Here is a 288,358-nt window from a genome sequence, read left to right on the forward strand (position 1 = left end):
ATATGGCTGGACTGGAAGAGGAGCCATGGGTTTAAACTAGAGGAAGAAATGTCAATAACCTGCACTATAACCTGGAACGGTTTCAACCTGATAGCTAAAAATGCAATTGGCTTGGCAAGCTCTAATAGTCAAGGAACACAGTAAAAAAATGGGACTAAGATCAAATACTGTGAATATTGGAATAACTAATTACAACAGGTCCAGGCTGAACACAGGCTGCTTATCTGGGCGGTTGCTAAGAATTGACACCGGCTTGATGGCAAAAATAAATAAATGCATAAATAAATATCAGTCAATCAACTTTCAGGCACGGCTTCTTGTTGCGTGAATCTTTGATTAGTAATGCAGTTGGCTGCATTCTCACAAGCTTACCCTACTCCCCGAATTAACCTACTGTATTTTCTAGGGTTCGCGCACCACACCCCGAACCCATTAACTGATTAAATAATCTTAGCGTCTTTTTTTTAAGTGCAGCCCTTAAATGTGTCTCTATCCCAGTTAAACGCGTCGTGCGAACGCAACCCACGGGCTCCGTCATTTGTTCCAGGGAAAAACGGTCTTTCCTTCGAGGCGCCGCAGGAGTCCGGCTGCTGGCTTCTCCCCTCCCCGCCTTCGCCGCTTCTGACCCTCCCTGCCTACGGCACCCGTGTTCCGGGTTGCTGGTAGCAGCGCTTGAACAATACCTGCTTGTAGGAAACGGGATCTTCGTTCGCACGGGCACGCTCATCGCGTGTTTGCAGAGCCGCGGCGACGGCGTTAGAAAAACTCCCGGGAAAACACGTGACCAAGGGAGAACGCGGGGAGGAGGGCAGGCTAGAGGGGGCGGAGGGAGTCTCTCTCGGCTGCTGTTCCCGGCTGGAGAAGGCTCAGATCGGCGCATCTTCGCCGCGGAGACGGACGGAGGGGCGGGCGGCGGCGAGCCCGAAGCTCCGGCACGCCGGCCGCGGCTCTCTGCCTGTGGCGAAACGATCGTCCGGGATGCACGGCTGCTCTTGCGGAGGCTCCGAAACGCGCCGGATCCCAATTCCCAAGAGGAGCCCTCGGGGCCTTTAGACGGGGCGGCTTGCCTCCTCTCGCCGCCGCCTCCCCCCCCCCCCGATCTCCAGCGCCGCCGCTTCTTAGCATCCCGAACTTTCTTCTGTTCCGCAGTTCCGGATGTAAGTTACTCTCTTCTTCTCCTTCTCCGAGGATCCTGCCGGACGCCCCGGCGAAGAAGAATCGCCCGGCGACTCGCAATCGGATTACAGCTGCAAGCTTTTTTCCCCCCCCTCCACCCCCCGTTTTTTTCCCCTTTCGGGGAGACCGCCTCTCTTACTTCATCCACGTCCTCCCGTCTCTCCCCGCACTTGTTTTCCTCTGCTCCTAATTACTTTGGGGGGGGGGCTGCATCATTGCTTCCGTGCTGGTCTTTTCTCCATTTTGCAGCTTTCTCCCCCTGGATTTTTTTTTTAAATTGCTTAACGTTGCTCCAATCCCTCCCCCCCTCCCCCACCGTTTTGCCCCTATTTCCATCCAGTACCCGGTCCGGATTGCACGTGGGGCCGTTACGTTTTGTCCCTACCCTCGCTGTCTCTAGTCACTTGCATCCCACCGACTCCCAGCTTCTTGGCGAGGGGCGGTCACCCCCTTGGGCCGATCCTGGCCGGCTCAAGCCAGAAGTAGGCGGCCCCCTCTTCTTGTTCCCTCCTTGGATTTCCCCCCCCCTCCGCGCCTCATTTACCCGACATCCCCCCCCCCTTTCGCCTCTGTCTTTGGCTTCTGTTTCGGATCGCACGTGCTTGGATTCGGTTTTCTCCACGCTTCGCTCCGGATTCCGCCATGGCCTTGGCGAGGAGGGCGCGCTCCGGACCCGCCGCCCTTCTCTGCTGCATCGGAGCCCTCCTCAGCCACGGTGAGTGAGTCGCCGCCGATGAAGGGGAGGGTCGCTCGGGTTTAATGAGCTGGGGAGAAACTGGCTTTGATAGCAGCATCCTTTATAACCGCGACAGGCTTTAAGTCTGAATCCAGCCAAAGACACAGAGTTAACCCAACTGCCCGGAACTCCTGCCAATTAGCCGTTGTGGTTTTTTTTTTTGCCGCTTGTGAGAAGCAACACAATTCTGGGAAAATTGCAGGTAACACCATGTGCAAAATACATTTGCAAACAATCAGGTTTTTTTTTAAAAAGTGTGTTTTGTATATGCACTGCTTTTGGTACCATAACCTATCAGACTTCAGCAACTAGACAGAATAACCTGATTGATGCTAGGACATACAACAAGCATGTGCAGAGTGCCTTTCCATCTCACCTGCATGCCCACAACTTTGGAGTTGATGAAGGGGGTTCAAGATTAGTAGTTGGTGTCATGGCTAGCTAGGGTCCCAATTCCAAGAGGAATGGGCACCTCCCACCCTATGTTCTTGTTTTGCCTTCTGGTTTAATTTAAGTCAGTGCAGAGGCTCAGAATTTTGACTTGAAGGCTGATGCTGATGCTGGTTACAGGAGATGCAACATTAAAGAGAGTGGCCGATAGTTGGGGGTAGCTGGGATTTGAGCTGAGCAAGTGTTTTTTTAGGGTTGAGGGAAAAGATGTCCCTTTCATCTCCACCTTCAGGGTTGACAGCCTGATGCTTTTCCTTGTGAAAATTGGGCTGTTAGGCTGTCGGAGGCCTAGTGTAGCCTTTGGGCCATTTTCAGTGTCTGCTTTTACTTCTAGATCTGGTGTCCCTAAGCATAAGCAGAGTGTGCACCCAAACCCAGAGCCATCATCTATGTGTGGAGTGTGACTTTTCCTTCTTCGATATTAATCTCAGTTGCCTGTCTACCCAGAGTACATTCTATAAGATGGAGGAACTCTCTGAAGACAGACAGAAAACCATTGACCCCCATCAGAGGCACAAGGGGGCTCTCCTCACCAGTTTTCTGTGGGTGGTTTGCCTATCTGGTTTGCGGGCTTCCCAGAGGCTTCTAGACTTCTAGAGAACAGATGCTGGACTAGATGTTCTTTGATCTGATCTGACAGAATGATTTTCTCAGTCCTGAATAAGTTCTCCTAAACCAAAGGAGACCCATCCAACCCAAGAATAGGCAACAAGGTGCCTTCTCAATTCAGTATTTTAGGGTTGAGTTGACCTGGCCAGAGGCAAAAGTTTGTGGGAAATGTAGTCCAGAATGTCAGGAGAGAATGAGCCTATCTGTTTCAGCTTTCCCTTCTGAAGGACTCCAAAATATGGGACATCAAGAGAACAATTTTGATATGTCACTGGTATTCACTGATTTGGAGGCTCTGTTTGAACTCTCAGGCCTACGGCTTCTCTAAAACCACCTGTACCAGATCAAACCCAGGACTCTGTTGAGTCTAGTGCTTTCACTGCATTGGCCAGCTTGAAACAAGACCACAGCAACCTTTGCTTTTCAGTTGATTATATTTTCAGCCCAAACATTTTTCAGCTGCCCATGAGATAGCCAACTACAGTTTACTCCCCATTCAGGATGGCTAACAATAGTCCAAACCGGTAATAAAATGAGATAAAATACAATAACATTTGAAAGAAGAAGGAAAAGAAAAAAACCCCTCTAAAAACCCTTTTTATGGGAAAAAAGACAGATTCATGGAATAAACATTTGGCCCTGCTGGCTTGCTAAAATCAGGAAGTGTTAGCCAGACAGAGGTCAAAGTGTGACTGCTGTAGTTGTGGTGCTTAGCTGCTTCGGAACATGGAGGTTCTGTTTTGCTTCTTGACCCCAACCAGGTCCTTGTTTTTTTTTCTGAGTGTCTGCATCTTCCTTGGAAGCTCCAGGGCATCTCTGGTTGCCCTCTGTTTCCTACCAAAATTGTTGTCACATACCCCTTTCTGAGCTCATCCCTGCTCGCAGACTTTTAGGCGAGAGCTCTGTCTTGATACAATTTTTTCTGAATGGAAAGAGGGCAGGGCATGGTCATTGGTTTCTTAGCACAGTCCTAAGTAAAGCTAAGATCGTTTTCTCATCTGTCTGAATAAGAGGCCGGAAACCATTTCATTTCCAGCCTATGGTGGTTATTGCACAGTCCTGTGGTTTGCGACTCCATCCCCCGATCCCATCTCCCAGCTGTCTTTCCTCGTTGGGCATTCCAGATTGTACTCCAAACGTGAGGAACGTGTGCAATTATAACGCTGGTTCCAGATTTGCCACTTGCAAGTTGTGTTCCAATATCTGGATGGCCTTGTTGAGGGCTGTGTGCTCTTTTGCAGGCTCAGGGTAGTGGTGCAACTTGTAGGAATGGCTGAAGGAGGTTTTGAAATGGGCTCCTTTGATTTCTGCTTGCTCATATCTTCAGTCTGATCTTCTATTTCTGCCCTGGATCTGTGTATTTGGAAAGAGTTTGTGGGTTACTTTCCCAAGATCTCCCTCCCTTGTTGCTTGCATGTCTTGAGGTGTGCAAATCCTCCCTTTCCCTTCATAAATCACTCCTTTATTCTACAGCTGAATGTAAAACCTGCAGTAACCACTAGAGATCCTCAAAAATATCTTCTTCTGGGGCAGGGGATTCTTGTGAGTTTTCTGCAGCCCGCCATCATCTTGCTTTTCCAGACCCACTTTCCTTTGCTAGCTGGCCTTTAATGAAAACCGGGCTGAGGGAGCCAGAAAGAAGCTCATAGGTTTCAGAAAGGACAAATGCCAGGGTCTGCTTGGGAAGTTGCTCTTAATGGGTGGTTAGCAACTGAACAATGCAGAATGAAGCAAAGCCTTGCTGCACATTTTGGGGGAAGATTGAGACAAGCAACCTGCCTCCCCCTTCTCAAGTATCTTAATGCCTGCCTGTGGCAGTGCTCTCAGGATTGCCAGGAGTTAATGTCTCATCCCCTCCCTTGCCACAATACACACTTGTAACAACCCTTTTCCATTGAGAAAGTCTGATTATGCAGGGTAGTAAGAACAAAAGGCTTTACAAGCTGATGTTTTAAAACTGAACCCACAGCATTGTTTAGCCTCCTCCCCCTGCTCTGTGCTGCCCCATGCTTGCTTTTCACGAAGAAGAACTGAACAAACTTGCTGGGGTAGAAATAGGGGGATCTGGTTATACCATCATAACTGGAGGGAGTTTGCTCTACTTTTTTATTTCTGGTCTCCCCAAGTGGAAGATAAAAATTAGAATTTCCACAGGTCTGAAAAACTGTTATACGTGGAAGGACATGGAATTTGTCACCAATTTCCCCTTTTCCTCTGCAAGCTGAGTGCAAAGACCATGCCTAGCTTTGGGGTGCAGAGGAGGGAGCAGATTTTTGAGCTGATCTGAACCAGGCATGCAAACTTTGCCTTTTCTGAACATTCCTTTTCGTTGTGCCTGCAGCTGGGTGCTCAGCCTGTAGTGTAGTGTGACTCCCTGACTGGTATTTTATTTTTCATTTTTTTTACAGCTGCTTTCTCCAGGGCTACTGTGGAAGGGGCAAAAAAAAAAGGAAATCAGCTTGCCCTATTTCATTATTTTTCTTCCCTGCCAATCCTAGGTACAGGACAGAGCCCCGAGCAACAGCAGTCTATGCAAGCGCATTATAAAAACGATTAATAATATATCACGATGAACTGTTAAAAAGCTCGGGGTTGGTGCACTGGGTTTTACTGCTACATCTCATTCTATGAGGTTAAGTTCATAAGTAGCTGGGTGCTTGCTCGTGGTACCCCTGGGAGCAGATGGTGGATGGGGTGGGTGATGAGGAGCAGAGCCGAATAAAAACTGGAGCAACTTTCCTGTCTATGGGGGTGGGAAGGGTGGGTGGGTGAAATGTGCAGTTTTTCATATTGATGGCTCTGATTGCTGGAATTAGAAATCAGGGTGACTTCCCCCCCCACCTTTCCTTTCTTCTCCATCTTTGCTTGCCTTTCCAATGCATTGGCCTCCATGTTTTCCAGCACCTGTAGCCCCTGTGAAAGTAGGGATTTAAAGAAAGGGTGTTTTTTTGGTGAGAGAACTTGAAGTGTATTTTGTATCAACCAACTGTGTGCGTGCTGCTTCATCAGGCGGTGAAAAGGGATGTGATGACGACAAGGTTAGATACTGAAAAGGGGGAAAAATATACATGGAATAGATTTCCCAGATGTTTTGGCAACATAACTCTCGGTGTACATGTTTTGCATATACACTGAGAGCATTTGCAGCAGAAACAAATTCCTTGTGTGTCTACTCACAGATGGCCAAATGTTCTGTTCTAGTCTAGTCTAGTCTAGCCTATCTTCCATTGCATTCCATTCATCTCCAGTTCCCTAGTAGAATGCAAACTGATGATAGTGTGAAATTAAGATGGACTTGTTCTGGTGGATGAGGCTAATTACAGCAATGAACATTGAGGATGAAGTGGAACTTCCATATTCAGAAGCAGTGTGCCAGAGGCTGGAGGTATATAGGAAAGCAGGATAAATGGCATGCAGAATGGCTTTAGTTGACATCAGGAATTTGGCTGGGGTTGTTCTGCCTGGCATTTTTAAAAGCTACGCTGCATATCTAGACCCTATTGGATGGAGAAGAGCTGCCTTTTGTTCTTTAAGATTCCTTGCTTAACAGATACATTTCTGCAAAGCTCAGGACTTCTCTGGTTGTGCTGATACCTCTGCGTTTTTCATTGTCCCAGTTATGCTATTTTTTTTTCTTATTTCCATCAGCAGTTTCCACCTGAGTTCCCAATTAGGAGGAACGATAACAGAGAAAAAGAGAACTTCGAAACATTCCGTGGTGTGTATAATAATCTTGCAAAGGGGCATATTGTAAAGAGTTTGTAGAATTTCTTTTTATTGCTTTCTCACATCAGATGCTTCCCTGAAGTGCTGTTATACCATATCCAAAGGAGTCTTTGAAAACTAACCAGGTTGGAGATGACCCTTCTTTTTCTGATGCAGCTTATTGTGTGATATTTATTTATTTGTTAGATTTGCCTCCTTTCATACAGGACCTCCAAAGATGTTCCATTTTCCCCCATAACAATAATCCTGTGAGGTAGGGTGGTTCTGAGTGGGAGTGATTGGCTTGAAGTCACCCAGTAGGCTTCTGGGGTTGGTGGTGGACTTGAACCTAGAGCTCCACAGCATCAGTCTAACTATCCCGGTACTAAAAGGGCAACCTTTGAATCTGAAAAATCACTCCATAGAAAACGAATGACCAAAAAAGGATGGTGGAATAAAAAGATATTGTATGCCATGTCAGGATAAAAAGAAAATTCTATTTAAATTAAATGTTTTCATCTTACAGCTTGACAGTAGTTTTGGAAAGATGACATGGTCGCTCTAAAGGCCTTGGGATCTAGTGTATGGGATTCAGAGATCCTGTCTGATTTAAAGTGGGCAAAAAAGCATATAAATGGAATAAAAAAAAATAAACACCCTAGACCAGGGGTCCCCAACCCCTGGGCCATGGACTGGTACTGGGCCCCAGCATGCCAAAAACTGGCCGTGCAAACAAGTGAAGTCCCATGTGCAGGCAGCACATGAAACCACACCCTCTCCAATCCATGGAAAAACCTCTCTCCACTGGTCCCTGGTGCCCAAAAGGTTGCGGGCCACTGCCCTAGATCTGGGGTCTTCAACTTTGGCAACTTTAAGACTTGTGGAAAGTCTTAAAAGCTGGCTGAGGAATTCTGGGAGTTAAAGTCCACAAGTCTTAAAGTTGTGAAGGTTGAGGACCCCTGCCCTAGACTTCGGACAAAGATTCCCAGACAGAGCAATAATATTTAAATATTTAAATACTAATACTTATTGTTACAAGGATCTTAGTTTGTACCCCGGTCTGGTGGCCTGACTGCTGAGTTAGATAAGATGCATAAAGGATTAACAGGTTTTAAAACTAGGGCTTTCCCCCTAACCACATTACGTTTCTTTTTATAGGAAATGTATGCAAAACTTACAATCTCAAATCAAAGTTTTTGCAATCTCAGACAAGTAGTCCTCAAGTTATGACTGGTAGCTTAGTGACCATGAGAAGCTTCCACAAATCTCCCTGGGGACATGGATGGCCCAGTTCTGAAATTCCAATTCCATCCATATACAGACACAGTCATGCGATTGCATTCTGAGTGCTTGGTAACCTATCTGCACCTTGTGGTCACAGGACTGCATCAGTGTGTCCACATCAGCATGTTGTATCCCTTGATTGAAGAAAAGCAACGAGTGAACCAGGACTCTGTTCCTCAGTCTTCCCCTCTCCTACTTATTCATGGGAATAGACTGGCTAAGTTCGCCTAGCACGTTAAACCTTATACCTAATTTAATAAAACACAATTGCTGTGCTTGCATAATATCCTTTGCCCCAAAATGATTTTTATAACACATTCCCACTTAGCAAAGTCTAGCATAGAGGTGAGTCTAGTGAATGAATCAAACCACAATGACTTCATGTTATCTGGTGGGGTATTTGGCTGTTAGTTGTGGGTGATGTTTTGTCATCAGGCCCATATAAAAGATAATTTTATCAGTTCCTGCATGTTTGCCTTCATTTGATATTTCACTTGTTGACTTACCCTTTAGTGAAACTGCAACAGAGCCCGATTCTTTCATGCTTAGGATAGGAGTGCGTTGAAGCTGTAACTGAGCAGGAAGAATAACACTTAGACCTTCAGCAATAGCACTTAGACTGAGATACCTCTCTATACCACTCCATATTTGTTTACAGCCCTCTCTAAGCAGTTTACAGAGTCAGCATATTGCCCCCAATGATCTAGGTTCTCATTTTACCGACTTCGGAAGGATGGAAGTCCAAGTCAGCCTTGAGCCGGTCAGGATCGAACTCCTGGCTGTGGGCAGAGTTAGCCTGCAATACTGCATTCTAACCACTGCGCCACCAGGGCTCTTTAAAGGTATGGAGTTGGAGCTCAAAAGCATTGATTTGGGAGTTAAGGGAAACCAGAATCAGAAATAAACAGGAGTTCAGTGAACCAGAATAAGGGAAGAACAAAATGGGTTTCATACAATCTCAGATGCCCAGAATTAATTCCTTATCATTCTTTTTGCAAAAATCTTTGGTGAAGAACCTGTTGATAAACTATTCAGCCAAATTGTTACATCACTGTCCTGGGTGCAGGTAGTCCTTGACTTATGACTTAGAGCCTGCCCATTATAACTGTAAGTTGTGATGGTCATAAGGCAAATCATCATGTGACCCACCCAGTTTAATGCCCCTTTTTGCAGTGGTTGTAAAGTAATTGCCACAAATGTTAAACAAGCACTGAGGTTGTTACATGAACTTGTTCTTTGCTATGGGCCAGTTTTGTGAGAAACTGGAAGTAAAATGCAGTCATGTGATCACGAAGTGCTGCAAATGGCTGTAAGTGCAGGCGGGGTGCCAAGCACCCAGAAAGCAATCACATGAGTGTGTGTTTCTGGGTAAGGAGTTGGAACTTCGGAACTGGGTCATCAATGTCCCTAGGGAGATTTGTGGAAGCTTCTCATGGTCACTAAGTGACCAGTCATAACTTGAGGACTACGTCTATGAGAGTCTGCAAAAGCTTTGATTTGAGATTGTAAGTTTTGCATACATTTCTTATGAAAAGAAACGTGGATGGGGGAAAGCCCTAGTTTTAAAACCTGTTCATCCTTTATGCATCTTATCTAACTCCTGAACCATATGAAAACTTCTCCTAAATTTAAATTTTGTAAGCTCTGTGCTTCCCAGATACAAATGTTCATTATACTCTACTAGGTAAAAATATTGGGAAGAGAGTGGTGGGAGATCAGGACTCCAGACCTTTTCACTGAAATTAAACAAAACAATTCTCTATATATAGATTCTAGTTTATTGGTTGGTTTCAGATTTTTTCCCCTCAACAGCTGGCAACATAAATTATTTTCTATAGAATGTGAGATTGCCATAGCAATCTTAGGACCAGGTTACTTGTCATTTTTCACTACTTTCTGTTCAAAAAATTATGACTACAATACAATTAAATTGGTGAAGACTCCAGACTTGAGTGTTTTTTTTTAATTTGTTGGCATGGAACTATATTGGGTTCCTACCTCTTGTTTATTGAATGTGTATATTGAATTTTTTTTAAAAAAAATCTACTAGCCTTGAAGAGGAAAACATCTTACAATCTTCCTGAAGCTGGTTAAACATTTTTCTTTGTGCTTCAGTTACAAAGCTATTTTCCTGGTAAGTGTTGATGCTAAGATTTTAATAGTTACCTTGGTATACAGATTATGCCTTGATTCTTTCAACCACATTAAACTTCAATTTACTGGATTTGATGTAAAGGACTTTTCATGGAATGGGCCAATTTTCTACACCGATTAATATCATTTGTGTAATGGTATTATTATGAAAATGATGCAAATTTTCATTTGGGTAATGATGACAATCTACAAATGACATAAATTGTTGAGGAGTATATTTTTAACAGATATTCATAGAGAATATATGAACTCTTCTCACAATTAGCCTGTTAAAATGAGGTTTCATTGTATTGTGCGTCCTGCACAAGCTACAATAATACCGAGTCACCCAGAAGTTGTTAATATTAAATTCCTGATCAGTCTCTTTGCTTTAACGCAACTTAGCCAGAAGCCAGCAACTATTCGGTGTTTGTAAGCTGAGAAAGCTTTTGATATGGTCTCTTGGAAATTTAAGTAGGTTTTTGTTATTTTTGTTATTTTTATTCCTATGAATGTTTGTGGTATTATTGCATCAAGACATTCTGTTCTTGAATAACTGGTGACTACAGCTTTTACTAGCCTGGGAAATCCATGCCAGGCACAAAATATCTTGACTGAAACAGATAGCAATTTGTGGTTACATCACCAGTCCTAATTAACTTGGTATGGTTGATAGGGAAGTCTTCATTCTGTGCAATCAAAGCCCTTTATTCATTTATATATTTATATAGCTGCCATCCCATACATGTGATTCTGGGAGACAACTAAACCTAAAGAATTTTGTTTGCAAGTTAAAACTCATATACATTAAAACAATTAAAACTGATTAACCAAATACATTTTAAAAAATTCTATTTGTATATAGTTCCTGAATCTAATTTGCAAATTTGTTTTCTGCAGTATTTTTTTTTCTAAAATGAGTAGCAGAACATGGTGTCTGTTAAAAGTTTGGAGATTACAGTATCAGGACTGCTCAGTTAAACATGACTGGCATATGTGTTAGGGTGTTAGAAGACACATGTCTTTTTATGTTTATAAATGGTGTTGCTTATTGGAAGATAGATGGGAAGGTCGCAAATGGCAATCACATGACTCTGGGAGGCTGTAACTATTGTAGATACATGCCGGTTGCCAAATGCCCAAATTTTGATCATGCAACTGTGGGGATGCTGCCATGGTTGTAAGTATGAGTTGTAAGTTACGTTTGGTCAGGTGTTGGGGAAATCAGGAGATTCAGGCAGTTCAAATGAGTATAAAGATTTATTGCAAGCTTAAGCTCCCTACAAAAATCTGAGCTACTAACTGTCAAGGGAATTGAGCAGGAATAAGAAGGCATTCAAGGTGGGCTGGACTTAGATCTCTTGCGGGCATGCAGGGACTCATGACTTATGACATGTTTGACCCATCCCTCAGGCTCAAACTTGTCATCTCCTATACTTTTTTAAAATAGCTGTTGCATACTTCATTCAAGGTTATTTCTGCACTCTATAATTCCTTTGTCTCTTGTCATTTTTTTGTTCACATTTTTTGTTCGCCAGTTCCCCCACCACTTGATTGCATTCCCTTTTTTCAGCTGTCTTCCTCCCCTCCCGTGGGTTAGGATTTGGATAATTGATTGATGGTGGACAGTTGTATTTGCAAATTTATATACCCATCTCTTAATTACAACAAAGATATCTCACCAATCAATTATGTCAGCATCAGATTTCATTTTCTACACCTTTCTGAAATTGCATTGCTATATACTTGGCTACTGATTAGAAAAAAGAATGCAGACATCAATTATCCTTTGTATTTGGCTTGAAAGCTGTTCTGTGACTTCTTTGAAAATCTAGCAATCCATGTACATTTGGGAACCAGTTTCAATATTTGTGCACTTTGTGTGATAAGATATATAGGGAAATACTGAGCTGGTATAATTTAAACCCTTTTTACTGATGAAAAGCTTACATTATTGCATAATTGCAATTGAAAAACAGCAGGTAAATCCATGCTGGGGGAAAAAACTGTCCCTATCACATGACCATCATCAGTCAAATCTTTATTATAGTTATAGACAGTAGTAAATCTGCCAGCCATGCCAGATGCCAGCAACCTAAGTATGCAACAAGGGGGGAAAGTTAAAATGTGTGAATTATAGAGCTCACTAATCTGGAAAAAATAGCCCAAAGGTTACAAGATACCTCAGCAGCATTTCTGTCGCTTCACTCAGACCCCGAAACTCCCAGGGCTGGCAGAGATAAGGAAGTTCACCATTTTAATGTATCTGCCCACTGGACTGCTCCCCTCTCTCAAACCATCTGGCACCATTGCCTCGCTTTTGACTTGGGCACACAGAAAGCTGTCAGCACACTATTGTGATTCTCTTACCAATAACAGCAAGGGACACGGTGGCTCAGTGGGTTAGGGCGCTGAGCTTGTCGATCAGAAGGTTGGCAGTTTGGCGGGTCAAATCCCAAGTGCCGTGTAACAGAGTGAGCTTCTGTCAACCTAGCAGTTCGAAAGCACGTAAAAATGCAAGTAGAAAAATAGGGACCACTACGGTGGGAAGGTAACAGCGTTCTGTGCGCCTTTGGCGTCTAGTCATGCCGGCCACATGACCATGGAGACGTCCTCGGACAAGCACTGTCTCTTCGGCTTTGAAACAGAGATGAGCATCGACCCCTAGAGTCGGAAACGACTAGCATGCATGTGCGGGGGAACCTTTACCTTTACCTATACCAATAACAGCAACACTGACTTAGCACAGTGGCAACATTTAAAGAACCCCCGCAGTCCAAGTAGCTGAAACCCTCTAAGTACATGTACTCCTTGAGTTACAACATTTGTTTAGCGACCGTTTAATGTTATAATGGCACTGAATAAAGTGATTTATGATTGGTCTTGCACTTACTACTGTCATGCATTCTCATGGACATGTGATCAAAATTCAGGTGCTGGACAACCAGAATGTATTTAAGATGGCTGCAGCATTCCCAGACAGCTTTTGACAAGCAGTCAACGGGGAAACCCGAATTTGCTTAAGGATCATATGATTCACAACAATTGCAGTGATTTGTTTTAAAAACCATGGCAAAAAGAGATTGTAAAACCGAACACAACTCACTTAACAACCATCTTGCTTAGCAACAGAAATTCTAGTAAGTTGAGGAGTACCTAGACAACAAGTCCTAGACAAGCTCTATCTTCACAGTGACTCAATTTTGAGAAATGCCTATGGAGATTCTCAGTCATACAGGTCATGGTTGTCCCAAAGGTGCTTTTTCAAGAGACAACTAGACTTTCTTGTTTTTCTTTGAAGATGTTTCGCTTCTCATCCAAGAACTTTGGATGAGCTTCCAAGGGTACTTGAGAAGTACTGTATCTTCATTTACTCTTTATTTTAGGAGTCTCTTCTGGCCTTGAGGGAACCAGACTCATACAAAGAACAGCTTCCCTCACCTCTTCTTTCATTGGATAAGCCAAAGGACGTTCCGGCTAAAGAGATGGGATCTCTGCTTGCTAGCGATTCCCATTTTGCTGCCCAACTAAACTGGTTCTTCCTCTCTTCTTGCCAGAACTACAAGCCCCCTGACCTCTCATGAGGAAAAGTGAGGCATAATGGCCAGGTAGATAGCAGAGAAGGGGGAGTAAGAACTTAATGATACCCGCCTTCTTCCCGTCAATAGGCAACACATTTGCAATCATCCCCATTAACAGCAAACAGGAAGCTACTGCCCCTGCAAAGATTATTGACCCAATGCAACCACTCAACATCCAGGTGACCAGCATATAATCACCCTTGTAATCCAGAATGTGCCTGGTTTGCCTTGCATCCATCTTAGGTGCTTCTTTTCCTGATTTACCTCTCCTGCCATAGCATCATATTGCTACAGGAAACACAGAATGCTGATGACCTGCTCAATGGATGTCATTTGTTTTCATGTGTGTACACATATGTACACATACATACCAATATAAGAGAATATTTGTAGTTCATTCTTGAACTATGGGGTCCTTGGTGCTCCCTGAGTTTGGTTGTTTTCTTGCAGATGCTTCATTACCAAACTAGGTAATACCTTAAGATGAACCCCACAAATAAATAAATGCTTCTCTGCCATTGCTGAGGCCAAAACCTCGTATCAGAGCCTCGTGGACTGAAGTGGAAACTTCTGCTGTTGACCTTATACAAGGTTAGGGGCACTCGCTGCTAGGCTTATGTAAGGGGGCTTCATTGTTAGATTGGACCCTAGTGATCACACATTCTATGCCCAGCACAAGTGCCCCTAACCCCTAACCTTGGTGGAGCAGTGGGCTAATGCCTCCTTAAGTAACACCAGCTGCCTGCAATTAGTGCAGGTTCGCATCCCACCAGGCTCAAGGTTGACTCAGCCTTCCATCCTTCCGAGGTAGGTAAAATGAGGACCCAGATTGTTGGGGGCAATTAAGCTGACTTTGTAATAATGCCGCTGGGGGTGTGTGTGAAAGCCCTAATAAGCAGGCATATACATAGAATGAAGGCTACTGCTAAGTTTGTAAGCTGCCCTGAGTCTTTGGAGAAGGGCGGGATATAAATGGAATTTTTTTAAAATTTTTTGCTCAGAAGATCAGAAATCAAACTTCTGCCTGACTCAAAAACCTTCAGGTTAAACCTCCATATTTTAAATGGTTCCCTTGAAAGTGATTATCTAACTGAATTCACCTAATTTTCTGCCTTCAGAACGGGTGCTATCAATTATATTATCATCATCGTGTGGTTACTTTGAGTCAAATGAATTCGATGAACCTGTTTTTCAAACTTGGGAGTGAGGAACCTTTAAAAGTACACCTTGGCGATTTGTTTGTTTTAATCATCTGTTATTTGGATTGCTTGTTGCTAATAATATTGTTGCTTCTAGAGTTTCACAGCTGTTACAGAGTTTGAAGAAATCAATCAGTTTCCTAAGCAGCAATCTGTTTTTGTAAGAAGTTGAAGGAAACTGGTGAAATTGATAGGAACTGGACTGTTATATTAGCTACAGACCAGTAGGAGGCACTACATAACTGGTTTCATTCTTATTTGGACTCTTCAGGTGTAGGTATGTAATGCCTCCTATCTGTATTGTAGTGCCACAATATAATACTCAAAGCTGGGTAAACTTTCCCTTAAGGCAGAGTTTTACAATTTTAAGCTGTGTGTACTGCAGCTCCCAGAATTGACCTTGAGGCCTTTAGCATGAATGAGGCTCAGGCATCAAAGATCAGAAGCTTTTTAGCATGAGAATATATGGGGGAAAAATGAAGGTGTACTTGCATAGCTTGTGCTAACTATATTAATTGATTACAGGTAGTTCTCAACTTATGATTGTTATTGAACCCGCAGTTGCAAGTCATGCCAGTTCTTTAGCTAGAAAGCTCAGGTAATATATAATGAGGGTTGATTGCAATTGCCTTGTTAATGGAGAAAGAAGTGAGGGATTGGAACATTAATTGCATGCATTTTGGATTGAAATCTAAAGGATTATTAATATGATTTAGCACGATTGCTGTATGTTAAGAATCCATATGTTCTGCTTGATAACATTTACAATGCTTGAACTGTCAAAACATCAGGAGTTGTGGATTTTTTACATAAGGGATAACCAAAGAGCCACTGAATGGATAAATGTGTCAACACTGCAATGATCCTGGCTGAAGCCATTTTTGCTTTGTTTTCGGTTGCCACAGTCCTGGGAGGGGGGATGAATGGCTTTAAGGTTAGACTAAATAATTTGTCCCATGGGAACCAAGGTCATTGCTGTCTGACTTTTGGCAGGCTGAACCTACCATTAGAAGGTCTGCCAAAGTATTCTATTGGGGAATGTGGATAATGACATAGTGCTGGGATCATCATCATCATCATCATCATCATCATCATCATCATCATCATATAGTAGTAGAAGAAGAAGAAGAAAAAGAACTGAAAAAAATTACGAAATACCGTGACCTGGCCATCGAAATTGTGCAATTATGGATGAAACATGTAACAGTGATACCCATTGTCATCGGGGCACTGGGAACTGTGTCCAAAAACTTTGCAAACTACATCAAGAAATTGCAGCTTCCTGCAATAACTCCAGCAAAGCTACAAAAAACTGTGCTACTCGGAACATCTTACATTTTAAGGAGATACATGGTTGATACCTAGGATGCTGGCAGCAACCCGTGTCAACCATTAGTGCCAGTCAATTTGAGTGTTCAGTTGACTAAGTTTCATGTTTTATGAATAAAAGTTTTATAGTAGTTGTAGTAATGAAGTTGGAAGGGACCTTGGAGGTCATCTAGTCCAACCTCCTGCTTAGGCAGGAAACCCTAGGAGTTCGCTGATTTGTTGTTTGATTATCTTTTCCAGAATCTTTTCAGGTATTGAGGTCAGCCTGATAGGTCTGTAGTTTCCTGGATCTATTTTTCCCCTTTTTTGAAGATGGGAACTACATCAGCTCTTTTCCGGTCCTCTGGTAGTTCCCCAGTGCTCCAGAATCTTTCAAAAATATAGCTACAGCTATAGAGTTACAGCTATTTAATAGCTATCATATACGTTTTTTGCTGTGCTAAAAAAGGTGAGAAATTACAGCAAAATCACAATAAAAATCCAGGTTATAACTAAGATGGGGAGGGAGGGTGTTACTGGTTCCTGGACCACCTCCAGCATGATGGTCCACCATTGAGACTCTTGTGGAAGTTCAGGAGTGTAGTAGCCACATGTTCCAAAACGCAGGAGCCACAGCAGAAAAGGCTATTTTCTTGGATCCCACCCACCAGAATTCCATGACCAATGGGGAATAAGATGGTTTCTCAAGTGGTCTGGACTCATGGCATGCAGGGATTTAAAGGTGATAACCAGCAGCTTGAATTGCACCCAGAAGCATATTGGCAGCCAATGTGGAACAGTAGGGTATTATGTGTCACTCTAGGGCCCAAAAACTGTCCATGATGCCACACTCTGCACCAGTTGTAGCTTCCAAATGCTCTTCAAGGATAGCCCTATGTAGAGCGCATACCAGTAGTCCAGATGACCAGGTAATGCTACAGCTGGGGCACAATGCAAAGTTTATTCGAGCAGGATTCACAAGTCCAGGAGAACCCCCCAGGTTGTAGACCAGGTCTGTCTGGGATAGTGTCACCCCACCCAGCACTAAGGATGTCAGAATTGCAAATCTTGAAGCTCCCATCGAGGCCCCCCCAGCCTCCGGGCACTATGAGAGGGCAGCAACAGCATCGCTTGGGTCAACCAGGGATAGAGATACAAAGTTGAGTATTATCAGCATACTGATGAGACCTCAACCCATGATGATGGATGATCTCACCCAAAGGCTTCATGTAGATGTTAAAAAGGGAGCGGAGAGAGTACCAAGCCTGTGGCACACCCACAAAAGAGCAGCCGTGTGCTGGATTTCTCACTCCCTATTCATTCCAATTGGGATCGGCCATGGAGAAAGGAGTCAAACTAGCACAAAATTGTGCTGCCTAGCCCCAGACCTGTAGCTGACCCAAAAGGGTGGCTGATGGTATCAAAGGCTGCTGAGAGGTCAAGAAGAGCAAGGATGGCTACACTACCCCCATCCTGATCTCACTAGAGATCATCCACAAATGCAACCAATGCTGTTTCTGTCCCATAACCAGGCCTGAATCCTGACTGAAAGGGGTCCATATAATTCATTTCATCTAGGACCATCTGAAGCTGCTAAGCAACTGGGAAACAATTGTCTAGGCAGGTGGGATCAAGCAATGTTTTTTAAGGAGGGAGTCTTCCTAAAAAGGCCTCTGGAATGTCCCCTCCTGCTGTGAAGGATTTACCACTGTTTGGACCCACCTGCTAGTCACGTCCTGGAAGCTTTCACCAACCAGGAAGAACAAAGATCTAATTGTCTCTGTCTAGTTAGAATCATCCTTAGTTTTCCTCCAGCAGTGCTCTAGGCTTCTTTTAACCCTTTTCAGAGCCTGCAACTCTTCCGTGAACTGCAGGGAGCATCGGGAGCAATGGGTCAAAAGAGGCCACACAAACACAATCTTTGTCTAAAGCCTTGGCTGCCCTTTGATTCCAGGCTTCTGTGGGGCTGTGCAGCAGAACCCCTCGGATACACCCCAGTTCCGTTTGGGGGGGCAGACCGCTCAAATGGTTCCAGCTTCCCTGCAAAGCATAAGAGAGTCTCAAGGACATCAGGGTATAATCAGACCATGACATGTTAACATGTAATGTTAAATCCCTCACCAGATTACATTGCCATTGCTCTGACATATCTGGTGTGTGACCACTGTCCTGAGTGGGATAGGCCCATTGCTGCCATGGTGTTCATGAACATTTGGGCTGCTTCCAAGGCTGAACCCATGGATGGCAGGTTGAAGTCTCCCAGAATCATAAGTCTGGGAAACTTCACTGCCAGCCCTAAGAGGGCCTAGAGCAGCTCCTCCAGGTTGCCCTGAAGCAGGAAGGCTGGTACAGTAGCAACACCCCCAACTGATCCTGTGAGCCCAGCTTCAAAAATAGGATCTCGCAACCAAAGATTTGGGGAGCAAGCTCCCTGAAGGCCAAAAGAGACTCTGATGACCACTGCCACCACACCTCCCCTGCCCTGGGGCTTTGGCTGGTGCCAAACTCTAAACCTGGCTTGACATATCTCTGAGAGGGGACCTCACCTCATCCAGGTTTTGGTGATGCATGCTAAGTCGGCTCATTCCTCCTTGATAAAATCTTGAATAAGGGGTGCTTTATTATTGACCAACCTGGCATTCACCAGCAGCAGCTCAAGGTCTGGGTCTCTGAGGGTCTGCTGTCCAGGGACTGGCCAGAACACACCACAATGTGAGAGGCTACCCTCATGCTAGCTGTGGAATTGAAGTCCACATAGCTTAAAATGGCTGAGGTTGAGAAACACTCATCTAGGTCAGTTGGACACAATGTTTGAGGTAGACTCTGACACAGTGCTTTTCAATCCCAGAGCCTTTATGATATGTAAATCCAGAATTCCTCCTCACCCCCCCCACCCCCCCAATGCTGATTGTGGGATTCTGGGAGTTGAAGTCTACACACCCTAAGGATTCTGAGCTAGAGAAAAAACGCTGTTCTAACATTTGCAAGATAAGGTGAATGATTCGAAGCTCTTATTTCCATTGCAGTTAAAAACAGTGTTTGCCTTTTTTTGTTTTGTTTTACAGCCATGTCTAATTGATGATTCCTACACAATTTGTGATCAGTTACGGTGTGTTGTGCTGTGGTGTTGTGGACCCAGACAATTGTGATTTATTCAGTAAACAAAGCATGACGTAGTGTGTGATACATAAAGTCAATCAAAATGTCTTGGAGCACGTTCAAGACTAATTATTTGGATACAATTTGGTTGGTGTGTTTTGTTAGGTATTAAGATTCATGGATTTTAGTCTATGAAAACTTATGCTGCAATAAAATTGGGGCTCTTTAAACTGCTGTTGTGTTTGTTTTGATTTCAAGCTAAATATTCACATGTGGACATTAGCTTTTATGTTCAAATAGACCATCTGTCTATATTTCCCTAAGCTGGACCAAATACTCTGTTCACTGCTGATACCATAATCATGATGTTTATATTAACATCCAGTGTGAATCTGGATCTTTGATACTTCCACTTTACTTACAATGTTTCTGGGAAAAATAGGATTGGTGGTACTATTAGAGCTGCATCAGAGTAATTTTTTTGGCTATTAAAAATAAATTATTTTGTGAAGGAAAAAATCCCAGCATCTATAACAGCAATATCTTTAGGAGAACAAATCAGAAGAATCAAGGTTCACTGTATCTACCCCTTAAAAATTACTTTAAGAGGAGTTCTTCACATGTTGCCATACAGACATTAAGGAAAACAAGCATGGATCTAGCATGCTGGGGGGGGAAGGGCAGAAATGACTGAAATAAAATTCAAGATTCTGAGCTTTGAAATATACAGTATAGACTTGAGTTCTCTCTGTTAGGCAAGATACTCATTCTGGAGAGATTAACCATTTTTTTAATTAAAAGTTTTCTTTTTTTTCCTACCACGAGGTTTTGGAATGGAGCGAATGACACTTGGAAGACACTTGTGGCATTTACACAATATGTTTAGCCAAGTCAGTTAAATACAACATAGTCATTGCATTTGTACAAATATGGCTTTCTTGTGCTTTAGTGGGTGTTTTGTGAGTGCAGCCTCTTTAGCTGGTTTATGAATCAAGTGTCCTGAGCAAAGCCAGAAAATGGGTTAATTCACTAACCACGTTGAGTGTTGTTCAAATCTAGCTGATCTGGCTTTCCTTGAAAACCATCTGTTTCTCTCTTTATTTATTTATTTATTTATTTTAATTGCATTTATATCCCGCCCTTCTCCGAAGACTCAGGGCGGCTTACAAGCTTAGCAGTAGCCTTCATTCTATGTATATGCCTGCTTATTAGGGTTTTCACACACACCCCAGCGGCATTATTACAAAGTCAGCTTATTGCCCCCAACAATCTGGGTCCTCATTTTACCTACCTCGGAAGGATGGAAGGCTGAGTCAACCTTGAGCCTGGTGGGATGCGAACCTGCACTAATTGCAGTCAGCTGGTGTTATTTAAGGAGGCATTAGCCCACTGCTCCACCAAGGCTCTTACGCAACTCTAAAATATTTGTCTTGAGGTTTAACCTGAATCAATGCAGCATCCTGTTTACACATTCCATTGTGCTGGGCCGACAACTCACAAACTCGCTCTTTTATTTCTTGATGGGGGCGGACCAGAGGGAGGGGGGAGTGTTGGGAAAGAAAAGTAAAGAAAACAGATGCATGAATATCCACATTTGCAGAAGGATATTTGAGTGGTTTCTTTGGTTCAAAATTGGGAAAGGAGTCCGGCAAGGCTGTATACTGTCGCCCTGCCTATTTAACTTATATGCAGAGCACATCATGAGAAAGGCAGGGCTAGATGAATCAAAAGTTGGAATTAAGATTGCCGGAAGAAATATGAACAACCTAAGGTATGCAGATGATACCACTCTAATGGCAGAAAGTGAAGAAGAACTAAAGAGCCTCTTGTTGCGGGTGAAGAAGGAGAGTGCAAAAGTTGGGTTGAAACTTAACATTAAGAAAACCAAGATCATGGCATCTGGCCCTCTCAATTCCTGGCAAATAGATGGGGAAGAAATGGAGGTAGTGACAGATTTTATTTTCCTGGGCTCCAAGATCACTGCAGATGGGGACTGTAGCCAAGAAATTAAAAGACGCTTGCTCCTTGGGAGGAAAGCCATTTCAAATCTAGACAGCACACTAAAAAGCAGAGAGATCACCCTGTCAACAAAAGTGCGTATAGTCAAGGCTATGGTTTTCCCAATCGCAATGTATGGCAGTGAAAGTTGGACCATAAGAAAGGCTAAGCGCCAAAGAATTGAGGCCTTTGAACTCTGGTGCTGGAGAAGACTCCTGCGAGTCCCCTGGACTGCAAGGCGATCAAACCGGTCAGTCCTAGAGGAGATCAACCCTGACTGCTCTTTAGAAGGCCAGATCCTGAAGCTAAAACTCAAATACTTTGGCCACCTAATGAGAAGGAAGGACTCACTGGAGAAGAGCCTAATGCTGGGAAAGATTGAGGGCAAGAGAAGAAGGGGACGACAGAGAATGAGGTGGCTGGATGGAGTCACTGAAGCAGGAGGCGTGAGCTTAAATGGACTCCAGAAGATGGTAGAGGACAGGAAGGCCTGGAGGAACATTGTCCATAGGTTTGCGATGGGTCGGACACGACTTCGCAGCTAACAACAACAACAACTACAACAGTTTGAGTGGATATTTGAGTGCTGAAAAATTGTTGCCTACAAAAGATGTTGAAACTCTAGAAAGAGTGCAGTGCTGAAAGTGAAAACATGAAGATTGGTTGCAGGAATTGGATAAGTCTTGTCTAGTGAAAAGAAAAACTAGGGGTGACATGATAGCAGTGTTCCAACATTTGAGGGGCTTCCACAACCTATTTTCCAAAGCACCAGAAGGCAAGGCAAGAAGCAATGGATGGGAACTGAAGAAAGAGAGAAGCAATCTAGAACTAAGCAGAAACTCCCTGACGATAAGAACAATCAACCAATGGAACAGCTTGCCTTCAGAAGTTGTAAGTGGTCCAACACTGGAGCCTTTTAAGAAGAGACTGGACAGCCATTTGTCTAAAATGGTATAGGGTATTCTGCTTGAGCAGGTGAATGGACTAGATGACCTCCAATGTCCCTTCCAACTCTGTTATTCTGTTTCTGTAATGTTTTGATAAGAAAACTTATTACTGTTTGTGTGTTGAGACTTGAGCACCAAGGAAAAAAGTGACTTACTTTGCTCTTGAAAATCAGGAATATTAAAGAGGAGGACAGGGAAAAAAATTAAGGAAGTGGAATGGGAAGACCTTATTTATTTATTTTTTGTCTCCCCCTTCCCCATGCCTTCACATTTCTGTCTGAGGCAATCAGTCTTTGGTCCTTCAGGGGCTGACTTTTTTCTCAATGAGAAGATAAAAAATCATGGATAAACTCCTGGGAAAGAAGCTCCTTTCGTTAGATTTCATTTTGGCTTTGCCTAATGTGTGAAACCAGCCATTCTCAGTTCTGCAAATAAACCAAAAACATAACAGATCATAGCTTGGGGTGATGTGTGAACTCAGCCATGTGTATATATATAAGGTGGCAAAGGGAAGGAAATCAATAAAATACATTAGGCCTTTCCATGTATTTATCAGCTTCATTGCTTGGGAGAATTTGAATAGAAACTCATTGGGCTGAGTGTGAATCTTTTCAGATTTTTTTTAAAATTGAGTTTCTGGAGAATAATGATAGGACAGTCAAAAAGGTAGAATAGAAAAGGAGAATATTACACAATATTAGTGATGCCATATGTCAGGTGGGGTTGCATCTGATTTTAGTCCTAGGGATGTTTTGGCCGGCATCTTGAGTGTATACTGTCAAGCGCCAGGGAAATCAGAAGATCCAGGCAGTTCAAATGGGTATAAAGATTTATTGCAAGCTTATGCTGTCTACAAGAATCTGATCTACTAACAGCCAAAGCAAATTAGCGGTAGATAAGAGTCAGAGGAATTCATGGTGGGCTGGACATAGATCTCTTGTGAAGGGACTGAATAACAGGATAACAGAAGAGTTGGAAGGGACCTTGGAGATCTTCTAGTCAACCCCCTGCTCAGGCAGGAAACCCTATACCAGGGGTAGGCAACCTCGGCTCTTTTATGACTCATGGACTTCAACTTCCAGAATTCCTGAGTCAGCATAGCTGACTCAGGAATTCTGGGAGTTGAAGTCCATGAATCATAAAAGAGCCGAGGTTGCCTACCCCTGCCCTATACCATTTCAGACTCATGACTGATGATGCATTTGACGCGCCCCTCGGCCTCAGCCTGGCCATCTCCTACATATACCTTCTCTTGCATTACGTAGAAACTTGATGTAGCGTGTACAAATAATACATAATTTTAAACAACTTGAATACAGGTAGTCCTCATCTTATGACCATTCATTTAGCAATTGCTTGAAGTTACAATGGTGCTGAACAAAGTGATTTACGACCAGTCCTGGCAGTTGCAGCCATTATAGCACCCCTGGGGTCATGTAATCAGAATCTGGATGGTTGGCAACCAGCAGGTATTTGTGATGGTTGCAGTGTCCTGGGGTCACGTGATCACCATAAGTAATCTTCTGACAAGCAAAGTCAATGGGGGAAGCTGGATTCCCTTTATAATTGATGATTCACTTAATGACAAATGAAAAAAGGTCACAAAATCAGGCATGAGTCACTTAACAACCATATTGCTTAACAACAGAAGTTCTAATCCCAGTTGTGGTCCTAAGTCAACCTCTAGAATAATTGCAAATGAGCAGAAGTGGATGAAGATTCTGAATTGATTGGCAATGATTTGAAATACTTAAGTGTGAGGTACTTGGTGCACTCTGAGCTTGGTTGTTTTCTTGAAGATGTTTCCTTATCCAAACTAGAAAATTGGACACTGAATAATGAAATGTCTTCTCCAAGAAAACAACCAAGCTCAGAGAGCACCCAGGACCCCCTCATTTCAAACTTGAGCTACATATATTCCCCTGATACTTATGTGTGCCTATAAAGGTAAAGTAAAGGTTCCCCCGCACATGCGTGCTAGTCGTTTCCGACTCTAGGGTCCGGTGCTCATCTCCGTTTCAAAGCCGAAGAGCCAGCGCTTGTCCGAGGACGTCTCTGTGGTCATGTGGCCGGCATGACTAGACGCCAAAGGCACACAGGACGCTGTTACCTACCCACCGTAGTGGTCCCTATTTTTCTACTTGCATTTTTACGTGCTTTCGAACTGCTAGGTTGGCAGAAGCTGGGATGAGTAACGGGCGCTCACTCTGTTACGCGGCACTCGGGATTCGACCCGCCAAACTGCCGACCTTCTGATCGACAAGCTCAGCGTCCTAACCCACTGAGCCACCTTTTATGTGTGCCTATAGCTATGCATAAAAATTTAAATGGGGATAGATTGGTTTTCCTTTCTTTTTCTCTCCTTAATACAGTACTGCTAAATGTTGGTTAGGGTTGAGGACACAGGTCGGGAATAGAACTAACAGGTTAAAACTAAGAAAAAAAAGAATTCAGGCTAGATAGCAGGAGGAAATTGCTGACAATACAAACTAAGCCAGCGGAACAGCCACCCCATGGTTTGATAAGTCCTCTTTTGTAGATAGTCATTTATCAGAAGTGCTGTGGAAGATCTTGTGCTGAGCAGAGAGTTGGATTAGATGGCCTCCATAGTTCTTCCGTTTCCATTATTCTACGATATTTTGTACAGGGTGAATCAGAAAGGAAGTGCTGCTCCACACAGAGAATCTCTAGCTAATGGAACTCATTGCCACGAGGTACGGGAGTGGCCACTTGTGTCTCGTTATGGCTGGCTGGGGAATTCTGGGAGTTGAAGTCCACACATCTTAAAGTTGCCAAGATTGGGAAATGCTGCCATAAATACTCCCAACCAATGAAAGCCACAGTGCTGTTTTGGGTGAAGTGAGTAGGGATACCTTTCTCTAATCACGCCAATTGCATGGGTTAGAAGGCACTCCATCTTGCACCATCTTGAAAAAATACCGTCTAAAGTCCATTTCTTCTCCCCCTTCCTCTCTTTCTCCCTCTTGTCCTCCCCTACCTCCACCTGTGTAGGTGGGAATGTGGCACTGGCCAGTAGAGAAATAGGTTGAGTTGTCATCTTCATCAAGCCGGTCAGTCATAAAATGCCAGGGCCTCCCCGGCAAGCGTTCTCTCCTTTGATGAGATTGCTGTGGCCTGGCTGTATTTCACAGGCCTTCTGAGACTGCCGTTAAACTGTTACATCTGCCTACTCTTTTTCCTCTGCTTTCTGCCAACCTAGAGCTCTTTGTGCAATGGGAGGGGGCAGGAGAGGAGGGGGGGAGAAAGATCCACATTAGCGCATGGAAAGAAGTAATGGCCATAGATATTCTTTCTCACAACAATCTGTTGGCAAATGCACCACTGCTGTGTGCCCTCCCTCCTCTTGCTATTTCTTTCCTACCTGGAAGCAAGACTGATTGCAGCCAAAGAGGGGGGTGGGGAGAGATAAATCCTATGTTTCTAACCCTGTCATTTGGATACTGAGGCCAGTAGGTGGGGATAGATGTTAAACCTGATAGCCAGCTCTTAGTCACCGGCTGTTCTCTTCTCCACTCTCTGTCAGGCTGCTAATAGTTGGCAGATGTTTTTTCGGGTTTGTGTATGTACAAGCTCCTTTTACTTAACACCAGTAGCAAGCATTCCAGCTCAAGATCCCTGGATAATAAAAATCTCTACTCAGCCAGCCAGTTCTGACGGACTTCTGGATGGGTGTGTGTGTGTGTGTGTGTGTGTGTGTGTGTGTGTGTGCAATGCAGATGCAACAGCTGGTAGGTTGGTTTACACAAAGAGATATATTGGCAAGGTGAACAGTCTCAGCAGAATTTCGTGTGAAGTGGGTTTTTTGGCCAGCCAAAGGTTACCAGGTCAGGTTCGGCGCTAGAATCCTTCTTGCCCAATCTTTTCTGATTCTCTAAATTTATCAGTGTAGAAACAGGAATGAAAACAGCAGCCTGTTTCTTCTGTTGGTCCAATTAAAAGCATATGGCTTCTGTGCAGGGTGACTCCTTTAGCTGTAATAACTCCGCCAATTCACTGACTTGCTTTTAGTGCCGCTTAAGGCTAGGGCTGTCATCTCATTTTGAGGCACTGGGTTCTGTCCTTTAGTGAGGGGGTTGAATAAAGAGGTCCTATCTCTTTGTTGAAATCTACTGTCAGTCAGTCCCAGGAGCTGACCTCAATTTGCACAAAGGAGTTTCTCCTCACTGCATGCTCCTTTGAATTATGGGCTTTCTTCCATTTTTCAAGAGTAGGGGGGAAAAATAAGTACCAACCCATGCCGATTTTTAGAAAGAGGAACCTAGGACTAAGGAGAAATTTTCTGATGGTGAGAATCAGTGGAACGGCCTGCCTCCAGAGGTTGCAAGTGCTCCATCACTGGAGGTTTTTAAGAGGAGATTAGAGAGCCATTTGTCTGGAATGGTGTAGGGCAGGGGTCCCTTCTGGGTTGGTGGCCCAGTGGGAAAGGGAGGAGCACGCACTTTTATGCGCACACCTGCAAATGGGGCTGTGAGCATGCATGCTCTGCAAATGGGGCTGCTAGCCCCGGCACGTGGCTCAGCTAGTGCTGGTGCGCAGCTTGTGGCTCGGCTAGCACTGGCGAGAGGCTCACAGGTTGGCTAGTGCTGGCGTGAGCCTTGCGACTCGCAGCTTGGCTAGTGCTGGCACAAGAGAGGGTGAGCATGCACACATGCGTGCATACATTGGCCAGCCACTCACGTGGCCCAGTGGCCAAGAGGGGCCATGACCCATAGGTTGGGGACCTCTGGTGTAGGGTTTCCTGCTTGAACAGAGAGTTGGACTAGAAGATCTGCAAGAACTCTTCCTACTGTGTTATTTTGCTACAGATTTTCATGCCAGGCCTGGCTCCAACTAGCAAAGGGAGGTAGAGATGCCCTTGACTGGATAGAAGGTTGGTGGACAATTGGCCCAGAAGGGGACAATGTGCAGTAACAGAGAGGAAGACTGCATGGTTGATTCATCCAGCCCTGGATGTCCAGTTAATTCCTAGAAACCTTCAAATGTCAACCTGACTGGGTGAGAGCTGCTAAGAGTATTTTTAGCCCAAATCAAAAGAGATTAGACATGTGAAAAGGTGCTGTGATCAACTGCTTTTTAGGTGCCTTAATTAGTATATTTCTCCTTTTCTTTTTCTGGGGTCCGCTTTCCTCTTCAGTATGGGGATGTTTTTAAACACTGGCCTACCCAACAAGGATATTGTTTTGTTTGGAGGAGCTGCATCGGTGCCAAATGTCCACTGTAATGCCCAGCGCGGGTGTCCTTAGAGTAGTGTTTCTCAACTGTGGCAACTTTTCAGATGGATGGACTTCAACTCCCAGAATTCCCCAACCAGCATGGCTATTGGGAATTCTGGGAGTTGAAGTCCACCCCTCTGAAAAGTTGCTAAGGTTGAGAAACTCTAGAGCAGAGGTGTCAAACTCAATTTCATTGAGGGCGGCATCAGCATTGCGGTTGCCCTCAGGGGGCTGGGTGGGTGTGGCCAGGGTGGGCGTGGCCTACTGGGTGGGTGTGGCTAGAGTGCTTATGGCCTACTGGGTGGGCGTGGCTAGAGTGCATATGGCCTACTGGGTGGGCGTGGCCAGCTCTACATCGTTTGCATCAAGGGTGCCTATGGGGGCCTGGGCAGGAGTGGGACAGATCTGAGGGTTTCTGGCAGCAGGAGGGTCTCTGGGCCAGGGCCAAAGCCGTGGGAGCCGTTCCCTCACTGTTTCCAGGATGGTTTCCCGGGCCACATGAAACCACTTTGCGGGCTGGATTTGGCCCCCGGGCCTTGTGTTTGACATGTCTGCTCTAGAGGCTGTCGGTTGAGTTTGTTCTTTGCCTTCTTCCAGCTCTTATCAGTTCATTTCTTGGAGCCCCTCTGAAAACTCGCGCCCCCCCCCCATCGTATTCCATGCAGCAAACTAGTGCTTCAGTTGAACCAGGGATCGGAAGCTCAGGAACAACCCCAAGTTTGGTCTGTATGAATATAAAAAGTGCCTGTAGTGGCTTTCACTAAAGCTTCCATTGTTCAACGGTCTGCTGCTCTTGGGCATCCTGTAGTAACAGCTGATATGCAGAATAAATGGCTGGTATTCGGAGATAGGCAGCTTCCGAGTATGGAGACTATTTAGCTGGAATGAAGCGTGATGCCACCTCCCCTCCTGGAAATCACTTCTCACTGGTGCTTTTCAGCTTGAGTATTTTAATCTCTACTGCGGCACGTTGAAGTAAATAATAACTGCACTTAGCCATATTTCTGTCCCTTGCCTCTTTCTAGTTTCTATCAGAGAGAAGGAAAGCTGTGAATCTTGAATGACGGGCTTTCCAAACTGGAGCTGCTTTTATTTTATTTTATGCAGATCTTCCGTGGAGATCTTAGCAAGAATATTTTTATTCCCTTTTGTGAATTTTTCTCCTGGGTTTACTTGCAGATGGGTATGTTGTTTTCTGATTTTCAGGGGATCCCTTCCAGGCGAATCAGTCTTCTGAAGATTCTCTGAATAGCTGCCGAGCAAGTGCAGATAGAAATGGACAGATAAATATATACCTGCTTAGTTCTCCCAGGGCCCTATTGTTCTTAGATTTGCTTTTCACATAAAAATCCACCTTGGGGAAAAGTGCTAATTGCTAGTCATGAATAAACAGATAACTTAGTATTAATCTAGAAAGAGTGCAGAGAAGAGCAACAAAGATGATTAGGGGACTGAAGCTAAAACAGATGAAGAATGGTTGCAGGAATTGGGTATTTAATGCAAAGAAGGGATAGGGGTAACATGACAGCAGTGTTTCAATATCTGAGGGGGCTGCCACAAAGATGATGAAGTTAATCTATTCTCCAATGCATAGAACGTAAAATAATGGAGCTGGAAGGGTTGGAAGTTTTTTAGTCCAATCTCCTGCTCAAGACTCTATATACCATTTCAGACAGACTCTTTTTGAAAGCCTCCAGTGATGGAGCACCCACAACTTCTGAAGGCAAGCTATTCCACTGGTTGATTGGTCTCACCATTAGGAAATTTCTCCTTAGTTCTAGGTTGCGTCTCTCCTTGGTTAGTTTCCAACCATTGTTTCTCGTTTTGCCTTTTGGTGCTTTGGAAAATAGTTGGGACCCTCTTGTCTTTGTAGGAGCCCCTCAGATATTGGAACAGTGCTATCATTTCATCCCTAGTCCTTCTTTTCACTAGACTGGACATACCCAATTCCTGTAACCATTTTTGTATGTTTTATCCTCCAGCCCCCTAATAATTTTTGCTGCTCTTCTCTGCACTCTTTTCAGAGTCTCAATATCTTTCTTTTATATTGTGGTGACCAGGGCTGGATGCAATATTCCAAGTGTTGTCTTAGTAAGGCTTTGTAAAGCAGTACTAGAACTTCATGTGATCTAGATTCTATCCATCTATTACTATTATTATGCACCTGAAAGCAGAACAAGAAGCAATGGATGGAGACTAATTAAGGAGAGAACCAACTTAGAAATAAGGAGAAATTTCCTGACAGTTAAAACAATTAATCAGTGGAATGCCTTGCCTTCAGAAATTGTGGGTGCTCCATCACTGGAGGTTTTAAGAAGAGTTTGGACAACCGTTTGTCTGAAATGGTACAGGGTTTCCTGCTTGAACAAAAAGTTGGACTAGAAGACCTCCAGGTTCCCTTCCGACTCTGTTATTCTGTCAATCCCTGAGTTTGCTTCCCCACCTCTTCCCTTCCTACCTCCTTTTCTTTTTCTAAGCCTGCTGCAAGAATTCTCTACTAATGAACTATTGTGGGGTTGTATCCTTAAAAAAAGAGATTTAATAGTTTAATCAAAGAAATTCTTCTTCTTTTTTTGGCTGCATACATCCCACAAATTCACAATTCTGCTCTTTGGGGCTTCAGGCAGTATTAATTGCCTATTTATGCTTGATTGGTGCTGGGGATGGGAGAGCTTGGTGATTGGTGCATTCCTGCCCTCTTGAACCTACCAATCGGCTGGGATGATGAAATGCATCAGTTGTATGTCAAGGGTTAATCTACTCTGTTTCTATATTAGTTTAATTGTCATGGATACTTCCTGATCTCTGGAATGATAGTTTGCATACTTTCTCAGTAACAATGATGCAGAGGGATATTTGTTTATCAGTGCAGATTAATGTGCCTTGTTCTTAAGGCATGGCTGTAGAATATTGATGATGGTGGGCTTAGCTGTGTTCTTGTAAATTGTTACTAACTTTATGCTTGAATACCCTGATAGCTTTTCAACACCTCTAGGTTTTTCTGGAATCAGTGAAATTTGTGAAAAGAAAACATAAAAGTAAAAAAGATTACATTAGCAACACTGATGTGTGGTTTACAATGCTCACTATACAGCAGGGGTCCCCAACCCTCGTTCCCTGGACTGGTACCAGGCCGCAGCATGCCAGCAACTGGTCCGCACAAACAAGCAAAGACCCATCCATGGGATGCAGGCAGCACACAAAACCACGAACCCTCTGGTCTGCGGAAAAACCTTTCTCCTTGTAACTGGTTCCTGGTGCCCAAAAGGTTGGGGACCTCCGCTGTACAGTTGTTGTTGTTAGTTGTGAAGTCGTGTCCGACCCATCGCAACCCCATGGACAACGTTCCTCCAGGCCTTCCTGTCCTCTACAATCTTCTGGAGTCCATTTAGGCTCACGCCTACTGCTTCAGTGACTCCATCCAGCCACCTCATTCCCTGTCATCCCCATCTTCTCTTGCCCTCAACCTTTCCCAGCATTAGGCTCAGAACGGAGTTCCGGCACCTTTTTTGGATGGAACCTTGTAGGGTAGGCAAGGCGGGTTGTATGACATGTGTGAGTTCCGGCACCCTTTTCTTTTACAAAAAAAGCACTGGAAGTTAGTCTCTGCCTCCATCCTGAAGACTCTTGAATTTTGTGGCTCAAATTTAATAGTTTTGGTCCACATATATTTAGTCCACATATATTTAGTTCAAACTCTGAAATGCATTTGAAAACGGTAATTCTGGATGCCAGTTTTGTGTGTTTGTGTGTGTGTGTGTGTGTGTGTGTGTGTGTGTGTGTGTGTGTGTAAATGTAAAAAGTCCTAGGGAGGTCTAGGCCAGTGGTGGCAAACTTATGGCACGTGTGCCAGAGGCGGCACTCAGAGCCTTCTCTGTTGGTACGTGCGTCACTGCCGCCAGCAGCAGGTCCACCAGGCCACCCCCGCCACCCAGAGCAGGAACCCCGCCCAGCACAAAGGAGGCGAAGCAGCCGACTAACAAGCTCTAGTAGAGGTGGTAGAACAGAGGTCACCAACCACTGTCGATTGGTGGACTGGAAGAAAAGGGAGGGGGAAGCATTTTACATGCCTGCATGCAACGCACGGGGCCACGAGCACGCACACGCTGCAAATGGGGCAGGGCTAGTGCCTGCATGATACTCACTAGCCCTGCCCCATTCTTGTGTGGTGCAGCGCTTTGTATCTGCACCCCGCGGTGCGGTGGCGGCTGTTTTTGCGCCTTGCAGCACGGTGGCCCATTTTTGCACCCCTGGTTTTTACGTGCCGGGGGTGGCACTCAGAGGTGCCTCCCTGCCCCCCTCTGAGGGCACCACAATGCTGATGTGGCCCTGGCACTTTGCAATAAATAAGTGGGTTTTGGGTTGCAGTTTAGCCACTTGGTTTTTAAAAGGTTTGCCATCGCTGGCCAAGGCTGTATTAAATTGAGATAAAAACATAGCAAGAATTTGTTGGATCAAACCAATCTAGTAAACACTATTTGGTTTAGTGTTTAAGGCACCAGGCTAGAAACTAGGAGACAGTGAGTTCTAGTTCCTCCTGAGGCATGAAAACTGGCTAGGTGACAATGGGACAGTCACTCTCTCTTAACCCAACCAACCTCATAGGGTTTTTGTTATGGGGAAAATAGAAGGAGGAAGGAGCATTATATATGTTCATCACCTTGAGTTATTTATAAATGTAGTTTAAAAAGACAGGATAAATACTTTTTATTAATTAGGATGGCCAACCAAATACTTCTAATAAGTCCACTAACAAAGCATATTTTTTCCTATTAGTCATCTTCTGTGTCTCATTTTTATCTCACTAGCTTTGGAGATTATTCCTAGTTACGTTGAACTGTGGCTATTGATGGACAAATGTTAGAGGTTTACTGATCAGTTAAAAATCAGCAAATTGATCAAGTATTTTATTTTTTAAAAGGTGTGGGCAGTTCTTTTTTCTTCTTTCAAATTCAGTGCTTCAGTGCTTTTTTATTATATACTTTGTAGAAGAAGAATGTATGTATTTTGTCTGTCTGTCTGTTCGTCTGGTATTAACATCATCCGTATGTTTTTTACATCTTGGATGCATGTTTAATACAAAAATTATAGGAGCATTTCCAAATAGGAGGAAGAGTGTAAAACTTTGAAATGCTAAAGCAGGCTTAAAAATACAGCCCAAACAGCTGCAGATTGCAGAGTTCACTTCCTCAGAAATAGGTTGGGGTTCTTTAAAAGGGAGAGGCGCCATCAAAAAACTGTTTTGTTTCCCTGTAAATTTTTAAAAACACAGTATGGTCCCCTTGGATTTCCTCTGTGGGGAAACATAGCATGTGGTGTGGTTTAGCGGCAGGAAGGACAAGGGAGACGCGTCTTCGTTAACAGGTTTATTTAGTCAGCCCGGACAACCGGGAACGGTAAAACAGCATGCTTATATAGGTAGCTGTCTATCGGGACAGCAAATCAGCTGGGCGCATTTTCCCTCCAAGACAGGGGGCCAATCAGTCGGCTGTTAGGGCAGAAATTTCCCCAGCGACAGCGCTTAGCAGGTAACTAGGCAGGGAATCCTGTCAGCTGGTTTTGGCGGGCGGCCGGTGTTTGACAGCTTGTCGCCGCGACTGCGCATGCGCCAACTTTGACAGCTCGCGGCGGCCGCCGGGGGTTGCCGCGAGTTTGACAGATGAGTGGTGAATGCGCATGCGTCAGTATTTGACAGCTCGCGGCTGCCGCTGTGGGATAGCCGCGGTTTTGACAGTTCGCGGCTGTGTGCGCATGCGCGGCGTTTGACAGCTGTCAAACGGCCGCGTGTGCTTGCGGAAGCGTCTGCGCATGTGTCAGATTTGACAGCTGTCAGTGCGGCCGCGTAAATGCGGCCTATGACAGCTGTCATTATGGTTTGCAGAACATTGCACCCCTTTCCCCCCCCCTTGAACTGAACAAGGTAATTATTTTTAACTTTTAACAGTGTTAGAACTTGTTGGCGCATTCCCGGCCCATTCGAAGTCCAGTAAGTATGCTGGCGGCCTTTTCTGTCGTGTGGATCTGCGAGGTGACGGTTTCTCCATTGTTGCGGGGGCTTCCTCGGGAGGAAGGTCGGCTGGATCGGGGACATTCTCTGGGTGAACGGTGCTGGGGGGTGCAGGATCTTCCGCCGCTGTTTCTGGCGTGGAGGTGTTGGGGGGTGACCTGGGTCGGAGTTGATCTGCATGTCTCCGTAGTGTGAGTCCCGAGCCAGCATTGATGGTGTATGACAGGGGCCCGGTTTGATCGAGAACCACCCCCTGGGTCCATTTATCCCTTCCCCCATAATTTCGGGCCCAGACATTTTGTCCCTTAGAGAATGTTTTGTGTGGCAAGTTGTTGGTTTTTTCGGCCGCTGGTCTGTCTGGGTGCAGTCTGTCAAGTCGAGTGACCAGTCGGCGACCCCATCTTAGTTCCGCTGGGGATTTACCGGTGGTTGACACGGGAGTGGAGTGGTGAGCGAGGAGGAAGCGGGCGAGTCGACGGTGCCAGTTCCCGACGATCATTCTGCGCAGAGAGTCTTTGGTGGTCTTTACCATGACCTCTGCGAGGCCATTGCTGGACGGGTGGAACGGAGCCGATGTTGCGTGTCTAATACAGTTCCTCCTCGTGAAGATCTGGAAATCACGGGAGGTAAATTGAGGTCCGTTGTCAGTGATTATGACATCTGGTAGACCGTGGGTGGCAAAAACTCCCCTTAAGGCTTGAATAGTGGCCTCTGATGTGGTGCTTGAAACCGGGAGAACCTCCAGCCATTTAGAGTAACTATCTACAATAATTAAAAATGTTTGTCCCTGGAACGGTCCTGCGTAATCGAGGTGGATGCGGGACCAAGGATTGGAAGTGGTTTCCCATTTGTGGACCGGGGCGTGTGGAGGGGAGGGTCTGGTTTGCTGGCAGAGATAGCAGCCGGCTACATGCTGCTCGATGTCCCTGTCTAAGGATGGCCACCAGATGTAGCTGCGTGCTAGAGCCTTCATTTTTGAGATGCCAGGGTGGCCCTCATGTAGTGTTTGGAGAACTTTTGCTCTGTGGCATGAGGGGATTATTACCCTGCAGCCCCAAAGGATGCAGCCTAAATGTGTTGAAAGCTCTTGTCTTTTTGCAAAATAAGGTTGGATGGAAGGTGAGGGGCAGGTTGATTGCCAACCTGATGTGACCCATGAGAGTACCCTGCTGAGGGTGGGGTCCCTGGTTGTGGCAAGTGCGATGTCTCTAGCTGTTACTGGGCATTCAGTGAGTTCTTGTATGGCCAGGACTTGGCCGGCTGGGGCTGGATCAGGGTCTATTTGGGGAAGTGGGAGCCTGCTAAGGCCGTCTGCGTGGGACATTTCCTTCCCAGGCTTGTAGATCAACTGATAGGAGTAGGCAGAGAGGAATGTCGTCCAGCGAAGCATTCGCGGGGATAAAATTTGCGGGGTTTGGCGGTCCCATGTGAATATGCCCAGGAGAGGTTTGTGGTCTGTATAGATTTTAAAGGGTCTGCCATAGAGGTAATCATGGAATTTTTTAATTCCAGCCACAATAGCCAGGGCTTCTTTATCTAATTGCGCGTAATTGCGCTCGGTTTTTGAAAGTGTCCTTGAGTAGTAAGCGATCGGGGCTTGCGTGCCATCGTTAAGGGAGTGGCTGAGGACTGCCCCGATGCCATAAGGGGAAGCATCGCAGGCGATGCATAGGGGTTTGGTTTCGTTGTAGTGCGATATGGTTGTATCGCTGGAAAGTAATTGTTTTAGCTGTTTAAAGCTGTCATTGTGAAGTGGAGTCCACTTCCAGGGGGCCCCTTTGTCCAGGAGCCTATGAAGGGGTTCTGCTATTGTGGCTTTTGCGGGTAGAAATGAATGGTAGAAATTTAGGAGCCCTAGGAATGCCTGGAGCTCCGTTCTATTTTTTGGGGGGGGTGCGGCTTGTATTGCCTGTATTTTTGCGTTGGTGGGGTGAATGCCCTTGCCGTCTATCTTGTACCCCAGGAATTCTGCGGAGGGCACTCCGATTGAACACTTCTCACGTTTTAATTTTAAACCAGCTGCGCGGAATCTCGAGAGGACTTCGTGCAGCCTGGTTGCTAGGGACTGGGTGGAATCGCCCGCGATGAGGACGTCGTCAAAATACGGGCAGACTCCGGGGATGCCTTTGAGGGTGCGCTCCATGACTTCCTGGAATATTCCAGGTGCCACGGAGATGCCAAATTGGAGGCGGTTCACCCTGAACGCCCCTCTGTGCGTCACTATGGTTTGGGCTTCTGCGGTTTCCCTGGTTACAGGGAGTTGCAGGAAGGCATGTGCCAAGTCTAGTTTGGCGAAAATGGAGCCGGACCCTATTTCCGATAGAACATCTCTTACTGACGGAACTGGGTACGCATGCGGGTTGAGTGCGCGGTTGAGGGTCGCTTTATAGTCTGCGCAGATTCTGACGTCACCATTGGGTTTGACAGGTGTCACTATGGGGGTTTCCCAAGTTCCGCTGTCAGTGGGTTCTAGGACTCCTAGTTTGAGCAAGCGGTCTAGTTCTTTGTCTATTTTTGGTTTTAGGGCGAAGGGAACTTTTCTGGCTTTTATTCTAACTGGTCCGACCTCTGGTTTGAACTTGAGGTCGATGGGGGGGCCATTGTATTTGCCCAGTGAGCCGTCAAACACATCCGCAAATTTTTTGCAGATAGTATCTAAAGAGTCGGTTTGGATGCGGTTTGTTCCCTCGAGGCGAATGCCTAATGCCTCAAACCAATCTAGTCCTATTAAACTAGTTCTTGGTTGCTTAGTTATTTGGGCTGTTAAGTGGCCTGAGAATTTTTTAAAATCGACTTTCAGGATGGCTTGTCCCCTTAAGTCTATTTGCGCCCCTTGAAAATCTGCCAGCAAGACCCTGGAGGGTTGGATAGGAATGTGGTGGTTTGTTTTGGTGGCTATCTTTTGGAGGGTGTCTCCTGACAGGATTGAAACGGAGGATCCTGAGTCGACCTCCATTTCACAGGGGATTCCCTGTATTTTGACCCACGTCCTAACTTTGGCTCTGGGGATGTTGTTAGCGGGGGTTTTAGTTAAGGAGCAAACGGACCCTATGACCTTTGGTTGAGGGCGGGGAGGGACTGTCCTACCTGCGGGGATCTCGTCAAGGTCGTGGAGGGTCTCCCGGTTTAGGCTGCGACATGCTGATCGGATGTGGCCGGTCTTGCCACAGCCGTGGCACTTTGCGTTCCTAAACCTGCAGGTGGCTCGGGCATGGCTTCCGCCGCAACTGGCACACTTTGCTCTGGCGTTGGTCTGCGGCTTCTTCGTGTTGGGGCCCGATTGTCGGTCTTGGTTGCGGCTCCTTTCCCGGCCGGCGGTCATCCGGTTGAAGCGGGAGAGGATCGCATCGACCCCGGATTCGGGCTCCGGCGGCCCCTGGCCGAGCTCCCTGGCCTGATGGACAGAGTTGCCCGGGTTTTCGCCAAACGGCTCGATTTCGTCGCGGTGGCTATCTTCGTATGCCATTATCTCCAGCGTGAGCTCTGCGAGGTCCATTGTGGGCTTCGCCACAAGTTTCCTCTGCAGGCGCGGGTTCTGGAGACCGGCGATAACTTGATCGCGGATCCGGTCCTCCAGGTCGGGGAAATGGCATTTGCGGGCGGCGTGCCTGACGGTCGCGATGAAAGCGGTGGTGGTTTCACCCGGCTGCTGCTTCCGTCGGGCGAACGAGAGCCGCCAATATAGTTCGGACCGCCTTGGCACGAAGTGTTTGCTGAGGCGGTCCGTGAGCTCGGCAAACGGAATGGTGGTGACCGGGTCCGGGCTGCAGAGGCCAACGGCGATATCGTACACCGCTGGCCTGCTCAGGCATAGGAGCGCGGCGGCCTTGTGGCGGTCCTCCGTGATCTTATTTACAAGGAGGTACCCCTCAACCTGGCCCAAATGCGACTCCCATCCTTCGGGGTGCCGGACGTCGAACTCCCTTATGTGTCCTAGGGCTGCCATTCCGGGTCCGCGGTACTTGGGCGCCTGGTAGGTTGGCTTGTCCGGTCAGTGACTTAGCAAGTGACTTCAGCGGTTGACCGGACAGCAACACTCCTGGCCCGTGGCTTCGGCTAGTACCGGAATCCCACCTTCGTCGCCAGGTGGTTTAGCGGCAGGAAGGACAAGGGAGACGCGTCTTCGTTAACAGGTTTATTTAGTCAGCCCGGACAACCGGGAACGGTAAAACAGCATGCTTATATAGGTAGCTGTCTATCGGGACAGCAAATCAGCTGGGCGCATTTTCCCTCCAAGACAGGGGGCCAATCAGTCGGCTGTTAGGGCAGAAATTTCCCCAGCGACAGCGCTTAGCAGGTAACTAGGCAGGGAATCCTGTCAGCTGGTTTTGGCGGGCGGCCGGTGTTTGACAGCTTGTCGCCGCGACTGCGCATGCGCCAACTTTGACAGCTCGCGGCGGCCGCCGGGGGTTGCCGCGAGTTTGACAGATGAGTGGTGAATGCGCATGCGTCAGTATTTGACAGCTCGCGGCTGCCGCTGTGGGATAGCCGCGGTTTTGACAGTTCGCGGCTGTGTGCGCATGCGCGGCGTATGACAGCTGTCAAACGGCCGCGTGTGCTTGCGGAAGCGTCTGCGCATGTGTCAGATTTGACAGCTGTCAGTGCGGCCGCGTAAATGCGGCCTATGACAGCTGTCATTATGGTTTGCAGAACATTGCATGGTGTGTACACACACACACACACACACACACACACACACTGTTTTCCCAATGGACTGCCAGAAACAAAATTAAACAGAATTCGGAGAGCTGCAGTCCTCTTCTCCCTTTTAAATTCAGAGTTGCTTTAGATCAGGGGTCTTCAAACTTGGCCCTTTTATGACTTGTGGACTTCAACTCCCAGAATTCCTCAGCCAGCGTGCCCGATTATTTGGTAATGATCAGAGCTTTGAATTGCTCCTGGAAGCAAATTGGCAACCAGTGCAGCTTCCAAAGCAGAACTGTTGCATGGATATACCGAAGCATGCTCATTTCTCCTTGCACTGCCATATTCTGGATCAGTTGGGCAGTCTTCAAGGTCAGCCCCATGTAGAGTGTGCTGGAGTAGTCAAGCTGCAAGGTGACTACTTGAGTGATTTTCTGAAGTCTCTAAGAGCTAAGAAAGAGAACAAAGAAGAGTAAAATCAATCTTATATTTTATACCTTATCAAATCACCATTTATAAATAAATATACTAACACAAAATATTATAATATTGCAAAATATCACATCTCTGCTCTAGTGACACGTATGGCTGCATCTTTGATCAGTAGAAAATATTGAAAACTGATAGATCAGAAAATCATTTTTTGGCAACCATTCTTTATCTTCTGGAATAATGCCCCTTTTCCAATTTCTCGAAATGATTTAGATTTAAAAATAACGAAACTGAATCGTGGTTCATTTGGGGGGGAAAATGGTGGAAAACTGTATTATGCTCAAAAATCAGCATCTTAAAATGCCTCCTTTTGCTGTGCCTTTTCTTGCCAAGATTTTTGGAAGTGGTTTCCACTGTGTTCTTAGTAGTGAGAGCAAGTGCTTTCCCCCAAATTACTCAGCTGGGGAGTAACTAATGTAGAATTATTTTAAAGGTTTAGAACTGTGTTTTTCAGCCTTGGGAAGTTTCAGATATGTGGACTTCAATTCCCAGAATTATTATGGCTGGGTTCACCACAAGTCTTAAACCTGCATTAATAAAACAGAGTTGGGTGGTGTTCATAGAACATGCTTCACAGGTCAGGTTAAGGCTTGCAGATGTATTTGTACAATCTGCTAAACTTGATTTTATGGCTTGGTGTGTTGTAATACGCAGTTACAGGTACTTAGTCTGTGTGACTATTTCAGTGTCTTTTCCAAATGCAGTCAATGGGTTAATTCAAAATTCATATAATATGCTGTTCCCAGGAGGAAAAAAAGCCAAGATGCTGTGTAGTAGCATAATATAAAGCCATCAGTTAAACACAATCTGTCCATGTCAAGAATGCTAGCAAGCAACCCAAACCCATTTATTACAGCTGATCATGTTCCCCACCTCTTTTAAAGGGAAACCTCACCTATTTTGGTAAACCGAAGTGTTATGTGCTTTTTTTTAAAATTCCATTTATATCCCGCCCTTCTCCGAAGACTCAGGGCGGTTTACAAGCTTAGCAGTAGCCTTCATTCTATGTATATGCCTGCTTATTAGGGCTTTCACACACCCCCCAGCGGCATTATTACACTTTCACTTTAGTTTTCTCAGCCTGGGTATGTGTATATGAAGGCTGCTTTAATATGTCTCTGTGAAGAAGGTTTGGCTTGCAGTATGGCTATTTCCCATTTCAGACCAGTGGCTGCCTAGGTGGTTGGCCATAGCTGAGTCAACTTCCTAGGAATCTCCTGAAAAAGATGTCATATGAGTGCTACATACAGAAGCAACAGTTATGTTGGTGCAACATGATGTTCCAGATCAGGTAAAGATAACAATGGCTGCATTTCACAAGGTATGAAACTTGGCTAATATAAGTCTACCATATGTATCTGGTTTATTTGATTAATTAGTGTACAGGTAGCCATCAACTTACAACCATTCATTTAGAGGTGGTTCAATGTTACAGTGGCATTGAAAAAAGTAACTTATGACCAGTCTTCACACGTATAACCATGGTCATGTGATCAAAATTTGAGTGCTTGGCAACTGACGTACTGAATTTATGAAGGTTGCAGCAACTCGGAGTCATGTGATCACCATTTGCAATCTTCCCAGCCAGCTTCCAAGAAGCAAAGTTAATGGGGAAGCCTGCTTAGTAACCATGGCAAGAAAATGTTATAAAATTGGGCATGACTCACTTAACAGATGCCTTGTTTTTAGCAGTGAAAATTCTGGTCATAAGTTGAGGACTGCTCTGTATTATGGTGGATCTGGATATGATGGATATTCCCAGGTAGCTCTGTAGAGGGGGGTAAAAAAATCAAAGTGGCGATGAAACGGGACAGGTACAGACACCAATGGATAGTTAGGACGGCAGAAAGAACAATTGCAACCAGCCTGCCTTCCATAGAAGACCTGTATATTGTGCGAGTCAGATGCCTCACATTCTAGGCATAAACCTAGAGTACCTCGGGGACCACCTGCTGCCGGCGTCAACTCCCCTCCGCCCTGTGCGTTCCCACAGAGAGGGCCTCCTCAGGGTGCCTCCAGTCAGGGAATGCCGACTGGCGGCCCCCAGGGGGAGAGCCTTCTCTGTGGGTGCCCCGGCTTTGTGGAACCAACTGCCGGTGGAGCTCCGGATGGCATCAGACCTCCGAACTTTCCGTCGTGGCCTGAAGACCCATTTATTTGAATTAGCTGGTCTGGCCTGACGGGGGATTTGGGTTTTAAATTGTTGTTTTAGAATTGTATTACTGTTTTTAACTGGGCATTGATTTAATCTTTTTTTTAACTTTTGTATTGTATTGTATTGTTATTTATATATGCCCTGTGAACCGCCCTGAGTCCCTAGGGAGAAGGGCGGTATACAAGTTAAATAAAACTGAAACTGAAACTGAAACTGTTTGAACTCTTCCCCTTGGGATGCTGCTATAGGGCATTCATGCTAAAACAAGTAGACACAGGGACAGTTTCTTCCTTCGGGCCTTCATGTGTCATGTATGTGATTCAGTTTGAGAGCAGGCAACTAATGTGTGTGTGCCGTTGTGCCCACAATAATAGTTATCTTATCTCACAGTACTGTCTAATGTCTATGTACATTTACCCATGTTGTATGACTGTAGCATTATTATTATCCTTGTTTTCCTTACTACCGCTTCTTATTAGTATTGAGAGCTTCCGCACTAGAGACAAATTCTTGTATATCTAAAAACACTTGGTCTAGTGAACTATTCTATTCTGTAACATCAAAGCCTCATATATTGTTTATCTACATATAAAAGGAGTGGGCCTTTGATGGGGTTCTGTCAGTGACCTTCTTGCCTTTTTTGATAATTACACCCTCCCCCCTTCTTTGGACATTACTAGATCTTCTACCTGGATCCCAGATTCATTCTCAGGTATTCTGCTTGTATTCGCAGAGAGTCTTAGATCAAACAGGCCTTGCTAAAGATGTTTCTAAGTTCAATGTAGCACGACCTCCCTGAGGAGGTAAAGTTGCGGCAGTTTTTAGTGGCTCCCTTATCTCTGCTTTGCATGCAAACCACCTTTCAGCTCTGGGCACCTTGAGTTTAAAAGGTTCTTTAACTAAGACAGCTGGCAAGTGAGATTACCTGGGACACGTCTGGCGTGGTCTTACCTGGGATCAGGCATCTTTGCACTCTACAGACTCTGAGCATAAGGATTTACAAGAGAGGGAGGGAAGTTGTGATCTTCCTGGAAAAAAAAGCGTCTACAGGATTCAACACTTTTGCTAATATAATGAAAGCATTGTGTCACTGCAACACAAGCCCTGCCCATTCTGTATGGTGACCTGACACCATGCGTCTCCAGAAGAGCCAAGGTTTCATAATTCACCCCTTCTCCTCCCTTCCCCTCCTGTGGATACTGCTGCCATCAGATGTTCAGCAGCCTTTAGAAAGCCACAGGTTTTCCTTTCCTTCATTAAATCTGGCATATGTGAAATCTCCTTCAGGAGGAATTCCTTCTCCCCACCTTCCTTTTTTGTCTGCTCCTTGTAGCAGCTCCTTGGCTGGTTCATTGTCCTGTTTTTCAGAATTGATATGATGTACAACTAGAGGTTAGCACAGTCATCTGTTGATCGGAACCATGACACCCCCCTTGGTTTCTCAAGAGGTAACCCGAACATAAATCATGCTTTCATGGTCTGCCTGGGATTTCAAAATTGCTTGAGAACATTGTTGAGATAGAACATTTGGCATGGGGTTCTTGGGGCTCTCTGAACTTGGTTGTTTTCTTGCAGATGTTTTATTACCCAACTAGAAGAGAGTGGGGTTCGCTTTGTTTTTATATACAACACTGTCAGTATTGGTGTAGTATTTGTTTTCTTCTTGGGAATTCCTTAATTGGGCTGTTGTTTACTGTTTGATTTTCTAAGTTGGTAATTCCTTGATTGGGGTATTGTTTTACTGTTTGATTGTTGGTCTGCTATTAATTCTGGTGTTAATCTCTTGTTTATTTGAGTGTTGATTGCTGGTGAAGTGTTTTGTTCTTTTTGGTATCCTTTTTAGCTTTTTGATTGTCTCTCTTGAGTGGTATGTAAATATTGTTGACCTCTACCTGGCTGTTGATGGCTGATTTGTCAGAATGCCAGGTTTCCAGGAATTCCCTAGTGTTTTTGGACTTAGTTTGGTCTAGGATGCTCACAATTTCTCAATTAAAAGGATGATTAAGTCTGTTCATGGGTTGTGCAATTAAAGAGTTTTCAGCATGTCTTCTGACTGTATGGATGCACTCTGCTAGTGTTCTGCCTGCCTGTCCTGTATAGTGACTGTTACAAAATGTTTGGACTGTTACAAAATGTTTGGAATGTTTGGTGTCAACTACCCTTTTACTTCCAGGTTTCCTGAAAGTGCAACCCCTTTTTTTTCTCATTGGGAGAAAAAGATTGATTTGCCATTGCCTTTCAGTTCATTCACTCTCCAGCAATTAAATAAAATAAATAAATAAATAAATATATCCCCCCTCCCTCTGTCTTATGGGCAGGTGGGTAGAGGAGGTAGCGTTTTCTTTGGATGGAGGATTTTGAGCATCAATTCTGCTCCATCTGCAGCCAGTTAAAAGAACCCCATTAGTGTCTCTTCTCTTAAAAGATCTGTTCTGCCTCCCTGGATTATGGTTCTGACATCTGAAATGGGGTTAAATGAATGGTGAAGAGAAAGACACCATGTCTTTCTCTGTACCCTCAGTGAAATATGAAGAGATGAATTGGTGGGGGATCCTTTGGCCGTTCGGGTGTTAACATGGTAAGATGTAATTGCCTCACCAAAGCAGCATGAAATTGAAAGGATGGAAAAGCTGTTAGGAGCTTCCAGTTGCCACCTGTGTTTGTGTGTGTGCAATGGAAACTTCAAAATCCTTTTAGACAAAAAGTCATTTGCTTTTGAGATCTGTTCTCTGCTCAAGGGGGGGGGGTGTTCCCCTGTGATCTGTCAACATGCACCTAATGGCAGTGGAGCTAGGTCTGAAGAGACTTGTTTCTGGGATGAGGTGGGTGGAGAACAAGCGGGGGATACAAATTTCTTCAGCCTAAATTTGCCAACACCAAATAATTACCTCTCACCTTTTCTAAAGTGTGTGGAAGAATTTTTTTTCAATCACCAAAAGTTTTCTTCCCTGCAGCAGAGAGTGTTGGGGAATCAGTGGTGGGATTCAGCCAGTTCGCGCCACTTCGGTAGAACCAGTAGCTAATTTTTTGTTGCCCAGGCCCAGAATGGACTTTCGGAAGTGGCATCCACACAGAGAACTATGTAAATGAAATGCTGTAAGGCCTTGAAAATGTTATAAAAATCCTACACATATTTTTTCAATCACACAATGTGCTTAATCTCATGAATTAGCTTTTCTGGAAGGGCATAATATTCTGAACCATAAATAATGAAATCAGCTAGGTTCTTACAATATGCCAAGTCACAAAAAAGCCAAGTGGAATACTATTTGGTGTGATGCAGCTTGTTCTGTTGTGTGGTGTGAACCCAGCAGAAGTTATGTTACTATTTATTAACCTCTCCAGCAAAAGATGTTGAGAAGAATCTGTTCTCATATTCAGCTGTGAATCAAACTATGTGAATCAGACATGAGCTGTGAAGGCTCAAGGGCACATCTTCCATTTTATGGGAATGTAGAGAAGGATGATAGAAATCAGAGTCTGAAAAGTCACACGGGCATTAGACAAATATAAAGGGAAGATAGTGGTAAGCCACTATTATACACAGAATTTTAAGCAAACCACCATAGAGAAGCTACATACTTGGAGAATGATGTTACATTTGGCATTTTTTAAAAATCAATGAAGCTATGATAACCTATGTGAATATAGCACTTGGTACAGCACTTTGTCATTTATAAACAACACTTAGATATTAAATTTTCAGTGCACCAGATCCACTTTGAGGCTCCAAAAGCCAGGAAGATAATCAAGGGTTATCCAGTGAAGAGAAGAGGGAGTAATGGTCTGCAAGCCCAAGATGGGCCCAGACTTAACTTTTGATGATGATGATGATGGTGATAGCGATAGTGATAATATATCAAATTTGTATCTGACAGTCTCCCATCGGTGTTTATAGCAAACCACAGTAGTGCTGAAATATATGCATATGCCAGTCATATGTACAGACACTATATTCTGATACCTGATGCAAATCCTTAAGTTGCAGCACAGTGCCATCATGCATGTCTCATTATTGTCACCTCAGGTCCCCCCACCCGGCTCCAGTGGACATCCTGGATTGAAAATCCATGCAAGCTTGTTGAATAGCCATAGGCATGGCTCTTTCTCAGCTTCTCATCTCTCTTTTCTCAGTCTTGTTTTTTAAAGGTAGAGATAAACTTTACGGAAACTGGTGCTGTGGTTAAAAATAAATGTTAAGCCAAGCTGGGGTTTTTTTCTGGCTAGAGAAAATACGGTGTGTGTGTGCTCACATTTTAGTAACTCGTTTATTATATTTTTATCCTGTCTTTTATCCTTACCTTGTCTAGTGAATCCCCTCTAGATGAGTTCAAACTTAGCTGTGATGTTGAGCCCGCTTGGGAGATAAGTCCGACCAATCAGGGAGGAACAGAACGATTAATGTATTTTGCAGAGTTGCTATGACTTGGCTTATGATGTTTGAGGGCAGCCTTGGTCCAGGTTGGTCCTAACTGCTGCTTTTGCCCAGAGATTCAGATGTTGCCTTTTGTTATGAGTTAGCCTCCTAAAGGAGAGGGCAGAAAGGAGCAGGAGAGATCCTCTTTACCTGAGCTTTCAGTGACTTTTTATACTAGTTATGGGTTTTTAATTTTTTGTTCAATTTCTAATGATATCTTTCTTCTTACTGTGGCATCCTTACTACTTCACCTGCTGCAAAGTTTTTTCTTTGGTTTTCTATATCAGTGTGCAGACCTAAAGGGAGTTAGTCCATTAGAAAAGTCAGCCGGAGCTGGAAATGGTTATGTTCCTGATTTCTGAAACTAACATTTTCCTTCCTTCCTTCCTTCCTTCCTTCCTTCCTTCCTTCCTTCCTTCCTCCCTCCCTCCCTCCCTCCCTCCCTCCCTCCCTCCCTCCCTCCCTGTTTCATAGAAGAATTGCTTGGCTGGACTTCCTTGTAGGCTGCTGCAAGGCTTCCCAACCACCCTTTTTTTCCCTGCAAAATCTGAAGAAGGAGGAGAGGGCGATCAAAACTAGGTGTGAGATTGTGCCAAATTTAGAGCCAACCCTGTGTTCTTGGCAGTCAGAATTCAGAGATGGAATGGACTTCTCTGTTGGCTGGCTAATTAGAAGAGCTCAGGCTGTTTTAGAAGGGCCATAAACATCTCTTATTTTTCTGAACATGGACTGAGACCAAACAATTGTGACAATTTTTGTTTGGGGAAATTGGGATTAGTTGGGGACAGCCTTTACAAACACCTTTGGGTTGGTTGCAGTTGATTTAATGAACTATTTTTCCCCACCCCTCCCTATTCTTGACCTTACTTGTCCTCACCGATTCTTTTGATGGGTTGGCTTTTATTCATAGCAAGGATGTTGACTCACAAAATTGTACTGCGTGTCTCATTTGGATTAATGGACAGCAAATTTGTTTTTCTAATGTTGAAGTGTATGCCATGTATTTAAATACTGAAGGAGTGTCTGTGGGGTTGTTCTTTTTAACTTCTTTGTCTTCTAGGTTGGGGCATCCTTGCTATAGACTCATGCTTTTCCCAAGTGCAATTAAGGTCTGCATGATCTTGAATTTGACATGGAAATACTCTGATGTTGAGATATTTTTGATTCTTTAAATTATGAGCTCTTGGTAACCTAAAGGTAAGCAAAGAGCAAAATTACATCACAAAATTACAACACCTCTTGCACTGTGATATCACTTGTAAATGTGTGTGTGGTACAGAATTTGCATTGTGACATAATGATACAAGTTTTGCCATTTTGACAAAGCTTTAATTTCTGCTCGTGCTTCTGAATTTATGGCAGTTCAGAGAAATATAACATACAGTAATGGGGGTAAATACGAGGTCAAAAATATCATAGAATAATAGGACTGAAAAGTACTTTCCATGCCTCCTGGCTCAACCTTTACCCATGCTAAAGAGAGCTATTATGAAAACATCCCAGTTGCCTTCAGAGGCCATCCAGAGATCTGCCAAATGCCAGAAAGGCAGGAGAACAAAGCAAAACGTTCGAATGTAGCTAGATGAGTCTTTGAATTCCTTCCTTTGGGGAAGTCAATTAAGTTAGAAACAACATTCTTTTCTGCAATAAAATTTCTAATCTTGTGTGAGAATCTTATCCCACGACTAGTCACATCCTGAGAAAGGGGTTAAATGTTTGGAGTGCCATGATTTATCCTATAACTCAGGCTGACTGTTGACTTGGGATGGTGAAGTAAGAGTACGGTATATTGTCTGTAGCTTTTCTCTGCTGTTCTGTAACCTCATTTGCAATGTTGAATGGGACATAGTATTGGAGCAGCTTAGCGAAGGAATTCCAAATTTGCTTAATTTTGGTAATCTTTCATGGAAAACCTTTACAGCTGATCACTTGGAAAGGCCTTAATAAGCCTTAATGATAAAGGGGGCTTCATATATGTTTTCTCTTTATTTAATTGAAAGTTTTCAGCACTTACCATATTGAAAACCAAGAACCTGGAGGGAAGGACTGGCTCAAGGACAACAAATAAAAGGAAAAATGTAATTAGCAGATACTATAGAGAGAAGGTCTTCTGTCCTAGGTTACATCTAGTGTAATGGGAAATGTGTTCTCACTTGAGCATTTTGAATATTCTAGTTCAGGGGTGCCCAGTTTTGGCAACCTTAAGATTTGTGGATTTCAACTCTCAGAATTCCCCAGCCAGCTATGTTGGGGAATTCTGGGATTTGAAGCCCATAGACGTTTAGCTCTTCCCACAAGACTTAAAAGTTGCCAAGATTGGATACTCCTGTTTGGGATAATAGTCAGACATAGTCCTTCAGTTCCTATTTCTGTTGCCCCTTCAAGGATTTCCACTTCACAAGAATTTTGTAGGATGCTCTAACTGGACAGGTGCAACAAGACTTCAGAGATCCTTTCCCTACAAAGTCATGTGGGGAAGAATTGGTCTTTGGTTTGGAGATGAAGTCAGCTTTACCCCCTTAAGAAGTGGTCCTGGAGCTTTTGAAAGAGGGAGAGGACAGCTCATTGGTGCAGTGGAAATCAAAGAAGTAATCCAAATTAGCGTGGATTCTAAAGTTGTGTGGGTGTGGGTGTGGGTATGTGTCTAGTTATATATTGGAGCTTAAAATTTCAGACATATTATTCAAAGACCTAGGTCTCTGGAGAAAGCTATAATGCTGGGAAAAATGGAAGGAAAGAGAAAAAAGAGGATAAGCAGCCATCAGGTGGATGGACTCAATTACAGGAGTGATGGTTGCTCAATTCGGAGCGCTGAAGTTGGGGTCATATGCTCCTGGAAAAAGTCTATCTGCATGGTCACTTAACATCCCCTTATCACTAAATGTGTACAATTTTGCAGTACAAAAGACACATAGATCCATTATTTTGACATGTGTTGCAAAAGAGTATTGTTTTTTTAATGGCATTCTCTTGTTCTAGGAGCTATAGTTCATTCTTACAATCAATCAGGGAATGACAGGGAAATGAAGCACAGCATGTACATTTCTAGAGTAAAATAAACAACGGATTTTAAAAGAGTCCTTTTTTGTGGTAATTTTAAAATCATGACTTAATTGACAACTGAAATGGCATGGATTTCAATCAATCGACCTTTCACAGAGGAAACCACTGTGCTAAATTCTGGCAGTTTTAAGTACCACATCCTGATCTTATGGTTGTGATGCTGAGGTTTTTGACTTTCACTGGCATATCAACTCAGCTTGGGGATTTCAAGATTAATAACATCCACTTTGATTAGAAATTGAGTTCATGCATCAAATAAGTCAGGAGCAGGGTAACCGAATGCCTGTTGCTTCATTTTATCTATGACATCCCAGAAGGCCTCTGCAGGATCTAAAGATTTATGCCATTTTGTTTTCATTACATAATCAGAATATTGTGGGAGAGATGAGTCTTGCAAAATCTGGGGTGAAATCAAAATCTCATGAAATTTGGGAGTGAGAGCACTGTCCTTGTGTAAGATTGGATGAGATTTCAACTAATGTAACAGTCTTTAAAATTTGTTCTTGGGGGAGAGGGGGAAAATCACTGGATAGCGTCTGTTGTTTGAAAAGTTATGGGCCCCTGTTTGCCCAGTCAGTGCATTGAATTCATTTATTTTTGGATAAGACACAACTGGCTGGATTGGTGCAACACACTAAGCCATAAATGGGATTATGACCCACATGAAACATGTGAGAGGAAAGGTGCCAAATAGAAAAGCAGGAGACAATGGAAAAAAATGTAGGGAATAATCATAAACACTGCGCTGAAAAGAATTAACAATGTTTGGGGAGAAAACTGTAATGAATTGGGAAAGAATTGATTTTTCCTCCCCCCTTCCCTGGGCCTTTTTAAAATGGGGGAAAGCACTGAAATATTTTGGAAAGAGAAAAAAACCCTGCAACGAAATACTTTGTTTTGGAATAATGAAAACAATAAGATGAGATGCTCGTACACTGTCATCATTTTACTGCCCCAAAATGTTTTCTATTAACTTAGAATAGGAAGATTATTACTAGCACAGCTTTTCCATTTCCGTAGCTGGTGAACAAGCAAGATAATACAAATCTCCAGCGCAAGAGAGAATTGTTTTTATTTTGGATCCCACCCACTCCCCCTGGGCACTGCTGTTATTTTGCTAGGAAGGAAGATGATTTTGGTGGCCCATTTGCTTGTGGGTGTATTTGTTGCTGATTTGTTGGATCAGCTCTTCTTTGTCCTCGAAAGACATGTCTCTAGATTCTTTTGTGGGTGGTTTCTTCTTAGCTTCATTTTTTTTTCTATCTCACCAAACTGACAACATTAAGAGAATCCAGAATTCTTCCACAGCTTAAACAAAAATTAAACATTTTTGATGGAAATTAAATTTGTAGTCATAATTGTTGCCTGTCTGAATTATACTTTTACATACAATAAGTATATCAAACATGACAACTCTGAGTAAACAGAGTTGCACATTGAATGTTCCTAAAATAGCAAAGTGAGCTTAGATCAGTGAAGAGATGCATACAATAAATAAGGCATATATTTAATAGTCTCCCCAAATGTCCAATTTTTCCAGAAAAAAAAGTTTGTTTTCTGGTTTCAGCATTTTCAAAAACTTTACATATCTTTACATATCTAACTACTTTAGGTAATCTATTAGCCTAGGTAATTGAAGTTAAATAAACCTCTGTTTTTGCTTTTTTGGGGCCCTGTTTTATGGAGTGAGGCCCATAGGATCACTGTAAATTTTTATTTTTATTTTATTTTAATTCCATTTATATCCCTCCCTTCTCCGAAGACTCAGGGCGGCTTACAAGCTTAGCAGTAGCCTTCATTCTATGTATATGCCTGCTTATTAGGGCTTTCACACACACCCCAAGCGGCATTATTACAAAGTCAGCTTAATTGCCCCCAACAATCTGGGTCCTCATTTTACCTACCTCGGAAGGATGGAAGGCTGAGTCAACCTTGAGCCTGGTGGGATGCGAACCTGCACTAATTGCAGGCAGCTGGTGTTACTTAAAGGAGGCATTAGCCCACCGCTCCACCAAGGCTCAGGTATGGCTGTTGGCAGGTATGGCTGTTGGCAGATGGTCCGTACCACTGTGCTATGCCAAAGTCAAATAAACTAGACTTTCTTTAGGCAAGGGGTTGGACTAGAAGACCTCCAAGGTCCCTTCCAGCCCTATGATTCTATTCTGTTCAATCTCAGATGCCCAGATGATGGCTGACTCCAGAATTTGAATATGTTCTCTTGATCTTCCTCTCTAAGAATGTACAAAGCAGCACAGCCGGCATTTTATTGCTACCTTAAAAAACCCCATCACCTGTTCTAGCCTGACTCAACAACAGATGCATCCCATTAAACAAGCTATTCTGGTTTAATAAGAGCCAGTCTCCTTATTTTCACAAAAGCCATTGCTTTTCTTGTTTCTTTTCTTCCCATGCTTGGAATGATTTGTGCAAATTACTCTAAATAGCTAGCGAATAAAAATCAAATGGAGGAATACCATTTATCTTTTTTTTCCTGATGTGTTATTATTTTAAAAATATGTTGCTTCAGCCTTGCCTCCACCTTCCCTTTTTTATTAGCAGTCTGTAATAAAGCAGCTCCTGCACATCAGCAGGACTTCAGTGCATGGAGTGAAGCTGAGAAGAAGAGAAGCAAAACTGCCTGTCTCTGTTTTATATTTAAGGTTTTCCATCAAAGTGTGATTTGGAGTTTTCCTTGAGGCTCGGTGTTGTGTTTCAGGGAGAGGAAGCTGTAAGTTGGAGTACTTGAAGTGAATGGGGCCCTGTACAAGTAAGGAACTGCCCCATAGTTTTGTGAGAAAATAGATTTTTTCCCCCTATGATGATATCACAGGTTCAGCTTCTCAGATTAATTCTGAAGTGATGTGATGGCACGGAATAGTGAATGTCAGCAGCTCAGAGGCATCTGAAGTCTTCTATGAGAGATGGGGAAACTACTTTTGGGGTTGTGTTAGACACGGCTTTTATTTATTTGCTTGATTGTTTGTTTATATTATTTTTTACAAATTACTCAAGATGATGAACATATCTAACAAAGCTTCCTCCTCCTAGTTTCCCACAACAACACCTTTGTGAGGTGGGTTGGGCTGAGAGAGAGTGACTGGTCTAATATTACCTAGCTGGCTTTCATGTCTATGGTGGGACTAGAACTCACAGTTTTAAGAATAACAGGATAGGAGGCAGGCTGACTAGGTAAGTGGTTTCAGACCATGATATTTGGGGCACAGATCAAGACAGTTGAAAGGGGGCAGAGTTCATGAACCAAAGAAGGAAAGTGGTGATTGAGGAAAGAAGGGTTCAGAAAAAAAAATATCCTTGCAATAATATGAGTTAGACTTGCAACACATGCTTAGATTAGTGAAGACCAAATCTGCGCGTGCAGATTTAATATATCAGTTTTAATATACTGATTAAATATTGATTCTGATGGTATACTATTGTGAAAACTCACCCCACTTTCCTGGTTTATGATTCAATATTAACAGCCATAGTTACTACAACCATGGCTTTCCAGTGCTTCCATTGTGGATTCAGAAAATGGATGAATGAAGTTAAGCATATTGTGTAAATCCAACCATAGAGTCATGATTTGTGTACACATTATATTGTCCACTCTGGTTGACAGTAGCTGTCTTGAACTACAGAGATCTCCTGATTCCTTAAAATAACAGCAAAATTCATCTCCTTGATCTCAAGTTCAGTTTTTAGATATGCTGAAGACTAAATCTTCCACTGAGTTTTGGAACATCCTATTTTTATGCCAAAACCTTTAAAAATATGGCATCTTATGGTATCTGAAGGAATAATTTATCTAGTACTACTGAATTGTGATTGATCACAGATGTCCCAAGTTTTTGTTCTCCTGTTTGGCTGGAGGTTCTAGAACAGAACATGGGATTTGTCCAAGGAGTTGGTGTCTACCTGGTGAGAGATTTCTGGACTAGTCTTGGCAGTTTGCAGTTTTCTGAATTATTTCCCTGGGTGCCTCAGCCACTGGCCTTGTAGGGTCTCAGTGCATGAGCACATAACCAGGCCAAGGTCCTTCTTAGTCCAGCATTTGATTTCTTACATTGGTCAATCAAATGTTTTAGTATCCTTGCAAGGAGATGGAGACATATTCCTGTTTTGCCATTATTCTCCTACAACTGGTGTTTGAAGACATTTTGCCTCTAGTCTGGAGGTACCAAGATTAATTACTCTTGATAGATCCATCTTTCATGGATTTATCCTTTCCCCTATTAAAATGTCAATGTTAGTGATCCTTCTCACCATGTCTTGTGGTAGTGGATTCCATTGGTTAATTAATGAACAAGTGTTTTCTTTTGTGTATTCTAAATTTTCTGGTCAGCTTCATCAGATGACCATCCCTGGTCCTTTCTCTGAGAGGAAGAAAAATGTCATGCATGCTTTATGCATGCCATGAGCACTGAGAGATTGATTGTTCTACCTCAGAAGGAAGCAGATTCAACATGTAGATGTATCTTTTTTTCTACCTTGATGTTTTAAATTAGGGAAAGTGTAATAAAAAACAGCATGGAGAGGCCACACTTTGGAATAGTGGAAAGTAGGGAGCATAATTCTTTTCCTGCCATGGTTCTCCTATTCCAAACTGTTCCCTCCCCAGCTGTTTTTCTAGTAGACTTTTTATGTCTTCTGAAGCCATATTCCACACAATATCCTCCTAAAAGGTTAGTTACCAGCTTTGTAAAAACATTGCAGAAATTTTGAAGTACTCCTATATTTACATTTTCAGAGGTGGGGGAGAGACAGCTGTGTGTATGTGTAGGAAGTGACATTACCCTCTTGCTTCTCCAAATGACTGATTGTGTAGTAATTTAATACAAGAAGAGGCTTGTGAATGGATCAGATTGGCCTTGGCCAGGAGATTTGTAGCTCAAGATCTGCTTTGTTGCATGAGGACAAATATTTACAAATGATAAAGTATTAAATTCTATTCAGAGAGTGAGATATAAACTGAGAGGCAGTGGGCCTCAGGACAAAAATGTTAGTTATGTCAACAACCAACAATTGCTCAGCTGCAGGGCCATAACATACAGTGCAGAGAGTATGTTGAAATAGGGGGAAGTCAGAAGAAAAAGCAGTTTTACCTTCTCTGGTATAAGAGGGAATTACATCCTCACATCAACAGAAGGTAATTAACTGTTTCGTATGGCTTCATTCTAGTTTGCAATAAAAATTCTTACCAAGTTATATCATGTTCATGTCTGAGAGTCTATTGCCAAATTCTTAGCTAAGAGTCTAGTTAAGTTGTATATGTTGGGGAGTAAACATTTTGTTCTTAGGCAAATTTCCAGCATTCCACTATAGGAAAGTAAAATGCTCGCTCATTTTATATCCTTTGGCTCTAAAAATAATTGAAATGATAATCCATTAACTGCTATCTACTATCCTTTAATCTGTACAACATTGACCAAGGGGATGAGCGAAATTCTGAGTGGCTTTTAAGATTGATGAGATGATGATTGCCTTTGAGGTAGGCAAGTTGAAGCAACTTGCACAGAAAGGATTTCTACAATTTTCTTTATTGCTGTACTATAGAATAACAGAATAGTGAAAGCCTGTAAGAATTTCTCTCTGCCCCAATTTATACTAAATAAAATCAAGGCAGATTTATTTTGAGTTCCTTTCTCATACTTTCTTCTTCCACAGGATTGGGTAATCCTAATGATTCACTTATTCTTTCCTCTTTCACAGAGTTTAAGCAGGGGGTGTTAATTGTCACCATGCCTGCTTGTGATCTTTCTGCTATCTGCTTAGCTACAGGATGCTAGATAGAAGAACTTCTTGGCATGGTCTTTCAAGCGTAGTTCTGACTTGTTAAAACTTAATTGGATCTGCTGTGGCATCAGTGTTAGAAGGAGTAAAAGTGTAGATGGAAGTAGAACTGTTTCCAGTAAGTTACATTGGCAAACAGGAAGTGTTGGGTGCACAGTCAGCTGTCTTCTTTAATTGTCCAAGCCAGGCAAGATATCTCGGCTGATCCTACATCTCTCCCTTTCAAATAGCCCCCAGGAATACTCTCCAGCCTTTGACAGCTGCTGATGCAAGTGGCTCTGAAGGAAATCTTCCATGAGCCAGAGTGACCTTGGGTTTCATTGCAGATGACCACTATTTGGCAACCTCAGTTCAGTTGCCCCATCTCTCTAAGCCACAGAGTGCCTTCTGAGACCATACCTTGAACGGAGGCCCCGTTTAAACTCATAGAGGTGCCATTAATGAATGAGGATTCATAAGGAATTACGGTAAGCTGTGATGAAAGCTCTTCAGACGCCTCTACTGGCATGCTAAACGTGCTATAAACGTGCTACATCTCAGCAACATGCGACTCTGGAAGTTTATTGAAAGATTTGCTTCTTTAGAATATTTAAAAGGAATGATAAGGAGAACATCTACTCAGCCCCAGACCAGGGTTTAGCTTTTTTGACTTTGGGGAGATGGGTTGGCTGGTGAGAGAGGAGTACAAAAAAGGTTTTTTTTCCTGGTTTCAGAATCAGAACATACCAGAACATCAGTGATTAACCCAGGACAAAAACCAAAAGTGGAAAATGTTGAGACTCTGGAAAGAGTGCAAAGAAGAGCAACAAATATGATTAGGGATCTAGAGGCTAAAACATATGAAGAACGGATACAGGTATTGGGTATGTTTAGTGAAAAGATGGACTAGGGCTGACATGATAGCAGTTTTCCAATATTTGAGGGACTCCTACAAAACCAAGGGGGTCAAACTATTTTCCAAAGCACCAAAAGGCAAGACAAGAAACAATGGCTGGAAACTAACCAAGGAGAGAAGCAACCTAGAACTAAGGAGAAATTTCCTAATGATGAGAGCAATCAACCAAAGGAGAAGCTTGCCTTCAAAGGTTGTGGATGCTCCATCACTGGAGGCTTTCAAAAAGAGACTGGACATTCATCAGAAATGTTATAGGGTCTCCTGCTTGAGCAGGGGGCTGGACTAGAAGACCTCCAAGGTCCCTTCCAACTCTGTTATTCTAGTATATTCTAAGATGCAGGGTCAGATAACACATACATCATCCTGGTTCTGTACCTGACTGAGACACAGAAGAACAGATAGATCTTCTGCTCTGGTTGTTACTTCAAGAGGAAGTAGCGCAGGAGCGGCAGAGAATTAATGCTCTGTTCATTGGCATATGGCTACTGTTTGGGTGGCATCTTTTAGAGTTGTGAAGTCCTGTGGAAAGGGAAAAAAAAGGAAGAGATAATTCACTGTTTCTTCTCGCACTCCCTGCCAAGTTGCTGTTCTTTTAAAATAGCACATGGAATATTGTGTGGCTAAAATGAAAGGAGGCATTGTGTTTAGAAGTATTCACACCAAGTTGAGAAATAAAGTCACATCTTCAAGATTAGGGATCACTTAATAAGCAGAAATCCATGAAAGTGCTAATTTGATTTTTTAAAAATAAAGGCTTAGAAAAGAAAAACTACTGGTACTGCTTTCAGATTCAGAAAATAGGACCAATAAACTCTTTACATATGGCAAAGTGAGTGTTCTGACACTTGGTTTTTCTTTTCTGTTATTTCCCCCCCCCCCGAAAAGTAATGCTTTCTAATTTGATAAAACAGAGAACAACTGTTTGTTACATTATTTTGCTATCAAAGTTAATGTTTACTTTTGTTTTCAGCATCAGTGATTGTTTTTTAAAAGTTCTCTGAGGCAGAAATTAAGATAATTCTACAGTCATTCTTACTCACCAAAAATTACAGTCATTTTAAAGTCAATTCAATCAAGCGTATGACTATTTTCTGAATAATATATATACATTTCAGTTTTCTATAGCACATACAAGCAACCCAACTACATTGAGGTAGTCCTCAGCTTATGAACACAATTGGGGATCAGAATTTCTGTTGCTGAGCAAGGTAGTTATTAAATGAGTTGTGGCCTGATTTTATAATAATTTTGGCACGGTTGTTAAGTGAATCATGTAGTTGTTAAGCAAATTCAGCTTCCCCCATTGACTTTGCTTGTTGGGAACAGGCTGGATAGGTTGCAGATGGTGATCACATGATCCTGGATTGCTATAACCATCATAAATACATGCTAGTTGTTATATATTCAACACACACACACAACCCCCTCACAACTATAAGGAATCCCCGGCAGCCGTTGACAGCCGTCAAAAGGCTGCCGCGGCATTCCCCCCCCACACACACGCGGCAAGCGGCCGATTCTGACAGCTGTCAAACTGCCGCGCATGCGCAGTACACTGACAGCTGTCAAACCGGCCGACTCTTGACAGCTGTCAAACTGCCGCGCATGCGCAGTACACTGACAGCTGTCAAACTCCAGAGAACCGCACATGCGCAGTTCAGCCGGAGCTGTCAAAGCTGCCAGCTGGCCCCGGCAACAAGCCGCTGACAGCCGCGCCTACCTTTAGCCGATCTCCTCCTTATTGGGCGTCCTTGTTAGGCGGGAGAACCCCGCCTGTTTATTGGTTCTTGAGATTGTTGTTGTTGTCCCTGTTCACTATAAATACGGGGGATTCCCGGCGGGGTTTTCGCCCGGGACCTCTGCCCAAGAAACGTTTTGTTTGGACCGTGCCTACTGTCTCCTGTCGTCCCTCAAGACAGTCCACCTGGCGACGAAGGTGGGATCCGGGTCTGCTTGTTAGCTGAAGTCACTAGCTGAAGCCACAAGTGAAGGAGGGAAGCCGTCCCACCAGCTGACACCGCTGAAGTCGCTTGCTGGTCGGGAGAGCCCTCCGCGCACACCACCCTAAGCAGACCCGCGGACCTGACAGTATGGCCAATCTTGGGCATGTCCGAGAATTCAATGTCTCCCAGCCCGAAGGCTGGGAATCACATCTTGGGCAAGTGGAGGGGTACCTCCTCGTCAATAACATTGTCGAGGATTGCCCCAAAGCCGCGGCGCTCCTCTGCCTCAGCGGCCCAGCGGTCTACGATGTCGCCGTCGGGCTCTGCGACCCTGCTCCGGTGGCTTCTGTGCCATACGCCGAGCTAGTCGACCGCCTCAATCGTCACTTCGCGCCGAGACGGTCCGAGTTGTACTGGCGCCTGAACTTCGCCCGCCAGTACCAACGACCAGGCGAGCCGGCCAAATCGTTCATAGCGACGGTCCGACAAGCGGCCCGACGCTGCCGTTTCCCGGACCTCGAGGACCGCATAAGGGACCAGGTCATCGTCGGTCTGAGGAACCTGAAGCTTCAGAAAAAACTCGTCACTAAGCCGACGATGGACCTGGCCGAATTAACAATTGAAATTATGGCATACGAAGATAGCCATCAGGAAGACGCGCTGCCAGCGGGAAACCCCTTCACAGGGTCAGTCCACCACAACTGCCCTAGGAATGCCGACCCAGGAACGGCCGAGCAGAAGACCGAGGTGGACGCCATCCGCCCGAGACCCGCCAACCCCCAGGCTCGCCGCGAGGGTGACAAAAGACCAGATCGTCCGGCCGGAGGCTCAAGGGAGACCACCAACCGCTCCAAGTGCGCCAGCTGCGGGGGCAACCATGCCAGGGCATCATGCAAATTTCGCAATGCCAAGTGCCATGGCTGCGGCAAAACCGGCCACATTCGCTCTGCCTGCCGCAGCACCAGCCGCGAGACCCTTCACGACCTGGAGGCGGCCCCAGAAGGTAATATTCCCTCCCCCAAATTGCCAGGGAAGTCCCTATGGTCATCTGTCATGACCACTAGCACGGACCAGGGGCCCTTAATTTATCCGCCCCAAAATTAAAATTCAGGTCCGGATTCAGGGAATCCCCTGCGAGATGGAGGTGGACTCTGGGTCCTCAGTCTCCATTCTTTCCTGGGACACTCTACAAGAAATCGCGCGTCAGTGCAGACGCCGGTTCCCTATCACCCCCTCAAAAATTCTTCTAGCCGATTTCCAGGGCGCCCCTATCAAATTGAAAGGGGAAACTAGGCTCTCTATTAACTATCAGAAATTCCAGGGAGAACTAACAGCCCAGATCGCAACTGGTAAACGAGCCAGTCTCATTGGCCTTGACTGGTTCGAACCCCTGGGGATAAAAATTATGGGCGTAAACCACTCTCAGCCTCACCAATTACAAGCTGTCTGCCAACAATACGCAGACGTTTTTGACGGGTCGCTGGGGAAATTCAATGTCCCCCCCATCGACCTAAAACTAAACCCAGAGGTCCTGCCCATCAGGATTAAGGCAAGAAGAGTCCCTTTCGCTCTCAAATCTAAGATAGAAGCAGAACTCGACAGGCTAATTGGACTGGGAGTCATAGAACCCACGGAAGGGGGCACTTGGGAAACTCCCATAGTCACCCCTGTCAAGCCTAATGGGGAGGTCCGCCTCTGCGCGGACTATAAAGCCACCCTGAATCGTGCTTTGAACCCCCACGCCTACCCAGTCCCAGCTGTCAGGGACGTGCTTTCCTCTATCCAGGCAGGCACTATATTTGCCAAATTAGACTTAGCCCATGCATTCTTGCAGCTGCCAGTCTCAGAACAAACGGCCAATGCCCAGACCATAGTCACCCACCGCGGAGCGTTCAGGGTGAACCGCCTGCAGTTCGGGATCGCAGTAGCACCTGGAATATTCCAGGAAACCATGGAGCGAACCCTTAAAGGAATCCCGGGGGTCTGCCCTTACTTCGATGATGTGCTCATCGCAGGGGAATCCGAGGAAATATTAGCTGACAGGCTGCGAGAGGTGCTTCAAAGATGCCGCACCGCCGGCCTCAAATTAAAGAAAGAGAAGTGCTCCATAGGAGTCCCTTCTACTGAATTTCTGGGGTACAAAATTGACGCTAACGGAATCCACCCCACGGATTCTAAGGTCAGAGCCATCAGGGCAGCCCCACCCCCCAAAAATAAGGCAGAACTACAAGCCTTTTTGGGTCTCATAAACTTTTATCATGCCTTCCTCCCCCACAAAGCTTCCATAGCAGAGCCGCTCCATAGGCTATTAGACAAAGGAGCCCAGTGGCTCTGGACCCAAGCCCACGACGACAGTTTTAACAAATTAAAACAACTCCTTTCAAGCAAATCAACTGTCACTCACTACAAAGAAAAAATGCCCCTCTGTGTCGCTTGCGACGCCTCTCCCTATGGCATAGGCGCCGTCCTCAGCCACCTCCACAGCGATGGAACTCAATCCCCCATCGCATACTACTCCAGGACCTTGTCGAAAGCCGAGCGCAATTACGCGCAAATTGACAAGGAGGCCCTAGCATTAGTGGCGAGCGTGAAGAAATTTCACGATTACTTATACGGTCGGCACTTCACAATTTTTACTGACCACAAACCCCTGCTAGGGCTCTTCACCTGGGACAAATTGACCCCGCAAATTTTATCCCCCAGAATACTTCGCTGGACCACATTCCTAGCAGCATACTCTTTTAAAATTGAACACAAACCAGGCAAGGAAATGGGTCACGCAGACGGCCTTAGCAGACTGCCCCTGCCTAACTTCGACCCAGACCCCGCACCCGCCGGCCAAATCCTGGCTATCCAGGAACTGCCTGACCGCCCCGTATCTGCAAAAGAAATAGCTACAGCCACCAGCAAGGACAAACTCCTGGCCAGGGTTCTAACCTGGGTCTTAACCGGCTGGCAATCCACCTCCCTGGGTCCAGAATTCCAGCCTTACTTCCTAAGGCGCCATGAACTGTCAGCCCACCTCAGCTGCATCCTCTGGGGCAGCCGTGTCATCATACCCACCCCGCACAGACAACAAGCTCTAACCTCCCTCCACGACGGCCACCCCGGGGTGGTCAAGATGAAATCCCTCGCCCGCAGTTACTTATGGTGGCCGGGGCTCGATGCAGACATCGAAAACTTTGTAGCTACCTGCAACATGTGCCAGCAGACCAGACCACCCCTCCCACACGCCCCTGTCCATAAGTGGGAGGTGACTAAGAACCCCTGGTCCAGAATTCATATTGATTACGCCGGCCCCTTCCAAGGACAAAATTTTCTTATAATAGTGGACAGCTTTTCCAAATGGCTCGAGGTCATCCCGGTAGCCAGCACAACCTCAGCAGCCACAATCAGGGGATTGAGGAGGGTATTTGCCACCCATGGGTTGCCTGATGTCATCGTATCTGACAACGGCCCCCAATTTACCTCTCATGACTTCCAGATTTTCACCAGGGCCAACTTGATTAGGCACGCCACCTCCGCGCCCTTTCACCCCTCCACGAACGGTCTCGCAGAGGCCATGGTGAAGGCGACTAAAGAAGCCCTAAAGAAAATCATCTCCGGCGACTGGCACTGCAGACTGGCGAAATACCTCCTGGCCCAACACTCCACACCTTGCACCACCAACAGCAAGTCTCCGGCTGAGCTCCGTTGGGGGCGCCGCCTGGTCACCAAACTGGACCGTTTGCACCCCGACAGGGCAGCCGCCAAACCAATCCACGCGCCTCCTGTCAAAGTCTTCCCTCCCGGCCAACCCATCTGGGCAAAGAACTTCGGGGCCGGCGACAAGTGGCTACGAGGCATGATCTCCAACCAGACTGGCCCAGTCTCCTACCTCATCGACTTAGGAGACGGAAGGCTCATTCGGAGACACGCCGACCAACTGAGATCGCGGGTGCTACAGGACGGCAGTTCCCGAGCTCAACCGGGCACGCTGATTCCCCCAGCGGCACCACTAACGCCACCTAGCACAGCACCACATGTTCCAGACATCGCCGACAACCCCCAACCTCCAAACCCCGAAACTTTCCCCGCCGAGGAAAGGGAAGACCAGCCCAGCACAAACCAGCCCAGCCCAACCCTTCGCCGCTCCACCAGACTGCGGAAAGCCCCCTCGTACTTGGCGGACTATTGGTGGGCCGGCAGCAGAAATAGCGGAGCGACCCCAGCTGAAGTTCCAGGGGCAAGGGGGGAAGGGGTGTTATATATTCAACACACACACACAACCCCCTCACAACTATAAGGAATCCCCGGCAGCCGTTGACAGCCGTCAAAAGGCTGCCGCGGCATTCCCCCCCCACACACACACGCGGCAAGCGGCCGATTCTGACAGCTGTCAAACTGCCGCGCATGCGCAGTACACTGACAGCTGTCAAACCGGCCGACTCTGACAGCTGTCAAACTGCCGCGCATGCGCAGTACACTGACAGCTGTCAAACTCCAGAGAACCGCGCATGCGCAGTTCAGCCGGAGCTGTCAAAGCTTCCAGCTGGCCCCGGCAACAAGCCGCTGACAGCCGCGCCTACCTTTAGCCGATCTCCTCCTTATTGGGCGTCCTTGTTAGGCGGGAGAACCCCGCCTGTTTATTGGTTCTTGAGATTGTTGTTGTTGTCCCTGTTCACTATAAATACGGGGGATTCCTGGCGGGGTTTTCGCCCGGGACCTCTGCCCAATAAACGTTTTGTTTGGACCGTGCCTACTGTCTCCTGTCGTCCCTCAAGACAGTCCACTAGTTGCCAAACACCTGAATTTTAATCATGTGACCTTGGGGATTTTACAACAGTTGTAAGTATGTAGACTGGCCATAAGTGACTTTTTTCAGTGCCAAGCTAACTTCAAATGGTCAGTAAATAAATGCTTGTGACTTGAGAACTACCTGTAGAATGATTTTATAAAATGAAAATAAGTTTAGAATAGTACCGTAGTTAAATGTACCACTCCAGAAACTGGGAGACAATTAATTCTAATTCTACTTTAGGCGTGAAGCTATTTGGATGACTTTAGGTCAATTCTCCTCTCTCAGCCCTAGGAACAAGGACGCAAGGGCTACCATGTCTGAAAATGTTGCCAAGACAACTAAGAGTCAAGGGTCAAGGCCTCACCTATCTTTGGAACTCCCTGATTGAATTTGGCACTGCTACCACCTCAAATTATATGACAGCATTGTTATTAGGAGTATAAATGAGAGGATCTCTTTTTGATTTCTGAGGAAAGACTAGGGTATTACCACCATTTTGCTGGGAGTGTATGCTGGTGGAGAATTTTGAGAAAAGTGGGGAATACACCAGCTGCCATGGTAGATAGGCTAGACAGAAAACGTCCGTTTGCTAAAGGATGAAAAAGCATCCCAGTTTCCCCTGTACTTGTAAAGTTAACAGTCAGGTGATCCTGGAGTCTCATGAGCATTAGAAGAGTTTTAGGGTAGATGGCTCTGCAGGGATTATGTGGCCAGTTCCTATCCTTGAGGAGAGTAGGATGTAAACAGCTCAGAGTGAGTATGTGTAGTGGGGCAGCTATATAAATTTGTTTGATAAATAATTAAATAAGCACAATAATGACTATACGGTGGTACCAAAATGAGTACCAAAAACGATGAGTGCCAAACAAATTTTTCCCATAAGGACTAATGTGGTGAGTCACAAGGCACCCGACAATGACAAGTTCTAACTTGTGTTGAGTACCAAACAAATGATGAGTAACTGCGACAAACTTTTTGTGTTAAAATACGTTGAGTACCAAATTCAATGAGTTTCAAAGCTCTTGAGTACCAAGGTACCACTGTAAATACAGGTAGTCCTTGCTTATTGACCAGTTATTGACTGAAGTTATGACGGACCTTCCTGAACTGTTTATAATCCATTTTGAAGAAGAGGGAGTCAAGCTATTCTCCAAAGCACCTGAAAGCAGGACAAGAAGCAATGGATGGAAACTAGTCAAGGAGAGAAGCAACCTAGAACTAAGGAGAAACTTCCTGACAGTTAGAACAATTAACCAGTGGAACAACCTGCCTCCAGAGGTGGTGAATGCTCCAACACTGGAGGTTTTTAAGAAGAGACTGGACAGCCATTTGCCTGAAATGGTATAAGGTTTCCTGCCTGAGCAGGGGGTTGGACTAGATGACCTCCAAGGTCCCTTCCAACTTTTTTATTATTATTATTATTATTATTATTATTATTATTATTATTATTATTATTATTATTATTATTATTATTATTATTATTATTATTCTGATAGTTGCATGTGCGCACATGCGCGCGCGCACACACACACACGGTCATGTGATCACATTTTGGGTGCTTGGTAATAGTTCCCCATCACAGAAAGTCTATTATTTCTAAAGCCATTTGCTTTTATGGCCATAGGCAGAGCCTTGCAGTCACACAATGCATGTTTTGGCTGGTTTTGCCAATTTCTGCCCCTCAATACCAGTTTCTGACAAAAAACACCAATTGGGAAAAACTGACTCATTTAATGACTGCCGTGTTTGCTTAACAACTGCTGCAAAAAGGATTGCAAAATTGGATGCGGTCACATGGTTACCCACTTAGCAACTGCTGTGACTTACCACCATAATTCTGGGGGTGAATTGCAGTTGTAAGTCAAGGACTACTTGTCAATAGATGTCATCTTAACTTGTGAGTTGCCCAGAAAAGGATGTTGGTAGAAATACCCTAAAAAATAATAATAGACTTTCATCTCGGTACTATTTGGAAGCTGTTGTCTTCTTTTTCCTGGCTGTGTCTCTTCAGAAACTGAGATGCTTGATGAACCTGCTGTAAGAATTCACTTCTTGCCTGCTCTTGTGTTGGCAGAGGCAGAGTTGGGGCGGGTGCAAACACAAGTCACGGCAGCTCTGACTCATCTGGAATCCCGAGGCCCTGGTTCCCTTCCATGCAGTGCTGGAATGTAATTATTACATTTGTAACAATTATTCACTTAATTGACTTCCAATTAAAGAGGAGGGTTTCTGCACATCAAAGAGAGTGCTTTGCCGCGCGTTGTCCCTTTTTTTCTAATTTGTAACTGCCCTGAGCACGCTCTCTCTCTCTCTCTCTCATTAAGGGGCTTTTTGCAGGGCTCCAGAAAGATCTTGAAAAGGATTCTGTTTTTAACCCTTTTCTTGGATGTCAGAAAATGTGGGTCCAGTTTCTGGAACAGTGGGGAGTGTTGTCTTCAGGGATTTAGTCTCGTGATAGTAGAGAGGATATTCCACATCAATCCGTTGATGCTGAGTGGTAGTTGTGAATGTTTCTCTTTCTCCATGAACACTCTTCTTCCCACCGATACCAAAACATCATTGTTGGACTATATTTTCTTTGCAGGAGGCATGGAAAAAAGCAGGGGGAACATTAAAGCTTGAATTTTATAGCTTCTCGGGTAGCATACAGATAATAACAATAGCACTTAGACTTATATACCGCCTTACAGCCCTCTTCAGGCGGTTCACAGGGTCAACAAATTGCCCCCAACAATCTGGGCCCTCATTTTACCAATCGTGGAAGGATGGAAAGCCGAGTCAACCGAGTCAGGATCGAACCTCTTAGCTGTGGGCAGAGTTTGCCTGCAATATTGCATTCTAACCACTGTGCCACCACGGCTCATGTAATCCTTGACTTACAACCACAATTAACAGAATAACAATAACAGAGTTGCTCAAGATAACTAACCCCTTGCTCAAGAGGGAATCCATTTACCATTTCAGTCAAATGGTTGTCAAATCTCTTCTTAAAAATCTTTAAAAATCTCCAGTGTCAGAGCACCCACAAGTTCTGGAGGCAACTCATTCCATTGTTCTAACTGGCAGGAAATTTCTACCTAGTTCTAAGTTGCTTCTCTTCTTGATTAATTTCCATCCATTGCTTCTTGTCCTGCCTTCTGGTGCTTTGGAGAATAGGTTCACCCCTCTTCCTTGTGGCAGCCAATAACAATTGGGACCAAAATGTTTGTTGCTAAACAAGGCAGTTGTTAAGTTTATGACTTTTTTTGTCATGGTTGTTAAGCAAATCACTACACTTGTTAAGTGAATCACGTGGTCATTAAACAAATCTGACTTCCCCATTGACTCTTGTTGGAAGTCAGTTGGGAAGATTGCAAATGGTGATCACATAATCCCAGGACTCTGCAACTGTTGTACATACATACTGGTTGTCATTTTTTCAGTGCCATTGTAAGTTTGAACAATCACTAAATGAATGATTGTAAATCAAGGACTACCTGTAGTCCCATCTTCCTATGAGATGTTTTCCAGATGTGTTAGGATTGCAGCACTCAAATTTCTAAGGCAGCATGGCCACATCTGGAGAGTGCTAAATTAGGAAAGGTTAGTTTAGCCCAGGGGTCTTCAAACATGGCCCTTTTATGACATGTGGACTTCAACTCCCAGAATTCCTCAGCCAGGCACGCTGGCTGAGGATTCTGGGAATTGAAGTCCACAAGTCATGAAAGGGCCAAGTTTGAAGACCCCTGGTTTTAATCTATGCATTGGTTAGACTGCAATCCCATTGGTTTCAACTGAGGATAACAGAAACAGGGATGCAGGCACAGGACATTGGAGTGAAAGGAATTTTGACAACCCCTCATCCTTCCATCCTCATCCTTCCATTTCTGTCCTGATATAAGAAGTCCTCGACTTAAAACAGTTCATTTAGTGACCGTTCAAAGTTACCATGGCACTGGAAGAAGCAATTTATGACTGTTTTTCACACTTACAACCATGGCAGTGTCCCCACGGTCATCAAAATTTGGATGTTTGGCAGCTGTTTCATATTTATGATGGTTGCGCTGTCCCAGGATTATGTGATCATCTTTTGCGATGTCAAAGTCAATGGGAAAACCAGGTACATTTTACTAACTTAACAACTGCAGTGATTCACTTAACAACTGTGCCAAGAAAGGTTGTAAAATGGGGCAAAACTCCCTTAAGAAATGTCTCACCAACAGAAATTTTGGGCTTAATTGTGGTCATAAATCGAAGATTACCTGTACATCAGCTTTAACTGGGCTGCACTGGTTCCCTTTAAAAAATCCCTTTCCTCTTCCTCTCACCGGTCAGGATAGGCAGCCAAATGCAGTGGGCAGATAAGGATTTCCTGATATTAGTCTCTTCCTAACGGAGCAACACCAAATAGATTCATGCAATTCATTGAACCTGGTTACTGCATTAATCCATTTTTTGAATTTGCATGGTCTGTTGAAGCATAAACTAATCAAATGAGTTAGGCTTGCACAATACTCTAAGCCAGAAAAAATGCAACAACAAACTTGAACCTTGTTTTCATATTTTGATATAAAACTGCAATAAAAACGCAAATATGATTACACATAAAACAAACTAGAATACTGAACAATTAGATTAAAAAAAACCAACAATAAGAAAAAAGAACATAAAGTTAAATCAAAAGTAAATAAAAAGTAATGATATTATATAATCGCCTCTCTTAGGAAATTGCTATCTCTCTGTTTTGAAACACTGAATTGAGCTTTGACTACAGGGAATTGTATTGTCCAATCTTTACGCTTATAACAGAGAACAAATTTCATCAAGTCAGCTTTTGGTATACAAGTATTTCCAGGAACATGTTAATACTTTTTGCAACAGCCCCAAATTCAAAGTTTCAATTTCAACTTGAAAATATGTTTAACAAAAATTATATTAAAAATGGTAGCTAACTTCCTTACTTGTGCTTTGATACAGTGTTCAAAACATTTTCTATTTGCTTCATCAGAATATGTGCGTTGGTAAGAAACTGAACAGCTGCTACACCCATTTCACAGTATTACACATTTTGACAGACCAAGATAATAGAAGAGATCTAGCTAAGATAAAATTCCCACCTTCTACACTTACATGAGTGGAACAATGTGTTGACTTGGTTATGTATTCTGTGTAGTAATGTCAAGGATTCTCTGTGAGTTTTTGGATTTGAACATAATATTCACCTAATCTGAAAATTATGGGTAGAGAATCAGGAGATGATCTGTATTGGAAACTTTCCCCACTTACCTACTGAATTCTACAAGAAGCTCTAGAAAGTTATTTTAAATTTTGAAAAGCAGTTCAGAGCTCTACTAGAAAGCATAGCAGCCACTTCTGAAATTGCAATGGGTCCAGAAAAAATGGTACTATCCATCCATCCATTCACCTTAAAAAGTTAAGAGTTAGCTCCCGAGCCACCTTGGAAACAAATTGTATGTACTGTACTTAATTTATACAATCTGTCTGTCTCTCTGTGAGTGTGTTGCATCATTTCATTTTCAGTCTACACCTGGCTGGATAGGATCCATGGTCTCAGTGAAGATAGAACTTTCAGACCAACTCTTCTCTCAGAAGTTTGATATAAGACAAAATCAAGCTATACCATCTATTTGTATGCTTTTCTTGAGTATTGCTTTACCTACATTGCCCCTTTTGTTCTGGTGACTGCAGAAGGAAATGAGTATCGCTTTTGTCTTTTAATTCATTCCATAAGGCCATATCTGGTTGCCTTCATTTACAGTATACGCCAGACAGGTGTGATAGAGCCTTATCACCAAACTGGCCCTATGCTATTAGAGGCCATGAAAAGTTTTACAGTTCTTTCATCCAAGCATCTTCTGCGATTCTTCTAATTTGCATGATCAAGTCATTGCTTGGCTTCTTAAGAATACCGTTCTCTGATCCGAGAAAGACAGATACTGGCACCAAGTTGTGAGATCAATAGAAGAGTTTCTGAGATCATGGGGGGTTTCTATCTTCTTTTAACAAGATGGTTGACTTCATATAGTGTTTGCTAAACTAAGCTAAAATGGGAATGGATGGGTAGTTGTGAGAGGGCAATTATTGTCCAAGTATGTTGTGTGAACCAGGCCTTCATGTTAAGTCATAATATGTTCTATTGAAGCAATTGCATTTGTTAACACAGTTTGGCAAAAGTCAAAGCCAGCCAATATTTAAGAAGATGTCTTGTTCTGTTTTGAAATGGATTGACCAGTTACATCAGAATTCTCTCTTATTCTGACATCCTTTAGCTTTTTTGGAGATGAATTTGATGGTAGACTCAGATAAGGAGCAGGATAAACAATTGGAAAGTATAAATAAAAAGTGCTTTTCGTGCATTGGCTGTTCAAATTCTAAGGATAATAAAAATTGGATTTTGTGAGATTAATAATAGTGAAGACGTTTTTATGAAAGAATGCCCTTTGCTGATTTTGTCTTGCTTTTTCCCCAGTTTCATACCATTGTAACCTTGCTGTACTCAGGAAAAAAGTGTAACACATGCAAGACAATGGACAAACCTCTCCTTAACTTTTGCAAATATTGCTCAACTTGCGAAATCTTAGCAGACTTTGTCTATTGATTTGCAAATCCTACACAGTTCCTATGCTATTGATGTGATGTAATGTTGCCATGTTGTATTCACTGATTTCTATTACCCTATAAAGTTTGAAGGGGACAACAGTGGCGTGCTAAATTTAATGCGTGCATTCTTGAGTCTGAGGGGTATTACTTGTCAATTTGATTGTTGTTCCACTGTGTATCTCAAAGGTGTAAGAGTTTTATTGAGGACAAAGAAAAAAAAATCGAGCATCCTTCTTTCTACTGTGACAGGCTAAATATTTTCCCCAAAACCACCTCAAATGTATGAAGAACCCCTCTGTAGAGTTGGTTTCTAGAATCTACTACTCTGAGGATTTGCTATGTCTCAACATAGAGGTTCCACTATATAAAAATCATTCTGGGTAACACCAAAGAGCCATTTTATCTAGCTTCGTGGTTTTATCTGGGCGATTTCAGGAAATTCATAAGGAAGGTTGAGTTGTCTACTATCTTTGAACTTAGCAGTACAAAGGAAGTATTTCTGTTGGAGAATGTTGAGAGAATTGATTAAAAGGTACAATGTTATTTGAGAACATGTGTGGCAAAAGTTGTAAGGATCTATAATCACAGTTTTTCAAACTTGGCAACTTGAAGATGTGTGGACTTCAACTCCCAGAATTCCCCAGGCACTCATGCTGGCTGGAGAATTCTGGGAATTGAAGTCCACACATCTTCAAGTTTGAAAAACACTGATCTATGGGGAATCCACAATCTGTGATGTCATCTGGAATTTTTGAAAGACAATTGGAATGCTCTTTTAATTTCTTCCTTTACCAACATGAAGAAATTCCATCATGAGACTAAGAGCCTCAGCCCAGGTCTCTAGTTCTCTGATTCATACAGACTAAGGCAACTGTGGCAGTCCTGTAATAACTGAATTTCTGCCACTTCCTATCTAGTCTGTTTATTATTTTTTGGAAATTTTAAAGAAGGGGGACAAAATCAATTTAATATAAAAAAGGTACAGTGGTCTTCCAGTCAGCTGTGAAGCATTTGTAGCGTGTCCTCCAGGGAACTGGCAGAAATAGGACAAAGGTATAGCTTTCCTGCTGAAAAAGTGGCTATTAGTTTCTCCAGTCCTATTCCAAATAATGAAACATCTTTTTTGAATTTTGGATAGTGACAGGTGCTTTGTTGAAATGCTTCTTTGTCAGTGCATCAGAGAAGGAATGTTTACTCCAGGGAAAATTGCCAAATCAGACTTTAAATAGGAAAAGAATTGACAGTTCAAAAGAATCCCCAGTGCATTCTTGTGAATAAATGGAAGTATTTGTTCAGGAGAGATGCTCTTCTTGTAATCTGTCTGTTGCAGACATAAAAGCAGAAAGCTGATGGCATAACTGCCAGCATTTAGCCATGGTTATCAAACTTGCATTATGATGTCAGAACACAAGCTCTGCCCATTCTGACTTGCATTGTGATATCTCATGCAAGTATGTAAAGAGCAGAGTTTATCTTGTAATGTGCAAGTAGTCCTTGGCTTGCAACCATTTATGTAGTGACTGTTCAAAGTTACAACAGCCCTAAAAAAAGTGACTTATGTTTTTCACACTTATGACCTTTGCAACATCCCCATGGTCACATGATCAACATTCAGATACTTGGCAACTGATTCATATTTATGACGGTTGCAGTGTCCTGAGGTCATTTTGCAAACTTCTGATGAGCAAACTCAATGGGGAAACTAGATTCACTTAACAACCGTGTTACTAACTTAACAACTGAGATGATTCACTTAAGAATTGTGGCAAGAAAGGTAGTTGGGGCAAAACTAAGTTACCAACTATCTCGCTTAGCAATAACATTTTGAGGTTCAATTGTGGTCGTAAGTTGAGGACCACCTGGACATACTATTACTTACCCCCATGGATGCCCATGTTGATGATACACCACTTCAGATTTTCTGTGTTTCATCCACCAGGGAAAGTGATCTTTGGATTCCCTTCTTTTGTCTGTTTGTGGGTTTGATCATTAGCATCAATTTGTACTGACACAAGGGTGGGCAGCTGTGGTTTCATGTTCCGTTTGTGATGGTCCTTCCAGCCACATCCATGGGAGTGGGGAAGGAGTCTGAAGGATGAAAGTAGCATTGCAACCTTCATTCTTGTTGTACAGTCATCATGATGTCATTTTGATGCAGCAGCAAAGTCCTGCTGAAGCCCATCCACATCAAGCCGGGTTTCAGAGGTGGAAGAATGCAAAAAACAGCACTAAGACATAGCCCTGTCTCTGTTATCTAAGCTTTGTCATGTGATTTTGATAAGCTCCTTCCAACTTCTGTTCTGTTCTGTTCTGTTCTGTTCGCTCCTTCCGACGCGATCTGAAGACTCACTTATTCGAACAAGCCGGCCTGGCTTGATGGGGGATGGGTTGGGATTTTATTGTTGTTTTTAATATATCTATTTATTGTTTTAGTTTGGGCATTGTGTTTAATTCTTTTTTAACTTTTGTACCTTTGTATTTTTATATGTTTGCCCTGTTCACCACCCTGAGTCCCTCGGGAGAAGGGCGGTATACAAATAAAATTATTAAAAATTATTAATTATTCTGTGCTGTTCTGTTCTGTTCTGTTCTGTGCTGTGCTGTGCTGTCCTGTCCTGTCCTGTCCTGTCCTGTCCTATCCTTTCTGGCCACAATTGTTGATATTGGTGGGATGATTTCTTACCACTTTCTGTAGCACACACAAACATGCAAAAACTTAGATAAGTCTTAAGTTTAATACTGTTTTAAAAAATAAGTAATCCCTTGAGCCCTTTCCCAAAGTCAGGAGAAGGATAATATACTTCTACCCCACCTCATGACCCAGTCTTGCTCTCTTTACCTCAGTGTTCTTGCCCACTGCCAGTTTAGATTATGCTATTGATCTCTAGTATATGGTGGGATTAAGGAATACCCTGAGCTTTGGAGGACCTTTTGACTTCCTTCAGTTCTTTGTAGGTAGTCTTTGACTTAACAACTGGTCACTTAGCGACTGTCTGAAGCTACAACAGACCCCCCCCCAAAAAAAGAACTTATAACCTGAATTCAAAGTTCTGACATCTCTCCCTCCTCCCCCCAATCACACAAACGTGTTTTGGACACTTGGCAACAGACCTGTATTTATGGCATTTGCAGTTTCCCATCATCACAAGACCACGATTTACAGTCTTTTTTTCTGGAAACTGACATTTACTTCTGGTTTTTGAAAAACAACACCCCATAGCGAAAAATGGGTTCACTTAGTGACTGTGACATTTGTTTAATAATCACAGCATTCATGTTATAACCACCATCTTCACTTAGTGACTGTTGCAGGAAAGTCATAACATCGAGTTTGGTCGTGTGATGACCCACTTTACGAACACCATGACTTACGACCAAAATTTCAGGCTCAATTATGGTCATAAATTGAGGATCAGGGCTTAAATCAGGAATTTTAGAGTTCTGGCACCTTTTTTGAGTGGAACCTTGTAGGGTAGGCAAGGCGGATTGTATGACGTGTGAGTTCCGGCACCTTTTTCTTTTACAAAAAAAGCACTGTTGAGGATTATCTGTATTTTGTATAGGTAAAGTCTCCCTTGAGTTGAACTTGACCCCTGTTTACTTCATGATCATGCCTATATTTTGTCTTGGCATTGGCACACAAGTGGCTTGTTCGGGGCAAAAATGCAAAAGTGGTTCTTCTTGACTTCTTAGTCTAGTCCAGACATGTCAAACTCGCAACGTCATGCGACGTATCGGGACTGTTTTGCCATTGCCGGCAATAGGGTGGGCGTGGCTTCCACGTGATGCATCCAGCCCATGGGCCGGCAGTTTGATACCCCTGGTCTAGTCTGTATCCCTTGGACATGCCTTCCCTAGCTCATTTTGAATTTGCTCAGCTGTCTTTCAGATCAACTCAAGTCTGGTAGGTGGCGCTTCTTGTTGCCGTGTTAGTCAGGCTTCGCGCCACAAGGAGGACTGCATTGCTTAATCAGACTCACAAGGAATCCAAGAATGTCTAATGCTGCAAGTAATATTTATTGAAGCAAGTTAGAAAGCCATATCCGAAGAACGTCAGCAACTGCTGGACTTCGAGAACAAGCCCTATATATAGAAACAGCACTCAAAACAATCTTGCTTATCTTTCTTCTTCCCATCCTATGTGGCAGAACATTTGGCCCCATTTCTGAGCAGGCTGACGTCTTTCCTTTGCTTTTGCAAGTGTTAATTTTGTCCTTGTGGGTTTTATTTTTACTGATTCTGTGAGAACTGACTTAAATATGTCCAGTGAAAGGTTTAGAACAACATACTGTACCTATTGTTTGATATTACCTGAGACTGTTTTGTAGGGATGATCAGGCTTTAAAGCAACACATTGCTTTGTTGGTATTTTATTCAGTTAAGCCCTTCAAGAATGCTTCCCAAAGTCTTCTTGCCCCCAAACAAGTGGCTTCATTGCTTTGAGTCTTCTGCAGTCTCTTCTGGTAGATCTCATAATGGGGAGTGGATTCTATGCCTAGAATCCTGCAAAACATACGCAGAAATCTTTTCCAGACGTTGAATCCATCAGTGGTGGGAGATTTGAGGTGATGTGAAGCATCTTGGTTGAAGAAAATTGTGCCACATCTGAAAGGTTTGATTTTAAGAATATGCTCAGCTAGGCTAAAACAGAATTGGCTTGAGTAGCTTGCAGTTTATCATTTTATAGGAGACCTCTATTCTGTGAATATAGTGTAGAAATCGAACCATCAGGATAGATGGTTTCTTTGGGCATAGCAGGTTTGGTGGGCTAGCAATATGGATTATTAACCTATGTTTAATATTAAATGTGTTGTGTAAACCAAACATTTAGAATCAGTGCTGTAAGACAATATCATGTTGCTTGGCAGCCCAGGTGGCGTTTGACTTCTGCAGAATTTCAAAATGTGTGTGTGTGTGTTTATGCATATATGTATGTAAAGAAATCTTATAAGATTGTCAACTCCTGTGAGGTTAGAAGCAAGAATGCCAAAATGTTATGGCTTTGTGACTAGAATAGTCAAATTTCATGTGATCATGCAAGTTCTTTGGAATGAGTCACATGTTTTAAATTTTATTTCCTGGGGACCTCACTGTCCTGCATATTTAGAATCATAGAATCATAAGGCTGGAAGGATTTGCACAATGTTGTTTGACTTCTGAAACACTCTTGACCTAAGTATGATGTAGGGGACTTTGAACTAGAGGCTGTAACCATAGGACCTTGTTGTTTTGTAGCATAATCACAACGGATTCCTCAAAAGGTGTAAGGCACCAACTGATAGATGTACAAGCTCTGTGTCATAAATACTAACAAATGGTAGAATCAGAAGTGAGAATGTCTATGGAGTTTCTCAACCATCCAGGTCGTGGTTTTCCAACCATGAGTCATGGTTTTCCCAAAGGTGCTTTTCAAAAGACAACTAGACTTTCTTTGTTTTTTTTCCCTTTAAAACTGAAGAAGCTTCTTGGATGGGAAGCAAAATGTTTTCAAGAAAAAAACAATAAAGTCCAGTTGCTATTTGAAAAGCACCTTTGAGACAGTAGTGTGAATGGGAGAAAAAGTAATTAATTTGTGGTTTTTTAAGCATTTATTGATCTTTAGTCTACAATGGAAGTATGTGGATGTTGAGTGAAAATGACAGAAACCAGGATCATAGAAATGAATTTTCTTGAGCTAGAATTTATATTGATAGCATATGCGATGTAGATCTTTGGGTTCAGTTATACTTCTGAATCCTCCAGTAGCTCCATGGCAGGATTCTGAAATGTGCCTATACAACCTTGAAAATAACCAAACTTTATGCACCTTGTGTTTAACCGATGAATCAGTTCTCCTTAGGGATAGTAATGAATTATGACATTGTAATTTGCAAGACAACAGCCAGTCAGCCACTTGGATGGAAATGAAGCTGTTGCTTATTCTCCATCCTTCCTCACCTTCGTCCTGCAGTATATTGTCCCTTTAGCAAAAGCTCCAATCCTAGTAGAAACTATGGACATACCAGGAGAAGAGCCAAAAGAAGAGAAGACAAGTTGGAAGAAAAAGAGAAAAAGGGAAAGACAAGGGGCAGGGGGCTAAACTCAGTGCCAAGTTGAAGGCAGCAGAAATTGGCAAAACAACACCAACAATGGCACCAGCATCAAAATACATTGGAAGATGCTTGCTGCACAGCAGTGAAACCTACTTATTGGCACCGAAGGGCCTTGAGCATTGGCAGTAAGAGTTAACAGTTCTGACCGTGCTGCAAAAAGTCCAGAAGCGATGGCAGCTACCTTAAGAAATCCTAGCAGTGGTTTCAGAGAAGCCCAGGGTATTAATAGCCTGGGAGAAAGAGGATCCAACACCAGGATGGAAGCAGGACCAAGCCCTAATAGCTGCTCCATCCCACTTCAAGCCAAAGCCAAAGGCCCAACTCCAGACCAGATCAGAATATAGGATGTAGCTTATAGAATAAGGCCCTAGTATAACATAGCAAGTGCAGTAAGAATCTTAAGATAGCATTACATGAGATAAGGCCGTTTAGGTGTTAAGAACAGATGAGACTAGAACCCCAGACTGGAGTCAAAATCTTTTTGTAAAACATCCATAATGAAAAAATTGCAATTCAGTAGCACCAGATACAGGAATGATCTTGCCTCCTGAGCTCCGAGTATATCACCACCCCAAAAGCAGAATCTATGACACATTTCACACACTCTTTCTCCTTTGGTGGGCTAGGCATGGGTATGCGTGCTTCCTCGTGACTTTCCTTCGTTTCCTTTCATGTAGTGCTTAATGAAAGGACAAGCTTTCCTCCCCATTGCTTTGGGACATCTGCTTCCTCTGATCTGAAAGTTTTTTGGTTGCTTTAGGGTAAAACAAGCCAAGTCAGGGGGTGGTTATAGGTCCCCCAGAACTGGAATGGAAAATGACAACAACAACAACAACAACAACAACAGGAAAGTTTTCTCTGTGAGCTCAGACTTTTGCACCCATGCTTTCATTGATTCAGCCCTGGACTAGCACCTTCTGCCTCTGCCAATGTCTTTCTCTCCCTTTGCCAACTTGCTAACCCCCAGTGCTGTAAACACCATTGACTATCAAGTATGGATTATCCTGCGCTCCCATATATATTGAATCACTGCAGTGGAAGTGAGGTTGGAAATAAACAGATGACCAGATTAATGGATTAAGCTAATTGACTCACAAGGAATCGGCCTAATGAGGAATCATCGGTGCTAATTTTTTGCAGAGTTGATGTTTTGCCTGAGTGAAAAGTCATCGGAGACCTCTTTTAATCTCAAGAAAAACATAGTATTGCCTAACTGACAGCTTTAGAGAAAGGAAGGAAATTATTTGTAGGTAGAGAATAATTCCATCAATTGTTTTGGCTCTAATTAAAGTCATGGCAGTGACTGGCGCGCTTTTGGGACTGCAGCTCCAGAAAGTTGTTTAAGAGTCAGATGTGGACTTTGCCTTCCCCCAATGATGTCACATCATTTTAGCAATAACAATAGCATTTATACCGCTTCATAGTGCTTTACAGCCCTCTCTAAGTGGTTTACAGAGTCAGCACATTGCCCCCAACAATCTGGGTACTGACCTCTGAAGGATGGAAGACTGAATCAATCTTGAGAATTGAACCAGTGAGAACTGAACTGCTGGCAGTGAACAGAATTAGCCTGTAATACTATTTTCTAACAACTGGGCCACCACGGCTCTTCTTAGTTTATTTTCCTAAGAAATAAAGAGCAAAACATTGATTAGAGCAGACATGTCAAACAAAGGCCTGACCCGCAAAGTGGTTTCATGTGGCCCGTGAAGCCATCCTGGAAACAGTGAGGGACCAGCCCCTGCTGCGTCGGCCCTGCCCTCTGGGTGTGCACTGGGGAGCTGTCACCCTTAGTGAGGAATAAAGAAATGCACCATTGCTTGGAAGTGGCCAGCAAATGGCCCTCGCCTAGTTCACATATCTGGCTTGGTGGGCTCCGGGGGAGGGGACACTGTGAGCAGTGTGAGAGTCGACATTACCTGCGCAATTCCGCCCAGCCCCCAGCCTGCCCAGTTTAGAAACTGTGCAGGCTGGGGGCTGGATGGCGTTGCACTTCTTGCCAGCTTTGCATTGCCCAGCCCAGCCTCTCGGTGCTGTGAGAGTGCCCCACTTCCTGCCGAAACTGGGCAGGCTCGGGGCTGGGCAGCGTTGCGCTGTTTGCAGCATCCCTTCCCCTGGAGCCCACCAAGCCGGATATGTGAAGTAGGTTGACTCAGTTTTCCATCCTTCCGAGGTTGGTACCCAGATTGTTGGGGGCAATGTGCTGACTCTGTAAACCACTTAGAGAGGGCTCTAAAGCACTATAAAGTGGTATATTAGTCTAAATGCTATTGTTATTGCTAAAATGATGTGACATCATTGCCTGTTTCTTGCCTGTTTTTCTCCCTCCCTCATCTCACATATTTTCCCATCACTCTGTTCTTAAGTAAGTAAGGGAGGGAGGGAGGAAGGAAGGAGATTGGAACGAGAGGAAGACTTTGAGGGAAGTCCTGCCTTAGTCCTGCCCTGCTGCCCTTTTGCCCATCCCCTTGCCCCCTCCTCTTGGCCTATCCTGGGAGGTCTCCCATCCTATTGCTAAGGATGCTTTGGTTACAAAGCCGGGTCTCCTCACATGGAGAGGGAGTGGGCCTCCCTCTGACTTTTCCCTCGCACCCACCATGAGCAACCTGGCTAAGGAGAGCAAGCACAGCAGCAGCAGCCTTGAGGAGGAAGTAAGTGCAGTTGGGCGCCCACTTGGGGAAGTGGGGCTGGCCTTGGTGCCACGGGAGCTTGAGGGCCGGGCTGGGTGTTTGACCTCTGCTGCCCAGGGCTCTGGGCAGCCCGCACCACCATCCAGCCTTCCCCTGCCCCGTATGGCCTGAGAGGGACGGTGAGGCGCCTCCAGTGGACCATGCCCTGGCTCTTGCCCCGGTCCCACCTCCCTCTGCCGGAGACCCTCGGATCTGTCCCAGTCCTGCCCAGGCCTCCACTGGCACCCCTGATGCGAGCAATATTGAGCTGGCCACGGCCACCCAGTAGGCCACACCTACCCTGGTCACACCCACTCGGCCCCATCGAGGGGAACCACAATGCTGATGTGACCCTCAGTAAAATTGAGTTTGACACCCCTGGATTAGAGGGTCTGGCTGTTTTCTTCACACTGGTAGAACAGGGGAGAGCATTCCTGCCTGCACTTCAATATGTAGTCTTTCCAGTCAGATCTCTGCTACTTTTCATGGGTTTGATCAGTTGAGGCTGTCGCAAACCCTTTTTATTTATTTTTATTTTTTTGGATTTATATACCGCCCTTTCCCGAAGGACTCAGGGCGGTTTACAGGGTATTTAAAACAAAATCAATACAAAAGTTAAAAACCATTTAAAAAAGATTAAAGATTTTAGTAATATTAACAAGGTTTAATCTATGCTACCACCTTAGTTGTACCCATACCACCTGCAGCATTTCTTGCTAATAGTAAAACAATATGCCCAATTTTGATGAGTATTCTGTAAGTGTAACTAAAGCTATTTTTTCCCATGGACACACTCTCACTGTTCCATGCAAGCTAGAATTGCTAAACATTCCTATTTATTCTGTTCCTCTGTCAACTCCCTGCTGAGGTATATATGCAGGTCATCTCCCTTGTGAATTGTCTAACCTACCGGGGCTAAATACGGACAGCTGAGGCTTAGTTACGCATGGTCTTAGTGGGGAGAGAAAGATTATTAGTGGATGCACTTATACACTTTCAGCTGAGATACAAGAGTTCAGAATCTTGTGCTGTAATGAAAATGCTCTAGGGAATACACAGCACACAGAAAGTGTCTGTTAATCTACAAAGCCTTCATTACATTCAGTTTGCTTAAGCCTCACATCACTCATGCATGCACCCAGAGATTCAGTTTCCTCAATATAAATTGATCAAGATTGTAAAGGGTTTGGGAGAGATGAGGTGCCCAATTCTGATGATAGATCCATGAATGTCAAACTATCTGTTACACTTTTCCTTTTAATTTCTTGCAACAGCAGCTTTCCCATGTTCTTTTCCACATCACCTCAGCAATTTTGTGTCTTACTACATGTCAGTTCTTATCTGTGGTAGCTTGTGTCCAGCCTGGTCGCTTCTTTGCTTTTCACTTTTATCTGCATGTCCGTAGTTTTCTTCATGTTCAAATTTCATTCATCTCTTCCAATATTTTATTTCCTGTCACAGGATCCCTAAATTAGAGGCCACCTTGGAGTTGATGTACTGTTGCAGGGAACTTATCAGCTAAGAATTACACACATATTTTACACACAGGCTGCAATATGTTGAATTCTAAATTAGGCTTAATAAAAGATTATTGTTGCCGGAACATATAAACCATACTATAAATTATTGTGATGACAAATTAACATTCTGTTGTTAACATACTGCTAGGAGTTACATGCAAGTTACTACTTCACATTGAGGAGAAAGATAAAGAAGGAACAAAGAGGCCCTGCCTATCAGTATCCAAGCAGAAAACCCAGAAGATCTCTAGTCATTGTTGCCTTCCCTATTCCCTCTTATATTTCCCTTTCTCCAAGAAATCCTTTTCTTATTTCATGTTTTCTTATCCAGATTTGACTTTACAGAATAACAGAGTTGGAAGGGACCTTGGAGGTCATCTAGTCCAACCCCCTGTTCAAGCAGGAGACCCTATACCATTCTGGACAAATGGCTGTCCAGTTTATTTTTTGTAAACCTCCAAGGATGGAGCACCCAGAATTTCTGGAGGCAAGCCATTTCACTGGCTAATTGATCTGGGATTACAGAATAGCAGAGCTGGAAGAGATCTTGGAGGTCATCTAGTCCAACCCGCTGCTCAAGCAGGAGACCCTATACTAGACATGTCGAACTCGCGACGTCACGTATTGGAGCTTTTTCTCCTTTGCCGGCAATGGGGTGGGCGCAGTTTTGGGATGACGCGTCTGGTCCACAGGCCGGCAGTTTGACACCCCTGCCCTATACTATTCCAGACAAATGGCTGTCCGGTTTATTTTTGAAAACCTCCAGGGATGGAGCACCTAGAATTTCTGGAGGCAAGCCATTTTACTGGTTAATTGATCTGGGATTGCAGAATAACAGTTGGAAGGGAGGTTAGAGGTCATCTAGTCCAACCCCTTGCTTGAGCAGGAGATTTTATACCTGATACATTCTGATCCTTTGTTCCTTGGGCTTGCTTGAGTGCTGAAGCAGGTGAGTTTTGTTAAACGATGCGCAAAAGGACCCACCCAACCCCCTAGCCATTATCCAGAACTTCATTGGTTTAAATAAGGGAATTTCTCATTAAACTTTTCCAAAAGTACAAGAGTCACAGTTACACAGTGTGAAAGGATTGGTGCAAGATTTGTGAAATTCTGAATTTTTATTTTTAGGTAAGAAGATCTAAAGCACCTTCCCATTTTTTCTAGAGATGGGCTGAAGGAGAAAGGCCTTGCTAGAAAGACTAAAAGTTTCTCAACTGGACAAATTAGGGTTTATCAGATGATTTATGTCTGACATATTTACCTGTGAAACAAGGAGTCTGCTAGTGAGTTTTCAAAGAATCATATTGTAATAGCTTTGTAGGCACATCACACTAGATTTTATAAAATGTGGTTGGGTAGTTACAACTGAGTATGTTGTCTGAACCAGGGCTTCACATGAAGACAATAGGAATGCAAGTTAGGCGACTATAATTAATGCCCTTTTATTAGTCCAAGTTTATGATTTAGCAATTTGGATCCTTCCTTCCCTACTATAAGTTTAGTAATTTACTATGTGTAGATTGTAAGCAAGGATTTAGGGGCTATAACTCCAACCCCAGCCAGCTAATTGCTAGCAGGAGATACACCAATAGCTTGACAATATTCTCTGACCTGGGCCATAATGGAAAAATGGTTAGAAGCTTGAAATAATTTTCTGAGTGGCAGTAGTGAGTCACTGAATTCAGAATTTTTTCTGCTGCCGCGCGCGTGCACACACATACACACACATACACACAAACAAGGGGCTGTGCTATTCTAAGTAGAGAGATTTAGGATGTCTGGTTGAAAGGCGCTCCATGACTGTGTTTATATTTGGAACTTGGAAGGTGTTGTTTGTACATGAAGTCTGGTATTAAGAAGCCAAGATTGCAAGGCTGGTGAAGCCAATCTGCTAGTCTCCTAACAGTTCAGAAACCCATGGATCAGCACAGGCTGTCTTGGTGTCTCTTGGATACAGAAAAGGGATGTTGAATAAAATGAATTATTTCCATGTAAGCTGTTAGCACTCATAAAAATTGAACGAGGAAAATGTAGGTATGCTTGACACCTTCCAGATGTTTTGAACAAATCTTATAAAGTTGACCATGCTAGGTTGAGCTGATGAGAGTTGACCCAAAGCACATGTTGGAAGAGAGCATGGCTGGTGGCCAGGCTTGGATTTAGGACCTCTGTAGCCAGGTGAGCTGAGGGTCTGAGTATGAAAATCCAATTTAAGCCAGAGAGTGGGCAGACATTAATGTACTGGCCCTTGGGAAGCATCTCCTACCCCATACACTCTGTTTTGCTATACTGGTTATTAGACAGAGTTCCTAGTGTGAAGTGTGGTGTCTGTGTTGATGAACAAACACTAAGAGGACTTTGTCAGTAGAACCCATTGGGAAAATAATAATAACAACAATAATAACAACAATAATAACAGCAATAATAACAACAATAACAAGAAGAAGAAGAAGAAGAAGAAGAAGAAGAAGAAGAAGAAGAAGAAGAAGAAGAAGAAGAAGAAGAAGAAGATTTTGGAAGGGACCTTGGAGGTCATCTAGTCCAACCCCCTGCTCAGGCAGGAAACCCTATACCATTTCAGGCAAATGGCTGGCCAGTCTCTTCTTAAAAACTTCCAGTGTTGGAGCATTCACCACTTCTGGAGGCAGGTTGTTCCACTGGTTATTTGTTCTAACTGTCAGGAAATTTCTCCTTAGTTCTAGGTTGCTTCTCTCCTTGACTAGTTTCCATCCGTTGCTTCTTGTCCTGCTTTCAGGTGCTTTGGAGAATAGCTTGTCTCCCTCTTCTTTGTGGCAGCCCCTGAGATATTGGAACACTGCTATCATGTCACCCCTCACCGTTCTCTTCGTTAAACTACACATACCCAATTCCAGCAACCGTTCCCTATATGTTTTAGCCTCCAGTCCCCCAATCATCTTTGTTGCTCTTCTCTGTACTCTTTCTAGAGTCTCAACATCTTTTCTTACATTGTGGTGACCAAAACTGGATGCAGTATTCCAGGTGTGGCCTTACCAAGGCATTGTAAAGTGGTATTAGTACTTCACGTGATCTTGAATGGTGACCTTTTCTTCGCTGGAGGTGTTCAATTAGAAGTTAGACTGCTGTTTATTGGAAATTCTTTCATCTGGATTCCTGCACTGAACTGATTCCTGCACTGTGGCAATTCTAACACAGAATTGGTCTCTTCAATTCTGTGTCAGTGCATCTGCTTTCTTTTGTTCCAAAGTGTAAAATATAGAATAAAGATCTTAGTTTGAGGAAGACAGATTCTGACTGTCTATGAAGAAAAGGGATGCCTCCAAACAGTAGGAACAGATTGACGTTAGAAGACACAGCCAGAGTGGGAGGCCTCTCCTTTGTTGAATGAGTCCAGGCAGAGGCTAGACAGCCATCTGTTGGGGATGCTTTAACTTGGCTTCCTGCACTGAGCAGGAATTTGGACTCAGAGGCCTACATGGGTCCTTCCAAGTCTGTGATTCTGTGGTTTGAAGTCTGCCTGTTTTCAGCTCTCAGATGTGCTTTACAGACACAGTCTGGGCTTCTTGACACTGAAGAAGCCTTCATACTTTATTCCTTGGCAGCAGAAGCTTATGCATTCACTTCCAGTACTTGCCGATTGCTGGTTCTCAACATCTGTTAGTTAGGAGAGGGAATATCATAGCAATATGGGCTTCTGCAGAAAGCATTTAGAAGGGGAACGATCACAGCAGCATGGGTTCTGCAGAAAGCATTCCGGTTGACCTATGGCTTCTTTGTGGAGAGAAGGATAGTTTTTTCCCCCATGCCAATGCTGGGTTTTAGAAGCAAACTGCATCTCTGGTAGTATCAAACATGGCACAATTGAAGCTGTACAATCTGGGTAAAGCTGTACAATCCACCTCCTTTTGTAAAGTTCCAGACAGATTTCTATTGCAATACATATTAAGGGTCCTTGTTGTTGCTTTAAAGGCAACAGCGACGGGACTTGCAAATTCATATCTGCATGAAGGAGATACGTCTCAGTTTACCACTTTCAAAGATCAAGTGATTGATATGTTTGTTCAAGCTTGAACAGAGAAGAAAAACAAGGTGGGAAAGTAAAGGTGGTGGGAAGCTACTTTGCATATTATCCTGGTATATCTTGTTATTGTGCAGATTTATCTTTCTGCCTTCCTTCTTAAGAGATTCTTTGCTCTGGTGGGGGCAGAGGTAGCAGTGCGGGTTTCTCCCAAGTGTATAGAAGATAGGGGAGACCTTGATTTATGCCCCTACAATATTTGGATTTAGAAACAGAATAAAGCAAATTTCCATGATCTTGATTTTTTTTTTCCTGGCAGGGCAATACATTTCCATACAAAGCATGGCTGTAGCCATAACCCTTCCCCGCCCCCCAAAAAAGTATGTGAATGAGTCCCTTGTGAATCCCATTCTTGCAAATAAAATTGATGTTGGAATCAGGTACCTGGCTTGCTAACATTCTGTCTTCCTGTCACATTTTTATTATAAAAAGAAAATAATAAAACCTGAGAAGCAGGAAGCTTGAAGGTGCCAAGAGAAGTGTCTTTGCATATGAGTACAATATTACACCGTTTTCCCCTGCCCTGTCTGGTTTTTCCCCCAGCTCCTTTCCCTAAGGAAATAATACATTGGGGAAAACAAATCAGGGGCTTCCACAAAGAAGAGGGAGTCAAGCTATTCTCCAAAGCACCTGAAAGCAGGACAAGAAGCAATGGATGGAAACTAATCAAAGAGAGAAGCAACCGAGGACTAAGGAGAAATTTCCTGACAATTAGAACAATTAATCAGTCGAACAACCTGCCTCCAGAAGCTGTAAATGTGCCAACACTGGAAGTTTTTAAGAAGAGACTGGACAGCCATTTGTCTGAAATGGTATAGGGTTTCCTGCCTGAGCAGGGGGTTGGACAAGAAGACTTCCAAAGTTCCTTCCAACATGATGATGATGATGGTGATGTTGAAATAAACATATGTATGTGATGTTTTCCCAAAAGTAAGACCTATCCCAAAAATAAGACCTAGCCTGATTTTGGGGGGTGGGTCTAATATAAGCCCTATGCCAAAGTAAGCCCTATGCCCATATAAGCCCTAGGCCAAAATAGTTTTGAGGCGAGGCACATGCCTAAAAATCAAGCTAGGGTGGGGGTGGAGCTTACCATTCTAGCCAGGCCTCCCATGGGTCGACACTTGCCTTACCCCGCCGGCCCACTTCTTCTGCGGCTGAAGGAGCAGCTTCATTCGCAGCTGACAATGGAGCTCTGGCTTTCATTTCACAGTCAGAGGCCTTTCCGGAAGGCCTCTGCAGCCGAGAACCAAGCTATGGGTTCAATCCGTAGCTCGGTTCTTGGTTTTGTAGAGGCCTTCCGGAAAGTTTAGTTTAGTTTTAGTTTAGTTTTATTAAATTTTAGTTTAGTTTTATTAAATTTTTATACCGCCCTTCTCCCGAAGGACTCAGGGCGGTGAACAGGGCATATAAATAGAAATACAAAAGTTAAAACAGGATTAAATTATTGCCCAATTAAAACAATCAAAATATAAAAAACATTAAAACCCTAACATTCCCCCATCAGGCCAGGCCAGCTTGTTCGAATAGATGGGTCTTTAACCCGCGCCGGAAGGAGCGAAGATCCGGTGCCGTCCGGAGCTCGACCGGCAGTCGGTTCCATAAAGCCGGGGCACCCACAGAGAAGGCCCTCCCCCTGGGGGCCACCAGCCGACATTCTCTGACCGGAGGCACCCTGAGGAGGCCCTCTCTGTGGGAACGCACAGGGCGGAGGGGAGTCGACGCCGGCAGCAGGTGGTCCCCGAGGTATTCCGGACCCATGCCATGTAAGGACTTAAAAACCATCACCAAGACCTTGAACCTTGAAAGGCCTCTGACTGAAAAATGCAGGCCTGAGCTCCATTCTCAGCTGCAGCATGAAGCTGCTCCTTCGGCTGCAGAAAAACTGGGCTGGCTGGGCTGGGCTGTCGGTGTTGCTGCTGCTGCTGCAAGGTTAATGGAAAAGACACTCCCTGAAAATAAGACCTGGTGCCTCTTTTGGAGGGGAAAAAAAAGATCAGGTCTTATTTTTGGGGAAACAGGGTATCTACCTGCTTAAAATATACACCAAAAGGACAATAAATAAATAAGAGTTAATGACTACAAAGTAAAAATGATTGCTTGTATGGCTTGTAAAATTAGCCATCCCATTTTCAAAACATATTGATTGGTATTTGCATATGGTAGCTATTTGGTCATAACCTAGAAGCCCCTCTGACATACAGAAATGTAGAAATACTCTCTTTCTCCCTCCCTCCCTCCCTCCCACCTTCCCTCCACCTCCCTCTCTCTCCCTGGGAGTAGGGGGATGGTTTCGTGCACAGTCTAGATCAGGGCTTTTCAACCTTTTCACCCATTGTATCACTTTTAGGATATGGCAACATCCGAGTACCACCAGTCGCCTAGCAAGGTGTCAAAAACTTGATAACCAACAAAAAAAAAGAGGAAAAAAGTGATGAACTACAGGTAGTCCTCCAGTTACAACAGTTCGCTTAGTGACTGTTCGAAGCTATAATGGCACTGAAAAAAGTGCCCCCCAAGCCACAGCCGAGCAAGACACCTGCCTGCCTGCCCGGCGGTGCTCTTCCTCCTGTCCGAGGTTTTCATTGTTGTGAGCATTTCTGTTGAGGATTGGCAGCAGGGGTGTTGGGGGGGGGTGTTTGGTTTTTATTCCCCCTGTCTGCTGGGTGGTTGCAGCAGGTTTTGGTTACTTCACATGACCTTCGGACACTGTGACTGTCATAAATATGAATCAGTTGCCAAGCATCTGAATGTAAATCACAAGACCCTGGAGATGCTGCAACATTCCAGCTGATCGGTGCTTCTTCTGGGCTCAGCAGAAGTGCCAGGATCAGCACCGACTCCAGCTGGAGCCTGGCGCTGATCCTGGCACTTCCAATGAGCCCTGACAGCCCCGAAGAAGCGCTGATCCTGTCACTTCTGCTGAGCCCTGACAGCCCTGCAGCTGCAGCTGTCTCTCACTCAGGCTTGTGCGGTGCTGCCACTTGTTCAGCTCATTCCCCTCCCCTGCTACCTCTTTTCTAGGATGGTTGCGTACCACCTGCTAGGTGCCAATGTACCACAGGTGGTACCTGTACCACTGGTTGAAAAGCCCTGGTCTAGATATCCCATGCATGCGCAGATGAAGTGCCACTCATTCGGCTGCTGTTTCCATGGCCCAGTTCCTAACACGCCATGGACCAATACAGGTCCATGGACAGGAGATTTTGAGCTCCTGCTGTAGATGAAAATATCATTAGGGAAAGGAAATGCAGCACTGGCAAGGGAAAAAACTGTACAGGGATGAGGAGAGGGAAGAAGTAACTGGAAAAGGAAGGGGAGAGAGGAGAGAGCAGAACTTTGTATATTTGCCTTAAAGGGTTAAATTCACCAGGCAAGCAATCCCTACCAAACAATTACTAATTTTTAAAAGCAGCCATGCTTTGTAGCATTAATGTGCAACTATTTGCACGTTCTCAGCAAATATAAAATGATTTTCCAGCTCCTGAGTTCAGAATTATTATTATTTTTTTGGAGGGGGAATCCTCTAAGTCTAGTTCATATTTGGAAACATCTCGGAGCTGGTCTTTTTTTTTAGTGGCTACTTGGAAAAAGGACAATTGGATAATAGCCCTTCATTGTGTGGGTTTTTTGCAAAGCTCTTTAGAGCCAGCAGTGTGGAATTCAGTGATGATCTGCTTTATTTCCCTCCCCCCACCACTAAGGTTAATAGCTTATATCTCATTTTGATCAAGATAGTAAATACTCTACGTTCCAGTGTTGCATTGCAGCTTTTCAAAACCTGAAGAGATTTTACAAATACCAGTAGAGTGAAGCGTCTGATTTAGTAGCTTTTTGTCCATGTTTGAAGAGCATTTTGTTTGGACAGCACTCATGTGGAACTCCTACATGAGGATACTTACAGAAATGATGCATCACATAGCTAGGAAGATCAACGTGAAACAGCAGTGTTGTTCAAATTGCCCAGAAATGACTTCCAGCTTTTGGAACCACAGGTAAAGACTTGGAAATAAATCTCAGGCTGTTCTTATGAGGTTCACTGGTCAAATCCAAAGTCCCTACATATTCCAGATGGAAGAAATAAAGGCCAGTTCTGATTTGGGAGTGGAATTAGCCACCCAGAACAGTCAGGCAATGATAGTTTCCCTGGGGTCTTTCTTACACAACACATAATTAACTCAGAGCATTGCAATTAGTCAGCCATGTACATTGCAATAATAAGAAGGGAGATGGCAAAATAGCAGGATACAACAACATAATCGTCTCTTTCAAGTAATATAAACAATTTATATGCCTAAGAGCCAATGTGATGTACTGCTTAAGCTGTTGGACTGGGAGTCAGGAGATCCAGGTTTTAGTTCTGTCTAATTCACAAAAGCTGAGTGGGTCATTTGCCCTCTCTGGACTCTTGGCTGGGCAGTTGGAAAACATTTATCTAGCAACCTACACTGGATCAGCATATCTCAAAAAATCAGGAACCAGGATAGAGTTCAAAAACACTGCAAATTTATTCCATGATGCCGATACACAAGAATCTGATCTAGTAAGGGTCAAGGCAATTTGACACCAGGTAAGAGTCAACGGACTTCAAGAGGTATGATGCATTTGACCTCGCCCTTAGGCTCCGCCTGGTCACCTCCTACAGCAGAGGTCTCCAATCTTTCTGGACTCACAGCCCAGTGGGAAGGAGAGCAGCTTTCAAATTGGTGTGCATGCACACGCAAACAAGGCTGCGTGCAGTGGCATGGTGGTACTAGTGGTCCCGTTCATGCATGCGGCATGCGTTGGCACCATGCGCATGCATGAACGGGTGTGCACTCCTATGGTGGCTGGGGCTAGTGGCCCTGTTTGTGCCTGAGCACATGTGCAAATGGGATGGTGGGCGCTAGCGTGAGTGGGAGGTAAGTGCGCGCACACATATGTGCACCAGCCAGCCATTTCCACGGCCCACTGGTGAAGAGGTTACGGCCCATAGGTTGGGGAACCCTGTCCTACAGTATATAGCCTTCTATGAAAAGTCCTTCATCCTCCAGTAGACTAATAGTCATTGAATAATAGTAGTAGTAGTAATAATAATCTGCAAAAGGCATCTTTATTTGGAACAGCTTGCGTCCTGCAATGATACCCTTAATACCATGAAACAATAACCTCTTGTCTATCCCAGAGGATAAAAATAAATCCAGTCTAAAATAAAGATGCTAAATCCAGTCTAAACTTTTGGCTGACTGTGGGACAAACCATAATAGTGTTATCAGCTTACATCCTGCAACAATATCTTTAATACTATGAAACAACTACTTAACAACTGTTCGAAGTTACAACATGCTCCCTCCCAAAAGCTACTTATGATCTCTTTTCAAGGTTACTATAGCTGTAACTCCGCTGTGGTCACATGACTGCATTTTGTGCACCTGGCAGTCGGCTTCTCTTTTGGGCTGTTTGCAGTGTCCTATGGTCATTTGACCATGATGGCGACTTTTTCTGCTGGTATGTGGTGATTATTACTGGTTTCTGGCAAAAAACGTCCATTGGGGAAAATTGATTCACTTACTGACCATGGTAAAAAATGCTGAAGAATCAGGTCCAGCCATGTGATGCTCAAATTCCGGGCTCAATTAGGATTGCAAATTGGGGATTACCTGTAATTGTAGATCCAGTATATTGTGAAACCTGCATACTGTATTGTCTTCAGCTAAGTTTGTGTAGTGGGTGATTTGATTCTATACTGTATATAGGTGGTGCTAGAAACAACCAGTCAGAGGGTGCCCCCCCCTCTGTGTGTGTGTGGTGAGTTCCAAAAAAATCAAGAAGCCCCAAACGCATCTTTTGATTAGATGGTGATGGTTGCCCACTTCAATCTTTTGCCCTCTATAGACACCCGGCACTTAGGAAATGCAGTTTTAAGCAGACATTTTCTAAACAGAAGGACTTAAATTGGGCTAATTTTCCATTTATAATTCCTAATGCTTATGAACTTATTTGAATCCATCAACAAGTTCTTCATCAGTAACCCTCCAAATCCCTTTTGAATGAAGTGTGATTTACCAATGTGCAGTTTAACTATTATTGATGCCATGATATTTCTTTCCATCCAATTTACACTCTGCCTTTCTGCTTAGTCAAACATTCAAGGTGTGCTTAATAAAAAGCTTAAAAATGCTGAAATGATAGGGAAAATGATTTCTTTGGCTGCTTTTTATGCAGTTAGAAATTTCCTGAAAGTGGAAGGCATTTATTTAATTTAAAATGATTCTGTCCTATTTACAATTTCAGGTACCATATGGTATCAAAATACCATTGATGCAGTTTCATATGAAGATTATAAAACATTTTTTAAAAGAGGAAAGCATACTAAAACATGTAAGATATGAAACTTGAGTGGAACAGAGGTCCTTGATCGTTCAAAGTTACAATATACCTCCAGAAACTACTCATGACTCGGTTCCGAAGTTCCAATAACTGCTCCCCTCTAAATCTCAGGTGCATGGCAACTGATCCACATTTACATGCAACCGCAGTTTACAATATTTTTGCCAAAAACAGGTCTTTACTTCTGTTTTTTGACAAATATGCCTCATAGCAAACAGCAGTTGGTTCACTTAACACCTGACACATAAAAGGTGGTAAAATCAGGCTGGTCATGCGATGACCTGTTTTACAAACATCAAGCTTACAATCATAATGGGCAGCCTCCATTAGTGAGAAATGGAAAAGAAAATAGCTATTTGGTACAGTGGATTTTCCTACCAATTGGTGATGCGATCACAGGACTCCATTTTAGATCATCATAAAGAAAATCAGTTTGATTTGTGTGCATTTTTTGTCCATTATTTGCTAGTTATCTTTTTGGTTTTAATTAAAGATCTATCCTTATCTAAAACTGCAAAAAACTGGAGTAATACTTTTTGGAAATATTTTACTACATTCTTATTCATTGTTGTGAATTCAAGGCAAATGGTTAACTCCTGTAGTTTGAATTAATTATGTGTCATGTGGAAAATTTCTCCTTTTTCTGTGCTAATTTTTTCTTCAGTGTGCTGTTTTTGACGGGTAATATTAGAGGGTGAGGGCTAAATAAGGTAATAAGTTTTCTTTATGAGTGATGGGCGCTCATTTCATCAATCCTGGGACTATATGGAAGATGAGATGGATAGACATCATGAGAACTTTATTTAGAAAGAAGTAATCTGGAGGACATACTGGATAGGGTAAGGAGGCCGGGATAGGCAACATGGGGAAAATCTGATTTCTAATTAGAACTTGTAAAATAAGAGTTATGTGCTCAGGAAAGTGTTTTGTTAAAAAATGGTTATTGATGTATTATAGACAAATTATTTAGTTCTTGTAAAAAATTAATTTCATCAGTTATTTGGCCTAATATACCTATAACTATAGAAATATTTTTCAGGATTATAATCTCCCTTTCAACTGTTCAATTATGTAATTTTCCCATTTTTTTTCTCGATTTTGCTGTCTAGTGATTTGTTTGTGTTTGAAAATTCCATAAAATGTTAACGTCATCATTTTCAACAACTTTCAATTTTGTGATTGCACCCCTTTGGGAAACTAAAAATGTTGCACAGATGCCAATAGCGGTAACTCTGTCATGATATTGTTTATAGTCAGCCTGAGCAATCCACTAATTGCATAATCCAAGTCTGATATGTTTCTTTACAGCCATTGCATTTGTTGCTTTTGGATACATTTTGAATCCCTGATTTTCCTCACATTTCTAATGCTTGTTCTTGAGTTGCAAATATTAATCCTTTGTTTCTTTTTGATAGTGCCAGCCTGTAACCATTGCCAGTTGCTGGTGTTGTCTAATTTATTTTCCATTTCTTTTATGTATTGCCTTACATTTTCTGAAGGGTTTTCCAACAGTTCACATTTATAGTGTTTTTGCTTTTGCTTTGCTTCTATTAATTCAGGGTCCTTTGCAAACAGTTGAGCATTTTCTCTAAATATACTTGATCAGCTATATGCATTGCCATCGGTGTTCAGGTTTTATAAAATCTAAATTGTCCAATTCAAGCTGTGTCCAGTTTACTATACCAGCAGTATATCTGTTTATTGATATAGCCCATGTATTCATGGATTTGATTATATTTTTACCATGTAATTTGGACTTCAGAATTTTTTTTGCAGTTTTGAAATATTCTAACTTGCTTTTCTTTTCACGTGCAAGCTTTCTTTTATAGAGTAACCTTTTATGGGGTTGTGTCTATGGAGATTCTCAGTCATCCAGGTCATGTATAACCCTGGATGTACTTAACAGAGAGGGAGTGTTACGACACCCCCTTTTTATTTATTTATTTTTTATTTTTTATTTTAATTCCATTTATATCCCGCCCTTCTCCGAAGACTCAGGGCAGCTTACAAGCTTAGCAGTAGCCTTCATTCTATGTATATGCCTGCTTATTAGGGCTTTCACACCCCCCCCCCAAGCGGCATTATTACAAAGTCAGCTTAATTGCCCCCAACAATCTGGGTCCTCATTTTACCTACCTCGGAAGGATGGAAGGCTGAGTCAACCTTGAGCCTGGTGGGACTCGAACCTGCACTAATTGCAGGCAGCTGGTGTTACTTAAGGAGGCATTAGCCCACTACTCCACCAAGGCTCTTAATTTCCTGTCTACAACATAAAATTTTCAGCAGTCTCAAATGCACTCTGATTCAGGTGACCCTGAGGGAACAGATAAACCCCTAAGTAGCCTCAATGACTCTCAGAGAGCTAGCCACCTCCCTTCAGAGTGCTAAGGACCAGATGATTGCAAAGAATATAAATCCTTTCATTCTCCACCAGTCAGAACTGAAGATGCTTCTTGGATGAGAAGCGAAACATTTTCAAGAAAAACAAAAAACAAAAAGCACCTTTGGGATTTTATGAGGTTCCTATTATTGTATTGTTCATCTTCACTGGTTCAGTTTTCCCTTTCTTTATGCCAAACTTTATGTTCAATACAAATTCCATTTTGACGTCATCACAATATGCCCTTAAAAAGTATTAGACAAGGATTCTATTTATTTTTTAAAATTTCCATTTGAGTTTTCTTTATAATCCATGTACAATAAATAAGGTAATTTTTTATCTTCTTTTGACGGGTCACTTAGAAGCTTTTTAAAAAGATTCTGGATATTTGTGAGGTGTGTCACTGAGATGGTAGGGGAGCAAAAAAAACTCCCTTTAAAATTTCCTCTCCTTATGTTTATGTTTCCAGTTTCTTCACTATCTTCAAAGCTGCTTTCCATTTTTCATAGATTCTTTTGCAACATTCTAGATGTTTGCAGTAATATTTCAACAATCAGTTATTGCATGTGGAAGAATTAAAGCTGTTTTATTTTGCTTGTGTTTTGGTGGTATCACTTTATCTGTAAGCAGTTAGTCTTTTGTTCCTCATGAATTTTGGCAATTATTTATTTTATTTATTTATTTTAATTCCATTTATATCCCGCCCTTCTCCGAAGACTCAGGGCGGCTTACAAGCTTAGCAGTAGCCTTCATTCTATGTATATGCCTGCTTATTAGGGCTTTCACATACACACCCCAAGCGGCATTATTACAAAGTCAGCTTAATTTCCCCCAACAATCTGGGTCCTCATTTTACCTACCTCGGAAGGATGGAAGGCTGAGTCAACCTTGAGCCTGGTGGGATGCGAACCTGCACTAATTGCAGGCAGCTGGTGTTACTTAAGGAGGCATTAGCCCACTGCTCCACCAAATTAGCTTTTTGTTCAGGTCGTCAGAATGGAGTTTTGAATATTGAATTGCAATATTGCAATCTGAAAATTGCAATTGCTAATACACCAATTAACATTATTGGCTAATACAATTTGAACATTGTTGGCAAGCAATAATTAGTCTGTAGTTGATTGCAATTATACCCTTGTCTTTGCCTTTCATTATTAAAAATATTGCAGCGGTTATCATCCATTTTTCAATTTTTCCAACCTGTAATTGACTGGCCAATCTTTTATGGAGAGACGGTTAAGTCCAAATCTGTGTACTTTATCTGTTTCTAACGCACTCTCGTTCATTACCAGGTTCGCCTGGTGCGTCAGTTGCGGCCCTATCTGGACGGGATGCCTTGCGCACAGTCACTCATGCACTCGTGACCTCCCATTTGGACTACTGCAATGCTCTCTACATGGGGCTGCCCTTGAGGACTACTCGGAGGCTCCAGCTGGTGCAGAATGCAGCCGCGCGAGTGGTGGTGGGGGCTTCCCGATACTCCCATGTAACACCTCTACTCTGTGAGCTGCATTGGCTTCCGGTTGCCCTCCGGGTAAGATTCAAGGTGCTGGTTACGACCTGTAAAGCTCTAAATGGCATGGGTCTGGGTTACTTACGGGAGCACCTGCTGCCGGCATCAACTTCCCTTCGTCCAGTGCACTCCCACAGAGAGGGCCTCCTTAGGGTGCCGTCGGTCAAAGAGTGTCGACTGGCGGCCCCCAGGGGGAGGGCGTTCTCTGTGGCCGCGCCAGACCTTTGGAACCGTTTACCGGTGGAGCTCCGGACGGCTCCCGACCTTTGCTCCTTCCGACGTGACCTAAAAACATATTTATTTGAACAAGCCGGCCTGGTCTGATGGGTTTAGGGGTATTTTAACGCTTTTGTATTAATTTATTGAATTGGGCTGTTGTATTTAATATTTTTTTAATTTTTATATATTGTATTGTATTGTATTGCCCTGAGTCCTTCGGGAGAAGGGCGGTATAAAAATTAAATTAAATAAATAAAATAAATTAAATTTGTGTTCTAATCATTTCTGATCTTTTACTGTACCTTCCATTTTGAATTTTTTCCTGTCTTTTATCTATTTTGTATCATTATGTTCTTTAAATGTTTCCCATCTTTATCATAGCAAACATCTATGCTTATGGTATTTCTCAGCAAAGCTTTATAAATCAAATACTAGTTTGTTTAAAATTGTTCATTTTGTTTATGTTCAATTTTCCTTGAAATGACTTTAAATTAATTCTATGGAGACGTCTTTAACCAATTTAGTGCCAGGATTATATATTTCTCTCAGCTTTCCTTGATTTTGTTATTTTTCAATTTTCTTAAGTTCAGATTCTTTAAATTGCTGATATCACTTTGTAATTTATTGATCTTTCTTCAAAATCTAATTTTCCATTTGGATGATTGATGTTTGCTTTTGTTTTACAGCAGTTTCTAAACTCTGATGTTGTCATGCCGCTTTCAGTTTCAACCAAGGTGTTTGTTTCAATATTTTTTATTACCAAATTCATATCTTGCAGAACTTTTGAAAGTTCTTTTCTACTTGCGGTTTTTCAATCGAGGGACCCTTTTCCTGTATTGTGAATTTTTTGATATGATCAATAATTTTTCCTTTCAGTTCAGTCTTTCTGAACACTCGTTTGCTCAGTGTTTTTGTATATTTGATCAACACTGTTATCTGTGTTACAAAACTAATAACATTTAATGTTGGTCTTCAAAAAATAAATTTGTTTTATGACCCTCAATTTCATTTATGCTGTTATTAGCATTCTTAGCTGGTTTTCCCAATTTTTGTGGTTTGGCATTCATAAAATTTTTTGTTCTAAGGATAAATCTTTGTAAATTTCTGAGTTTCGGGATTCATTTTCCAAATATTGAACATTCTCTTTTGAAATCTCCCAGTTGAGGTTTAGATTCAAAATAGCTGCTCATTTTTATAGCACACCATTTTAATTTTTCTGGGTCTTCCAGTCATTAGGCATTAGTTGCCTCTTAGAACCAGCTGTGCCTTCTGTCCATTTACTAACTAACATCCTGGAGCTACAACATCAGATGCATTCCTCATTGACTTAATCAATGACCGATCAATATGCACTCATCACTGATAGTAACTTTGAGCCATGTTTCATCTGACTTCTTCACCAAGACCTATCTGGCATAGTTAAAAGTTCCAGTACCTAAGCTGCCAGCAGCATAGCTACTAGTTTTATTGAGGTACATAAGCCCTTTCTCCCTCAAGTTGGCCAAATTTATTGGGGAAGAGATTTTGGGCTCTTATTATTATTAGCTACTGCTCTTATTAAATGCATATCCATTTTTTACTTTTACTCTTGAGGAGGCTTGCAACAATAAAATAAAATTACAGTAATATCAAGACAATTCAAATTCTTGTAAAGGAGAACAAACATTGAAAAGATCTTAAAAGGGAATAAGATGTATTTGGGAATAACAGGAGACCAATTTGCTTACCTTAAAAGGTAAAGGTAAAGGTTCCCCTGCACATGCGTGCTAGTCGTTTCCGACTCTAGGGGCTGGTGCTCATCTCTGTTTCAAAGCCGAAGAGCCAGCATTTGTCCAAGGATGTCTTCCGTGGTCATGTGGCCGGCATGACTAGACGCCAAAAGCGCACGGAACGCTGTTACCTTCCCACCGCAGTGGTCCCTATTTTTCTACTTGCATTTTTACGTGCTTTCGAACTGCTAGGTTGGCAGAAGCTCACTCTGTTATGCGGTACTCGGGATTCGACCTGCCAAACTGCCGACCTTCTGATCAACAAGCTCAGTGTCCCAACCCACTGAGCCACCGCGTCCCCTTGCTTACCTTAAAGCTCTCTATATACTGTAAAATCCACAATAAAGCAGTAAAATAAAATTGGACATGAAAAGCTGAATCCTTAAACAACAACTTGCAGAAATCAAAGTATATGTGCCATCTTTCCTGGATTTTTCAGAATTCCAGGGCTCTGGCTGAGAAGTCTTGTCTATCTAAGACAACCTCCCCCAGCATTGGCATCTCTTCCAAATCACGGTAACATCACCTGTGTCATGGCATCATTGCATCAATGACACAAATTATATACTTGAGATACAAAATGTACAGATAGTCCGCGATTTATGATCATAATGGAGCCCCAAATTTCTCCTGCTCAGTGAGATATTTGTTAAGTAAATTTTGCCTCATTTTACAACCTTTCTTGCCGCAGTTGTTGAGTGAATCACTGAAGTTGTTAAGTTAGTAACATGGTTGTTAAATGAATCTGGCTTCCTCCATGGATTTTGCTTGCCAGAAGGTTGATCCCAGGACATTATAACTGTTATAAATATGAGTCAGTTTCCTAGCATACAAATTTTGATCATGTGACAACGCGGAAGCTGCAACAGTCGTAAATGTGAAAAACAGTCATAAGTCCCTGTTTCAGTGCCGTTATAACTATCCAGACTTTTCTCACTTTTTTTTTATCAACCGTTATTAAGTCTGGGATCTTATGTGGCAGGTTGTTTATCTGTCTGAATTCTAGAGTCACAGAGTTTTTTTAGTTATTTCATTTTCTATTACTTTCTCTATTTTGGGTTCCATCAGTTCTTGCTTGTGGGCAAACGATATTTCTTGCAGATATTCCAGTGCACTGTTGTTTCTACTTTGACATGATGCTGTTTGTAGCCAGTCTGTGCAATCTTCTTGCAGCAGCTCTCTGGATGGTCCACTGTTTTTTTTAGTTTCTTTGCAGAAGTGGCCTTGGTGGAGCAGTGGGCTAATGCCTCCTTAAGTAACACCAGCTGCCTGCAATTAGTGCAGGTTCGAGTCCCACCAGGCTCAAGGTTGACTCAGCCTTCCATCCTTCCGAGGTAGGTAAAATGAGGACCCAGATTGTTGGGGGCAATTAAGCTGACTTTGTAATAATGCCGCTTGGGGCCCCCCGAAAGCCCTAATAAGCAGGCATATACATAGAATGAAGGCTACTGCTAAGCACATTGATTTGTGCTTTAAATTGTAAGCTGCCCTGAGTCTTCAGAGAAGGGCGGGATATAAATGGAATTAAAATAAAAAAAAATAAAATTTGCTGTTTGTTGCTGTTTTCTCCATTCTAGCTTGTTATGTGCTTGTTTTTAAGGCTTGATCTTGTGCAGCCAGAATTAGTTCCTCTGTTTCTTTCTTCAACTTTCTGTTCTTCACCATTGCCAGGTCTTGTCTTCTGCTTGGCCTGCTTTTTTGTTTTTGTTTTAAATGTACTGGCTGTGTGATACTTAGCCTTGCCATGTCTCTTTTCTATTCTTCATTTAGTCTTTTTTGTAGGCCAGTTTGGTCTTTCCAATTCTCTTAACTTGCCTGGTTATACTAGCTTCAGTGCACCTTCTTCACTATCCTTCAGCTATTCATCCAATGCCATTTCTTCTTCAGCCGTGTTATGTATTAGTAGTATTCCTCAACCATCTATTTTCCTTGGTGAGTAGAGTCTGTCAACATCACCATGTGGATGAAGGGCATAATTTATTGTCATTATTTTCTGTTCTTCCTATTCAAGACTGTTGGATTCCGTCCATTAATTCAGCTGGGTATTTAATGATTGGAATTGCTCAGGTGTTCATTGTTTTGATATTTCTCTATTGGGTTTGGATTTTAAGATCTTTACTCTCATGATGTATTCTTTTCTAACATTCTTCTTGAATTCAGTGTGTGTTTGAGGTTGTCAGCTTTGAGGGTACCCAAGTACCCTCAAAAAGTCATCAGACTTTTGTTTTCTATTGAGGACCTTGGGTCCTTCAGTTTTCACCATTTCCCCCTGTTAATGGTGACGTTGGTACATTTGTCCACTCTATATCTATTGCAGTATCTTTGCTGTATATACAGACAGTGTTGAGCAGCAATTCTATTTCAGATAGTGTTTTTCCATACAGCTTTAGATTGTATGTAAAAGGAGGTGGGATAGTTTAGCAGATGTTTTGATGTTTCATAACCATGGCCTGATTTGTTCAGTGTTATTGATAGAAGAATATGTGTAATGACAAACAGTAGTGGAAATAATAAGTCTCCTTGGAAGATTCCTGCTTTGATGTTAACCTCTCCCAATCTATCATCATTGACCAGCCACCGTATCGTTCACTGTACCATTGATCTTTGCACAAAGCTTCTGATAGGTCTACTGCTGCCGGCATCAACTTCCCTCCGCCCTGTGCATTCCCACAGAGAGGGCCTCCTCAGGGTGCCACCGATCAGAGAATGTCGATTGGTGGCCCCCAGGGGGAGGTCCTTCTCTGTGGGCGCCCCAGAGCTATGGAATCGGTTGCCGGTAGAGCTCCGGATGGCGCCCGACCTCCGCTCCTTCCTACGCGATCTGAAAACGCATTTGTTTGAACAAGCCGGCTTGGCCTGATGGGGGGTGGGTTGGGTTTTTTATTGCTCTTAATATTTGTATTTATTGTTCTTTTTACCTTGGGCATTATGTTTAATTCCTTTTAACTTTTGTATTTTTTGTATTTTATACATTTGCCCTGTTCACCGCCCTGAGTCCTTCGGGAGAAGGGCGGTATATAAATAAAATTAATAATAATAATAATAATAATAATAATAATAATAATAATAATAATAATAATAATAATAATAATAATGACTCTTGTTATTTCTAGGCACTTATCTAATCATGTGTCAGGGAGTCAAAGGCCTTCTTGTAATCAGTCCAAGCTATGTTCAAGTTGGTCTTTCTTGCAATGTTACAAAATCACCTTGTCAGTTAGGAGCTGATCCTTTGCTCTTCTGCTGTTTGGGCAGTTTCCCCTCTGCTCAGGTGAAAAGAGCTTGTTTTCCACTAGATGCTGTTGGACTGCATCTGCTAACATAGCAGTTAGACATTTGAACATTGTTGGTAAGCAGGTAATTGGCCTGTATTTGCCTAGTGCTCCCCCTTTTTTTATCTTTCATTATCAGGTAGATTTTGCCAGATGGTTAACCAATCTTCATTTCCCCCTCCTTGCAGTATGATGTTAAGCTCCTTGGCAATTGATTGGTGTACAACTAGTCAGACATAAAAATATAATAAATACATTTGACAAATAGAAAATATTTCAACCCAAACCCACTCAGTTCATCTTCACCGGGTATTGACCAGTTCTTGATCTTCCTTACCCTTTTCTTCACCATTTCGGCTGTTGTTACAAGTTCTTTCATTTCATCTTCCTTTTTAATTCTTATCCATGCTTTGATTTCTTTGCCCTCCTGGGTAGAGCTTTACAGTTCTTCCTATTCTATTTCTGTGAATACTTTCATAGTTTAAATAATGGTTGATCTGCTAGTCTTTTTTATTTATTTTTATTTTATTTTAATTCCATTTATATCCCGCCCTTCTCCGAAGACTCAGGGCGGCTTACAATTTAAAGCACAAATCAATGTGCTTAGCAGTAGCCTTCATTCTATGTATATGCCTGCTTATTAGGGCTTTTGCCCCCCCCCCAAGCGGCATTATTACAAAGTCAGCTTATTGCCCCCAACAATCTGGGTCCTCATTTTACCTACCTCGGAAGGATGGAAGGCTGAGTCAACCTTGAGCCTGGTGGGATGCGAACCTGCACTAATTGCAGGCAGCTGGTGTTACTTAAGGAGGCATTTGCCTTGTTATTTTTGATTGTGGATGTTGTTGTTTCCAGAATGGTCAGTAGTGGTACATTCTTTTCAGATATCCACTACTCATTGGATTTGATTTGTAATAACTGATCATTTATTTTCAATTTTTGTATATTTGCAATGGGTAAACAATTTTTCTTCCAGTCAGTCTTGCAGCTGCTGGCCATGGTTGCTCAGTCAACAGTCTTGAGTCCTGTAGCCCATTTGCCCTCAAATATCCATAAACTCCTACACCCAGCTCAGTCATTGTTGACCCAGGAGATGACTGATCCAGTATGGGTTCTGTAAATTACATTTCACCATACTGCTTATGGGACCAGCACTATTATTATTATTATTATTATTATTATTATTATTATTATTATTATTATTATTATTATTATTATTATTATTATTATTATTATTATTATTATTATTATTAGATTTTTATCTGGCCATACATACATACGTGGTCAACTCAAGGTGGCTAACATATCTAATACCTCCTGCCTCCTATTTTCCCCACAACAGCAACTTTATTTCATTGGTGCACTGAGAGCATAATGACTGACCCAAAGACACCCAACCAGCTTTCATGCCTGAGGTGGTATTAGAACTCACCCTCTCCTTGTTTTTAGCCCAATACCTTGACCACTATAGTAACTGGCTCTTATAAAGTATTCATATATAAGCCATTCATGGGTAAACCAACTCTTGAACTTGTAACCAAAATACAATAAAATATATGCCACTTGTGAATAAGCCAATTGTGAAAATTCAAACATAAGAAAATTTTGAGTGTTGGCTTATTCACGGATAAGCAAGTATATGTGGTATGTTTTGTAAACATAGCCACATGGCATTGACCAAAAGACCCTCGCTCTACACCACTTCTCTTAATCCCCTACTTGGGATATACTCTGCTACTCCCCGAAGATAATTGGGATCTCCCTGCTAATTCCTATTGCCTTTTTTCTGTGTCTCACTCTGGAACAAAACTAGTTTTTAAAATCCACTTTTAAAACTCTTCTAAGTATGTACCTGAGTTCAGTGGAGCCGAAAAGCATTCTTGTAAACGAAATTAATAATGGAGTTTGCTAGTTTGCTTTGTAGCATGTTATCTTTCTTATTAGTGTTGTTATTAAATTTTCTGTTTCCAATTGGAGAGAGAGGCTTCTGAACATCAAGGCAAGTGTCCACTTGTACATTGCTGTCAATGCTTTGGAAATTTAAGCTGCAAAATAATTCAGAATTGGCAACTGGGACAAACACATTCAACATCCTTTGTTCTCTATATTTTAATTTTTATGAAAGAACAAGAAGGAATCATGCAGAGCATTACAAATGATATTTTAAAGATCAGTGCATCATAAGTGCTAGGAATTTTGTAAAAACAAAAGTGAAATTTCCCGAAGAAGTGCTTCTTCCCCTTGAAAATTTAGTTGATGTCCAGCTGTCAATTGAGTTCTGAAATTTAACTAGCAGAGTGTTTTGTTTAAAATATTGCTTAATAGTTATATTGTTCATTTATTTATTAGATTTTTATCCCACCTTTAATGTATTACTTCCCCACAACAACAAACCTGTCAGGTAGGTTGATGAAGAAACAGTGACTGTCACCCAACCAGCATTTATGCCTAAGGCATAACTAGAACTCGCAGTCTTCTAGGACAGCATCTTAACCACTGTGCCAAAATGGCTCTCATTTTTTTTTCATTTTCATGCAAAAGATACTGAACGAATAATTACTGTTTAATTAATCTCTGCCTTAGAAGGTGATCTAAATGTAAACATCTGTGCATTTTGTCAAAGTTTAATAGACAAAGTTTAATAGACATCTTGAAGGAAGTATGAGAGAGATTTTAGGAGAGAAAAGTTAGCTGTTATTAATAAAAAGATAAATTATCTTTTCTAAGGACAGTAATTTCAGGGTGTTGGGCCTCTCTTATATCAATCAATTTTATTTACAGCCATAAGGCCATAAGGTCGGTAAGTAAAATTTTTACCCACTCTTCCTGGTTTAGATTTTAAAATAGGCCAGATAACTTCCTTCCAAGGACTCTTATGAAATCCACAATAAAAATAAAATATGACCCACTGTTTCAGTATCAGTACTGGAAGGATCAGGACGAAATCTTTGAGAGATGAGAATTTTTTGAAAGCCACCATATAACATATTTGATGGTAACATATTTAATCTCGCTTTTTTAAATGGTGTTCTGTATTTATAAAAACATAAGCTATTCAAATATTTAAGGAATTAAAAAATATATCTATAATTCCAAATGTTGCATGTGAAGACAATATTTTGGCTTTAATCATTATTTTGTGTATTGAATTATCCCACAGTCTTTGTTTGATAAATTAATTCATGATGACATATCCCTGGAGAATAAATAATCAGGATCAATGCCAATTTGACTAATCTTTTGAGTGGCTTGTTGAAATCACGTATCTACAAAGGTTTCATTTTAAATGTTGAGTTAAATTAGAGAATTTGGATCTTGACTGGTGTCTTACATATCTAATCCAGGCATTCTATTAAGATAGTATAACGCATATTAAGTGCAACAGAAAAGGTTCACTTCCAGATGACATTACAACGAATAAGAAAGTGAGACAAGATTGTATCCTGGCCCCTGCATTATTTAACATCTTTGTTTATTTGAGGGAGCACCTGCTGCCGGTATCAAGCTTCCTTTGTCCTGTGCGCTCCCACAGGGAGGGTCTTCTCAGGGTACCGCCGATAAAAGATTGCCGGCGGACAATACCCAGGGGGAGGGCCTTCTCTGTGGGTGCGCCGGCCCTTTGTAACCAGCTGCCTGTAGAGCTTAGGATTGCCCCTGACCTCCGCTCATTCCGCCGGGACCTGAAGACCTGGCTCTTTGAGCTTTCTGGCTTGGACTGAGGGTATTAATTGGGGTTTTAATTGGATTTTAATTAGGATTTTTACATTCAAGGTTAATATAATCATTTTAATTGTTTTAATTTTTGTAATTGTGGTATTGTTTTCTTTTAAAAAACCTTGTGAACCGCCCTGAGTCCTATGGGAGAAGGGCGGTATATAAGTCTAATAAACTAAACTAAACTAAACTAAACTAATGTTCTGGAGACCACCCTATTGAAGCTTGAAGGTCATTGTCCATCATTTGCTAAAAGGAAAATGTGTGCTTTGTTACATGCAGTTGATGCCATTCTTCTTTCATGTACTAAATTGAGCCTGAAACTAAAGGCACTAATTAGGAATTCCCATGAAAATCAGTTACAAATTAATTATGGTAAAACTACGATTTTGGTTTTTGAATAAAGTCATAAAGTATATTTGGAAAACTGGAGATCATATAATCATACAAATGGAGAATTTTAGTTATTTGGGCATTTTATTTAATCATGATCTAACTTGGCAACATCATTATAAGGCAATACTTCTGAAAGCAAAATTTACTGTATTATAAGGCCTCCAGTACTTTTATTTAAAAGGAGGAAATTTTGTTCCTGCAGCAATGTTTTTAATGCCAAAATTGCATCTCAAATTTTATATGGAGCTCCAATTTGCATCATATTTGCTAATAATCACATAGCACAACTGCAGATGAAGTTTTAAAAATCTCTTTTAAGTGTTTCAGGCTGTTCCAAATTCTGTTATTCTCTTGGATCGTCCTTAAAGGGATGACTCTTCAGCAGCTTTGCAAAGAATTATTTTTTCGGTCAGGTAGATTGGCACGCACAAGCTCTACCCTCTATACCAGGGCTCTTCAAACTTGGCCCTTTTATGACTTATGGACTTCAACTCCCAGAATTCCTCAGCCAGCATGCCTGGCTGAGGAATTCTGGGAGTTGAAGTCCACAAGTCACAAAAGGGCCAAGTTTGAAGAACCCTGCTCTATACTATAGCATATATATAACCAGAAGCCCTTTGGCATGCATAACCCATTGCTACAGGATAATACACTGGATTGTAGTGTAGTTGCGATATGGAAGACTATTGTTATTTTGTTATAGTGACATATTTTGATTTTTTCTTCATATTAAGAAAAGTCTAGATGTTTAGAACTGAGCCAACCTGCTTGGTTTTTGTACTCTTAACTGAGGAATCTTCATGTAACTTCAAAACTTTTTCCACCATGAAAGTCTCAGACTTTCAGTTCCTATCCCAGACTCATATTCCGGCCAGTCAAGGTCAGGTCATGCAGAATCCTGACCATAACACGGCCATAAAATCAAAGTTCCAGTTTTTGATAAAAACTGTGGGGTTGTTATTAGTTGGGTGGTTCTGCATAGAATCTAGCATTAGCAATAGCATTTTGACTTATATACCGCTTCATAGTGTTTTACAGCCCTCTAAGCGGTTTACAGAGTCACCATATTTCCCCTAACAATCTGCGTTCTCATTTTACCGACCTCGGAAGGATGTAAGGCTGAGTCAAACTTGAGCCAGTCAGAATCGAACTCCGGGCAGTGGAATGCAGTTAGCCTGCAATACTGCATTCTAATCACTGCACCACCATTAGGCACTGTGGAAACTGTCTGCTCATGGGTATCTCTTCTGCCATTATAAAGGAGCTCTTGGCAGCTTGTAACAGACTTGGGTGTCATCTTGCTTGGTATGTATGCTTTTTATGATATGTTTTTAACTCTGCTTGAGCTAATAATAAAATTTTCTTTATTTACTGGAGTGTTTACTGTTTCTGGATCCAAAAGAACCAATTCCCTGAACCCTGACACTTGGCAAAACACTTATCCATTAGACATGAAAACTCCAACTTTAAAGACTATTGTTCCCAACCAGAAAATCCTGGCTAGGTATCCCAATATTTTGCTACATGCATCACAATCTAACATGGTATAGGGTTTCCTGCCTGAGCAGGGGGTTGGACTAGATGACCTCCAAGGTCCCTTCCAACCTTCTTCTTCTTCTTCTTCTTCTTCTTCTTCTTCTTCTTCTTCTTCTTCTTCTTCTTCTTCTTCTTCTTCTTCTTCTTCTTCTTCTTCTTCTTCTTCTTCTTCTTCTTCTTCTTCTTCTATTATTATTATTATTATTATTATTATTATTATTATTATTATTATTATTATTATTATTATTATTATACAGAAAGGTGCCTCTAGCAAATAAATCAGAAGTAGAGTATAACAGCAACAGCAGTGTCCATTCTTCCCTCCTTCTCTTTTTGCCTCTGAGCATCTATTATCAAAGAGATGAACATGAATGCTCCATTTAGTTATGACCAAAATATAAAGATATATGTTTCTTTAATTTCTTTTAAAACCATTTTGAGAAAAGGACTTCTATAAACCAACTGACCCCACTTTGCATTGATCTGGTGCATTGCCTCTTTTATTTCTGTGGGGCAGGAAGAAGACTAAATTGTTCTGTTTCCCTGCAAGTGTATGCCAATTTCATTTTTCTTGCTTTTGGGGGATGGGCACCTCTTCAGGCCCCTCCAGTTTTGATGTCTGCCTCTTTTTAAAAGCGTTGCTAAGAATAACTGAAATGCTGGTTCCTCTTCAGGTGGGGGAATCTGGATTTCAACATCTAAGGCAAATTGCTTGGTGATGCAGGGCCATTTAGTAGGAACCTCTACAAATAGACTGACTTACAGACATGCTGTGCAGCTCCTGATCGAGTGAAACGAATTGCAGAGCAACCCTGTTGGCTGATGAAGAGTCTTGGAGGTTTCAGCTTCATTGAAAAATGCTGGGCTGTATGATTGAGACCCCAAAGAACGGCAGCTGAGTCAGCTAAAGGATGGTTGCCCTGAATTAATTGGTGGTTTGCAGCGCCGTTGAAGTGATAGGTGAAGGAATTGCTTGCTTGCCTGCTTGCTGTTGATATGACTGAGTTGGGACCTAATAAAGTTTTGTGTGCTAAAAAACATAAAAAAAATCTGTATCCTTGCCCCATCTGAATTTTGGCTCTGAAAATAATGACAATTTGCAAGCTCTTATTGTTCAATTAGTGTTGGATTCTTTTCCAGATCTTGTTTTGACTCTTCTGTGCCTCAGAACCGCTCTTTTTCCTGTGAAAATTTTCCACAGAAAGAGCAAAGTCTATATGACAAGAATGCTTGTTCTTTGCTTTCAAAAGCTGAACTCCTTGGGCAGATTTTTTTTGTGTGTGGGAGCTATGTGGCCTATACAGGTGGTCCTTGACTAACAACTGGTCACTTAGCAACCAATTGAAGTTATGACTACCCAAAAATCACAACCGCATTTCCAATGCTAAACATATGCTTGGCATGTGACTCACCTTTATGGCTGTTTGCAATATTTGGCAGCCACGTGACCATCATTTTTGTCTTTTTTGTGGGGGGTTTCTGGTGTTTATTTGCAGTTTCTGGCAAAAAAATGCCCTTTGGGTAAAATGAATTTGTTTAACAACTGTGGCATTTGCTTAGCAACTGCCGCAAAAAATGCTGAAAAATTGGGTCTGCTTATATGATACCTCAACTTACAACCACAACAATTTATGACCATAATTCTGGGCTCAATTACAATGACAAGTTGAGGGCTACATGGAAACGAGCCTTTGGTTCAATAGAAGAAGCTTTAAGACATTATTATGTCTTCCTCATGACACTCCTTGCTTTCCCTGTTATTGAGTTTAGTTAGCAAGGTCTTGAGTAGGTCTGTATAAAATGTACTATTTTGGGAACAGAATGTTCTGAAGAAACACAGAATGCTTTATTTTTTCCTCTGAATCATGCGACTCTGGTTGATCCAGGGTTAGTCTAATAGTTTTCTTGAAGTTAATCCTCTGAATCTGAAATAACAAGAATTTGGACAACCGTTTGTCTGAAATGTTATAGGGTTTCCTGCTTGAGCAGGGGGTTAGACTAGAAGACCTCCAAGGTCCCTTTCAACTCTGTAATTCTGTTAATCTGTGTTGCTTGAGACATGGTCTGCTCTTGAATCATCTGGAATCCCACATCTGGAACTCTATAAATTGCTTCTGGTTTGGAGAAGTAACTTCATCTCAATGGGGTCTGGGGAAGAAATGGAACATTTGTGCAGTAATTTTGCACATCTCTCTATTTTAAGATTAGAAATGGTCCATGTGTGTATCTATATCTGGGGTGAGTCCTACCATCAGCAACTGCTCTGAACAGGAGATTGTGGTAGGCGACAAATTGAGGCTACTCCCCATCCACTGACTTACTGACCCACTTCCTGATGAATGGCCTTATGCCAGTTAGAAATGGTGACAAAATTCATTTACCGCAATTCCTTTTTCAGTGCATTTGATCTGAAATTTGGCTCCTTTGTGTGCTATATGCATTAGCAAGCAGCTTTAATGGGCTCACTGTTGTCAATTGCACCCACTCTGGATTGATAGAGAGTTGGGATATTGACCATGTCTGTGCACCAGGGGGAAGGCTCCTGAGGAACTCTGCCTGAGAGCTCTGAGGGCAGTGGATAAAACAAACTTGCCCCTGAGCAGCCAGATGGAAATACTGAAATGCTGATGCTGTGTGAATTGAGTTTCTTAGCAGCCGGTTAAGCCCTGCTTAGAGGTTCTGCTCCTCGGTGGTGTCTGACCAGTACTGGAGCCAAAACAGCATCAGAAAACGTTACAGGTATTCCTTGAGTTACAACTATAATGGAGCCTGTCCATCATAGTCATAATTTGTAAAAGATGTAAATCAGGTCAGCCGTGTGACCGACCCAATTTTATGATGATTATTATTATTTTTTTGCAGCAACTGCCATGATCATTAAGCAGACCAACAGTTTGTAATGGGTTGATTCTGCTGAAAACCAGAAGTAAATGCTGGCTTTTAGTAAAACCATCGTAAAATGCAGTCACAGGACCGTGGGATGCAGTAAACAGCTGTAAATGCAGCCTTGTTGCCAGGCGCCTGAAGTGCAGTCATGTGACTGTGGGGGAAGGGGATGGTCAACCCTCAGAACTTTGAAACCAGGTTGTCAGTAGCCTAGGGAGGTCCATTGTAACTTTGAATGGTTGCTAAGCAACTGGTCTGAAGTCAAGGACTATTTGTAAGGGATCAGACCAACAACCTAAAAGAGCCTTGGTGGAGCAGTGGGCTAATGCCTCCTTAAGTAACACCAGCTGCCTGCAATTAGTGCAGGTTCGCATCCCACCAGGCTCAAGGTTGACTCAGCCTTCCATCCTTCCGAGGTAGGTAAAATGAGGACCCAGATTGTTGGGGGCAATTAAGCTGACTTTGTAATAATGCCGCTTGGGGTGTGTGTGAAAGCCCTAATAAGCAGGCATATACATAGAATGAAGGCTACTGCTAAGCTTGTAAGCCGCCCTGAGTCTTCGGAGAAGGGCGGGATATAAATGGAATTAAAATAAAATATAAATAAATAAAAAACTTTCTTAGAGCAATGTTTCTCAATCTTAGCATCTTTGAGATGGGGAATTCTGGGAGTTGACGTCCACCCATGTTATGTTTCCAAAATTGAGAAAGATTGGTTGATTTCTATTCCAGTCAGAGAGCCTGATATAGGATATGAAGTCAGAGGTTGTCTCTGGTTGATTGTGACCAGCATTTGAGCCTTTGGGATAAACTGCTGCTGTGCAGATTTAATGCTGTGCAGATATACTGTATATTTATAAGTCATATTTATTTATGCAAATATTTAAGCTGCTTTTCATTAACAATAATCCCAAAGGAGAGCACCATAAAATGGTGGGCAGTGAGTGGCCTTGCTAAAATCAGAGATTACCCTCGTCCTAATTTGGCATCTTACATCTCAAAAGTGGTCAATTAGAGGCTTCTCTTTAACCTGTAAACAGGGTGTAGGGGCAAAACCATTCTCCCATATTTATTTTACTTTTGCCAGGATTGATGTATTTGGTGGTTCTTCAACCATGACCACAAGAAATAGCTGAAAGAAAAGGATGACTGACCCAGACTCTCCTAGTCAGCCTTTTAGGTGCATTGTGGTGTAAAATCAAAACTCTCCACTCCTGGACAGGCTAATGGAGCACTCCCAGATGTGTTGAACTACAGCTCTCCTCACACTAAATTGGCACACTACCTGGGAATTAGTGAAAATGTAGTCTAGTGTATAAAGGCAGCATATATTGGTTTTCAGTGTTTTTCTTCCAGTCACAGATGGACTGCTTCTAAACATGGAGGTTTTATGCAGCCATCATGACTAATATGTGCTTGCACGCTAGTGACTGTGAAATGCCTCCATTTTGAATTATTCTTGACTCCTGATGCCTGCTTGGACAAATCCCTGCAGTTTGCTTGGCAGCATTTTTAGAAGTGGTTTGACAGTGCCATTTTCTTCTTGGTCTGAGAAAAAGGACTGGTCCAAGGTCACACAAATAATTTTGTGCCTAAGGTAGGATTAGAACTCTCAGTTCCCATGTTTCTAGCCTGGTGCTCTTCAGTTAAAGAGGTGGTTGAGGAAGGATTGTACAAGAGTAGGTAGGAGGCCAAAGGCCCAAATTGCTCTTATTTTGGGGCCTTTCTTCCTAGTTAACATGGCGTGAGGTGATCCTGATTGTCTTTCAAGTCTCAGAACATGTCAGAGCAAATGCCCCATTTTTCTCAATTGAAAAACTCGAAGTTATTCTTCATTCCTGAACCGAAAAAGCCTAGAAAGACATGGAATTATTTCTGTGTGAAAGATGTAGGCAGGCTATGAGACATGAAGAATGCTGTCTGACAAGATGGAGCACTACTGTTTGGGGGAAGACAACGCCTTTTCTTTTGCCACAAACAATGCTTAACATTTTGAGGAAGCAATGTTTTGATCTCATAGAACATTGCTTCACACAAGGGGTAGGAAAGAGAGCACTTAATATCTCTCAGGGATCCAATTCTACCTTTCCATTTCAGTTCAGTTGCTTCATTCACCCAAGGAATTCATTTATTTACTGACACCCACTGGAATGAGCTGGAGTCGCTTGTATTGTAATAAGGTGGGCCAGGCCACCAATTCACGTATTGTAAAATGATGATGTGTATTTAGTCTTACAAGAGATCCTTCAGTGGCCTGCTGCACTAGGGACTTTTAGGTTTCCTAGATGACATCTTAGAGGAAGAGTGAATTATAGGTAAACCCATACATAAATGACTGAAAATTTGTGGGAGGTCATCTGGATGGAAAATGAAATCCCCTCTGGTTTGCTAAAGCATGTCAATCTCTCAGTTGTTCTTGTTTTGAACGCATTAGGTGCCCACGCTACACTGGGATGACATTTAATTTATTTTGTGCTGTTATTACTAGGTTTTCCAGGATGAATCTGTTACACATCCTCCCATGTTCAGCTTATGATGACTGATCCACATGCAGACAGCCTGTTGAAGCATGTGGATCTTGTCGCCATCCACGTGCTCTACCTCAGTGGTCCCCAACCTTTCAGGCTCTGTGGACCAATGGTGGTGGTGGTGGTGGTGGTGGAGGGGATTGTTTTGCATGCTTGTGCAAATGGAGCTGTGCACATTTGCCCACTGCTTGCACAGCCTGGTTCCCAAAGGGCCGTGGACCGATACTGGGCCGTGGTCCGGGAGTTGGTGACCCCTGATGTGCCAGGTTTTTCCAGATAAGTGTGACCAGGGAAAACCCAGATAGAGCATAAGGGGTATGTGTACGAGATATGTACATATGAAACATACAGGCCTGGCCAACAGCTGAGAAATAAGTGGGTTCATACGCAAATCACTTTATTTGCAAATCATTTTCAACTGAACATGAGGTACATCAGGTTCTAATGGAATACACAGACTTGGTGTATCCTAAGTGGCAGGAACACTTTTATTGATTACAATATACCTTTATCTCTCTCACACATGCTCATCCCCTCTTCTCTATGTCCTTTTCAACTAGGTTGCCTGGCACTAGCTAGAGGAAGGGGATCCACCAAGTCCACATCCAGGATGATCAGTGTGGATGGATCTCAGGACTCCTTTTATCCCTAAAATGTTTGCCTTATATATTCACAAATCTGGTAGCTCTCAATAGCATTGGAAGGCAGGTTCCCTGTGCTCAGCACTTAGCCTCCTTTGTCTGCCTAATGATGACATTTTTCCTTTGATCCTTAATGACTTGTTTCCTTCCTTATTTGCCTCCTGAAGGGATCATTTTGAAAAAATTCCTAGCTTTTCCCTCTCTGCATACATGCCTTCTCCATTTCTGGATTGTGGCAGCCAGCTGAGTTTCACATGAATGAAGGCAAATATACATGTCCCAGGATAACACTGCAGGATCCAATCTGGGTCTTCTGAGTTTTTGGATTTGTGCTGGAGCCCATCCTCAGGGAACTTCTCTCTGGCAGAGTGTGAGTCTCACATTTTCACAAAGCCCAATCTCATGTTCTTAGAAATCTGAGGCCAGATTTAGCCCTCACCTCCCTTGCAAGCCAGATGATACTCAGAGGTGAAGGGAGTCAAGCCTCTCTGTATTGGCCCTTTGTTTTCTCAAGAGAGAAGCACCAGTCCAAAGATACCCAGCTTGACAGGACTAGAACTCACTCTCTCTTGGTTTCGGGTGCCTTTAACCTGTGCACCAAATTGTCTCTGTGTTATGTGATTACTAGCCCCCTTTTTATGCTTTCATACCAATGTCATGGCATGATATAGATAATTCTTGGCTGACCCAGAGAAGTCCCAATTTGTATGGCAGAAGAACCGTAGTGACGCGGTGCTTAGAATGCTGTATTGCAAGCTAATTCTGTTGACTGCCAACTGCCAGCAGTTCGGCAGTTCGATTGTCACTGGATCAAGGTTGACTCAGCCTTCCATCCTTCCGAGGTTGATAAAATGAGGACCCGGATTGTTGGCGGGCAATATGCTGACTCTGTAAACTGCCTAGAGAGGGCTGTAAAGCACTGTGAAGCAGCATATAAGTCCAAGTGCTATTGCTATTGCTATCCCACAAATACCCATCTAGGATTCTTATAACCTCTAATGGATCCTGAAAAGCACTGATTTTCCAACCCCCCCCCCCAATCCCTGCACAACAGCTGGCCCCTCTTGGAAGAAGTTGTAAAAGTTGTCTATAAAGCAATTACTGGAACTGACATAATGATGAAAATCCCCAATAAATTCATCAGGAAGGGAGAGCTAAGAGACAAAACTGCAGCAAGTGTGGGAGAGAGTTACTTTATGATTCATCCCTTGTGAGCAGCTGGCTCCTGACTGATTTAGGGGCTCTGCTGGAGACATTTTCATTCCACAAGTGCAATCTGGAAAAGGCTGGACTTGTTGGAGGAACAAGGTGGGCGAGTAATATTGCCTAGACCTGGCCCAACAATAGTCAATCAGAAAACCCCTGGCAGCATGTGAAAGCCACAAATCCCTCCAAGCATTTGTGGCTCAAATAAGCTTTCATTCCCCCTCTCCCTCTTCAATTTATATGTCTGCCTTTTTAACAAATGACTCAGGTGGTACAAGTTAGTAGCCCAACAAGGTAGATCAAAATAAGAAACTAGTGCATTATAGGTCAGGACTACTTGGGTTAGGACGCTGAGTTTGTTGATCAGATGGTCGGCAGTTTGGCGGGTCAAATCCCGAGTGCCGTGTAACGGAGTGAGCGCCTGTTACTCGTCCCAGCTTCTGCCAACCTAGCAGTTCGAAAGCATGTAAAAATGCAAGTAGAAAAATAGGGACCACTACGGTGGGAAGGTAACAGCGTTCCGTGCGCCTTTGGTGTCTAGTCATGCCGGCCACATGACCACGGAGACGTCCTCAGGCAAGCGCTGGCTCTTCGGCTTTGAAACTGAGATGAGCACCGGCCCCTAGAGTTGGAAACGACTAGCATGCATGTGCGGGGGAACCTTTATCTTTACCTTTACTTACTTTTATTGTAACAGAATTTTGCAAGTAAATTGAGGATTATCTGTATTCCATTTCTCTCTTTTCTAGGCTTTGCTCACCAAAAAATTCTGTAGATATTGTTTTGTGCCCTCAGGTTAGCATACAGAGGTAGCCATTAGCATTGCACCATTGTGATGCAAGCCTCACCCTTTTTGTATGTGTCAGGATGTCAAATACTTGCACAAAAGCAGCAGAGCTTGCCCCGTGCTCTCCTGAAGCCATTGTCATCATTTAGATTAAAGGTTCTGATCCTGCAGAGATCTCAGTTGGCCCAGTAAAAGTATTTGCTTCATTCAGATTTGGGAACATGATGTGCCTGTACATCAGCCATCTAAATGCAGAAGTTTCATTTGCATACTGTGGTGACTAGCTGTTAATGATTCTATGAATATGTCAAACCTTTTTAATAAGAACTTGTTAAATCAGTTTAACAGGTTTATTTAGTCCAAGAGCCTATTTATTGCACTATATTTTTTGAAAAGGAACTGCTTTGGAGTAGTTGAAAGAAACTGCAGGGAATTGTAAAATCACAAATGATATGGAGAGGAGAAAGAGAGTGGTCTCTCTCTTCTCCCCCTCCTCAAAACAACCCACAGAAATAAAGATGAAGCAATGTGACTGATTAGCAGTTCAGCTGAGAGCATATAGGGTAGACATTTGAATGTCATTTCAGTGACCACAAGTCATTAAGTAAAGCAGTTGCTAAGTAAAACTGTGACTGAACTCATGATTTTACTACAGCTTTCCTTTCCTTTACAGACCTGCAAAGAACATAATTTTTGATCACAGTTGTAACTGCAAATGGTCCCCATATGAGGCAGTCACTTAATGAGTCCACCTGTACATTAATGCACAAATAAGCCAGACAAAATCATGGATTTCTCTACATGCCATTGAGTTGATGTGAGTTAAGCCCTAATCAGGATGAGATCTTTTGCGATATCATGGCAGAAGTCAGACATCAAATAAAGGCTGTGATGCATTGATTGGGATTTTCTTAAGTGCCAGCTTTCTGGGAAGTGACCTTGCATGCCTCTAAAGATGCCAAGCAATTCATTAGTGAAATCCATATTCTTATTTGAGAGTGCAAAGCTGGGCTGGGAGTGAATAAAAGTTTCTCTATTTTTCTCTCTATGCCAGCCCTCTAGAATGGTATAGTCCTACATTGCAGCTACTCTGCACCTGTCTCAATGGGACAGATTTTCCATGTATGCTTCATAATCATAATAGTAAAGTTGAAAGGGACTTTGGAGGTCATCTAGTCTGACCCCCTGCTCAGGCAGGAAACCCTACACCATTTCAGACAAATAGCTGGCCAGTCTCTTCTTAAAAACTTCCAGTGTTGGAGCATTCACAGCTTCTAGAGGCAAGTTGTTCCACTGGTTAGTTGTTCTAACTGTCAGGAAGTTTCTCCTTAGTTCTAGGTTGCTTGTCTCCTTGACTAGTTTCCATCCGTTGCTTCTTGTCTTGCCTTCAGGTGCTTTGGAGAATAGCTTGACTCCCTCTTCTTTGTGGCAGCCCCTGAGATATTGGAACACCGCTATCATGTCACCCCTAGTCCAAATCTGACCATTCCGATTTGACTTGCGGAAGCTTTTTCGTACGCCTCCCCTGACTTCCTTGATTCTGGGGAATACCTCTGTGCATTGATCTGGCTTGTTCTCTTTAGTGGTTTTATTCCCTTCAGAAAAAAATTGCAGACTGAGCTGTTTTGGAAAGTTTCCCCAGTTTGATGCCTGCATTTTTATTTTTTGTGGCTATTAAATTATTGCTGTGTTTTTTTATTTTTGTACCATAGATATTTTAAGTTGTATTTTTTTTCTGTGTAAGCCAATAAGAGCCTTTTTGATTATGGTGGCATAAATAAACAAACGGGCGCAGTGGCTCAGCTGTTAAAGATGCTGATCTTGTCAGTTGGAAAGCTGACAGCCTGGGTCTGATAACCAAGTGCTGTGTGAGGGGGTGAGCTCCCATTACTTACCCCACTTCCTGCTCACCTAGTAGTTGGAAAGCATGCAAATGTGAGTAGATAATTAGATATCACTTCTGTGGGAAGGTAACAGCATTCTGTGTGCCTCAGCAAATAGTCATGCTGGCCCTATGACCATGGAAGTGTGTTCCGGCAACACTAGCTCTCTTGGCTAAGAAACGGAGATGAGCACCGCCCCGCAGAGTTGGAAACAACTGGAAAGGGGAAACCTTTACCTTTAAATAAACAAATCTTATTGTGAACTAAAGAATGGCCAACTTAGCAAGGATTCTACAGTCCAAAATGCTTGAGTTCTTCTTTAAGTAACTTTGCTCTTTGAGTAGGCTTGGTGGCTTATTCCCTGACTGAGGTGTTTATGGGTCAAGGGTCTTTGTCTCTGTGTGTGTGTGTGTGTGTGTACTGTATAACATTTATTCTAGCCATGTGACCAAATGGTGGGTTACTAACAGATCATCTTCAACTGCAATAATGAAGAGACACCAAATTGATATGGGGATGAAGACTTACAAGATGTGGCAGAGGGACAGATGGATCACCTCAATCTTTGCAAAACTGACATATGGTCACTTGTAAAATCTGTTCCATCACATTTCTTCTTTAATCCTCGAATTAGAAAGATTATCTGCACAAAGCTCTACATGCAAATGTATATATGTGCAATATTTTGTGTGCAAAGAATGCATTTCTGAATTAATTTCCCCTCAAAATCCACATTTTTGAGTGAGGAGAGCTCTCTGATAAAAGGGAAGGCAGTGATTTGCTAGCAAAATTCTTTTTCTTTTCTAGATTGTTCAGTTTTAACTTTTGTGTGTGTCTCTCAGTGTGTGGTGCAAACTGAATTCATTTGGTTAATTTCTGGTTCAATTTATTGTTCATGGGTTAATGCTGAAATTAGTTATGTGCAAGTTGATTGACTTCAACCCATGAGTTTGTGGCAAGGGTCTACTAGGTGCAGCTAAACTATCTCCAGGCATTTCTAATTATTGATCATGGTGGCTGAGGCTGCTGGGCTTTGTAACTCATCACCAATATCTGGAAGGCCACCTTTTATATAGATTTTATGATCATTATGTGTGAGGTACAATTTTCTCTTCTTTCTAGCTCTGGAGGGAATAATGTTTTCCTCTGAAATACTTGGATTTTTTTTAAAAAAGAACAAAATGAAACAGAAGAGTCCCAAACATTGTAAAATACTGGACTTACTGGCATCACACTGAGGGTTCAATGAGAAACCAAACTGTAAGGTTACTTGTAATGCTGATTGGAAAGGATTGCAGGCGTTCAGATGTGGTGTGATAAAAGATTGTTCTAATCTATACAAAATATACCTCCAGCTATATGCAGTATTGTAAGGTTTCACACACACACACACACACACACACACACACACACTTATGCCTAAACACATGCATGCATATACACAAAATGGTGGAACAGGCAGGGAGGAAGAAGGAAGCAATGTATGCTCACAGACTGACAGAAGCATGACTTGATGGTTGCCTGTGAGGGACACAAAAAAAAAGCAGTACTAATCATGTGAAACTGTCTTGGCAGAATCCAGGATATATCCATCAAGCACATTTACTTTGGAGGAAAAGAACAAATTGAGACTATCCATCAGTCCAAGTTGCCTTGCTGATAATTTCTCCTTTACAGGCCATGTAATTTATAGGCAGGAAAGTTTTTATCTCTGAAATCTCCACAGACACTTAATGCTCTTAAGTCGAGAGGAATTTGGAAAGTGACAGATCTCACCTCTAATAGCTCTAAATCTGGGTTTTATGTCAACCAAAAGTGGTTTAGGAGTTAATTCAGACCCTGGGAGGACCACTATGAAATGCCTGTGGAAGTGAGTCCTATCCTATCTATTTTTTTTTTGGAAAGGTCATTTTTGTCTGTGAATGATGAGATAAATCATCCTGTTTAATTTTGGTGCCCCTCTGAATTGTGCAGTGAACCTTTAAGAGCTAACTTTTACAAACATGGTGAGGAAAAAAAAGGCATGTCCTAGTTCAGTGATGGCGAACCTTATGTATCGTCGGGTGCTGGGTGGACGTGGCCAATTGGGTGGGTGTGGCTGCTGTGGTAACGGCAGACTGGGTGGGACTAAAAAGTTCAATCAATCAATTCCAACTTTGCGAGATTTCCGCCCCCCAGAAGTTGAAATTGATTGATTGATTGAACTTTTTTTTGTGGGGGGGGAGGCCTAAAGCAAAAAGGTTTTATAAAACCCAGCTGAAGGCCTAGGACTGGGGCGACGGCGTGCGTGCCCACAGAGAGGGCTCTGTGTGCCACCTGTGGCACGCATGCCGAGGTTCACCACCACGGTCCTAGTTTAAAAGAAATCAGTTTGGAATAAAGGAAAACCTCAGTGGGCAGCAAGACAGAGAACTAAATAAAAGGCAGGTGGTCAGATTTCACTATTTGAGAGCTCCTAGGGAAAATATTTATTATTCTGCAAAACTCCAGTGGTTTATTACATTCTTATTTCGTAAGTCAAATTACCTGACTATATTGACATAACACACTAACTAAGTGAGGTGAGTAAATATCTGGTGGCTACATTTGCACAATATGCTAGAGTTTAATTTTTGATGTTTCTTTTCTGGCACAGCATATGCAATCCCAGAAAATGGGTCAAATCAGTATCCAGTTTAAATATATTGCATGAAAGTAGCTGCTAGTCTTACAATGAAACATGTACTTAGTTGCTTATTTCCTTCCAACTTTATTAGGTAGGAAATTTTTATTGTCAACTTTACCCAGTCTAATAAGTAAGTAAGTAAGTAAGTAAATAAATAAATAAATAAATAAATAAACCTTTATTGTCAAAGTACAACATGTGTACATTGAGATTAGCTGAGCCTCCCCCCCCTGCTCTCTCCCCCCAACACATAGCTGCTAACAAGAAAAGTCAATGGGAAAGCTGGATTCACTTAACAACTGTATAATTCACTTAACAACCAACACAAAAATGTTGTAAAATTGGGTGCAACACCCTTAACAACAGCCTTGCTTAGCACTGGAAGTTCTGATTCCAATTGTGGGTGCAAATTGAGGATTATCTGTACATACGGTAATTCTAACCCCAAATCAGAAAACCTTAAATTGCTGTTTTAGGATAGGTTTTGTCTGAAAGTAAGGACCAGAGATAGCTGCATGGATATTTCTGAAGTCTGTAAGCACTTCCAGTTCTCGGCCTGTTTAATTTGTTGGCATTCCCTATAGCCAGTTAATATTGAACAGAACAGATTGACCTTTGAATTCTCTTCTTTAATCTTAAATTTTCTTTAGGTCTTCCTCACTACTAACCACCAAAGTATTATGATTGACATTATCTGAGGTTGTTGCTGATTTTCCTGGTTAATTTCATCCATATGGTCTCATCTAGTGTAGCGTTTCTCATATTTCTGCTTAAAAATTGCATAAATAAGGTAGTATGCAACCTTAGTGCAATTGTTTCTCAATTCTGACTAATTTATTTTCTCTTTATTCCATCTCTTGGTTCCTGGACTTCATAACTATGTAGATAGGGTAGCCCTGTAGGCCCATGTTTTAAGGACCTTTCACAATTGGTTGTGGTCCAGCCAGTCAACAACCTAATGCAGAAATGGAGGACTTTTTGGAATTTCCTTAATTTTTCTGTTACCCATTCATACATTAGCAGTGAGAACTTGAATACTGTACCTCTTGCTGTTCTGAATCCAGCTTGTATATCAGACAATTCTCATTCCATATGTTGTTGAAGTCTGAATTGCAAATTCTTGAGCATTATCTTACAGCATGCCATATAAATGCAACCGCTCAGTAGTTTGGACATTGCTTAGCACTTCCCTTTCCCCCAGTATTGGAATATAAATTGACTTTTTCCCAGTCTTTTGACCATTGCTGTGCTTTTCATATTTACCTAGAAATCCCCTGTAGCCCTTTAATGGCATTATCATATAAGATTTTAAACAGTTCTGCTGGTATTTCATCAACTCCTGTAGCCTTATTGTTAGCAGTATTTTCTAGGGTCCATTTAACTTCACATTTCAGAATGTCTGGCTCTAGTTCAGTGATCAAATACTTTCTGCCAACATTTGGGCATGTGTTTGGGAACAGGGACGCGGTGGCTCAGTGGGTTAGGACGCTGAGCTTGTCGATCGGAAGGTCAGCAGTTTGGCGGGTCGAATCCCGAGTGCCGCGTAACAGAGTGAGCGCCTGTTACTCGTCCCAGCTTCTGCCAACCTAGCAGTTCGAAAGCACGTAAAAATGCAAGTAGAAAAATAGGGACCACTACGGTGGGAAGGTAACAGCGTTCCGTGCGCCTTTGGCGTCTAGTCATGCCGGCCACATGACCACGGAGATGTCCTCGGACAAGCGCTGGCTCTTCGGCTTTGAAACAGAGATGAGCACCGGCCCCTAGAGTCGGAAACGACTAGCACACATGTGCGGGGGAACCTTTACCTTTACCTTTACCTTGGGAACAGGAGTGATGTATGTCTATGTATATTAGTTGCATTTGCACAACACATTTAGTTATGCAAGTTAGAGACCTAGTAGCCTCATTTGCAGAGGAAGCCAAGTTTTCTTAATTTTAATCATGATTAGTTTTTTATGATTTAGTGTGTTTTGAAGACTCAGCCTATTTGGTTAGTTTATGCTTCACTATACTTTATAATGGTGCTATGCTGCCTCACCATGGTGGGAGGTGTTCCTGGGAGGGATGAATAAAATTATGTACACCAAGAGGATATGCTCTAAGTAGGGTCACACACAGTGTGAAGATCATTCCAGTTGCCCAGCTTAAGTAATCAGCCACCTATATCCCACAGCAGCAATACAGAAAGGTACGGGAGACAGACAATAATTTTAGTGATGACAAAGACACTCAGTCATACTCTGCAGGACAAGGCAGTGGTAAGTCACTACTATATTTTCTCAAATAAACCACATGGATAGATGAGACAGAATGTTTATTGCTGTAATCCCAGATGACAGACCCTTAAGATTAGAGCTGAGGAACTTTCATCAGAGTATTGATGGTATTTATGATGTGATTATAGTAAAGCTTTCTGGATGCCTAGTGTCTGCTATTGCTATGCAAGAAATAGTTCTGAAACTGCAGTATTATTATGGAAATATGGAATGTACAAAGCATGAACATGGGAAAGTTCAACACTGGTAGTCCTTGGCTTACGACTGTCCTTGACTTATGATGGTCTTAAGGTTGTTAAGTGCCTGAATTTTGTTCATGTGACCATAGGAATGCTGCAACAACCATTGCTTTGGGCAAATGTCATAAGTCCTTCAGTGCTGTTGTAATTTTGAATAGTCACTGAACAAACAGTCATAAATCAAGGACTACCTGTATGATAAAAGATGAAATAAATTGCGCAGATTGTCATTTTGGGCATCTGCTAGTTGAAATGGATTGGAATTGGACACTTCCAATGAGAAGATCATACTGTTTACTATTCAAGACACAAAAAAACAAGGAATGGCAAGAAAGGAAGATTAGTTACTGGCTGCATTTGTATAACTGTCAATTTGGGTTAGTTGCTTTCATTGTGTGACTTAAGTATTATCTACATCCAACCTGTCTGGTTAGTTTGTGATTGAATACATTGTGGACCCAGAAAGGGGGTTAATTGAGTAACCAGATGCAACATATTGTACAAAAGTGACATAATAGTTTTTCAATTGTAATTTATTTAGGTAAATAATAATAATAATAATAATAATAATAATAATAATAATAATAATAATAATAATAATAATAATAATAATAATAATAATAATAATAATAATTATAAGTAGTTGGAAGGGACCTTGGAGGTCATCTAGTCCAACCCCCTACTCAGGCAGGAAACCTTATACCATTTCAGACAAATGGCTGTCCAGTCTCTTCTTAAAAACCTCCAGTGTTGGAGCATTCACCACTTCTGGAAGCAGGCTGTTGCACTGGTTAATTGTTCTGTCAGGAAGTTTCTCCTTAGTTCTAGGTTGCTTCTCTCCTTGATTAGTTTCCATCCATTGCTTCTTGTCCTGCTTTCAGGCGCTTTGGAAAATAGCTTGACTCCCTCTTCTTTGTGGCAGCCCCTCAAATATTGGAACACTGCTATCAAGTCACCCTTCATCCTTCTCTTTGTTAAACTATTTACGTATTATATTTGTAAGGCTGCCTGATTCTACAGCAACTCTGGACTATTGTGTTCATGGTCAATTGGTGGTGTTTTGGGGGGGGCACTTTTTTGCCTGTGCTTATTTTGTGGTACTCTTAATCAGCAAGTGACAGCTGGCAACCATTGTTCACCCCATCTTCAGTAAAGAAGCTGCTATTAAGAGATGATATTTGCACCATTGGCAAATGTGGAGCATATCCCTTCCCATCACTACAATTTGCCAAAGATACCTCCTCCATTTTGTACTTAAAAATGGGATAGGGAAATAGGAAATGATTTTAAAATATAGATGTAAGTCCTGCAATAACTTATTATAAAATGGAAGCATTTCTTGTTCTCTATTCCAGCTAGCTGGTCATAGCTTGTTTCACTCTTCCATTCTAATTCCACTAATAAACATGTAGGATTTTACGGTGTGTGAACATGTGCAATGCTCTGAATTCTTCTTTTTCCTCCTTAGCTTTTTACTTTATTTTCTATCCTACCAACCTTGGGTCTCCTAATGGGTGTCTAACCTACTTGTTTTCCTCTGGGTAGCTGTTTGTCTACATAGTTTTCATTCTTTAGCATCTGACTGTTCTGTTAGTCCATAGAAGGCAGACTACAACAAACTATTGCAGCATGCCTCTTCCTATCTGTAATGTCAGTTGGTCTTTCCCAGAGGAGTTAAATTAGTCAGTTTATTATTTATTTATTTTAATTCCATTTATATCCCGCCCTTCTCCGAAGACTCAGGGCGGCTTACAAGCTTAGAATAATGCAAAACAGTAGCCTTCCCACCTGGAATACTGGATCAGGTTTTGGTCACTGCTGTAGAAAAATGATGCTGAGGAAATGAAAAGAGTGCAGGAAAGAGTAACAAAGATAATGAAGGGTATGGAGGCTATGAAAACTGGTTAAAAGAATTGGGTATGTTTAGCCTAGAGAAGAGGAAGCTGAGGGGAGAAATGATAGCACTTTTCCATACTTGAAGGGCCATCATAGGGAAGAGCCTGTGGATTTATTCTCAGTAATACCTGAGATTAGAACAATAACCAGGATATGTATGCTTTATAGAAAATGATCCAAACTGAAATAAAGAGACGTTTTCTGACTCGTAAAGCAGTAATTCTCAACCTGTGGTCCGCGACCCCTGGGGGGGGCTGTGATGTTGTCACAGGGAGTCTGAAAAGCTTGAAGGAATGTTATGATTTAAATCTTGAGTTACATCTTGGTGGTCTGTGGCCATAGTTCGTGAACACAAAAGGTGGTTAAGGGGGGGGGGTCAGTGGTGAAGAAAAAGTTGAGAACCACTGTCTCACAGCATTTTTCTCACTTGACTATTAGGCATGGTACCATTTACATCTTTGCAAATGCTTTTTAACTTTAGTTGAGTTTGCACAATGTATTTAAGGTCAGGTGAAGACTTAGTGGCTGTATATGCACTCTACTAAATTAGATTAGGGTTAACCTTTGCTAGTTTTTTTATGGCTTGGCACAATTGTGTATCATAGTTGAAGAAACTTGGTGCAGCTGCTCCTAAAGAAGAATCACTTAACTCAAATGTGACTCTCTACCAATTTCTCTGCACAGTATAAATTTCTGCCAATCAAAAACTTGTTTCCTAAAGTAACAAAAACACATCTGTTTTTATATAGAAGAGAAATTATTTGATTGTGACTTAATCATTGCATTTGTATAATTTGATACAATTTTTATCCTGTTATTATTATGAATGTTGGATACTCTTACAAAGCTGTTATGATGGGAAAAGTGCCTTTTCACTTTGTGAGCATAAATTGCTTTAGGGCAACTAAGTGGCTGTACACATACACCATGATTAACCAGGTCAGATAAAGATTCAGCAGATGTAATTGTATAGCAGGCTAAACCTGGTTAATGTAATCTTGCATAGATTATTTTTTTGTGTCTTTCCTTTGTTATGTGAACTCAGTCTGCTTATGGTGCAGTGTACTTGTGAGAATCCAAAACACGTTTTAACTTTAAAAGTCTTATGTGAACGCAGTACCTTACATCACTAACTTTGAATTTCAGATTACATATGTTTACTTGAATTGCGTTAACTCTCAGTATGCACCAAGAAAGATGCATCACCTGCTTTGATGCTGAGGTTACCAGATTTGACCTTAGAATATTCAGATACTGTATGGCTACAAGCTTTTGTCTGAGAAGCTAGAAAGCCATATCAGTAATGCAGAGCGACCTGTCCCTAACTTGGTGTCTTCCATATGTCTTGACTATAACACTCATCTTTCCCATCCAGTATGAAGAGCATTGTGATCCATCCATCTGAAAATGCCAGACTAGGAAGATCCAATAACTGCATTGGCAAAATTGGCTGGGCTTGGTTCTTTTTAAACTTGTTTAATTTATTTGTGTTTTAGCATTCTTGTGCAAAATATCTATTTGGTTGGTATACAATATTGTGTAAACCTGAAAAATGAATTAATACAGTTATCAGACTAATTGTGGTATAGGTTTTGTTATAGTATAAATGGATCCATTATTTGACTTGTGATAAAAAGGATGGATTGGGCTACACGACTTTTGTAGAAATGTACAATACCACTTCTCAGGGAGCTCTCCGTGGTACTGAAATAGGATTTTCCCTGCTTTTTATGGAGTTCTGCACTGTCCTAGATATCTACCTTATCAATGAAGAGTGTTCCATCATTCCAAATTGATTTGTTTTAAAAAATACCCAAAACCTAGAGATGGATATCACCTTTTTTCCTTACAAAGGGCACATTTCTGTAAGGGTAAGTTGTTTGGAGTCTTGTTGCATGCAAATGTTGGGCAGCACTGACGCATTAGAGCCAAAGATGTCTGGTGCTATTATTTCTCTCTTTCTGGCATCCTTCCCCCCATGCTGCTCTCACTCTCTCTTGCTGATACTTGTTTTCTTGCTCTATCCCTCTTTGCACTGCCAGAAAAAGAGCCAGTCGTTTTCCCAAAGATCTGAATTGATTGCCTGAAAAGTGTTTTTGAAATTAGGCTGAGAGCCATGTGACCCTAGGGCATCATGTGGCTCACCCCTGCTTTAAACCACCTACCAAATAGCTTCCTGCCAATTTTCAGTTCAGCTAGAACTTCATCAGCTTATTTTCCCCTTGAATGCATCCTGAACCAAAATGTTTAGCTTGCCAGAGAAAAATAAGACATGCTGGCTGGGGATAAAGGGAGTTGTAATCCCAGACAGAGGACACCCAGTTGAATAAGCCTGGGGTAGGAAAAAACTAGGCTTTAACTAGACAGTGATTTAATCTGGTGTAAGACAGCTGGAATCACATACATAGAAAGAAATGTAAGAGGCATCATACCAAGCTGGGATGGTTTTATATGCAGAAAAAGTTCAGTTTAAAAAGTTTTAATAAAATTGGGGAGTTGTCCTTGGATACTTCTGGATGATAAGTTTGGTAACAACATATAAAAAGCCAAAACTTTTAAAAAGCACATGACTTATCTCTTTCCTGTGCTGTGATTTAGAAGAGCAATCTAGGGTAGAATGAATATGCTAGATGTCTGTTAGGCTGTTTGTTTATCTGTTTGGTACTATGGCTAACAAATTGTTTCCACTTTGACGGCTACTCAGTTCAGATCTTTTATATATTATGACTTGTTAGGATTGGGAAGGTTGTGCTACAGTATGTGACCCTAAATAAGTGACTTCTTCTTTACCTTAACAATTATCTCCTATGCAGGTAGAAATAGAAAAATTGACCCACTAGATAATGTAGAAGAATCATTGAGCATTCCCAATACTCTGAATATTTAATCCCTTTCAGTGCTAAATGGAAGATATTTATGTCACACACGTGTGGAGGTTGAGCTATTCATAAATGATGACAGAACAAATTTGGATTATTCATTGGTACAATGAAGTAAGCACTCTGCACATGATGAAGGACATGATTTTCTTGTTAGTATCTTATATTTTGCCAGGAAATATACAGTATATTTTGAAGTTACTTGAAAATAATCCAATAAATGCAGAAACATTATTACTTAAATTTATAGAACTTAAATTCTGTGCAAGACTGGAAAACAAAAATTATTCTCAGGTCATAGATGATAGCCTAAAGAGCTTTATAAAGCTCTTTAGGCTATAATTGGCAGAGATACCAACTGGCTTTAAAAATGTGCTTAGTGATTTAAACCACAATCAGCTGAGTTCACAACAGATTGGGCCTGGCAAGTATTATTCAAGCTTTAGTTTCATCCTGACCTGACTACTGTAAGGCATTTCTTTTGGACCTTTTGGATTGTCTAGAAGCTTTAACTGACATAAAAGTGGGAACCAAGTGGCTAACTGATCACCCAAACTAGGCCATTAATAGTAAAAATTTAAAAAGTGATTATCAGCAAACTGGGTGCCATATCAAAAAGCTTTGGATGCCCCTTGGAAAATCTGCTCATTGATAACATTTCCACCTTCAATTATGAAAGGCCACACTGCTTTAATCCATCCTTATAGTATGCCAATACATTACAATACCCTAGATTCTGGAGAAGAACTTGATGTGAATAAAGGTCAACATAAGCTAAAGGACTGGCAGTTGCGATTTCACGTTATTGTATATGTCATAATAATAAAACTATCAAATAATATTTCCATATCCAAGGTCCTTGGGAAGGATTTTAGGAGGATAAAAATGCCACATCCAGTCTAAATATCTGACTAATTGTGCAGCCAACCATAATAAATAAATATAAATAAACATAAATAAATATACTGCTATTATTCTTATATGTACATTAACTACACATCAGCATAATAACAGTATATCTGTTTTGCAGGAGATGCTCCAGTTTTCAGGTCATGCTCTAGGTACAATCGATGATGATAATTGATTGAATTTATATTTCCCTATATCGAAAGATGAAAGACAGTCTCTACCATGTAAATGTACCAGGTACAATTTAAGGTCTTATTTTCACTTTTAAAGCCATAAATAGTTTGGGCCTGGCAATATAACGCACAACATAGCTCAGTGGGAATCAGTCTAGATGTTAAGGTCAGGCATATAAAGGTCACACTATATAAAGATGTCAATGTTCTTGGGGACTCTGAGGGGCATAGAAGAAGAATCTTCTCTGTGTTCTTTCTTTTGTTACAGTATGAATTCCCTCAGGACCTGCTGAGAGACCTTTTTCTTTAGCCAGGCTTTTCAATTACAGTGGGATAATTACAGTGGGATAAAATCAAATCAACGATACTAATAAAATAATAATATAAAAATAGCAACAGCCAAAAAAAGATGCCAAGCCATATGCCTTCTTTTCTTAAGCCACAAAGTCTGAGGTCTTATCTCACATTAAAGCAAAAACCAAACAAAGCATTTTAAGGCTTAGTACAATGCATGAACGTGGATGTATTTTCACTGTTCAGAGAGAAAAAGCTAAGCTGCTCTGACATAATGGAGGGACAGTGAGAGGGAAGGTTTCTGTTTGCCAATATGTGAGCTGTTTATATCCCGCAGGACATGAATAAGGGCCTCAAAAAGAAGGCTGGAGTATCCTGGGGATGGGAGAGGCATTGGGGAAAAAAGGAGGTTTAGAAGGAGGTGTTGAAAGAGAGAAAAAGAAGAGGAGAAAAGAGGAACTTGTGATGAAAATTTAAAAGAAATTTTTTTGTAATTGGAAATTACCAGGCTATCAGTAAAATAAACGTATTATTTAACATTTAGTAAAATTTGGAATGCATAGACGATTCCTATCTATATTCTATGTGCCTTTGCTTATACATAAAATTCTGTCTGCCATTTTAACTTCTGATTGGGTGGTTGATTTGGTTTGATTTCTGAATTTTTGTTTTGATTCTGCTTTTGTTGACTCTGCTCTTATTTAGTTGTGAACAAAGCAGAGTCCTTTGAGATAGAGGTAGTCTATAAATATTGTAAAGGAAATAAATAATATTTATGCCTACAATGCATAAAACATGTATAGCATCTCTTTCCCATTCTAGGTATACATAACATTCATTTGAATTGGACATTCTGCTTTATTGGGTACCCTTTCTTCACCATTAATTTGTTAATAATTAAAAATAATTTATTTGGATGAATAGGTCACTAATTCAGGAGATTCTAGGCAGTGTACAGGATAAAAGCAGCAGTATAAATTACAGAGACAAGTATAGTGCATTGAGGAAAAGTCATACTTAAATACTAACAACTTGCCCACTGGTTGGTATCACAAATCACTGTGGCCTTTGGCCTATTTTTTAAAAAAATCAGTTTTTAGAGCTTTTCTGAAATATAGCAAGATTTGAGAGTGAACAAACCCCCAGGGCTATGGCATTCCAGATGGTGGGAGCCGCAACAAAGAAGGCAGGTTTGAGGTCCTGCAAGAGGACCCTGGTGAGACTCAGAGCATGCCTACCCTTCATGATGTAGGGCTTTATAGGTGACAACCTGCACTTCGAATTGCCTCTGGAAGTCTACTGATTACTGGTGCAGTTTGTGGAGCAGAGGTGCTGTAAAAATGTTCCGTAATTGCTCAGATTCAAGGTGCTGGTGATGACCTATAAAGACCTAAATGGCTTGGGTCCGGGATATCTGAGGGAGCACCTGCTGCCGGCATCACGTTCCCTTCATCCTGTGCGCTCCCGCAGGGAGGGTCTTCTCAGGGTGCTGCCGGCAAAAGATTGCCGGCGGGTAACACCCAAGGGGAGGGCCTTCTCTGTGGGTGCGTCTGCCCTTTGGAACCAGCTGCCCATAGAGCTCAGGACTGCCCCTGGCCTTTGTTCATTCCGCCAGGACCTGAAGACCTGGCTCTTTGAGCTTTCCGGCCAGGACTGAGAATTTTAATTTTAATTTTGTTTTAATTGGAGTTTAACAGGGATTTTATACTTTATTCAAGGACTAAATTTAATTATTTTAATTGTTCTTAACTTTTGTAATTTGTATTGTTATTTTAAATACCTTGTGAACCGCCCTGAGTCCTACGGGAGAAGGGCGGTATATAAGTCCAATAAACATAAACATAAACATATGGCTGCTTTCTGAACTAACTGTAGCTTCTGCCTTCTTCAAAGGCAGCCTGATGTAGAGTACATTACAGTAATTCGGATGAGAGATAACTAAGGTCTTCCTGGTCTGCCACTCATTCTTCTAACAAAGCCAAGTGTCTGGAGAACTGCAATCCCATCGATAATCCCATCGAGAATTATCATGGTTGATCTCTGGGCACAGCTGATCCATGAACCCAGAGCCACATGGTCTTGCTAGGATTGAACCTATCCTTTTCCTACCCATCCAGATCTTCAGGATTCATATTCACAGCATTACTTGGTGGGCCAGCATTCAAGATATACAACTGGAGATAGTCATTATACTGGTGATACCTGATTCCCCAGCAGTCTAATATAGATCTTAAGTAGAAGAGGGGAGAGAAGCAAGATGTAAGGAAGCCTGCAAACCACCAGCCCTAGGATATGATTCTTCCACCCCAACCACACCAATTGGAATTGCCCCCAGAAAAAGGAGAACAACTGCAAAATAGTGCCTCTTGTTGCCAAACCCTGAAGTCAGTCCAAAAGGATACCATGACTGAAGGCAGAGAAAGTCACTGAAAGGTCAAAGAGTTGCATCATCTTTATCCCATGCTTATCAGATGGTCATCCTCAAACATTATCAGTGTTATCTTGGAACTATATTCCAACCTAAAACCTGACTGAAAGGCTTGAAATAATCTCTAGGGATCTTTAAAGCTTCAATCCAACTACCTTCTCTACTACCCTTCCCCCAAAAGGGGAAATTGGAAAAAGAACACATATTATCTAATAAAATTAGGCACAGCAAAGGTTTCCTGAAGAAGAGGTATATCATCACCTCTTTTAAAGCAGGAGGGACAACACCCTCTAGGATGAAGTCACTACTGCCTTCTTATGGGCAGCTTTAAGGAGATAGAAGGGACATTAATCTAGCCTTCAGATGACTACACTTCACACCTCAGAGGACCTTGTTCACATCAAGATTCATAGGCTTAAACTCCTCTCAGATGACAGAGGAAGACCCTATTCAGAGTCTTACTTGAAGTACGTACATGTGAGTGATTTATCCAAATGGCTAGCATAATCCTCAAAGCAGAGCTTATGGTATTCATCAAACTCCTCTATTCTTAAAAACCTGAGGTTTATCCTAAATAGCTGGACAGCTTTCTAATCATGACAAAGGTTAAATATTCCTCAAATCATATCAAATTGATATGAAACAAAGAAACAAATCTACCTGTTGGTCACTGGAGTGAGTTGGAGCCTCAGTGATCTGGGTCAAGTTCAAGGTTGTTACATTGAAGATTTCCTTGTAACCTGATCACATTAGTGATTCAAGAAATAGTTTAAGCCCCTAGAAGGCAAAGTCAAATCACAGGCAAATGCACTGCTATTTTATCAAGTTTTGCTTGCGCATGTCTTACAATGATTGCTTAGAGCAAATTGATCAAATATAATTTTCCTGATTGGAGAATATGGCTGTAGCCAAAATGTCTCCCATTTACTGCTCCAATTATGGTTGCTTAGAGCAAATATAATTTTCTTGATTGTGAGATATGGTTGCATTTATTTATTTGATTAGGGTTAGACGCCACCCAACTCCAAAGCTTCTCTGTAGCCAAAAAGTCTCCTTCCAGGAGAGGGTTGAATGTGAAATAGTCTCTCTCATAACTTACTGTTATCTGCAACAGATGGAACACAACTTATTGATGATCCGGGCTGTTTATTTCTCCTCTCATGGAAGAAAAACTCTTCGGAATGATGCTGTGTTATGATATAACTTCATGTTGAGAATACTGGAGTCTCCTGGCACTGCCAGCTGCTGAGAGAATCTACTCTCCCATTGCTGAGAAGTGAAAGAGACTGGAAAATATTCCCCTCAGCTGTCAGAAATTCAGTCAGTGTTCTCTTACTACTTAAAAAACAAAGTGCTTAAACTGGCAGCTTCTGTATTTAGAGAAAAGAGGGTCTGCTGGGCCAATGCAGAATGCCTCTCTGGCTGTTATTTGCCCCTGAGTTTTACTATTTACTTGAATTAAATAGCATATTTGGGAGCAGAAAAGCCTCAAGGATGCTTTCTTGCTAAAACGTATTTTCTCTCTCTCTCCCACCAACTGCCAGCATGTTCCAAAGTGGGAGTGGCCTGTGGCCACTTTTTCTTCCTCTTTATGGAAGTGGTCCATTTAAAGCACAATTTCTTTTTGAAGGTGCACTTAATATAATGTGAAGTTTGGCTCTTATATTTCTCTTTCCCTTTTACTCTGCTGGATTTTATGTTGCCCTGCAGACTAGACCAGCAACTGATTTTTTGCACTGCCCAGCTGTTTTCTCATTAGCCTTCAAGTATCACTGTCAAGAATTTGCTTTGTTTTTAATGCTTTCCTTTAGCTATTCTAGCTTGGCCTCTTTTTCCCCCCCTCTGAGGCTGCAGTCAGATGTACAAGTAAAGGACGACTGAACACAGGGGGAAAAGCACCAGCTGTATGACCAGAGGCCCAAGCAGGTGACTCTATAACTGCTGTGCAGGAGACTCAGCTCTGGGTCTATTTGGCAGCTTTTGGAGGGGAAAAAGGAAACCTTGGGCAGAAAAGAAAGCAAGGTGTTCTGCTATCTTTGCTTTGACCCATGACTGGGGAAATGGAGGCTCATATTTTCAACTATCCTGAATCCTAAATCCCAGTAGTGTGGGCATATAGAACTCTGTGTAAATTCTTGTGTTTAATCATAATGCTGGGAAAGACTGAAGGGCTGGGTTCCCTCATCATATGTTACATAAGATAAGATAATCTTTATTGTCATTTTTTTCACTGTGGGCACAACGGCACGCATCAAAAATGAAATTTAGTTGCCCGCTCTCAAAGTGAAACACATACATGACACACACCTAAAACATATTATAAACAACATATGTATAGACCCACACCCCTTCCTATCCTCTACCATCTTCTAGAGTTCATTTAAGCTCACATCTACTGCTTCAGTGACTCCATCCAGCCATCTCATTCTCTGTCGTCCCCTTCTTCTATTGCCCTCAATCTTTCCCAGCATTAGGCTCTTTTCCAGTGAGTCCCTCCTTCTCATTAGGTGGCCAAAGTATTTGAGTTTTAGCTTCAGGATCTGGCCTTCTAAAGAGCAGTCAAGGTTGATCTCCTCTAGGACTGACCGGTTTGATCGCCTTGCAGTCCAAGGGACTTACGGAAGTCTTCTCCAGCACCATAGTTCAAAGGCCTCAATTCTTTGGCACTCAGCCTTTCTTATGGTCCAACTTTCACTGCCATACATTGCAACTGGGAAGACCATAGCCTTGATTATACGCACTTTTGTTGACAGGGTGATATCTCTGCTTTTTAGTGTGCTGTCTAGATTTGCCATGGCTTTCCTCCTGAGGAGCAAGCATCTTTTAATTTCTTGGCTGCAGTCCCCATCTGCAGTGATCTTGGAGCCCAGGAAAATAAAATCTGTCACTACCTCCATTTCTTCCCCATCTATTTGCCAGGAATTGAGAGGGCCGGATGCCATGATCTTGGTTTTCTTAATGTTAAGTTTCAAGCCAACTCTTGCACTCTCCTTCTTCACCCGCAACAAGAGGCTCTTTAGTTCTTCTTCACTTTCTGCCATTTGAGTGGTATCATCTGCATATCTTAGGTTGTTGATATTTCTCCCGGCAATCTTAATTCCAACTTTTGATTCATCTAGCCCTGCCTTTCTCATGATGTGTTCTGCATATAAGTTAAACAGGCAGGGCGACAGTATACAGCCTTGCCGGACTCCTTTCCCAATTTTGAACCAATCAGTGGTTCCGTGTCCAGTTCTCACTGTTGCTTCTTGGCCCACATATAGGTTTCTCAAGAGACAAATAAGATGGTCTGGTACGCCCATCTCTTTAAGAACTTGCCACAGTTTGTTATGATCCACACAATCAAAGGCTTTAGCATAGTCCATGAAGCAGAAGTAGATGTTTTTCTGGAACTCCCTAGCTTTCTCCATGATCCAGCGTATGTTGGCAATTTAGATTTTAAGATTTTATTAGATTTATATACCGCCCTTTCCCGAAGGAGTCAGGGCAGTTTACAGGGCATTTTAAAATCATACCAATACAAAATACAAAGTTAAAAGACAAATAAAAGATTAAATTATCCCTGAAAATAAAACCCAGTTAAAATTCTCAGCCTGGGTCAGAGAGCTCAAAGAGCCAAGTCTTCAGGTCTCGGCGGAATGAACGTAGGTCAGGGGTAGTCCTGAGCTCCATGGGCAGCTGGTTCCAGAGGGCAGGCGCACCCACAGAAAAGGCCCTCACCCTGGGTGTTATCCGCCGGCAATCTTTTACCGGCGGCACCCTGAGAAGACCCTCTCTCTGCAAGCGCACTGGACGAAGGGAGCTTGATGCTGGCAGCAGGTGTTCCCTCAAATATCCCGGACCCAAGCCATTTAGGGCTTTATAGGTCATTACCAGCACCTTGAATCTCACCCGGAGGGCAACCAGAAGCCAATGCAGCTCACGGAGTAGAGGTGTTACATGGGAGTATCGGGAAACCCCCATCACAACTCGTGCGGCTGCATTCTGCACCAGTTGAAGCCTCCGAGTGGTCCTCAAGGGCAGCCCCATGTAGAGAGCGTTGCAGTAGTCTAAACGGGAGGTCACGAGCGCATGAGTGACTGTGCGTAGGGCATCTCGGTCCAGGTAGGGTCGCAACTGGCGCACCAGGCGAACCTGGGCAAAAGCTCCCCTGGTCACGGCTCCTATATGATCTTGAAAGTTGAGCTGTGAGCCCAGGAGGACGCTCAAATTGCGAGCCCTATCAATTTGATCTCTAGTTCCTCTGCCTCTTCGAAATCCTGCCTGTACTTCTGGTAGTTCTCGATCCACATACTGCTGGAGTCTAGCTTGTAGGATTTTAAGCATAACTTTACTAGCATGAGAAATGAGTGCAATGGTGCGATAGTTTGAACATTCTTTGGCACTGCCTTTCTTTGGAATTGGAATGTAAACTGATCTTTTCCAATCCTGTGGCCACTGTTGAGTTTTCCAAATTTGCTGGCAAATTGAGTGTAGCACTTTTACTGCATCGTCTTTTAAGATTTTGAATAGCTTAGCTGGTAATGCTGATAAAAAATGGTACTATCCATCCATCCATTCACCTTAAAAAGTTAAGAGTTAGCTCCCGAGCCACCTTGGAAACAAATTATATGTACTGTACTTAATTTATACAATCTCTCTGTCTCTCTGTGAGTGTGTTGCATCATTTCATTTTCAATCTACATCTGGCTGGATAGGATCCATGGTCTCAGTGAAGATAGAACTTTCAGACCAACTCTTCTCTCAGAAGTCTGATATAAGACAAAATCAAGCTATACCATCTATTTGTATGCTTTTCTTGAGTATTGCTTTAGCTACGTTGCTCCTTTTGTTCTGGTGACTGCAGAAGGAAATGAGTATCGCTTTTGTCTTCTAATTCATTCCATAAGGCCATATCTGGTTGCCTTCATTTACAGTATACGCCAGACAGGTGTGATAGAGCCTTATCACCAAATTGGCCCTATGATATTAGAGGCCATGAAAAGTTTTACAGTTCTTTCATCCAAGCATCTTCTGCGATTCTTCTAATTTGCATGATCAAGTCATTGCTTGGCTTCTTAAGAATACCGTTCTCTGACCCGAGAAAGACAGATTCTGGCACCAAGTTGTGAGATCAATAGAAGAGTTTCTGAGATCATTGGGGGTTTCTATCTTCTTTTAACAAGATGGTTGACTTCATATAGTGTTTGCTAAACTAAGCTAAAATGGGAATGGATGGGTAGTTGTAAGAGGGCAATTATTGTCCAAGTATGTTGGCAATTTGATCTCTAGTTCCTCTGCCTCTTCGAAATCCTGCCTGTACTTCTGGTAGTTCTCGATCCACATACTGCTGGAGTCCAGCTTGTAGGATTTTAAGCATAACTTTACTAGCATGTGAAATGAGTGCAATGGTGCGATAGTTTGAACATTCTTTGGCACTGCCTTTCTTTGGAATTGGAATGTAAACTGATCTTTTCCAATCCTGTGGCCACTGTTGAGTTTTCCAAATTCGCTGGCAAATTGAGTGTAGCACTTTTACTGCATCGTCTTTTAAGATTTTGAATAGCTCAGCTGGAATACTGTCACCTCCACTAGCTTTGTTGTTGCTCAGCTTTTCTAAGGCCCACTTCACTTCACATTCTAGGATGTCTGGCTCGAGGTCAGTGACCACCTCATCGTGGTTATCAGGAACATTAAGCTCGTTCTTGTATAGTTCTTCTGTGTAATTTTGCCACCTCTTCTTAATCTCTTCTGCCTCTATTAGGTCCCTGCCATTTTGGTCCTTTATGATGCCAATTTTTGCATGATAAAGTAAAATATTAAATACTGTCCATCTTGAATATATAATGGAAGGAGGAAGCCTGAGAGTTCACAAGGTTAATTATGTATGGAATGAAACTATGGTTGAATCTGGATGTTCTGCTACAGATACCACGAAGCCTCCTCCCAGAAGGTAACAAGGAAAACAGGTTGTGAAGAGGATGAGTAGTGTTCCAGATAATCTTACGGACCCTGTTCAAACAACACTTCTGTGCTATGTCCTGGATAGGAGGGAGGGAACTGCCAATGATCTTTTTGGCTATCCTCACCACTCTCTGCACTGCCTTCCTGTCTGAAGCAGTGATGCTTCTAAACGAGACTGTGATGTTGTATGACAGGATACTCTCAATCGTCCCACTGTAGAAAGTGGTCAGAACAGGGAAAGGAAGATGAGCTTTTCTCATGCGACGCAGAAAGTGCAGGCACTGCATGGTTCACACAATATGTCAGGCTTCTCTTGATAATGCTAGAACTGGAATCAAGAGCAAACAGGCATTCAAGGATGCAAATCTTTGATAAATAAAATTACTGTAATAAAGAAAACCAGTGTAGACATTGCAGAATTATTCCAATGACTTTGCTCTTTTATTCTCCTCACCACTTAGTGCAATACACTTGAAAAGATCTGTTTTGAGAGAGAGAAAATTCCCTGTCCCTGGTAATGGATCTGTCTGATTTCAGGCTCTGTGGGAATGGGCTCCCACATTACTTATGAGACCGTTGGATGAGTTCCTTCAACGTAGTGATTTACAAACCACCTGTCCCAGTTTTTGCTTAGATTACCCAAGTCATTAATGACATCCAATCCAAACATCTTTTCCCTCCCTAATTTGTCATAGTGGATTCTCCAGAATTGATTGATATAGTACAGATCCACAGAGGAAGCAGGAGTTAAAGGCACCACACTTTAAGACAGTTACTACTAGAAGTCCCAATAGAGGAGAATAGGTTGAACTGTGGAGTCCTTTTTGCTCTCTGAGCTTGGTTGTTTGCCTACAGATGTTTCATTACTTGACTAGATAACATCACCAATCTTACTAGAAGTATTGTATATCACTGGTCCTCTTAAAACCTAAACTAGGTCCACCAAATCATTAAATCCTAAAGCGAATCCATCAAACGTTTAACACAATGCATTTCAAAAATATCAAGTTAAAAACGATCTACCAATTTAACATGAAAAATTCAATGACCATCAGCTCAAAAAATGTGAGCCATTGTCTTACAAACACTCAAGCAAACAGATTGTTCTTTATTGTTGTCTCAAAACTTGGTATTGTAAGAAACTTGATTACTCCATAATCAGTATCAACCTTGAGAAGCTCTTTCTAGCTGACCCCATGGCAGTCCACTGATACTGCCTTAAATGAACTGTATTAAATTAGTCTGTATCCAATTGGGTGTTTTTCAGTTAAGTTGGACTACAGCAGACATGTCAAACTCACGACGTCACGTGATGTCGTGCAAGGTATCGAAGCATTTTCACCATTGCCTGCAATGGGGTGGGCACAGCTTCCAGATGACACATCCGGCACATGGGCAGGCAGTTTGACACCTTTGGACTACAGGCTCCATTGTTCCCAGCTAACCTAGTCAAGTTTGGGTAGCATGCATTAAGCATGCTTTTAAAATGGGAAGCCTTGCTGTGAACAAAGTATAAGATCCATACCTAAATATATCACATTTTCTATTTCTTGAAAGAGAGTAAAGATAAAATGGTAATAGGAGCTGGAGGATATTAGCAGTAATCTCAGGCTTTGTGATTGACAGGTAATATCCTACCTATGGATTGACTAAACAAGGTATAAATACTAAGAGGTTTGAGACATGATGCATCTTTCCCGCTGTCAAAATAGTTGCTTCTCCATCACTGTTTACTTTTCCACCGGGAAAAGATAGCTGGAGTCAAGAATTTCCTTATTGAGATAGATTTTGATTTTGGAGTTTTCCTGAGTGCTAAATTACTTTTGAAAGACCTTGCTTTTTGTCTGAATTCCAAGAAGGAATTTGATTTCAGGAAGCCTTTCTAGCCAGTAGTTTTTGTCTTCCCTATATCCTTTGGACAACTAGCCTAGAAACCAAGAGACTGTGAGTTCTAGTCCTGCCTTAGGCACGAAAGCCAACGAAGTGACCTTGGGCCAGTCTTTCTCTCTCAGCCCAAACTATCTCACAGCGTCATTGTGGGGAAAGTAGGAGAAAGAAGGAGTATGATGTATGTTTGCTGCCTTGAGTTATTTTAAAAATAATAAAGGGAAGATACAAATCTAATAAACAAACCAAAACATCTATCAGACTGTGGGAGCTTTTATGTAAAACACAGCAGGATATGCTGCCATGTTTTTTTTTAAAGTCAAGATGATGGTTTTGGCAGTACAAACAAAGTGCTGCTTGTTTGTGCACATGTGGGGCACATGGACAAAGGGTAAAAAGATAAAGATTTCCTCTGTGCAATTGTGTGTGACTCTAGGGAGTGATGCTCATCTCCATTTCTTAGCCAAGGGAGCTAGCGTTGTGCAAAGACGCTTCCATGTTCATATGGCTGGCATGACTGTATATTCACGGAACCTTGTGGCCAATGAGTCCACAACAGGCAAAATTAAATCCACAATACAAGAGGGTTCATGAGGCACGATCCAAATCAAGGCACAGTATTAATCTAAAGCAAGGCAAGAATCACAAAAACCAGAAAACACACAGCTAGGAAATGAACATGATATTCCTAGCATCGCTTCCATCTGTCTGCTGTGCTAAATAGCCAGCTTCGGGTGCAGCTTCAAGAAGGGTGAGGTTTCCTCCTCATGAGTAATCTGGCTGACCTTCTCTGCTCCTGCCTTTTCTCTGCCCTGCGTATTCTTGGATCAGGTGCAGAAGGCAGTTCCTCTTCCTGATCACTGACTGACTGTAGCTGCATGCTTTCTCCACCAGAATCCTCAGGGCTGTCCTGCTGCGTCTGTGCTTCAGCCAAATCCCTCTTGGATGGCTGCTTGGAGCCATTAACCAACTCCCATCCAGACATGCCTGGAATTGGTTCATCTTCCTCCGAGCTGACATCTGGAGAGGTATCTGGGGAAGCGTCTGAGGGAGTCACCATACTTTGTTGGAGTAATCTAATTGGATATTTGGGAGATGAAGTAATAGGGTGGTGCAAAAATCTCAGTACAGGTAGTTCTCAACTTACAACCATTTGTTTAGTGACTGTTTGAAATTACAAATGCACTGGAAAAAATGACTTATGACCATTTTCCACACTTATGACAATTGCAGCATCCCCATGGTCACGTGATCAAATTTCATATGCTTGGCAACTGCATATTTATGATGGTTGCAGTGTCCTAGGATGATGTGATCACCTTTGTGACCTCAATGGAGAAGCCAGATTTACTGAACAACTGTGTTATTAACTTAACGGTTGCAGAGATTCCCTTAACAGCTGTGGCAAGAAAGGTTGTAAAATGGGGCAAAATTCACTTAACAACGGTCTTGCTTAGCAGTGAAAATTTTGGGCTCAATTGTGGTTGGAAGTTGGGTTGATATAAAACACCTATCAGGAACACCTCAACTATACCTATTCCCTGGATCACGTTTCAGCTGCTGAGAGGAAACATAAAATCCCAGGGGGGAAAAAAACCAGATACAAATGGATAGATTGGGAAGCCCCCTCTGATCTGCTAGGTTACACTTAATGATATGTAGCTGATGTCACAGTAAGCCCTAGCTTTATTTTTTAATGCCAAAATTAGGACTGAATCACCTCTTTGTCTAGTGCAGACTGTTTTTATATATAATTCGTATTTAATTTTTAAGTGCAGTAATAAGAACTCATACAAACTAAATTAGAATAGAGCAAAGGAAAAAAAACACAAAAAAGCTAAAAGTGCAAAAATAAAAGAAAATAGAAAAAATAAAGATACAAAAGTATAAAGAAGGAGTTTCTGATAATCTTCATGGCAGTACAATTATATTTTAACCTCTCTAAAATTGCAACATGCCCCCATTCTTTCTATAATTTATCCTGCCTAATCATCAAAACCATAAATCACAAGTTCATTTTTTTTTCATTTTTACATAAAAAGTCCAATAAATGTAGATATTGTCTTTTCTCTAATTAAAGAAGTCAGTTTGTTCATCTCTGCAAGTTCTGTCAAGCATTTCTCTATGGAGTATAATGTTGAATGTTTCCATCTTTGTGTGTAAATAATCTCACCTCAGTATTCTTGTATTGAATGTTTTTTTCCTAATGGTTTATTTATTGATCCTAAAAGGAAAAGTTCTGGCTTCAATTAAATATTAATCTTTAAACTTCTCTGTATGGATGTATGAATTTAAATCCATTTTTTTACAGTTTTACATTCCACCATGTAATTCTCACCTTTTTATTTCTTTTTAAACTCTGCTTTCAATATTGTTTTTAATTATGTCTCTTTTTATGGTTTTTATTTGTAAACTGCCCGGAGTCACTCAGGTGAGATTTGTGGTATAGAAATTAGATAGATAGATAGATAGATAGATAGATAGATAGATGGATGGATGGATGGATGGATGGATGGATGGATGGATGGATGGATGGATAGATAGATAGAAATGTAAATTCCAACTCTTTTAACCACATATGTTTCCACTGATCCATTTGTAAATTATAACCAAAATTATCATACATTCTTTAACCTGTTCTTTGTCTTCAACAAAACTTTGTACATTTTAGCAATTACCTGTTTATCATTGGTACATAATTATACTTCAAATCCTGTCATATTATGCTCAAAACCACAAGTCTTTTTATCCCTTTTAAATCTTCCTGATAACTGTAACCGGGGAAAACATTGACAACTGTACTGTTCTGCTATTAGTTTCTCTCTTGATTTAATCTTATATTCCCCTTGATGATTTTCCAATAACTCCTGGTACGTTAACTGTGCCTGCTGTTTCTCTTCTATAAAATGCTTCTTGTGCTGAGATTCACAGAGTTTTTTCCCAGGCACATCTGGGGTTTATATCTATTTCATATTCTCAATATGGCATGTCCAATAAAATGATTTTTAAAATCCACATTAATTTTAATTTTATCGCACCATAACAAGTGTCAGGTTGTGACTTTTTAATGCTAAAAGGTCTCTTGTTTCTCAGCTAGACCAAATAACAAGCTGCAAAATGCAGTTTCAAATCTGTTAAACTCAGGCCCCCTCTATCTTCTGCATCTTGCAACAGTTTATATTTAATTCATGTTTTTCCCCCCTTGTCATACAAATGTAGATATATCCTTTTGCCATTGTTTAAATGGTATCTTAATTGTCAAAACAGGTATTGTCTGAAACTAAAACATTATTCTAGGTGAAAGATTTTTATCATAGAAATTTTCCCAGTAACCATTTTAATTTCTCCCATCTTAACATGTCCTTCTTAATGCCATTCTGTGTCTTTAACATAGTTTAAAACAACATACAATTCATATTTGTCATAGTAATATCCAAGTATTTTACTTTTTTCTCAATCTTAAAACCAGGTTTCTCCATCTGTTCCATTTGATCTTTTAATTACATATTGTTTGTTAAGAATAGGCATCCTGGACTTTCCCCTTTATGAATCTCACAAGGTTTGGTACTTTTCCATTAATAATTATTTGTGCTTTTTATGAAGTATAAATCAATCTTAATTTAATAAAATTATCTCCAAGATTCATATGTTCCAGAACTTTAAACAAAAAATCCAGTTCAAATTGTCAAAGGCCTTCTTTGTACCTAAGAATATCAGTGCAGTTTATTTTGCATTATGCTGTTCCAAAAATGCCACATATTTCTAATACTCACTTGTAATTGTCTTTTAGATAAAAGCCCACACTGATCTTCAGAAATAAAGTCACCTTATAGCGGAGATGGGTGGCATAAAAAGTAAATACTGTAAATAAATAAATTGCTGTAAATTTATTTTCAACCTTTTAACCAAATTCATGGTAAACAATTTATAGTCATTATTCAGTAACTATATTGATTGATAATTTCTTTTTAATATCAAGTCTTGGGCCTTTTTAGGTACTTATTTATTAAATTTATACGCTACCCATCTTGCTTGGAAAAATGACTGTGGGCTGCTTATACTGTAATTAAATTCATAAATATTAAATACATTTAAATACATTAAATACAAAGCTAAGAAAGGCAGGATCGGTAAGGGAACAGCCTCTTCTCAGTTAATCCGCCAACTACCTCCACTTTTGAGCAACCTGCCGAGGACTCCAAGCTATCTGGCAGAGCCAGGTTTTAACGTCCTTCTGGGAGGCCAAAAAGATGGAGGCAGATCTCAGGCAGAGAGATATTCCCTAGAACAGAGGCCATGACAGAAAAGACTCTACTAGACCCTGCCTGCTAAAAGGTTTTGACATGGATTCTGTAGCATGTTCCTTCTGGAGACCAAGAGGGATGGGCTGATATATCATTGAGGCAAGATGGTTCCTCAGATTCCCTGGTCCTATGCCATGAAGAGCTTTAAAGGTAATAACCAAAACCCTGAATTGGACCTGGAAGCAGACAGGTAGCCAATGCAGCTCATGTAATTGAGGTGATAAGCGCGCCAACTTAGGTGTGGCTAAGACTGTGCACACTGCTGCATTCTCCACAGTGGTAGCTTTCAAATACTCTGCACCTATGTAGAGTACATTGTAGTGGTCCAAACAGGAGATGACCAGGACATGAGTGACTGAACATAGGGTCTCACAATCCAGGGAAGGATACAACTGGCACATAACACCAAGTTACACAAAGGCCCTCCTAGCTATGACTACCACCTGCTTTTCAAGCAGGAGTTGTGAGCTCAGGAGGATGCCCCATGTTGCTCACTGGGTCCAGTCTCTTTCCAGCTACAGTATGAGGAATCTTTCCATTCCGTAAAATAACATTCATCATTTGTTGTAAAAGCTTATCCTCAAAACATTTATAGTAAGAAGCTGGCACCTGTTTCAGTCTTTCTAATATCTTCTAATATGTCCCTTACTGTTATAAGTCCATTCAAAATTTGTCTCTAATTCTTTGTAATCCTCAGCAAATTCTGTTTATGTATAATATTCATCCACTTTCACCAAGGAAATTTTTGTCCTTTATATAAAATAGAGTAATATTGATGAAACATTTTCCACATATTTGCAGTATCTTTTATTACAGTAGTTTGTTCTTGTAACTTGAGTATCATTTCCCTTTTTTTTCTTTTCTCAGCTTGTATGCCAACCATTTTCCTGGTGTATTTGCACAGTCAAATTTTCTTTATTTTTCATAATTCATTTTTATTTCCATTTCTCTCACTGTTAACCTAGATAGTTCTGTAAAAGCTTAATTTGCTGGACAGTAAAGAGTGCAGACTGAGGAGTGATTTCCTATATTAAAATGTTCCTTCTGTCTTTCTGTGCACATCACTCTCTCCCTATCTCTCCTCTGCTTCTATTCTTCTTTCTTCCCTCTCCTCCCCTTTCCCCCTTTCCCCTCTCTGCCTCCACTCTCCCCTTCTCCTTCTCTCTCCCTCTTCTTCTCCCTCCCTGCCTCTTTTTCTCTCCCCCCTTTCTCTCCCTCCTTCTCCTTCTCCCTCCTCTCCCTTCCCCCGCACCACAAGCACATACACAAACACACATATCCCACCAGTTTTTCCCTCTTTGGCTGCTGGGTACAAATGTGTTGGTTGGGTCTGGGGTGACACAGCAAACTTGCTGAGAAATGTTCTAGCTGTAGTAGTATGTGTGACCTCTGGAGCATCTGTTAAGTGCTGGTGGAAATGAAAGCTGATGGTGCTGAAATATGGTAGGTCATAGGGGAAGACAATCTGGATTGAAAGGAAAATAGGGCTTGTGTCAACAGCTACAGAACCATTACTGAAGTGGCAGTCATCAAAAGAATGAATTTGTCGTAGTGAGATTTATATAGTCACATCAAAGTTGTTCATACATACTTCTGAAATCCAGTACAACTCCATAGAGTGCCACTTCTAAGACCCTAGCAATCCCACATCACCTGCCAACCTGAAATGAACTTTGCAGATGTTACAATAGGAAATATGTAGATATTGGAGAAAAGGCCTGGTTTCAAGCCATTTGTGTCCTAGATCAAATAATCTAGTCCAGATGGGGAAAGCGTAGCAGATTTCCTGTATATTTAAAAGAGAAGAACGATCTGGTGCTTTGGAGAATAAGTTAGCTCATGGAAGCACTGGTGTGTTTTAATTCTCTTCGTTCCCCAGAGAGTTGACTCAGGGAAGAACAGCTGTATCACAGAGATAAATGTGACTCAGCCTTCAAGGTTGACTCAGCCTTCCATCCTTCCGAGGTAGGTAAAATGAGGACCCAGATTGTTGGGGGCAATTAAGCTGACTTTGTAATAATGCCGCTTGGGGTGTGTGTGAAAAAGCCCTAATAAGCAGGCATATACATAGAATGAAGGCTACTGCTAAGCTTGTAAGCCGCCCTGAGTCTTCGGAGAAGGGCGGGATATAAATGGAATAAAAATAAAAATAAATAAATAAAATAAATAAATTGTTTGGAGAACTGATTGAGAGTTTTTTAACTGGGTTATGTTATGACAGAATCTGGATATTATATTTCAAAGAGATGGGGTGGAATTTGGTAATTTCTTAATGGACTGTCCAGTCCAGGGGTCTGCAACCTTGACAACTTTAAGACTTGTGGACTTCAGGTCCCAGAATTCCTCAGCCATTTATGCTGGCTGAAGTCCACAAATCTTAAAGTTGTCAAGGTTGGAGACCCCTGGTCCAGTGGTGATAGTGAAAGGGAGAGCTGGGCTTCAAAACTAGACATCGGTGATTAGTTCCCTGAGGACAGACTGAACGCACAACTTTCTGGCTAGTTTTGCAGATAGCCTGATAATTGAAATGAGTCATTTTTGGTGTGTGTGTGTTACACAATCTACTACATTCTAAACCAACTAAGAGAGCTAATTTGATGTAGTGGTTAAGGCATCAGGCTAGAAACCGGGGGACTGTAAGTTCTAGTCCTACCTGAAACACAAATCTAACTGCTTTGGGCCAGTCACTCAGCCTTAGGAAGAAGAAAAGAGCAAAATGCCTCTGGAAAAGAAAAGAAAAGAAAACAAGAAAACTGCAGGAATTTGTCAGGAGTGAGGGAATCAACACCAACTTGAAGTCACCAAAAAACAAATAAACCAAAAAAACAAGAACCCCAACCTATCTAAACAGAGTGGGCTTTTCTGACACATTAAGCCTTAAAAAATAAACAAGTTTAATATTAACCAAGCTTAGCGTGCTGTGAAAATGTTTGCATTACATCTAACAGATCTAGTTAAGCATGTTGGATAAAATAACCCACTTGGTCACATTCCATGTTTTCTTCTTCCCAGGTTGATTTATAAACATTAAACAGTGTCTTAAATATATTAGACCACAGTGATTAGTTTGCCAAATGAGCCTATTTGCTGCCTTTATGCAAGAAACTGAATTATAAACTGAATAAATGAACTCGGTTTAGTAAGCTATGAAAACCCCCAAATTGGCCAAAGTTAGCCTGCTGCGTATATGCGACTGCTATATTTTTCACTATTTTAGATAAGCTTGCTATGCCAACACAGCTAACTGTGACTTGCACCAAGATCTTCCCAGTCTTGACTTAATATTCTATGATGCAGTTCATCACTTTTCTTGGTTGTAAATAAGCTGATAAATTGATGCAACATTTTGCTCTGCCCTGCCTATTTCTAACTTCAAAGCTTCATTCCTTTTCAACGAGTAGCTGAAACTAAATGGTCAATCTGGAAAAGGTTATGCTTGTGCCAGAGACTACAGTAAATAGCTGCTTTTTATCAGTGCAGCAAGATATCATATATTTATACTACTTGCGTTTTCAAACAAGGTTCCCCTGATATTATTCTATGTTGACTCTCCAATCAAAAGTAGTTATTTGGTAGGGCAGACATGTTTCTCAGCCCATGTCTGGTTAGTCAGTTAATCTTTTCTTCTCATTCCATTCACTGCTCTAGTTCCACTTCATAGTTTTGGCAGTTTCCCCCCTCTTCTGATTAATATTTCTTCATGGATTGCTTCATGGATCAGTCATCCAGAGAAGGTTTATAGTGTGAACAAATGCAGTGTCACAGTGCTGCACAGCCAGTCAAGTTGGACTACAAAGCGATGCCACTGAGGGTGAATCAAGTCATTGCAGAAAGGTGGCAAGGTTCCCTCCAAAATGAAAGTTTTTGAATGGCGGAACGGTTGGTGAGGATGATGAAACTTGCAGAGGTCACAAAAATAACTTCTTCAATTAGAGAAAAGGCAATATCTACATTTATGGCTGGCTGGAAACCTCTCTTAAGATTTATGGCATAAAATAAAAACGTGCACTTATGATTTGCGGTTTTGATGATTAGAAAAAATGGATACTGGATAATCAAAAAATGGTTTTGATGATTAGAAAAAAGTGTGGGGTTTTTTTGTAGCCATAGGGTAAGAGATAATTTTGTAATCGTACTTGTATTTCTGCAGAGGAAACTGGAAGCTTCTTTTTATCTTTTCTTTCTGCCCTTCTGTTATTTTCTTCTCTCTGTTTTCTTATTCCATATTATTTTCTCTTAGCTTTTATGTTCGCTTTAAATTTACATAAAAAAACCAAAGTGGATATTTTGGAAAAAGACACTAAAAAATCTTTGCAATCTTCTCTCTCTCTCTCTCTCTCTCTCTCTCTCTCTTTCTCTTTCCCTCCCTCCCTCCCTCCCCCCCTCCCCCTCTCCCTCATTTTGAATGTTGTTGAAAACAATGAGTGCTTTTTCATATTCTCTTGGGTTCAGCTGTGCTTTTGTGTATTATTTTTCTTGGGGGAAAAAACAAACCCCACCTACCAGTTTGGCTCTGCAAGGTGACTGGAAGCCGAGTGCAAAGTGAGATGGCAATGCAAAGGAAGAAGGAAGGCAAGGTCGGGAGGTGCCTCTGCATAGAAAAATCCCCTTGTCTGCCTGGATTTGATCCAGCGGCATTAGTATTCAGGCAGAGGAGGCTAAGGCTGTCACTTAGGCAGGCAAGTGCTGAAAAAGGCTGTTTGGAAGGAAACTGGTACACCCTGTACATTATGGAGTTGGCTGATATTGCAGAAGATGGTCAGGCTAAGCAGCGGAGAAAAGAGGCTCAGTTAACCGCAGCAGGAAAGATGGAGGCAGTGCTTTGCCATAAACAGAGCTTGAAGGTTCAGGTGCGAGCACACCCTGAAAAGAATTTATCTCTGATTTTCAGACATTATCTGTGTCTTAGCACCTTACTCATTCATTTATGCTTTATGCCCCAGCCTTTATTTGACGTATCCTTCACACTAGGCTCCTATTTTTCTTGTGGGCCCTTCTCTCCCTAATTCATATATTGCAAATTTTTTATGATGCAAACTCCCCCCCCCCCCCCGCCTAGACCAGGGATGCACAACCAGAGCTCCAGGACTGCATCTAAAGCAGTATTTCTCAAATTTGGCAACCTGAAGTTGTCTGGACTTCTGCTTGCTGACTGAGGAATTCTGGGAGTTGAAGTCCAGACATCCTTGTTCCAAAGGGCCTTTACAAAAGGCAATTGGACTTCCTTGGTTTTTTCCCCTTGAAAACGTTTTGCTTCTCTCTGTTAGTCTTTTGCCAGGAACTGAAGACCTGGTTGTTCCCTGAGACATTTGGATCAGGGAAGAAATGAGATCTATTATTACTGGTGGTTAATAGTTCATTCTTGGGCACTTGAGGGATTTGTTTTTAACCTTGTAAGCCGCCCACAGTGTGAAAAGGATGGCTATATAAATGATATATATAAAATAAATAAGTGGGATCCACTCTATGACTACCTTGGTCTTCCTGCCATGAGTTCTTCTTGCTATGTGACCAGCCCAGATCCATTTTGATTCGCTAAAAAGTGTCCACGAAAAGGACCTAAAACAAGATGGATCAATGACATCAGCAAGTATTGCAGGCCCAATTGGGAGAAGAAAGCTCAGGACCATATTGGTTGGAAACATGCGGAAAACGCCTTCATCCTGCAGTGGTTAGATAATGGCTAAAATATTTGCGCAATATTGGAAAAATGAAGGAATACGACCAGATGAAGAAATAATCAAAAAAATATTGGAATGCGCAGAGGTGGATAAATTGTCCATTGAGACTGAAAGAAAAAGAAGAAACAGAATATTATCAAACTTGGGATTTACTTTACTGATGGTTAGAGGAAAGAATAAAGGATTAGGAATTTAATATGTATTAGCGTATTTAAACTCAGACAGCACATTGGTTGAAAAATTATTATTATATGTATGGAAAAAACTAATTGTTAAGAATTGATGTGCAGAGGTCTCCTTGTGCTACCAAGGAGTTGCACAGACAAGGAAGGGTACTGAGAGCAGTAAGAGTGACACAGTAACCACAAGAGTACACTGAGTTGTGAAAGCAAAAAGTACTTTACTTTGAGGTGGTGTAAGAACAAAAATGCACGGTCAAAAATAAACAGTCCAGGTCATACAAAACAGCAACAGTCCAAGGAGTAATCCAAAATACAAAGTCTTCTTACCGGTCCAAAGGTCAATACACAGTTGTTCAGGTTTATCACAGTAGTAAACCAACAGTACAGCAAAACAGAGCAAAAACAGTAATAGTAGAGAGCAGTGAATTCAGAGAGAAAGAAGCTACGTTACTAGCTTCCTCTTATGGCCATGAGAACACTTACACACCCATTGGCCAATTAACATCTTAAAGTCACAACATCATGGTTAATATATTTTCAACCCAACATTGTAGGCTATCACCATATGCCTAACACTAATAAAATCTTACAAAAAAAGATAATGTCTAAAATGACGACGATGATGATGATAAATTGCCTGCCTGCCTGAAAAAAGTCCTCATTTTAATCTCTGCCATCCCTAGCTAGAACTGGGAAAGTTCCCTGTCCGTGACTCAGGTAGAATAAGCCAGAGGACAGTGAACACTAAGTGTGCTAAATACAACCTAAGATAGCCTGCTAGATTCAGGCTCTCATATACTCTGTGCTTAGAATTGGAAGAAAATGATTACGGCAAAAGAAAGAAAAGATAGTACCAACAGTAAAAGGTATGTTGGGTGAAATCCCAAAACAACTAGATCAGGAGTACCCAACCTCTGGTCCGTGGACCAGTACTGATCTGCGGCATGCCAGCAACTGGGCTGCACAAACAAGCAAAGCCCCATCTGTGGGATGCAGGCAGCACACAAAATCGTGCACTCTCCGGTCCGCGGAAAAACCTCTCTCCATGGAACTGGTCACTAGTGCCCAAAAAGGTTGGGGACCTCTGAACTAGATCACCACTTGAACATCATTGGCATTGACAAAATTATCATCAGTCAATTGCAAAAGGCAGCTTTGCTTGGAATAGCACGGTATCTTTAATATTATTGAGCAACAACATATGCCTGTCTCAGACGCTTGAGAAGGTCTTGATAGGTGGATAAAAATGCCAAATCCAGGCTAAATATATAGCTGGTTGTGTCATGAACTGTAAAACTAATAAAAATAGAGTGAAATCAAATTCAACAGATTTGTTTATTGCTATTTAAGTTTTCCCACTTATTAATTGTGCCTAAGCAAGGATTGACATGGTTTTCAGTTCAAATAAAAAACACCCCCCTCCCAGCCTTTCCTGACTACTAATGTGAATGAGTATACAGTATATTGTTTTCAGTGTTATATAGCTAGGGATCCTAATGGGTCTGTTATTTTTCTTTTCTTTCTTCCATTCAGTTTGTGTAATTATCAGAGACTGCTTGGAGAAGTCCTTGTAGTTTTTTTTTGGCAAGGTTTTTCAGAAGTGTGGTTTGCCATTGTCTCCTTTCTAGGGCTGAGACAAAAAGATTGGCCCAAAGCCAACCAACTGGCTTTGTTTCTCAGGCAGGGCTAGAATTCATAAAAATCACCTCACTTTTACCACAACTCTGTGTTCGTATACTCTGGTCTATTATAAGCAATCCTCGACTTACAACCACAATTGAGCCCAAAATTTTCATTGCTAAGCAAGACAGCTGTTACGTAAATTTTGCCTCATTTTACGACCTTTCTTGCCACAATTGTAAATGAATCACTGCAGTTGTTAAGTTAATAACATAGTGAATCTGGCTTCCCCATTGACTTTGCTCATCAGAAGGTCGCCAAAGGTGACTCCATGACCCAGGGACACTACAAGAATCATAAATGCATGCCAGTTGCCAAGTGTCTGAATCTTGATCACATGACCATGTGGATAGTGCAATGATGATTAAGTATGGAAAACAGTCATAAGTCACTTTTTTCAGTGCTGTTGTAACCTCAAACAATAAATGGGTGGTTGTAAGTCAAGGACTACCTGTATTTGCAATTTGCCCAAAAGAAAACATATGACAGATTGGCTGGTTCATATAGCATACTAACAAAATCTACATGTTCACGTAGTATATAGCAGTATTCCAATATCTAAGAGGTTGCCACATAGAAGATGGAATCAACCTATCCTCCAAAGCACCTGAAGGCAGGACAAGAAGCAACAGATGGAAACTAATCAAGGAGAGAAGCAACCTAGAACTAAGGAGAAACTTCCTAACAGTTAGAACAGTGGATCAACCTGCCTCCAGAAGTTGTGGATGCTCCAACACTGGAAGTTTTTAAGAAGAGATTGGACAACCATTTGTCTGAAATGGTATAGGGCAGTGGTGGCGAACCTATGGCACACATGCCAGAGGTGGCACTCAGAGCCCTTTCTGTTGGCATGCGCACCACCGCCACCAGCAGCAGGTCCATCAGGCTGCCACTGCCACCTGGAGCAGGAGCCCCATCCAGCACAAAGGAGGCAAAGCAGCCAACTAGCAAGGTCGAATAGAGGTGGTAGAGCAGAGGTCACCAACCATTGTCAATTGGTGGACTGGAAGAAAAGGGAGGGGAAAGCATTTTACATGCGTGCGTCTGCGCAAGGGGCTGTGAGCATGCATGCGCTGCAAATGGGGTGGGGCTAGTGCCTGCATGATACTCACTAGCCCTGCCCCATTCTTATGTGGTACAGCGCCTTGTATCTGCACCCCGTGGCGTGGAGGCGGCCGTTTTTGCACCTTGCAGCACGGCGGCCCGTTTTTGTGCCCCCAGTTTTTGCGTGCCAGAGGTGGCACTCAGAGGCACTTCCCTGCCCCCTCCCTCCAAGGGCACCACAATGCTGATGCAGCCCTGGCACTTTGCGATAAATAAGTGGGTTTTTGGTTGTGGTGTGGGCACTCGGTCTCTAAAAGGTTTGCCATCACTGGTATAGGGCATCCTGCCTGAGCAGGGGGTTGGACTAGAAGACCTCCAAGGTCCCTTCCAACTCTGATATTCTGTATGGTAGACCAAAGAAGCTATATCATATCTCAACATCATGACACGAGTAAGATAGAGTCTTACAATCTTACAAGCCAGAAAATGGCTGGCTCCATGTGGTACCATCCCAAAATTGTGTCATCGCCATTTGAAATCTTCCCAGAGGACATCAGACATCAGACAAGCAAAGTCAGTGGGGGAAGCTGGATTTGCTTAATAATGATTCACTTAATGACCAAATCAAGAAAGGTTGTAAAATTGGATGCAACTCACTTAAATACACTATTTAGCAAAGGGAATGTCAGTCCCAATTGTGGTTGTACATTGAGGACTACCTTTAGTAAGGATTGAAAGGGCATATTTCTGAATTATTACAGTTACAGAGTGTGCTACCCTTTGTAATCTGAAGAATACTTTAAAAAGGTAAAGGTTTCCCCGCACATGCGTGCTAGTCGTTGCCGACTCTAGGGGCCAGTGCTCATCTCCGTTTCAAAGCCAAAGAGCCAGCGCTTGTCCGAGGACGTCTCCGTGGTCATGTGGCTGGCATGACTGGACACCAAAGGCGCACAGAATGCTTAGTTGATGTTAATTTTGACTCTCTGCTTTTCTGCCCCCTGGAGATTCAAGGCAATTAACAGTAAAGAAAAATAAATAAACCAGTAGTTACATCCTGATAAAACTAATTAAAATCACGCTTAAACTGAAAAGTTAGAAAAGCTTTGGGGCATGAAAGCGTAAACGCAGGGTTTGCTTAGCAATCTCTACTAGGCTAAATTTGGATTAGGTAGCTAGTGATTTTATCGTACTGTAGGAAATTTAACAAGCCCTTACCTTAAGCTTGTCCAAGGACGTCTCCGTGGTCATGTGGCCGGCATGACTAGACGCCAAAGGCGCACGGAACGCTGTTACCTTCCCACCATAGTGGTCCCTATTTTTCTACTTGCATTTTTACGTGCTTTCGAACTGCTAGGTTGGCAGAAGCTGGGACGAGTAACAGGCGCTCACTCTGCTACGCGGCACTCGGGATTCGACCCGCCAAACTGCCGACCTTCTGCAAGCGCTGGCTCTTCGGCTTTAAAACGGAGATGAGCACCGGCCCCTAGAGTCGGAAACGACTAGCACGCATGTGAGGGGGAACCTTTACCTTTACTTTTACCTTAAGCTAGAATATGGTTTGGGTATTTGAACATAGCATTTTATGTGAATACAATGATTATATTTTATTGGGTTTAGGATTTAATGCAAGCAAGACTATTCCATTGCTTGAAAGATATATAAAATTGAGAGAACTGTCTCTGACTTAACTCATTTTCTTCTGTATTAAATTATCAGTGTGTGTCTTTGGACCTGCCAGATTAAATAAACATAAATGATTTTAAAATCACCAAAGTCTTGTGAACCCAAAGGATACTGCAGAATGTAGTCTAATTTGTAAGTTCTTCTGCAAGAATGGATTTTCATAAATTCTTGATGTAAAATCACCCATGGCCATTGTGCATGATATGACGGGCTCCTTCCAAGTGTATGAGCCAACAGGACAGCTTCCTCAACTGTGTATTAGAGGCCACTATATGCAGGTTTCTTTTAAAGGCCAAAGGCTAATCAGACTCATGTCCATTCAAAATGTGAATCTGCGTAGTTGAGAATTGAGGTTGTGAATCTGCAACTGAGAATAGTTGGAATTCGTCTACCAATTTTGGTGGAGATTCTCTCTTGCATTAAGCAGGGCAATGCATGTGACATCTATGTTCATTAAGCTTGGCCAAGTTTGGCTTTGTAACTGGGCTATAATGAAGATGTCTAGAACATGAAGAGTACTTGGTGCAGTGACTAACACTGATGATGTTACCTAGTTTGGGTAATAAAATGTTTGCAAGAAAACAAGCAAGCTCAGAGAGCACCAAGGACTTCTCATGTCAACCCTGAGCTGCAAATATTCTCCTTTATTGGTATGTTTAGAACACTTCTCTTTAAAAACTGCAGAACCAAACCAGAGCACTGCTGGTAGTTGCTACAATGAAAAATAAGCTAGATCAAGAATAAGAGAGGCAACGAGTAAATAAGTGAGTCAGCAGCATGTAGTATAAATGGGTAAATTCTTTATTGTCCAAGGTTTGGTTTGATATTTGAGATTGGTAAAAAAAAAACTGTTTCTGCAAATAAATATAATGCACAGGATTTGGAAGCTGGTGGTCCTTCCAGAAAATTTATAATGCATTTCATAATGTGATACTCTCTGGATATGGTAATATCATATTTGGGCTGCCAAAATCCAGGAGGTAGCCAAAAGGTTGCAGTTATGTATGGATTTTACCACCCAGGTAGGATATGCCTTAGAAATTAAGAATAGCCCTGCTATAAAAGGTCAGGACCCATTTTGGTCAAGCATTGATTATCTCAGTGACCATTCAGATGTTTCTGGGGTGTTTGCAAGTAGGAGGTGGAGACATCTTCTAATTCCATTGTTTGCCTGCTGTTTCTTGTTTAACCATTTCCTTTTGTTTATTGTTTAATATAGTCTTGCTTACAGAAGCAATGAATGTAACAAAGATGCTCAGGGAAAGAGTTTGCAGATTCCTTTCATAAAATCAAGGAGAAATCTTGCAGTCTGCCAACTTGCTTCTCATAGTGATCACCCAGGCACCCTCAGGATGGTCATAAGCAACTACTTTCCTTTTTTGTTGCTTCCTGTGATTGACCCTTAGAAGTATTTTTTCCTTCTGTCCAATTGTATCTGATTCTCAAAGACTGCCCAAATAAGTCAAAATTTTTCAGAAGTGGTTTTCCGTTGCCTCCTTCCCTAAGGCCAAGAGAAAATGATTGGCCTAAGATCACCTAGCTGGCTTTATGCCTAAAGTGGGACTAGAACTCACAGTCCCCCAGTTTCTACCCTGATGCCTTAACCACTTAAAGCTCTATTGCCTTTAAATATAGAGGCTCCATCTAGTTATCGCGCCTGCAAACTGCTGCTCAATCTGTTCTCTCTGTATCCTCGTGGTCCTAACCTCTTTCAGATGCCCCAGAACTAGGGTGGGGAACTTATGGCTCCCCATATGTTGAACAGTTGCAGTGCTAGTCAGTAAGGTCAATGGGGAGGGGGCAGGTGTGTGTTCCCTATGGTGAGGACTGTTGATGGGAGAGAAAGAATGTGGAAATAACAGAGAAGTTGATGATAAGCTGCAGAGGATTCTCTGATATTGTTTGCAGTCCGTTAGCTCCCAGGAAATAAAAACACACGGTGGCTTCTAATTAATGCTTTTGATTGATGATGTTTCCCAGAGCAATCATTTCCTTTAAATGCTGACTTCACAGAAGTGCCAATGAGCTATGTTTATTTGGAAACTGGATAATGGGCCAGATCATAAATAGACTTCAGGCCTTCTCTAACTCAATACCTGGAAGATGCTGATGGGGTGGGGTGGGGTGGGGTGGGATGGAGGAAAGCAGCCTAGTCTTTGTTATCTTTTCTGTTGTGCCTTTCCTCCCCTGGATGTGTTCTGTCAATTTAAAACAAAGATGCAAAACCTTTTTAAAATACTGTATGGGTTCATACTTAAAAAGAGATGTGGCAAGGACTAGAAAGGGGCACAGAAAGAGGCTCCTTCTGCCTACTTACATCATACTTGTTCTACTTGGTCCCCTCCCACAACCCCCAGATTGGACTTCAACTCCTCTAATTCCCTGCCAGCATGCCCAAAAATTGGATGTTGAGCTGAAATGCAACATGACCTCCAAACAGTGCTGGTGAAGGAAAGGTAAGCGTCAAACAGAATGAGCTAGCAATCTAGGCTGTCAGGACTGTAATAATAATAATACCGTATTTTCCGGCGTATAAGACAACTTTTTAACCCATGAAAATCGCCTCAAAAGTTGGGGGGTCGTCTTATACGCCCAGTCATCTTATACACCCAGTCGTCTTATACGCCGGAAAATCAGTGAGCCTGGGAAGGCACGCCCTCCTCTCTCACTGTGGAGGAAGCAGGGCAGGCTGGCGTCTGGCGGGAGCCAGTGGGGCAGTCCTGCGCACGCGCACGCGCGCGCAGGACTGCCCTGCCGGCTCCCGCCCGACGCTCTTCCCTCTTGAGGCAGCATCGCTCCCCGGCTCCTAAGGAGTCCTCGGGGATGCTGCCTCAAGAGGGAAGGACTGCCCTGCCGGCTCCCGCCCGACGCCGGACGGCTCCGCCGATGCTGCTTCAAGAGGGAAGTGCGTGAGGCTCCTGCCATGGCTCTTGAGGCAGCATCCCCGAGGACTCCTTAGGAGCCGGGGAGCGATGCTGCCTCAAGAGGGAAGAGCGTCGGGCGGGAGCCGGCAGGGCAGTCCTGCACGCACGCGCGTGCGCAGGACTGCCCTGCCGGCTCCCGCCAGACGCCAGCCTGCCCTTCTTCCTCCACAGTGAGAGGGGAGGGCGTGCCTTCCCGGGCTCGCTGATTTTCCGGCATATAAGATGAAAAATCTTGAAAATCATCTCAAAAGTTGGGGGGTCGTCTTATACGCCCAGTCCTCTTATACGCTGGAAAATACGGTAATAATAATAATAATAATAATAATAATAATAATAATAATAATAATAATAATAATAATAATAATTTGGAAGGGACCTTGAAGGTCATCTAGTCCAACCCCCTGCTCAGGCAGGAAACCCTATACCATTTCAGACAAATGGCTGACCAGTCTCTTCTTAAAAACTTCCAGTGTTGGAGCATTCACCACTTCTGGAGGCAGGTTGTTCTACTGGTTAGTTGTTCTAACTGTCAGGAAGTTTCTCCTTAGTTCTAGGTTGCTTCTCTCATTGACTAGTTTCCATCTGTTGCTTCTTGTCCTGCTTTGAGGTGCTTTGGAGAATAGCTTGACTCCCTCTTCTTTGTGGCAGCCCCTGAGATATTGGAACACTGCTATCATGTCACCCCTCACCCTTCTCTTTGTTAAACTACACATACCCAATTCCAGCAACCGTTCCCTATATGTTTTAGCCTCCAGTCCCCCAAATCATCTTTGTTGCTCCTCTCTGCACTCTTTCTAGAGTCTCAACGTGGTGACCAAAACTGGATGCAGTATTCCAGGTGTGACCTTACCAAGGCATTGTAAAGTGGTATTAGTACTTCACGCAATCTTGATTCTATCCCTCTGTTAATGCAGCCTAGCACTGTGTTGGCTTTTTTGGCAGCTGCAGCACACTGCTGGCTCATATTGAAGTGATTGTCCACTAGGACTCCGAGATCTCTCTCACAGTTACTACTATCGAGCAAGGTACCACCTATACTATACCTGTGCATTTGATTTTTCCTGCCTAAATGCAGAACCTTACTTTTTCACAATTGAATTTCATTTTGTTAGATAGTGCCCAGTGTTCAAGTCTGTCCAGATCCTCCTGTATCTTAAGCCTATCTTCTAGAGTATTGGCTATTCCTGCCAGCTTGGTGTCGTCTGCAAATTTGATGAGTTCCCCATCTATCCCCTCATCCAAATCGTTGATGAAGATGTTGAAGAGCACTGGGCCCAGAACAGAGTCCTGGGGCACCCCACTACACACTTCCTTCCATGTAGATGCGGTTCCATTGAGGACCACACGCTGAGTACGGCCTGTCAGCCAGCTACGAATCCATCTGGTGGTGATGCTATCTAACCCACATTTTTCTATCTTATCAAGTAGTAGGTTGTGATCTACTTTATCAAATGCCTTACTGAAGTGCAAGTAAATTATATCTACAGCATTCCTCTGGTCCACTAGTTTTGTCACTTGGTTGAAGAATGCAATAAGATTTGTCTGGCATGATCTGTTTTTGACAAACCCATGTTGGCTTTTAGTGATAACTTCGTTCGCATCAAGGTGTTGTGATTTGTTGTTTGATTATCTTTTCCAGAATCTTCCCAGGTATTGAGGTCAGGCTGATAGGTCTGTAATTTCCTGGATCTATTGTGTCTAGCATTTGTAGATTTCCCTGACATTGTATGCCATATGTTAAATAAAGAAAGAAAGAAAGGCGAACAGATTTGCCATTTGGATAGCCAACAATGAAGATAATGTAATGCCATAAAAAAAATCAAGGCAGGAAAAATAGTCAAAACATGGTGTCTGGAGTTGTTTCTATCCCTTTACGAACAGTGGCCATAAGGGGTGTCTGCCAAAAACCATGGTGGCACAGTGGTTAGGATGCAGTTTTGCAGGCTGACTCTGCCCACTGCCAGTTCAGTTGTGACCGACTCAAGGGTGACTCAGCGTTTCATCGTTCCGTGGTCAGAATGAGGACCCAGATAGTTGGGGGCAATATGCTGATTCTGTAAACCACTTAGAGAGGGCTGTAAAGCACTATGCTGTGGTATATAAGTCTAAGTGCTATTGCTATTGTTATTTTCTTTTGTACAGTATAGACCAGTAATGTGTAACGTGACGTATTGCAACTTTTCCCCCCATTGCCGGCAATGGGGTGGGTGCAGTTTCGCCAGGACGCATCTGGCCCATGGGCCGGCAGTTTGACACCCCTGGTATAGACTGTATACCATCTGCTTTGGTCATATGACCAAGGACAGGGAGAGGGCTTAGAATGGAACAATCAGCAAGATACAGAGCTGCTGCCTATTGCATCCTTGCAGTGATGCATTGAGGCATATATTTCTGATTTTTTTTTTCTCTCCGCCACCTCAAGCTGGATCTGATTCATTTTTGAATTTCATCTTTATTTTGCTGGCTTCCCCTCTACTCCAAATTTGGTCTCATTATGTTCAGGCAGACAGAGAGCCAAGCCTCTTTATTTCCATTCATTCCATTGGGCTGCAAAGAATAAGGAAACCAGCAGAACATGGTTTCTGGTATTTTTCCTTCCCTTTTTATAGTGGCAGGGAGGAGGGAGAGGGATGTAAGAAGGGAACAGTGAGCAGCAGCCTAAGCTGCTTTTCAACTCTTGCTCCTTTGAGTGCTTCCTTCATTTGGTTCTGCCTCATTTCTGAACTTGGTCTTTTCTTTTGCCAGTTTTCCCTCCCATGTTAAATTTGTTTCTGTTTTACTCATTTTTGGAGAGTTGTTATGCTGATGAACAGGCAAACACAGCCAGTTTGGCCTAGTGGTTAAAGCACCAGACTAGAAACCAGGCAGACCATGAGTTCTAGTCCTGCCTTAGCCATGATAGCTGGTTTGGGCCAGACCCACTCTCTCTCAGCCCAACTCCTCTCTCAGGGTTGTTGCGGAAGGGAAAATAGGTGGAGAAAGGAGTATTATGTATGTTTGCTGCCTTACGTTATTTACAAAAACAATATAGGCTAGATAAAACAAATCTAAACAAAAACAATTTTATTTATTTCCAACATTCTGTTGTGTAGCAAAGAATAAAAGGTGTGGAGTGCACTGTGAGCTTTCATACCCTTTTCTAAATGCCATCGCCGAGGTTAAACAGCTGGCCATGAGAAGGAAATGGGCATTTTGCTTGGTGTCCTGTGAGTTGTGAGTGTTTGTGTCTGCTTTCTTTTTCTTTTTATCACCCAGGCATAAGATGCCTCCCCCTTGCAGTTGTTTTAATGATTGTAAAGGGTAAGGAAACTGGTATTTTAAACACTTGGGTTGGAATGTGTTTTATTGTTGGATTATGTTTTGTTGCTTGAATTGTTTGGAGCTAATGGTTGAAGGATTGTTTTATTCATTTAATGTTTATTCATTGATTCATTTTAATTCAAACTGCTTCTGGGCTGTCTTTATGGGTAAAAGCCTTTTCAAGGAGGACTAGAATAATCAATTTTTAAAAAAAAACTCCAGTTACACAAAATTCAAAAACCAAATTAGCAACTTGTTTTTAAGCCAGTGATTTGTGGAACAAGCCACAGTGGCTGGATTTTTTTTTCAAATTTGCTAAACTGCAACTTCACTTTAGCCTAATTTCATGTGCTATATAGACTCATCCATTATATTAGAGCTTGCCATGCCCTCAAGCCTCTCCATCAAAATGTCATGGACAGAGTGGCCAAGAAATCAGATGTATGGGTGTTTATTTGTATATATCTGAGGTTAGTATTCTGAAAGGTTGAAAACATTGATTGTACTTCATATCACCCAGACCCTTGAAAGGTTCTACCAAAACCAAGATCAAAAGTCAAGAGAAAAGTTTTCTCTCTTTCCTGTTTGATGACATCAGGCCACCTGTGACCACATTTGTGGCCCTGAGAATCTGAAAAAAGAGGACAATGATCCTTTTTTATCCATATGTCAAGACATAAACTAATTTCATTTGTACAACTTGCAGTTAGGTCAAGAGAAGATTAGGTGGTTGCATATGTACAACATGATCATGTATCTATATATGTACTGTATGTATGATCTTGTTTGCCACAGTTATTAAGAGAGTCACTGCAGTTATTAAATGAATCATGTGGTCATTAAATGAATCTAGCTTTCCCCCATTGGTCTTATGGGAAGCTGGCTAGGAAGGTCGCAAATAAAAATCTCATGACCCTAAGATGCTATAGTAGACAGAAATACACCAAAATTTTAATCATGGGAACATGGAAATGCTGCGATGGTCGTAAGTGTGAGGACTGGTTGTAAGTTACTTTTTCCAGTGCTATTGTAACTTCAGTCACTAAACAAATGGTTGTAAATCAAGAACTGCCTGTAAAAGCACAGTTATGCTTAATCCATATACCCAAAACAGACATTCTAAGCGGATGCCTTCTTTTCTCATTCCTTACTATTCATGCACATCAACTATTGGAATAATATTTTCCCCAAATTCCATTAATTCAGAATGTTGCACAGTTTTTCCTGAATGAATCCTGGGTTCTTCCATTATAACTGTTCACTGAAGTGTAACATGCAACTATCACCAGCCTATGACTACCTACTTTCATATCCACGACAATTAGGTTTGAGCTGTAAAAATAGGATAAAAATCTAATAAATAACCAACCTGGAATACCCCAATTCATGATTTATGAGATATATTTTAGCCTTTTAATTGATATTTAAACCTAACCTCAACCCCCTACATATATCCATCAGTTACACTACCCAGGATCAGGCCACCCTTGTCCACTTCTACTATCACTTTCCCATTTTCTTTAGTTCTGTTATTTTTATTTTACTTTATTTTAATTCATGCTCTTCATCATTTATTCTTCTTATATTCCAAGTTGTAATCTTCCATATGTTATGGTCCTCACTGGATGGCCTGGTGGTGATGACTTTCGCTGCCTGCCTTGATCAATTGACGTGTTCACAGAATGCTTTTTAGTAAGATTCTGATGATAGAGCCTCGGTTACCAACTTTAGTTGTGCCATGCCAATGTGTGTTCCCTTCTACTGAAAAGGACAGCACTGTCAGTTTAGATATATTTTAGCCACCAGCACAATCAAGACACAATTTAAGTCTATCTAATGCAGGCATTAACTTCCAAGGCAATACACAATTACCAGCATCCTTTGACATTGGAGATACATATAGTAGAGTGATATAGATTTGGGGTCCGTTAACTGGACTGTCAAACAAAGAGACGCATACACACACACACAGAGACATATATATTTGTTTTCGTAGATTTTCACGGGTACAGGTATGTAGGTCTTGGCGTATTCAGGTCTTTTCCCATGTAAGATTGAGAGTGTCTTGGCGACGTTTCGACGAGGTCCCACTCGTCATTTTCAGGCTGGTGTCTTCGGCTTCGTGACACCAGCCTGAAGATGACGAGTGGGACCTCGTTGAAATGTCACCAAGACACTCTCAATCTTACATGGGAAAAGACCCGAATATGCCAAGACCTACATATGGTTTAGCATGTTGTATGAACCCAGCCCTGCTGTTCTTGTGGGGAGGAAAAATATCTTCCTGTAGCGTTAGATCACTAATTGGTTCCTAAGAGGTCATACGATCCTTTTCTTTTTGTTGCAGAAATCAAGTGTTACTTGCTGATGGGAGAGTCAGATTTCACTTTATATTAAAAAGTCTGGTGTGCGTGAACTGGCTGGCTTTTTAAATTGCTTTGGGATCTTTAGTTGGCTTGAGAGAGATGCACTTAAACGGTAGGGTAGCGGTCTCTGAAATAGTTATGCACTTAGCAATTTTAATTGGATTTGAGTTTAAATTTACTGAGATATGTTATCTGCTCCTTTTAATCTGTTAAACCATTTGCTTTATAGTCAGGGCAGGCTGCAGATTCCAGTTAATGGATAAATGAATATGCAAAAGATTTTTTTCTCCTCTTCCACTATGTCAGTTCTATTGTTGCTTATTCACTGGTTGTATTTAATGTATCAGCTATTTCTTGAACAGTATTAGCAAGATTCAGTTGATGTAATTGTGGAGTAAAGCATATTTTAAAAAATGGCTTGAAGTTCTCTTCCTCCTGAATTCTTGGATGCTGCAATTATAATATCTCATGTGCCAGTATTATGGAAAATGTGGTTTCCTGGCAGCCATGTCCAATGTTAAATATTTGGCTGCTAAGATAACATATACTTCTCAATATCCAATATGTTCTTTGACTCAGATATTCATCCCACCATATTTACATCTGTGATATTGGAATGTCATAATAGTCCAAGTGCCAGAACTATGGAAATGAGATTTCCAGGGTACCAAAATTCCCACCAAATACTTCATTGTCAAAGTAAATCCCACTGTATTCACCATGGATCAGATTATATTATCTGAGAGACATGAAATTTGTCCAAGAAACAAAATCAAAGGCTAATGTGAAGATTTTCATTCAAGATGGAAGAGTTTTAAAAGTATGTTTATCAGCAAGATTACTTGAGCCAACTAATACAGCTCTATACTGTTGACAGATCTAACTTAAATTGGTATTTGAACTATATTCTGAAGAGTGTTTAGATTGAAACAACTGCATGAATTTTGGAAGGAACCCAGAATTTGTTTGGGTAAGATAAATGTAATTTTATAGGAGTTCCATACTTCATTAGAACTGTCAAGAGTTTAATTTGGAGTGCATATTATGCCCTTGTACTGGGATTTTCCTCCATACAAGTTGAAGTAATAATATGATTTTGATCTGAATGTATGGTAAGTATCTTCTTTTTTATAAACATCTAGAGATTGTTCCTACATAGGTGGGTATGACTGTATATGTTCCCTGCATCCATCTAAATCTGGGATATGGTCAGCATCCTAAGGAATCTGATGCCTCAAGTTTTATTTAAATAATTTTTAAAAACTGGCAGTTTTTCTGAAAAGAAATTCTAAATCTAAACTAATTGATCTTTCAATGGATGACAGTAGAGTTCTGTAATTGATCTTTCAAATATAACACAGTTTTGTTCCCATAGTTTTTAATGAGTGTTTTAATGTTTTTAAATCTCAGTTTAGTAGATTAACAATTAGCAGAGTTCAGATGCAGTGGACATTTTGGTTGCCTGAAATAATGGATGAGTTCATTTCCTCTGAAGTAGTCCAGGGTAATGTACTTAAAAATACTAAAAGACCATTTAAATTTTCTTATCCATAAAATTATACAATTTACATGATATCATTATGCAGATTGATGCATAATACATATTTGGTATCATTTGTGTAATTATAAAAATTGCCACAAGTATATATTGTGTGATTTAATGGACATTTGGGAACATTGTTTTTTGAACAGTTCATTAAATGAATATTGCACTGCAAAAGATTTAAAAAATTATCTTCTTTGCCTATTTTACTAAAAGTTGGTTAGCTGGTAGTCAGTAGGAACAATCACCACACCTATTCTTGTTGCCCTGGAATAAAAAAATGAAACAAAAGTCTTCTAAATGTTGTTTTCTATAACTGGAACATAGCAAGCTTGAAAATATTTGGTGAGGGCCTGGAAGGACAAGATCAGAACCTTAGGGTCTGGGAATAGATAACAATTTATAGTAACAATTTATAATTGTCATCAGCTTCTCCAAAATTAACCAGTCTCAAACATTAAAATGCACAAGTATGAGGAAGAAATGTAAGTTTAAAACAATTCTAGTTAATGCATCAATCTGGGTAAAGCCCAGCCACTTTATCAGAAGCTTTCAAATTGGCTGTTTTTCCAAACTTGATTGAAGTTCTTAAGAGTTGATCAATCACCTTAATGTGTAAAACCAAAAGATGAATTAATTAGCCAAGTTAACTGTATTGTATAATCCCAGATTAACTGTGTTCAACCTATCAGGCATTTGGAAGGCAAGATTAAGGTAAAATAATACTATCATATATCATACCCATGCTTATGATTTTTGAATGTCTGTATGGGGCTGGAATCATGGCTAGATAACTTACATATTTATTTATATCTGTCTTTTTTCCCCAGAGAGCTCAAGGCAGAGCATGTGGGAATCTTAATTTTATTTTTATAATAAGAGTCCTCTTAAGGTAGGTCAGGCTGGGCAAATAGTTATTGGCCAAAAGTCATTTAGTGATGTCCATGCTTCACAAGGTCCTGAATATGGAGTTCCCTGATGAAAAGTCCAAGCTTTAACCACTGTTCATACTGGCTTATACCATCTTGGTTATCCCGTGCTATGTAACTGATTTGCTATACAATATATTTTTTTCTAATCCAAGTGCAGAAGAAGAAAAGTAATGCAATGGACATCTTTTTGCTCAATAATATGGCAAGCCTGCTGCCTGATTGCTGTGAATGAATCTCTCATCCTGGTTTTGAGTAGTGATCAGAAACAATTGCAGCCTTCTGAAAAAGCTGTGCTGTTTTTCTTTAATGGAAATTATACATGTATGTAAGGAATAACAGTTTTCAAACGGTATTAGAAATTCAAATGAGTTTTAAGGAAAATCATTTTGGAATATCAAGATTTTTTTTCTATTCAGCCTGATTGTTGGATGGCTTTGTCTGTGTCCCCAACAGATTCTTTATAGATAAATCAGTGGTGATAGTGATGATGATAATAACCATGATTATAACAATGATAAAAATAAACTGAGTGCTTGTCTCAAGTCAGAACAAGTCCAGAATTGTCTTCCTATTTGGTGAACAAGGATGCCCTGAGCAATTATATTGACATGTTTTTATTACTAGCTCTGTATGAACCATTGTTCTGTGCTGGGCATGTAAATATATTTGTCAGCTAGTTACAACTGTGCAATGTTAGGATCACACAGATAAAAATACAGGGAGCTTCTTTTGGTGCAACATTTGGAATTATTTCCTATGGCAGTGGCCCCCAATCTTTTGGGCACCAGGGACCAGTTCTGTGGAGAGAGGCTTTTCTGTGGACTGGAGGGGGTGTGGTTTTGTGTGCTGCCTGCATCCCGCATATGGGGCTTCGCCTGTTTGCATGGCCTGGTTACTGGCATGCCACGGACCAGTGGTGGTCCATGAACCAGAGGTTGCGGACCCCTGTCCTATGGAGTACAGACAGTCCTCAGCTTACAGCCATTCATTTAGTGATCATTCAAAGTTACAACAACACTGCAAAAAGTGTCTTACTACTGGTCCTTGTACTTAACAACTGTCACAGCATCTCCCTGATCAAAATTTGGGCACTTGGCAACCAGCATGTATTTATGATGGTTGCAGCATCCCAGGATCATGGAATTGCCATTTGTGACCTTCCTGACCAGCTTCCAATAAGCAAGATCAATGGTGCAAGATCAATGGTGCTTAACAACTCTATGATTCACTTAAGAATTGCAGTGATTTGCTTAACAACTGATGAGCCCGTAAAGTTGAGCATGGCTCACTTAACAGCCGCTTAGCTTAGCAACAGAAATTCTGATCCCAATTATAATTGTAAGTCAAGAACTACCTGTATTGCCAAAAAAGGAGCAAAAATGTGGGTTATGAGTAGAATCAGCTTTTCTCTGTGTCTCTTCTGCCGCTTTGCCAAACAGGATCATCTTCTGATCTTGTTCTTCAGGTAACTTAGCAGCTGCTCTAAGGCACTACTCTGCAGTGCCATATGTATGCAATACCATTCTACTCATCCAAACACTTTGTGTGGAGAAAAATGCAGAACTGATTAACCAACAAAAGAGTTGGCTGGCAATGTTGGGCAGATGAGACTGTTTCAAAGTCCAGGAGCCTCAGCTTGAGAGAGCAAACAGGACCAAAACTGTACCTGAGTTGTCATGGTGATGCCACAGAACGAGTCATCATGGACCTGACTGGCTATCTGGTGGCATGATCTATGATTGCTTGGAGTACAGAACCAACAATAAGAGCTTTATCAGATACCTATAACAAAGATTTCTGATTTCTGGTTATGCAATCCAAGCAATTTATTTCCTTTTGAAGTGTAATTAAGAGGAACTCATGAGATGAGTATGAACAAGCAAGGCCAAGTAATTAAAGGCCTGAGATAAAAAAAGGGAAACATAACTAAAATTTGTTCCCCATTCCCTATACATCCTCATGTCTTCCTATGCTTGCTTCCACCACATTAATACATTATTTTATATATTTTTCTTCAAATGTTCACCTCTGTCTTTTGGAAGATCTTTTCAATTCCATCCAATTACAATCTTCAGTCTTCCCTTGACATAAATGCCTTATAAATCATTCCTCATTCACCTTTTCTCTGTGACCCAACTGCAATATACAGCACTTCCTTTATTGGTCATTCACTTTGGTATTCAGTCCCCATTCATTAATCACCCATTCATTATTGATCCAACCTCTTCTTGTTTTATAACACCCACTTCTTCAGTACCTGATTCCCCTATATTCAACTTTTATGTTGTTATAAGCAAAATGCTTTATTAGCATGGAATGAACCAAAAGGGTTGCAGAGTGGGTAATAAACTAATATGAAATGATGTGAAAGATGTGAATTTTGGAGTCTATTTCAGGCAACTCTCTAATTTACATGCAAACAATATACGATGAACATTCATTTTATTCCTATTTTTTAAAAATTTATATAGTACCTAGGCTTCTCTTTAACATAAAACTCCCAGGGCACCATTCAACTGGTGATAAAATTAGTATAAAATTACAATAAAGCGGTAGAAGAATGAAAAAAGAAAAAAAATCACAAAAGAAGCAGCTATAAAAATTTTAATCCAGCCAACTATAATTAGTTAAAATGCCTGGGGGAAAATGATGATGATGATGATGAACTGCAAATGTAGCTCTAGATCAATGTTTTACAGGAGCATATTTCAGACACTGGATCTGTAGAATAGTTTCATATTTTTATAGGATCTATATCTTACATCCAAGGAGTTCTAAGTTTATCATCATAATGCAAATGCAAATAAGATTAGGCTAAGCACTACCAAGTAACCGAAAGCCACCCGCTGAATTTCATGAATCAGTGTGTCTCTCCAATTTATTTATTTATTATTAGATTTGTATCCCATCTTTATTACCTTATAAGTAACTCAAGGTGACGAGGGCTGAATGAGACTGACTGGCCCAAGGTCATCCAGACAGCTTTCATGTCTAAGACAGTACTAGAACTTGCAGTCTCCTGGTTTCTAGGTTAGCACCTTAACCACCACACAAACACACAGACAAATACCCCTTTTTCTGTTTCTCTCCTAAGTGTTTCTTTCTTTGTGGTCTTCTGCATTCTAAGCAGTTCTATCTCTGCTAAGTTCTTCAGTTGGTCAATTTTGGCTAGATGTTCTGATCACTACCGGATGATGTCAGCACCACCTCAGCAGCTGAAATGAAAAAGAAAGGGTTGCGATAGCTTCTGTGTAATGGAGAGGGTTTGGCATGTGCTGGAGGGCAGCACTGTGCTTATATCACAAAGGTATCCCACATATTGTTCTGAGTCCAGCATGTAACAGGCTTATTATTCAACCTTAAATACTCAGTGAAGCAACGCCATCTGTCCATGCAAATAGAGAGCTGAGGGGATAAAACTCTTAGATGGCTATATTTTTCCTTGCCCCAAATTGACTTTCAGGCTTTGCTTGACTGGTTCTAAGCTGGCTTGCAGGGAAAAAACAAAAATTACCCTCAGAGAGTTAAGGACTAAGCTTTCTGTTCCCCATGAGCAATTCTGAAGCAGTTCCACAATTAATGGGGCGTCTCTCTCTTTTTTTGGTGTCTACGACCCTGCATCCACAAGTCCCTGTATCTTACTTACAAGCTGCCAAGGGAATTCCACTGATTTCCCTAATCAAATGGAAAGCTGAGCAGGATGTGAATCTGTAACTCTCTGTCCGTGGCAAGAACGAGATCACTTTTTAATTTTTCAGGTACAACATTCTTGAGTCATGATGTAACAGGGATAAATAATTCACACCCCCAGTGAATAGAGGAGTTGTGATGAGCATCTCAACATTGACCGGGCCAGGGGAGAAGACTAGTGATTGGATCTCTGCCTGCTGCAGTCTTTGGGGTCTGCGTAATGCAGGAGTGGGAAGGCCAAGAGCTGCAGTCCAGTCTTCTGGGTCAGGCTGTTTATCTGCTGAGTTTGGGAAAAGAAGTACTGTAGCCCTTGGCGTCTCTGGAGTGATTGAGGACATATTTTCTATGCAAAGGGCTTCTTGGAGTCAATGCTCAGCATCTCCCTTTAAAAACATTTAGTTAAATAAGGTCACCTTGCTGGATTCTTCGGAAGCCAAGCAGAATTAGAGGGCCTAAATTTGATGGATTGCTGTCAGAGAATGGGAGGAGGGTGCCACCGCATGTCAGACAGTGGGAAAAGGGATAGGAACTTTAGACATACAGGCACACAATCTTGTAGAGATGTTCATTGTTATGCTGATTTGTCAGAGGGAAGAAGAGTATGTGCTGAGTGGCCTTAATTTAAATTATGTATCAGTTTTTATACAAAGCTGTTTACAGTTTCCCAAATGTTTTGCTCCCTGATTCCTTATCACACTTTTGATATGCTCAGTCAGTGTTTGTGTTGTCACTTCTCAGTCTTGTTTTAGCCTAGAAAGGAAGAAAAAAGGAAGGAAAGTAACTTCCCAGAGCTTCTTGGAATTTCAATTCCTTGGTTAATCTTTCCTTGCTGACTCCCAGCCTCTCCTTTCCAAGTACAGTAGACTTTTCCATCAGTCAAGTCAGTCCATTCTTCAGATCTCTCTGCTGGCCCTCAGCTGCAAATTCTTCCTCCAACTGTGTCTGGATGCACATTGCATCTCCAGACCTTTGGATACAAATACAACATCATCTGTGCCCAACAAGAAGCAACAAGCTATTCTTTCTGTAGAAATGGATGTAATAAATAAACAGGAATTACATTTTGGGAGCTTGTAACTTGCTTTTAGAACAGTTAGAGTTTTATTGGCTTCCAGTATGTTTCCAGATACCGTTCAGAGTGCTACTTAATGGGATATTTGAAATACTGTTTCCTCTTCTATAAATTTACCTGTCCAATAAAATGATCATAATGGCCCTTGGGGTCCAACTGGTTGGGACTAGAGAGGAGATCTCTGTAGAAATCCAGATAGATTAGGATTTGTAACTTTTCTGAGGCAGGATTATCATACTGAGCTTCCTTACTTTCAATCTTCCAGCAGTTATTGAAGAACATTCTTTATAGGAAGATCTTCAATTTCAATCAATTGCTTTTTTTCCAAGCCTTTACAACAGTTAAGTAGCTGCTCAATGTTCCTCTGTGATTTCATTCCTTTATACTGTTGTGTTGCATAGATGCTGTGAACCATCTAGAACAGTTAGAACATGAGTTCCCAAAGTAAGGCTGAGCGGAGGGGAATGTACTTGCTCACAAATTCCTTGATGTTTGTGAAGTTCCCTGACCTAAATATCTTCTTTTAGAGTCTCTTAATTTAAAACACAAATGGGTGACTGTCATGCTGCAAAGCAAGGATTCTTTGCATGCAAAGCTGAAAAAGTACTTTGGAGGGAATGCAGGTGCAGTTAGCAGTTGAGGTGGTCCCAAGAGAATGCACATTTGAGTTAAGCAATTTGGGAGGTATCAATGGGACAGAACAGGTCATCATACCCTATTGCGGTGTCCTTGATCCCCAAAATGCATCATATTCTGTGAACTAAGGAAAAGACATGGCTTCTTTCAAAAAGATGCTGAGAGATGTAGATTGTTTCACAGGTAAAATTGGTAGGGTGTAATTCAAGGGAAGGACAGGTGTTTTGCCTACTGGATTAAGCATCTCCAGTAAGAGACATGGGAACGATCTGTCTAAATCCAAAGAGATTTCCTGCCAGCCAAGGATGCCAGTCCCTGAGCTACAAGAATGAAGGAGGGGGACAAACTCATTAGTAGGCAAGTGCATATATTCAAATTGTAGTGAAAGCTTTTTGCTGGGCTGTATGTCATGGTTATAAATTTCAAGTGTATTCAAATGGTTTATTGAGAATTCCCAACCTCTTGCTGTGAAATAAACAGGTAGTGTTGAGGGCTTCTTTCTTTTGAAGCTTGTTAATTGAATTACTAGCTGGCTCCTGGGAATAACCAAATGCTGGCTCACTGCAAGGGATTTAACAAGCTTGATTGAAGATGGCTTTGAATCTCTCCCTTGTAGATGACTGATTGTTACCCATTTGCAGCAAGGTGTGTGTGTGTGTGTGTGTGTGTGTGTGTGTGAACGGTGTGTGTGTGGATATGGATGAGACTCAAGTCAGAACCAGAAGTGCAATTTGATTTTAGCATACTTCATCAAAGTATGGAGTCCAACAAAGAGGACAATTATTTAAATTTTTTTCATACATCTTCCCATTAAAAGAGAAATAGACACAAATAACAATTAGGTTTTAAATGAGAGTTTAAAAATTAGATAAAGCAATTAATCACAACCTCAGAAGCTAATGTTTAGGGGTGCAAATACTTCATGTAGAAAAAATTAAAATACTAGCATTTCATACCCAATTGATCCATATTGTCAAAATAGATTAGGTGCACCTGTGGCTTTGGTGATTTACACACTTCTCCCTTGGGAAGCGGTGGCTCAGTGGGTTACGATGCTGAGCTTGTCGATCAGATGGTCGCAGTTTGGTGGGTCGAATCCCGAGTGCTGCGTAACAGAGTGAGCGCCTGTTACTCGTCCCAGCTTCTGCCCACCTAGCAGTTCGAAAGCACGTAAAAATGCAAGTAGAAAAATAGGGACCACTACGGTGGGAAGGTAACAGCATTCCGTGCGCCTTTGGCATCTAGTCATGCTGGTCACATGACCACGGAGACGTCCTCGGACAAGCGCTGGCTCTTCAGCTTTGAAACGAAGATGAGCACCGGCCCCTAGAGTTGGAAACAACTAGCATGCATGTGCGGGGGAACCTTTACCTTTACCTTTTACCCTTGGTAAACAGTTAATTTACTGTCATTGTTTTTGTTTTTAATATTGTAACCTGCCCCATGCCCTGATCCTTTTGATTTGTATCGGCTTCACAATGGTAATCTCTCTCCTTCTCTTCCCCCAACTCTCTCTGGATTTCTATTAATTATCAGTAAAGACAAATGTTAACGCAGCAAAGCTTATGACTTGAGACTCCACCAAACAAGAATCTCTGCACCACTTCTGAATTATAAGAATGGACTTTTGATTTATTCATCTTTTAAAATGAAATTGCAGGCAATATAGGAGACAAGTAGACTCATTTCCCACATATTAGATTTTTTAAAAATTGGACGTGAGAATCAAAATTTGAGTCACTGTGGAAGAAGTCATTTAAGGGAGGGATCCATTGATCTGGAATGGAATCAAAATGAAGAAGAGGATTATTTTGCTCAAGCATGGAGAGTCACTATCAACCCAAGATGAAAAGGACGCACAATCTGAATAAGGAATAGAATTTTTTAAGTATATAATTTGTCTACCAAGCCATTTCCTAATGCAAATCAATACTTACACCCAGATCTTGCTGTGACCTCCATAAAGAAAGTCTTCTTAAACCTGGTGTCTGCCAAAGATGACTTGTCAGGCCAAGAATGTCCTGGCACATGTAGGGCAAATGTGTAGATGCTGCAGTTGTTACATTGATGGCTCTAGACTTGTGCAATTTATGTTGTGTTTCTGCGGTGCACCTTACTTTGTACACTTGTCAACATTTATGGGTGAAGCTACCCCAGTTAGAGCAATTTTGTGCCAGCATTTCTCAGTTGGTTGTCAAGTGACTTCAGGGAGACCTTTAATGTATCTTTCTAATTTTATTTTATTTATTAGATATTTTTATCTTGCCTTTATTATTTCATAGGTAACTCAAGGCAGTAAATACATAATACCTGTTCCTCCTCTTTGCCCCAGAACAATAACCCTGTGAGGTGGATGGGGCTGAGAAAGAGAGACTGGCTCAAAGTCATCCATCTGGCTTTCATGCTTAAGGTGGGACTAGAACTCAAGTTTCCTGATTTCTAGGCCAGCACCTTAACCATTTTGAGAATCTGCAGCAGATCTGCAATTCCTTGCCATACACTTTAGTTGAAAATCTGCTGGAACTGGTAAAAATAAGCCAATTCTCTTTTTAACCAGTGTCCCTCTCAGCCTGGGCAGTTGATCCTCAAGTTGGGTAAGAGGGCAGATAAAGCATAATACTGTTGTTGTTGTTGTTGTTAGCTGCGAAGTCATGTCCGACCCATCGCGACTTTATGGACAACGTTCCTCCAGGCCTTCCTGTTCTCTACCATCTTCTGGAGTCCATTTAAGCTCACGCCTACTGCTTCAGTGACTCCATCCAGCCACCTCATTCTCTGTCATCCCCATCTTCTCTTGCCCTCAACCTTTCCCAGCATTAGGCTTTTCTCCAGTGAGTCCCTCCTTCTCATTAGGTGGCCAAAGTATTTGAGTTTTAGCTTCAGGATCTGGCCTTCTAAAGAGCAGTCAGGATTGATCTCCTCTAGGACTGACCGGTTTGATCGCCTTGCAGTCCAAGGGACTCGCAGGAGTCTTCTCCAGCACCACAGTTCAAAGGCCTCAATTCTTTGGTGCTCAGCCTTTTTTATGGTCCAACTTTCACTGCCATACATTGCAATTGGGAAAACCATAGCCTTGACTATACGCACTTTTGTTGACAGGGTGATGTCTCTGCTTTTTAGTGTGCTGTCTAGATTTGCCATGGCTTTCCTCCCAAGGAGCAAGTGTTTTTTAATTTCTTGGCTGCAGACCCTGTCTGTGGTGATCTTGGAGCCCAGAAAAATAAAATCTGTCACTACCTCCATTTCTTCCCCATCTATTTGCCAGGAATTGAGAGGGCCGGATGCCATGATCTTGGTTTTCTTAATGTTAAGTTTCAACCCAAGTTTTGCAGTCTCCTTCTTCACCCACAGCAAGAGGCTCTTTAGAAATGGCAAAAAGCATAATACTATGAATTAGCTAATCCCTGGGATTGAAGTCAGTTTGGCCCCTCTGCTTGTTATGTCTCCAAATCTGGGAGGAGGACAGTATGCAAATGTCCTTCCCTGGAAGCTGATAAGAAACTGTTGAGTGCTAAACCCCTGATCAAAATGGATACAGGGAGAGCCCCTTCATGCATCACTGCCTTGTTTTCCAACATAAATTCAGTTATTGGTCAGGTGCCTTTTGGGGCCATCCACACAAAATAATTGTACAAAGCCGGTTGGTGAGTTTTGACAGATGGCCAAATGACTGGTTTAGCCATTTGTCAAAACTTGCCTCCAGCCCTGTCCCTCCTGTTAGTAAGAGAGTGATCAATCGGTGTTTTCCCATTGAAATCTGCTGAAAGGGGAAGCATGTGAGCCCATTGGCAATGGGTGACCAATAAATTTAAATAAATGCATGTGTATGCATGCATGAATAAATAAAATAAAATAAATTCTAGGAAATACCAATAGTTCCGTTCCATAACATGCTCTGTGCACAGTAAAGAGAGACATCACCATGATCAGGAATTGATATCTGTGACAGGAGAGAGATCGGTAATGAGGGCAGCCATCGTTATGCCAATATAATTTTGTGCTAGCGTAAGATCTTAATGGATGCCATTTACAGCTGAGTTAGAGATCCATAGAAGATACCTTCCACCCTGTGTGTAAAAGAGGAGTTCCTCATTTCAGGAATAAATATGATCACTGCAGTGTTTGTAAGTAATTACATATGAATTGACAAATTTTAAAGAATCAAAAGGAACTTTTGTACTAACTTCAGTAGCAGTTGTAACAATGGAACTTTTTGATTTAACTTGTGTATTTTCTTTTAGAGGCTAATAAAATGTATTTTTTAAATTTTTTTAAAAAAAATTCTTATTTTTTATAAATAACTCAAGATGGTGAAGCTACCTAATTCTTCCTCCTATTTTCCCCCTCAGCAACAACCCTGTGAGGTGGGCTGGGCTGAGAGAGGATGATTGGCCCAAGGTCACCCAGATCATTTTCATCCCCAAAGGCAGGACTAGAACTTAAAGTCTCCTGGTTTCTAGGCCAGCACCATCACCACCATACCAAATTTTAAAGCAGAATATAGTGACTTCTGCCCGTTTTTGATGTTTTGATGCTATTAATAGGAAAACATACAAAGAAGGCATAAGTTAGAACATTTTTTTCTTTAAGGTAGTAAAATTTGTATTTTGGCAGTCACCATAAGGTTCTGTTTGTGCATGCAAGCCCTATCTTAACAACAACAACAACAACAACAACAACAACAATAATAATAATAATAATAATAATAATAATAATAATAATAAGTTGGAAGGGACCTTGGAGGTCATCTAGTCCAACCCCCTGCTCAGGCAGGAAACCCTATACCATTTCAGGCAAATGGCTGTCCAGTCTCTTCTTAAAAACTTCCAGTGTTGGAGCATTCACAGCTTCTGGAGGCAGGTTGTTCCACTGGTTAATTGTTCTAACTGTCAGGAAGTTTCTCCTTAGTTCTAGGTTGCTTCTCTCCTTGACTAGTTTCCATCCATTGCTTCTCTCGCTGTCTCTAAGTTATAGAGTTACATGTATATTTAGTAGTATTCTGTCCTAGGCAACATGTATAAGATATATGATAGTGGATTAATAAGACCCGAAGGAAATGAAATTTGGCTTTGTGAACTTTACTTGTACAGACGCTCATCTGCACGTTGCCTTTAAAGTGTATTTAAATTTAGGTGTATATTTAAAACAAATGTATTATTACCCCAGAAAATAATTTCAGAATCCAGTTGTGATTGGAATTAGTCACAATTCTCCTCCCCATTACTCCTTCCACCTACATTTTTATTTAAGGGATGTGAACAGTTCTGACTTCCTTACAAAAATATGTTTGTTTGTTTGTTTTTCCCTGCTTAATAAAAAGATGACTTTGAAAGATAACATCCACCTCCAGAAGGCCATCTCAATTTGCCCCTGCCTATTAGAAGGTCAGTGCAGACTTGGGATGTTGCAAGGCAATCTCAATTAAGAGGTCAGGAAAGTGGCAAATTGCAGACATATTGGACATGGAAAAAAGAAATTCAGTGAAGTCTACTAGTAGTCTGTGCAGCTTTTGGAAGCAGTTAACTAGGGCCAGCTTGCTTTGTTAATAAGAGAATAGCACAAAGAATAGGGTGGTTTTGGAATCCATATTGTTGCAAAAAGGTGGAAAGGCAAAGAGATGATTTTGTATTTCTAGTGTTGTGTCAGAAGTGGGGACGAGTCTTGGCAAGGAATGAGGATATTTGAGATGAAAGTTGGATCAGCAAATACATGTCTTGCTAGGAATAATTTAGTAAGTTTAGAGTAAGCACAGGGCAGAATTTCTTGAGTGACTGGTATGGCTAGTCTAGAGAAAAGGACATGATAGCAGTATTCCAGTATTTGAGGGGGTGCCACAAAGAAGAGGGGGTCAACTTATTTTCCAAAGCCCCAGAAAGCAAAACAAAAACCAATGGATGAAAACTAAACAAAGAGAGAAGCAACCTGGAATTAAGGAGAAATTTCCTAACACTGAGAACAATTAACTAGCAGAGCAGCTTGCCTTCAGAGGTTGTGGGTGCTTCATCACTGGAGGTTTATAAGAAGAGACTACTAGACAGTCACTTGTCTGAAATGGTATAGAGTCTCCTGCTTGACCAAAGGGCTGGACTAAAAGACCTCTATTCTGATTGATTAATCGATTGATTGATTGATTGATTGATTGATTGATTGATTGATTGATTGCTGAGAAACTTATGCTTGGCTTTGGAAGCAAAGATTTTGAAGTTGATAATTTTGCTGCCATATGTACTTGGAATTCTATAATTTTCTATAAAATAATTTTCTCTCTGGCTCAGTTTTAATCCTAACCAAAGAAAATTAGTTTGCTCTCTTTCCTTCTCCTAACCCAACTAACTCATTTCTCCCCCCCCCCCGCATACCTTCAAAACCTGATCAGAAGGGGTCACATCTAAGAGACACAAGCTCTTTAATTCCCCATAGCGACTTAAAATGTATAATATCATGAATCACACAGGACAAGAGACCTAATTTGCATTCAAATCTGTATGCTCTGCATTCATGTTATCTAATAAGCAGGAGGAACCAAAGAATTTTGCTATTTAACTTGGCTTCAAGATAGTGTGCTGATTTCAAGCTTGTCTTGATTATTTTGTTCCTAGAATAGGAGGCCTTGTTTTGAATGTATTTTGTCTATTCTATTTCTGAACCACATAATTTGCTAAGCTCTTTATTTACCAGCCTCCACTTGCTTATTCAGATCTTGACTAACATTTTTCATCTACTTTCCTCTTATTCCAAGGATTGTGTTGTGATATGTAGGGTTCAAATCAACTCAGAATTGACATACACTCAGCTGAGATGTTTCCTGTTTTACAGAAAGAAATGGCTTTGACTAATCTTAGTTGAACTGAGCAGTAAGTAAAGTACAACTGGTCCTTGACTTACAGCAGTTTGTTTAGTGACCATTTGAAGTTATGATGGCAGTGAAAATGTGCCTTATGACCATTTGTCATATTTACTGCATCCCCATGGTCATCTGATCAAAATTCAGATGCTTGTCAACTGACTCACATCCAGTGCTTTTTTTGTTATAGAACTCAATGGAACGGAGTTCTGGCACCGTTTTTTGATGGATTTTCTAAGTTTTAAAAGTAACTTTTGAAAATTTGGTCCACGTGGACTGGAATCGCCCTGTTGAACATAGCAGGTCGGCAGCAAAATCATTAAAACCGTGCATGTGGGCTGCTTGTGTGTCAAGTCCAATGCATGCATACTTTGTCCGGCTGCTTAGCTTGTGGCACTGCTCAACTTGTGATTGGTCATGTGGTCACACACTGAGTGCTTACTGCGGGCGGCGACCATTATGTTTCGTTACATAACTGATGTGTGTGGGTGTGTGTACAGTGATTGACTATGTGTGAAAGATAAAAGATTAACAAGATGTGAGTTTGGGCACCTTTTTTCTTACAAAAAAAGCACTGCTCACATTTATGGCAGTTGCAGTGTCTCGTGGTCAGGTGATCCCCTTTTGTGACCTTCTGACACGCAGAGTCAATGGGGAAGCCAGATTCACTTAACAACTGTGTTAGTAACTTAACGACTGCAGTGATTCACTTAATAACTGTGGCAAGAAAAGTCGTATAATGGGCAAAATTCACTTAACAACAGTGTTGCTTAGCAACAGAAATGTTGGGCTCAATTGTGGTTGGAAGTCGAGGACAACCTGTAGTAGACTAAACCAGGAAGTTGAAAAAAGGATCTCCTAGGATTTTTTGAAAATAGAAATAGTGGCTATTACCTTGGGGCTTTATTTTAAAAATGGCCTCATCTATTTCCCCACCCAAGAATAAGCTGGAATGGGGCAGCAAACCTCACAGTATTTTATGACTAGCTGTGGTAGCCATTTTCTGAGTGTTCATGACAAATCCTCAAAATTCTGAAGTGCCAACTACCCAAAAGGCTACCAGTCCTTTTCAAAAGGAATTGGGAGCATCTGACCTTAGAAAAACCATACTGTATATCTGTCTAACAGTTGGCTCTTTTCTTCTGCAAATGTCCACATCTAATATCTAATTAGATGGAATAAAGCAGGGTTCCCCAATCCCCAGGCCACAGACACGTCCCGGTCCGTGGGCTGTTAGGAACCGGGCTGTGCAAGCAGCGGGTGAGCGAGCAAAGCTTCAACTAAGTGTGCACAGGCTCTAGGTTGCATGTGAAACCACCTCCTCCCTGAGTCCATGGAAGACAATTTTTCTTCTGAAACTGGTCCCTGGTGCCAGAACGTTGGGGACCACTAATATAAAAGAAACCCTACTTTCCAGGAACCATGACAGATAGACAGATGGATAGATAGATAACCTTTATTGTTATTTTTTTTTTACTGTGGGCACAATGGCACACGTTAAAAAGGAAATTGTTACAGTTGCTCTCAAAGTGTACATACACACAACACACATTTAAGCATACTATATACAACGTATGGATAGACCTACATACGAGGACATTTACATAGTTTGTTACCCAGATATTCTTAGAACAATGATTAGACTTCATTGCATTTTTAATCCTCAGTAATCTGCATTTTATTTGGGATAGAGAGATCACTCTTCCCTATTGACCTGCTTTCTTCAGAAGAAGATATTTTGTTGTCCTCAACCAAGTGGGACAGATGTGATGTTGATGTCAATATCATTGATGTGCTTGCCAACAGTAACAATTATGTCTACTATTAGACATACACTCTACAATGGACTTGACTAAAATGAGTTTGAATAATTGTTCAAAGTACTGTGGAAAGTTAGCTGTTGTGTTAGCATATTGTGTCAAGTTAATCAGATGATTAAGCATTACTTGGTTTATTTTGGGGGGGCACTGCTTCTTATGTGAACACATTGACATTTAGAGCATTGTTAACCCAGTGAGGTCAATAAAAAAAAAAAGCTAGTAGCAGCATCCATATAACATACAAATGCGAACCTTGGAGATGTAGTACAAATCCAGCCTGTTCATTTGATTTATGGTTCAGTGTATTATAATGACCAAGAAAATTGATTAATTCAATAAGCACATCAAGTGTGTTACATGAAGAACTCACCAAGTTGGAGAAGAACATGTGGACCATCTATTCTAGGAGCAGGCAGTCTTCTAAGGGACTATGTCAGTCTGATCATATGGGCAACAGATTCAGTTTGTAACTTGCATTCTTGGCTTTACCCTAAATGCCAGACCCGTGCAGATAGTCCTTGACTTATGACTACACTTGAGCCCAAAATTTCTGTTGCTAAGCAAGACTGATGTTAAGTGAGTTTTGCACCATTTTACGACCTTTCTTGCCACATTTGTTAAGTGAACCACTGGAGTTGTTAAGATAGTAACACGTCTGTTAAGTCAATCTGGCTTCCCCATTGATTTTGCTTGTCAGAAGGTTGCAGAGGGTTATCATGTGATCCAGGGACACTGCAACCATCATAAATATGAGTCAGTTGCCAAGCACCTGAAGCTTGATTAGTGACCATGGGGATGCTGCAGTGGTTATAAGTGTGAAAAATGGTTTTTTGTTTTGTAGGGTGTGTGTTCCAGCCTTGTCTTTTAGGATCCAGCATCAACTTGAAGCTATACTGAAGACAAAGACTAATCATTGTCCATTCCAAGAAATGGCTAGCAATGCTCTCAATGGTATTCTGGGGCTTGTTCAATCACTCTTGCTGAAGATCTTCTGGTTTAATTAACTTCTTCTTCGTGAACACACACACACACACACACACACACACACACACAGAGAGAGAGAGAGAGAGAGAGAGAGAGAGAGAGAGAGAGAGAGAGAGAGAGAGATAGGCAGGCACATCACCTCTAATTTATAAGCCTCCAGTGCCCTGTGAAATGAGCCAGCTTTTGTCCTTGTTATGCAGGGGGCTTTTGCCAAAAGTGCTGCTAGGGCCAAGAATATCAGGATATTAGTAATGATATCTGCTGAGCGATCAGGCCAGGAGACAAATGGGTGGGGCTGGAGTTGGGATCTGAATGCAGAGCTGATGTTAATGTAGGACAAATCAAGCAGAAGGGAGGAGGAGAAGAAAAAGATTGCTTGGGAGGGATGCCTCTAATATGAGGCTGGAGATGGAACAGGAAAAGGGGGGGGACCACAAGTTTGAAGGTTTCCTTACATTAATGCCCTATTTTCTTGCTGTACATTATAGGCAGTCCTTAACTTAAAACAATTTGTTTAGTGACCGTTCAGAGTTACAGTGGCACTGAAAAAAGTGACCTATGACCGTTTTTCACACTTATGATCATTGTAGCATCCTCATGGTTATGTGTTCAAAATTCAGATGTTTGGTAACTGACTCAATATTTATGACAGTTGCAGTGTCCTGGGGTCATGTAATCACCTTTTGCAACCTTCTGACAAGCAAAGGCAATGGGGAAGCCAGATTCCCTTATCAACTGTGTTACTAACTTAACAATTGCTGTGACTCACTTAACAACTGTGGCAAGAAAGGCCTTAAAATGGGGCAAAATTCACTAAATAACTGTTTCACTTAGCAACAGAAATTTTGGGCTCAATTGTGGTTGTAAGTCAAGGACTAAATGCAGCTACCAGCATTTACCTCGCCATGGCTAATGTCAAAAACATTAAGCAAGGTTATACCCCACGGGTGCTTTTTTCACGAGACACCTGGACTTTCTTGTTTTTCTTTGAAGACATTTTGCTTCTCATCCAAGAATCTTCTTCAGGTCTGACTGGATGGTGGAGCTAGCATTTGCATTCCTTTAGAGCAGGGGTGTCAAACTGGGGGCTGGACGCATCATCATCATTCTCCATTGCCGGCAATGGAGAAAAAGCTCCAATACGTAGCGTGACGTCATGTGACATCGCGAGTTTGACATGTCTGCTTTAGAGAGTAGTTGAAGCCCCCTGAGGCTTATGTGTATCATCAGAGTCGCCTGAATAGTGCAAATGGGTGTGGAGCCTTCTTGGAACTGTTGAAATGATGAAACAGATAAGCCTCCAGGGGTTTCAACTACTCTCTAAAAGAATGCAAATGACCAGGTGTCTGCAAGGAGTATAAATCCTGCCATTCCCATCATCCAATCAGAGCTGAAAAAGCTTCTTGTATGAGAAGCGAAACATCTTCAAAGAAAAACAAGAAACTCCAGTTGCCTTGTGAAAAAAGCACCTTTGGGACAACTATGACCTGTATGACTGAGAATCTCCATAAACATTAAGCATGGTGATGCCTACTGTCAGGACCCACCCCAAACCACGTCTTAGGAAGACAAAATTCTTGGAGTCAAATCTATTCCAAAAAGAATCTTTACTATGACATGCTTGGTTGTAGGAACGAGACAGGACTTAATATTATTCCACGAAGTAAACCCTTATAAAGAGTTCCCGGTTTAACCCCCCTTAACCCCCATTTGGTCAGTCCCCCATCCTTTCTCTTGTATCATCCATCTCGTGGGAAAAAGGAACTTAGGACTCTTCCTGTTTATTGCTGTCTTCTGTGACAAAAACCAGATGCTAGGCCCCCCTTTTGTTTCCCCAGTTCAAAAGGCTTCTCCTTTCCTTTGAAATGCCTATTGCCGGTTCAATACACATCTATTCTCTTCTCTTCTGGAGATGGCAGAATCCATGGAATAATGTTTGAAACATTCCATTTATGAATATGATATAAATGGATTCTGACACCTACTTTGTTTGAAGACTGACTCAACAATTCCTGGCTAGGCTGAGAAGCTGAAAGCACTTCTTAGGAGAAAGCAATTGCAAGTCAGTTTCATATTGATAACGAAGAGGAATTAAGCTCAGTTCAAAGGTTCTTGACCCATAGCTGTCAGCTAGAAGCCACAATAATGTCAAAAGTACTGTATGTAATTTGTATCATCAGCATAATGAGATCATGACACATATGGTGTCATCCATGGTTTATCTATACGAGCTTATGTATAGAAATTGAATAATTTCTGGCTGGTTACCATTCTTTTGGCTGATTTATTACTGCTGTTTGCCTCTCGGCCACCAGCAATGACAAATTTAGAGCCAGACATAGCACAAACATATTTTAATTCTTAAAATCTGTAGGAGATAGTGGGAATCCAATTTTGTACACCATGCAAATTATTTCCTAATAATGCAAATCTATTTCCCTCTCTGTTTGAAATTATTACTTATAAAGCATTTAAAGACCCAGGTCATCCTCAGACAAGTCAATGAAATTAATTGTAATAAAATTAACGGAATGTTTAATAACTTGATTAGTCACAGTTGAGGTATACTGACCATCCTGTAATTTGGAAGGTTATTTTCTCACAGGAGATTTTGGCTGGAAAATGAAACCAACTTCCGTTCATCTGCAATTTAACAGTCTACATTGCACATTTGATGTAATCCAGTAATCCATCCTGTGTGGGTTAATTTACTTCCTTCTACTTGTCATATGGGAATAATGTCCTTGACCGGCATGGTATTGGCCCAGCATTTTTAAATGAGAGACAAGTCACACATTTTATCATACTCTTCCAAACCATAGGTCTTTCTTTGGACATACTGCCTGGAAACTTTTAATCCAGATGTGCACAATTACTATCCAAAGCCTGTACTTCATCTTTGACTGTTGTGTAAGGCAATTAAAATTAAGGAGAGGAAATATAGTTAACATAGTTATTCCCTGTAGATTTATTGATTTCTCCTGTCATTGCATTAAAAATGTCTGTGATGGCAGCATTAAGAATTTTTGTGGACCTTGTATACCTGTGGGGTTGCAGGTTGTGTATAGCAATGCAGGGGAGGCAAGGGAATTTCACTAAGAATCAGAGACTTCTCTCAGTTCTCTGGAGCAGGGGTTCCAGCTTTCCCATGGAAATACTTTGATTTTAATTAATGGTTTTATTTGTATCTGCCTTTATTATTATGTTAAGTTTCAACCCAACTTTTGCACTCTCCTTCTTCACCCACAACAAGAGGCTCTTTAGTTCTTCTTCACTTTCTGCCATTAGAGTGGTATCTTCTGCATATCTTAGGTTGTTGATATTTCTTCCAGCAATCTTAATTGCAACTTTTGATTCATCTAGCCCTGCTTTTCTCATGATGTGCTCTGCATATAAGTTAAATAGGCAGGGTGACAGTATACAGCCTTGCCGGACTCCTTTCCCAATTTTGAACCAATCAGTGGTTCATGCACAGTTCATGCTTGATTTCCCAATTCACAGTAGTTTTCCCACATGTTCAGTTCTCCTTTTCCCTGGTGAGCATCCTTCATAGAGAAGCATGTGCTGTTCATCCATGGCTGGCTAGCAGACAGACAACCCTTTGGGGATTTGGCTTCAGTTATGTACCACCCTTCCTGCCGCAGAAGTATCTCCCATTGAGCACCAGGCAAAAGCATTGCAATTTGCTTTCCTTTCCAGATGTTGATTGCATGACAGATTGCAAGTGACTTGGCTGGCTGTTTTGGATCTAGCTGGGGCCAGATTGCCTGGGAAGACAACAAGGGAGAGAACAGGAATGCTGGATCATTTCTATAGCTCTAGTTTACGTATCAATTAGCAGCTTGTCAGTTAGTCCTTGTAAAGTTATGGTCCAGTAAATGTCAATAGTTTTATTTTTTACAAGGTTTTATTCCTTATTTTATAACCTTACTTTACAAGGTTTTTAGTTCAGATGTGGATTCAAGGATATATACTAGGAGTGTAGAGGAAGTTGACCAAAATATACAGGAACTATAGACAAAAGAGGTTGAAACAAGATAACATCCTGGAAAGATACTGGAAAAAATAATCAAAAAACAGATCTGTGAAGATCTAGAAAGAAAGTTATAACTACTAGCTAGCATGGGTTTGTTAAAAACAGATCATGCCAAACTAATCTTATTTCATTCTTTCACAAAGTGACTAAATTAGTAGACCAGCGAAATGCTGTGGACATAGTATATTTAGATTTCAGCAAGGCATTTGACAAAGTAGACCACAACCTACTTCTTGGTAAGCTAGAAAAATGTGGTATTGACAGCATCACCACCAGATGAATTTGAAACTGCCTGACAAACCATACTCAATGAGTAGTAGTACAGCATCCCCATGATCATGTCACCAAAATTCAGACTCTTGGCAACTGACTCACATTTAGGACAGTTGCTTTGCGACCTTCCGACAAGTATAGTCAGTGGGGAAGCCAGATTCACTTAACAGCCATGTTACAAATTTAACTAATACAGTGATTCATTTAACAACTGTGGGAAGAAAGGTGATAAAATGGGGCAAAACTCATTTAACCCATGTCTCACTTAGCAACAGAAATCTTGGATTCAATTGTGGTCATAAGTTGAGGACTACCCATATAACTTCTGGTTATGGATCCCATAGTACTTCCTCCTGCCACCACAAATATTCCTGAGAAAAGAAGAGCTTTAGCTCTTAGCTTAACCTTGATTCAGGGTCTGATTCTGATCTGGAATCTGACAATGTTGCTCCAGATGAGCCTGTGCTTCAAGATGGTCAACCTCAGAAACCAGGAAGCCAGGATTCATTGGAAGCTGATCAGACACAGGTATCTCCTGTTCAGCTGGAACAGTCTAAAGATGAAGCACAATTCCCTAGTTCTATATCTAGGCAAATCCAGAAGCCAACAGAACAATGTTCCTCAGTGAGGCTTCTCACTAAACAAAGGGCATGTGTAATTGCAGCCAGTTGGCTACAGAGACTTTAGTTGACTCCTTTGCTTCCAGTCTTTGTTGGAGATGATGTTTGACTTCCTAGCTCTTGCATCTTGTTCCTGCATCTTGTTTGTAACTTTTGATCATTGGACTATCTGACTACCCAATTTAGCATCCTGTGACTCTTAGAATGTATTTGGACTACATTACCGTTTCTTGGACTGTATTCATCTCACTTCAGGCAAGCTCTCTTGCTAGGCATTTGACTCACATTGCTGTCTGTTGTTATCTAACTAAAACTGTAGTAAATCTGTCAACTTTGAATACCGTATTTGTGTTTGTGCATATCAGCAACTTTGGGAATAGAATATTATCAGCTTGAGAGAGATGGGACTCTTAGAATATGAGAAATTTACTTTTAACTGGTAAATAATATGGTGACGATAATAAGAGTATCTCACAGAGATCCATATGGTTTAATTATGTTCAAAAAGTCTCTGAAAAAACTTGCTATTTTCAGAGGCCTGGGATAGTGTTGCTGCTGACCCCTTGCGAGGTGCTTATTGTTGTTATGTTTGGATTTTTTTTCTGGATATCCGTGATCTTAATTTGTTTTTGCTTTTAAAGTGTATATTGCCCAGAATCATCTGTAGTTACAGTAGGCAGCCTCTAAATTATATAAAGAAATAAAATAAATGAATTACCAAGTTCATCACCTCTGCTTTAGTAGCTTTTTGAAAAGATGAAAAGGAGTGCAACAATCTTAGAATTTAAAAATCATCTTTTTCTTCTAGTTCGCATAACCAAACTCCCAAACAAATGCATTGGGTGGAGCATTTGGCGCTGAGAATATCACAAACAGAGCTGCAAATATTGGCCTTTTACAGACATCTGTGGGCAGAGTGGACACAAACCCATATGGCAGGGTCATGTAGGAGATGACTAGGCTGAGCCCAAGGGAGGGGGAGTCAAACACATCATCAATCATTAGCCCCTTTGTGCCTACAAGAGATCTAAATCTAGCCCAACTTGAATTCCATTAACTTCTTTACCACCAGTTTGCTTGGGCTGTAAGTAGTTCCAATTCTTGTAGAGAGCTTAAACTTGCAATAAATCTTTACACCCATTTGAACTGCCTGGATCTCCTGATTTCCCTGGCACTTGAGGTCTGAGGTTCAAAGTAGCTGAGAGGAAAGATTTCTCCTGTTCTCTGCTCCAATTTGCTGCAATCAAGGTATTGCAAGTTCTCCCTCACTTAATACCTGTTAACTTTCTAGAGATTTTTTGACTTTTACTTCCAGTCCAGAGACACTCAACTCTGCTCTTATCATTGGCTGCAAATAGTCCACTTTGTTTGCTTAGAGTTCCTGTCTCCTTTCTTCTCAAGCAGGCATTACTCTCTGCTCCCTGAGGATTACTTTGATCCTGTTCAACACCTTTCATTACTTTCTGTTCAGAGAAGTTTAACTTTTCTCTGGTTACTGTTCCACCCACCCACCCCCGTCACCCCATGTAACTGTCACCTAGCTGTTTGTTTCTCCTGCAAACTCATACGGCTGTTTCCAGTCTCCATCTTTCAATAATCTTTCCCTTCTCCTTCCAGGTATTTTTTTTTCTCTTTCATCCCTTCCCAGATGATCTTCTTCATGTTGTGTGTCCCAATTATCTCTGTCCTCCTTGTGTCAAGACAAAAGATTTTTTTAAATAGAAGAGGAAAGATTGGGGAATTACCTGGCAGGCGAAGCTTGTTTAAATCGTCCCTTCTGCAGACCAAACTTCCAAAAACACCAAAGCTTTTGTTTTCTGTACTGCAAGGAAGAGGTTATGGGGCATCTTTGAGGTTACACAGCTTGCATTTGAAGTCACCATAGATTAGCCTCCCGGTTTGTTCAGGTGTCTAGGATATATGTATATTGCCTCTCTAGTTGAGTGCTTCTTAAACTCAGTAACTTTAAGCTATGTAGACTCCAACTCCTCAAATTCTCCAACCAGAATAACAGAATACTGTAACAGAATTGGAAGGGACCTTGGAGATCTTCTAGTCCAGTGGCATTCAACCTTTTGGGCACCAGGGACCAGTTCTGTGGAGAGAGGTTTTTCTGCAGACCAGAAGGGTGGTAGTTTCACATGCTGCCTGCATCCCATGTATGGGGCTTCACTTGTTTGCGCAGCCCGGTTTCTGGCATGCTGCAGACCGGTGTCAGTTTCATGGACCAGGGGTTGGGGACTCTACCATTTCAGACAAATGGCTATCCATTCTCTTCTTTAAAAACTCCAGTGATGGAGCACCCGCAATTTCTGAAGGCAAGCTGTTCAGCTGATTAATTGTTCTCACTGTCAGGAAATTTCTAGCTCAGTTCTCTCCTTGATTAATTACCACCCATTGCTTCTTGTCCTGCCTTTGGAGGTGCTTTGGAGATCAGGACTGTTTTTGGAGAAAAGAACTGTTTTTTTCTTTTACACGTACACTGAGAGCTTCTCCACTGGAGGTAAATTCCTTGTGTGTCTAATCACACTTGGCCAAATAAAGTATTCTGTTCTATTCCAAATAAAGTATTCTAGTTGACCCCCCTGCCCCTTCTTTGTGGCAGCCCCTCAAATTTTGGAATACTGCTATCATGTCACCCCTAGTCCTTCTTTTCATTAAACTAGACATACCCATACCCAGGAGTTGGATGTGGATACAGCATGTGAAGGCACCATGCCAAAAGTGATTATTTTACCCCCAGTAGCTTTTATGAAGCCCACAAGTAAAATAAAAGGGTCAAAGAGCACAAGATTGCTGAATCTCATGAGATACTGGCATTTAAATCTTTCCCACTTCATCCAAGGGTAGCTAGTGCCAATTGTGTCCCATCTGGAACTTCTCTTTAGACCCTCTACTTGATAGGTTATGTTCATATAACCAGATCAGTTGAAGGCTTAGCAATTTATTTATTTATTTGTTTGTTTTATATGTTTATGTTTATGTTTTATTTAATTTATATACCGCCCTTCTCCCTGGGGACTCAGGGCGGTTCACAGGGCATATAAATAAAAATACAATACTATACAAAAGTTAAAACAAAGATTAAATCAGTGCCCAATTAAAAAACAATAATGCAATCTAAAATGACAATTTAAAACACAGCTCCCCCATCAGGCCAGACCGGCCAATTCAAACAAATGGGTCTTCAGACCACGACGGAAAGTTCGGAGGTCCGATGCCGTCCGGAGCTCCACCGGCAGTTGGTTCCACAAAGCCGGGGCACCCACAGAGAAGGCTCTCCCCCTGGGGGCCGCCAGTCGACATTCCCTGACCGGAGGCACCCTGAGGAGGCCCTCTCTGTGGGAACGCACAGGGCGGAGGGGAGTTGAAGCCGGCAGCAGGTGGTCCCCGAGGTACCCCGGACCCATATACCGCCCTTCTCCCGGAGGACTCAGGGCGGTGTACAGAGCAATAAAGTAAGAATACAATAAAGCAATAAAGTGAGAAAATTTTAAAACCCAAATCCATCAGGCCAGGCCGGCTTGTTGGAATAGATAAGTTTTTAGATCACACCGGAAGGAGCGAAGGTCGGGGGCCATCCGGATTTCAGCTGGTAAGCGGTTCCAAAGGATTGGCGCACCCACCAAGAATGCTCTCCCCCTGGGGGTCACCAGCCGACATTCTCTGACCGGTGGCACCCTGAGGAGGCCCTCTCTGTGGGAGCGCACAGGACGGAGGGATGTTGACGCTGGCAGTAGGTGCTCCTGTAGGTAATCCGGACCCACGCCATGTAGGGCTTTGTATGTCATCACTAGCACCTTGAATTTCACCCGGAAGGCAACTGGAAGCCAGTGCAGCTCACGGAGCAGAGGTGTAATATGGGAGTATCGGGAGACCCCCAAAAGCACTCGTGCAGCTGCACTCTGCACCAGCTGAAGCTTCCAAGTGGTTCTCAAGGGCAGCCCCATGTAAAGAGCGTTGCAGTAGTCAAGACGAGAGGTCACAAGTGCATGGGTGACTGTACGCAAGGCATCCAGGTCCAGATAGGGTCGCAGGTGGCGCACCAGACGAACCTGGGCGAAGGCCCCTCTAGTCACAGCTCCTATATGATCTTCTAAGGAGAGCTGTGAATCTAAGAGGACACCCAGATTGTGAGCCTTATCTACAGGGGGTAATAACTCACCCCCCGATATTAAGAGATGGAATAATCTGAATATCCTGACATGCCGGTATGTACAGCCATTCAGTCTTGTCCGGGTTGAGTTGAAGCCTGTTCCTCCCCATCCATTCCCGGACCGCTTCCAGGCAACGGGACATCACGTCGAGGGCATCACTGATGTGGTTTGGGGTCGAGATGAAAAGCTGGGTGTCGTCAGCATACTGATGATAACCCACTCCAAAACCACGGATGATCTCACCTAGCGGCTTCATATAGATGTTAAACAGGAGAGGTGAGAGGACCGACCCCTGAGGAACTCCATAAATGAGAGGCCTCGGGGTCGATCTCTGGCCACCCGCCAACACCCACTGTGAACGTTCCAGAAGGTAGGAGGAGAACCACTGAAGAACAGTGCCTCCCACTCCCAATCTCCTGAGACGCCGCAGTAAGATACCATGGTCGATGGTATCAAAAGCCACAGAGAGGTCTAATAGGACCAGGACAGAGGAATGACCCCTGTCCCGAGCCCGCCAGAGATCATTCATCAGAGCGACCAATGCCGTCTCCGTGCTGTGTCCGGGCCTGAAACCCGATTGGTACGGGTCTAGATAATCAGTACTTGTGCACAGTTGCTAAACCTTAGTTCTGGTAATCTTGGATAATTCTTTAAATGGCTCTGTGTATTTTATGAATTACCCTGTCTGGCTTACAATTCAATCTATTATGCAAACCCCAGTAAACTGGATTAATTCAGCAACCAGGTTGTGTGAATGCAACAGGTAGAAGCAATCAAAGGCAGGTTTTTAGAATCCTAAGGGAAATAATTGCCCCAAAGGCTGATAATTAAAATTTATTTCAGACAAGTCTAAGAAACTGTATGTGTTGCTCACCAGGCATGAAATGGCACGTCTTTTAATGTAATCATCTAGCCTTCTGTGGCACTGTGGTCTGAGGAAATGGAAATTTAAAAATCTGACATGACTGCCAAAATCATTACATCTCAGGTTTTTTAAACATGAAACAAGTGCCTGGTTTTTGTCCTTTTCAGGTACTTGACAGAACACAATCGGGCAGATTTCATTAGCATGGTGAGCGCCACATACCTTTGGACATCGTAATTAAATTCAAGGAATTTAGGAGACTTAACAGACAGGACATGTGAGGGAAATGTTTTAAATGTTTTAGCTCTTGGATGTTCTGTGGATTCTTTTGAAGTGAGATATTTTCCTCAGAATAGCACTGAAAAGATGAAGATGTTCCCAAGTCATGTTTAATCTTACTGACTAGATAAACAGAAGATATCCATAAAGTTTTCCCCAGGATTAGTATTGATCTAGCTTGCTACAGCTAACTTCCAGGATATTTTTCAATTTCCTATTCCTGATGGTGTTCCATCCACCTTTAGTTTTAGGCCTGCTTAGTTTCTTTCAAGGTCAATCAAGGTTGTCTAAATGCTGGTGTGTGCAGTGACCAATAAAATGTATAGAATTACAGAAAATTTGTTTTGCATTAGCTTCTGACACATAGTGGTATTGTAGTTGCTTTTATTTTGGTACATTAAATGTTCCTATTTAATGACCATTGAGGCAAATTTAATTGTGGGTTTCTAGAGGCACAAGTCTTGTATTTATTTTCCTGAAACTTTGAGGGAAGCTAAATCAACAAGGGAGGGCTAGGTACAACCCAACAAACACAAAGCACATGGGTAAAAATGGCATAAAATTGTGAGAATCTTTATTCTTCTCTCAGCTTCTTCTGATCTGAATGTTTCTACATTTGGACATCCAATTGTTCTCCCCACATACATCTTTCTGTGCATGATCCATACAAAGAATTATAAAAGCTTCATATGTTAAAAATATTTTAAAGTTGTGATAATACATAACCATGTGTTGTTTAAAAAATTATGGTAGAGAAGTCAGGATTCTTGATCTGCCAGATTTAAATTTAGACCATAATGTAAGCAAAAAATGAAGGCAGAAGTTGTGTTGTGTTAGCCTGACAAGTCAGGTACCTTCACTTCTTTGTTTTGTCTCTAAAAGTGTTTATAATAAAATGCCATCTCCCATTATTCTATATAATTAATATTTGGAACAGCCTTGACTTGTTTTTATAGCAAAGTGAATGCAGTAAGAATTATTTCTTCTTGTCTCATAATGCTAGTATTCAAGGTCAATGTATGAAACCAACACTTAGCACAAACTAAACCAAACAATAAAACTATAAAAGAAAGAAAAGCATTTTTTCACAATACTAATTAGCATATGTTGTTACCTGCCACTAGCTACTAATAGAGAACGGTTTTAATTGGAAGGAACAAAATACATGGAGGGTAAACAAGACTATTAGTTGCATCCTCTGTACTAAATTCTGTGCCAAAAATATTGAACACATCTAGTTACATAAAGCTTTGCTTTTTTTTTACATAATTAATCCATAGAAAGCCTTTTGATGCTACTGCATGTAGTAATCCCTCTCAAAAAATGAGTGTTGATTTTGCATTCCCACTTACAGGATCCTTGGAGAAGTAAATTGGTAAGCAGGGATATCAGTGAGGTCTGGTTAAAAAAATAGTCAAGATGATAACCACAATGGTGCAATCAAAGCTCTTCCTGGTTTTTTTATGTGCAGTTCATGTTTTTTTAATGAACAGAGTTTTATATCATTTTGTATCATATATAAACAGAGTTTATATCATTAGAACTATAATTTTACTTGTTGGATCATACCAAAGACAGCCCTGCTGATGAGGCTATTCCTTCTACATCCTGCTTCCTGCATCCAACCCTGGAGGTTTTTAAGAAGAGATTGGACAGCCATTTGTCTGAAATGGTATAGGGCAGAGGTCCCCAACCTTTTGGGCACCAGGGACCAATTCCATGGAGAAAGGTTTTTCCATGGACTGGAGAGTGCATGGTTTTGTGTGCTGCCTGCATCCCATGGATGGGGCTTTGCTTGTTTGTGCGGACCAGTTTCTGGCATGCTATGGCCCGGTACCGGTCCATGGACCAGGGGTTGGGGACCCCTGGTATGGAGATTCCTGATTGAGCAAGGGGTTGGACTAGAAGACATCCAAAGTGCCTTCCAACTTTGTGATTCTGTTATTCTGCTTAGCCATCTGACCTCTCTGGCAGGCACAATTTCCCTTTGTCTCATTTTCTGAGAAGTTGGGGCTCAAAGAGTTGCTTTGGATAGTGAGATAGGCGACATATAAATTTAATAATAAAATAGAAATCATGGTAAAGGCTGAGCTTTGGTTATCATTATGTAATCCTATAAGAACTGTAGTGGCGTAGTGATTAGAATGTATTGTAGGCTAACTCACTGGTCACTGCCAGGTGTTCGATCCTGACCGGCTCAAGGTTGACTTAGCCTTCCATCCTTCCGAGGTTGGTAAAATGAGGACCTGGATTGTTGGGGTCAAAATGTTGACTCTTTAAAACCCTTTAGAGGGGCTGTAAAGCACTATGAAGCGGTATATAAGTCTAAGTGCTGTTGCTAAGTGCTATCCTCTCAGTTTTATTTTTTGACACTCAAGGTAGTGTACATAATGTTCCCTCTTTCCATAACGGCCCTGTGAAGTGGGGTGGACTGAGAAAGACTGTTTAGTCCCAAGTCACCCTGCTGACTTCCATATCTAAGTGAGGACTACAACTCATGATCTCCCGTTTTTAATCCAGCACCTCAAGCACTACACCAAGCAATGAATGCTATTAATATTAGCATTGAAGAGAACGTGGATGAAGTGAGAAATGGTGTCAGAAAGTTTTAAAATGGTAAGGCTGTCAAGATAGTTTGCTTATAGAGTGGCTATTTAACTTATTTAATACATCACATACCTGGCTATTTGAAGGTTCACCTCTCCTCCTATTACCTCCATTCGGTCCATTGGAATGGGAAGGCAGCGTATTTTGTGGGTCCTATCTAGGATGTTCATTTGGTGGGACCATGAAAAAGGGCCTTCTTTATGGTAGCCCCTTCTCTATGGAACATCATTCTCTCCAAAGTATGTTTGGCCCCCACCTTGTTGCTTTTCTGAAAGTTCATGAAGACATGGTTTTGTCAATGGGCCTAAGGACCATGAATGGAGATGGATCTGATTGTGTTTGATTTGATTGTGTTGCTGCTGCCATGGGTGGAATTCCATGGGTTTTTTAATGTTGTAGATTTATAATGTTGTAGGCTGCCCAGAGTCACCTGTGTGTGAGTTGGTTGGCCATATAAATCTGTGTAATAAATACATTTTTGGAGATTGCATCAGTGCCTGACAATAAGAGAATAAGATTATTGATCATCTGCCCAAAATCCAAACTAGCAAACATTACAGGGAGATATAGTACTCCAAAGCAGAATAATAGAATAAGAGTGTTGGAAGGGACTTTGGAGTTCTTCTAGTCCAACCCCCTCATTTGGGAGAATTCTGATTGAAAAGGTACAAGAGGTGATAATGAGCAAGATTTGAAAATGTAGAGTGGTTTTATGCAAAGGAGGGGTTTTATTATAGAGATCTTTGCCCTTCAGCATGCCATTGAGAAATGCATGACCGTGGGAAAGAAAGCTTATTGTACATTTGTTGAAGTAAAGAAAGAATAAGAAAAGTTGAAGGTTAGTTATTGAAAGCTGTAAGAGATGTATAGGAAGGAAGCAAAATATACAAGAATAAATTGAAAGCTTTAGTAAATGGTTCCACAGTGAGCTGGAAGTAAAACAGAGAAGTATAATATCCCCTTGGTTGTTTAATGTATAAGAAGTGCTGGTGGTGATATTGGAGGTGTATTGGATGGAAATGAGAACGTATTTGTACTTTCCTATGCAGACGGTGCTGTGTTGCTGGCAGGAAACCCAACTCATTTGGAGGGAATGTTAGATAGATTGCATGATGGCAATAGGGAGTAGGGATTTGAACGTTAATGTGTCAAGGACTAAAATAGTTTGACATGGAAAATGGACTGATTATTTATACCTTATACAAAAAAAGAATGAAAAATAGAGCCAGTTGATGGATTTGTGTTCCTTAATGGAATGTTTACTTAAAGATGAGAAAATGTATGGAGAAATGGTAAGAAATGCAAATATTTTTAGAGTATCTTAAAGTAATCCTTTGTTTGTTATTGGTGACAAGTAATGAATATCTGTGAAAAGGAAAGAAAATTCTGGGTATAATACATTTCTTCTGCCCACTTTGTTATAAGAGAGTGAGCGTTGGGTGTGCCAGGAAGAGCACAGTAGTAAATTGAATGCTTTTGGAATGGGACGCTTAACAAAGTGGCTGCACTAAAGCTAGAAGAAATAAGGTCAGCAGTGTAGATTGAATAAAAAAGTAAATAACAAGTAGAAACTGAATGTGCTGAGGTAGTTTAGCTGCACAGAGAGAGTGGATGAAAATTGAATCACAAAATAAATACATAAAGTTACTCCAGAAATTGGTACTCTATGGAATATGAAAAGAAGAGAAAATGCTTGGACACATGGAAGCCAAACCAATTAACATTACTCAGTTATCTTTTATTTAAGTCAGTTTGGGAGTAAAATTGACCTCATTTTCACCCCTGGTGCCAACTATTTTCTTCTAGACTTGCCTTCTGTGACATTGTAGGTTTCTTTCCTGCTGGTTTACTATTTAAAAATGGCCCCTGAGGTCAAGGTGCATTTATTTATTTATTTATCTGTTTTTTATCCCGCTTTTGTTACTTGATAAGTAACTCAAGGCAATGAAGAAAATAGTACTTTTTTTCCTCCTCTTATTTTCCCCACAACAACTTTGTAAGTTACATTGGGCTGAGAGAGAGTGATTGGCCCAAAGTCACTTTCATGTCAAAGATGGGACTAGAACTCACAGATCTCCTGGTTTCTAGCCTGGTGCCTTAACCACTAGACCAAACTGGCTCTCAGATTAACTCTTAAAGTGGCTCTGATCAAAGTCACAACATGACTGTGTGGCTATGCTGGCTGGATCTGATAGGAGTTGAAATGCAACATTATTATAGTTTGCAGATTCTTCGTCTCTCATTAAAAGTGCCACTAATGTTTTTTTTTTAAAAGTTTTATAAAAGTTACAATAGAAACCCACCCCTAAACCACCCCCCTCCCCCCCTTCCCAGAACTGAATACAGGTTTACAAAAATAACAATCAAAATCTAAATAACATTAATCAACTATATATGTAACCAAGTTCCTAACGCACTTTAACTCCCCTTTAACATGAACACAAACAAGATAAAAGTAAACATAAGAATAATAAGAACATAAAAACAAGATAATATCTATATTATTAAACAATACTACTACTACTAATAATAATAATAATTATAATTATAATAATAAAATATAATTTGTTGTTAGTTGCGAAGTCATGTCCGACCCATCGCGACCCTATGGACAATGTTCCTCCAGGCCTTCCTGTCCTCTACCATCTTCTGGAGTCCATTTAAGCTCACGCCTACTGCTTCAGTGACTCCATCCAGCCACCTCATTCTCTGTCGTCCCCTTCTTCTATTGCCCTCAATCTTTCCCAGCATTAGGCTCTTCTCCAGTGAGTCCTTCCTTCTCATTAGGTGGCCAAAGTATTTGAGTTTTAGCTTCAGGATCTGGCCTTCTAAAGAGCAGTCAGGGTTGATCTCCTCTAGGACTGACCGGTTTGATCGCAGGAGTCTTCTCCAGCACCATAGTTCAAAGGCTTCAATTCTTTGGTGCTCAGACTTTCTTATGGTCCAACTTTCACTGCCATACATTGCAACTGGGAAGACCATAGCCTTGACTATACGCACTTTTGTTGACAGGGTGATGTCTCTGCTTTTTAGTGTGCTGTCTAGATTTGCCATGGCTTTCCTCCCAAGGAGCAAGCGTCTTTTAATTTCTTGGCTACAGTCCCCATCTGCAGTGATCTTGGAGCCCAGGAAAATAAAATCTGTCACTACCTCCATTTCTTCCCTATCTATTTGCCAGGAATTGAGAGGGCCGGATGCCATGATCTTGGTTTTCTTAATGTTTAGTTTCAACCCAAGTTTTGCACTCTCCTTCTTCACTCGCAACAAGAATAAAATATAATAAAAACTAATAAAAATACCATAAAAACATACTAATATTAATAATATCATTCTATAGTTCATTCATAAGCTAGATGAAACTTTTTAGTCCCATATTTGTTCTGGATATAATCTATCTATCTTCTCCAGACCGAAATGTATCTTTCTTGTGAATGATCCTTCAAATAAGCAGAAATCTTAGCCATTTCTGCCAAATTTGACACCTTAAGTGACCAATCTTCTATAGTAGGCAAACTATCTTTCTTCCAATATTAACCTACCAAGAGCCTTGCTGATGTTATCAAATTCAGCATCAAATTTGTTTCTTTAGTATCACAATCTATAACAATACCCAATAAAAACAATTGTGGAGAAAATTTTATCTTTCTCTTAAAAATCTTTTGAATATTCCACCAAATTTTAATCCAAAAAGCTTTAACATTTCTACAAGTCCACCATATATAGGTAGCATCCAAACTACCACATCTCCAGCATTTGGGCTGTAAGTTAGGATACATGCAGGACAATTTTTTGGGATCCAAATGCCATCTATAAAACATTTTATAAAAGTTTTCTCTTAAATTTTGAGCCTGGGTAAATTTCACATTTCTAACCCAAATTACCTCCCATGTATCCAATGAAATTGGTTCTTGAATATTTTGAGCCCACTTTATCATACAATCTTTAACTAATTCTGTCTCAGAATCCAATTCTATTAAAGCATTATATATTCTCTTTATATGCGCTCGGTTTTGATCTTTAATTTGTTTTACCAAATTTTCATCAGTTAATGTAATACCAATTTTCTGATCTATCTTCCACCTCGTTTGCAATTGAGTATATTGAAACCAAGACTGTATGATATTTTCTTGTTTTAACTCACCTAATGATTTTAATTGCCAACCATTCCCTATCCATCTAAGTAATTCCTTATATGAAGTCATATCCAAGCTCACACCCACAGATACACCCTCTATATCGCATGCCCAGGAATCCCCCAAACTGGTATTTTATAATTTAACTTATAATAATATTTTTTCCATACACGCAATAAGGCATTCCTTAAAATGTGAGATTTAAATGCCTTATCCACTTTTTTATCATAAACTAAATATGCATGCCACCCATATAATAAGTCCCATCCCTCAAGGTAAAGTAATCTTTCATTTGTTAAATTAAGCCAGTCACTAACTGCTGATAAAACAACCCCATCATAATATAACTTCAAATTAGGCACTTTAAGTCCTCCTCTTTCCCATACATCTTGTAAGATCTTAAATTTAACTCTCGGTCTTTTCCCTGCCCAAATAAATTTATTAATACCCTTCTGCCACTCTTCCAAATTGGCATCCTTTTTCAATATAGGTATCATTTGAAACAAAAAAAGAAACTTTGGTAGAACATTCATTTTAACAGCTGCAATTCTCCCCAACAGAGATAATTGTAATTTTTTCCAACTATCTAACTCCTTTTGTACTTTTTGCCATAATATCTCATAGTTGTTCTTATATAATTTCATTTGAAGCTGAAATATATACTCCCAAATATTTAACCTTTTTCACTATTTCAAAACCCCTTAGTTTTACTAACTTTTCTTTTTCATTCTTAGTCATATGTTTAGATAATATTTTACTCTTATAATTATTTATCTTAAAACCAGAAACTTTCCCATATTGAGTTATAATTTCCATTAAATCTGTAACCGATTGAGTCGGTTGAGATAGTGTAACAACCAAGTCATCCGCAAATGCTTTTAACCTATAATCATTCTGCTTTATTTTTATTCCCCTTATTTTAGTTGATACACGAATTTTAATCAATAAAATCTCCAATGTTAAAACAAACAACAATGGTGAAAGGGGGCATCCCTGTCTTGTACCTTTTTCAATTTTAAATGCATCTGTTAATCCCCCATTAATTATAATTTGTGCCGATTGTTGTTGATATATAGCCTTAATAGATTGCAAAAATTTATCCCCAAAATTCATCTTATCAACAACTTTCAATAAAAATTGCCAATTCAATTGATCAAACGCTTTTTCAGCATCTAAAAATATCAGTGCCGCAGGGACTTGGTTGCTTTTATCCAAATACTCTATTAAATTTACAATTTGTCTTACATTATATTTCATATAGGGACGCGGTGGCTCAGTGGGTTAGGAAGCTGAGCTTGTCGATCAGAAGGTCGGCAGTTTGGCAGGTCGAATCCCGAGTGCCGCGTAGCAGAGTGAGCGCCTGTTACTCGTCCCAGCTTCTGCCAACCTAGCAGTTCGAAAGCACCTAAAAATGCAAGTAGAAAAATAGGGACCACTACAGTGGGAAGGTAACAGCGTTCCGTGCGCCTTTGGCATCCAGTCATGCCGGCCACATGACCACGGAGACGTCCTCGGACAAGCGCTGGCTCTTCGGCTTTGAAACGGAGATGAGCACCGGCCCCTAGAGTCGGAAACGACTAGCACGCATGTGCGGGGGAACCTTTACCTTTACCTTTACCTTATATTTCATATGTCTTCCAGTTATAAATCCAGACTGATCACTATGAATCATTTGTTTCAAAACCTGCATTAATCTATTTGCCAATATTTTTGCAAAGATTTTATAATCTATATTTAAAAGCGATATAGGTCTATAATTCTTTGGTTGGGTGGGATCTTGCTCCTCCTTTGGAATCAGCGATATAAAAGCCTTTCTCCAGGACGGAGGCACCACCCCTCCAGCCTGGATATTGTTAAATAATTCCTTTAACGGTTCTACCATCTCTGCAAATAATAATTTGTAATAAGTTGCTGATAACCCATCTGTACCAGGAGCCTTACCCAATTTTAACTGTTTAATTGCTAAAACGATTTCCTCAGAAGTGATTAATCGATTCATCTCCTCCCGTTGCTCATTTGAGAGCATAGTTATATGTGCTTCCTGTAGATACTTATCTATATCTAAAGCTTGTATATTCTCACTAGCATATAAATTTGCATAAAAATCTAAAAAACCCTTTTTAATCAAGTTTTGTTGATAAACCTCTTTACCCTTATATTCTATTTTCTCTATAGTATGTAATTTCTGTTTTTTCCTTAATTGATAAGCTAACCACCTACCAGGTTTATTTGCATTATAAAAAGTATTATGTTTCGCATACCGCAAGTTAGTTGCAACCCGATCTGCCATTAACATATTAAATTGCTCTTTCAGCAAATTTATTGAGTCCCTTACTCTCTTATTTAATGGGTTCAAAATAAGAGCTTTCTCTTTCAACTTAATTTCTTCTTCCAACTCTTTATGTTTTTGCATCTGCTTACGCCTATGTCTGTTATGCATATAAATCAAAACCCCTCTCATATAAGCTTTACTAGCGTCCCAAACCATTTCAATCGAAGTACCTTTATGCATATTCAAAGCAAAAAATTCTTTCAAATGTTCCCTACATTTCTCTGAGAACTCATCATATCTAAATAAATTTTCATTCAATCTCCAAGATCTTCTAATCCCATGTTTAACAGCATGGAAAACCTTTTTAAAAAGATTTTGGCTTCTAGCACCAAAATATTTTGTGTCCCCATCTGCGAACTGGAATCCTTCAGTGCCAGTATTGGATTCCGGGATAGGAATCCCTGAGTTCTGTTCAAACACAAATACTTGTTTCCTCTTAACAGATGTTTTGTTAGGAGCTATAAATATGCAGCCATCATCTCTGTTGTACCAAGAGCGGCTGATTGAAGGACACAATCTGCATGCATTTAGGAGGGTTAATGAAGGTGTTTGCGTATTAATAGCTCTAATTTTTCCTCTGAGGATGGAGATCAGGGAGGGCAAGCTAAGTCCTCCCTTGTGCAGCTGCTTCCGGCACTTGAGTGGTGAAAGGTGCCAGTTAGTGGACCATTCTCCATGGCTTCTTCTAGCCCCAGAGATAATCTGAGCCTCCTACGAACACACAATCACTTGGTGATCAAAATGAGGCCCCTGGTGCTAGGATAGAGAGGAGGAGGCCAATAATGCTTTGATAATAAGGTAGCGAAAAATGTTTAGAGTGGGGTTGCCACAGGCCAGATTCTGGAGGACTATTTTGCACTGGAGGATAGATAAAGAGCGACCTCAGGGTCAGATATACATGTTTCACCCACATGTTTCCCCATTTTGTGACTTCTTGAAGCCCCATTTGATCCCAGTTGTCCAAAATCAATGATGAATTTTTCTGACATTCTGAGCCTTGGTGGAGCAGTGGGCTATTGCCTCCTTAAGTAACACCAGCTGCCTGCAATTAGTGCAGGTTCGAGTCCCACCAGGCTCAAGGTTGACTCAGCCTTCCATCCTTCCGAGGTAGGTAAAATGAGGACCCAGATTGTTGGGGGCAATAAGCTGACTTTGTAATAATGCCGCTTTGGGGGGGGGGGAAAGCCCTAATAAGCAGGCATATACATAGAATGAAGGCTATTACTAAGCACATTGGTTTGTGCTTTAAAATTGTAAGCCGCCCTGAGTCTTCAGAGAAGGGCGGGATATAAATGGGATTAAAAAAAATGAGTAAAGGGTCTCTGCAGATTTTACTCCACTAGTTGTTGCTGACTATAGGGGGCGGTGCTCATCTCTCTTTTAAGGGCATTGAGCCAGCGTTGTCTGAAGACATTTCTATGGTCATGAGGCCAGCATGATGTCACCATTACCTTCCCACTGAACTGGTACCTACTTATCTACTTGCATTTGTATGCTTTTGAACTGCTAGGTTGGCAAGAGCTGGGGTAAGAACAGGAGCTCACCCTGTCGTGTGAAGCCCGGGTCTGAAACTTGGGCTGCCGGCTTTCCAGCTCACAATCCCAGCTTCTTAACCATGCCACCCCCATTTTCTGAAGTGGGAAATCTACCAAAATGTAGGGTAAGCCCCTGAAACCCAATTGTCCTAATTTTAAAAAGGCTCAACCTTTAACCAGGGGGGAAAGACAAGAAAATCCTTTCACCTGTCTGCCTCAGCCCCAAACAATATGATGAACTCTACCCTTCATGATTGGGAAACAACACTATGTTGAAATATATAAATTGAATCTGTCCATTTAGTTCAGTCTTCTGGATAACGCCTTCTGAACACCTTTCCTCTGTATGAGATCTATGGGATGTATTCCACTCCTATTTTGTGGAATAGCCTGACCTTCATCACCTTACTGCAATTCCATACACAGGTTAAATGTTTTATTCCAAAATTATTCACTCCTAGCTGTTTGTTTGTTTATTTGATCTACAGGTAGTTCTTGACTTATAACTGTAATTGAACCCACAATTTTGATCATAAGTTGTGATGGTCGTAAAGTCATAAAGATGGTCATGACCTCATTTTATGACCTTTTTTGCAGCTGTTGTTAAGCAAGCACATTGTTCGCTATGAGATGGTTGTTGCTGGAAACTAAAAGTAAATGCCAGTTTTTGGCAAAAACAGGGCGCTGTAAATGGCTGTAAATTTGCCAAGTGCCTAAAATGCGGTGATGTGACGAAGGGACAGACATCATAAGTCCCATTTTGGGATGTGTCCTAACTTTGAACATTCACTAAAATGACTAGTCGTAAGTCAAGGACTACCTGTATACAGTCACCCATCTCAAATATGTGACTGGAAAGGGTTCACAATAAAATAAATAAATACATAATGTAAAAATAAAAACACAGAGCAGCCAAGCACTGTAAAAACCACCATCAACAAGGCCAAGAGACCAGTTCCAACATACCCTTTGGGTTCCAGGCCCGGGCATGAAAGCAAGTTTTCAAGGCTTTGTTGTTGTTAGCTGCGAAGTCGTGTCTGACTCATTGCGACCCTATGGACAACATTCCTCCAGGCCTTCCTGTCCTCTACTATTTTCTGGAGTCCATTTAAGCTCACGCCTACTGCTTCAGTAACTCCATCCAGCCACCTCATTCTCTGTTATCCCCTTCTTCTATTGCCCTCAATCTTTCCTAGCATTAGGCTCTTTTCCAGTGAGTCCTTCCTTCTCATTAGGTGGCCAAAGTATTTGAGTTTTAGCTTCAGGATCTGGCCTTCTAAAGAGCAGTCAGAGTTGATCTCCTCTAAGATTGACCGGTTTGATTGCCTTGCAGTCCAAGGGACTCGCAGGAGTCTTCTCCAGCACCACAGTTCAAAGGCCTCAATTCTTTGGCGCTCAGCCTTTCTTATGGTCCAACTTTCACTGCCATACATTGCAATTGGGAAAACCATAGCCTTGACTATACGCACTTTTGTTGACAGGGTGATGTCTCTGCTTTTTAGTGTGCTGTCTAGATTTGCCATGGCTTTCCTCCCGAGGAGCGTCTTTTAATTTCTTGGCTACAGTCCCCATCTTCAGTGATCTTGGATCCCAGGAAAATAAAATCTGTCACTACCTCCATTTCTTCCCCATCTATTTGCCAGGAATTGAGAGGGCCGGATGCCATGATCTTGGTTTTCTTAATGTTAAGTTTCAACCCACGTTTTGCACTCTCCTTCTTCACCCACAACAAGAGGCTCTTTAGTTCTTCTTCACTTTCTGCCATTAGAGGCTTATGAAAGGCCAACAGCAATTTGGCCATCTAATTTCAGACAAAAGGCTTATGAAAGGCTAACAGCATTATGGCCATCTAATTTCAGACAAAATGATGTTCCATAGGATGGATGCAATGGCAGAAAAGTCTCTACTCCTTGGCTACTTGGTTAGCCAATGCTACTTAGCTGATGGGACCCAGCGCATGCCCCTCTTGTCAGCCCAAGTAGGACAGGTAGGAAACATAGGGAAGATTAATTGTGGGTGTCTGCCTATGAAGTAAACTTCAAGGTCAAAGTAGTCGATATTCACTCTGAAATAACAGACAACGCCAACTGTTTCCAAAACAATCTGAGCAATTGGTATAATTTCTGTCAGTAGTATTAATTTACGTTATTTGCATCATTACATAATTGACTTCACTTGCATCAACTCAAGTAAATTATGTAATTAAACTATGCTATTGATATGAATGGATGCAAATGAAGTTATATCAAATTGGATTTAATGCATGTTTAGGTATAACAGACATTCCTTCTTTCAACTGATCCACAAAATTGAGATTTTTCTTTGTGCAGAAAATGAGTTTTGTTGTTCAGAATTTCCATGTTGGCCTGAGAAATTTGGGACTTGTGGTCTTAAGATACTTGATGAGTGCTTCGTTAATCAGAGGGTGTTGTAATGAAAGGTTAACAGTGTGAAGATAGAAGTAAATGGATTAGCTTTCCTTGTAGCAGGAAGAGTTTGGAATGGAAGAATAGTAAAGAAGAGCATGTGAGGGATAAATTTAGGGTGTTGGATTTGGACTGAAGAAATTTAATGTTTGTTTTGCCTTAGTCAATGGAGTTTATTGAATGACTTTGGGCCAGTCACTATATCTAAGCCTATCCCACAGCATTGTTGTCTTAAGAAAAATCAGAAAATAGCGGGTGCTCACTTCCTTGGACTCTTTGAATAGGTCTAAATAATTTTCCTTTTCTCTCTTCTTCTTTTTTTAAAGGCATAACCTTCAATATTCTTTCAACCATAGCAATTTCAAGATGAGTGGACTTTAATTTCCAGCATGCTGGCTTGGGAATTTGGGGAGTTGAAGTCCACGCATCTTAAAGCTGCCAAGGTTGAGAAACACTGTCCTTTTTCTAACACATGATGCTTGTGGGGTATAACACACACATTGCATCAAATCATAGAATAACCAACTGTGAAATATCATTTAAGGACTGGAGGGACTTCAACTCCCAGAATTCCTGAGTCAGGAATTCCCCATCCCTCTTCTAGGGGATAGGGAGTGTTTAAAAGATGGTCAATACTAACAGTCAATGATATTTTCTCTCTCTTGTTTTTCAGCTCAGGCCAAAGTCCCCCCTACAAGCTCAGAAGCCCCAGAGGACTCCCAGCCTCCTGCCGCTGCTGTTCTACCAGTCAGTTACAATCTTTCCAACACCCGCTTGGCATTCTTCCTGAGAGAGACACGGCCGGTACCAAGAGGAAGCAATACCCTTGGCTTGACCCTTTCGGAACCTTTTGTTGTGTTCCAAACCAAGAAACTACCTGTGCTCAACGTCTCTTTGGGACCGTTCAACTCAGGCCTGGTGTTACCCAAGGAGCTGCTGCAGCCTTCAAGCACTCTGGAGATACCAGAACGCCTGACAGTGAACTGGAAAGTACGGGCCTTCATTGTTGGCACGCGGGTGCCAGCCAACCAACCCACAGCCCAGGTGCTATTCTATGTGGCCGGACGTGACTGGGATGATTTTGATGTGACCGAGCGGCTGCCCTGTGTGCGACTCCATGCCTTCCGTGAGGCCCGTGAGGTCCGGGCCTCTTGCCGCCTTCGGGGTAGCCTGGCCACCTGCCTAGCCCAAGCTGAGCTGCCTCAAGCTTGGTTTGGACCTGCTGCCGTCCCCCTGGGGAGGAGGAAAGTGGTGGAGGACATTGAACCGGCTGGAGATGTACAGCAAGTAGAACTCTATTACACGCTTCATGCTCCCGATGCAATGGGGGAATGTGGGAGCGAACCTATGGGACGGAGAGGCGGGGCCAGTGCGCGGATCGAAGGTCCCACCCAACACCCTCTCCTGCGCATTGGCAGTCTGAGGCTGGTTCAGCTGCCGCCCACCCAGCCCTTGCAGGAGCAGCGACTGGATGACAGCATCTTTATCCGGCTGCCTGAGAAACCTCTCAAACCAGGCGAGGTGCTCAGTGTCACCCTGTACCTGAGGGGCAACTCAACGGTTGAGCACTTCATGCTTAGGTAAGCACTGCCCGCAGGGGCCAGGGGTTGTTAAAGGGTCCACAGCACAGCTCTCCATCGCTGTTGGTGTGGTGGCATCAAGCCCATAACACAGAGACCAGATTACCCAAGACTTGAGTAAGGAGTTTTAGTCAAACAATTCATTTTGGAATCGATAGAAAAGATTCATCGCTCAGGATTGAAATGAGGGGGTCCTTGGTGCTCGCTCAGATGCTAACACTGTGTTCTGTTCCAGCCTGCGACCAGCCCTGTTTGAATGTCAGGGACAACCCCTTTTTATAGTCAACAGCCTGGAAAAAACCCAACCAAATTTATTTACAAAAAGTTCAGACAAAAGTTAAACAAAAAGTTCAAACAAGAGTTAAACAAGAATAACAGACCAGGACTCTAGCAGAAGATCTTCAAATGGTTGCCTTCAGCAACCAGCACCTCCCACACATTCCCCTTTTATCAGCAGTCCCAAGGCGTGGCTTCTCATTGCCTTCTCCCGAGTTGCCTCATTGGTTTCCTCTGTTCTGCTCTGCTAGATTGCCTCCTGCTTCTAGCGTCACTGAACAGAGCCAGCTGTGGATCATCTTCTTCCAATCCCTCATGTTCACACAGCTGAGTCTGAGGAGGAACAAGATGGGAGAGGCCTGGCTGAGAGTTCTGCAGTGCATCAGAACCTTCCTCTGACACCAAAGGCTTTCCAAACCCCTCCTCCTCTTCCTCTTCAGAATCATCAGACTCAGCTGCTGAAACCACAGGCTGACGCTGAATCACAACACACTGATGGTATTACCTAGGTTGGTAATGAAGTGCCTGCAAGAAAACATCCAAGCTCAGACAGTGCCAAGGACCCCTCATTTTGAAATCTTGGAAAACTGCAGTAGGAAGCTCCAGCCCTCTTTTATTAGTGAATTCATTAAAGCAGGGTCTCTTTGAGTATTTGAATCTGTTTTTCCTGCGCTTTTTGCAAGCTGTCGTTTATAAATTACTATCAAAGTCATTTCCCATCTGTTGCTTCTTTATGTTTGGTTTCTGCCTTTTATTTCTGAGTCTCCTTGCAACCTCTCACAGGAGCATCCTGGAAAGGTGTGGAAGGTTCTTATATGCAAACCTCTAACAAAGTCCACAGCAGTCACTATCTTGTAGACCAAAAATGAGCAATCTGGAGTCTGGATGTTTTAAGGCAGCAGGTGGGAGGTGGTGGTGCGGGGGGGGGGGGGGGGGGGGGAAGAAGGGCCAAAAAGTACTTTGCAGCTTTGCTGTGCAAATTCTGCTCTCTGCCTTTTGTTACTTTTGTTAAATAAGTCAACTTTCTTCAGTACCTAATATAGAGTTTCTGTGACATTTAGACATTCACTTAACCCTACATGGAAGAAAGTGTAGGCCAGAAATGACACAAACAATTCATATTCCAAACACAGAAATTCAGAGGCTCACAAGTAGATGCAGATAGATTATATTATTTATTTATGATTACTCCTATGACAGTGTTGGGCTTTTGGCAAGAATTTATCTTCAGGTTTTCCCCATCAGGATACCCAAATGCGGTTAGGGTCTTTGTCTTTGTTTGATTTGTGAGTCAATTTATCTACACCCCAGTTTTTCCATTAAATAAAGCATGAAGAAGTTTGTTACAAATGTTAAACATTCTAAACAAATAAATTATAAGGCACTATAAGCTGCGAACATAACAGTGGGCATGAGCATCCTAAATGAGGCTGGGTTATATCTCCTTCAAATCCTGAAAAAACCAAAATTTGATGTATAGGAATTAGGAGGGTGTTCCAATAATTGGGTACTATGTGCAGGGTTGCAGAAATACAGATGACCACTTGATGACACCAAAGGCATGTATTCCTCGACTTATGACCACTGGCTTAGCTTAACAACCTGGTTCCAAAGTTCTGATGGCCACCCCCCCCACACGCCTGTGATCACATGACCACATGTCAGGCACTCAGCAACCAGCTTGCATTTATGGCCATTTGCAGCATCCCATAGTCATGTGATCACATTTTACAACAGTTTTGCTGAAAATTGGTGTTTTTTCTGGTTTTCGGCCATACCGGCCCATAGCAAATCATTGCTTTGTTTAATGACCATGACATTCACTTAATGATCACTACAAAAAATTATAAAGTCAGTCACGTGGATGTCCCAATGTATGGCCATCATAACTTATGAATGTGATGGGCAGGCTCCATTACGGTCATAAGTTGAGGACTGCCTACAGATTGCCAACTTGTGACCATCCTGAGATGGCAGCTCTTTCCAAGAATTCAGGTGCTGTAACAACAATGGCCCTACCACTTTATAGCCAGCCACCCACTCCAAATGTGATTTTCTTTTTCAGTTTAATAAGCTGATGTTGGGCAGTTGAGTGTAATGCCCAAGGAAATGCAGAGGGAGAGAATGGAGGGACCTAATTTGAAGGTCTGTGAGAAAAAGATGTTGCTCTCTCTTTCTTGTTGCTTGGCAGGGTGAAGGCCAAAAAAGGGGTGAACCTGCTCAAAACCAGATCCAGTCACCACGAGTGGCTTGTGAATTCAGAATTTCAGACAGGCAGCAAACACTCCACTTCAACTGTTGAAGTTGCGTGGATTGGTGGAATTTTGCCCAGGTAAGTCTCTGAATTTTAAGATTCTGCTCCATTTACCCATTTTCTGAGCTGCAAGGTCTTAGAAAATGTGCCCCCTTTCCCCCTGAAATGTAAGCATATTTGTAATTAAGGATGAAAAAGATTTCAAGGAGTCTTTGGGGAATCAAAGTCCCCAGCAGCTCCTGTGAACTGAAGTTCAGTATGTCGGAAAGTTGTTGATTTGTGGAAGGGGTAAAATTTAGCACTTCCCCTGAGATGAAGGCAAGGCTGATGCAAGACCTGGGACTTTCTCTGAGATTTGCGGAAACTAGGACAAGCCCCAACTCACAGCCTGAGCAGAACTTTAAAAAATAATAAAGCTATCTTTGATGGAATGTGAAACCTAAGGCATGGATCAAAAGCTGAGTTTCTCTGTAAGAGAAATCTTCTTGGAGAATGGCTGAAAAGTCTTTGTAGTGGGCTTGTTTCATGCTGAGTTCCTCAAGGAAGAAAGAGCCCAGATGAATAGCTTCAATTTCTCTTACTCTGAGATATATGGAAATGAAAGCTGGGAAGCTAGTAGGGAGGAGACGGACAGCCTTGATGCTCAGAAACACCCAGCCTAGAATAAGAATCTGGTTCTGCAAGCACCAGAATTAAAATGTAGGCTATTTGTGGAGAGAGACGCAATAATCTGGCCCTGTGTTTACCACATCTATTTTTGAGATTAATAGGGAGCCTTTTTATATATAAAAAGTATTTAAATGGATGTTCTCTTCAGTGTGATTCCTTTGGAGTCAGTCTTCAAAACCGTGAGGGCTAGAAGCTTAGTTTTTTAAAAAAAGTAAATGCAATGACATGGCCAGGGATCCACTCAGCTGCTACAGTGAATAGATCTTAGGGATGGGTTTTTTGGAGGGATTTGAGAACATGCAGAGAAATCTCGATTTGAATCTCTGATGTATTGACTGGTGAGGGTGGTAGGGGATAGAGTTTTCCTTACTGGTTTGGACTGGGCTCCTCTCCTTCCAGCCCAGTTCCCTGAATAACTTTTGGCAAGTTGCTGTTTATCAGTTCAGCCTACTTCACCAAATAATGGTGAAGATAAAGTGGCCACAGAACCAGATATATGATCTTGGGTCTTAAGAGAAAAGTTAGGTTATAAATTGAAATAGCAGTAAGAGGCATAAGCACAATAATAATAATCACAATAACAAAACTACCAGCAAGAAGAAGGAGAAGAGGAAGAAGAGGAGGAGGAGTACTCAAATTGCACTCAATGTGTAGACCTCAATGGAACTACATTTACAAGGAGAGAAGTAAGCAGTGTGGTACCCCAAGGTTCCATTTTAGGCCCAGTACTCTTCAACAACTTCATAAATGATTTAGATGAGGGAATAGAAGGGGAACTCATCAGACTCACTAAACTGGCAGGCAGAAGACAGGCTCAAGATCCAGGTAGATCTTGAAAGACTTTGAACACTGGGTCCTATCTAACAAAATGAAATTCACTTTAGAGAAAAGTAAGGTTTTACACTTAGGCAAGAAAAACCAAATGTACAGGTAAAGATTAGGTGAAACATGGCTCAATAGCAGTATTTATGAGAAGGATCTCAGAATCCAAGTGGACAATTACATAAATATGAGCCAGCAGTGTACGGCAGTAGTCAAAAAAGCCAATGTAATCCTAGGTTGCATTAACAGAGGGACAGAATCAAGATAATGTGATTTATAAAGCCTTAGTAAGACCACACTTGGAATACTGCATCCAGTTTTGATCACATTGTAAAAATGTGGAAAGTGTGGAAAAGAGCAACAAAGTTGATTAGAAGGCTGGAGGGTAAAACATATAAAGAATTGTTGCAGGAATTGGGTATGTTTAGCTTAGTGAAAAGAGGGACCGATAGCAGTTTTCCAATATTTGAGGTGCTGCCAGAAAGAAGAGGGGGCCAACCTATTTTCCAAAGCACCAGAAGGCAAGACAAAAAACAATGGATGGAAACTAATCATGAAGAGAAGCAACCTAAAACTAAGGAGAAATTTCCTAACAGTGAGAACAATTAACCAATGGAATGACTTGCCTTCAGAAGTTGTGGGTGCTCCATCACTGAAGGTTTTAAAGAAGAGATTGGACAGCCATTTGTTTGAATGGGGGGTTGGATTAGAAGACCCCCAAGGTCCCTTCCAACTCTGTTATTCTGTTAAGGGAGGACAAAGTTTTTTGTTTCATGTTGTGACTTTAGGATCTGTGGGTTGTAATTGAATAGATGAAGCATTTTCTTGCTCCTGCTATTCTACCAGACCTGGGAAATTTGCTGTGATACTGGTCCAGCACATGCCACAATTTATGTTCATTAGGTATTTTTAGCTGTAACGAGATGAAGAGGTTGGCCATGAACCAGCAGGAATCTGGCTGGCTCTCTCACTCTCAGGCTGCAGATTAAATTCAGCCTTGAAAGGTGAAAGTGGGCGATGAATTTAAAGTGATTACCATCACCTTTTAAGAAAGCATTCCGATCAAATCTTACAGCAGTGGGAAAGGAAAATGACTTCGGATTACTGGCTTTCAAATCCTTTAGCCTTGCTCCTTTTTAGAAGTTTGAACATCGTGATTGTCATGACATTTTCATTCTCAGCATCAGTTCCACTGGTGCATTCTGGGAAGAGGCTGAACAGAGTAGTGGAGGGAGTGGGGAGCGATGGGACAATCGAGAGGGCAAGGGTGCATTGGTGCTCCTCATTGGGTTTCTGTTCCTCAGAAGAATCAGGACACAACATGTAGATTTTTTGGGATTGTAAAATGTTCAGGTTATTGCTAAGCGTGTAAGCCGCCCTGAGTCTTCGGAGAAGGGCGGGATATAAATGGAATTAAAATAAAATAAATAAAATAAATAAAGGACACGCCATACAGAAGATTTAACTGAGCAGCACATTCCTCTTCTTATTCACATTACATGTGTAACCTAGTTTCCAAATCTATTTGTTTTCTGAGTCCATAGAATAAATTGAACTGTAAACTAACCAAGCAGTCTGGATTTGCACAGAACAAAGTTGACCCTAGACAAACTTAGCATGAAGTGCAAATGCAGCCGAGAAGGTCTTTTATTTGAGCTGATTAACCTTGTCTGGACACAGCTTAGGTTTTGTCTGCATTTGACCCCACTGCTTCCCTCTGGCTTTCCCTGATTCTAGGGGGAAAATTGAAAAGACTCTGCTGGATGACACCCAAGGTTTTCTATCATTCATTGCCTTATTTTCCACAAAGGAGAACAGGATATCTCCACTAGCAATGTCAGGAGGCAATGCTGACTTTCTGTGGCTTCCCCAAACTCAGATCTGTTTGAGGATAGGGCAGATATAGAGAGTTTCATTCTTTACCATCCTGGTTAATAAAACGAGCCTATCTGAATCAAATCAAAAATCCATTTTATCTGATTTCTTCTTTCTTGGCTTTGATTAAACTGCACTGTGGAAGCTGAAACAGAGGGTATGAAGGCAATGACCAACTTCCATTGTATCTATGTGACACAGATGGCTAGGGAATTCTGGGAGTTGAAATCCGCATTTTAAAATTGCTGAGACAGAGAAACACTGATCTAGTGTCTAATTGTCAAGTTTCCAACGCATGGGCTTTTCAAGTGACTTTGAGGCATTGTTTACCTTAAAAGTCCTTTATTAGCCTAATACACCGGCAAATGCTTGCTCGAAGGAAGCTGGAATCTGAAATCTCCACCCCCTTGCACAATATATTAAACACAATTCTCCACCTTTCTAATTTAGTCATTGATCATATTCTCCAATTAATTTAAAGAATCCGTTTTCCCGCCAAGTTCTTATCTTCTTTTATTTCATATGGCCTTGGGGTACAATCTTCCTCCTCCCTCCTCCCAGCCATAACCCTATCTCTTAAAGCAATACACAAGTTTAACATATGAAATAGCTGCTTCTTCATCTCTTGTCAAGCAAGAACATTCGATGTTAGCAGTGTTGATACTAATATTTAAATGTACACATATCTTCCTCTATAAGGGAGATGGGTTGTTTCTAAATACGATAAGTAAATATAAATTAAAAAATATTTGTATTTCCACATGAAGGTTTGATTTGCTAAGTGTTACAATAGGAAGCACAATAAGAGCAGGAAAGTATTATGTGTAGAAAAGCTGGTGTGGAACGGTTGGGGTGTGGAACGGTTGGACCATCCTCATCAAGCTATAACATTCATTGGATAAATTTAGCTTTCTTTACCAACCTAATGATTTTCAAACATGCGGAATTACAACTCTCCCACCAAGCAGGAAAATGATGGCAGTTAATGATGTCTGTAAGGAAGCTCAATGCCTCTGAATGGTAGAAACAGGACATGAAAGTAAATTATATACAGAGAAGGGCTACCTCGGAATATGGAATTCCATTTAGCTGTTAACGGATTAACAGAGCTCTCTCTTTCTCCACAGATTTTGATCTAATCCTTCTTTAAAGCCAGCTGAAACACAGGCTACAACACCTCTAAGAATGCTTAGCAGAGAACCCTTCCGTTGCTTTATTCCTTATTATGTCATTTTCTAGTGTGACATTTTATTCTGTGCAGCAATATAGGGACACCTGCAGTGTTCCTTGATTTGCTGATATGGTGGGTGTTATGTTCACTTGCAAATCCTCTGTCTTTCTGGATCGACAGAGAGCACCCCTCATAAACTTGGCATCTGCCAGATAGGATTGGGATGGCTGGATGTTTTGGGAGAGAGACAGCACTAGCTTGGAGAAGACTAATACAAAGAATGGTGTCCTTTTAGAGAAAGCACTTCCTGTCTAGGCAGAGCAGAATGCCTTTGGGAAATGTTGATCAGGGGATGGAGGCTAAAACATATAAAGAACGGTTGCTGGAATTGGGTATGTCTAGTGTAATGAACAGAAGGACGTGATGTGATAACAGTATTCCAATATCTCAAGGGTGGCCACAGAGAAGAGGGAGTCAAGCTATTCTCCAAAGCACCTGAAGGCAGGACAAGAAGCAACAGATGGAAACTAACAAGGAGAGAAGCAACTTAGAACTGAGAAACTTCCTGACAGAACAATTATAGGTCGTCCTTGACTTACAACCACAATTGAGCCCAAAATTTATGTTGCTAAGCAAGAAATTTGTTAAGCAAGTTTTGCCTCCTTTTACAAATTTTCTTGCCACATTTGTTAAGTGAATCACTGCAGTTGTTAAGTTAGTAAGAGAGTAGTTAGGTGAATCTGGCTTTCCCCACTGACTTTGCTTGTCGGAAGGTTGCAAAAGGTGATCACATGACCCCGGGATATTGCAGGGTCATAACTACATGCTTGTTGCCAAGCATCTAAACTTGGATCATGTGACCACAGGGATGCCGGAACGGTTGTATGTGTGAAAAATGGTCATAAGTCACTGTAATTTCAAACGGTCACTAAATGAATTTTTCTAAGTTGAGGACTACCTGTAATCAGTGGAACAAGTTGTCTTCAGAAGTTGGACAGCCATTTGTCTGAAAAGGTATCGGGTTTCCTGCTTGAGCAGGGGGTTGGACTGGATGACCTCCAAGGTCCCTTCCAACTTTGTTATTCTGTTGTTTGAGTCTCGGTAGGTTAAAATAACTGGATAGGATTAGCCATTTGAGCCAATTAAAATAGAAAGCCAATGGTTTCTCATTCTCTCCCCTCCACCTGCTTCTGCCCCATTTATGGCAGCAATAATGCCTGTGTGCAACACTTCCCTATCAGTGCGATATCCCTGGTGAATGGCATTCCCACATCGATTGCAGCCTTACATAGGACAGATTCATTACTTTGGCACTGTGAGGACTGGGGGGGGGAGGGGTGGCACTGTTGGGTTGTGAATCTGTAGTTTCCATAAAGCATAAATTGTGTGGTGTTGGGCTGTAAATAGCTGGGCTGTTTGCCCTCTTTCTCCCATTAATTAGCTAATTGCTAACCACTCCAGGATGCTTCCTCTTGTAAGCTATTTCCTAAGCTATGTAAAGTCATTTATCTTAGCAATTCTCATCCCTGGAATTCTCTTCAAACATGCTGCCATTTCTCTCTTCTAAAATGTATCCTCAGAATTTGAATTATCCCTGAGTCTTCTGACTTAAGCTTTTTGAGTCCCTTTTCCATGTTTAGTTCAGATGATAAATCAATACTTGGTGTTCCCCAGAAGCTCTGATTGAATAGTTGCCATTAATAGCATGCTTCATTCATTCATTCATTCATTCATTCATTCATTCATTCATTCATTCATTCATTCATTCATTCATTCTATTTGTAACTTCCTACCTCACATACATGGCTCTAGGCAACTAGAGGCTACTGCTAAGCTTGTAAGCCGCCCTGAGTCTTCGGAGAAGGGCGGGATATAAATGGAATTAAAATAAAAAAATAAAAATAAAATAAAACTTACTTCTTCTTCCTAGTATTTTTCCTTTTGGATCAACAAACCCCATTTCTTGTGATCAAAGGCAGCAGAACCAATTGGATGATTTTCATGACCATGTTAAATGTATCCTGCCACATTTGCTTCAGTTTTCAATAAAATAAATACAACAGATAAAATAAGGTCGTCCTCGACTTACAGCCGCAATGGAGGACAATGTTTTTGATGCTAAGTGAGACATTTGTTAAGTGAGTTTTGCCCCATTTTAAATCTTCCTTGCCACAGTGGTTAAGTAAATCACTGCAGTTGTTAAGTTAGTAATAAGAGTTTCTAAGCGACTTCACCATTGACTTTGCTTGTCTTGTCAGAAGGTCGCAAAAGGTGATCACGTGACCCTGGGACACTGCAGCCATCATAAATATGAGTCAATTGCCAAGCATCTGAATTTTGATCACATGGCCATGGGTGTGAGTGTGAAATGGTCACGTGTCATTTTTTTCCAGTGCTGTTGTAACTTCGAACAGTCACTAAATGAATTGTTGTAAATCAAGGACTACCTGTACAAAATGAAATACATAGCAGCTGGGCATCTTCCAAACAATTATCCCATCCCACCCCACCCATGCCGGCAGAGGAGACATGCTGCGGACCCCGTCAATCAAGGAATTCTGTCTGGTGGAGTCCAGGAGGAGTAACTTTTCTACTGTGGTTCCTGCCTTTGGGAACAACACCTCCCCCCCCCAGCCAGGTGAGATTTTCACTCACCTTATGACCTTCCATAAGGGCCTGAAGACCTGGGGGGGGGTATTGAACCATTTTGGAGGTGGCTATTGCATTAAGAAGACATTCCACCTCTCCTGGTGTACTTCTTGCTCCTCTTCATCTTTTAACTGTATTTATTATTCTTATTTCTTTTTTTAAAAAAATATGTTTTATTGATTTTTAACATAATCACCTTAATATTTGGTAAACAGCGTGTTGTCTGGGTTGGTATTTAAAAACAATCAATAACAATTAGTTTCTATAATTCTATAGTCCACATAGTAGCTTTGCTTGATTTTCTCTTCTTCCAATAATATTGTCTTTTGCCAACCTTGAATTAATACAGTTCTTATTATTTGAATAAATGACAATTAAATATAGAGATTTTTCTCATGTTTCTGCAAATAATAACTACATCAATGTAAAGCTTCGTTTCATTGATCGTCTTGATTGCCTCGTCATAGATCCTGTTTACAAAATTCTTATTTAAATTTGTTTTCCCCACAATATTCAAAGCATTCTTACTGATTAAGGTTTTATCAAAATTAGTTACACTTAAGTATTTAAGTCTTTTCTCATACAAGCCATTACATTTGTACATTTCTCATATCTTAAAGAAAAAGAAGAAAGAAAAAACAGAGAAAACATTTCTTTTATATGAGCCATCCCAACATTTTTATATTTCTCATGTCAAAAAACCAACCACAAAGGAAAAAAGAAAGAAAGCATACTATGTTACTTGAGGAGTTCATCCCTCTTAAACTAATCTTCATTTATATTCAAAATCTTTCTATTTCTTTAATCATATTCAAACAGATGTTTAATTTTTAAATAGTCCCTCTGGTAAATCCCATCATTTAATTCCTTAATTCTCACTTTACCCTTTTTCCCCCCCCAAACATCTTTCCTGATCAATATGCTTCGTTGAATCAAAGAATCTTCCCATAATCTTGTAAACGTTGTTGCAGGTACAAAAGGCAAAACAGTTAAGATGTTTTTATAGAAAGGTTTCGCCCTTCGTATTTATTGAGAATCTTTTTCTTTCTTTCTTTCCTTCTTTCTTTCTTTCTTTCTTTCTTTCTTTCTTTCTTTCTTTCTTTCTTTCTTTCTTTCTTTTCCTTCCTTCCTTCCTCCCTCCCTCCCTCCCTCCCTTTCTTTCTTTCTTTCTTTCTTTCTTTCTTTCTTTCTTTCTTTCTTTCTTTCTTTCTTTTCCTTCCTTCCTTCCTTCCTTCCTTCCTTCCTTCCTTCCTTCCTTCCTTCCTTCCTCCCTCCCTCCCTCCCTCCCTCTTTCTTTCTTTCTCTTTCTTTCTTTCTTTCTTTCTTTCTTTCTTTCTTTCTCTCTTTCTTTCTCTCTTTCTTGATTTTATTTATCATTTTTTCTCTCTCAAGTTCTCATAGTTCTCCTGGCAAAATTCATTTTGTCAAATCTTCTTTCTTGTCCTCAAACTTATTTTGTAATCTTAGAGTATATGTTGTCTTTTCCATGTCCAGAATTTTCTATAGGTTTTTTCCAATCTGGGTTAAGTCAAACTTCTTTGTATTGTTAAATTCCATCTTAAAATCTTTCTCCTCTGTCTCATATTCAGATATCTGTTTTTTCTGCTCACTCTCTATTTTTATTTTCTGAGAATTTTTGTGTTGTAAAGTTAAATTGGAGATGTGTTCATTTATGTTCTCAAAGTTATTTTTAATTTCCTCGTGGTTTGAGATCATTGTTGTTTGGATTAGTTGCAACATAGCATAGATCTCCTTCTGGAAAGTGTTTTTGCTTGGTATATTCTTTCTGCAGCTCTCTGGTTTTCCATGATAGCCAAAAATCAGGGTTTTCCTGATTTCCTGAAATTGGAATAAATACAATAAATAAATAAAAATAGCAGTAGCAATAGCACTTAGACTTATATACCACTTCATGATACTTTATAGCAGTCTCTAAGCGGTTTACAAATGGTCAACTAACAATCTGGTTCCTTATTTTACTGACCTCGGATGGAAGGCTGAGTCAGCCTTGAGCCGGTAAGAATTGAACTGCTGGCAATACTGCATTCTAACCACTGCGCCACCACAATGGAATCATGTGACTGCAAAATGGGGTGGGGGGGCAGGTGTCAGAACTTCTAACTTGTGTCATAAGTAGCCTTAGGAAGGGATGTCCACCATAACTTTGAACTGTGTTTAAGTGGTTGGTTGTAAGGGCTACTTAAAACACAATGAATAGACCTCAGGAACGGTATATCCCTGTCATTCATATAGTCCCAGTCCTGTTTTCTTTTTGCAAAGCATTAAGGACTTTGGGTCTGGATGTTAGTTGAGCCCTTGCTATATGGTGTTTATATTTTTATTTATGAAATTTATAGATCGCCCATCTTACTCTCAAGAGCGTTTGTGTTTCTTTTTGCTGGTCTAGAGCACAATTTATTTTTATGCTCTTTTTTGCTGTTTATTTATGGTAGGTTTTTATTTTTTCTGGCTCTGAAGAATAACATCAGAAGTATTGAACAGGTTTTGTTTTGTTTTTATCTTGTATTTTTTAACTCTGATTACTGGTTTCAATGAAAGAGAGGGAGATTTGGGGACAGAAGCCAGGAGAGCTGACCAAATAGAAAAAAGCATGGAGAATATATCAGTTTAAAATCCCCATATTACCACAAATATCTTGATTTTTTTTCCCCAACAGCAATTTTGGAGCTGCAGAATGAGAGGCAGTTGCAGTATGGAGCAGCTAAGAGACCCAAGAGGAGATACCACATGTGTGAATCAATTCTTTGGTGGCCATTGAACATACTTTATAGTTCAATATGATACAACTGACAGGATAGCAATAACAACAGCATTTAGACTTATATACCACCCCACAGTGCTTTACAGGACTCTCTGGGTGGTTTACAATGTCAGCATTATTTGCATATTGCCCCCCAACAGTCTGGGTCTTCATTTTACTTACCTCAGAAGGATGGAAGGCTAAGTCAACCCTGAGTCCTGTCAGAATCGACCTCCTGGTTGTTCGATTAACCACTATGCCACCTGGGCATAGTTGGATAGTGATACCAACTGTGTCATGCTATGTTCTTACAGGGGTAGGATTTCTTTTTTTTCGGACTGTGTTCAGATAAAAACTGAAGAAAACACATTAAGCTTGGTCTGTGTGAATCTTTGCGACTTAGGAAGTGGTGCAAATTCCACCCATTTGTTCCATTTTGTGAGTGAATGCGTGAACCCAGAAAAATGAGAGAATTAATTAAGGTGCTGGTCTAGAAACTAGGAGACTATGAGTTCTAGTCCCATTTTAGGCATGAAATCCAGCTGGGTGTCTTTGGGCCAGTCAGGGCAATCCATCCCACAGGGGTATTATTGTGGTGAAAATGGGAGAAAGGAATATTAGATAGGTTCACTTCTTGAGATATCTATAAAGTAATAAAGCTGGGATAAAATCTAATAAATAAATAAATTCAGTAACCAGATTGAATGCAGTCTTTCTCTGGTTGTCTTTGGATATTTTTTTTCACTACTGTGTTTAGTTTGCTGTAGTGCTTACGTTAGTTTCTTGTACTTCCTAGGTTAAAATAATAGCAGTAGCATTTAGGTCTTATATATTCCATAGTGCTTTACAGCACTCTCTGGGCAGTTTACAAGGTAGAAGCATTATTTGCATGTTGCCCCCAATCATTTCGGTCCTCGTTTTACCGACCTCAGAAGGATGTAAGGCTGAGCCAAGGATTAACAAGAACAGTTTTTGACAATCAGAGGGATCTATGCAGGAAGGGGCTCTGGGGATGCCAACCCTTGCCTTAATCACTGACTAGGTGGTAGCTGATAAATTGGAGTTATTTCTCATTTTTGCATAAGCTTAGGCTTGCTTTCAGTTGAAGTGGTATATGAATTGCTGCTATAGCTTCCTTTCCCTCCTAGCAGATAAATAATTTTCAGTCACTGCATTTGACTTAGTTTCACATTTTTATTCTGTTTTCAACATTCTATTATAGTCTTTCAGTGGATAAATAACTTCTAAAGAAGATTGCATGCAGTCCAGGTACTTACATTTAGAATGTTTTAGATAGAGCTAGTAATTCTTTCACAGTGTGCAGTCCTGTGTAAGTCTTACTAAGGACAACACACAAAGACTTATTCCAAGGTAGAGTAACACAGTTTGCTCTTGAGCAATTGCTGGAATAATATTTTTTTAAGTAAACCATTTTATCAAGGGCTAATCTTTTTATAATGTCTAGCAGTTTATTACCAAGCAACCTGAATACTGCAACAGTAATGTAATAAATATGATATTTTGTCAGGGATGTCTTTTGATGAGGAAAAAAAAATCCACAAATGTTTGCAGAAATAATATTTGTTTGTTTAAAGCCTTGTAGTTTAGCTAGTAAGGCGGATTATAGATCAGTAAAATGAGAGAACCCCACCTTGACAGTATAGTATAAAAAGATATTGCATGCAAGGAAAAAGGGAACGTGGCAGAAGAAAAAAAAACCTACCACCACCAAATATTCATATAGCAATTTAAGGTTCTTGTACTGCTTAGCCTGCTGGGGTGGCTGTTGGAAGATGATTTGAAGAGCAGTAAATCTTCTCAGGGACGCGGTGGCTCAGTGGGTTAGGACGCTGAGCTTGTCGATCAGAAGGTTGGCAGTTTGGCGGGTTGAATCCCGAGTGCCGCGTAGCAGAGTGAGCGCCTGTTACTCATCCCAGCTTCTGCCAACCTAGCAGTTCGAAAGCACGTAAAAATGCAAGTAGAAAAATAGGGACCACTATGGTGGGAAGGTAACAGCATTCCGTGCGCCTTTGGTGTCTAGTCATGCCGGCCACATGATCATGGAGACGTCCTCAGACAAGCGCTGGCTCTTCGGCTTTGAAACGGAGATGTGCACTGGCCCCTAGAGTCGGAAACGACTAGCATGCTTGTGCGGGGGAACCTTTACCTTTAACTTTAAATCTTCTCAGGAGGGCTGACATTAGACAACTTTCTCTCCCTCTCAGAAAGATAAGGTAATGCTAAAGGGGGTTGGAGTCATGAGCATCTTCCAAATATGAGAATAAATTCTAATGTTTATCAGACTGAATGCTCTGTCCCTCCCTCCCCACCCTCCCACCCTCCCTGTAGTATCAGGTGTCATCCAAGCCCCTTTCTCTCCTGCCAGGGACCAGGACTCGCCCTACGAGATCATGCAGCTGGACTTTGAAATGGAGAACTTCACCAGCCAATCAGTGACTCGACGCATCATGTGGCATATAGACTATCGGGGTCGCAACCCACCGCCTGATTTGGAGAAGGCTGTGACTGAGCTGACAGTAATTCAGAGGGATATCAGTGCCATCCTTGCCCTGGCCATGGTGAGCTTCTATCTTAGAAGTAAGCTAGAAGACAGTTTAGTTCTCTGCCTGGCTATTATTTTAGACCTGAAATATGCATTCAGATGCTTGATCTAATTCCTCTAACTTCATTATGTGTGAGCAATGAGACTCTTAGTTTAGGGTTGAAAGTAGAGATACCCATATATTGGGTGATACGAATTAAAATGGATAGCGACTTTAAACATTCTACCTAACCTTTGCTTCATCATTTTGACACAGAGAAATAACTAAACCATGTCTTAGTATGATGAATGAATCGAGGCAGTTACGCTTTAGTTTCCTTAACCAAACACAATTAGTTGGATCCAACCATTTCACTCAGCCATAAATTACAGTTTACAATACAAAGCATATTAGTTGGCTTCATATAACATGCTAACTCTAAATCAAACAGTTTACTTAATTGCTTAGTCTGGTATGAACCTTTTCTTAAAATCAGTGCTATAAGAGTTTTGTCTGGCTTTTGTGTGTGTGTGTGTGTGTGTGTGTGTGTGTGTGTGTGTGTGTGTGTGTGTGTGTTAAACACATATGCTTTGCTATTATGTTTGCATATATTAATGTTAATATGTGGAAAAAATAGGAAGATGGAGGAGTATTAAATATGTTTGTAGCCTTATTTATAAAAATAATAAAGGCAGGATAAAAATCAAATAAATAAATAAATGGATGGATGGATGGATGGATGGATGGATGGATGGACGGACTTATACCTCACCAGTTGCCAATATCAGAACTACTTAATGTACACACTGTTAGGGAAGCAGTGAAAACAAGCTTTTGTGTATGTATCTTTATGTTCTCCAGTTTACTACCCTAAACATTTGAGAATAACTCTCAAGAATTTATGCCATTAAATAGCATTTTCTAGAGGAGTCTAGCCCAAACTGGTGCCCTGCAATGCTGATTTTCTAATCCCATAATCCCTAACTGCATGGCTAGTAGCTACCACAGCTGTAGAACACCAAGTTGGGAAGAATTCCCTGGGCTCAAGCATCCTTGCAAAGCTTAACAGCATCTCAAACAAACCTTCCTGGATATCCTGCAAAAATGAGCTCATGAGGAGAAGATGGTGGGACCACATTCCACTCAATAAAACATGGCCTCCTTTATCATCCTTAAGGATACAGAAATCATCAATACAGCCATCCTCACAGGACGGACAGTTGCCATCCCTGTGAAGATCATCGCCATAGAGATGACAGGAGTTATCTTGGATATTTCAGCAATGGCCAAATGCAAGTCCAGCAATGAGGACATCATCAAGGTGGGTGAAGGGGCTGACGCATGGGAGGAAAGTACACATTCTTGAAGCTGGATGGCCTGGTATTATGAAGGAATGGCCAACCAAGGCAGTATTGTAGGGGTTGGATTTGTATTGGATGCTAGCATGAGCTAAAATGGCGTTGAGCATGAATCTCTGTCTTACAGGAACTTAACTATTGTCTTAGCAAGCTGTGTGCACCAAGCCATCATAATAGTTCATACTAAGATTTATTTCCTTGAGGCAGCAGGTTATATTTTGTTAACCCAGAATGCAGAGTTGCTACTTTGGGGTCAAGTTTTTTTATTTCTGATACTGGACGGCCAAATACTTCTGCTGATTTGGCAGTGATAGTTGCAGTTGTTCTAAATATTTCTTTTCAGTGTTAGTGTCAGTGTCAGTGCCTCTGAACATGGAATTTTTTTACAATCATCATGACACTTTTGTTTCTTTTTAAAGCTATCTGGCTTATATTTCATCAGTGTTATACACTGTGACGAAGTCACAATGTATAATGCTGTTATTCATAAATGATTTAGATGAGGGAATGGAAGGGAAACTCAGCAAATTTGCACATGATACTAAACTGGCAGAAATAGCCAACACCCCAAAAGATAGGCTCAAGATCCAGATGGATTTTGACAGACTTGAACACTGGGCTATATCTAACAAAATGACATTCAATATAGAGAAAAATAAAGTTTTACACTTGGGCAAGGAATACCAAATGTATAGGTATAGATTAGGTGAAACCTGGTTCAGTAGCAGTAACTGTGAAAGGGATCTTGGAGTCCTAGTAGACAATCACTTAAATATGATCCAGCAGTGTGGCAACAGCCAAAAAAGCCAATGCAATCCTATGTTGCATTAACAATGGGATAGAATCAAGATCACATGAAGTATTAGACTTTATAAAGTATTAGACTTTATAAAGTCTTAGTAAGACCTGTTGTGATTCAGGGTCAGCCTGTGGGTTCGGCAGTTGGGTTGGACGACTCAGAGGAGGAGGAGGGGGGTGTTGAAGAGCTTGCTGATGAGAGCCCTCAGCCAGGCCCCTCCCACCTGGTCACGACAGAGACCCAGCTGTGTGAGCCTGACAGCATGGATGAAGATGACCCACAGCTGGCCCTGTTCAAGGACGCCCGATGCAGGAGGCAGTCAATCAGGAGTAAACAGAGGAAGGCAATGGGGCACCTCGGAAGGAGGCAGAGAGAAGCCACGCCCTAAACTGTATAAAAGGGGAATGCGTGGGAGGGCTGGTTTGCTGAAGGCAACCGCTTGAAAAGCTCCTGTTTCTTGGTTCGTGTCTTCTTTGTTTTTGTATCAATAAATTTGGCAGGCTTAATTCCAGCCTCTTGCCTTCTTGTAAAAGGGGTTGTCCCTGCCTTTTCTGCAGGGCCGATAGCAGGCTGGTACAGAACAAGACCACTGTATCCAGTTTTGGTCACCATATTACAAAAATATGATAAAAAAAGATGTTGAGACTCTGAAAAGAGTTCAGAAAAGAGCAACAAAAATGATTAGGGGGCTGGAGGCTAAATCGGAACAGTTTCAGGAATTGGGTATGTCTAATCTAGCAAGGGGTCGGACATGACTTTGCAACTAACAGCAACAACAATCTAGTGAAAAGAAGGGGTAGGGGTAACATAGTAGCAGTGTTCCATTAATTGAGAGGCTACCACAAAAAAGAAGGGACAACCTATTTTCCAAAGCACCAGAAAGCAAGACAAGAAACAATGGATGAAAACTAATCCAAGGAGAGAAGCAACCTAGAACTAAGGAGAAATTTCCTAACAGTGAAAACAACCAGTGGAACGACTTGCCTCCAGAAGTTGTGGGCGCTCCATTACTTGAAGCTTTTAAGAGACTGCACAGCCACTTATCTGGAATGGTATAAGCTCTCCTGCTTGAGGGGCTGGGCTAGAAGATCTGTAAAGTCCTTTCTAACTCTGTTATTTTGTTAAGTCCTTCCTTTTACAGGTAGTCCTTGACTTACAATCATTCATTTAGCAACTGTTCAAACCTACAACAGCACTAAAAAAGGCACTTACGACCATTCCTTGCACTTATAACTGTTGCAGCATCCCTACAGTCACATGATCAAAATTCAGGTGCTTGGCAACCAGCATGTACTTAAAACAGCTGCAGTATCCCAGGGTCACATCATCACCATTTGTGACCTTCTCAACAGGCTGCCGACAAATAAAACCAATGGGAGAAGCTGAATTCGCTTATTGAACGTGCGATTCACTTAACAATTGCAGTACGCTTAACAACCATGGCAAAAATGGTCATAAAATTGGGTGCCATTCACTTAACAATTGTCTTGCTTAGCCATGGAAATTCTGGTCCCAATTGTGGTCGTAAGTCAGGGACGATCTGTATCTACCATGAATTTCAGCCTGGTCTGTTTCACTGAATGTGACTCCATTGTTCTATTGGTAGCAGAGAGGAAGAGAGCAGCTTTCCTTTATCTACAGCTTCTACATCTTACATGGTTTAATAATCTGTTGCAGAAGTAGGAAGTTCCTCATTTGCCAGATCCCTAAGACTTGCTCCCAAGGCCCTCCAAAATGAAAATAGAAATGGCAAAAATATATCAAAATCTTACATGAGAATGTCAAGATTTTGCAGTCGTGCAAAGGATATAATTATAGAATGTAAGGGATCATCTAGTCTAATACCCTGTTCTGTATAGGAATCCAATACTACATCATCTCCAATACATGGATGTTAACCTTGGCTTAAATGCTTCCAAGAAAAAAGAATCCATCACCTCCAGACTCTGGTCCTTTGTTGAGCAGTTCTTACATTTAGGATTTTTTTTCCTGATGTCCAACTCCTCAATCAACGAGGGTCCCCTCCTTCTTCGTCACCTCTCTGGGGTGATTTTTTACCCTTTTTAGGGTCCCCAGCGGGGCGAAATTGAACATGGAAGTGGAGCCCCATCTTCCTGTGTCCACATTTCCAGGTAGGCTGAGAGACACTTTGATGGGCTAACATGCTACTTTCCTGCTCATAAATTTGCCTGGTTGCTGTCTCTGGCTCCAGGGAAGGCACTAGCAGGCCAGAGCATGCATGCTGAGATGAATAATTCATCAACTTGCTGACCCTTCACCTTCTGTTTTCCATTAAATTCCTTAACATCCTCCCACCCCTGCTTCTGCCCCCACTGAATTATGACAATGTTGTGAAGAGGTGTGTCTGGCAGGAACTCTCACTTACCTGGAGAGATTGCAAAGTGAGGAGGGTGGAAATTGCTCTGTCAGGACTATAAACTGAGTCCATTCATCAGGCAACTTGCTATCTCTTACTGTAAGTAATTCAGCATCAAGAAGAGTGGTGATGCTGTTGGTGGGTTGTCTCCTGAGTCCCTGAGTGGGTGCAACAAGAAAGCACTATTGATCTCCTGACACAAGGGGTGCAGGAACAAGACTTTGGCCACGCAAAAAGTGAGCCTTAATGCAGCAATCCTTATAAGGTTGTGTTGGAATTCCTGGCTTAATTGCTGAACACAGGATTTGCGTGCAGCCTGTCCTGGGTCCAATCCAAATTATGCAAGTCTAAAAATAAGGTGAAGTGTTGCTGTCTGTTAAGCAGGAATGGCTGCAGCTTTGATGGACTGAAAAGCCAGGGTGATTAATATGGTGCAGGTGCTGAACTATAATCCATCTTCTTTCTGCCACAGAATTTGAGTTAGTTACTTTGTTCCTCTTAACAGAATAACAGAGTTGGAAGGGACCTTGTAGGTCACCTAGTCCAACCGCCTGCTCAAGCAGGAGACTTTATACCATTTCTGACAAGTGGCTGTCCAGTCTCTTGTTGAATGCTTCCAGTGATGAAGCACCCACAACTTCTGAAGGCAAGCTGTTCCACTGGTTAATTGTTCTCACCATTAGGAAGTTTCTCCTTATTACTAGGTTGAATCTCTCCTTGATCAGTTTCCATCCCTTGTTCCTTGTTTGGCCTTTGGGTGCTTTGGAAAATAGATTCCCCCCCTCCTCTCTGTGACAGCCCCTCAAATATTGGAATACTGCTATTATGTCACCCTTGGTCCTTGTCTTCACTAGACTAGCCATGCCCAGTTCCTGTAACCGTTCTTCATATGTTTTAGCCTTCAGTCCCCTAACCATCTTTAATGTTCTTCTTATCTGCACTCTTTCTAGAGTCTCAACAACTTTTTTGTAGCATTTGTCCAAAACTGGATACAATATTCCAGGTGTGGCCTTACTAAGACTTTATAGAGCACTACCAAACTAACTCAAAGATTTGTTTTCGGGGAGATAAAATTGAAGGTGGACATGCTGTGTTTCCCACCTTGAACTAGAGGAAAGACAAGATGTGTATTTGTGTATAATCCAGATGGATTACACCCCAAGGTTCTCAAGGAACTGGCAGATGTGATCTCAGAACCACTGAACTATATTTTTGAAAGACCCTGGAGCACTGGGGAACTACCAGAGGACTGGAAGAGAGCTGATGTAGTTCCCATCTTCAAAAAAGGGAAAAAATAGATCCAGGAAACTACAGACTTATCAGCCTGACCTTAATACCTGGGAAGATTCTGGAAAAGATAATCAAACAACAAATCAGCGAACACCTTGATGTGAACAAAGTTATCACTAAAAGCCAACATGGGTTTGTCAAAAACAGATTGTGCCAGACAAACCTTATTGCATTCTTTGACCAAGTGACAAAACTAGTGGACCAGAGGAATGCGGTAGATATAATTTACTTGGATTTCAGTAAGGCATTTGATAAAGTAGATCACAACCTACTACTTGATAATATAGAAAAATGTGGGTTAAATAGCATCACCACCAGATGGATTCGTAGCTGGCTGACAGGCTGTACTCAGCATGTGGTCCTCAATGGAACTGCATCTACATGGAAGGAAGTGTGTAGTGGGGTACCCCAGGGCTCTGTTCTGGGCCCAGTGCTCTTCAACATCTTCATCAATGATTTGGATGAGGGGATAGATGGGGAACTCATCAAATTTGCAGATGACACCAAGCTGGCAGGAATAGCCAATACTCCAGAAGATAGGCTTAAGATTCAGGAGGATCTGGACAGACTCGAACACTGGGCACTATCTAACAAAATGAAATTCAATTGTGAAAAAAGTAAGGTTCTGCATTTAGGCAGGAAAAATCAAATGCACAGGTATAGTATAGGTGGTACCTTGCTCGATAGTAGTAACTGTGAGAGGGATCTCGGAGTCCTAGTGGACAATCACTTAAATATGAGCCAGCAGTGTGCTGCAGCTGCCAAAAAAGCCAACACAGTGCTAGGCTGCATTAACAGAGGGATAGAATCAAGATCACGTGAAGTACTAATACCACTTTACAATGCCTTGGTAAGGCCACACCTGGAATACTGCATCCAGTTTTGGTCACCACGATGTAAAAAAGATATTGAGAGTCTAGAAAGAGTACAGAGAAGAGCAACAAAGATGATTGGGGGACTGGAGGCTAAAACATATAGGGAACGGTTGCTGGAATTGGGTATGTGTAGTTTAATGAAGAGAAGGGTAATGGGTGACATGATAGCAGTGTTCCAATATCTCAGGGGCTGCCACAAAGAAGAGGGAGTCAAGCTATTCTCCAAAGCACCTGAGAGCAGGACAAGAAGCAACGGATGGAAACTAGTCAAGGAGAGAAGCAACCTAGAACTAAGGTTAGAACAATTAACCAGTGGAACAACCTGCCTCCAGAAGTGGTGAATGCTCCAACACTGGAAGTTTTTAAGAAGAGACTGGACAGCCATTTGTCTGAAATGATATAGGGTTTCCTGCCTGAGCAGAGGGTTGGACTAGATGACCTCCAAGGTCCCTTCCAACTTCTTCTTCTTCTTCTTCTTCTTCTTCTTCTTCTTCTTCTTCTTCTTCTTCTTCTTCTTCTTCTTCTTCTTCTTCTTCTTCTTCTTCTTATTCTTCTTATTCTTATTATTATTATTATTATTATTATTATTATTATTATTATTATTATTATTATTATTATTATTATTATTATTATTATTATTATTATTATATAGGTTTATATATGGATATCATTATTTAGGAAGTCTATTTGTTCTGATAGTAAGTCAGAAAGGTTCCCTCCACTGTTTGGGCAGCTATAGGATTAAAAAATCAAATATCTATTTCTGTATATAACTAGTGGGAGCAAGCCTTACAGCTCAATAGCTTAGTTGTAGTTTTCAATCTCTTGGTTTAAACAGGGTGTATAGCTTCTTCCAGTGTGAGGGTTGCACTTGACCTTTGAGACATGGGCAAGACCTGGATAAAAAGGAGGTTTCACTTAATTTATCTTTCTACTAAGATCCAGTAGAATTGATAGGATTATCCTATTTTTTTTGGGGGGGGGGGAGTCTTGCAGTTCTGCAGCCTCAGATCATATACCTCTGGATTAAAAGAAAATGATAAAGGTACAATGGTACCTTGGTACTCAACTGCTTTGAAATTCATCAAATTTGGTACCCAGTGCATTTTGATGTGAACATTTTATCCTGGTACTCATTGTTTGTTTGGTACACAATGTACAAGCTAGATAGAACTTGTCGCTGTTGGCTGCCTTGTGACTCACTACATTATTCCTTATGGGATAATGTACTGAACAAAAAATTGTTCAGTATTCATCATTTTTGGTACTCATTGTGCCTCCCAGAACCAATGAATGATGACTACCAAGGTACCGCTATAATAGGGAAGCCTCAGGTCCTTGAAGAGCCATTTCCTATAAAAAAAAGACCATTCTGACCTAGATGATTGCATTCCCACATTGTAGCAAATGTGGTTACTTTTAATTATGATTTGTTAAACAAGCCAAAAACAAGTCAGTGCCAGTTTTTCATTCCTCATTTGTTCTATCAAATTTGGTCAATTTTCCTATCATTTTTAGCAAATCTTGCTTCATAACTCTGTGGCTTAGAGAATAACGAAATTATTCTTGGTGATTGAATGGGACAATAACCAAGACTAAGACAGGAAGCCACAAACCACATAACCCGTATCTAACAAAGTTACAGTTACAGTCAGTTATCCTAAAACAAACCTAGCTTTCAACCATTGATATAGAGTTGTCAGATAAAGAAATCATATGCTTTTCTGTTTGTAGATCATGCTGAGTCCAGAAACACATCACACAAGCATGATATGTGAGACTATTATGAAGACAGGTTTGCATTTTAATTTGAAACAATTAAGTTGCTGGCATGGAGTTGGCAGCTTCCTTCTGTGAGACTGTGGCAACCCGTGGATGAACAAATCTCTCCCTTGTCTGATTTGTAATTAATACAGGAAAATTATTTCTTTGTATTGATGTTTAGTTCATAGGCTACATTGTCTGCCACAAGGGTCCTTTCTAGCAGCTTACACTGAAATAATCCATAGAAACTCATAAAACTATTCATTGAGAAGCAGAAAAAAAATAGCAGAGCCTCCTTCCATTTGCAGAAATAACAGTTCTCGGGAGAACAAGATTAATTTGAAACAATCTCTTAAACAGAGGCATGGAAATCTTACGCTTGTGGGATCTGCATTTTTCACTAGAATCTCTAGGATTGCTAGCTGAAGCCCAGTACTAAGCTGTGGTTCAGGATGATGAGATATTGTGAAACAAGGTCCCTGTGAACATTTATCCAGTTTATGACTTTGTTTCCAGTCCTCATCTTTTCATATATTATAAGAGCCGTGGTAGCGCAGTGGTTAGAATGCAGTACTGCAGGCTAACTCACTGCTCACTCCAGGAGTATGATCCTGACTGGCTCAAGGTTGACTCAGCCTTCCATCCTTCCGAGGTCGGTAAAATGAGGATACAGATTGTTGGGGGCAATATGCTAACTCTGTAAACCACTTAGAGAGAGCTGTAAAGCATTGTGAAGCAGTATATAAGCCTAAGTGCTATTGCTATTACTATATGTTTCTCCCAGTATAAATCAGCAGCTTAATTCAGAGATGGGAAGGAAGTTTATCTTTATGGTATCTTCCAAATCCTTGGCCAGGGCCCCTCCAGATGCTGTTGAACTACAAATTCTGGTACTACTTACTCCCATTAGAGATGGCTGTCTGTTGAAGTTCTGCAGCTTTGAAAGGGCCACTGATTTTCTATCCTTAAGGTAAATGTTAAAATGGATGGGAAGCAAAAGGCAGCCCTGTGTGTAATGAACTCATCAGAAATGGGAAGGAGACCAATGTTTGGCTGCCTCTCACTCATATATATTTTATTGCAATGTTTTTACCATGAAAAGATAAAGTGATTTTGTTTGAAGCTGTGCAAAAACTGGAAGAGAAGAGAGATAACTGACAGAGAAATGATTGAATGTGAGTTGTGTTGTGTGAACTGAAGAGTTTGAAGCCTTATCTGATGCTTATTATATTTCCAGGAATGGCCTATAGAGCTAGGTTAGAATCAGAAACATTTCTTCTCTGCTTGAGAAATCCTGCAAATGTTACTTACTGGCTCTTGTTCAACCTCCTGGGAAATTGCTATAGATGTTTGGTGTGACTTGGAAGCTCCCAATTTTTATTTCATTTTGGCTTATGTAACAGTTTTATGCTGATTTTGACTCTCGATGCCATTCTGGGAGAAGGAACAACTAATTAAATAAATATTGGTACTCTAAGAAATCTGAGCGAACCTGCATGTCTACAAATCTAATTATGGAGGTCCTTGTGTCATCCAAGTTCTAAGACCACATTGCTGAAAATTGATGAAAAAAATATAGCCATTTCCGTTAACATCATTTTTGCCTTTTTAGTTTCAAAATAAAGGTCAGCAAACACAAAGTGATCCCTACCAGGCTGTGTTTGCACAACATGCTTAATAATAATACAATAGGTGAAAATTTGTATTTCCCAATATGCTGTGCTGGGTGTTTTCAATCATCACCCTCCTCTTCTGTTTTTGCAAATAATAACAACTATAACAGTCTGCACTCAATTTCTTGAAACTTACCATGAGATTCTCTGCAATCCTCATGAACATGCTTCTTTCACCCTCCTTCCTGTGCAATTTTTTACTGATAGCTAGGAAGGTTTCCTTACCCATTCTGGATATGTTGCCTAAACAGAACATAAGCAACGTTAGGTTTGTCTAGATTATTTTAATGGCTGTATTTACTAGCAACTAGAGCAAGAATGAGCCAAAGGAAGGAGCTGCTTTTTAGGCATCTTAAAACTGAGATGGTATTAATTTTAGTAATATTTGCATTCTCAGGTCCTGAGAGGCTGGGAGAATCTCTAATGGTTTATGCCGATGGGTGTGTTTATTAGTGTAAGGGATGCAAGTGACAGCCCAGCAGCTTTTATTTTGATGAATGACACAGTATCCAGAAATGCATTGCAGGACTCATTTTTATTCTGATGCCAAGCTGGGATTGTCTTTGCAGACATGCTGAGCTTGTGTCTCTTGGATGTTGAAGCCAAGCTTAAGTAACCCTGTGGGAGTAAGAGGAAATAGACCTTAGCAGGTTTTACCACACATATGTGCAGAGACACAGACCTAGGCAAACACATTATCATATTAAACTCTCTTGGCTGTTAAATTCCAATTAAAATACATCTTTATGAAGGGCAGGGAGGAGATTTAAGTGAAGAGAGCCGTGATTTTCACAGCAGTTTTGGTCTCTGGTTGAAACTTTCTGAGAGACAGCCCATTCCTCAATGGGAGACCACCTGTTTTGCATGGAAGATGTTTCAGATTCAATTGCCCGTCTCTCTAGTTAAAGAATCACAGAGAACAAAATGGTGAAAACGTTTCTTTCTCTCCAAGTGCCAGTCAGAGTAGACACTACTGGGCAAGATAAGTCAGTATTCTGACCTGTTGCACAACTGTGAGAACGTGCTGTTATTGATAGTGAATATCGGAGATGCTAGGACTAAAAAGAGGGAGGTTGTAAAATAATAGTGAACCAAAAGGCTGAAGTAGCATTAGTATTAACGTTAGATCCTCCCACGCTATGTAGCATATTGGGCAGCAAGGATTCTCCAGTATTTTCGGTGTGGGGCAAGTACATCAGCATCTTCCCCTGTGATGTTTAAAGCCTTTTAAGTCATCTATGAATATTTTTCAGCATGTATTTTGAGGGCGTCCTCTTGGTCGTTTGGCACTGGGGGGGAATCCATCTCATTGCCATCTTGGGGATGGGCATAAAATTCAAATTAATGCATTTGATTTCTATGCCATCTTTCTTTCAGGAGCTCGAGGTGGCCTGTATAACAAGATGTCTATTAGCTACTCATAAAACTGAAAATAATATTTTGAGTGTTCAAAATTACCACAATGAAAAGCTCTTGCCAAAGATATGCATTACCCCAGCATCCATTAGATGATTTCATTGGTCCATGCAAAGAAGCAGAAACAGAAGAAACATAAAAGGAATGATCTGTTTCCCATCTATTACATTCTTATTTAATAGCATTTGAACATAAAAGAGGGTGACTGACTCTTAAAAGTTTTCTTGTCCACTAATAAACACATTTGGAACTTCCTACAATTTCCAAAGTCTATTCATCTGTGTGTAGGCCAGAATGGGCTAAGTGGTAGCTGGAGTATTGTGATACAAGCCTCTCACCTTCAGTTCACCATCTTGCCCACTTTGACCTTACATAAGCATGAATGCCCCAAAGGCAGCACTATTAGAAGATGCTAGTCTAGCCCCAATCAACCCAGATCTGGGTTACCTTAGCAAGATCTATTGGATTCTAGGAGCGTTGGAGTCTTCCCTTTAGCTTGTATGGTGCCTATCTAGCATTGGCCACCACATGCAATTATAGGAAACATTGCAAGATCACAAAACATCCAAAGCTGCAAAGTGGAAGCTTTGGGGATCCACTAGGACCATGCACATGTCTCCTCTTTCAAGAGCCCAGGGACCTTTTTCATGGGGCAACTGCTTCTGAGATTTCATTCATGGCAAGACGTTGTAGTTTGGCATTTGAAAAGGTTCCACCACCTAGAGACCACATTTAGCTCAACACCCCAATCCTTACTGACTGCTATCTCTTTCTCATAGAGGGTCATCAATTTTTATGACTCCCTTGTTATATGCAAAATTTTGAGAATTTGTAACGGGTACTCAAATAAAATGGTTAACATGATGGGTAGATTTAATCATAATGTTCTATGAAACCCCTTTTGATTGTTAGGATGCTTCCTATCCTTGTTTGCTTTGTTTCTGAGCAAGCAGATTCCCTTTTAAGCCATTCCAAAGATTTTAAATGACTTGTCTCACCACACTGTGAGTGTGAGTATAGGTATCTCCAAATTAGGGTCTACCATTCTCAGAGCAAACAGTTTTTCCAAAGTCAGATCCAAATTGATCTCAACCTAGTACTGATTCCCTAGTGATTATTTAGATCAGCCGTCCTGATCTGTTGAGTTTGGAGTGTAATGAGTTTTCCAATTAATCCAGTTCTTAGGTCTTTAGTGAATATCTATTACTAGTTTGATAGAGCTTGATAAGTTATGAGGGTGTTTCCCCAACCAACTCTTCTCCAGATGACAGCCTCTCTAGACTGGATTCATAACTCTCCTGTTTTCACATACATTCACATGCCCTTTCCCACACTTTCAGTAAACTTTCCCCCTTTACTTTATGGCCTTGAAGCCAAGTATTATTGTCATCTCTGCCCTGGGAAACTTTGGCCCTTGACATCTCTCTCACAGCAGATATATTGAAGCAAGCTGGAAAACCTCAGAGAATATCCCTGGGTGAAGGAACAGCAGATGCACCCATCTCTGATAGGAACATAACTACAAGGATTTGTTGTTTTCAGTTTCCAACTCCCCAAAATGCTTGCAAGATACATACAGATGTGTTCTAATAGTTATTATAAATGTTATTCATTTCATTCGATTTTGAATGGTTATAACACTTCAGTAGAATTTGTATCCCATCAGAACAACCCGTTTTAACTGGGGCACAAACCTTGTGTGGCCAGTCACTTTTAGCAATAGTTGGGATGCAGGTGGGGGGACAAAATTGTGCCTCCTGGGCCCAGTTCAGTATTGTTTGCCCAAGGACCTTCCTCCTGCAACATTCACATTCAAAATGTACACTTGATAGAACATAAATAAATCAGCAGAGTTCAGGGAGCAGGCTATACAGAGTACACAGCTTTCAGCCTGCTTATTTTGCCACAATAAAGGCTATAGCATGCCAATAATAGAAATGGTTTCTTAACTGAGCCACTTTAGAGTTCAAATGCATGTGAAATTATGCAGTATCCTTAACTGCTTGTCCCTCTAGTAAAGGCCATTGTTTACTTAGCCAATATGCATATTGATTAGTTATAATGGAAATGTTTTTCCAAACCATTTCTTTTTCTGCTTCTCTTTTTTATTTGGTAATTAGAGTGGTTCAAGAGAGGCTTCGGTAAATCTGTGCTGTTGCTATTATTTCTTTACTTATGTGTCCATCTTATCTTTTTTTTTCCACTTCCCTCTTTCTTACAGACACGACTCAAATGCTTTAAAACAATCACCAGCCGTATAAGAGGCCAATTTAGAAATTGTCCCTTCTTCGATGGTATTTTTTTGAAAATTACCTGAAAGTCTTCAAAATCCATAAAAACGTGGAAGAAGGGGCTCACCACATCTTCTTTTTCCTTCCCATTTTCTATAGGTATCCAGCAGCTGTGACTATGTCTTTGTGAGCGGCAAGGAGTCTAGAGGGTCCATGAATGCAGGTGTCTTCTTCAGCTACGAGCACCTGAGTGCCCTCTTGGAAATGACCGTTTGGGTCCCCAAACTCCCTCTTCATATTGAGTTGTCTGACCCACACCTCAGCCAAGTGAAAGGATGGCGAGTTCCCATCTTACCCGATCGGAGGTAGTTTTGGGGCTCTATACTTTAACAAGGATTTAGAGAAACTGGAACAGCTTCCGAGGAGGGATGATTAGTGGAATAGAAATTTAGTCAAGAGACATAGAAGCATCTGGGCAGGTTAGCTTTGGAATGAGAAGACCGAGTAGGAATATGACAGTTATTGTGCAAGATGATGCCTGTGGAGGTGAGATGGTTTATCCAGCAAAGGGGAAATCATTATCTCTCTGGGTAATTAGTTCCACAGTGTAATTACTCTTCCATGAAAGGTTCTTTCTAACACTCAGTTGGAATCTGCCATCTTAATATCCATGTTTCTGTGTCTGCCCTCTGGGATGACAGGGAATAGATAAATTGTGAGGGATGATGCCCACGGAGGGGGAGGTGGTATGAAGGACTGTGGTGAGGCAGCAGCTTCCCAGCAAGAAGGAAGCACATTCCAGATATTGGACCACTGCTATCATGTCACCCCTAGTCTTTCTTTTCATTAAAGTAGACATACCCAATTCCTGCAACCGTTTTTCATAGGTTTTAGCCTCCAGTCCCCTAATCGTCTTTATTGCTCTTCTCTGCACTCTTTCTAGAGTCTTTTTAGTTTATGGTGACCAAAACTGGATGTTAGTATTCCAAGCGTGATCTAACAGTTGGAATCTGCCATCTTAATATCCATGTTTTTTTGTCTGCCCTCTGGAATGAGACAGAATAGATAACTGTGACAGATGATCCCACGGAAGAGGAACTGATATCAAGGACTAAAATGAGGCAGCAGCTTCCCAGGAAGGAGGAAGCACATTCCAGCATGGGAAGTGGGGAGACAAGAGGCAACACAACCTGGAGATGGAGAGGAAACACAGAAAGAAATAGCCCCTCCCTAGAATCTCCCAGGGTATATACATGTGGTTGAGGGTAGTAAGGGTTAACTTTGTCAATGTTGTTGTCCATGGGGGATGGGTTGGGATTTTACTGTTGTTTTTAATATATCTATTCATTGTTTTAGCTGGGCATTGTGTTTAATTCTTTTTAACTTTTGTATCTTTGTATTTTTATATGTTTGCCCTGTTCACCGCCCTGAGTCCTTCGGGAGAAGGGCGGTATATAAATATTATTATTATTATTATTATTATTATTATTATTATTATTATTATTATTATTATTATTATTATTATTATTATTATTATTATTATTATTATTATTATTATTATTATTATTATTATTATCTAACCCCAAGAATGACATGGAACAGTTTAGCCAGAGTTCAATTCTTTTTTCTTTCTTTCTTTTGCTTGCACATAACAGGCAGAATGTTGCCAAACACAACCCTTACCACCCTCAGCCTAACAGATATACCCTGGAGATTCTAGGAAGTACTTATCCAAACTCTCTTCCTTTGTCTCCTGTTCATCTGTGGGCTGTGCTGCCTCTTCTCTCCTCCCTTCCCTTTCTGGATAGACCAAGAAACATGGATATTAAGATGGCAGATTCCAACTGTTAGATCACGCTTGGAATACCAACATCCAGTTTTGGTCACCACTATATAAAAAAGATGTTGAGACTCTAGAAAGAGTGCAGAGAAGAGCAACAAAGATGATTAGGGGACTGGAGGCTAAAACTTATGAAGAAAGGTTGCAGGAATTGGGTATGTCTAGTTTAATGAAAAGAAGGACTAGGGGTGACATGATAGCAGTGCTCCAATATCTCAGGGGCTGCCACAAGGAAGAGCGGGGATCAACTTATTCTCCAAAGCACAAGAAGGCAGAACAAGAAGCAATGGATGGAAGCTAATCAAGGAGAGAAGCAACCTAGAACTAAGGAGAAATTTCCTGCCAGTTAGAACAATTAATCAGTGGAACAACTTGCTTCCAGAAGTTGTGGATGCTCCAACACTGGAAATTTTTAAGAAGAGATTGGACAGCCCTTTGTCTGAAATTGTATAGGGTTTCCTGCTTGAAGTCAGACCTCCAAGGTTCCTTCTATTTCTATTATTCTGTTAATTCAACTGAATGTTAGGAAGAAACTTATATAGAAGAGTAATTGCACAGTGGAACTAATTACTCATAGAGATAGTGATTCCCCTTTTTGCCTGATTAATTAATTAATTAATTAATCTAAGTCACCCATCTCCCTCGAAGAGGGGTTATATATTGAAGAGAAGACTTTAATTTGAATTCCTGCATAGAACATGCCTTAAGTCAGGGGTCTCCAAGCCCTGATCCAAGGACCAATAACAGTCTGTGCCTGCCAGGAGCCAGGCTGTGCAAATGAATAAAGCCCATCTGTGCACACATGGGATCCAGGCAGCCCCCCCCCCAGTCCATGGAAAAACTACCCAAAAGGTTGGTGGCTGCTGCCTTAAGCCCATAATTTCACTAGTGCAGAAAGCAATAGGATGGAGAAGTCTGCTGCAGATGTTTGAGTGGTCAATAGGGAGAGCTATGCTATGTAAACCTGAGCTAACCCTAGACTTTCCATACTAGACTCCTGTATTTGTGAGCTGCAAAATGTATAAGCGGTAACCATGGCTCAGTAAATGAGAGTGTTCAGTTCATGATCATGATCCAAAATATTCACTTTGGACAACAGGAAGCATTGCCCTATTTTGGTGTTGTGTTGCCATCATCTTTAAGATCCAGTTGGCTGTATGACACTATGGTGAGATCAGAGTGACTACCTTATCTACCTGACAACAGAACATCTTTTTCCCCCCAACTAATTAATTAATTGGGCAGGGCATTCTCTTCAGTTCAATGGTAAGGACAGAAAAAGTGATGAAGATAAACATATAGGCAAGAGATGCTAATGGCTTCAGGCCTGCAGATTAGTTGTTGCTTGGGAAGAGAAACTGCCTGGTGAATTTATTTTGCAACACCTGTGGAGCACTCTGGCTGGCTCTCCATTTCCCCATCCCTTCTCTCCCCCTTATGGCGCTTTCATCCTATCCATTTCCTCCCTCCCTCCCTTCATGTACTTGCCTGTGTTGTGACTTGTGTGAGGATGAGTATAAGAATGTATGTGTGTGTGTGTGTGTGTGAGAGAGAGAGAGAGAGAGAGCGAAAGAGCGAAAGAGAGAGAATACACAGATAGCAATCAACCAGCTTTGTAAACGAGATACTGTATTTTACAAACAAACAATTAAGTGTAATTACTAACCATTTCTTGAGCTAGTATAAATTAATTTTGTTTGCCCTGAGACTCCCCTGTTTTGGAGTGTGGCTCATGACAAGAATATGTACAGATATGCACACTAGTGTGTATCATAGCCACCCATTTCTTTGGGATAGGAGTATAATCCTCAGGATTGGTTTCAGCTCCAGTTGGCAATGTCAGCTTGACAAGCTGAGGAAGTTAGACATTCCATGTTTGTTTTTTGTTTATCTTTCTTTTCTTGGCAATTCTTATTTGGGGAGGAGAGGCATAGTTATCTTAAATTCATGGCTGTCTTTCTTGGAGGTCAATAAGCTGGTTCCTGACCCTCTGAGAAAGCTGCCAACCAAATCCTTTTTCCTGCTGATGTCCTTCAACTTCTCACAGGTCCATACGGGAGAGTGACGATGAGGAGGAGGAAGAAGAACGGAGACAAAGCAGGGGCTGCACACTTCAGTATCAGCATTCCACCCTGCAAGTGTTCACGCAGTTCCACACCACCTCCTCGGAGGGCACAGATCAGGTGGTCACCATGTTGGGGCCTGAGTGGATGGTGGAGGTCACAGACCTAGTCGGTGACTTTATGAAGGTTGACAACCCACGTGTGGCACACATGGTCAATAGCAAAACACTAGCTGGCAGGGAGCCGGGCACTACTTTGTTCAAGGTAAAAACTAATCAAGTGCTGAACCAAAAAAATAATTCTATTAGTCTGATAGGGTTGGGGAAGGAAGGAAGGAAGGAAGGAAGGAAGGAAGGAAGGAAGGAAGGAAGGACATCAATGTCATTCCTTTGATGCACAAAATCTGAGTAAATGGTATCGGATTTCCATTAAATGATCCACAAGCTGTCCTCAGACTGAGAAGGCTGTCTATTGTAATGGCAAAAGCGAAGGAAGGCTAGTTTGCAGATATCCATAAATCCTTTGCTTATTATTGTTCTCATACGTTTGGAAGCAAAGAAAGTGGATATCCTGTTTTCAAAAATATCTAACCTTTTCCCACCCAATCCATCCTACTTCTTTAATTTCTAGAGCAGGGGTCCCCAACCTGTGGACCACAGCAATCTAATCACCATTGGGTCGCATGAGTGGCCGGCTGGTGTGCACGCATGGCCCCACATATGCGAGTCTTGTTGTGGGTGCTGGCGTCCCCATTTGCACAAGCCTCACTACGGGCACTTGCAGCCCCATTTGCACGAGCCTCACTACGGGCACTTGCAGCCCCACTCATGTGAGCCTGATTGCATGTGCTTGTAGCCCCCATTCGTACGAGCCTCGTTATGGGTGCTTGTGGCCTCACTTGCGCAAGTGACACTGTGAATGTCATGGGCGCATGTGTATGCACACGCACATATGTGTGCTCCTCCCACAAAATTATCCCCTCTTTCCCCGCCTACCCCCTGCTCCGGTCTGCTAACCCAGAAAGGTTGGGGCACTCTGTTGTAGAACAAGAATAGTAATCCTGCATAATATTTCTGCTCAACACCTTTTGTTTTTTTTAATGGAATCTTCAATGGAGTTAGTCCAAGGAGTTGGCAACCAGTGAAAATGAATTTGGGAGTAGGAATGACATACTACATAATAATATGTAATATTAAATATTTAAATTAAATATGTAATAAGTAAAAAAAATGGAAACTAATCAAGGAGAGAAGCAACCTGGAATTAAGGAGAAGGAGAAACTTCCTAACAGTGAAAATAATTAACCAGTGGAACAGCTTGCTGTCAGAAGTTGTGGGTGCTTCATATCACTGGCGATTTTTAAGAAAAGACTGGACACCTACCTATCTGAAATGGTATAGGGTTTCCTACTTGGGCAGGAGGTTGGACTAGAAGACCTCCAAGATCCCTTCCACCTCTATTCTGCATTTTGCATTCCCCACCCATACTCCATTGCCTCTCTCCTGTGCATTTTCTCTCTGAACAGTTCTGAGCAGGGCTTGGCTCTGTGCCAGGAATCTCTGTAACTTCAATTAATTCCAGGCTTTGACATTGTATTGCTTTTCTAAGCAAAAAATCACAGGCTGCCATCTTCAAAGATATTGCTGCTTAAGGTCAGGGTGCCTCCCGCTGAGAAAATACCCTTTGAAGAACTTTCTGTGCGTCTATGTGAAAGGAGAGATCATGAATGGGTGATGATCTGTGGACTGGCTCTATTATTATGAGAAGCCCAGTCCCAGAGGGAGAAATGGAAAATGTGGCTATAGATCTCAGGAGGCAGTTTTGCAATCCAGAACCTCTCTTACAAAACCTCAGAAGCTGTTCTGTGATGGGCATTTCTTTTCCTTTAATGCATTCTTTGTTTTTAAAAAAATGAAAACATATTTCTCATGTGAGATAACCCATGTTCAGTGCAGGGAAAAGATGATACAAATAAGTTATGACAGTGATATAGACTTGTATCCATGTCTTGTGCTGCAATACTGTATATATTAAACCTTGTTTATCATTGAGCAATGCAAGGTATATTTTATTCCTTTCCTACTCATTTTTTTTTAAATGAAAGTTTAGATCATAAGAATATCAGTATATGTTTGGCTTCCACTTGCTGGGCCTAAAAATGTCAGGTTCTAGGCTAGAATAAGTTTTTTTTTGTTTTGTTTTTTTTAAAAAAGGAGAGATGGATAATATATTTCAGGGCCTATTTCGTCTTGATTGCTATCTACCATTATCTGAAGAGGTTCTTAGGAAAAAAGAAAAATCAACTCAAAAAAACTGGAATTGGAGCGTCTTTTTTTTGTAAGAAAAGGCTACATTTGCCCTTCAGCACTATTGTTTGCAGTCTCCCCTCCCCTTCCCCCCAATTTATGCTACCAACATTTTGCATTACATTAGGAAAAAATGCTCAATTTGAAGGATCTTCCATTTAATCCGGAAATATTCATTTTGTGCTCTTCCTATGCTTTTAATAGGGTTGTTTTCACATTTTCAAAAATCTGATTCTCTGAGTCACAGTTCTTTATTAATGAGGGAACCCGTTTTTTTCTACAGGTAGTTTCTCCACTTATGGAAGCTGTCCTTGGTGAGACACCAGTGACTGTGGTTGATGAGAAGGTTACCATTGTGGAATTGAAAGCTCAGGTGGTCTCAAACCTCTCCCTTTCCCTTCATGCCAGCCCTGGAAATAGCCACACCATTGTGGCCAAGACAACAGCCCAGCAGACTCTAAATTTCTCTAAGCAGGTAATGTTGACCACTTTGAAGAAATAGTCTCACCTTGTAGTTCTCAGAAACCCTCAAGGCTCAAGAGAAGTCCATATGGATTGGCACCACTCTCACAGAAAGCCAAAGAGAAGGCCACCTGTTCTCTTCAGACTGCAGAGAGAGGCCCATGGGATGGGAGGCTGCTTCACCTGAGAATATTCTCTGTAGACAGAGAACTAGGATGCCACGGGAAAGATGGAACTTGGGCTGAACAAAGTACATCTCAAAAATTTACCTCAGAAGACCTAATTTTTCTGTGTATTTATGTGGAAGGAGAACTCTAGTTCATCAGAGAGAGGCTGACTCTTTAAAAGATCCAGAGAAATATGTGCTTAGTGAGTTTTTTTCTTTTTTTAGTAGATTTTTTTAATCACTGAAAATTACAGCAAAATTCTTCTCACAATATATTATCACGTCACTGGGTTTGCACAGTAAGCTGAACAAAATCAGTTAAAGATCTAGCGGTTGCATTTACACAACTTGCTAAACATCATTACTTTTAATTGGTTAATGTTGTTGCTTAGCTTCTTGTGTGAACTCAACCTGCCTATGTATAGGAGAAGATAGCTTACTAGTGAAGGAAATTTTTACAAGATTTCTGTAGCCTCGTAAATGTTTATTTGATAGTTTGATAAAGTACATTACGTATGGTCTACATATTCCAAATGATTCCAAGCAGTTTACAGAGTAAGCTGTAGAAAAAGAAAACATAAAGCCATGGCAAAATATTTGATGTAACCAATAAAAATAAAATAAAATAAAAATCACAGAATAATACCACGTCCAGGCTCCCTCCCTAGCAAGGGTGACATAAATAGCCTTCAAAAGCCCTACAGAATATACAGGTAATCCTTCACTTGCAACCATTTGCTTAATGACCATTTGAAGTGACCACACCACTGAAAAAAGTGACATGATCAGTCCTCAGACTGTTGTAGCACTTCTAAAGTCATGTGATCAATTTCAGGAATTAGGCAACTGCATATATTTATAATGGTTGCAGCATCCTGTGGTCATGTGATCTCCATTTACGACCTTCCTAGCAGGCTTCCAACAAGTCAATGGGGGAAGTCACATTCGCTTAGTGACCGCGTTATTCACTTAACAGCCATGAGAAAAAAGGTCATAAAATCTGGCGCAACTCACTTAACTGACTTCTGGTTTCAATTCTGATTGTAAGTCAAGGGCTGCCTATGAAACAGATTTAACTGTCGTTCTTAATAATAGTGAAGTAGGGCCAGCCTTCTGGATTTTGTCTCTTATTTTGGCATCAATTAGATGTCATTTGAGGATGTTGTTAGGCAGCAGGATATCCACCAAAGCTGCATTGCCACCCCCTGCAATTAGACATTACAGTATATGGTTTATTTGTTTAAGCAAACACAATTTCTTCTTGTTAATCCAAATGTATGGTTTTTCATATTGAGTGAATATGGAAAATTGAGAAGATTGTGACTGGGTATAAATAGATGAGACAAAAGAGAGACCGATTTGGGCAAAAGAACATGTTAATGTGCACTAGATGGGGATGATGGGAATTTGCATTCCAGACTATCTGGAAGGTAACTGGTTGGGGAAGGTTTAATATAGAATATAGAAACAGACAGATGGATGAAAACAGTGGAAGTTGGGGAATTAGGACTGATAGTGGTGGTTTTGAAACTGGGGATCCCAGGTTCTGGGTGATCAAAGGATGCCTTGCTATGTCTTCCCTGATCAGTGTGTATTGGCAAAGAAGCTTTTCTGAAATTGAGCTTGACAACTATTCATGACTTTTCTGTCCTGGTATCCCAAACATATCAATTGGTCCAGGTTGCTTGAGGGACTGTCTCACTCCAGTGGGATTGGCCCATCCCACTCATGCCGGCAGAGGAAGCCTGCTGTGGGTCCCGTCAGCCCAATTATTCTGACTGGTGGGGTCCAGGAGGAGGGCCTTCTCTGCTGTTGCTCCTGCCCTCTGGAACATCTTGCCCACCTGCATGTGAGGTTGGCCCCAACCCTCCTATCCTTTTGTAAGGGCCTAAAGACCTGGCTCTGCCAGTTGGCCTGGGCCCCTATTGGGGGAACAGTGGAGGGGGTTGATCAAGTAACAACTGATCCCACCTCCCCCAATTCCCTCCCCACATGCCCCTGATTTTAATCTTGGTTTTAATTTACTCCCAATTTAAAATAGATGTATCTTTACGTCTGTAAGCTGCCCAGAGTTACCTTATGGTAACTTGGTCGGCCAATAAATTTTATAAATAAATAAATTGGAGGAAAGATATTCCAGAATGTTCTGTAGTTCCTAAGGTAGGAGAGTTCTTAAATAAAGACTAAAAAAACCAGAAACTCATTTTCTATTGAATGGAATGGTGAGGCATGCATTTTGAACTGGGCTGTCCATAACTAATAGGTTCCACTGTCCAGAGGTCGCATCGGGTCTGTGATTTAAGTCCTTTGTGGTCTTCTCCGAGACCCAAAAATACATGCTTGTGCAAAAGCTTAAGGGATGGTTCCAAACAGTTTTGTCTTTTTTCCCCCCAAATAGGAAGCTCTGCTCAGTCTCTGGGTGTCGTACAGTGATGGCACAATTGCTCCCCTCTCTTTGTATGACCCAAAGGATTACACACTAGTGGTGACAAGCCAGGACAAGTCAGTGGTATCGGTGATGCCAGAGCGGACCTTCCCACTAGTGAGGGCTGAAGGGGAAGGGTCTGGAGAACTGATCAGAGCTGAGCTGCTGATATGCGAGAGCTGTCAGAAGACCAAACGCAAGAGTGTGCTGGCCACCACATTGGCCAATGTCCGCGTGCATTTCAGCTCTGAGGAGGAACCCACCTATGACTATGAGCCTGTCCAAACCCCTAGCCGACCTGGACGGGAGAAGAGTATGATTCGCACCACACCACGAGTGGAAGTAGAGTGGCCTCTGGTGCCAAGTCAGGAGAGTTGGGCACCCAGCGTCATCCTTCCAACCGAGGACTTCCCAACCATTCCCACTGGCTATGTGCAAGTCCCTCGAGGACTCACAGACCTGGAAATAGGCATGTATGCCCTGCTCGGTGTCTTCTGTTTAGCCATTCTGGTGTTCCTTATTAATTGTATTGTCTTTGTACTCAAGTACCGGCACAAACGGATCCCTCCAGAAGGACAAACCAACATGGACCACTCTCACCACTGGGTCTTCTTGGGAAATGGACAACCGTTGCGGGCCCAGAATGATCTTTCTCCTCAGCCTGAGAGCCCAGGCAACCCACTGGAGAACGTGCAGACCTGCTGCCATGGTGACCACCACAGCAGCGGCTCCTCGCAAACCAGTGTGCAGAGTCAGGTTCATGGGCGAGGGGATGGCTCTTCTGGGGGCTCCACCAGGGACCAGAGCGAGGACCCGCTCAATTCTCCCACTTCCAAGCGTAAGCGTGTCAAATTTACTACATTTGCCACCATGCCCTCCGAGGAACTGGCCTATAATTCTATTCCTATAGCAGACGAGGAGGACCTGGAGTGGGTCTGTCAAGACATAGGGTTGCAGGAGCCCGAGGAGCTGCACAACTACATCCATAGGATCAAGGAGATTGCATAATGGGCTGGACCCAACACTTACAAGCCAAGGAGAGAGAGAGATGTAGGGGATGCTCTCTCTGGGCTTGAAATGGCTAGATTACAGTGCCCCCCTGGGCTCTCCTCTAGCCCTTCCTCTCAGTGGACAAGCCCAACTGCACGACCAGGAATGGTTTACAGGAAAACCAGACCTCTTGTAGAATGGGATGAATCTTTTCTTTTTTTCTTTTGGAGGGAGAGCAATTATGAAAGGCTGCTTGTGGTACATCTGTGGGTCACTCTGTATAGCTGAAGGTGACTTGGCTGGAGCAGGCTGGGTGCCACTACTCCACTGAAGTGGGGTTGGGGATTGACTGGCGCCGTCAAGCAGGCCAAGAGAAGGAAGTGTCTGAGCCATTGTTGGAATGAGCCAGAGTGTGCAATAGGTCCTTGCACCTGATGGGTTGCTTGGGGGAATGTTACTCCTTGCCTTGCCAACATCCACTGCTGCCTTTGCTGCCCGTCTCTCTCTGAAAGGCGATGCAATCCTTTGGTCTCTCGGCTTTTTTTTCTTGCACAATAAATGTTGACTCTTTAAAATAAATAATATTCAGGGATTCTGCTTGGCCCAGGGGGAGCCAAATGGAACAGTCTTCTGGTTTGTGGAGAGGGAGAAACCTCAGACCAGATTGCCATCAGACCCCACAAGGTGGCTGGGACTCACTGTTGCTACCCTGGGGAGGGGAGCTGAGAAAAAGGACTGCCCTCCCTTGCTACTCTAAACACCATCTTCCCCTTCTAATACGTGTATTGCTCCTTCCCTAGTTCCAGGCTCTTGTTTTTCCCAAAATTGTGTACTCAAATAGTAAGCCCACCCTCTTAACTCCAAGCAGGAGAGTGGAAATTAATCTTCCTGGAAGAAGCCATCTAATTTCCAAAGAGGAATCAAGTTCCTAACCTGCCTCATTTTTATATGTGGGATGTTTGGTCTTGAAGATCTTCCTGGTTGGCTCCTCCATCAGTTGACAGCCATGTTAGGAATAGTTTTCCCTTCTTGTTGAGGCAATACAAGGTTCCTAGAGAGAGGTGTAGTTACTAGTCTTTCACTGTCTGCACTCCCTGAATCCTCCCCTGTTCCCTGACTCCCTGTCTGAGCTTCTGTGATGTCCAGGAACATGGAAAACAAAGCTCTTCCCAAGCGTACAACAAGGCATAGATTGCACAAAGGGTCATGGTATAAATTAGAAAAGGGCAAGCAAGACGGGGTTAGGCATGATGATGATACCCTGATCAAGAGCCATTATATTCAGAGGGCTGAACTTTACATTTTTATTAAAAAGGGGGAGAGATCAGTCCAATCTAGCTGCAGGATTCTAATTTTTCCAGAAGTTCTGTCTACTTATTTTTTCTCTTTGGGAAGGAGAGTTGATACTTGCCAGTGAAAATATTGGATTTGATCCTCAGAAGGATCATGATATCCCTGACAATCAGCCTGGTGGGTAGCCTCTGAGCAAAGTTGAAGAATCTCTGACATTGCTGTTTCTCAAGACTCCTGGGAAACTTTCAGATATTGGAATGGGAGGGGGGAGAAAAGGTACATATAAGCAGAGATCGGCAGAACAAGTACCGTAAGTATAAAATGATTCATTGCCGGCAAAACACCCTACATTAATTATTCATATACACAGCTGGAGCCTGAACTGTGTGTTACTAACCAGGAAAATTATCTTGGGGTCATAAAGGGTACATCGGTGAAGATGCTGATGTATATGAATGTTGTGGGAATGACAAACTCCAACTAGGAAAATAAAGAAGGAATTAAAGATCGTCAACATTGTAGCACACTTATATAAATCTAGGGTACGACCACACCTGGAAATCTAGGTATGGTTCTGGTTGCCATATTTAAAAATGAAGGTAATTGAGCTGGAACTACAGAAGTGGACAATCAAAGTGACTGGGAGTTGCATAAGCTTCTGATTTGTTTTATTTTGTTATTTATATCCACCGCATCTTACCTAGAAACAACTCCGTGCAGCTTACAACAGTAGAAATAAGGTAAAACATTAAAAATAAGGTCATAAATACTAACATTAAAATTAACAAGGCAAGGAAGGGAGCAAGCTACAAAAGGGCCGGAGGTAGAATGATTCAGGTGTATGCCATACATGGCATGAAGAAAGTAAATGGAAAAGTCTTTGTACCTTACTTCAAACACTACAACATGGATCATCCAGTGATTAGAAGGAAGTTAGAATGGAAAATTGTTTTCCACATGGCACATGCTTAGCCCATGAAACACTGAATTAGAGCCACCATGCTTTAGATTAAAGGCTATCAATCTCAAGATTATCTTTAAAGTTGAGGCACCATGTCTTGTGGGGGCTAATGGCAGAAGATATGTCTGTCTCTACAGAGAAGCAAAATACTGGACTAAGACATACTTTGCCCCTAGAAGTTGCAATCACAATGCATCTGGAGAACACCAGTATTGCTGGCAATGCGTAGCATTCTGCAGAAGATGTGTGTAAAGCTGACAAACCAAGGTATGGAGCTAGAAGGTAAGATCAGTTGAAGTTAGGAGGCAAATTCCTTCTCCTTCAGAGCTTGTTCACCCACCTTCCTAGCCACCCGCTCAAAGAGGCGAGTATGTTAATAAAAAGGATTAATAATAAATAGCACTTTGCACTAGTTGGATGTCATGAGACCCTGATGGCACATATTATTTTGCTGTTAACCTTCAATACATCCCAAGCTGTTGGTGTTTCAGTGTTTGCTTTTAACAGAACTTCAGACTATGCAATGAAAAATCAAACTCTCATGTGGCAGAAATTGCAGTACAGTTACCACACACCTGGATGCCAAATGTCCCATGCCTGATTCCCAGTATGTCCAAATAAAGGAGGAGAGACAGCAGTGGCCAATGAGACTTCCAAGAGCCTGCAGTAGCCCTAGTATCCTTCAACAGCTTCTAGGGTTCCAAGGACTAGCTCACAAAGATCAATGGTCAATTATAATACCTCTTCAGTCCACCTGCCTAGTCATTAGGTTATGTGTTTCTCTTTATATCAGTGGCTGGGACTGTCAGGCTGAGTGTTACAATCCCTGTGTAGCAGCTTTGCATATGAGGTGCATTGCCACATCAGGTGTTCTCCAGATTATCCTAGGGAATTTAAAGTGGTGTGAGTGCAGTCACTTCCACCCCTCAGACCAAATCAGAATTAGATCAGTTTGTTCACTGAATTGTGTAAGTGTAGGCTTCGTTCACACTGCATAATTCATTTGATTACTAAACCCATTTTCTGGGTCTAAAGGACATTGATCCACTAAAAACCAAAAGGGCTGTTAATGTTAATATTAAGCTTGTTGCAAACATGCCATAGAATAAATTCACAGCATGCAGAAAATCCTGTTTTCTTGCTTAATGGGTTTTTCCAATCCAAGGCTTTAATACAAGGTAGAGCTCCCATTTTGGCTATGATTCAGGAATAAATGCATGCTTTGGAAGCTGGATACTGTGTTCAGTCAATGAGCTCTTTGAGATCTTTGCTTTAGAGTCCGTGGACCGACATTGGGCCACAGTATGCCAGCAACCGGGCCTTGCAAACGAGTGAAGCCCCATCTGCGGGATGCAGGCAGCATGCAAAACATACCCATTCCACGGAAAAACCTTTATCCATGGAACTAATCCCCGGTGTCCGAAAGATTGGGAGTCACTACTTTAGAGTTTGGGAAGCAACTGTTCCTAATTAACATACAAGTAGTTTTCCACTTACAACAGTTTGCTTACTGGCCGTTGAAAGTTACAATGGTACTGAAAAATGACTTAGGACTTGCAGCATCCTCCTGGTCACATGACCAAAATTTTGATGCTTGGCATCTGGTTCATATTTATGACAGTTGCATTGTCTCGGGGTCATGTGATTACCTTTTGCAACCTGACAAAGTCAATGGGGAAGCCAGATTCACTTAACAAATGTGTTACTAACTTAACAACTGCAACGATTCACTCAACCATGTCAACAGAAGTCAAAAAATGGGGTAAAATTCAGGTGACAATTGTCTTGCTTAGCAACAGAAATTTTGGGTTCCATTGTGGTTGTAAGTTGAGGACTACCTATAATTGCAAATTGCACACTTGTAATTTATTTATTTATTATTTATTAATTTAATTTATATACCGCCCTTCTCCCGGAGGAGGGCGGGAGATGGACATCATCCAGGCATCTTGGGAGAATTTGGGGGCTGACATAATTTTGTTACAAACTCCAATTCTCTGGCTGAGCCCACAATAGCACACTAAACAGAATAATAGGTAGTCCTCTACGTAGGACCGTAATGGAGTCTGCCCATTACGGTTGTATGTTGTAATGGTCATAAATTTTACTAATTTACGTTTTTTGCGGTTAAGTGAATGTGTTTATTAAGCCAGATTCTCCATTGGTGACTAGCAAAGGGCTTGGAGATCTGGACCAGCCTAAATAGCAGTTGCTTTAATCCAGGCACTCCTGACTATTGAACATTAGATATCTATTCTAACCAGACATCTAGGTTTTTTTCTCAGTTTCTAACACACACACACACACACACATTTACTTTTAGATGCAAAGTGGATATGATAAGGAAATATGGTGAAGGTGCCAGAGGAAATATGGCTGCTCTCTGCTTCTTTACTAAAAGTTTCCACTCTCCCCAGTCTTTCCTTGTAAGACCTATTGTCATCCCCTAACCCAGGGGTAGGCAACCTCGGCTCTTTTATGACTCATGGACTTCAAGTCCCAGAATTCCCGAGGTTGCCTACCCCTGCCCTAACCTGTTCTATTTTTTTTTAACATCAGACTTAAAATCTGATGCCAAGACAGAATAACTTGAGAGTCTAACCCATGTGCATTAAAGTGGTACTATTACTTCCTCTGATTTAGAAATATTCATTTCAAATCCCAGGGATAGTTACATGCTACATTAGCTAGTGAATTGGTGAGCAAAGTCTGGGATGTATGATAGCACTTAATGAGCAGCCTGATAGTTTTATTTTGGGGCCACAAAATGTGGTGATAAAAGGTTTTCTGTAGCCAAATGCTCACACCGTTGAAATAATTTGGAACCAGACTTAAGATGCAAAACACCCTCTCTGGCCTTTTGCTAAACATTTTACTAGCCCCTCTTTGCTAGCTTTCTTCTTGAAATGCTAGCAATCAATATGGCAAAAGTTAATTTCCATCATTTGGAAAAGGAGCATATGGTTTGAGCAGCATTGAGTGTGTGCTGTGCAATCTGGGCTGCCCTCAAAATAGCCAAGAAAAAGGGAAGTTTGGCTGCACGTATGAAATTGCATTTGGCTGTGTGGATTATGTTGGGGGATCTTGTGATCTAAATCTCTTGAGGATCTCCCAATCATACTGACACCACATGTGTGTGTTTGTGGTGTGTGTGTGTGTGTAATTTCTGGAAACAAATGACATTTGCACATTGTTCTTTTGAAATTTTCTGGAATCTGATTTCTAATAAGTGATGTATTGTTCTTTTTAAATTTTATTTTGAACCACAGTAGTACTCATGTCTGAAGCAAACTGTACGAATCATTTAATGTGATTGCACACATGATCATCTTAAATGTTGTCTGTACTCTCATGATGAAGCTGGACACGAGAGTTTTATATGGAACTTCTGAGGCATTGTTACACTGAAGAAATTGTAGATTAATATCACCAGCAAAGAAATTTGATACACCCTAACTGACACTTAATATAATCAAGAGTTGGCATGCAACAGCAATTTGTCACAGCAATTTGGGGAAAAAAGATGTAACTCCTGGTAGTCCTTGTTTAATGACCATTCATTCAAAAAATATTTGAAATTATGCTGACACTGAATGAATGATTCTATATTGAACAACTTTCGTCCTGTCTCCAACCTTCGCTTTCTTGCGAAGGTTGTTGAGAGTGTGGTGGCACATCAGCTCCCTCTGGTCCTGGATGAAGCGGATTATCTAGACCCGTACCAATCGGGTTTCAGGCCCAGGTACAGCACGGAGACGGCATTGGTCGCGCTGGTGAATGATCTCTGGAGGGCTCGGGACAGGGGGCACTCCTCTGTCCTGGTCCTATTAGACCTCTCAGCGGCTTTCGATACCATCGACCATGGTATCTTGCTGCGGCGTCTCGGGGGATTGGGAGTGGGAGGCACGGTTTTGCAGTGGTTCTCCTCCTATCTCCAGGGACGCTCGCAGTCGGTGTTGGCAGGAGGGCAGAGGTCGACCGCGAGGTCTCTCATTTGTGGTGTTCCTCAGGGGTCGGTCCTCTCGCCTCTCCTGTTCAACATCTATATGAAACCGCTGGGTGAGATCATTCGTGGTTTTGGAGTTGGGTATCATCAGTATGCTGATGATACCCAGCTTTTCTTTTCGACCCCAAACCACCCCAGTGATGCCCTCACCGTGATGTCCCGCTGCCTGGAGGCGGTTCGGGTCTGGATGGGGAGGAACAGACTTCAACTCAACCCCGACAAGACCGAGTGGCTTTGCATACCTTCATCCCGGGTTTATTCGGACATTCCACCTCTCGCTATGGGGGGCGAATTATTACCCCCCGTAGATAGGGCTCGCAACTTGGGAGTCCTCCTAGATTCACGGCTCACCCTGGAAGACCATATAGGAGCTGTGACTAGGGGGGCTTTCGCCCAGGTTTGCCTGGTGCGCCAGTTGCGGCCCTATCTAAGCCGGGATGATCTATGCACGGTCACTCACGCGCTCGTGACCTCTCGACTAGACTACTGCAACGCTCTCTACATGGGGCTGCCCTTGAGGACCACCCGGAAGCTCCAACTGGCACAGAATGCAGCCGCGAGAGTTGTGTTGGGAGTCTCCCGATACTCCCATGTCACACCTCTGCTCCGTGAGCTGCATTGGCTGCCAGTTGTCTTCCGGGTGAGATTCAAGGTACTAGTTATGGTATTTAAAGCCCTACATGGCAGGGGGCCGGAGTACCTTAGGGAACACCTGCTGCCGGCGTCAACTTCCCTCCGCCCTGTGCGTTCCCACAGAGAGGGACTCCTCAGGGTGCCACCGGTCAGAGAATGTAGATTGGTGGCCCCCAGGGGGAGATCTTTCTCTGTGGGCGCCCCAGAGTTATGGAACCAGTTACCGGTTGAGCTCCGGACGGCGCCCGATCTTCGCTCCTTTCGCCGCGATCTGAAAACATACCTGTTCGAACAAGCCGGCCTGGCCTGAGGGTGGGATTGGTGGGGTTTTTTATTATCATTTTATTGGGGGTTTTATTAATGTATTTATTGTTTTTTATGGGCATGTATTTAATTACTTTTTAATTTTTGTAACTTTATGTTTTTTATTCTTGCCCTGTACACCGCCCTGAGTCCTTCGGGAGAAGGGCGGTATAGAAATATTAATAAATTAAATTAAATTAAATTACTTAACCATTCAAGGACAATGGTCCTTGAAGTTATGGCCATTGCAGCACCACTGTGGTCATATGGAGGAAATTTGAGCACTTTCAATTCATCTTACAACTTACAACCACAGGGGTGTGTCAACTTCCTCCACCTACCTATATCCCCTCCCCCATCTCTGTCCTTTTGGGCACCCTGGACAGTGGCATTTCTTGGGGTCAGCATTGGAGCTGCAATGGACTCCTGGGGCTTATAGCAGTTGTAGTTGGCCATCACTGCTCCCAGACCTCTGTCCCCAGGGCTGCTGCCAAGGAGTGTCATTGTGCAGGGTGGCCAAAAGGGAGATGAGATAGGTGGGTGGGGGAAGTTCAAGAGGAGGCATTCCCTTACCTTGGGGACCAGGAGGGACCAAGCTGGGGATGACTTGGCCTAGGGTGGGTCCTTACCTAATAACCAATGGAATTTGGTTAATGATGGCAACAAAGACTGCCAGGATTGTCATTGGTAAGCAATGTGGCCATGTGACACCACAATTTATGACCGCATCACTTAGTGATGGAAATTCCTGTCCCAATTACCATTGTTAACCAAGACTGAGCTGTATAGCTCACATTACTGCATTTCTGAGTGTAGAAAGCTGAAAATACTTTGAACAGAATGCCCTGAAGCCTAAAGAAATCTCAATAGGTGGACAGTGTAAATCTATTCTTTTCTTACACATTGCAAACCAAAACAAAGCGATGAATGAATGGGTACAGTGTGAGTTAATAGCTTCTGGGTTTTAAGCACAACAGATTCATATGTGGCCTGGCTACAATATCAGCTCTGAAAATTGCTGAATGAGGTTGATGAGTCTCATGAGACAGCTATGGCAGTAGGGCAAGTGATGCCCTGTGCATTATGATATCACTAGCCAAATATTGGAAATCGTGTACAGATAGTCCTTGACTTATGACTACAACTGAGTCCAAAATTTCTGTTGCTAACTGAGACAGTTGTTGAGTTTTGCTCCATTTTGTGACCTTTCTTGTTACAGTTGTTAAGTGAATCACTGCAGTTGTTAAGTTAGTAACACGGTTGTAGATGAATGCAGCTTCCCTATTGAATTTGCTTGGCAGAAGGTCACAAAAGGGGATCACATGAACCCTGGGACTCTGCAACCATCATAAATATGAGTCAGTTGCCAAGCATCTAAATTTTGGTTACATGACCATGAGGATGCTGAAATGGTCATAAGTGAAAAACAGTCATAAGTCACTTTTCAGTGCTGTTGTAACTTTGAATGGTCACTAAATGAACTATTGTATGTCAAGGACTATCTCTAATGCATAATTGTTGCACAATAGCACATATGACAACATTGGAGTTTCTACCAGATACTTGTGATGGTTTTGAGACTACTTCACAGCACTGGTGAGTGTTCGGTGAATATGTATATGACCATATAATAACAAAAATACCATCTTATTAAATTTAGGATTTAAAAATTAAGGAAATTAAAATGAAAAATCTGCAGGGATCAAATGAATATTTATAGGTTTGATATTTACAAACTTACTATAAACATCTGAAATACTAGATTGATCTGAGAAATCATGAGAGGGGGTAAGTCCTTTACTGAAATCTGTGAAAGAATTTTTATGTTGGATATTCACATTGAAATCGGCTCTACATCTCAGGTGATATAAGAACAACAGAAGACATTGCAAGTCTATCCTAACTCATCCTCAGTCCCAATTCATTCAATCTGCAAGATGCAGAGTGTGGATTCTGTTGAAACTGGTGCAGGCAAAGCAATTCACAAATACAATCACCTGAAGTAAGAAAGAGTATTACACTTGGTGATCTCAAATAAAGTCATCTTGATGTTCACCCATATCATAAGTACCATAAAATCTATGATTTTTCTGCATTGCTTTCAGTGGGCATTTCTACCACCCTGAGGGAAAGACTGCATCAAACTGCATCAACTGCATCAAAATGAAACTTCATGTTTCATCTCTCAACAAATATTGATTCAATAATCACTTACTTTGTTTACCTCACATGTCAATCGTAGATTTGACTTCCCTTATTGGTTCCAACAATGGAAGGCAAGTCCAATTAGGGGCATCCTTAGTGGGCTCAAAAAAGGCAAGGTGGTGTCTATCAATGCACCAATGAAACCCCTTACACCTGCCATCATGATATTTATATTTTAGTCTTCTCAGGGGAGCCTTGGGCCCAATCTAATTTTTCACTAAATGATAGCCCCAAACCCATCTTGTGCATTTTGGCTTCATACCATAAGATAAATAAGACCATAGAAGCTTGTTTTTATAAACAACATTAAATAACCTTTGAATCTGGTCTGGGTGAGTCCTTGATGGGCAACACTAGCTTTTGCCTATTGAATGAAAGAGCTCTGGCAGATTAAACTAATGAAAAGCCCTTGCAATTACATTAAGGCAATCTAATTCCCTTTGTCTAATTTTAAAGGCTTGTTCTGATGTTTAAAAAGCCACATGCAAATAATGGAACATAATAAAAATGTAATTGCATTAAGATATGCCAACAAATATCACATTTTTCCCAGCGGCTTGAATCTGTTAGGTTTCAAACTATACATAAATCATGTAAACAAAAACTGAGACTATTTATTTAAATGCATTATAGCCACCTAACCCCTATGGACTCTCAGTGATGTAAAACCCCTCTCCCCAAATCTATAAAAACAGGTAAAATGTAAACCACATTAAGAGTCTAGAATGACACAAACAAACCCCACCCAAAATACAACAATATCAATAGAACAGAATATATGTAGCTCAGGATTGAACTGTGGGGTCCTTGGTGCTCTCCAAGCTTGGTTGTTTTCTTACAGATGTTTCATTACCAACTAGGTAACATCAGGTGACCTCAGGAAGTTCTGATGAAGTTGCTTAGTTAGGCAATAAAATGTCTGCAAGAAAACAACCAAGCTCGGGGAGGAACTTCATAGGCCGTCCAGCCAATCCTCTCTTCAGCTCAGAATCTGGTGCTAAACAGCTTCTCGGCATCTTCTCAAGGGCCACCTTACACTATCTGAAGACAGTGTCTGGGGTTATCCATCATTTAAGGTATTATTTGTCTTAACCAAATTTCTACATAGCACATAACGTTCTAAGCCAAAATCAAACTATAACATGGCTTACTTCATACAACATGCTAAATAACCATTGGGGACCAAAGACAATTTGGAATTTATAGGAACTCTAAGTAAATGACATCCATGGTGAGTATGGCTGATTACAAAACAGCCAACCAGCCAATCTCCAGAATGCAAGCAGTTGATTTACTTTCATGTAATGGTCTCTTTCATCTGGACAGGAACACTCTCTCTTCCTCCCCACATACCTAAAAGCACTGGACTGCAACTACCCACTTTCTCTCCATCACCATAAAAAAAAGATAGTGCTGCATTTTACATTACGTTAGATCCCCATAATCAACTTGGACTCACAACTCCTGCTTAAAGGATAGGTCACAGCTGTAGCCAAGAAGACCTTGGCACAGCTTCATCTGATGCACCAGTTGCACCCATTCCTGGATCAGGAATCCCTCCAGATGGTCATTTGAGCCATGGTGGAGCAGTGGTTAGAATGCAGTATTGCAGGCTAATTCTGCTGACTACCAGGAGTTTGATTTTCACCAGCTCAAGTTTGACTCAGCCTTCCATCCTTCCAAAGTTGGTAAAATGAGGACCCAGATTGTTGGGGGAAATATGCTGACTCTGTAAACTGCTTAGAGAGTGCTGTAAAGCACTGTGAAGCAGTATATGTCTAAGTACTATTGCTATTTATGTCCTAATCCTGTCACAGTTGGACTAATGCAATGTGCTCTATGTGGGGCTACCCTTGGAGACCCTTTAGAAGTTGCAGGTGGTTCAGAATGCAGCAGCATGCGCAGTGTTGAGCATGCCTTGGTATGCTCATGTGACACCATTGCATTGGAAGATGCACTGGTTACCAGTAGTTCTCTGGATGCAATTCAAGATACTGGCTATTACCTAAAAGCACTTTATGGTGTAGGGCCAGGTTATTTGAGGGACCACCAATCTCCACTAGTCTCTGTCCATCTTGTGTTTTTTTTTTAAATCCCATTTATATCCCGCCCTTCTCCGAAGACTCAAGGCAGCTTACAATCTAAAGCACAAATCAATGTGCTTAGCAATAGCCTTCATTCCATGTATATGCCTGCTTATTAGGGCTTTTGCCCCCCCCCCCCAAGTGGCATTATTACAAAGTCAGCTTATTGCCCCCAACAATCTGGGTCCTCATTTTACCTACCTCGGAAGGATGGAAGGCTGAGTCAACCTTGAGCCTGGTGGGACTCGAACCTGCACTAATTGCAGGCAGCTGGTGTTACTTAAGGAGGCATTAGCCCACTGCTCCACCAAGGCTATGCTATGGGTCCCCTTGATTTACGGGAAACCAGGCGGTGTGCCTTCTGTGCTTTGGCACCTGCTCTATGTAATGATTCCCTCCCAGAGATCTATTTAGCTCCCATCCTGCTAGTCTTTAAAAGCTTGGCTGTTTACTCAGGCTTTGGGGCAAGGTGATTATGCATCCCTGGATAGTTGGTGGTTGTATAATTGTCTGGATGCTTAGAGGTTTTTTTTTACTATTCTCTTATTATATTCCTATCCCAGGGGTAGGCAACCTTGGCTCTTTTATGACTCATGGACTTCAACTCCCAGAATTCCTGAGTCAGCTGACTATCCCTGTCCTATCCCAAAGATCCTTTTTCACAAGCTGAAGAAACTTCTTGGATGAGAAGCAAAATGTTAAGTTGTGGGTTCTTGGGTGCAGGAAGGAAGACACGAGGCTGAGTACAAGATAACACATACTTTATTCTTGCTAGAACTGTACTGGAACTTGGGCTGCAACCAGCCACAATATATAGTCTAGCCCCTAGGTGGCAGCCAATAGGTTTGAACCCACTCTTGCCGCTTGGGGATAACCAATTGCAGGATCAGAGACAGCTAGTCTGGGTTGCTGGAGAGCCATTAGCTGCTCCAGCAACGCACGTGGTGTAACACCACAAGCCCAATACATAACACAAAATGTCTTCAAAGAAAAACAAGAAAGTCCAGTTGCCTCGTGAAAAAGCATCTTTGGGATAACTATGACCTGGATGACTGAGAATCTCCATAGACATTTATTATTTTCCTACTTTTAAGTGTAAGCTGCCGAGTCATTCTGGAACCAGGCAGCTTCTAAACCTACTAAATAAATAAACAAGCAAATAACTTTATAACATAGTGCTATGCAGTGCTTTTTTTGTAAAATAAAAAAAGGTGCCAGAATTCACGCACAGCTCCAGCTCCAGTCAAAAGCCCTTTATGGAGGGGGGGCCCTGCTTTAGGGAGCTTCTGAAGTGCAGATCACGTGAGCAGCATCAGCTGATGGATGTAATTGAGTCCTTCGGGAGAAGGGCGGTATACAAATTTAATAAAAGTAAGTAAAGTAAGTAAGTAAGTAATTGCCGCGGCTTTTGAGAGGGCGCTTGTTCGGAGCCGGCATGTATTCTGCCAACTCATCCTCCTCTGCCTCTGATGACACAGAGTCTTCCTCTGGAGCCAGAGTGACAAAGGCAGCAATGGTGCTGCTGTTTTGGGAGCACGCCTGGTCCCTCAAAGAGATTCGCTCCAGGAGCCAGTCCTGGTTCCTGGTGGCCAACACGGGGGTGAGGACAGGTGCGGCAGCGGCGGGAGCCCCATGAACCAAGGCAGAGAAGAGGATCTGATTTCAGGGCTGTGGAAGTGTTTCCGGGTCGACCTTCGATGCCCCCAATTTCCCTGGGCAGCTTTCTTTCACCGAGCCAGAGCTTTACTCGCGCTGGCAGCTTAGAAGGAGCCGGTTCTTCCCTTAAAAAAAAGGTGCCAGAATGCCATTCCGTGTGTTCTATGACAGAAAAAGCACTGGTGCTATGAATCCAATTCTTAAGGTTCATCTGGCCATGGCAAACCATTAGCTAGTTAGCAGGGCATAAGAAATGTTTCCTTTCTCTTGAGACTTCGGAAAATTCAGACACGACAATAATTATCTACATCCTGGATGCCCAACTTATGGGACTAGTGGGCATTTATGGCATGTGAAAAACATATGAGATGCGAGGAGCATCTCATAAAACAGCTGCTGCTTTATCTTGCATCTTACCCATTTACAAAATGACCTTTGAGCAGGGAGATAACCCAGTTACAAAACCCCATTTAGCAGGCTGCTTCCTGTCACTGCTTCCTGCTACTCCTACTTATCTTTGTGTTACTTCTGGGCAACTGTGCACCTCTGAAATGTATTTATTTATTCAATTTCTATAGCCACTCATCTCAGCCAAGTGACTCTATAAACCTACAAACAGTTAAAACAATTAAGAATAAAAACTCCAACTCTTCTAATCAGGATTCAACTAGATGCATAGTTTTTTTTCTTCTGCCAATGATTATAGTTATTGCTTTGATGTCCCTCCTTCTCACTCGTTCCCATGTGAACAGTTCTATGATATTGGGGAATAGAAAGTGGGAGCCAATTTGGTCATGGTTAAGGCACCAGGCTAGAAAGCAAGAGGCTGTGAGTTCAAGTCCCACCTTACGCATCAAAGCTAGCTGGGTGACCTTCAGCCAATCACTCTCTCTCAGCCCAACTCACCTCACAAGGTTGTTGTTGTGGGGAAAACAGGAGGAGGAGGTTGTATCAGATATATTCGCCGCCTTGAGTTGTTTGTGAAAATAATAAAGGTGGGATTCAAACAAAATAAATAGATTCTGTTACTGGGTGACAGCCAATGTATAATGTTTAGATTTAAAAGTGCAGAGCTTCTGCAAATATTAATTTTTAAAAAATTATATAACCTTTTGTCAATACAAAGTTTTCTCAGAACAATTTATGAGGCATATTAAAATCATATAATCACGCCCTCCCCATTGCCGGCAATGGAAAAAAAGTCGTGATACGTCGTGACACGTCACGTGACGTTGCAAGTTTGACAGCCCTGTTCTATTCTGAGCAAAAAGGAGCTTTCTGTATCATTTCTATGGCATAGTAGCAGAGACTCTTGTAGACCAGGAGGTGGGGAGGTAGCTAGCATGTAACTCCATGTTTTTGAATCTTAGCAACTAAGATGTGTGGACCTCAACATCCAGAGTTTCCCAGCCAGAAATTTATGCATCTAACAGTTGTTGAGATTTTGCAAAGACTGATATACTGTAACTAAACACTGATGTGGAATTCTCCAAAGCTAGGGGAGGCCCAGTGAAGTTTATTCTCCCCAGTCCTTTAAGCCTTCAAGCAGGAGATCTTATACCATTTCAGACAAATGGTTGCCCAATCTCTTCTTAAAAACCTCCAGTGTTGGAGCATCCACAACCTCTGGAGGCAAGTCGGTCCAGTATTCTTTAGAATAGATAATTTAAAACCACCCTCTTTAGATCCTAAGCAGTCCCAAGTAGAACTCAAAGTAAAATTCAAAATAAAATGCCTAACCAAGAAAGTAAATAGTTATAGCTGCAGCAGTTGGAGACTTGTTCTGCTAATCCAGGGGTCTTCAAATTTGGCCCTTTTATGACTTGTGGACTTCAACTCCCAGAATTCCTCAGCCAGCATGCCTGGCTGAGGAATTCTGGGAGTTGACGTCCACAAGTCATAAAAGGGCCAGGTTTGAAGACCCCTGTGCTAATCTATCACCAACAGTCTCTGTAGACCAGGGGTGTCAAACTACTGGCCCACGGGCTGGACACGTCACACGGAAGCTGTGCCCACCCCATTGCCAGCAATGGCAAAACAGTCTCAATATGTTGCACAACATGATGCCACAAGTTTGACATGTCTGCTGTAGACTCTTCAGCCTCAGCTGTGGGTAAATAAGAAGCACCTCAAGTACAGTAATTTTGCCTTCCTTTATTTAAAAGTCTTTCTTTTAAATGACTTTCCAATTTAAAACACTAGCTGTGCTCTTTCCCTGGTCAATCTGTAGCCTGGCAGTATTTATTTATTTATTTGTTTCGATTTATATACCACCCTTTTCCCGAAGGACTCAGGGCGGTTTACAGGGCAAATTAAAACAGTGCAATGTACAAATTAAAATAAAATAAAATTAATAGCCCCCAAACAGTTTAAAATTTAAAATTTAAAACCATTAAAACCCCTCAGTCCAGGCCGGCTAAATCTTTGAGTGGTCACTAACTGAACTGTTGTAAGTCGAAGACTACCTGTATATGTCAGGGCTTTTCAACCTTTTCACCAATTGTACCGCTTTTAGAATATGGCAATATTCAAGTACCACCAGTTGTCTAGCAAGGTGTCAAAAACTTGTCCAACCCCCCCCCCGGAAAAAAGTGATAAAGTACAGGTAGTCCTCACCCCCCTTTGTTATCATCTCTTCCCTCACTTCCTGAACCTGCCTGTGTGCGTGCAGAGGCTGAGGCAGAGGCAGAGGAGAACGCAGCGGTGCATTTTCCTCACCGTGTGGAGCGGCCAGGCGAGGCAAACCGGCGACGTGATGAACCTGCCTGTGCACGCGCAGAGGCTGACATGCATGCACTCTCTTTTGCCTCAGCCTCTGCACGCGCACAGGCAGGTTCAGCATGTCACTGGTTCGCCTCGCCTGGCTGCTCCACGTGGTGAGGAAAATGTGCCGTCTGCCAAAACCAGGCTGGGATCTGGGTGGCATAGCGCAGGTAATGTGGACTCTCACGCTGCTTGCAGCGTCCCCTCCCCTGGAGTCCACAAGTATGTGAAAAGTGCAAGGGCCATTTGCTGGTCTCCTTCAGAGGATGCCTGTTTTTTCCCTCCTTCATTACAAATATTTTCCCACCACTCTGCTCTTAACACTATGCAGCTCTTGTCCAGCAATTTACAGTGGCCTTTCAAGCCATGGCCACCAGCAGCACAGCCACAAGCCATGCTGGCAGCCTGTCCCCCCCTCCCCTTGTCTCTTCCTGGGCACGGAGGCAGGGAGCGAAGGAAGGGACAAAGAGGGAAGGAAGGAAGGAAGGGAGGAAGGAAGGAAGGAAGGAAGGAAGGAAGGAAGGAAGGAAGGAAGGAAGGAAGGAAGGAAGGAAGGAAGGAAGGAACAATGAGAGGGAGGGAGGGAAGGAAGGAAGGACTCTCATGCTGTGACCCTTCCCCAGCTGTGTTTCTCACTTGTTTGTCGCTGCCACCCATGTGCAAACTCAGCCTGGTTTTTGTCCTCTTCTCTCTCGCTTCTCCTCCTCCTTCTTTTACCTTCGGTGCAGCTCCTGCTGACTCTTCCTCCTCCTCCCAAGGCTCTTTTATTTTTCTCTCCCTCTCCTGCCCAAACTGCCTCCTTTTATAGCCTCTCCTGTCTCTGCACCCCCTCCTCCTCCTTTCTCTTCCGGGTGTGCCGGAAGTGCTGATCCTGGGGCCTTTGCCTCGCCCAGCAGCCCTGCAGCTCCCCAGGACTCTCTCAAGGCAAGTCCTGCGCTGCACCGCTTTGGCTTGTTCCCTCCCCCGCTACCCTGGGCTGGGCTGGGCAAGGCCGTGTACCACGTGTCAATGTACCACATGTGGTACTTGTACCAACGGTTGAAAAGCCCTGGTATATGTAATCTGGACCACAACTGGAGTTCAGTTCTTTTAGTGCAGAAACAGAAGAGCCAAATTGTATGCCTCACTCAAGTAAAGGAGGCATGAAATTATGTTAAGAAAAATATCGTCCTTTTCATTTCAAATGTGTCCTAACTTTTTCTACTTCTGCTGTAACCTTAGCAAGGCTGCCATTAGCAACCCAACAACCATTTCCCCTTCCCCAGCGATCATATTTCTGGAGTGGCATTATGGCTTTGAGAAAGCCATTAAAAAAAGGGCGAAAAGACTTTTGCAGGATTAACAAGATAAGGAAAACATGTAGACTGTGACTCTGAAATTCTATCTAATCCCTTAATAATAGCTCCATTCTGGCTCACGTGACTGGAGAAGAAAGAGGGAGGGGGGATTTTAATGGAGGAGCTGGCAGCATTCTGAACAACCACCAGCTGCATCTTCCATAGGTTTTGCATTGGTGAATTCGTTTTCTCTGCAGCACAAAGGGCCATTTCTGACGTTGATCTTTTTTTAATTGGCTTCTCAGCCACCCTTAATTTGGCTCTCTGACCATCAGCGTAAGTCTCTGCAACAGTGTTTGTCAACCTTGGCAGCTTGAAGATGTGTGGACCGCAACACCCAGAATTCCCCAGCCAGCATTCTGGCTGGGGAATTTTGGGTGTTGCGGTCCACACATCTTCAAGCTGCCAAGGTTGACAAACACAGTTGCAGAGACTTTATGCTGATGTTCAGACAGAATCTGGCCTCCTTGGCATACATTTCTTTCCAACATTCTGTTGGGCTGGAAAGAATAATAAGATAGAGAAAAGCAGGCAGAGTGTAGCTTTTGGAAATCTCTCCTATCCCTTTGCTAGTAATAACCATTAGAAGGCATTTGTATTTTCTTCTGCGAAAGAAAGTAATATGTGTTCCTGCTTTTTTGTGTCAGTGTGGGAAGCCCAAGGCAGGCAGGCAGCACACAAGCTCTTGAGTTATGTGACCTGGATGGAGAGCGGCTTAGAAAGGAACGGACGACATCTGGAGCTGCTGCCAAACTATTCCTCCTACAGCGATGCATTGGGAAAGTTTTTCTACATGTTTTTCTCTGTAACGTCAAGCTGGATTCAGCCAATTTTTGAACTTGATTTTAATTTTGTTGGCTTCTCCTACCACACACACCAGACTTGGTCCTTTTCGTTTTTAGAGAGTTTTCCTTCTGAACTATACTGATGGACAGGAAATCCCAATACCCTGTATATCATTTCTTCTAATATTCCTTTGGCTTGGAAAGAATCAAAATGAGTTTGATTTATTTCAGAGTGCTTCTAGGCAGTTTAATCAATTCAAACATGAGGTTTTTCTTATCTGTTTGATCCAGATGGTTCTGCTGGTGAAATTCCACAGTGACTGGAGATTAGGGAAGAATTTTTGCTTTTAAGTTAATAACTTTTTTAAAAAAAATGAAATGGAAGGGATTTGATAAAATGGATAATATTTTTGCAACCTCTGAAATAATGGGGTTGAATATTAATTTCTGCGAAAGTAGTGAAATTAAATAATGTGAAATTAGTTTCTTAAGAACTTAAAACTAGTTTGTTATAATAGTGAAACAAAACTGTGCTTTATGTGTACTAAACACCTGAAAGAACATTTTATACAAGTTGGCTGCAATTGCCTTGTTGTTGAAATGCAGTTCAGGAGTTGAAACATCAACTCATATAGTTTGGTCTTGTCTTATATTACTGTCACATTTTGGACTGAAGTCAACAGGGTTGCTAGTACAATTGAATTGATTGCTATGTACTAAAGGTTCCTCTAGGCCAGGCATGTCAAACTCGCGATGTGATGTGACGTCACGTGATGTATTGTGACTTTTTCTCCATTGCCGGCAATGGGGTGGGCATGGTTTCAGTATGATGCATCCGGCCAGCGGGCCAGCAGTTTGACATGCCTGCTCTAGGTTATCAACTCTTATCAAGATAGGAAGAATGGATATTTTGAGATGTCAACTGTCTAAAAGGGGAACTATATAACACTGGTCGATGAAATCTATATTTGATTCAGAGCAATTCAGTTAATCCTCGACTTATGACCACAATTGAGCCCAACATTTCTGTTGTTCAGTGAGACATTTGGTAAGTGAGTTTTGCCTCATTTTATGACCTTTCTGGCCACAGTTGTTAAGTGAATCACTGCAGGTGTTAAATTAGTAGCATAGTTGTTAAGTGAATCTGGTTTCCCTATTGACTTTGCTTGTCAGAAATTTGCAAAAGCTAATCACATGACCCTAGGACAGTGTAACCATCATAAATATGAGTCACTTGCCAAGCACCTGAATTTTGATCACGGGGATCCTGCAATGGTCGTAAGTGTGAAAAACAGTCATAGATCACTTTTTAAAGTGCCATTGTAACTTCGAACAGCCACTAAAGGAACTGCTGTAAGGTGAGGACTTACCTGTAGATTGCTGATACATGTGGTTTGTCAACAACTTTTTGTAACAAAGGAACAAGACTTTGGGGTAACATGGCTGAATTTTCTTTTTTATTCTGTTTATGGCATATTTTATTTTATTTGGTTATTAAATGCCAAGTAAATCCTACAGTGCTAATATTATTGCAGATATACATTTTCTTCTGTTAGTTTGTTGTAACAAAATAGCAAATTAAAACAATTAAAATTTCAGATATTTAACCCTGGACTGCAAGGCGATCAAACCGGTCAGTCCTAGAGGAGATCAATCCTGACTGCTCTTTAGAAGGCCAGATTCTGAAGCTAAAACTCAAGTACTTTGGCCACCTAATGAGAAGGAAGGACTCACTGGAGAAGAGCCTAATGCTGGGAAAGATCGAGGGCAATAGAAGAAGGGGACGACAGAGAATGAGGTGGCTGGATGGAGTCACTGAAGCAGTAGGCGCGAGCTTAAATGGACTCCAGAAGATGGTAGAGGACAGGAAGGCCTGGAGGAATGTTGTCCATAGGGTCGCGATGGGTCGGACACGACTTCGCAGCTAACAACAACAACAGAAGTTAATTTTTAGGCACGCATAGAGGAACAAAGTTGGAATGGCGCAGGGGAAAAGCTCCTCTTCTTTCCCACGCCTGCAGCCGAAACTTTGTCTGAAGCATACAATCATGCTTGCTCAACATCCCATGCCGAAACAAGCCAGAGCTTATCATGATGTGTGAACCTTTACAAATGAAACCTCCAGTGATTTACATAGGTAAAGGTAAAGGTAAAGGTTCCCCCGCACATGTGTGCTAGTCGTTTCCAACTCTAGGGGCCGGTGCTCATCTCCGTTTCAAAGCCAAAGAGCCAGCGCTTGTCCGAGGACGACTCCGTGGTCATGACTGGACACCAAAGGCGCACGGAACGCTGTTACCTTCCCACCGTAGTGGTCCCTATTTTTCTACTTGCATTTTTACGTGCTTTCGAACTGCTAGGTTGGCAGAAGCTGGGACGAATAACAGGCGCTCACTCTGTTACGCGGCACTCGGGATTTGACCCGCCAAACTGCCGACCTTCTGATCAACAAGCTCAGTGTCCTAACCCATAATCGGGTTCAAACGCAGTTCAGAATTTTGTCTCATGGCAGCAGGAAAGGAAACTGACCATCGCTTGCTTGCATGCCTCTGTGTTTGCACTGCTTTGCCCACAATTTTTTTAACTGCCATATCTCACTGAGTTTGTTTATGCATATAAATAAACTTAATTAATGTATAAATACAAGATAAAAAGAGAACAACCAGTCACATGTTCAGCCTCTGGTTACAGTTATATAAAAATATTACAGCAGAATGTATTGAAAAGTAAGAGAAAGCCAACAATAGAATTGGAGAGGGGAAAGAGAGATTGTACAGCAACAGGAACAATAACTGGGGAAAAATATCAGTGGGAAAGTGCATTGCTCAGTTTTTATGGAAAAAAATACTCCCAACTCTCCTGGCTGTTCATCAACAGCCAGAGCATCCCTTAGTACTGGTCAGGGTTGTGGATTTCCTTTTAGGTTTTGCAGCGGCCCAAAGGGGTCCGGAGTACCTCCGGGACCACCTGCTGCCGGTGTCAACTTCCCTCCGCCATGTGTGTTCCCACAGAGAGGGCCTCCTCAGGGTGCCTCCAGTCAGAGAATGTCGGCTGGTAGCCCCCAGGGGGAGGGCCTTCTCTGTGGGCGCTCCGGCTCTATGGAACCAGCTGCCGGTTGAGCTCTGGACGGCACTGGACCTTCGCTCCTTCCGGCGCGGTCTGAAGACCCATTTATTTGAACAAGCTGGCCTGGCCTGATGGGGGATGTTAGGGTTTTTAATGGGTTTTTATATTGTTACTGTTTTATCTGGGCGATTATTTAATTCTCTTTTAATTTTTGTATTGTCTATTTATATGTGTCCTGTTCACCGCCCTGAGTCCTTCAGGAGAAGGGCGGAATACAAATTTAATAAATGAAATGAAATGAAATGAAATGAAATGAAAGGAACCAAGTGGGCTCTTGCCTCTGTCAAAATATGATGGCTACCCTGATAATAACTTCATGACAAATTGCAGACATGGGCAATGACACTTCTTTGTGGCAGACCAGGCAATCAGCACCTGTGTGCACCTTTCTCCCCTTGCAGCCTGCTATTCCCTTGCTGGCGCTGGTGTGAATTATTTACACTTGGAAATCTCAGCCAAGAGAAGGGATGCTGGAAGAGAAATGCATGCACTCTCTCTGCTGAAGAAATTGGTTACCGCAGATGTAATTTATGCTGTGCAAAATGAGCTTCTCCTCGCCTCGACCCCCACCCCGACATTAGTTTAAAAGGATATTGCCCAGTACCTTGCAGTCTGGTTCTCTACAATCTGCCAACCTTCATGGAGATGTCTGCATAATTTCTATTGTTTATTGTTTTTCCAGTGTAAGCGCAAAATTCAGGAGAAGGGTGCAGTTTTTTTTTCCTTGGAAGTAAAATTTGGGAAGGAAACAAAGAGGTTCAAGGGAGAAAATCCAAGCTAGCTACTGTTCTACAACAGAGCTGAATCAGGTAAAGTAGCGGTCCCCAACCTTTCTGGCACCAGGGACCGGTTTCAGAAGAAAAATTGTCTTCCCCAGACCGGGGTGGGGGTGGGGGGCAGAGACAGGGTTTGCATGCAACTTAAATCCCGCGCTTGCACAGATGATGCTTTGTTCACCCATCTGCTGCTTCAATGGCCCAGTTCTGAACAGGCCATGGCCCAGTACCAGTCCATGGCCTGTGGGTTGGGGATCTCTGAGGTAAAGGCTTCACATCCATCATCACAGCTCTGTAAATATCACAGAAAGAGAAAAGGATGGCTTGTGAGGTTTGGATTGGTGTTTCTCACCCTTTAAGATATGTGCATTTCAACTCTCAAAATTTCCCAGCCAGCATGAAGTTGAAGTCCACTCACCTTTTCTCAAGGCTGAGGAACACTGAAATGAATGAAATGAATTGGAACAGCTTTTTGGATGAGAAGCTAAATGTTTTCAAAGAAAAACTAAGAAAGTCCAATTACCTTTTGGGACAATCATGACCTGGATGATTGAGAATCTCCAAAGACACTGAGGAACACTGGTTTGGATGGATCTATTATTTTAGAATAGTATAAAAAGCTAAATTCTTTTTCAAGGTTGACTTCAGCTCTGGGTGACATGGAAACACACAGCTTGCTTTCTTGGCAATGAAGTGGTAGCTACTACCTTGTCCAGTTTCTTTCTTTCTTCTTGCTTGTCATATGGGCCACCCAGAATCCCTCAACAGTGAGACAGTGACATATACCGTAAATTTAATAAATAAATAAAATATAATCAACCTCCCTTCAAGTGATAGTCATTTGGGAGGGCAGATGGTACTGGTAGAAGTTAGCCCTTCACATATCCAGGGCCTGAATCATCCAAGGCATGTTGCAGGTTAAGGGTTATATGGGGGAACCAAGGTACCCCTATAACTACTCAGGCTGCATTCTGAACCTGCTGCAGCTTCGTAAGATTCTTGAAGAGTTCCACATAGAGCACATTGCAAGAATCCCATGACAAGGCGAATAAGGCGAAAGGGGCTGGAAGTTAGGCAATTGTAATAAGTATGCAAAGCCTCTGACTTTTCTTGGCAATTTTCCCCAATACTGATCAATCACATTCCCCCAGAAATTCTTAGGGCTCCCATCTTTACCTTAAACCAGAGATGAGGAACAATGGCCCCTTTATGACTTGTGGACTTCAACTTCCAGAATTCCTGAACAAGGAAGTATCAAGTTGCACACATTTTAGACAGGAAGAGACATTCAATCTGGGGATGAGGACCTGAGTCATGGCTACAGGTGATCCAGAAGAATTTTCATGGTCCAAAATGGGAAGCTAGATATGATATAAATCATATTCAGTTGAATGGTTGCATTATTCACAAATACTGCCCTTTAACTTTTTTTGCAATCCTTTCTTTCATTGCAGTTTTATTAGTGACTGTCAAAGGAAGCCTATACCTCTCTGGAAAAGAATCCTTAAATAAACAAACAGGCATATTGTTACCTGCTCAAAAACTGTGTGTGTGCATCTATATGGAAAAACAAAACCATGGAGGATAACGCTGTATCTTTTGGCTTTAGATAATTTATTCCTGATTTATTTTAGTTAGGCAGCCCAATCCTTGGGGAGTGAAAAACCCATCTTCTGAGAGGCATGTGCTACCTCTTGCCTTCTCTGGATTACCTGATCAGTATTATTATTATTATCCTTACCTGGAACTCCCACTGCTTCCCCTTTAATAACCTATGCATTTTGAGGTTACGACAGGAACCAGGACTGTTGGAATTGACATTGCTAAGCAATGCAATCAAGTGATATTTTGCTCTATGACTTCATTGCTTAGCAATGGAAAAACCTAGTCCCAATTGCCATTACAACCTGACTACCTGTATTATAATAGTCTATGGTGTATTTACAGTAGATATTGATCAGTTTTATGGCAAGACCAATGGGCCCAAATGAGCAGAATGAAATTTATGAGGGAAAACATGTAAAGTCTTGCATCTGGAGGGGGAAAAAATGGAAGACAGAAGGCAGGATGGATGGAGGAAGTAGGAGGTTCCAGGGGTTTTACTAGATGAGGACCTCACATTACAACCATTTGTTTAGTGACTGAAGTTACAATGACACAGAAAAAAGTGAATTAAGACCATTTTTACTCTTATGACCATCGCAGCATCCCCAACATTATGTGATCAAAATTCAGACTTTTGGCAACTGGCTCATATTTATGACACTTGGCAGTATCCCGGGGTCATGTGGTCACCTTTTTTGCAATCCTCTGACAAGCAAAGTCAATGGGGAAGCCAGATCCACTTAACAACTGTATTATTAACTTAATAACTGTAGTGATTCACAACTGTGCAACAAAAGTTGTAAAATGGGGCAAGACTCATTTAGCAACTGTCTTGCTTAACAACAGAAATTCTGGCCTCAGTTATAGTTGTAAGTTGACGACTACCTGTATATTATTTTTTATTTTATTTATTTTAATCCCATTTATATCCCGCCCTTCTCCGAAGACTCAGGGCGGCTTACAATTTAAGCACAAACCAATGTGCTTAGCAATAGCCTTCATTCTATGTATGCAAGAAAGCAAAATGGCTGTCTGAGGAAGCTTTGCAAATAGCTGAGGAAAGGAGGGAAGCGAAAGGCAAGGGAGAAAAAGAAAGATACACCCAATTGAATGCAGAATTCCAGAGAATAGCTAGAAGAGATAAGAATGCCTTCTTAAATGAACAGTGCAAAGAAATAGAAGAAAACAATAGAATAGGGAGGACCAGAGATCTTTTCAAGAAAATTGGAGAAATGAAGGGAACGTTTAATGCAAAAATGGACATGATAAAGGACCAAAATGGCAGGGACCTAACAGAGGCAGAAGAGATTAAGAAGAGGTGGCAAAATTACACAGAAGAACTATACAAGAATGAGCTTAATGTCCCTGACAATCACAATGAGGTGATCACTGACCTCGAGCCAGACATCCTAGAATGTGAAGTGAAGTGGGCCTTAGAAAAGCTGAGCAACAACAAAGCTAGTGGAAGTGACAGTATTCCAGCTGAGCTATTCAAAATCTTAAAAGACAATGCAGTAAAAGTGCTACACTCAATTTGCCAGCAAATTTGGAAAACTCAACAATGGCCACAGGATTGGAAAAGATCAGTTTACATTCCAATTCCAAAGAAAGGCAGTGCCAAAGAATGTTCAAACTATCGCACCATTGCACTCATTTCTCATGCTAGTAAAGTCATGCTTAAAATCCTACAAGCTAGACTTCAGCAGTATGTGGATCGAGAACTACCAGAAGTGCAGGCAGGATTTCGAAGAGGCAGAGGAACTAGAGATCAAATTGCCAACATACGCTGGATCATGGAGAAAGCTAGGGAGTTCCAGAAAAACATCTACTTCTGCTTCATTGACTATGCTAAAGCCTTTGATTGTGTGGATCATAACAAACTGTGGCAAGTTCTTAAAGAGATGGGAGTACCAGACCATCTTATTTGTCTCTTGAGAAACCTATATGCGGGTCAAGAAGCAACAGTGAGAACTGGACACGGAACCACTGATTGGTTCAAAATTGGGAAAGGAGTCCGGCAAGGCTGTATACTGTCGCCCTGCCTATTTAACTTATATGCAGAGCACATCATGAGAAAGGCAGGGCTAGATGAATCAAAAGTTGGAATTAAGATTGCCGGAAGAAATATCAACAACCTAAGATACGCAGATGATACCACTCTAATGGCAGAAAGTGAAGAAGAACTAAAGAGCCTCTTGTTGCAGGTGAAGAAGGAGAGTGCAAAACTTGGATTAAAACTTAACATTAAGAAAACCAAGATCATGGCATCCGGCCCTCTCAATTCCTGGCAAATAGATGGGGAAGAAATGGAGGTAGTGACAGATTTTATTTTCCTGGGCTCCAAGATCACTGCAGATGGGGACTGTAGCCAAGAAATTAAAAGACGCTTGCTCCTGGGGAGGAAAGCCATGGCAAATCAAGACAGCACACTAAAAAGCAGAGACATCACCCTGTCAACAAAAGTGTGTATAGTCAAGGCTATGGTCTTCCCAGTTGCAATGTATGGCAGTGAAAGTTGGACCATAAGAAAGGCTGAGCGCCAAAGAATTGAGGCCTTTGAACTATGGTGCTGGAGAAGACTCCTGCGAGTCCCTTGGACCGCAAGGCGATCAAACCGGTCAGTCCTAGAGGAGATCAATCCTGACTGCTCTTTAGAAGGCCAGATCCTGAAGCTAAAACTCAAGTACTTTGGCCACCTAATGAGAAGGAAGGACTCACTGGAGAAGAGCCTAATGCTGGGAAAGATCGAGGGCAATAGAAGAAGGGGACGACAGAGAATGAGGTGGCTGGATGGAGTCACTGAAGCAGTAGGCGTGAGCTTAAATGGACTCCAGAAGATGGTAGAGGACAGGAAGGCCTGGAGGAATGTTGTCCATAGGGTCGCGATGGGTCGGACACGACTTCGCAGCTAACAACAACAAAGCGGCATTATTACAAAGTCAGCTTATTGCCCCCAACAATCTGGGTCCTCATTTTACCTACCTCGGAAGGATGGAAGGCTGAGTCAACCTTGAGCCTGGTGGGATGCGAACCTGCACTAATTGCAGGCAGCTGGTGTTACTTAAGGAGGCATTAGCCCACTGCGCCACCAAGGCTCCTGACTGTAAGTTAGACATAAGCCAACAGTTTGATGCCACTGCTAAAAAGGCAAATGCTTTTTTCCCCCATGCACTAATAGGACAGAGCTCAGATCACAGTAACTCCTCCTTTCTGGTCTGCCATATTCTTTGGGAATATGGTAACCAGCTTGGGGCAAATGTGGAAGAAAAGACTTGCAGTCTTCCTTCCCTTGATTTGCTCTGCTAGGATTTTAAGGCAGCCTGAAGAACATTGTACCCCATCTGGTTTCCAATCATAAAAGGAAAGTACTAATAGCCCCTGAGTGTGGCTGCATAGATGTTTGTGGAAGGAAGAGTCATGTGATGTGCAAGAGCAGAGAGGGAGAATTTGCAGCTGAGTGAGTGGAGCATCTGCCAGGACAAAGTGTAGCTTAGCAGGTGACTGATCGGGAAGAGGCTTGGACTTCAACAAAGCAATAGCAGACACACTGCAAGGGGAAACAGAGCCCAGCAGAGATGCTGAGAGCTCACAGCCAGTCAGCAGCTGGTGAAGGTCTTCTTCTCTCCCCCTCACTCCCCCAGCACACATGGAGAAACTGCAAAGCCAACACTTCAGCAACAGCTCAGAATAGTAGCTGGCAGCAACAGAAGCCAACTAATGGCTTTGTTATGAGATCAGGCAACAAAAGAGAATCAAACTGTTCATAGGACTGTTTATTAAGAATCAGACAGATGTCAATATAAGTATCAGTATAAAGTATAGTATAGCATGAAAACTAGCTTGGGGTAGTGGTGAAGTAATCGGACTGGAAACCAGGGGACCATAGGTTCTAGTCCCACCTTAAGCACAAAGTGAGCTGGGTAACCTTGGATCAGTCACTCCTTCTCAGCCCTAGGAAGCAGGCAATGGCAAAATACTTCCAAAATTATTGCCAATGAAAGCTCAATGACTTGGTGTGTAGTTGTCATGAGTCAAGACACAGATTTCCAGGAGAGGCATAGCAAACTATAGATGTCTCTGTAAAACCAAAGCTGACAATTGTATGAAGAATCAGTGAGTAGAGCAGCTCTTCAGAAACTCTGAACAAAGAGAGGCCATACATCTAAAATGCTTTACATGTTAAGGACTAGGTGACCTCCAAAGACCCTTCCAATCGTATGACTCAATAATAAGATTGCATTTGGCTTGAATGACGAAACATTGGTGCTTCAGCAATCATATGCAGGACCAATTGAGACGATCATTTTTTTTCTCAATACAGGAATAATTTGTTGAAAAAAAATGTTATAGGAATTGACCACCTGGTTTCTGAAGATATAACTCATGACGTCACGTGACGTCATGCAACGTATCGGAGCTTTTTTGCCATTGCCGGCAATGGGGTGGGTGTGGCTTCCCAATGACGTGTCTGGCCCGTGGGCTGGCAGTTTGACACCCCTAGACTAGACCACCAAAATCGCCTGCCAGCATAGGCTGCGACGATGGGAGTTCAAGATATTTAAAGAATTAGTATTAACCAGTGTTTTTTTTTTTAAAAGAAAAAGGTGCCGGAACTCACACATGTCATACAACCCGCCTTGCCTACGCTACAAGGTTCCATCCAAAAAAGGTGCCGGAACTCTGTTCTGAGCGTTCTATGAGAAAAAAAGCCCTGGTATTAACTACCCCTGCTGAAGAGCTTTTTCTTGAATAATGCCTCACTGAACTCAGGGGATCTTACTTCTGAAAGGAGATGACTTGAAGGCATCTGGAAAAGAGCAGTGGACAACCCACCTCTTTGCTGCGGCCGATAAATACTACCTTCCATCTTCCTGCCAAGGGAGCTGACTCCTTCCCTGACCTATTCAATTCAGATCCCCAATTCTGAAAGTGTTTCAGATAAAACATAAGTATATCTCCCAAACTTTGAATAACTGGCATGTCAATGGAAATTATTGCAGTAAAGGTAAAGGTAAAGGTAAAAGTAAAGGTTCCCCCGCACATGTGTGCTAGTCGTTTCCAACTCTAGGGGCCGGTGCTCATCTCCGTTTCAAAGCTGAAGAGCCAGCGCTTGTCCGAGGATGTCTCCGTGGTCATGTGGCCAGCATGACTAGACGCCAAAGGCGCATGGAGCGCTGTTACCTTCCCACCGTAGTGGTCCCTATTTTTCTACTTGCATTTTTATGTGTTTTTGAACTGCTAGGTTGGCAGAAGCTGGGACGAGTAACAGGCGCTCACTCTGTTATGCGGCACTTGGGATTCGACCCGCCAAACTGCTGACCTTCTGATCGACAAGCTCAGCGTCCTAACCCACCGAGCCACCGCGTCCCTTATAATTATTACAGTACGCTATAAAATAATCCATAAAACAATAACAATGGCAAAAGCCACACTGTGCAGAACTTCAACAGTTAACCTCTAAAGGTCTTCCAAATTAAATGTTAACCAACTTCTGGAAGACAGTAACAGTGAGGCTGTACTTGCCTGAGGGGCAATTGCTTCAATTGGGAATAGCCACAAAAATGCTTCCTTCTGCATTCCCATTGTACCTCCTTAGAGGATGCAACCTTTAGTAGGCACTCTCTATTCATCCAAGTTATAAGTGATTTATAGTCAGGGATAAAAATGGTTCCTTCTGTTACATTCTCTCCCACCTTTGGGATCTGTGGTTTCACTGACATTCAGCCTCCAGGCTGGTTTACTGGAAGCAGATTTAAACAAAGAGGCAGAAGGTGAGCTGGAAGATCAGTGGGACTAGAAAAAATGACTGTTCAAAGCCATGTAGGGATCAAATTCATGACAGCAGTCAACAGAATTGCCCAAATGCTAAAGGAGTCACTTCCCACAACAAAGAAACTAAACTAGGAGATCAATTCAGTGGATGATGCTTTATGATCAGCTCACAGATCATCAGATTTCACCCCTTACTAGACAATCTATGACCTGTTGGGTCATCGTTTAAGAGCATTTTAATAGCTAAGCAGTGAAATAGAATAATCACAGGCACACGGAGCAGTGGGAGTGGAAGCGACTCCTGATTTCCCACTGACTTCTGCATTGACTTTCCTTGTAGGAAGCTGGCAGGGAGCACTGAAAATGAAAGTCATGTGACTGTGGCTGAGAGTAGTATAACAGCATTGAAGTGGCCACAATTTTGCCAAATTTTAAACCCATGAGGGTAATGGGTCCTGGATTCTGGATGCATTCGGTAAGTTAGCCTATCTGAGGTATGTGAATTCAAACAATAGTTGCCTGATGATGCACCGTTTCGCCCAATTGAAAGTTACAAATGTTACAAAAAGGTTACAAAAGTTTTGATAGTATAGAGATTTGTGGTAGGCTGAAATATGATAAAGGAGTGAAAAATAAACTAGTACTACAACCTAGATGGCCCCCTAGAGCAGAGAATACAGCTCCGTGCGCTTTCTCAGTCAGTGTTGTCTGCAACAAAAGGGTATCAAAGTAGTCCAGATGGTGAGTGGATCAAAGCCCTGTCCCTTTGTATGTATATTTATTTATTTATTTATTTATTTATTTATTTATTTATTTATTTATTTATTTATTTATTTATTTATTTATTAAATTTGTATACTGCCCTTCTCCAGAAGGACTCAGGGCGGTGAACAGGGCAATACATATCAAAAACAAGATACAAAAATTAAAAACGATTAAACAAAATGCCCACAAATAAGTTAAAACACATTAAAAGTAGGTTAAAACACATTAATAAAACCCAACCCCATCCCATCAGGCCAGGCCAGCTTGTTTGAAAAGGTAGGTTTTGAGATCACGCCGGAAGGAGCAGAGGTCGGGCGCCATCCGGAGCTCAACCGGAAGATGGTTCCATAAATCCGGCGTGCCCACAGAGAACGCCCTCCCCCTGGGGGCCACCAGTCGGCATTCTTTGACCGGTGGCACCCTGAGGAGGCCCTCTCTGTGGGAGCGTACTGGGCAGAGGGAAGTTGACGCCGGCCGCAGGTGCTCCCTAAGGTATTCCGGACCCATGCCATGTAGGGCTTTGTAGGTCATTACCAACACCTTGAATCTCACCCGGAAGACAACTGGAAGCCAATGCAGCTCACGGAGCAGAGGTGTAACTCCTTTGCAACTCAGTTTCTGCCTTTTTGCTTGCTTCTGCAACTCCAGTCTCTACTTCATAGTAGCAGAAGACAAAATGCAACAGAGTGCAGCTGTTATTCCAGCAAGCCAATATATCACCAACACAGGCTGTTTGTGAGATATGGAAATAGCATTTAAACTTATATACCACTCCACAGCGCTCCATATTACTGCACTCTCTGAGCGGTTTACATATGACAACATATTGCCCCCAACAATCTGGGTCTTCATTTTACTGACCTTGGAAGGATGAAAGGCTGAGTCAATTTTGAGCCAGTCAGGATCAAACTCCTGGCTGTGGGTAGAGTTAGCCTGCAATACTGCATTTTAACCACTGCACCACGGTAACTATATGTTGAGGATTGTTCATGAGGACAGTAACATTACTATAACCTTCCACAGGAAAGTGCTACCTATTGGAGAGGATGCCTGCTAATTAAAGCAAATATTTAGGGAATGAGAAGCAGCAGTCATTTACACACATTAATCAAAATCTCATTGTTATTTTTTTTACTATCTGGACAAAATGCACGCTCATCTCTCCAGGAAGAATGGGAGCATGGGATGTGGTCTGGCAGGGATTGGGCTTTGCACACAAACTGTGCAGGCTGAGTGTGGAAAATGTGAAGTTTTTGCTTATCTCTAATTGCATTGAAAATGCTGTACAGTAGTGGGATGTGAGCAGCTAATGAAGCATTTTAGTTCTATTGATTCCTTTTTAATAAAAGTTGATGTGCCTAATTATAGTTTATGGATGAAAATTTCTCCCATTTTTTAAAATAGGTACATACGCCTGTTTAGTTCTTTAGCATTCTGGGCACAAAATTGTATTACTGTGTATCAAGCCAGTTCTAAACAGAATTGTGGCCAGTGAGTTTAGGATTATAGCTGATGCCTCTTAACTAATAAAGCTTTTAAAACTGCTTTAATTATTTAAATTGTTCTACAGCAGTGACATTATAAAGAGAGGGGGCAGTTAAGTAAGGAAAAAAAATTCTCAAAGCGCTCACACTTACAGCATTCATACTCAAGAGGGATTATTATTATTATTATTATTATTATTATTATTATTATTAATAATAATAATAATAATAATAATAATAATAATAATAATAATAATAATAATAATAATAATAATAATAATAATAATAATAATAATAATTTTATTTGTATACCGCCCTTCTCCCGAAGGACTCAGGGCGGTGAACAGGGCAATACATGTTAAAAAGACAGAATACAAAAATTAAAAAAGATTAAACAAGTGCCCAGAACTCTTAGATAGATTAAAACGCATTTAAAAGTAATAAAAATATCAAACTCACTCACCTTCTGCTTTTAGTTCTCTGAGTAGAGCAACCAGGAACACATTTTCTCACCTTTTATTATCAAGAAATGCCCTCCAACTCAAAAGGAATTCTTTATATGCAAAGTTTTCTTTCCCCCATCAGTCTAATATTCCAAAGCTACTGCACTTCTCAAGAGTTGCAATTTAACTTTACTGTAGTTACATTGCATTATTCAGAGCAGATTTCTGAATTGGTGATATCAAGGTGATGAGAAAAGCCAATCATCTTGGAAATTGATAGGAGCTTATCAAAGAGAGATCCAACCTAGAATTAAGGGGAAATTTCCCATCAGTGAAAACAATCAGTGGAACGGCTTGCCTCCAGAAATTGGGGTGCTCCAACACGGAATGTTTTTAAGGCGAGATTGGATAGTCATCTGTCTGGACTGGTATAGGGCAAACATGTCAAACTTGTGACATCACGTGACATTGTGCAATGTATTGGAGCTTTTTCCCCATTGCTGGCAATGGGGTGGCTGTGGTTTCCTGGTGACGCATCTGGCCCCCTGGTATAGGGCAAGGATCTTCAAACTTGGCCCTTTCGTGACTTGTGGACTTCAACTCTCAGAATTCCTCAGCCAGGCACGCTGGCTGAGGAATTCTGGGAGTTGAAGTCTACAAGTCATAAAAGGGCCAAGTCTGAAGACCCCTGGTGTAGGGTCTCCTGCCTGAGCAGGGGTTTGGACCACCAAGGTCCCTTCCAACTCTATTATTCTATGTTCTATGCTCTAAGACAAGCCCAGCCCCACAGTGACATCACTGCACAAGCCTCTTCATTACCTGCTTGTGTTGTGATGCCGCTGAGGGGTGCAGCTTGTGACATCACCACAGATGCTCAGCTGCATATTTTGGTTGTACTTGCCAGCAAAGAACAGGCCCCTCAACTCAGCCAACTTATTTTCTGTCAGCCATTGCATAAAAGAGAGGAGACTAATTGCTGGCCTGTTTTTTTTTTTGCAAGGTATCATAAAAGTGCCTTTTCAATTTCCAGAGTTGAAACTGTCTGGCTTAAAATATATATATATACATATACATATACATATACATATACATATACATATACATATACATATACATATACATATACATATACATATACATATACATATACATATATATATACATATATATATATATATAATGTCACTACTGTACAGCATGCATAAGTGCATTGCCCCTTTTGCTAATTAATTAGGTGGATATTTCTTGGGGGAGGGATTAAAACGATGAGTCCCCGCCCTGGCTCAATTCGCTCCTGCCAGGCTGGTCTCCTACACCCCTGGTTCTGCAAACGTCCCTTCTGGTCCTTCGCCTTTGCTTCCCCAAGAGAAAACACTGCAAATTGCACGGAGGAGAAGCAGAGAAGGGAAAGGAGAAAAAAAAAATCGCCTCCTGCCTGCTTCGCGCCGGACTATCTGCTCCCATCAGGCGCCGAGACATTTGCATGTTAATGCAAGGCTGCGAGATGCTTGCAAAAGGTGTGCAGGCGGCCGCCCAGGCTCGCTCGGCGCTCTTCGCCTCTTATCGCGGCGGCTGCCAAGGTGATGCCGACTCGCCCTCTCGCTCGCTCGCTCCCTCCCTCCGCTTCATAGCGGAGCTCATAAAACATCGCAAGGCTTTATCTAATAAAGAACGAAAACAATATTTGTTGGCCAAATAAATTTGTCTGTTACGTGGAGACGAGGATCTAACATGCGGCTGCTGGGGCTGGAGAAACAAACAAACAAACCCAAACAGCTCTAGGCTAGCAAGCTCGTTTAGGCTGAAATCCTCGGGAGAGGCCAACTCTTCCATCCCGCCAACGCTTTGGTCTTAACTGTCACTTCCATCCCAATCAAACACTTTGTCGAGAGAGGCAGCCTTACCTGCTCTTCAAGAGGCCTGTGGCTCCCTCTTCCCCTGCTCTCCTGAGTGCTGTCCTCTTGTTACCGGCAAGGCCCGAGATTGTGTCTTTTTACTGCAGCTGCTGTTGCTGCTGTTGTTGTTGCACAATTACCGGGCTCCTTCTGTAATAGTTGGGTAATGGCTTGTAACAGCCTTTGTTGACCTGGCTGGTTTCCTCCCCCAAATTTAAGCAAAGTTGAACTTGATTAAGAGCTGGATGGGAGACCACTGGGAAGTCCCAGGGCTGTAGGCTAGATTGAAATGCTGGGGGAAAAAAATCATTCTTCTATTGTTTGTTAAAAGCAATAACAAACCACTTCTATGATTCTGTCAAGAAAGCTGGATGAAAATGATTGCATAGTTCCCAGGAGCTCAGACAGAAAACAACAATCTAATCAAGGAACTACCAAGGAGAAAACCACATTCTCCCTGACACTGAGAAAGCCATTGTATACAACAATAACAACAACAATAACAATAACAATAATAATAATATTGGAAGGGACCTTGGAGGTCAGCTAGTCGAACCCCCTGCTCAGGCAGGAAACCCTATACCATTACAAACAAATGGCTGTCCAGTCTCTTCTTAAAAGCTTCCAGTGTTGGAGCATTCACAGCTTCTGGAGGCAGGTTGTTTCCAGTGATTAATTTTCTGTCAGGAAGTTTCTCCTTAGTTCTAGGTTGCTTCTCTCCTTGATTAGTTTCCATCGTGGTGACCAAAACTGGATGCAGTATTCCAGGTGTGGCCTTACCAAGGCATTGTAAAGTGGTATTAGTACTTCACGTGATCTTGATTCTATCCCTTTGTTAATGCAGCCTAGCACTGTGTTGGCTTTTTTGGCAGCTGCAGCACACTGCTCGCTCATATTTAAGTGATTCTCTACTAGGACAACAAGATCCCTCTCACAGTTACTACTATTGAGCAAGGAACCACTTATACTATACCTGTACGTTTGGTTTTTCTTGCCTAAATGTAGAACCTTACTTTTTTCCACCATTGAATTTCATTTTGTTAGATAGTGCCCAGTGTTCAAGTCTGTCCAGATCCTCCTGTATCTTAAGCCTATCTTCTGGAGTGTTGGCTATTCCTGCCAGCTTGGTGTCGTCTGCAAATTTGATCAATTCTCCATCTATCCCCTTGTCCAAATCATTGATGAAGATGTTGAAGAGCACTGGGCCTAGAACAGAGCCCTGGGGCACCCCACTACACACTTCCTTCCATGTAGATGCAGTTCCATTGAGGACCACATGCTGAGTACAGCCGGTCAACCAGCTACAAATCCATCTAGTGGTGATGCTGTCTAACCCACATATTTTCTATCTTATCAAGTAGTATGTTGTGATCTTCTTTATCAAATGCCTTACTGAAGTCCAAGTAAATTATATCTACAGCATTCCTCTGCTCCACTAATTTTGTCACTTGGTCAAAGAATGCAATAAGATTTGTCTGGCATGATCTGCTTTTGACAAACCCATGTTGGCTTTTAGTAATGACTTTGTTTCCCTCTGGGTGTTCACTGATTCATTGTCTGGTTATCTTTTCCAGAATCTTCCCAGGTATTGAGGTCAGGCTGATAGGTCTGTAGTTTCCTGGATCCATTTTTTCCCTTTTTGAATGAAAAAATAATAATAAACAGAGAACAAATCCCACTCTCTTCTAACATAGATGATATTACCTAGTTGGTTAATGAAATGTCTACAAGAAAACAACCAAGCTGAGGGAGCACGAAGGACTCTACAGTTCAGACAGACTTAAGGGAGTCTTAAAACTATAATATTTTGTGATTTTTTTTTGTCCCAATGATCACATATAGACTGTTGGAATGTGGCATGGGTGCTCTTACAAAATGGTTGTAATTAGACAGGGTTTATCTAATGATAAAATGGCTTTGGGCTGCATACAATGGAAGACAAAGTGACTTTTACACTAACGCAACTTTGGAAAAACAGAGAGTCATAATTGGAAAGGATCTTGCAGATAATCTAGTCTAGCCTCTGCACAGTGGTACATCATCCCCAGCAGTTTCTCCAGCAAAGGAAAATCCACTTTTTCATGATGCACGATGTCCAATGGTTGAACATCTCTTCTCATTAGGACATTATTTCCTGATATCAAACCAAAATGAGAGATTTCTTAGCTACAAGTTCTTGGAAAGAAATTTAATGCAAAATCACTGTTGCCCACTGAATGAGGGTCTTCCCAATTAAACAAAACAAAAACAAAAGCATTTATTTTATTTTAATTCCATTTATATCCCGCCCTTCTCCGAAGACTCAGGGCGGCTTACAAGCTTAGCAGTAGCCTTCATTCTATGTATATGCCTGCTTATTAGGGCTTTCACACACACCCCAAGCGGCATTATTACAAAGTCAGCTTAATTGCCCCCAACAATCTGGGTCCTCATTTTACCTACCTCGGAAGGATGGAAGGCTGAGTCAACCTTGAGCCTGGTGGGATGCGAACCTGCACTAATTGCAGGCAGCTGGTGTTACTTAAGGAGGCATTAGCCCACTGCTCCACCAAAGCTCTTATTTGCCAATAACCCAAATGAAAGAAAACACTAGAAATCAAGCTGCAAATATTCTCTCTCCCTTCTACCTTTCCATTTCCTCATCACCGCCAATAATCTGATTTCTTTATCATCTAGATTTTAAACTCACTTTACCGGCATAGCTACACCTTAATTCTCTGCTCCTGCTAGGCAATGACTGAATACAGAGCTCAAAGGTCATTCCCATTTCAATTATGTTTTCCAATTTTGCACCAGACTCTCTGCTACTGGAATAGCATGGTATATAGGGCACAGCTGTGGCAGCAGCTAAGGGTCTAAGCTGTGATTAAGAGGTCAGCATTTTCTCAATATAAGATAGTCACTCTCTTTCATCCTTCGGTTTTGCAATACTGGCATGCTAATCATGGCCTGCTTCTTAGAGTTATATGAAGTATAATGTGGCAATATTCTTGAACCTGTCAAACTGATATATACAGTAAGTGTTATTCGCAATAAGGTAGCGGTATTGTTTCCTCTGAGTCAAGCTTGACTTCTGTGCTGTTTTTTGGACAGGATATGGAACTGTACCCCAGATTACATTTTATTTACATTTATATTATTTACATTTTTATTCAATGTATATTTTGTCTTTGAACTTCAGTGAGCCCTTTGATTTCCTGGTGATTTTTCATCCATGATTTGACTAGGCTTACCCCTATTTCAGTGGTTCTTGGCCTGTGGTCCACGGACCCCTGAGGGGGCCGCAATGTCACCACAGAGGGTCTATGAAGGCTTGAATAAATGTCCTCTAAATTTTGAGTTAGGTCTTGGAAGTCCGTGGCCATGGTTGGTGGCCATAAAAAGTATTTAAAGGGGATCCATGGTGAAGAAAAGGTTAAGAACCACTGCCCTTTTTAGTTTTCAGATCAAAAAAGGTTAATTGTCTGAAGGCAGGACAAGAAGTAACAGATGGAAACTTATCAAGGAGAGATCCAACCTAGAGCTAAGGAGAAATTTCCTAATAGTGAGACCAATTAACCAGGGGAACTGCTTGCAGTTGTGGGTGCCCTATCATTGGAGGCTTTTAAGAAGAGACTAGACAACTAGGGTCTCCTGCTCAAGCAGCGGGTTTGAACTAGAAGACCTCCAAAGTCCCTTCCAGGTCTGTTATTCTGTTATTCTAATTGTTTAGGACCAAATAGCAACAATTAACTTACTTGAAAAAAGGGGCATGGAAACAATGTTGGATTGGGAGGGCCATGTAAGCCGCCCTGAGTCTTCGGAGAAGGGCGGGATATAAATGGAATTAAAATAAATAAATAAAATAAATAAATGTGTAAGGAGCTGATCTTTTTTCTTTCTCTTGGTGACCCAAGATATTAAGAATCTAACAGAGTCTTCTTTTAGATTCCAGGGTTGATCTGCTTCCTTTGAAAGAGACTGGGGGAGGGGGGGGGTTGGCTTAAAAATGCCCATAGTGAAGAAGGATTGGGGGGGGGGGAAAGGCACTCTAGAAATTGCAGATATTTTCATTTTTAAAATACATAATTCTACCTATAACCTGGTCTTTTCCACAAGGTAGGAAGCTGCTCCCTCCCTCAGCAAACCTCTCTGGATCCTGGCAGTTTCCTTAGCTGCCATCCGTATCTATTTCCTCATTGTGATTCTCTCTGCCTTAGGAGTTGGTGAGTTAGCTTCTCACACTCTTTCATTCAGCCTGGCTGAAAGCTACTTTGCTGTGACTAAAAAATATAGATACACTGTAGAGGTTGCCTCATTACCCCTAGCTAGCCGAGAGAATTGATCAATATATTCCATTAGGGAAGAAGAAGGAAACGGCAAAAAAGAAAAGCAAAAGCATTTGTGCAGAACATTTCAAGATCCTGATTAAGAAATAGATTTTTCTTGCTCTCTTTTTAAAAAATATTTCTGTGTCAGGGTCTTGTCACACTAAAACAATTATTTCCCCAAATCTCCAGTAAATAAAGCCTTCTCCTCCCACCACCCAGCAATTAGATTTTCCCTCATTTAAATGGTGTGTGTCTTATAGTCTAGAAATACATTCAATTTCAAACTCCCTCCCCGCCCCCACCATTATAATTTCTACGGAATTTTTCCCCCAGGTTTGCCTAAAAGCAATTGCTTTGATTTCTAAGACCAGAAAACAGTAATATAAATTCTAAAATAGGGTTTCTGGTGGTTGTTTTTGGTGGTGCCTTTGAATCAGTATTGATTCTTGGTGACTGGACAAGTCCCTGCAATTTTCTTGGTAAGATTTCAGAAGTGGTTGGCCATTGCCTTGAGGGGCTGCCACAAAGAAGAGAAGGTCAACCTACTCTTCGAAACACCTGAAGGCAAGAAAAGGAACGATGGATGGAAACTAATCAAGGAGAGAATCAACTTAGAACTAAGGAGAAATTTCCTAACACTGAGAACAATAAACCAAGGGAACAGTTTGCCTTCAAAAGTTGTGGTTGCTCCATCACTGGAGGCTTTTAAGACTAGACTAGACAACCACTTGTCTGGAATGGTATAAGGTCTCCTGCTTGAGCAAGGGGTTGGACTAGAAGACCACCAAGGTCCCTTATTCTGTAAATCGTGAACCAATGCAATTTACATGTTTTGTTTTAAATGAGAACTAGATTAGATCCAACTACCTAGAATAACAGGAGCCAATATAATTAGATGTCTTGCCCAGGCTTCTTGTCTAAGTCAGGGATAGAACTCTCAGTCTCCTGGTTTTCTTGACTGATGCCTTAGCAAACAAAACTCCAAGCCTTTAGTTCAGCTGCCTGAAATATAAAATAATATTTTACTGAAACTATTTACCTATTTGCAGTGTACTGATGCCCTTAAATACTTGCAGTCTGATCCTGGCCACCAAGACTATTGCTTCCCCCTGATGCAAAGATGCCTGCAGTTATTGCCCAAACTATTCACTGAGTCAAGTTTCCACCACACCTATGTCTAAATGTATTTCCATACTCTTAGCAACTGGAAATGATGGAACAAATCAGTGCATCAAGAATCATTTTGTGTATTGGCTTGCAGGTCTCCTATAATAATAATAAAATAATAATAATAACAACAACAACAACAACAACAACAACAACAACAACAACAACAATAATAATAATAATAATAATAATAATAAAAAACCTTTATTGTCAATGTACAACATGTGTACATTGAGATTAGCTGAGCCTCCCCCCCCCCGTGCTCTCTCCCCCCAACACACAGTGACAACAAACCCTCCATCCATATTCATCTGAAAACCCACTACATGGACACCCAGTCTTAAAACCACCTGGCATATAACCAGAACATGAATATTTTTCTTGCAAACCTTTTCCAAAGGGCAAATGTGACAGAAGAACCCACTACACTACAAAATATGTCATAGGCTCCAATCTGAGGAACTTGCTCAACTGGATTAAAACAGATTCAAACCAAATAGGCCAGCGTAATGTAACATCTTGCCAGCATTGGACCTGGTTAATGCTTGGATGGAAGAGGACTAAGAAATTCCAGATATGTAGGTTTTATTTGATAATTGAAATACATTCCAGAAGAAAGTATTGGTGATCTATTTCTATGCTATTGTCAATACTGACTAGAAAAAGTCTACAATTGAAGCTCCATAAACATGCCTAGTCCTGATAATGCTATGTACAATCATTCCCACCACTATTAACCATCTGTGCCTAAACTGAAATTTTTGACACTTCTACATGCAACTATACAGTGGTGGGATACAAATACCTGAACAACCAGTTCTCATATTTGATACAGGCCTGGGCCTCTGATGCCTAGAACAGACTTCCAGAAGTGGCATCATGCACTTCCGGTGGGCCATTCTAGGCGTGGGAGGCCTAGACTGGACTTCTGGAAGCCAGCGGATTTGAATTCAGGTAAATTTAGCTACCGGTTCTCCTGAACTGGTGCAAACCGGCTGAATCCCACCACTGTACCTACAGTTAGTCCTTGACTTATGACCACAACTGAGCCCAAAATTTCTGTTGCTAAGTGAAACATTTGTTAAGTGAGTTTTGCCCCATTTTATGACCTTTCTTGCCACAGTTGTTAAGTGAAACACTGCAGTTATTAGTAACAATCTTGTTAAGTGAATCTGGTTTCCTTATTGACTTTGCTTCTTAAAATGTCACAAAAGATGAACACATGACTCTCGGACACTGCAACCATAAAAAATATGTGTCAGTTGCCAAGTGTCTGAATTTTGATCAAGTGACCATGGCGATGCTGCAATGGTCATTAAGTCTGAAAAACAGATCATAAATCATTTTTGTCATTGCTGTTGTAACTTTGAATAGTCAATAAATGAACTGTTATAAGTTGAGGACTACTTGTACTTGTACATAAATAGAATACCTTGAGTGAATCTAACCTCTGTGGGATTCAGAAAAAGCCAAGCTCTGGTCTGTGCTGTACTTTCACATTGTCCTTACAACATACATTCAAATATTGATAGTAGTTTTTTTAAAATAATAAAGCAAGTAGAGAAAAGAGACCAGAAGGATGAGATAGTAGGTTCCACAAAGGATGTTATTTCCCACCAGACACTTCCAAATACTTTCTTGTTGGAGTTCTTGTCAGCTCACTCATTAACCATTGATTAGTGCTTTTGAAAACGTGTTTGTCGGTGACATTGTGGCCTCAGAGATGGCTTCAATAGCTGTATTGGTTAAATCACTGGCCCCTAATAAGTTTAGTGGAGGAAAGGAAGACTTGCTGAATGGAAGACTATTAATTGGATGCAATGGATCCGATTAAGGAAAGAAAGAGGGAAAGAAAGCACTGTGGTGTTTTCCTCCCTTATTTCAAACAATGTTCAGCAGGACTGTATAGCAACAGGAGATGCTCCTGCAAAGACAGGGACACAAATAAATCAGCCTATGTAATATATTTCACGTAGTGGTGTTATTAAAGTTTGCATTCTGTAGAGCAGAACTCAGCAGGCTCACCTGACACATAGGAAATACATCTTAGAACCCTGAAGATTCTTCCCCATGCTTATCCTGGGATTAAATTATTCTCTACGCACTAAGCTTTGCCATGTGTAATTTTCTTTTCTTTTCTTTTTTCTTTTCTTTTTTTTTTAAAAAACAACAACAACAACAGCAATGCAATGTTTTCTCTGGCTCAGATGTCACAATGAGAGAGAGAGAAGTTGAAAATCTGCGGTACTGTCCAAGGTCCTGAACTTTCCAAATGTGCCTTAGTGCCTTTACTTTGTTTCCTTCTATTTGAAATATTGCTTCTGTTCATCACTACATCTTGATGGAATCCCTGATGGAACAGGAGATTAGCATTTACCTGTTCCCACAGTCCCCACTGCTATTTTTGGCAGAAGCCTACAATTCTCGAAAATGAATTTTGCTGCAAGACAAGTGAAGTGCAGCTCAAGTGACACAACCTGTCCTGTGTGTCACTGTATGGTATATTTCTGGTCCAGCAAGGAAAATGGTATGAAATGTAGAGCTACAGTTTCATGTCCTGCAAGGTTGTACAATGTAATCTTATAAACACATATCTGAAAATATATGGAATGACTGCTGAAATATCAGAAGGTGGACAGGAATAAAATTGCTGAATACAATTAGCCATTAGGACAAGTTGCTGTAGCTAACTTGCTGTAGCCATCTTGCCACGGCCATCTCACATGGCCAAATCACCACAGCCATTTGACTACAACCAACCCATTACAGCCATATCACCATCCCCATCTTATTGTGGCCAACTCGGCATGGACATCTTGCCATGGCCAACTTGCCATTGGACAACTAACTGCACAACAACCCGCATGGGATAACTCAGTACAATAAATGTTATCTGACACTGTTTCTTCTGCATTATTTCCTTTTTTGTCAATGGAAATAATGTCAAAGAAACAGTGGTGGATAATATTTATTGCATTGAGTTACCCCATGTGGAACTGTCCCATGTTGAGGTGACTGTGGTGAAATGGCCACACCAGTTGGCCACATTAAGATGGTCAGGACAGTGAGTTGGCCAAGGCAAGTTGTTCCATTCTGGCCATGTGAGAATAGCACAGCCTTTCTCAATCTTTTGAGCCTGGAGGAATCCTTGAAATATTTTTCAGGCCTTGAAGAACTCCTGTACATTCAGGCTCAAATATAGGCCAAAAGTTACAAAACTATTATATTTGTTTCATGCATAGACCTAAATATATGCATTAACAGTGTTCTTAAACTACAAATAAAGGAAGAAACCTTTTCCTTTTCCTGGCTGTCTCCTTCCCCACCCCATTACCTTTGTGGGTGGCTTTTGCTGCTACTGGTGTCTGAGCCAGTCCTGCCCCAGATCTCCGACACCCATTCTGAGTCCCAAGCCTTTCTTCCTGTGTCACTGTGCCTGCAGAAAGGCAGGAATGTGTTTGCTGCCACTGCTGCCCAGGACAGCCAAGCCCTAGTTCTCCTGTGCCCATCACAAGATGGAGCTGCCTGGGGCATGATATCTGCAGAAGGGCTGGCATGCACTGGTCAGGAGAACCTTGGCATGAAGGTCCCTATCCCTCATATCCACCATCTTATGATCTGCTGCTCCTCCCTCCTCTCCTCCTCTCACTGACTCCTCAGCTCAGCTCACTCCTTGTGCTTTGGTTACCTCCCCACTTTCAACTGCGTGCATAATCTCTACCCCTGCGCAGGGTTCACCCATGGTCCAGGAAGCCAGCCCAATGTTGAGGTTGGAGGGTCTTTGTTTGGACTCTGTTTTTTAAAAAAATAAATCATGATCTCTCACAGAATCTCCAATGACCTCTCAGGGAAATTTAAGGTTCCAAAAAACCCTAGTTGAGAATCCCTGGAATGATAGAACAATGCTGAATAAATGGAACCAATGTAATAGAATGGTTAAGGTGCTGAACCAGGATAGGAAATTCTAAATTCACATTCAACTATGTGCCAACTGTGGCACTGACTGGGTGATTTAGGGTCAGGTGTTGTGTCTCAGCCCATCCTACCCTGCAGAGTTGTTGTGAGGGTAAAGCAAGGAGAACCCTGCATGATTTTACCTTGATCTTCTGGCATAGATGGTACGTCATTATAATAGTGTCTGTGAACTTATTGAGGTGGCTTCGCTATTGTTAATATCTGTTATTGGCTCCTTGACTTTCTTGTTGCAATATTAACTTTACATAGCTATATATCAGTACGAATAAATAAACAGATATTCATACTTATGCAAAGTTGTATCCATAATTACATTGCACTTTGCACAACTTTTCATGGGTGGATTAATCTTGGCTATGAAATTATTCCATACATGAAAACATTAACTTAGAATGAGGAGGAGGAGGAGGATGAGAAGGTAGTTGTATTCAAAATTAGAAGCCATAAATAAATAAAAATAAAATAGATTTCAGAAGCTTAACCATGTACAAGGTTAAACCTTTTATTTTGTATATATTTTATTGAATTTTGACAAAAGATAAAATATAGGAAAACTGAAAACAAATTAAAAGGAAAGAAGTATAGGGGGAAACGTGCAAGAAATAAAAAAAAGAAAGGAAAATACAAAAGAAATAACTTCTGACTTTCTTTGATACAAATTTGTAGATAGACAATTTAAACAATCAGTGGAACAACTTGCTTCCAGAAGTTGTGAATGTTCCAACACTGGAAGTTTTAAGGAAGACATTGGACAACCATTTGTCTGAAATGGTACGTATAGGGTCTCCTGTCTGAGCAGGGGGTTAGACTAGAAGACCTCCAAGGTCACTTCTATTATTTTATATTCTCTATATAAAAAAATCAACCCTTTGCTTTAAAATCATCCTTTTAAATAGTACATAATATTTTTATATCTCTATATTCACGAACAGTTCTAATCATCAAATCTCAAAATTAAAATTTCATCTTTCACTTTCAAGCAAAAAGCCCAAGACAAAGCTAGTTAAAACATTCCACACAGAGACAAAGCTAGTTAAAGTGTTTTCTTTAATCAGAGTAGATAGTCTTGCCATCTCAGCCAGTTCCATTAACTCCACCATCAGTGGTGGGATTCAAATATGCGAACCACCAGTTCTCTGTGTGGATGCCACTTTAGGAAGTCCATTCTGGGCCTGGGCAACAAAAAATTAGCCACTGGTTCTGCCGAAGTGGTGCAAAGTGGCTGAATCCCACCACTGTCCACCATCCATTCATCCATTGTGGGAATCTGTAGTTCTTTCCATCTCTCTGCATAGAAGAGTCTTGCTTCTGTTATCATATATAGAAACAAAGCCCCATTTTTTCCCCCAAGCTGCTTATCCATCAAGCTCAGAAGAAAAAACCTCTCTGTTTTAATTGCATGTGAAAATGTAAAAGCAAGGCTAAACTGCTAATGTAGTTTCAGCCTAGCCCTAGGGTGTGGAGGAATCCTCAGGGGGAAAAAAAGTTCTTTATAAAGCCTGCTTCCCTGAGTCCTGATATTTGAACTTGGAGTGTGAATAATATTATTGAATGGGATGGGTGTATAAAGTATATGTTTGCAAAGCAGCAATGGCAGGGTTCTCCCCTTATTGGAAATAACATCCATTGTGCACTGATATAGCCAGTGCTGAAACTTAAACATCAAACAGTGACTGCTGCAAATCAATAGATTGCTAATTAGTGCCAGGAAATAGCTCTTTGCAGGAGGAATCTCTAGCAAAACAGGAGGGTATTAAAGAATTTGGTATGAGTAGTAGCAACTTTCCTTTTTTAAATGATAATTTTATTTAAAAAATACAGTTTAAAAAGTAAAAACTAATGCAAACTAAAAAAAAATAAAAAATAGAAAGTGCAGAAAAGAAAAAATAGAGGAAAAAGAAAAAAAGAATATAGTATAGATGTAGATAAAGATGACTCCCCCCTTCATCACAAGTGTAAACAATGTTGATAACTCATCTTTTAAAATAAAAGAATTTTTTTTCCTTCCCATATTCCATCTCTTACCTAGAAACAAACCCTTAAAGCCTCATCTTTTCAGCAAAAGTCCAATAAGGGTTACTAGAAATAGCATATCTTTTTTTTATCAAATAAACCAACTTTATATTTCTTTTATTTTTATTTCTTTTATTTTATTTTTTAACAATCTTGACCTTTAGTCAAGGTGGGATTCCCTGGGGACCCCCGCACCAAGCAGGCCCCCTCGGTCTCCCAGCGACACGTGCGGCAGCTTCTTGCTGCAGAACAATGAGGAATGAAGGCCATCCAGGCTCTGAATGGATTCCCTTCTCCTGGCCCAGAGTGTTGCCTGGGAACTGGTGGGCATCGTCTCAGAGCAACTGGCTGGACTCTGCCTAGAGATTTCCTTTCATTTTTTTCCTTTGGTCCTTCTCACCAAATTCTTCAAAGCATTTACAAGACTCTTTTGCAAATCCAATGTAGAACAATTATCCAGATCACTCTCTTGGTTTGTTATTTGTATATCCCTTTTAATTATTAAGACATTGGTTACTTTTATACATCCAGTGCAGCTTCTTTTTCCATATCATTCTTGTAGCCTGCTATTTTAAAATCTACTTTCAGAGCAGTCTTAATCTTGTTAGATAAAACTTATTCCTCTTTCATAACATCTTTTAAATACACATTATCAATAGAAGCAGACATTCTTAAAATTACCTCATCTCCCAAAATTTTAGATCCATCAAAGAGTGTTGTCTTGCAGTTTCCTTGCAAGGAGCAACTATCTGGAGACTTGTGGGTGATCTCAAGACCTCTCCTTATCCAGAAATGAATTACAAAGAGCCTTTTTACTTTTTGGCTCGTTATTCCACTGTGGTCCTTGACTCCACTTTTCATGGAGCTTCTTCAGTTCACCATTTCTTCCCCAGAGCTGTAAAATGACAGCTTTCCCAAGAAACAATTCAGAGGAAACTGCAAAGACAAGCTGGTGCTGACTGGCTAAGAGAAGTGAGCACACAAAAGTTGTGAAGATTTTAATTTTAATTTAATTTAATAATATTTCTATACCGCCCTTCTCCCTGAGGACTCAGGGCGGTTCACAGGGCAAAAGTAAAATACAAAATACAAACATTAAAAAGAGATTAAATGATTGCCCAAGTTAAAACAATTAATATACAATTATAAAACCCCAAAGATCAAATTAAGAATACAAAAAATAAAAAACCCCACCAATCCCCATCAGGCTAGGCCGGCTTGTACAAACAAAAACGTCTTGAGATCGCGACGAAAGGAGCGAAGATCGGGCGCCATCCGGAGCTCTACCGGTAGCTGATTCCACAGCTCCGGAGCGCCCACAGAGAAGGATCTCCCCCTGGGGGCCACCAATCGACATTCTCTGATCAGTGGCACCCTGAGGAGGCCCTCTCTGTGGGAACGCACAGGGCGCAGGGAGCTTGATGCCGGCAGCAGATGTTCCCTAAGGTACTCCGGCCCCATGCCATGGAGGGCTTTGAACACCATTACCAGTACCTTGAATCTCACCCGGAAGGCAACTGGCAACCAATGCAGCTCACGGAGCAGAGGTGTAACGTGGGAGTATCGGGAGACTCCCAACACAACTCTCGCGGCTGCATTCTGTACCAGTTGGAGCTTCCGGGTGGTCCTCAAGGGCAGCCCCATGTATTAATCTGGCTCAAGATTATTGAGCCAGATGGCCAATCTGGGCAAGAATTCATCACACCTTGATTATATTCTGATTTGTCTATTGCAATGTGCTTGGAGTGAGATTCTCCCAGAAAAAAATACCCAGAAGCTTCAACTGGTACAGAATAAGACACCTAAGCTTCTAACTGCTGCATATTATCAGGCTCGTGGGAGCTTTATGTTGCAAAAATCAACACTGGTTATAAAGGTCTTTCTAGACACAATATAAGATGTTGCTTTTAATTTTTAAAGCCAAAACAGCTTAGGATCTGGTTTTCTGTGAACTCATGTCTCCTTTTATAAATCTGTATGGCTATCAGAATCTGTAGGAAAGGTGCTCCTGAAGATGGCTTTCGAAGTGGCTTTAGGGGGATATTTAATAACAACTTCTTTCCCAAACTAGGGGAACTATTCCCCCTAAATTTGTGTTTGGCTCTCAATTTCTCTACCCAATGAAGAGCATTGAATACAATTACAAATAAATGTAATCCTGGCCCTGGGAAGAGATTAATGTACTGTTAGGGGGTGGGGGAGAAAAGTTTATTCAATTCCAGGAAAAAAGTAGATAAAACCCCAAGTAATTACCATGGCTCTCAGAAGGTCTTTCCATTTCTATCCCCCCCTCCTTTCAGAAGCTATCATTCCTCCTCCCACCAACTAATCTCAATGGTCAATAACTGTCCTTCCCTCTCTCACAGCATCCAATACAACTGATGAAGCTTCCAGGATACCTTTGATACAACTGTGACCTGGATAACTGAGTATCTTCATGGACATTTAGATATGACAAAGAAACACAGGGCCACCTTCATTAGGTTTGATATATGATTAGCACATCAGCAACTCTGGCAGGCCTTCAGGAGTCTGTTGTTCTACTCTACTATAAAAAGAGCTTTCCAGAAATCTCTGCTGCTTCAATTTATTGGCCTTGTCTACTTCAAGAGGGTTAGTTGATCGATTAACTTCCATATGAAGGCAGCAAGCAATTATTTGAGGTAGCAGGGGAAAAAAATTGATGGCACAAAGAGAGCATCTGACTGATGTGCAGGTGAGACTAGCAAGGGAACAGGTCTGGTGTAATGGTGAAGGTGTTGGAATAGGAGGAGGGAACCTCAAATACAAGTCCAGCCATAGAATCTTGTTGGGTGACTTGGGGTTATCTTTCTCTCTCATCCCAAACCTACTTGCAACGCTGTTATTGTAGGGAAAGCAGGAGCACTGTGTATATCGCTTGGATTCCTTGAGGAAAAAGCAGGTTATAAGTGTAAAGTAGGATGCATTGGCTCAGCAGTTAAAGACACTGAGTTTGTCAGCTGGAAAGCTGATAGCCTTGGTTTGAACCTGAGTGCCCCATGACGGGATGAGCTTCCTTTCTTGCCCCAGCTCCTGCCAACCAAAAGCGTGCCAATGCAAGTAGATAAATAAGTACCATTTTGGTGGGAAGTTAACAACGTTTTATGCACCTTGGGGGATAGTCAT

General features: G+C 41.7%; 1 protein-coding gene across 1 annotated transcript; it reads left to right on the plus strand.

The window, feature by feature from the left end:
- Positions 1-1,818: 1,818 nt before the first annotated feature.
- Positions 1,819-239,875, plus strand: TMEM132E (transmembrane protein 132E; the record flags this gene model as incomplete). Its single annotated transcript, XM_081313159.1, has 9 exons — positions 1,819-1,891; positions 199,896-200,802; positions 203,270-203,410; positions 215,666-215,858; positions 217,000-217,143; positions 229,765-229,970; positions 233,493-233,772; positions 236,098-236,289; positions 238,841-239,875. The coding sequence occupies 9 exons, from the start codon at positions 1,819-1,821 to the stop codon at positions 239,873-239,875; spliced, it is 3,171 nt and encodes a 1,056-aa protein (XP_081169285.1).
- Positions 239,876-288,358: the final 48,483 nt, after the last annotated feature.

The sequence above is a fragment of the Vipera berus genome (assembly GCF_964194415.1).
Source record: "Vipera berus genome assembly, chromosome: 1".
NCBI lineage: Eukaryota > Metazoa > Chordata > Lepidosauria > Squamata > Viperidae > Vipera > Vipera berus.